This window comes from Dermacentor variabilis, chromosome 7 (assembly GCF_050947875.1).
Source record: "Dermacentor variabilis isolate Ectoservices chromosome 7, ASM5094787v1, whole genome shotgun sequence".
Classification (NCBI taxonomy): Eukaryota; Metazoa; Arthropoda; class Arachnida; order Ixodida; family Ixodidae; genus Dermacentor; species Dermacentor variabilis.
In genome coordinates, this window is record NC_134574.1 from 139813375 (window position 1) to 140101732 (window position 288358).

General features: G+C 48.1%; 2 protein-coding genes across 6 annotated transcripts; both read left to right on the plus strand.

The window, feature by feature from the left end:
- The first annotated feature begins 489 nt into the window (after positions 1–489).
- LOC142587997 (dihydrolipoyllysine-residue succinyltransferase component of 2-oxoglutarate dehydrogenase complex, mitochondrial) lies at positions 490–49802 on the plus strand. The gene is made up of 18 exons (XM_075699413.1): positions 490–597; positions 4217–4250; positions 14988–15030; positions 23882–23949; positions 24063–24137; positions 25520–25575; positions 27815–27926; positions 30196–30360; positions 33190–33245; positions 36234–36342; positions 37800–37943; positions 38470–38582; positions 41036–41133; positions 42097–42227; positions 43688–43755; positions 45081–45332; positions 45739–45932; positions 49358–49802. The coding sequence occupies exons 1-17, from the start codon at positions 508–510 to the stop codon at positions 45871–45873; spliced, it is 1749 nt and encodes a 582-aa protein (XP_075555528.1). The 5' UTR covers positions 490–507; the 3' UTR covers positions 45874–45932; positions 49358–49802.
- Positions 49803–72374: 22572 nt separating this feature from the next.
- On the plus strand, positions 72375–202076 carry smg (sterile alpha motif domain containing protein 4 smaug). 5 transcript variants are annotated; one of them, XM_075699416.1, is made up of 15 exons: positions 72375–72530; positions 104713–104761; positions 167174–167556; positions 171709–171863; positions 175859–176166; positions 178104–178243; positions 179602–179779; positions 183357–183466; positions 186176–186262; positions 188688–189084; positions 189492–189738; positions 192175–192400; positions 193133–193235; positions 195261–195359; positions 196963–202076. In XM_075699416.1, the coding sequence occupies exons 3-15, from the start codon at positions 167224–167226 to the stop codon at positions 196980–196982; spliced, it is 2403 nt and encodes an 800-aa protein (XP_075555531.1). In that variant the 5' UTR covers positions 72375–72530; positions 104713–104761; positions 167174–167223; the 3' UTR covers positions 196983–202076. The 5 variants fall into 5 exon arrangements, with proteins under 5 accessions (XP_075555531.1, XP_075555533.1, XP_075555532.1 ...); XM_075699417.1 differs by lacking the exon at positions 72375–72530 and adding an exon at positions 72712–72835; XM_075699418.1 differs by lacking the exon at positions 104713–104761.
- Positions 202077–288358: the final 86282 nt, after the last annotated feature.

Below are 288358 nucleotides of genomic sequence, written 5' to 3' on the forward strand. Positions count from 1 at the left end.
ACGCTGGATACCGACTGCCTCCTTTAAGTCGAGCTTTTGTGACGTGGAAACTGGGCTTGCACTTCCTTAGCTCTCATGATTTGTACCTCATCGCCACATTGTATCAGAATGGCCATCACCCAACTTGCCATCACCTAACAGAATGACAGAAAATAGTATAATAATTCTGACGTCCTTTTATCCTTGCTGCCTCAGCGCAGTAGAAACAACAAGTTTATCACTCACCACAGCGTCCAGCAGAACGAATGTGAATACGAAGCACAAATTAATGACACACACGCGCGCGCGAACGCCATCGCCGAGTACCGTGCCGAAACAGAGCAGACGACACCAATCCCAATCTCACATTTCTTGAACAAAGCTAAAGTAGATTAAAACTTTTAAATAGCCTACTTTAAAAACAAATATTTACGTAATTGCTTAGTTAAAGTTGTATTTTGCATTGCGACAATTACGTACCAACTTTTACGAGAGTGCGGCTGCCTCAAAACCGTAGCCTTTAGCAACATGGCGGCGTTCTTTGCCTTTCTGAACAGGAGTTCTCTCCGAGCTATTTATCGGTTAAAAGTAGTGAGTGAGAGTCACGACGCCTCAAAGGTAAGAAACGGCCACGCCCTGTCTCGAGCTCTTTGGACGTGTGCTTGCTGTTCGACTGCGTGCTGTCCTTCCAGCAGCTGTAACGGCATGATGTCCTCCTATGAGCAATGACCTTAGAGGTTCGCTGCAGTGTCCTACTTCGTATTTTCTAAACTTCCAAAAAAACACGGTCGTTTATTGTGATTCTCGGCAAGCGGATTTTGCTCTGTGCATTGCCCCTGCTGCGTTACGGTTATTTCAACGCGATGTAATGCCTTCGAAATGAAGCTGTGCTAGCCGAACGCCCTTGCTTCCACTTTCACCACACGGCCAGCCAATCATAGGTAATGTCCAGAAGAGTACGGGATAGCACGCCATTCAACGACGCCCACGCACACACACAAAAATATGATACAATAATACAGCATTGGTCACATAGCTGGGCGTTTACCCGACTCACCTGCTCGTCTTGAAGCCGGATCAATACTCACGCCTGCTATCGACTCTGGTCTACTGCTGCGAAGTGCTTAACGCTTTGACGCTTGAAAAGTTGTTTATTTTTGTCACTATACCAGCAGTATTTCTCGCGGCATCCTTTAGTTTACTGTGTAATATATAGCTACTAGTCCTGAAAACCTGGTTCTTCAGTGACCGAAGTGTGTTAAAGTACCGGCGTTCCTTTAGTAAAGTGAAAGGAGCAACCTGATCATGTGTGAGATTTAGAGTGATGAGATTTTACTTTTTTTTGTTACAGCTCTCCCTACTTTCGGCACATTCAACTGACTTATGAATTGCATAAAAACTAAACTTGACGTTTTTACCGTTCCCATTCCTTTTGCTTTCCTGAAACAGTTGTGTAAGACGTGTCGGAAGTGCTGGCTGAAGGATACCTCTGACAGATGTTATTCTTCAGTTGCTTAATAAGCGCTGGTGGCAGCCTTCTTCATTGAAATGCAGTGACCAGTCTTTTTTTTTTTAATATTGTATCCATCCTTCGTGATTTTGCCACAGCAGACGGCCACATGTTAATGAAGCCTTCCGCCAGCGTTTAAAGGGCGTTTACCGCAAGCAATACGCTGCCAAGGCGGTTTCTGTACGTCCTCATGTTGTAATGTTGTACCAGCCATCGTGGCACGGTAGCCATAGCGTTCTGGCGCATAGAAAAAAAAGTCGCCGGTTCGAATCCCGCTCGCGGCGCCCGCAGTTTGACGAGCCCGGAATGCGAGGACGCCTGCATAGTCTGATTTCGATGCACGTTAAAGAACCCTTTGGTGGCGAACATTAGCTCGAAGCCTCCCAATATGGCGGCAAGTTTCTAAAGCCCAGCTGTTGCTTCGGAAGTTTAAACCCCCGGCAAACAAAGAGTCCATGAATCAAGAAGCATTCCGATGTTTCTGCATCCCTCTTTTGTTGCTCGCAGAGCCACAAGAGAGTTCACTTGCATTGTACGAGAGCTGCGGGAAAACGCACTAGTCTCACACCTTAACGCCACCGGCCGTGCTTTGACAGCATGTCTCCTCTGCTGAAAGACACTGTGATCCATATCACCAACTCCTTGCAGTGGTGCAGTGAAATGTACAGGTCACGTCACCCCACCAGAATAATGAGCTATAATATAATATAATATAATGAGCTATCACAAGTGAGCCATTGCCCACTTGTGATCACCCTCTGCACGACGCCAACGGAATCCTTCACAGAAGGATTAGTAGCGCACGACGGGTGAGCCCTTCTCCCCTCGCGGAATGTGCTATCTGTTCTCATTATTGATTGGCTGACTCTAGCCCTAGGCTTTGCTGCACCACAAGTAATCGGTGAGACAGACTACAGTTTTGGTCTCTGTGAATGGCAGATGCTTCAATTTGTGAAACAGTCTACAGTAAAGTGTAAGCTATGGTTCAAAACTGCATGCATTCATGTAGTATCAAACAGTGAGTGTCCAACCAAGTATTCGGCTGTGTGCCGCAAAAAGAGTTGGAAACCACACTTGGCCCACCAGTTGTTACCCATATAGTGAGAGTGTGTTATTCGGGACGGTGGCAGACCGTGTGGCTGAATGACAGCAGGTACTGGTAGCATCCTTGTGAGCAACATGTTGCACTTTGGGCAAGGAAAGTGCGCGCTGCGGCTCATGCAATGCAGTGATGGTTTCTCAAGCAGGTTCAGTATTCTAGGACAATCATTTTCAGAGATACTGTCATGAAATTTTACACAACTGGTGACAGATGCGTCGGCGTCTACAGGTAACAGTGTTCTTCGTACAATGCCAAGCCCGCTGTCATAGCACAGTGTCGCAGACACCCATGGACGCCGTGTCCTTCACCAGGCATGCAAAATCTTGAATAAGTGAAAGCATCTTCGAAACCGATTGCCCTAGAATACCGCCCCGAATTATCTAGGTAAGCGGAAGTTATCTGTAATATTATCTGTATTATCTGTAAGCGGAAGTTCTATAGTATGCGCCAATACCCGCGGCAGTACCTGACTGGCAATGGCATTCTGCTCCTGAGCACGAGGTCACAGGTGCGATTCCCGGCTGCGTAAGGGCTGCATTTTGACAGGAGTGTGATGCAGAAACACATTTCTTTATTTATGTGCACATGAACAAACTACAGGCAGTCAAAATTCATCTGCGAATCCACAGCCCTCCACCGCAGTGTCTTTTGTAGGTGTTAAGCCCCGTAATCAATTTGTGCAGTATGAATAAGCCTAACGTGCAACCCTTGCCAATGTTTAAGCTAATGGCAATGCGCAGAGCAGAAATTTATTTATTTATTTATTTATTTATTTATTCATTTATTTATTTATTTGCAGGGTTTAATGTCCCATAGTAACACTGGAGCAAGAAAAGATACCGTAGTGGAGGGCTCCGGATTAATTTTGACCTGCTGAGGATTCTTAGCATGCACTTAAATATAAATACATAAGCACTGCTGCATTATGCATCCACTGAAGTACAGCTGCTGCGGCCAGAAACTGTCCACACAACCTCATGCTAATAAGAAGCAGAACGATGCAGCCACTGAGCCATCGTAGTGTGTCGTAGCCCTGCGACACGATGCATGATGATGGGTAATGCCTTCATCTGATAATGAAAACGTTTTCCAACTCACTTCCTTAACAAGATTTGTCTGGGTCAGCTTGTAAGTATATCAGTCTACTGACTGTTCGGATTTGACACCAGTTTGAGTGTTTACCATAGAACACGCAGACATCTCTGATGTGCTGTAATCATCATCGGGGTTTTGGGTTCTATGTCAATTCATGTTAGAGAGGGTTGTGTTATGCTGGTACATTGCGACACCTGTAAGGAAGACCACCCATGTACAGCTACGACTGTAACAGTGTTGTTCCACAGCTATGAGCGTAGATGTATTTTACTCTATATCATGCCGAAAGTGATGTAAACATCATCAGCGTCCTGTTAACATGCTTCTACATCTAACTCTTCAACTGCTTGAGCATTGTGCTCACACTAGGGCTATTTTATAGGACTCCCTCACAAAAAGCATTGTTGCTGAGTCAAAGGAGCTATACAGGATTTTATCACGCTGCTGTCATCTTTGCATCGCATGCATGGCCGTTTCCACACTGGTTGATCTTTATTATGAGCATTCTTCTCTTTCTCCATTTCTCGCAGATTCATCAGCTGCGACATTTGACCTCATGCACAAGTAAGACAATTTGCTTGTTGTACTATTGAATGTTGTTACCATCATGTGTCATATTGTTCACTTTATTCAGTGGAGCTGGGCTTGTATCGGAATAGATGGGGTGCAGTTTGCTTGATAATCTAGTAACTAGATTTAATTATAGGCAGTAGTCTCGCAGGTGCAACTTTGGTTACACACACTGCAGCCTTTCATGGAGCCATGTGCTGAAGATGAATCAACAAAAGCTGCAGTCCACTTCAGTGCAGCTGAACGGTACTGGTGATGGGTGTGCAGCTCTCCATCGACTGTATCTGCTGCTGAGTGCTGCGGTGTTCTGCTGTAGAGCACAAGGAATTTAAACCCAGCCATGACATTCGCATTATTGTGAAAAAGAAACCCAAAGATGTTGGTGTACTGAGATTTCGATGCACACTGCAGAACCTGCGGCAGTCAGAATTAACCTGGACGCCTCCACTGTAACATCACTTATTGCTCAAACGTTGCTTTGACGCAGTAAACACTGTCTTTAAAATCATTACTTCAGGGGAAATTCTTCAGTGGATGGAGTGCGATGGGGCAGACGTAACTGTCTGGGACACCATTAGTGCCTACAACGATGTGGGTGTGACTGAGGGTATCAAGGAAGTGATGACTGTGAAATTCCTTGCCAGTACTGAGAAACATTTCAAGAACACTGACCGTGCGCAGGCTGTTACACATATTGTACTAGCAACAATCGTGTTGTTTGATGTGTAGACTTTCTGAGATAATCTGCTAGTGTTTGTCCCAACGCATGCTCACAACTCCTGAAGTATACAACAGTTGTGTCATGATCTGGCTGCGGCAAGTGCCTATTTGACTGATGAAAACTGCAAATGGGTCTGGGTAGTGCCGCAAAACACGGACACAAGAAGGAAGGAAGGGACGAAGACAAACGCTTAAGTGTTTGCTGCGCTATCCAGGCACCTTTCCATGATGCTCGGCCAACAAGCCCATATAGCCACCCTCGTCCAAAATTGCAAGCAGTTTTTTTTTTCCTCAATAACAATGGAAATTGTCTTGCTTCTATGAGTTCTTAAGACAGGCATTTTGATCCAGTGAAGCTCCTAATTAGTCTAAATTATTAATGCTGTCCAGTGTCCAAAGATTCAGCCTTTAGCTAACCGCAGTGCAAATGCAAAGGGCACCAGCTTGGATGTTTTGAAGTATTTCAGTGCGACTGAATGAGGTTGAGCGAGTGTGAGTGTCTTGTGCTATTGCTTTATGGTGCGAAGTGGAACACGAGTAAGCAGTCAAGCAGTTTTGACAAAGCATGAAGTGCAGAACCTCATTGGGGGCTTCTGCACTTTAATTGTCTGGTCCTTTTTTTTCCCCCTTGGCTCCCTTGTTTTCTAGAATCACAACCTTAGTTTTTCTCCGTTGCATAGTGATGTTTAGCTGTTACGTTTAATGTAGGGTGCTCAGGTTAGGCAGTGTCTGGCCACGATCTACGAACTTAGATCTGTTCAACAAACACCTCACTTCTAATCTAAGGCATATTCCATGGTCAGTGAAAAAAAATTATTGCTCTCGTACCTCCATTGTTTTCGTTATTCATTGTCAACCTTGTTTATTAGAAAACCTCCAACTGGCTCTGTGACGATGGCATTAACAAGAGCTGGCCACACAATAATTTTTTTTTAATTTTTTTTGCAAATGGAGTGTGGAGTATGTTGACAGGCATAATAAATGAAAGTCATGAACTGCACTGATCAAAAACTTTACACACGGAGAATAATAAGCAGAAAATTGCAACTACATATAAAGTATAGAAAGGGGAAGAATATAATAATTGTGTAACATTTAAGGGGCCTTGTATTTTGGTTTTCGTGGCTGTAAACAAGCAAAAAAAAAATTGACGCCTCGTATTCCCTCATCCCCTCATACTTCTCTCACAATTTAGGAGCATTGTTTCAGGATCCTAGTTTTAGCCTTGGCCACCTTGAACCTTGACACTTGTATGTTGACAGCATGTACAGAGTGGCTGGCATGTCTTGTCAAGCAGCATAATTTTCTCACATTGTGACACAGGACACGGAAAAGAGGCCCGGGCAAGCGTTTGGTTGTTGGTCAGTTGTCTGTCACGTGCCTCTTTTTCTGCATCATGCTGTTTGAAAATTGCGCGGCTTGACTTTTGTATGTTGTTTTTTACAAGAACTGCTACTACATCGAACCCATGGGAGCAAAAGTAACTGAACCTCCCCTTCCCACCCCCACTCTTGTTCTGACCACCATTCTTACCTCAGCTGGCTAGGATGTCGTCGTCGTTTCTATTTGAGAATTCACCGCAGGCACATTGCTGCGCCTTAAAACAAGAGTTAACGGCAGCACGTCCCACAAGTGATGCCCAATGACAGCTTGAACGTTGGGTGGTTCGTTACTTTTTGCATGCAACAGTAACACATCTCTACATTTCCCGCTCAGAGTGCAGTCAACCACGAAAGTTTATGGACCACGTGATCACAGAAAACGTTCAATTTCCGAGCAGCCTGTAAAAGTAGTCAGTAAAACCGAACATCACAGTGTTGTTCACATATACTGGTGGAGGCTGTAAATGCGAATACTAGGCTGCGTTGTGAGGCTGCGCAGATATCCAGCTTTTTCCCACATTTCGTGTACCGTAAAAATTTGTGGTTGACTGTACAAAAACAACAGCGAAAATTGTCGCGCTTGATGTTGCAAAGCGTTGCACTCCTCGGAAAACGGCAAATTGCCCTGCCGTAAAGCAGGTCACGCTTATCGGTGGAGCTCCTCCTTGAGGAGGGGGAGGCGGAGAAGCAAAATCTTTCGCGAACAATAGGGCTGGTCAGGCGCACCGTCTCGATAAGGTCCGGGAGCCCGAATTCTCACCGTTATCAGCGTTATCAGTCGTGGCGCAACACGTCGGACGACTTTTGGGACGCTTCATTGAGCGGGAATGCTTGACGCTGATTGCACACTTTCTCTCCGCTCTTGCGAGACACCCGTGATGCAACATCAGGGCCTCCGTATCGCGTTACTGGAAGGCGAAACACGTGCGAGAGTAATTTAATGAAGGAGCCCTGACGTGCCATTTCCCACCTTTCTATAAGGAAATGCTCGCAAGTATAAGAAATACTGGCAAGCAAGCCCAATCTTTGCGAACCAGTCCATAATTTGAAGAAGAAAAAAAAAAAACAACTGCGCAAGAAAGAAAAGGAAGGACAATATTAGAAGACGATTAACATTAGCGCTGATTCGCAAGGCAAAGTTTATTTCGCGAAACAAGTAATAAAGAAAGGCTACGACAGCACAAAGCAAAATAGCACAAGGGTGTGTGTGTGTGTGTGTGTGTGTGTGTGTGTGTGTGTGTGTGTGTGTGTGTGTGCGTGTGCGTGCGTGCGTGCGTGCGTGCGTGCGTGTGCGTGCGTGCGTGCGTGCGTGCGTGCGTCGCGACGCAAAAGGTGGTCCCGTCGGAGTTGGCCATCGCGATATTTCGGCACTCGCATCGGCGATCCCGTTCTGCTGCTCACCGTGCGTACACAGCGAACTTGGCGCACTAAAATGCCGAACTACACGTATACGCTTGGCGGCGCGCGAAAGCTCGCGCTCGCCCATGTGCGCATGCGCAGATGGTGCGGGACAGATCGTATACCGCGTCGAAGCGCGGCGCTACAGCGCGCATGCCTTCTCCGGTTAAATGTAAGTGCGCCGACTACACTAAAAAAAAAAAACATACCGAAGGTAGCCAGGAGAAAACAATGAGCCAAGCGGGCGCGCGTCTTGTAGTTTGAAACCGCCATTCCTCGCGAGGCGCGGCAAACGCGCGGCTCGCGAGCTTTGGCGCGCCGGCAAGCGTTTCACGCGTCAGGTGCAACGCTGGGGAAGCTGCGCAAGTAGTGCGGTTCTCCAAATTTTATCATTCCGCGCGTTCCGTGTATGCTTCGCTATAGGCATAGAGTTTCTCACTACATTACCTAGAGGGAAATCTGGCGCTGCTGCGCTGTGGTATGCATGGGAATGCCGGTATATTGTGGATTCGGATTGGCATCGTTCTCGTAGAGACAGGACACCTTGAAGACGCGCTTGGCAAGTACCGTTCCGACTGTCACAATGACTCATTTTCTACTAGAACAGCACGTGAAAAGCTGGTTTAGCTTTATTATTACGCGAAAACACGTTGTGTTTAACTATGAGAACTACATGTTGAGAACTATGAGAACGACTGCATGTTGCGTAAAAAGTATCAGCGGGCCGCTAAAGTTGGAGGACAGACGACAAGGTTCGCGCTCGCTTTTAAACAGTTGGTCGTCTGTTCTTGCTTTTCTTCGCTTGGTCACGCATTGTAGGTGAGTAAAGATGTAATATGCGTGAATGGAAACATTTCATGAAGATTTTACTTTGAGAACGCGTTATTTGTGTAGCCATATCCATGTTTTAGACGAAGCCTCGTACAACACCAGCCAACACGAGCCTCGTAGACACATATACCGTCATTCCCATGACGGCACGGTGCCCCCTTAAGAAACTCCCATAGACGGTGGCGCCAGATTACCTTCTAGGTGTTATAGTGAGAAACTCTATGGCTATAGGCGCCAGTGGCGTTTGCTCGCGCGAGCATGCACGCGAGGCTGCCGCGACGGGATGCAGGTAAAAAAAAAACAACGAAAAACCAATGGATATAAAACAATGTGTTAGCAGCCGAATAAGTGCATGGTTCGTTGGCTTCTAAGAGTAAATTCTTATTTTCATTCAGAACTGCCCTTATGTAAAGAACATTTTCACAAAAAAGCGGTCGAAAGACACCGAACTCTTTCTAAGTGCGAACGCAGCCACTGCACGAAGTATCTGTAGCCTCCAAAGCGTTGCACCTGATGTATAGTCGCATCATACAGTCGCCGACTTGGTGAACGCAATCGGGTTATACCTAAGTGAAGTGGCATAAAGCGTCCAAATGCTGCCTATTTTAGTGAAGAGGTGGAGAAACTGGTTTTGCTAGCGGTTCGTACATTTTTATTCTGCACGGTCACTTTCATGTGAAAGCAAGCTACCAGGAAGGGAACATTTAGTGCGGAAGCTTTGCACAGCAGCCGCTCGTCACACTCAAATCGCCGGTGACATGTACGAAGGAAGTTTGTCGGCCGTTCACGCCGACTCTTCTAGTTCCAAGTCACGCTGAAGGGGTCGTATCCCCGAATAAGTAACCGCTCGAGAATACCGCCTCAGACTGCGCGCGTAAGGGTTACCGGGAGCTAAGGGTTGGAATGGAGATATATACACAGCAGGTGCATCTAAAGCCATCGCGTGACCTTGACAACAATATACGATGGTTTGTGGCTACGAGTTGAACATTTCTAGCTTATGTCTGCTCACATCCGAGATTAAGTTCAATTTATAAGGGCGTGTGGGGCGTAGAGCTCATAGCCAGTGGCTGTGTTTATCGGAATACCGGTATGGCTGCCGCACGGGGGGAAAAGGAATACCGTCGAGGACTGCAGGGGATGAGGGGCTGGGGTTGAGATTGGGAAATTTGAAGGCCTCTATAGGATGGGAATCGGTTGACGTTATGCAGGGGTTGTGATTCCACATTTACGACTCTTGGTTACCTTTCTTGATTTCTAAAGCGGTATCGATGCAAAATACTCGCGGAGATTCGCCTGCTGCGCCGTCCATGTAGGCGCGCCAAGTGATCGAAAGGTTGTACGAAAGTCTGCAACGAAAAAAATAGCGGCACGGGGATACGCGGTATATCGTGTCACCGCTGTGTTCGCTGTGAGACACTGAAAAAGCCAGCTCCTAACACGTTCACCTGTGCACACCCGCAGGTACCTATCATCATCATCAGCAGCAGCAGCCTATATTTATGCCCACTGCCCAGGACGAAGGCGTTCTCCAGCGATCTCCATTTGCCGCTGCCTTGCGCCAATTCGAAGTTATGGCCGAAAATTTCCGAATTTTATCACGCCACCTGATTCTCCGCCGTTCTCGACTGTGCCTCCCTTCCCTTGGCACCCGTTCTGTAACTCTAACGCACCAACGGTTATCTACCCTTAAGCGTTACATGGCCTGCTCGGTTCAACTTTTTCCTTTTAATTTCATCTTGTAAGCCGGGTATACACCCGTTTTCTGTCTAATCCACGCCGTTCTCTTCCGGTCTCTGCCTATGTATACCAGAAGTATCATAGTCATTTTTTTATTTTTTTATGTCATACCTAGAAGCCTGGTAGGCATTACATAAGGGGGTGCAGCAATGTATGAAACAAGGTAACCTCTTGGCATCTAAACACGAAAATAAGCTAAATAATTAGAGAAACAAAAACAAGAAATGTCGCATTGCATCGGTACTGTAGCGTTTGACGGATCATAACTCATAAAGGACGTTAAATATTTTTTTTGCCAGCCACAACCCTATAGTTGAGCTTGACGTGATGCGAAGCGTTGTTGCTGTTTGGTGAGAACGGTTTGTCACGAATATCGTTAAATTTTTTCTGGGACGATCGAACAGCCACCGCACTTGCAACGTGGTGTGGTGGTATGGCGCAGCGGGGATGACGCGGTTGTTGTCGACCGTTAAATGTGTTGTTACATTTTAGTTAACTCCGTTTGCTCCGTTTGGGCGCGTCGTACGCACACGTATAGCGTTCACGTATAGAGTTCGCGTTCGGCGATCCGTTTGTCTTTCCGGCAGGGCTGCGCGGGCCTCGGGCGTCTTCTCGTCCGCACGACGGCGATGACCTCCTCGTTCTCGGCGCGCTTATACGTTCCTCGAACTCGGCTGGGGTGCCAAGCTTTCTTGGAGCGAGGGGATATTCGTGCGGCGACGAGCTAAAAAAGGCGTCGGGCTGCTGTGCCTGAGGAATCCACGTCACGTGGGTTTGAATCCGCGCCCGGCACCGGAGAAATGTTAAATTTTTTTGTTCATTGGAGAGTTCCGTGAAAGAGGTTAGACCTACATAGTGTGTGTGTGTGTTTGTGTGTGTTTGTGTGTGTGCGTGTGTGTGTGTGCGTGTGCGCGCGCGCGCGACTGCACTACCTTTGGGATCGGCCCGCGAAAGCGGTCATAACAGATGGAAGACGTTCATGCACGCAGACGGTGGGAACGGTCGCCACTTGTGTAAGAACCCCCGGCGCGCTTGTTCCAGGAACCCGAGAGAAGATGCGGCTAGCGATAAGTGATTGCACACTGTTTCACCGGCGCTTCGTGCACTATCTTCGGGATCGGCCCACGAAGTCGGTGTGGCAGATGGCAGGGAAAAAAAACCGCGCCACATTCGACAAGAATGCTTCGCACTAAAAGGAACTAAATGTCGAGGTTCCGGATCACCTCTCAGTAAGATTAGCCTTGGAGAGACAGTGAATGACAATGCTAAATCTTTTTTGTGTGTGTGTTAAATTTCTCATTCGAAAATTTTCATCAATTTGATGGGAGAAGGCTGACTTATAGTGCTGGAGAAAAGAAAGGCCAAACCTCCACATTTGAATTTAGCGCCGAATAAAGCAGCGCCCGTACGTCAGAGTAGCGTCTCGGATTTCGTAGTGTCATCTTGTATTTGGGACTTTTTTTTTTTTTTGTCGCAGGGAAATGTTTTCAGGACTTGATAAATGGACAATAAAGTTTTCCATCCATCCATACAAATGGTAAATGGAGTATGCCATGCTTTTAGAACGCAGTATACTTCTTTACCGGTAAAGAACTAGACCCATATAGGCGTCAAAATCCGTCACAGATTGTGCGGCAGCTTTCGGCCTGCGTCGCGCCGAGTCTCGTTTTTTTTTTTTTCTTTTTTTTTTTTTTTTTTTTTTTTGCTCTTGGAGGCAGGAAGGAATTAGGAGAGAGCATTGCGCAGAATGTTTGAAACGAGACGTATCGACCCAACACGTGGCCGTCACGTCACAACGGGAGCGCTAAATCCTACCGCGCGCCATGAAGCGGCGATCGCCATAGGTGGGCCGATACGTGTGGCTTCAATCCTGTTGCGCGATGCCCTCTTCTAATTCTTTCCTTTTTGCTAATTCTCTTCGTCTTTTTTTTTTTTTCGCGGGGTAGGTTTTGTACTCCCGCTCTGGCAGGCACAGCTGTGGAAGGCCGGCCTATAACAACTGCGCGTCGACTAAAAACTACCTGGAACCAAACATTCCCAGCCAGTACGCTGTATAGTCTCTGGTCACGCCACACGCCGACACTGCGAGGCTTCACGGCTAGTTCGCTTTTCCGATGCTGGCTGCGTGTGACGTTGTGCCAGTTTATTTCCTTCCCCCGTGTTATTGCGTATTTGCTGGCTTTACGAAGCCTCCCATCACGATAGGAAGAGGCCCATTTCGCTGTTGCAGAAATGTTAATTGGCTAATACTAACATAACTTAAGATCCATCTCGACCAGTCAATCGCATTCAGTCAGTCGTTGACTCGCGCCGAGGTGCGGCTGATCCACGGCTGAGTTTGCCGCAAACTTACCGGGTAAAAAAAAAAAGAAAGAATTCAGCAATTGTGTCTACGCCTTCCTTTGTCTTCGGTGCGCTGTTATTAGCCATGATAGAAATGCCTCTAGCATAGCAGACACGACTTAGCTGCCAGAGGAATCCGTCAAAGCGGTTTTGTTTCAGCCAAAGCGAGGGAGGTTCGTTATTGCAGAAAGGTTGGCTTCGTTTCACACATGGGAGGCAACGCTGCTGAAGTGAGAGAAACTTTTACTACCAGGATTCGCTGCAGTATTAAAAACAAAAGTGTGTTCTTTATAGACAGCAAGAAGTCGGGCCGATGTAAATAATCTGACGTAACGCTAACTCCATGCGTTATAGTTGTAATTATATAGTTTTACTGCAGAGAAGACGTCTGCGCAGGTCTAAAGCCGGTTCACTGCGAACCGCGCGGAGTGGTACACTTCTGTGACCGCACTACTTGCATCACATTGACCGGAGCGCAACTGCTCATCATTTCGCTTGCTCTTTCGTTAAATGTTCTTCCGCAATCGCTTATTTGACTACGCCAAGTGACAGATTCGTCACCGCGGTTGCCAGCTCCTTCTCGTCTGCTCGCTAGACGAGCTTCGCCTCCTGTGTGCGTGGTCCGGGTTCTCCGTGTTCCTTTTTTTTATCTTCCTTTCTTTCTTTCTTTCTTTCTTTCTTTCTTTCTTTCTTTCTTTCTTTCTTTTTTTCTTTCTTTCTTGTTATCGCTTCGTGCTCGCGGCGCGTGCCCGACGTTAGCGAAGAATTAAGGCGTTGCCGGCAACTTTTGCCTGATTGATGGGAAAGGCGCGACGACGCCAGCCCGAAGGAGCAGAGACAGACGACGCAACTTTGTCCGCAGCAGCCAGCGCGCCCATAGTCCTGGACTTGGGGAAGCGGGAAGGGGAGGAAGTTTACTATGGTCGGTCGGTCGGTATAGGGGCTAGCCATCTCAGTTTCGTCTGTTTTGCCCCGGGCGTCGCGGGGGAAGAGGGGGGGGGGGCTCTGTTTTGTTGTTCTAATTAGCGTGGCACCGCTAATTTGAAAGGATGATGCACAGCGCCTTCCTCCTCCGTCTGCCGCGACGTCCTGGGGAAGCTGCGCCCCCTAACGAGAATGAATCTGCAGCGCCGCTCGTGGGCGCGCCCGGTGTGTGTACGCAAAAGGAGGACGCCGCAAGGAAGCTGTACGCGCGTAGCTCGGGGGAAACCGCGGTGGCCTCTTGCCAGATTACGTTCCAAGTCGTCGTGTCTGCCTGCCATCTTTTCCTTTTTTTTTTAATCCGTGTCACTCCGTTGTTCTATATTCTTTTTTTAACGTATCGCCGGACTGCGCCTTTTTCCTCCCCGTGACAGCGCCTTTCTTTCCGATCCGTCGTCTCCGTTCTTTGCCCATCCGTCATCGTTAGCTGCGTTTGCGGTCATTTCGCGACTTCGTCTTCTGTCTCTCTCACACACACACACTCTCTCTCCTTCTACTTTCTTGTTGTTGTTGTTTTCGCTCTCAAACTTGCTTGCGCACTGCGTCGCACGGTATCTTTCTTTCTAAGTTATGCGAAGCGTGGGCTAAATATGCTAGGACAGAAAGTAAGTGCCATAAGTGTGGTTCCAGCTTTGGTACCGCGCTTCGAGTGTACTTTAGATAACCCATTGTGGTCAAAATGAATTCCGAGACCTACTCCACCCCCCTTTCCACCCCCTCTCACACACACACACCGTTAGACAGTTTAGCCGAGCGTACACAACGACCGTGCGAACGGCGAGCCACTTGCACGCATAAATAGTGCGTAGAACGTGTAACCCTTACGTTAAGCGTGATGCGCGTACGCACGCACCTCTTGCTTGCGCGAAGGCTTTGCAATCTCTTATCAAAATGGCGTCTGTGCGTCGGTCTCTTACGGAGCGTTTGCAAAGTTACGGGGGCATTAGGGTTGCCGATGGGCAAGCGGTGACTACGTCATATTGATGAACTTCTTCTATACAACGCTGCACGAGTGGCACTGATGAACACGCTAAATCGAGACCAAACAAAAATTCTTTTTAGAGTTGTCAGCATCACGACGCGTACGGAATGCGCGACTGAAGAACGAAGAACGCACTTGGCTACGGAGAAGCTGCGCACGCTCAACTAAACCTCTCTATTGCTGCGCCAGCTTTGGCGTCACTGGCAGCCCAGAGGTTGGTTTGGGACCATAAACCCTTTCGCGTGTTACTACTGGGCAGCTGTAGCCCTGAAGCCAGCCAAGCGGCGGCTCCGTTGACCTTACTGATCTCGCGTAACTGCATCTCACGTTAACTTCTTCTTTTTTTCTGCGCAGATGCAAGAACGCCGAAGAGACAAGTTCACAAGCACACATCACGGTGAGTACTCCCTCTGACGAAGCGCCCGCATCTTGGCGTTCCCGAGGGTGGGTGCTGGAAATAATCTCCGCTCCTGTGTGGTTCTGGCAAATAATGGCCCGCCGTATTGTCACTGAAGAGAAGTTAGTCCCCTGTATCGCTGAGGGTTTTATTAGAGTTGTAAGAATAAAGAAATCAGATCTTCCCAGCATCGTGTCTTCACGTCACTGGTCTTCTCACTACACCTCGTATCCCGCCCTCCCCTTTCTTTTTTTCCTAATAGTCATTGACCTAAGTGCGTAGGCTTCAGAGCACATCAAGTACGTGTGTGGTGAACCGCGCTTTACGGGCTCGCTCTTTTTTATTATTATTATTATTTTAATACTCACTCACCACAACTTTTATCCGCGTTTACTAAAGTACGTGGGCTTCGCAACGGACTGCCTTGCTCCGCATAAAGCCCGCTTTACAAGCTCTCTGTTTCGCATCCCCCCCCCCTTTCTTTTTTTTTTACGCGTGTTAACGGAAGTGGCTAGGCTTCGTAGCAAAACTCTCCTGCTCTCGGCGAAGCACGCTCTACAGGGGATTGGGAAGGAACGCGGCGCCCGCCATCGCAAGCAGCGCACGGTACGCGTGCAGTGTCTAACGTCCGCAAATCAATGAAAGGTGTGCCGGAAGATTTTTCAATCTCGGCGGAGTTAGATTGGCGACATAGGAGAAAGACCCCGGCTGCGACGCTTTGCGCGTCGTCCCAGGAACGCATTTGTCACCCGGCGTACAGCGCGAAGAATTTCACTCTTCTCTCACTCTCTCTCTCTTTCTCTCTCTCTGTTTCTTTCTTTTTCTTTTTGTTATAGATTGTGTTGAAATCCCGGTTTTCAAGGACTTCCGGAATCAAATTGAGCGATGGAAAATAAAAAGCGAGAAGAAACGCGTAGGCTACACTTGGCCGTGTTCATACCTTCTGTCCCCTTCGATCTATCTCTCGCTGCAACGCGTTCTCGGCGGCGCCGTCTCCATCTATGTGTTTAGTTCCTTATTCTCTCATACCTGCCGTGTGTCGTCGTCGGGTCGGAGATTTTCAGCTCGGGCAGAGGCAGGCGAACACTTTTTAAAGTTTCTCGTTTCGAGATGCCTTCGCGCGTTCACGCTGCCGCTGCGGCGGCGGCGTTCCGGGCGACGACGCGTTATGAAACCTGGCCGCCGTCGCCTCGGTGGACGAACGAACTACTGCTACGACGACGATGACGAACAATGCGGTAGGCTGCCGCACTCCGGTAGGTATAGCGCGTCGAATAGAGCGCGGGCGGGAGGCGTAGGATGCGAGCGCAACGTTGGCCCGGGCGCCGAAAGTAGGAGAAGGGAGGAAGATAAGTGGGAGATCGCGGGCAGGGGAGGCGTTGGTTGGAATTCGACGAGCTCGCTGCGCACCTCGGCGTTGGTTGGGGCGCGGGGGGGGGGGGAGGGGGGGTTGTCGCCGGTCTTACAGTTGCCCCTAATAGTGCCCATTGCTGGCTTCTTTCATTCTTCCTTTCATTCGTTCTATTTGTATTTTCTTGCTTTATGATTTTGTTCCCGGTCTTGTGTTGCCTGTCTTGCAGTTTCCCCTGATATTGCCCATTGCTGGCTTCTTCCTTTCTTCCTTTCTTTCTTCCTTTCTACATTTTCTTATTTCTTACTTTATGATATTGTTCCCGAAGGCCGTAGCTGAATATAAGTTGTGAAAAAAAAAAAAAAGAAAGGCCTCGCCTGGCGCATTGTCATAGAGAAGATGGAAGAATCGAGGAAGGGAAATATTTTTAAAGGACCGCCCGCGGAACGGCGCCGCGGCGACGAGGTTACAAAACGCTTTTTGAAATATGGCGCCGTTGTCGTCGTCGTCGTCGCTGTATATAGGGGACGCTTTTCAAGCAGCGTCGCGGACGCCGTTCGCGCCAGCGTACTGCGTACCACTCTGGTGCGGAATGTGGCGATTCTTTTTTTTTAACCCCCACTTTCAGCGAACCTGGCGTGTTCCGTTTACTTCGAGTTTTCTCTTCTTTATTTCGTTACTTCTTTCTTTCTCCAACTCGTCGTCGAGAGATTTCTTTTTTTTTCCTCGTTCTCTTGAGATGCGAGCCTCTTTTTCCCGCCCGACTTTCGTCGGTTATAGGAAAGTGAGCGCGAGAGATAGAAATCAAGTCTACGTGCTTCGGAGAAAGAAAGAAGGAAAGTCAAAGAAAGAAAGTGAAAGGAAAAGAAAGAAAGGGGGAGCGCTGGAAAGCAGGTCGTCTCATCATCTTTCCGGCTGCCGCTACTCGTGTATGAAGGCACGGCTACCACTTGTGAGCGCGCGCGCGGAATGCGAGGCGTTCGCGCGCATCCTCGCGCTCGCTCTGTTCTCGCCTTGCTTCAAGGCGCGAGCGCTCTGGGAGCGAGCGAGCTTTTGAGTTCGTAGAATAGGCAATTTGCCTTCGAGAACATTCTTCGGAGGACAGGTGTGTGTGTGTGTGTGTGTGTGTGTGTGTGTGTGTGTGTGTGTGTGTGTGTGTGTGTGTGTGTATATATCGTATGCGTAGGGCGTTATATGTATACGCGCTGCGCGCCTGCGGCATCTCGTGAATGGTCACGCCGCGCTGGCTCTGTGTTTGGTTTCTTTTAGCTTGACTGAGTCTCCTTTCTATGTACCATATATAGTGTAGCCCCTCTCTGGTGCGGTAGAAATCGCGTCTGATTCTCAACGTTGTGGGTTCGTATCCCGACGGCTGCGTCCGGCTCTTAAAGGGGGGACTCCAAAGAGGGCAGTCGAACGGCCGTTAGTAAGTTTACTCTTCTGCGAATAGCGAAACGGTCTCTCTTTTACAGCGAGCCGAGGTGGCATTGTAAGCCAGAAATAACGGGGGGAGGGTGGGGGAGGAGAGACGCAAGTTCCTGCACCCTCAGTGGCTATGGCGTTGCGCTGCCGAGCTATAGGGGTGGCGGGTTCGATTCCTGGGTGCAATCGGTGACGCTCGTGCGCCTTGCTTATTTGGGTGCGCCTCAAAGAACCCCCGCGGGTGGTCAACATTTATCGGTAGCGCCCCGCCCTCTACGGCGCGCTTCGTAATCACGTCGCAGTTTTGACATGAGTTAAGAGCCCGCAATTGACTTCTTGCACCATCGAAGCGCGGTGTCGTGGATATTGACAGCGTCTGCTCAAGTCTAGTCTAGTTTTTTTCCGTAAATATAGGAATGCGTTGCATTCTGTAGGAACTAGCATGGCGCTCTTTGGCCACACCTGGCCCTTGCGCCATTAAACATCATTCATTCATTCATTCATTCATTCATTCATTCATTCATTCATTCATTCTGTGGGATCTGAAGGCTTTCACGATCGTTTTCTGCGCAAAAAGTGACCAGATAGGACGCTCCGCGGCTTGCCTTTATTTAAGATGGCTTGTACTGACGTAATCCTGTCTGGGCGTCGCGTTTGTGACCCAGCTCGGCGAAAAGCTGCGTCCGTGACGTCACGTGCAAGCTACCTTATATCTGGCTTGCACTGACGTCGTCCTAGGCGTCGTGTTCATGACCCAGCACGGTGGAAAGCTGCGTCCGTGACGTCACATGCAGCCTACATCTATTATCACGCCGGAAAGGAACGCGAACAGAGGACTGTGCGGCTTCCGGTATGCATGATACGCGCCGTCTGGCAGGTTTAACCGCACTCGCGGTAGACTTTCTCGCGTGCGCGTTCAAGTTCTGGCAACTTCGCCCCCTTGCTCTCTCGTCTTCTCGACCGTCGCTCGCCTTTTCAGAATTCCGATATCGCGCCGCCGGAGTGCGGCGAGCCTCTTGCTTTCTTGCAGTGTTCGTCGGTGGACGGGAGTGGGGAGGACTCTCTCTCTCTCTCTCTCTCTCTCTCTCTCTCTCTCTCTCTCTCTCTCTCTCTCTCTCTCTCTCTCTCTCTCACCCTACCATGAGACAACATATCGAGCACAACAGCCCGATGTGTTTCTCACCATTAAGCCGCAATCGCACGCACACTTCTCCCATGCCACCGCTAACCATTTGAGACGATGTCGTTAGGTTATAAAGACGCAGCAACGAAACGGGCGAATGATGGCCAACCGCTGTCTTTTGCATCATACATCTCTAGACATACGCCTTACGCCTTTCCTCACCAGCGCGCCGCGAACGTCGCTGCATCCGAGTCCCAATGTGTGCATTCCACTGAACTGCCATATGGGCCGCAATTTTGTAGCCATGCCGTTTCCGATGCCACTCCTTTTCGCGATTTTCCGTGCTCTGCCCACGTTTATCAGTGGGATCGGCCGGCCATGCATGGTATAGAATCGAGCGGGAAGCGTCGCTACTAAATCGCGACCTTGCTTGAGTTTCAGCATAAATTGCATATATAGTGTAGTGCGCAAGGGCACTCTAGATGAGAGTTGTGACCTGTGCAGTGAATAGACATTGCATCATATTGCACGTTGCAATAAAGGCACTTCTACAGCATTTCATTAACCGTAGCACGTTGTTTGTTTTTCTCCTCGTCTGCCCTTTTGCGAAAACAAGTGACTCAACGCAAGAAGGTTTGTCAGACCTTACGGTTAAAGAAAAATCCGCCGCCAGATAGCGCTACCAGCGTCATTACTACTTTATGCTAAATGTTCGCAAAAGCGAGGATGAGGCTTGTGTCATCTGCAGCAAAAGTCCGGAGACCACTCGGCGCATCGTAATGGGATGTCAAGATATTCGCCCAGTAAAAGCTGTAAGGAGCATTCACCTTCCAGAAGCTCTCGGATCCAAAGGGGGTTTCACTTGTCAGCGGTCGAGATAAGCAAGGTACGTTTAGAATATCGATGGGGGAAAAAAAAGTCAGAGAGGAGTTTGATAGAACCGGGGTCGGTTGCAGGCATGGGTAACTGGTAATTATATAGATAGAGGTATTGGTATTATTTCTGCCCGGTGACCGTTTGTCGCGCCCCGTTTCGAAGGGGTTGCTTATGGAAATCGTCCGCCATCGGCGTCTCCAGTATTCTGCTGTAATAAGTTTTGGGGGTGCGCTAAAACTCCCTAATGGAAACCGCACGACGTTAAACCGGAGGGTAGCCTACGCACGTCACACCATCGCACGGTTCGGCGTGCGGCCGCTTCACGGAGAAGTTTACAAAAGTGGGTGAAAAACAAAAGAAGTTGGAAACTACGGGAAAACGAAAAAGGGGGAAGAGAGCTTGTTGGTGTTATATGGAAGTTCTAGGGGAGGGGAAGGAAGTGAAAGATCCGACGAAGCACACACAGTGACGCCGATCGTACGGCTGTAACCCAGTGCGCGCGTTTTGCGACGCATACAACGCGAAACGCCGGCGCTACGCACGGTCTCGAGTTTTATCGTTCCACGCCGCCCCCCCCCCCCCCCCCCACACACACAGCCTCGTGGTGGCGTCTGTTCGCGTCTTCCGTTGCAAGCCTCGCCCTCGCGGGTCGTCGTTGGAAAAAGGAAACGCGTCATTGGAAGCCGGGAATGCGGCGCGCTCCAACAAGGAAACGCAGTGGCTGTGGCAAGAGAAAAGTAAGAGGTGGGGGAGGGTGGCGGGGCGAAACTGCGTTATAAGGAGGGAGTTGCGACCCTACAAACGCGAAGAGGAAGTAAACCGCCGTAAAAATCCTGCGGGCGAGGGGATGTTTTTCGCGTTTTAGGCCTAGCGACGCGGAATCGCTCGCGCCGGTCGCTTCGTCGTTAACCGAAAGGAAGAGTTATTGGTTGTGTGGCGTAGAATTTCTACCTGTGTGAAAAGGGCACGTCGTCTCGTTGTGCGGGGGGAGAGCGAAACAAACGCCGCCGCGTTGGTCGCGCTGCTGCTTTTTTTGCACGAGATGCTCTCGTTTCAGCGTAGCGTATATGCAAAGTGTTTAGCGCGTCCGGGCGTAGCTCGCGTCGTCCGCCGCTGCGATGAGCAAACAAAGCGAGCGGGGAAATTTTTCCGGCGTATAGTGGTAAGAGTGTTACCTCGCCGCCGACGCTCACCTGAGCTTGCATTTTTATTATTTTTTTTTCGAAGGAAACGTCTTCGTTCGTCCGGGTCGTGGCGGTACACCGCGTCTACGTGGGTTGTTTCGTTGTGCTTCCACTTACGCGTGTGACCGCTCGTCGTTTCCCGCACGCTCTTTGTTTCTTTAACGAGAGGGGCGGGAAAGTTTGCCAAAAGCGCCGTAGCCGGGGAAACGGGGGCGCTCGCCCGCGCAGGGAAACAACGGGGCGTGCCGGATGTGTGTGTTTGTGTGTTTTTTTTTTGCTGAATTACGGCGACAGCTGGCACGTGGTGGATGCGGTAGCCACCTGGGGCCGCTTTCTGAAACGACCCACTTCGGCGATGCTATCGCCTCGGCTATAGTTCGCCGTCAGGAGCCCGCTGATTGGCTGGTCGAGCAAAATCGGATGACGTAGCTCATCCGATTTTGTTAAAACAACCAATCAGCGTGCGCCTGACCTCAAACTATCGCCGAAGTGGATCGTTTTCTGTATGCGGCCCCTGAAGTTCGAAGAATATGTCCTCCAGTTATATTCTATTCCCATCTGTTTTATTTCTTACTTTCTTGTTAAAGGGACCCTACAGGAACACATTAGGTCGACCCTAATTGACAGATTAAGTTTCTGCGAACATACATGCGTCATTCGTGCCCTGAACAGAGTTTTCGTAAGCGAGAAAATGGCCAAACTGAAACGTCTGAGTGGCGCCACCTATTGTGGACTGTGGTAGCTCTCATGTGATGTCAGCGCTGGCTGATTCACAGAGTGGAATTGAGGGAGGTCACAGGGGGATTACGTCAACTCATCTGTTTTGGCGTGGGCAGTTCAGATTGAGAGGCAGCAGCTGGGCCTTCAGTGGCAATTTTTTTTCTCAACAAAGTGGTATGTCGACGTTCAGAAGATGAAAATATTCTTTTACATGAATAATCTTGTCGTTCAAGTTCGACTTAATATTTTCCTTATGTGTCCTTTTACCTACGACTGCAGTTAAATTCTTGAATCTTGGTTCGCTGTGTCCATCTGTCTGTCTGTCCTTTCCGTTATACCGACGACAGTGTCATCGCGTTGTCATCGTTATGGTGTCATCATTGGCAGGCCACCTCCTGTTGAACATCATCCTCGCCATAGGGCAAAGAAAAAGGAATTGTACAGGAACCACCCACAATGATTGTCGGTGTAAAAAAATAGCTGAATGCTTCAAGAAAGGTGTTTGCTTTATTGAAGGAGTAGTTTGCTTGACGACATAGAACTGTTGCAGTGACGATATTTAGCTAGCATTTGTTTTTTTCATTCTGCAATTCCACCAAGAACAGAGCCATTAACCAGCACATTAGTAATATACGTGGACAGCACACCCGTTTCAAGGATTTCTGGCATGCACATGCCCTTTGCATTGGTGCCTTTGTTCCAACCTCTGACTACCAACTCTTGACCACCAACTTCCGACTGCCAACTTCCAACCACCAACCTCCGACTGCCAATCTCTGACCACCAACCACAAACCACTGACCACGAAAACCAGTGAAAGAGCTAAAACAAGCTGTTCACTTTAAAATGATACTTTGTCCACAGTCTTTACACTCTGTTTCATAAGTAGCAGGCAATGATGAAGGTTATAAAGAGACTTCCTCACTGCTCACACTTCTGGCCAAGAAATCTCACGTCATATTCTTGTCTGCCTCATGTAATTTGATGCAAGTTTAAGGCTGATGCTTTTATGTAGAAAAATTTGGCATAATGATTTTGTGGAAGGCTTTAGAGATCAGAAATTTAACACCAAATAAGCAGAGTAATACATTTTTGCGACCAGCAGCTGCGGTGCGCTGCTCGTGCTCACAACTGAAGTACGTGTGGTATTTCATGTACTAGAAGTACAAATATGTAGAAATAATGCATAATTTAAGATTACCTTTTGTCCACAAGGTTGCATTGAAATATGTAAAGCATTTATTTTGTTGAAGACATCGCAGATCAAGAATGACTGCACTTCTAAATATACTGATTGCTACTTCTATGACTGCACTAATAGGTAGCACTTTGAGGTAGTGAAGTAGCACTGCGAGGTAGCGCACTGTGAGGTACTGCTACTGCACTACCTCGCACTACCGAACTCACTTCAAACTGCTGCACTACTGCACTACTTCCACAGTGTTGCTTATCAAAGACGAAGTGGAGTGCAGGATCTCAACTCGTGCTTCTGTGGGGGTGTAGGTGGGCACGTTAAAGAACCCCAGGTGGTCAAAATTAATCCAAAAGCCACCACTAGAGCATGCAGTATAATCAGATTGTGGTTTTGGCACATAATACCCCATAATTTTTTTAGTGTTCCTGTGGTGAGGCACAGTTTGGGAGCTTCATCCACTAACCACCGTTGTTGCGCTGCTTTGGCGCTTGGTCGAATTGTGTGGATCATTGCACCCCAGACATACTTGCTGACTGTTGCCGTTTCTGCATGAATTTCAAAATCCACAACAGGCAGTACTACCGACTATGTGAAGTGAATCGGTGTGTGTGTATGGGAGAGAGAGGGGGGGACATTGGCAAGCTGTTAAGTCGTTGAAAATACTCTTATCTTTGTGTATTTTTCTCACAGTTGCATGTCAGCAAGGGTAACGTACAAAAGCAGATTGAGGGTAACATTTGCATTAGAATGTGCAAAAGTTTATTAATTGCGCGAGTTGCAGAATTAGCATTGTTTGCGCACTTCAGTCTAGTAAGAGTCAAGCAGCCATTTATCTTTTTTTCCCCTGGTTAATATAACTCGGAAATGTTTTCTGCAACTGCTCCTGTTACTAAACAGCCTGTTGCGAGAACTGTTGAATGTGTGCACATTGTTCTCATTTTCTTCTCATGCTTTGTGAAACATGACTGATCATGTTGCAGATGTCTACCCAGTCCCAGTAGCTGGCACGTACACTACCTACGACACATTTCAACGACGTCGGCACTCGGTGAGCACTTCATTCCATGTCACCTGTGTGCTTAATAGCAAATTATTTAAACGCTGCCATTGTACATTGTGTGAGAAAAGAAAGAAAACAAGCGAAATTCACTTCTCTTTTAGGCGACGATTTTCGAGTCGTCAAGTGTCCACAACTTGCCGAGTCATTGAGTGAAGGTGACATACGATGGAACAAAGGTTGGTGATCTGATTGTTTTGCTTTATATGTGTACAGGCAAGATGAGTCATGGAAACATACAATTTTGTGCTAGTGTCTTAGAAGCGTGGAGCAAACTAGCATATGGTAGGTTTTGTGAGCAGCCTTTTCTCATTTCTCTTGTTTTGTGAGCAGCCAACTCCTTTTTTTGAAACATTTTACACATAATATTAAAACTTGCAGCACGGGTCTAATAAGAAGTGTTTCAGGATGTGTGCAACAGGTTTTGAATGTTGCTTTCGTCGGTATGTTTGCTTTTAGTGCACTATGATGAGATGCACAATAGTATATATGCGAAGTTCTGTAAGCTAGCTTTCCCAACAAGCTACCGTGCCCTAAGTGAGGTGGGAACGTTCCAGCTAGTAGCACTGTTCAACCTGAGGCGCACGTTTTCTAAGCTTGGATGGGACGAGGCAGGGAAGGCAGCATGAATGGTGTCACCAGCCCACTTGTTGACACCTTAATTATGGTTCTAACCCAATAGCGGTTAGGTAAAATTAGGTGTGTAGAGAAGCGCACTTGTGAAATTTTGCTCTCCCCTAATGTGCACATAACATCTGAATTGGTTGTAGTACAAGGTAGAAACATATTACAGCAGCATGTCCAAGAGTTTAACAAAAAACTGACAGTTCACCCTATAATTATATAAATAGGATAATTGAAAAAAAAATAGAGAGAAAGAACGAACAGTAATAAAAAGGGTGGGAATGTCAACAAACAATTAGGAAAGAATGAGATTTCATCTTATAAAAATATTGTAGTGCATACAATGTTAATATTACATAGTATTAGAAGAGCAGAAATCTGAACAATCATATCAACAATAAACACCGAAAATTGTAATAAATTTGGCGTAACTTGCATAACTCGATTCATTATGTAAGAAATGTCTATTATCAAAACCAAATGAATACACTTTTGAGGCATCACACGTTGTCATCTTGTTACAGAATTGAAATGAATTGCTTAATTACCTAGCAAAATGTTGCTTGGTACACAAGGGAAATAAACATTATGAAATGTTCTTTTTTTTTTTTTGCAAGGGTAACGAATTTCACATTGACGGGCAGGAAAACGGACATGCAAGTTTGCCATAAGTAGTCCTTACTGCAGACAGAAAAAGATACTTGTGCTGAGAAAAATCAAGTACAATTGTTGTTAGTAAGGTGTTTTAAATTAATATATTCAATCCATTGAACACATTGGTAGTTGGTAGTTGAAGATTATTTGCTTAGATAAGCAGCTTATGTGATGTCGATGATCCTGACAAGCCCTGTATTATAGCTTCGCTTGTGCTTGATGCTGTTTGACCCAGATGCAGACTTAGTAAGATGTTCATGCACTGTTGGTTGCTGTTTTCTAGCTGTTGGTGACACTGTACAAGAAGATGAAGTCATCTGTGAAGTTGAGACAGACAAGGTAATGTAGCACATCATCATCAGCAGCAGCAGCCTGGCTACGCCCACTGCAGGGCAAAGGCCTCTCCCATACTTCTCCAACTACCCCGGTCATGTGCTAATTGTGTCATGCCATGTTGTTCCTGCAAACTTCTTAATCTCATCCATCCACCTAACTTTCGCCGCCCCCTGCTACACTTCCCTTCTCTTCGAATCCAGTCTGTAACCATTAATGGCTATCGGTTATCTTCCCCAGTATTGTTGCGCTTTCTGAAATGCTAGCTTTAAAAAAAATTTGTTGTCAAAGGTGCATGGCTCCTTCTTCCTACAGTGTCACTCTTCTATGGTAAGTGTTTGATTTCATTAGTGAACTAAACTGTTAGTTTGCCTTTTACGTTTCGTTGTGTTGATCATAGATTCAGCATACTGAAATACGTGTGAAATTATATTCACAATTCAGTTATGAATATGAGGGAAATCAAGGCTGTTGTTAAGCGACTGCTGAGCAAATCTTAGGGAAAATTGACTTACCTATAAAGGTCCACTTGAATAAAAAGCAGGCTTTTCATTTACACACACCTTCAGATTTTAAGATATAGCAAAATTCATGAGATTTAGACAGAAGAAAAGCACCATGTGTGCAGCTTTGTAACATATTGCAAGTTGTTCTTTACAGAATTGCGACTACTGCTATTCTTGCAGCATTAATTATAAACATGATATTTAGCTTTTCTTTTTCATTTCCCCCGTTTTGGCAATTTCTGTGCGAATTAGGAAGGACTAAATACCTAATAATTCTGCTTCCAGCAGTCGATAGGATTCGCTTCTTGCTTTTTAGTTTGGCAAGTTGCATTGAAACTGATCCATCAGTTGCCTAGGACAGCATTTGTGAATTTTGCATCTCTTTCAATGCAGAGGGTGAGGGCCGTAGCTATTCAAAGGGTTTGGCAGGCACTCACGTTCAGTGTGTCACTGCATTTTTGTCGGCCACACCAAGATGCATTTTATCCGTACATCAAGATGCGTTCACTTTCGCCTCTGACAGTGTGGTTTCTTCATTTTGCAGTTTGCTTTAACAAGAAAACGAGGTAAATTCATAAGTACACTGATGGAAAAGCAAAAAAGAATGCCGTTGCATGCTCGCACGTGAATGGCTGAGCATTGTTGTCATTGAACATGCTGCAACGAGCCTGGCCTTGCAGACTCGCAGTGACGAAAGCACATTTCAAATGATGGAAAAACACAGTAGTCCTGCAATGATAGGAGTACACTCGCAATAGCAAAACAAAAGACAAATCTGTTCGATAATTTGCAGGTTGGAGGCACCTTTATGAAAGGGATAAATTCTCATGCACGAACTAGTAGCATGAAGTTACAAAAGCAAAAAGCCTGAAGAAGTTACTTCAAGAGAAAGCTTCGCAGATTAAGAAAAAGTTTCTCCTGGTCTGGGGATCCAACAAGACGAACACCTTTCCGTGGCAGTCGCTGTAGCATCTGGGCTGGCCAGGAGGATAGAAGATTGCAGAGTGAGAATCAATTAATCATTGGAAGCGCATGGATACTGAATATGACAAATTTTTGCAGAAATATGGAAGGCGGTGGAAACTTCGAGAAAGAAGAAACAACTATTTTCATTCAGCCAAGAGTAGCACGAAGCTATAGAGCTATATCCAATAAAACATGCTGCTGGGCCAGTTGGGGCATGATTAATTGCCATAATTGCAGCGCAGCAAAATACAAGAGACAACAGAAGCAACGTAGAGAGTTCAATTGCTTCTGTCGGCCCTCGTCTTTTGCTGCGCCATAATCCTGGAAAATAGACCCATATGCATTTCTCAGAAAGAAAGTCTCACAATTGCAGAAAAATTTATCTGGTCTAGGGATCAAACCGGGGGACGAAAGCCCTACCTGGGCAGGCGTACCACCATCTGAGCCCACCAGGAAGCTAACAGATCACAGAGCAAAGTTGAGTTATGGGCTATTGTGAAAGTGCGGACACAGTTTTTGGTTTTTCTGTGCACCTTTTGTGGCTACTCTGAAGTAACAGACAATTCATCCGTTTCGTGAACCCACACTTGCAAGGAAAAAGAAAGTACTTCGCGTTTGCAACGAGAGAGCAGTTAACACCCCGAGACAGGACGGCCGCAGCTCCAGTAATGGCTGTTTAGTGACCAGTCGTGACTGAGTGTATGCATCCGTGACTTATATGTCGCTGAGCTGTAGGGTGTTGCATGCACTTGAGCAGCGCACTGTCTTTGCAGACCTCAGTGCCGATTCACGCACCGGCTGCTGGGGTGGTCGCCGAGCTCCTCGTCGAAGACGGAGCAACGATTCAGCCTGGCAAGGAGATCATGAAGCTCAAAGTTGGAGCTGGCAAGTGCCCGTTTCGATCTCGTGGTGTTGAGCAGTGTTGCCAGATGTCACAGAGGAGCACTGCTCCATGCGTGTTGCTTTCCAGGACACATGCCTGTTGCATGTGTCCTGGAAGGCGATAGGCATGAGGGTGTTGATCACCGAATATGGACAATGTCTGCGAAACCTTCACGCATTGGAATGGGTACCTGCCAGGACACATGGCTGTTACATGTGTCCTGAAAGGTACCGGTCATCAACGCATGAAAGGTTTTCAGCTGTTGTTGCCCAGGTTCGATGATTCCATGCGCAGGACTTTCTTTATTTTTTTTCTCTCTTTCTTGACATTTGCTGTTTAGGTGATTCGAACATTGGGCAGCTGTACGTCATGACCAACAGTTATCGCCTTATCCTAGCCATTCTCATAAACCATAGGAGGTGTTATTTTAGCACATCTCCTTTGTAGCCAACATAATAACTTTCTCGCTCAAAACTTTCTCGCTCAAGGCAGACTACTGAATTATTTTAAGCCGGAAGAGCAGCCGTCAGAACACAGTGTTCCTATGTGGTCCCCTCCCATTCACTGACCAAGCCCAACAGGGCTTAGCTGCAGTCATCTGACTAGAGCAAGCGTAATCAGCATGATGTGGCCAATTGCCAGACAGAAATCATTATTAGGGTTGGAAAGGGAGAGGAGATAAGCACAGCAAGAGAAGGTGCAAAGGAGTATTAGGCACATTGTGTTATGCTCCGGTGGCTTTTAAGTAGGGCTTCGAATGCACTTTTCACATTTGCTGCATTTCAGGTTTATTGCATTTTTGCATTTAGTGCATTTTGCATGTAGCGTAAATGCAGGCGCTTTGTCACTGACAGGAACCAGCGTATTCAGCAGGACATGGGCCACTGTCCAGAGAAAGGAGAAATGTCATTAACAAGGCTCAGAGGGAGAGAGGAGATAGAAGACAAAGGGTGGGCATAACCGAACTCTAGCTAAGCCAGTGAGTTATGCCCCTGTGGCATTTAGGCAGTGTAGCAAATGTATTTCTGCATTCAGTGCATTTTTGCATTTATTTAGTGCATATTTGCCTACTTTTGCATTTAGTGCATTTCACGTTTAATAAAAATCAGGCCCATTTTTGCTTGAACCGCTGGGCATGTGGAAGGGTCTGCAGTTGTCTTTGAAGCTTTGCGGAAAGCTTTGGAATATGTTAACATTATATTGAAGACCTTGGAAAAACTTTTTTTATCTGGGCGATTCGCTTAAAGATGCTTGAGGTTTCTTTTTTTCCATTGGATTTAGTGGACTTTGGAGGGCATCTGACAGCAAAGCTGGTGTAACTTTGTCATCTCTATCCAGTAAGAAAGAAGTTTGCTTGTTGTAGAAGACGGATGTTTCGGTTTTTGACGTTATCAAACACTGCTTTAGCTTTGCAAAAATAGTTTGTCGTGGTCCTTGAAACGCTTGAAGGGATGTTGTAGAGCAATGGTGAATTACCTTTGGCTGGTAAAGCATTCCTTTTAAATCCTATTTTCATTCACCTGTCGGCAAAATGTTGATTATTAAAAAGGTAAATGAAGGCCCAACTTTTCTTTGGTTCCAGAGCAGAAACCTCAATGCCACTGTCTATGTGAGGCATCACAGTTTTCTAATTATTTTCTTTGTTGCAATCATTTTTTGTGCTCAAAATGTTCCTTAAGCTGGCTAGTTGTAGTCTTTGGTTTGTTTGGAATGTAGTGTCGTTATTCTTTATCAATTCACAATTAGCAAGACATGAGTCAAACTGGTGCAGGTATTTCAAAGCAAAGAAGAGGGGGCACCTGTATTTAGTTTTTCGCGTCTTTTTCTGGCTTGCCAAGTCTCCACTCGTTAAAAAAAGTTGCCGTTTTGACATAACAGAAGTTTGACCCCTTCCATGACATGGACCAGCTGGATTTGTACATGCTTTTCTGGTGAAAACTCAGCTAGTTGACGGCAATGCTATGGACGAGCTGGTTTCATCTCAGCGCTTTGTCATGCTTCTGGCAGATGGTGGCACATAATCCATGGGGCAGCGCAAGCAGGAGCGAGTTATCCTGGCAGGGGAAGTCAAACATGCTGGTCACTGGGGTCTTCAAGAAATAATTTTGCCACTTTTGGTTAACATTTGAGATGAAAGCGTTCAATGGAAGGGGTTCATAACTCTTTCCAATTTATAACTCCTGTTCAGTGTCCATTTGAAAGGCCTTGGCTTCTTTTTTATATATACAGACAACCTTAAAACCCTGATGAAACCAATTTCTGTGTTTTAAGGTGGCGGAGCGGCGCCAGCAGCGCCTCCACAAGCAGCGGCGGCAGCGCCAGCAGCACCATCACCACCAACCACCGCTGCCGCTTCAGGTGCCGGCGAAGTGCGGACCGTCAAGTGCCCGCAGTTGGCCGAATCGCTGAGCGAGGGAGACATCCGTTGGAACAAAGGTGCGCATCCGCGTTATCATTTGTGACGATGTCCTCTTTGAATTCGCCCGTGCTTTCAACCTGAGCAAACAGCCTTTTTTCTGCACTCGTTGATTGCTTCGGTGTTTGCTGGCAGGAAGCCCGAAGTTTATGTGCGAATTGGGGATGATCCGTACTGAGAAAAGCTACAAACTTTAAGCTCGTAGCCAAATCCAAATTATTGAAGCGCACATGAAATGTAGAAATGTTCTCTTCAGACAACCAGTGGTTCACTTTGAAGGAAATGTGTTGCATTTAGGGAAGAAAGCTGCATTCGACCGACCATGGTGCACACGATGGTATCTGAGTGACAGTGGTGTTGCGCTGGGATGAACGAGGATGTGGGTTGGATTTCCAGCCACGACTTCAGCATGTGGGGCAGCGCGTGGGCCTCACCATGTGGGGCAGAATGTTAAAAATGCTCACATTCTGTACAACAGGCTCACGGTAATGAACCCCACGGGGTAAAAATTTATTCTGAGTCCTCCATTACGTCTTGCCTCAAAATCAGAACATGGTTTTGGCGCGTAAAACCCCAGAATTTTATTAACCTACTGTTGGAAGCAGAGCATTGATTTAGGGCCTCGTAGTGTTTACAGAACTTGATGAAAATTTATAAATAAAGAAATAAAGAAAAAAGGCTGGGACGGAGACTGCCAAACAGCTGCACAATGCTAAAAAAAATCTCTTGTGGCTGCTATCGGGAAAGCACTGCCCAACATCAACATGCACTATCTAATTTGAGCATGAAGCTGTTATCGAAGTCGAATTCAGTGAATGATTGAGGCTAACAAGTGTTTGATACAATAGCCGCAGAAACCAGCAGTAAGAGAAACAATCAAAAAATAAATTAGAATGAATACGTGGATTTTTCTATGAATTATTGTGGCTATTCTCCAAGTCAGCATTATGTCATGAAATACCTTGTGCATGCAGTACAGCACTTAATTGCATGGACGTCTAAAAGACAATTGTTGCATTCTGCCCAAAGGGCAAACCATTGACAGTGATAGCAAGGTACTTTAATATTACACGAAGTAAGGCTCTTAGTTTTATGGGCAGTATAAACTGTGCTGAACATTCACTTACCACTATCTAAACACATGTAGTGTCATGTGACCAAAGATACAGATGAACAGAGTTCACTCAATGGGCCTTGGGCATGCGCAGTCACAATGCTGGCATGATGAGAAGCTCTGACCAGCAGGGAGTGTGTGCGATTGTCCCAAAGTGAGCGTTCCGGACGTCTGCACTCTTTATCATTTCACTGAACTGCGCCTCCAAAATTCAGATCACATGACCTCCGACACTGGTTACAAGGGAAGGATGCCGCGGCCTTCTTTGCTCACACCCTGGCACTAACCGCAGATCACGGGACCTCCAAAATACGCTGTTCAGGACCGCACATGGGCCTTCACACACGGCATAGCGCAGCCACAGTGGCACTAACAGAAAGCGCGTGAATGCGCCTCGAGTTGGTACAAGTTGCTGTGATAGTGCATATTTAATGTACTGCTCCTGTACCGTTAGTTGCCTGATGCACAGATGGCACCAGGGAGACCCGTTGCGCTATGGTGTCGTTCTGTATGCTACGCTATACCGTTAGAGTAAGGGCAAAATAAGATCAACTGACACACACGTGTGCAGCTTTGTCCATTGTGTAACAGTATAGCGCAGTAAACCGAATGATGTCGTACCAATTAGCCCTAGCCAAAGCTTTATTGAGCACTGTGGTGATTTTCCAGGCGATGTCGAACGCACTGTGTAATTGTAGCAGATTCCTTGTGTCGCCGCAGTGGCAACAGATCGTGCCACTGTTTTGTTGCAGCGAATTTTGCGGCGAATTCAACATAATTTTTTGTGCCATTGCTGCATGGAATGTTCGCTTCAAGTTTACTGTGCACAACACATACAAGTAGTTCACTGAAACCATGGTAATATAACCCTCACTAATTTGGAAAATCTGATCATTCGGACTCGACCTATAGTCCCGGCAGGTGCGTGCATTATTTAGTGCAATCAAACTCTCGTTAATTTAGACGCATTTGGCCACACATCGGTAATTTCAGACAACTCGGAGCACGAAGCAGCGCAAGTGTGTGACGCAAAAGAACGAAAACAGCTCTAATGTCCAACTGAAATGAAGCAGTGTCTACGTGCAGTCTACATCGTACTAGTCGTCAGCAGAAATCATACGTAAATCACAGCAACTCCGGAACACTTCAGGCCTATTTGTACGTTTAAAGCCTTTATTCTTGCACAAATGGTTTCCAGCACAACATACTGAAGTTCTTTATTCTTGCACTTACCACCACACATTAACACTGCTTGGCCGTGCGCCCTCAGAACTGCGTAGTCGCCTTCCATGATCGCATCGATAGCCAGTACGGTTTCATTCATAGCAGTTGCAGCAAACAGTAGTTTTGTTTTGAATTGTTGCATGTCTCGGCCATATGCCTTCAGAAGTGCAAGATTGCGATCCATGATCGCGTCGATAGCGGCCATGGTTTCATCTGTCTTGCATGCCTTTCTCTTCTGTAACGCTGCGTGCTTGGTACTTCCAGGTCATGAACGGCATGTGTGTTATCAGCGCGTCATAACATTCTTGACATAAAAGTAGAGAGCACAGTGTTTTCAAAGAAGGAAACACAAGCAAGACAAATGACAATTGTTTGGGGACCAGATATGCACCAAGGGTTGTAAATATGTTTTAGAGTGAAGGCACCATATATATGTGGCGCTCCTGTTGAAAGAATGCTTTTGGCATACACAGCTTCAAGAAACTCAATATGCACTTTTTGTTTCCTCCAGCTGTTGGTGACACTGTGGCTGAGGACGAAGTTATTTGCGAAGTAGAAACTGACAAGGTACGTTGTGGCCTGCCATGTTGGTGTGCCAAGTGCCAGCTTGCTGTTATTTAGACATCAAGTCAAGCCTACATTAATGGCACGGTGACTGTGCAGGAATGACATCAAGTTTCAACACATGAAAGTGGCAACTTGCATAGATCAGCTAAGCTAATGCGACTGTGTATTTAATAGTAATCACGCACTAGACTGTTTGGATCGACACTTTGTTGCCTTGTGTAGACAGTGTAGTATGTATATGTGTGGCTGTATTAAGCTGGGCCTAGGTTTTTGTTCAAATGCTGCAAATTGGAGATTGCAAGATTCTTTGGTTGATTGTTTAGCAAAACGATTTTTTGTTTTTGTAAATAGCAAAGCTCTTTCTTCGTTTCCCTTTTACTAAAGCTTGACTACAGCTCCACATTAGTGCATGGTAACCCTTATATGAGCAGTTTACTTGGTGAATTCCACTGGTTGATTGTCCTGTATTCTTGAGCTGTCGCTTGGATTTCGCAACTGCAAGTCTACCAATGAAAAACGAGCTGCACAGCGGCAGACTGTCACAAAAATTACCCCGTGCATCCAGTTTCGGAAACAGTATTCACAGTAATTCCTGTCCATTCTGTCTGTGTTCTTATAATTATCAGGGCATCAGTGCAATTTCAGCATAGGTAACTGTCAACGCTCCCTACTTTTCTGTAAAGGTTGCAAATTTTGGCTCATTCTACGATTTTACAAGCGTTGTGTCAAGCTTTACGAAACATAAGTTCTGTCCACTAAAAAAAGTCTTGCCTGTTGGTCTTCGAACCTTGTGTTAGAAGTCTTTTGATGGTGCAAGTATGCCAGAGGAGTACTTGTTTCAAGCAAGTTCATAGAGAAAGGTTCTTTAAGCAGGCAAACTTGGCTGCAATAAAATCACTGAAACTGTGGCATAAAAACTGGTAGTCTCTGCTCTTCCAACTTTGCGGCTGCTTGTGTGTTGCATCTAAAGGGAAATCATTGTAAAGAAAGCATGCATTTATCTCTCACAAGTAAATGTGTGCTTCGGGCAAGCTCTAAAAGAAATGTGGGTTGTCCCCCTCCATGTCAAATTCATGGAATGTTTACTTATCGAGGTTGGCTGGTGTGGAATTTCAGTATCCCTCTGTCACCCTTAATGTCCGAAATGCTAATCAAGCCCCACGCTGACATAACGTGCAGCTATAAAAAGAAAATATGTTCAGCATTACATGTCAGTATTTAAATTCAGTGCTAAAGCCAGACACAATCTTTCACTTTGCTGGCAACAGGGATTTGACATGCCCTTGAATTTCCAGCTAAAGCTGTGTCTCAGCAACAGCGCAAGAAATACTGTCATGGTGCTAGATTCTTTAAAACTGCCCACGGAAGATACAAATGTGGAGCTGTACTGTTAAACAATTATTTTCATTTTCTGTTCCTTTCTGGTGTTCCAAAATTGGCTTGCTTGAAGTCGCATACTTGTTATCACTGACTTTAAAAATTCAGCTGCACTGATAAGAAACAAATGCTCCTAGGAAAAGTATCCTCGCTGTGTATCCATGTCGCTCAGTTCAATACATTACCCTAGCTGCAAAAAAAAATAATAAGTAAATAAATAAAAAGAAAAAACTAGCTCCGGATTGCCAGTATAATTTTCCATCATATTTGGTACAGAAGTTTAAATGATGTACCGTATGCTCCACTAACATAGAGAACACACAGCTGATAGTAATGCCGATATATCTGAAACACTTGAACTTTATTTGGAGAAAAAGTGGCTGAGAGGACGCATGTTAAGCTGACATCTCTGCATTAGATAATACAGAGACAGAAAGCTGAGCAATTTAGTTGGCATTTACAGTACGAAGAGGCAGGCATTTGTGTTGTCTTCTCCATTTGTCTTGTGTTCGTGTTTTGTGCGCCTGCCTTTTCGCACCATCGACATGTTCACTGCGTTAGCATTTTTTTTAAAGCCCCTCGACTCCCGTGCATGATGGCCCTCCAATGGGTCACTTGTCATATTCCTCTGGTGCACGATGACCCACCAGTGAGTCACCAGGAAGTTTTGCTCCATTGAAACTTCCCTCAAGGCGCACCAAGATTGCATCAAGATAGCACCACGAAGTGTCAGACCAGAAGCAACAAGAATTTTTTCCTCTCCAATGATTTATAGCTAAGGTGTCGCATGCGTATAGCAGGAAAGCCCTGCGCAGCCACACGCAAGGCAATAACTGTCGTGACCCCAGTGCCTCCACCCTGGAAAAGCTAGTTCTCTCCCTAAATTGCAGTTTTAAAAATCCCTATATTTGGATTACTATATCCCTGTTTCCCCCAAATACTGCCTAGAATCCCTAGAGCTGGCAGCCCTGGGTGACCCACCAGTGGTCCACGATGCAGTCAACATGTTATGCTATAGTCTACCTGCCGCGGCGTCTCACTAGCTGTAATGTTGCGCTGCTGAACTCAAGCTCACGGCTTCAATACCGGCAGTGGCACCCACATTCCCACGGGGGTGGAATGCAAGAGCACTTGGGTGCACATTAAAGAAGCCCAGGCGGTCAAAATTAATCCTGAGCCACTTATGTCTTTAATAACCCACTCTGCAGTTTGGAGACATTAAAGAGGCGCTAAAAAGGAACACTACATCATTTTAGACTCTTAAGGTATTCTTTCGGGATCCTCATTTTTGCTAATTTCAAGGCAACAGGCAACCTATTACCGTGAAATTAACTAAAATGGAGTAGAAAAATTAGAGTTCAAGCTTGAATGTCTTGTATTAAGCAACTTATTAGGAAAGAAATTGAAACTCAAAGTGAAATTGTTTTGAATATTTTTCTCTTTAGTGTCCCTTTAAACCTCACAATGTAGTCTTTTAAGTTATAGTCTAGATTGCTTCGTGTAGTAGATCAGCTGTAATAATAGCCAAGTACTTAAATGGGTGTTGCCTTTAACAGTGGACCACTCTGCACCGTAAAGTACACGCATTTAACACACTCAACTTTTATTCAGACATCAGTGCCAATCCACGCTCCGGCCGGTGGAGTCATCCTCGAGATCCTCGCCGCCGATGGAACCACAGTGCAGCCTGGCATGGACATCTTCCGACTGCAGGTTGGAGGTGAGACTCCATTTTTTCGCATCTTTGCAACAAAAGCTGCTTGACAGCGGGATGCTCATATCATAGCTCGCTTGCTTCGATTGACACTGCATTGAACGCCCTTAATGCAAGCTTCTGTTTTTTTTCCTCCGCCTGTTGGTGAATCTTTATTTGAATGTAGTGTCTCTGTTACGTGAAGTTTTCCCATATTACTTCATCATTTATTTATTGGATCAGTGCATTTTGCACTTTTTTGACAGATTATGATTTGTGTCTGTGTAATACGACCTAACTCATCCAGTGGTCATGAGCAGTCATTACTAATTGTCGTAGCCTGGCGTTATACGCATTACTGCTCACAGAATACGTGCCATATTACCGGAGACATAGAGATGAGCAGCCACATTAGTGATGCCATCTTGTGGCGCAGACTTCAACCAGAAAGAGACATGCAGCAATTAATTGCAGTGACCAACCATGATCTACCTAGATACTGCTGTAAAGCGTAAGCGAGACGTAATCATTAACATATAAGCCCTTGGTGTTTTTTTATTATTATTTTTCATCGACGAGAACACCCATGTAGCGTAACAATTTCTTACCCTTTAAGGGCTATGCTTGAATATGGTACTCATCTGGCGACAAATTCACACCCCCTGACGATTCCCAAAATAATTTGGGAACGTGAAACACCTGTAAACTGCTCTCACCAACTACTCAAAATTTGGTTAAACTAAAGTTTTATGTAGATTTTGTTTTTATATGACAGATATTGCAGTAACGCTTATTGACTCTCAATGCTGTTCTTATCTCGTTTTCCAACTTGGCAAGCAGGCGCAAAGGGTCCGCACATTTTTTTTCGCTACGCACAAATTTACAAACCCCTTATAAGCTTTGATGTCGATTACAAGGTGTCTTCAAGAAGCAATGGCACCGAAGAAGAGGCCATGTTGCCTGAGGTACATGAATTATTTTAATGATTAAAAGTTAATCAGTGCAAGTTCTATTATTTTTTATTTTCAGATTAAAATTATTGTCATTTATTCAGCAGCATGTCACTAATAAATGTAATTTTAATGTAACACCCGCTAATGTTTTATTCAGACAAAAATTGAATTCAAGGGTTAATGCATTGTTGTTGGACAAAGTTTCATATGATCTTGCTACAGCATGTTAGAATATACAAGAGCTATTTAAGGTACATGTTAATGAACAGAAGGAATGCATGAACTAAGTGTGTTGTGTAGTTCACTGCTGAAAATAAACATTGTTTTGTTTACATTTGCCATCCATGCCTTATTAAAACCCATGATTGGTGGGGTATTAAGAATACTGCGAGTAAACAAAGAAGCTAAATAAATTTCATAAAGGGTAATGCATATATGGACGAGCCATAATGACTTCATTCACGGCAACTTTGGCCAGGCCTCTCCCGTTTGCTGTTGTTTACAACTCCCGTTCTCTCGGATCCCCCTCAGGAGCTGGTGGTGCCCCTGTCGCTGCGCGCCCGGCAGCTGCACCGGCAGCTCCAGCGCCAACGCCGGTGACCAGCACGCCGCCTCCACCCGCGTCATCGGGACCAATACCGACAACGCCGCCTCCCACACCAGCAATGCCCACAGGTTAGGAAAGCAGGGGGGGGGGGTTAAAAAAAATAATAAAATGTCTGTTACATCCAACCTTCAACAAACACACAGGCATCAGTGCTGACGATTGCTTCCGCCCTCAGAATATAGCACGTTGCTGCGTACCTCCTTTTGGGACTCGGTTGCAAGCACCTAGACAAACTTTAGTCTTCTATGAAAACTTATCAAGACATTTGTATGATTCCAGGGCAGCACTCTCGGACGATCACATTCTATTGGGCTTTCGCTTGACTCAGGTACGGGCATGTTAGCGTCTATGGCCGACAACATTTTTTCGCATAGCTCTCTGGCCCAATGCCATGAACACTGTTGCCCATAGTTACTCACAGGTCAGTTGCCGAGTTGCATGAAATCTAGTGACCGTGATCATCAAAGGATCACGCCCCTGTAATTTCAAAGCACTGCCGTCCGCACAGCCTGATCTAGCAGGCTGGCAACCTGGTTGATAAAACGGAATAAGCTTCTGCGCATATTTAAGATGTGTCTCTTGACGTGTGTGCAGGACCAATGGCCTCGATTCCAGTGTCCAGCATTCAGGTGCCGGGCCCTGCAGTGCAAGCCGCTGCTGCAGCGGCCACAGCAGCAGCGCCAGTTGGCGCAAGAACAGAGCAAAGGGTAAGGGGGATCATTTTTGTATGAGACATGCTAACTGTTCTCATGCAAAAGCATCGCTGTGTAATACTGGCATCCTGATGGTGCCGGACATCGCCACCAAGAGGGAAAGAGATGCAAGGCCTTGGCCTGATGCATGTGTGAAACCATGTGTGCGAATAGCAATAGTTTAGAATGCGTACATTGGATTTCTTAGGATTAGTATTTCTGCTACGCAGACATGACTTCACTGCTCCTTGGCCACAATTTAGCAAATACATGTGCCCTATAGTTCGTAATTAAAAAGTTCGTTAGCACATTTCAGTAAATACTGAAATTATAGTTGAAAATTTTCTTGCTGCTACTGTCCGCCTAGCCATGTAACTACTTAGCAGGAGCCTAGACGCCACAGTTTCTTTGATTTTTCTAAAAGTGCTCCATGAAAAGAAACGCCTGGTAGTTCTGCCAGTATCGGCTGTAACATCATTGCATAACCTAAATGGTACCATAATCGACAGTTTTTGCATGGTTCACTGTCTTTTTGTATGTCCGTGTTCTTGAATTTTTTTCTTCAATAATCAGAAACTCACTTAGAATAACTGAGTGTAAGGATTTACTATAAATAAGGCAAAATTTGTTGCCTCAAATGCAGCAGCCAACAAATTTTTAGTACATAGATCTGCAGAAATGTCTGAATAATTGGGCAGTCTAAAAAAAAAAGTTGTGCCAAAATAAATTTTGTTTTTTTATAGCATCATCGCAGAGAATTTGTCTGCAGAATTTTGCTGTGTGTTGTGCTTCATCAAAGTGCAGTGACATTTCGATAATTCAAAATCTCATTATTCAAGTTGATGGATAATTCGAACTGCTCTATTGACCCCAGCAAAGTCCTACTATGTATTTGAAGAAAAGAAAAGCTCCTGTGAATTTGAACTCCAAAAAGTGTGCAGTGGATATTTTGAACAAAATGTCTCGCTTCTGCGGACTGGCTTTTGGACAAACTCGAGCCAAAGGCCAAGGTTCGAAGCGTTGCTACCTACTTAATGTTGCTTGCCGTAAAAATGGGAGCCGATACTGAACCGGAGCAAGAAAGGTGGTGCATACCCGCCTTTTTCATCCAGCTTTTAAAAAAAAATAAAAAAGAAAAGAAACAGGAAGGAGTCTTCTGGTGTATGCTTGACCGCACCTACACCTTCTTTGTAGTGCGCATTTCAATCACGTGACCTCCAGCATTGGGTTGGCCATACGGGAGGACGACATGCATCAAGCCACCATCCTTCTCGACTGACCCTTGCACGCTTTCCCTCTCGCCCACAGAAACGAGAGTGCGAGGCATGATCCTGTCACACTTGGACTTTATAGGGAACCTAGGCTGCCAGCACTTGTCGTCGCCTGCTGATGGATGAATGATAGCTTTTTTCTGTGAGAGCCCAGGGACGATTTGGTTTTGCTTGCTGCACCACACAATTCATTGGACACTACAATTATAGGGGCTCTCCTTAGTTCTAACTCCATTTTATTAAAATTAATTTCTGGTCCCCTTGGAGTTCGAATGAACGAGGTTCTACTGTAATACGTAATTGAAATTTGACCATGTTACAGGCCGTGGCTGCATTTTGCATTTGCCCATAGCGTAGCACAATGCAGATGTTGCGTATGCAACATTGTCTGACAACGCTGTCAGTTTAGCCTGTGTTGTGCAAATCCAGTTCAGAGGTTGATATTCCTACTCGAGAGCTTATACCATTCCATCTGGTTAACGCACAAAAATCTTGGTATGCACTCATGGTAGTTGCCAGCGAATTGCCTGCAAACCCAAACGTGGCTTCATCACGCAGCCGTCAGTCCAGTCCATGCAAGTGTACTCACAGCCAACCTGCATAATTTCCGAGGTGGCCCCTTACAGGTGTGGGCATGTCAAGAGTGTGACATTCTCACTACAGCTTGCCACTCGCCACCTCCAACATCTAGGCCTTACCAGCGCTGCCTCATCCAAAATTTCAGTCACTGTTATACGTTGGTCCTGTAAAACAGGTGGCAGGGCTGATCCAAATAATCGAGCAGATCCATAAAAATCGGTCAGCGACTGTAGTTAAAAAAACAAGTCCTGCAATAGCCCTCTAGACAGGTTCTCTGTATGTATCTCATCACTTTCTTTTTAAAGAAACAGGCCAATTTGAACTAATCCTTACCAAACAGTACATACAGTAACTCAGATTAACCTCCTTTTCACTCAAGCATGGTATGAAAAATATGTTGCCATTTTTATAATATTTCTGTACTGCTCTATCCACCTGATAGTATATAGTAGTGATAGTAGGAGTCCACGAATATTTAAAATTTTTTAATAATGAATCGAATGTTCCCTTGTTTGATTCGGCCTCAAAGACTACTATTTGCACACCCCTGTTTTCTTTATTTTCTTTTGCCCCTTGTTATTCTTGTCTTTCTGACCCTCGCCTCCCATTCTTGCACAGGTGAAGATGAACCGTATGCGGCAAAGGATCGCACAACGTCTAAAGGATGCACAAAATGTATATGCCATGCTGACTACGTTCAACGAGGTTGACATGACGTGAGTGCTGTCATCTTTCGTTCCGCAGTAAAAGTGATGCCAACAGAGTTAACCAATCATAGCTCCCATAGTAGTCGTGCTTGTAGTTTGTTCAGTTGGTGGCAGAATGGGAACAGTAAATGCAAGATGTCTGTCATGTTGTTCTCGAGTTTCCCAAAAATAGCTTTGAATTGCTGTTAGAGAGGCATCTGTTGAAGCCTCTGTAACATCTGTTGAAGGCTGACTGCAATTAAATTTTTCAACAGTGCTAAAATCCTCGTTTGAGGTGGTGTTGACATGTCGAGCAGGCCTCCATGTAAAAGTTTATGCTTGAAATACGAGTAGATGCGTCACAAAAAGCCTGCGTTACTGACAATTCTGATACTGAAGTTGGAAGAAAAGAAAAGGAAAAGTGAAAGCTCATTGGCTCTCGCTTTCATCTTGTTCTCATTTTGCTCATCGGCTCCCGCTTTCACCTTGTTCCCGTTTTGCTCATCGTCTTGAATTTCCATCTCCCGCCTTCCCCCTCTTTTCCCTGGACTCACTATAAAGGGCGCCACCCCACGAATCTCTTGCCATCAAAAATGTTGGAATCCTTCAAGTATAAGCAGAGTTGTCGCGCCAATGTGCGGCGTTCTCTCTCATTTTGTCTCAGGCCGCGTACAGCAGATGCAGTTGCACACAACTGTCGTGTGTAGACCAGAAGTGCAAAGATAAGGGGAGGATCGTGGCAAACTATAGCTAAATTTTGCAACCTTCTTTTGAGTCGCAACTCACCCTTGCACCTTCTTCAGGTGAAGGTGAGGTGACTGCGATAACTTAAGAATTCTATTTCAGTTATTTCCTTTTGTTCTGCATCAGTGCTTCACTTGAGTTATCACAGGCATTGACCATTTGTGAACAATGGTTGATAAGGAAAGTTTGGAATCGAACAGATGGAATTCAGCTTTTTATACCGGCCTTGGTTTGCGTTTGCTTGCGCAGGAATGTCATCCAGATGAGGAATAAGTACAAGGACACCTTTGCCAAGAAGCACGGCGTCAAGCTGGGATTCATGTCTCCATTTGTCAAGGCTGCCGCTTTTGCCCTGCAAGACCAACCAATCGTTAATGCAGGTGAGCACTGATTGAACACATGAGTTCGGAGAGAAACCTGCAAAAAAATTAAATTATGGGGTTTTACGTGCCAAAACCACTTTCTGATTATGAGGCACGCCGTAGTGGGGGACTCCAGAAATTTCGACCACCTGGGGTTCTTTAACGTGCACCTAAATCTAAGTACACGAGTGTTTTCACATTTCGTCCCCATCAAAATGCGGCCGCTGTGGCCGGGATTCGATCCCGCGACCTCGTGCTTAGCAGCCAAACGCCATAGCCACTAAGCAACCACGGCGGGTAGAAACCTGCAAGGTAGAGGAAGATTTATAAAAGCTAGACCGGAGAGGAGCTCTGTTCTACAAACCATATCCAAACATATTTCTCAGAAAGGAATATTTGCAGTTTCGTAGAACGTTTCGTAGAACCTTTCTCATCTTGTGATCGAACTTGGTTTTTGAATCGTAAAGCTTTTTTTTATTTAATAGCTTTTTAATGCATTCGCTTTGGCAGTGTCAAAGCATGTATGCTAAACGTGTGCGTAACCTCATTAAGAAACACAAAGGCATAACCAATCATTGAGAAAGAGTTTAATAAACAGTTGGAATTAATCCAGCGATAAACATCAGCGCTGCACATTGCAGCTTCACTGGTTTACCATCTGTATGGGCTGGGGTGCATGGGTGGTGGTTTTTGGGGGGGTGTGGGGGGGGGGGAGGTGTATGTGTGCTTTAATAGCTTTTTATGCATTGGCATGAAGAGTTTCAGAGAAAAGAAAAGGTGTATGTATATAAAGTGTGGGAAGCTGGTCACATGGTAGAGGTAGAGAGGAGATAAAAGAGCTTAGAAGTGTGTGCGCATATGTGCGTGTGTTTATGTGTGTGTGGTGCGAGTGACGGTGGTCTGCTCCAGAACAACATCAGTTACACTTCGCTCCTCAAAGCAGCAGGACGTGTGTCAAGTGAGCTCCTTAATACTTTATTACTTTATAATGTGGTGAATGCGATTTAAATAAAGGATCTGGGATCTCAAAGAGTTTGACGTAATGCCAACACATTTCTCTCGCATTTGCTGCTAAATCGCCACTGAATTTTTCAATGAAGCACAGTGATTGAATGTGGCTTTTTTTATGTCAGTCGCTTTAGCAGCAACAAAGCCATTCGGGAAGCTTGCCAGTCGTAACGCAGTGGCAAATTAATTACATGCCCATCAATAAACAGGCGAATTCCCCACAATTTCTTCCTTGTAGCAGTGCTCAAATTGCTTATAAGAAATTCAAATTTGGCCAGACCATGCTTTCTCCATTGTTAGATGAGTGATATTCAACATTGCGATTCATTGTTAAGTCATTTGACTGTACTTACTTTTAATGGTTGAGTGTGTTTGTTGTACCTTTTTGTGGGTGATAGTGTCGTAACTAAAAACTGCAGCTTAGCTGTCGTAGATTTTTGGTGTAAACACAGTCTGGCTCTTATTTTCAGTCATCGATGAGCAAGAAATTGTGTACCGTGACTACATCGACATCAGTGTGGCAGTCTCAACGCCAAAGGTGTGTTTTTGTCCTCGATGCTGCTCTTTTGCATTGTTGTTGTGGCTTCAAATCGTGACTCATACCCAAATTTACCTCCTCTTCTGCTGCTATTCCTTTCTCTATATATATATATTTTTTTCTAACATGCTTTACTGGGTTTGCGTATACCATGTGCAACAGTAGATGCATCCACAGAAGCCCACCAAAATGTCATAAACTTGACGTATTACGATGCAGGGTATAATGCTGTGAGAGTAGTCATTCTGGTGGGCCCTGCGCATTCTGTGTTAGTTGTCTCGCATGCGTTGTCTCAAACTTGTAATTTGTAGTAGCCAACGAGGCAAAGCATCTTTCGAAATCCATTCGCTCTTTTCTGTGGCACCAAGTAGAGCATTTATTCAGGATTTACTTCTCTTCTGATTGTTCTATTGTTTCTCTTTTTTTGTGCGGTTGTCGCCCTTACCCAAGAGGATCATGGGCAGGAATCGCAATACATAACGGTGCAGTCTTGAGAGCCCACATCTGGGAACCAATTCCCTACCTTTCCTTTCTTTCTTTCCATCCTGATTATTTTTGTTAATCGTAGTCAAGGAACAATACATATGTGTCATGTAGCGTAGCAATTGAACTATATTTCATGGACAAACAAATGCGAACTGTGGTTACCAGGCACCATTATAACTTGTACACATTGGGGTTGGCTAGGTCTCACAATATAGCCTAGTTCCTGATTTGCACAACATTTATAATGCTGCCTGAAAGCTTGTCAATAGTTGGTCAAATATGCCTTTGAGTTTTCCATATGTTAGCATGGCATTTCTTACAAATGTGGAATCATGAAAGAAGTTAGCTGTTCTTGCTATATGCTGGTTTTTTGTTTTTGGTCTGCATCTGAGTTTGTTGCCGTTGTATTCTTTGCAAGTCAAGTTTCGTACTATTTTTTTTTTCTTTAGCTAAGCTTCTTTCGTGCCTGTACGCTTTGCTGCTGAAATTATTACATAACTTTTTTTCTCATATTTTTTGTGTCTTCATGCAGTACTTAGATACAGGCTAAGCCACATTGTGTGCGCCAATGCTGCTCAATGCTGAATTGTACCGTAGGAAGCAGTGCTTAGTCAAGCTGCAGTTTATGCAGCTTTTTCTAATTACCCCTCCTGTCTTCAAGAAACGAATAAAATTTTCACTGATTGATTGCTGATCAATTTATTTATTTATTTATTTTATTTATTAGCTCCAGTTTCCTTCGTCGTTCACTGTGAATATCGTCAAAGCAACATGATCCCGTTTAGTCTTGCCTGTCTTTGCATGCATTGTTCTAATGGCTTTTTCCTGGTTTTTTCCAGGGCCTTGTTGTGCCTGTGATTCGCAACTGTGAGCGAATGAACTACGCTGACATCGAGAAGGCCATCTTCGAGCTGGGCGAGAAGGCCCGCACCGGTAGCTTGGCCATCGAGGACATGGACGGTGGCACCTTCACCATCAGCAACGGTGGAGTCTTTGGCTCCATGTTTGGCACACCCATCATCAACCCACCCCAGTCGGCCATCCTTGGCATGCACGCCATTTTCGAAAGGCCCGTGGCCATCAGTGGAAAGGTTGGTTTGAACCTCTCCATTTGTTCGTTGCAAAATTAAGAAATTGGCTGACATAGATGGGAGAGGCCTTTCTTGTGCAGTGGGCATAAATTAAGCTAATGATGATCCGTTAAGCTAATGATGATCCATTGACGCATCAACTCTGAATGTTGACAGTTTGATTCTACTTTGCATATTTGCACCATGCTATGAACAATGCTCCTTGCTGAGTGTCTTTTGAGAGCTTGGCCATGTGTATTAGACCTTGCCTTCTGAGTAAATTCAAGCCAGTGAATTTTACCTTAATTCTTTTTACCATAATTCTTTTTGTCTTGTGATGAACCATGACAACAGAACCACTGCCATCTTTGTGACATCATGCTCAGCAGCTTGTCTGTAAAATGCCTGCGTGTACCTGTCGTCGCAGGTTGAGATCCGGCCCATGATGTACATTTGCTTGACCTACGACCACCGGCTGATCGACGGCAGGGAAGCCGTAACGTTCCTCAAGAAGGTCAAGTCTGCGGTTGAGGACCCCACTGTGCTTATGCTTGACGTCTAGCACTGGATCGGAGCCCGGTGATGCACCACATATAGAAATGTCTGGATAAAGTTAAATGTGTAAGTAGTTGCCGCTGTGTTCATCCATAGTTTCGAGGTGTACATCAGGAACCCATATACATAAGGTTCTTTGTCATGACAGAGGGTGCATGCAGTTTGTCTGGATAGAGTGCACATCGTGTCATGTTTGTCATGTTCACGCCACATCTGGATGGTTGAAGGCATGAGTATTACCTTCTGTGTCTATTTATAGTTCCAGGTTGTGCAATGGCGGTGCCTGTATAAATAAGATACTCCGTCCTGATGGGCTGCATACTTATTATGTCATGATAGAGTGCGCTTAAAGTCATGTTCATGTCATGTCCAAGCTTGGAGGCTAAAAAAAAACATGAACGGAAGTTGAAGATCATATAGCAGGCAGTATAATGGAAACTGGAAGTCCTAACATTAAACACAAATTATGAATTACAGGAAGACAGTGAAAAGTGATTAGGAATCAAATGTGAGTAAACCATGTTCTAGACTGAGTTGGAATGGTCACTGTGAGAGCTTTCAGGCAGGAGATCAACTAATTTGCAGAGCATAAAGCAAGCAGCCCGTAAGGGGAAGATACTGTTCCAAGGGTGTGAAAACGTAATTGGGGCTGACAGAAAATTACATAAGGTGAAGAGATTGGGGAAATAACAAGACTGCATTTAAAGAAAGCTTGACCTCGGAAGCTCTTATCCGAATTATCTGAACTGATGGGAATGGAGAAATCGTTTGGCTCGGCTTCCAATGAACTGAATTTGGTAAGGTTTGTTGAACTTAGAAGAAAAAGTTCAAATTTTACCTACTGTAGGACATCAGTTGGAGTGGGCGCAAGCATGAACATGAGTGGATGCCGGTAGAGGCAAATGAAAGCGATTGTGACTGCGAGTTAGTGTTGGCGAGCAGTATGAGTGGGCGCAAGCAGGAATGGGAGTAAGTGCCGACGAGTGTGAGCGCACACGAGTGTGAATGAGTACCAGCCTGCAAGAGTATGTATCGGTGAGCAAGTACAAGTGAGCATCCACTCACTCGTGCATACTGTTTTGAAGAATTCTTGAAAAAAACTTGGGTCAGCACTCAGCACCGATAACTTTAAGTATGCAGCAGCATGCTTAGAATGTGATGATTGTGACGGGGGCTCTACAGCTGCGCGCGCATGCATCACGCAGAACCTTGCACGCTGTCATTTATCAAAATGGAGTTTCTATATGTACCTCGCACCTCTTACACAAACTCGCAATTTTCTGCATGCTACGATGCGCCCACGTATGCTCCACGTACGCTCAACGCATCTCGAGTTTTCGGTCAGATGCCTCCAACTTGGTGAAGTCCGACTGTAATGCTTTATGGAAATGCTTGGGCAGTGATGTGATTGAACCTCTGTTGTCCAGGTCGCTCCTTGAAACATCTGGCATGCGCGCCATGTGCCAGTTGCTCATATTCTTCTTTCGTGGCAGCTAGCTCTTTTAGACACTGTGTTAGACTACACTGCCTTCAGGATCAGCGCATATGTTTCGTCAGACAGATATACATGTAACTACAAAGCGGGTAAGGTCCGCCTATAATGTTGTCGCAATAATATAGCGAATTTTTAAAAAATGCAAGTATCAAGTTTGCAACTCTGTAACTGAGCAGTAAACGGCGATATTGTAATTCTCTGAACTGCACCTACCGAGACATCTAAAGCAGACAAAAGTGATGTATCATACCCCAATATGAAATATATCACTGACCTGTGAGTAGGACTTTTGCAAAAGCTTCATAAACATTATTAGCTTCGTATGAGCTGTCAACTCATGTAATTCTATTTGTCCACTTCAGGTGCTCCAACAGAAACAGTTTGCAAAGCTGCAATATATCTATTTGGTGCATAGTTACAGATTTGTAAAATTTATGCTTGAATTCTTTTTTGTTTACAGATTTTTGGCAATGTTGGTAAATAGGCCCTAAATCAAAATTCTGCTTGCTACAATCGGTATACCTCAGCTTTCCCTCTTAAATGCAACAAATTTTATTCAAATCAGTTCACTGGCTTTGTAACGAGAGCATTTCTGCATTTAACGTGTACTCGAATATGGATATCGAAGTTGCCACAAAGCAGGGATAGAACTTTATAGATATCCGAAAGATGCCATTCTGCGGGTGTGGACAAAGATATGCTCACAGTAACGAAGGCATGTTTCTTGGGCCCAAATTCCGAAACCTTCCTTACCTTAACAAGGAAGCCTTCATCGCAGTTAGACCAATTATGACAGCTTCATTACTGAGATGCCCTTAGTGGAGGCTTCCTTGGTGCTCCCGTACGGTAAGACAGCGCTGAAGCTACGTTCAAGGTTCCTTTCCTAGCTCTTTTTTCTGAATGAGTGCTTCTTGGCAATTCTTCGTCACAGGATGCTTGTCTGCGCATGCGGAGTTGACTTTCTACTGGCCAGCTGGCCCACAATAAGAAAATGCGGTGGGTGCCAGTTCTTGCAGACAGTAACGTCCTCTAAACAAAGGTCAAAGTGCATACAAGCAAACTTCGATGTCTTTGGCCTCTGAAATAGTGCAACGCATGTTGCTTGTTACACATGCCGTCAAATGTTGAGGCCATGTTCAGCTCGAGAGCAGCGTACTGCGCTGTAAATGCACGGACAACAGAAGTAGAAGTGGGCAAAATGCACAGTCCTACTTCTGCTTCGAACTTCTACTTCTACAGAACTTCAACTTCTGTTGTCCGTATGTTTGTGTTACACGATGAACATGCTCAGCCCCTACAGCCTCTCTCATTAAGCCTATGGTCATGAAAAATTGTGAACGGATCTGAGGAACAGTGCTCTACTGTCACCAGTACCTTCCTGTCAAAGCATCATGACAGAGAAATCTAAAGCAAATGCAACTGTCATTTGAGAATGAAAGGGCAAAACAGCGCAGTATGATGACTCAGTGTATCTGAAGCAGCCATATGTGCATTAGCGTTGCATCTAAATCAGGAAAGAGCTTACACATTTATATAGTAGTAACTCATAAAAAATATTTGATGAACAAATATTATTGTGCTCCCTAAAGACATTTGTGTGAGACTTATGACAAATGCCCTTGAACCCAAATGTGTGGAATCGGTTGCTTGCCTAACGAAAGGGTTCCTTTCATTGAGACGTTTAGAAGGATCTTTCAGAATACACGTGCTTCCTCCATGCATCATTTGCAGGAAGGAAGCACGAAGGGCTTCTCGTATAAGGTTAGGAAGTGTCCTATGGAAAGGAAGGTTTCAGAATTAGGCCTTTAGTGTCAAGAGCTAGCTGATCCCACGCTATGAAAATGTTTGCAGTTGCATGTTCCTGTTCATAGTTTTGTGGTTGGTGTTACTTTAATTATCCTGTGACTCCATTGCCTCTACTTGGGCAAGATGTTATGAACTGAATGCACAATTATTCTTTTTTTTCTCTTCCCCCTCTCACTCTTTGACAATGCAGGAGAGACCTGGCACACTATGGTGGATTGTACTTGAGAGGCGCACTTCAAAGTCTGAAGATTTTTTATTTAGGTCTTTACAACCATTTTGCGGAAAGATGTTTTGAAGCTAGATGTAGTAATTTGGAATGGGCACAGCCAACAGCTTCACAGCAGCCCTAGTGTTGTTGCCTTTTGTTTGTGTACAGGCCTGCCACTTCTCTTAATTTTATTATTTTTTTTTCATTCATCTAGAAAGTGAAACACCTTCAATAACACAGAAAGACACTACTTGCAAGGAGATGGTGTCTTTGTACGATTGTTTACTGACTGCTTTACTAGAATGTTTCAAAAGCAGTTTTGAGAAAGGCTGAAGAAAAGTGTTTTTGTTTTTACCTTTTATCGAGATCACGCTTGCCGGTTTCAAGATAAAAGGGCATGATTCATTAAACCATGTTACAAAGCTCTTGTGTGCTATGTTTGTCTTTTCTCACTTGAAATACCTAAATTTAAAGGAACAGCAAAGAAAAAAAAACACTGAATCAGTTCTGATGAATTAAGTATTTTTTGAGATATTTTAATTAATTTTGCGCTAATAGGTTGATTATTAGAAAAGATAATGAAGGCCAAACTTTCATTTTTTTATTAATTTCACGCCAGGACATTTGCACCAGCACATCATCTTTATAGGACGAATTTGAAAGTTCTTTTTCATATTTGAGTCGTGACTCTGTGAGAGTTTTTGAAACTTTCCAAGGTTGGTCTTCAGCTATTATAATATACAAAGTAATCCATCTTTACTGATAAATCATAAACTGGTGCGAGCAGAGGTTGTCGGAGTTCGCAATGTCACGGAGAGCTCCAGTTCAGCCTGGAGAGCCATCTTTTCTTTTTGAGTCTTCTTCTACTTTACCAAGCCTCTTGTAGTGCCAAGAGTGGCATGTTTATTTTTTTCTTTATTTTTTTCGACATTGCAAAATGGTAATTTACTAGTAAAGCTCTACTTAGTATATCTCTTAGTGTCCTTTTAACCACAGCTCCAGGTGTGCTACTACAGGGGTCCGCTCGCCATGGCACTCTGCTACTGATCCCGACGTGGCGGGTTCAAGGTGTCCCGGGCACAGTGACTGCATGTTGCAGGGACAAGATGTAAAAACACCTGTGTAGCATGTTTTGGGCGTGCGCTAAAGAACACCTCGGAAGGACTGACTGTTTGGCTTAGTTGGTCTGACATGTTGACTGGAAAACTAAGCGCAAATAATTTAGACAAGGACACGCGGGACTTATGAGGACAAGTGCTACTATCAACCATTCGTTCCTTTTAACACACTGCCGACTTATAAGCTCTTTCGAGCACATGGATAACACCCAGTTGTCAGAATCGGTATGCGACTCTGCACCACAGTATTCCTCGTCCACTATGCAGCTTTGTGATGTAACCCCTTAAAAGTCGTTCTCTTGGGACATACCGTACGTAAGTTACAACCTGAGTTTTCGTAAAAAGGCTCAATGACACCTTCTTAACAAGATTCAAAAGTGGCTTGAAATTGAACTAGTGTCAACCTCGTGTACCTTCAGCCACAAGAAATTGACACTAAAACTAGCTTTCGCTATTTGAGGCGTACCTTGTCCCCGAACGATAATAGTCTCATGTCATGCTTGTGTTTCCAGCCTTGTAAATTTGCATTCTCTACTTTCCTTTGGAGAATGCTATATCACACTGATAGCACGCAAGCCATTCAAGAACTGGAATTGCAGGGCTCTCGGCGTTAAAGAAGGGAAAGGCATGCAAGATTGATGCTTGTTTGTGGACAAGATACGGCCCGCTGGGTGCAAACTTTTCTTAGGGTGAATGCCATGGATCAGGTGTCATTTTGGATTCACTGAGGCTCGGAAGCTGCTCTCAACTGCCTTCAGAGCTCTATATCGAGAAGCGCGCGTGCCGTGACCTATGTCGGGAGCCAGCAGGCAGCACAGGGAAAGACGAATGGATCTTCCGGTAACAGAAATTGACGGCACTCCATTTATGCTGCGAGACTGCGAGTTCATTCGATCCACCCAGCGCATTTGTGATTAGTACAACTTCCAACCTGCTCAAGCTCAAATGGAAAGCCAATGATCTCTCTCAGGAGCTCGGGAACACTCCGAAGGAAGTAAAAAATTGGGCAAGCGGTTCCTCCAATAGGATGAATTGACAGCACTCCACTTATAGGGCAAGTCCTGCACATCGAATTTGAGATTAGTGCGACTTCCACTTTGCTCGGGCTCAGATGGAAAGTGATCTCTCTAAAAAAGAATAAAGAAGTAAGCCATCTTTCGCTAGCTTACCAGTTAGCTTCTAAAGTAAGATGTCTTTTATCAACCCAAGGCTGGTTCATCCAGGATGATTTCTTTGCCTCTTCCTTCGACTTTTCCACTGCTGCTGTCTTGCGCACTGCGTCTGGAGGTGGTTCAGAGCAGGCAGCTACATGGCAGCAGCGTGGCAGAGACGAAAGGCGATGTGAAAAACTCGCTTGTACCTTTCCATCGACAGTCGTCACAATGCCCTCTGGAGCTCCTTGGGCATCGGCACAATATCATCTCGACAGCTGTAATTATATGTGACCCCCCACAAAAGCATTACAGAAACTGCAGAGCTCACCTTTCCATTATCGGGCAACAGCCCATGAGGGAGGTTAGGAAGAGGAGGCAGAGAGTGGGTATAGAGCCGACGGAGCCACGAAACGAGTGAATGGCAGCCTTACCACTGTTCTCTCGCAGTTCTTATACATGTGGGGGAGGAGGGGAGAGTAAAAAGGTGACTCGAGACGTCAACAGAGGTTGCGGACAAGCTGGATAAATTTCAGTTCAAGGTACAGTGCCGCACATTCCTGCTGTTTCTGAAAAACAAACTCCATGCAGATTGGTCGAGCGGACAACTGGCGTGCAGACGTAAAGCTGCATTCACATGGTATTTGAGGAGATAGGTGCCATGTGGGGCAATGACAACGCTAACGTTCTCGGAGGTTATGAACAGTGGTGCACAACAACGCCTCAAGCAAACACATCTCTCCGTGTGTTCTGTGTACTACGCAGTAGTAGCACCATAATTCATTTAAAGTCTAACATTTCAGCCACGATGACATGTGTCATGCGAGGCAATGACATTGCTAACCTTCTCAAAGATTATGACCAATGGTGCACAACGATGCCTCAAGCAAACACGTTTCGCTGTTCGTTCTGTGTATTACAAAGACAAGCGGCAGTGATGCATGCAAGGTAACCTTTACCGTCAACTCACCACTTTTGTATCGCACTAAACGCTGAAGAAATTAAACATTCACCATCAATGTGACCGCTAATTGTTGTAAATCAAAGCAAACAGCACAGAAAGCTCCACATATACATAGATTCCCACAGTGCGTGGGATCCGCGTAATCTTTGTGTTACAAGACCGATGCAGGCGATGTGTGCCTCTGCAAGTCTGCTTGCACCCTGCGCGGTGCAGAAACGTTAAAGCAGCCTACGGACAACAAGCCTTCAGGCAGCCGGAGCAGCCTTCGGGGCTACATTAACAGAGCCTTCATTCCGTGCTATATTTCCGTACGCTCCAATAGCACTGCTTAACGAGAAAGTGTCGAATTAATTCAAACATTTACCTGCCTACTGCTGCTGTCTTGCACGTGACCGTTTCTGGGCATGTGCACACCCAGGCGACAGGTGAGCTCCAGCACGAGCATGCCCCAGTCGCCATTCTCGTTGCATTCGTTCTACCATTGTTTTAAAGTGAATACATTTCATTGGCTCTTTTCACGAGTTTTCATGGTTGGTCAATGGTCAGACTCTGAAAGGAAAACTTTCATCTGTCTGCTTCCTCGTTCGATCGGGCTATTCACTTACGCTGACAATTGATCCTCATCTATGACTTCTACACAATTTTTAAGCGAAGCTTTCTTGCCAATGCTCCCAGTCTTTTCATTGCTGCTAGGTGTTCCTTGTGCTGGGTGCTGCTGCTGTCTTGTCAAATAGCTCATACCTAAAAAGAAAATTTCAGCGTCGATTCCAGCGATAAATGCGAGAGAAATGCATTAGCATTATGTCGCACCTCTTTGAGGTCCCGGATTTGTGACTTAATTGCCTCATTCACCGCAAAGAAAAGTGTTGTTCAGGAGCTCACTCGACACACGACTGGCCTCTTCGAGGAGTGAAGAGCAACTGACGGTCTGCAGTGAACCAGTGTCAGTGGCACTATATATATATATATATATATATATATATACATATATATATGTGTGTGTGTGTGTGTGTGTGTGTGTGTGTGTGTGTGTGTGTGTGTGTGTGTGTGTGTGTATTGTCACGCGTGGTAGTGACGTTAAAGAACACAGTAGCAATACTGTGAAAGACAAAACTAGCTTTTATTGGGCGAACCCACAAAGACAGGCTACACTTAAGGCACAACGATAGCGGCGAACACAGTCGGGAATCGTCGAAAATGATCAGCGGGTCAAGCGCGTCGGCTTTTATAGATCAGTCGTCGAACGTTCCAGAGTAACCGCTGGGACCCGCGTGTCTTCCACAAAGCTCTACACTATTCGCGTCGCGCATACATGCAATATCAGATTACACAAGTGCGGGGAACGACAGCAGATGGAACCATCGATAACATTCCAGAAACTTCCTTTAGATGCAGGCGCGGCGTCCTGCGCTGCGCGATAACATTTGTTAGGTGGTGAGAAGTGGTCGCCCGATAAAGAAGTACACGTGTCAATATATATATATACACACACACACACACACACACACATATACTACATGCTCTTCTGAGCTCTTCCATCCCCTCTGTAACTCTACCGCATGACCAGCTTCACACACGCACTCTTTTGCGATATAAATTATACGGACATTCCAGGCGCATTTCCGCCGTCGCCGTGAGGTTCCGTATAAAGTACAAGGGCGATAAAATCATCGCCGCGCGTCACTGTATGTGTGAATGAAAGCATGCGAGGTTGAGCCGGCGATCGCGGCTCAATCGCGCGCACGCAATGGAGGAAAGTGGGGAGGACGTGCGCTAGGCTCTGGGGGAGGGGAGGGAGGAAGGGGGGCGTTCTACTCCGGAGTCTTGAGTCCGCCGGGAACAGAGTACGCCGCGCGCTGTTTTCGCGGCGTGGTTCACACTGGATGCTAGCGGGAACACGAAAGTCAATTCGCTCGCTGCTGCTGCCGCGCTTACTCACTCCAGCGTTCTGACAGCGAGTTTCCGCGGTCATCGAGTGAGATATGTTTGCTTGTGCCCGTGTGACACCACGCTTGTTAATTTAGTTAGTAAGCCTATGCTTACAACTTTCGACTTTCAAAGTCCTTGAGTGAAAACGCGTCGACGATACGAACGGTACAAAAACTATCATCATCAATGGCTCATGCCCCCGTAAGAAGCAAGATGGATGATGAAGCGAATTAAGTGGATGGCTAAGCGAATCAAGCGGATGTCTCAGGCGAGTTAAAGGCAATATAGAGTTAAGAGGAAGCTTTAGTTCGGTTTCTCCTATTATACATGTTAAAGGAGAATTCGTTTTTCTCGGCCACCAGTGCACCAAATTTGACGAGGCTTGTTGCATTATAAGAAAAACTTAATATCTAGCGACTGTTAGTTTCGAATTTTTGGTTTAGATGGTGAATTTTTTATTAAAGTTGGCAAAAATCTAAAATTTTCAGAAAACTAAACTATCAAATTTACAACTCTCACTCAGCAAGGAAAAATTATATCGCAATTCTGTGAATTGCATCTGATAGCGATATGTTGCACATATATGTAAAAAAATTGAGTAATATGGAAATCCAGATTTTGCAGAAGCCTCGTACACAACGTAACAAATTCACGTAAGATATAAATTGACGTCGAATGTTTCCGCTTTGAATGATCTAATGGATGTGGTGTAAAGAACCGCGATATCTGTTCTTGATGCAGAGTTATTAATTTATAAACTTCGTGCGTCTACTTTTTTCAAACTTTCGAATTTTTGAAAATCTTCTTTAACGAAATTCAGGCACTAAACCGAAATTCCGCTTCCAACAGTCACTAGAATCTCTCCATCAAATGCAACAAATTTCATTGAAATCGGCCCAGGTGGCATCTCAGAAAAACGTTTCTGCGTTTTGCATGCATTTGAATAGGTGGCGTCCGGTATTGGGCCCGAGTAGAGTTACTGTATTTGCTATCAAAGGTAGCTTTGGTAGCACATCCAGTAACTCTAAGCCCGAGCTAAAGCTTCCTCTTAAGATTGATGATTAGGCGATTTAAGAGGACGACTGTGCGAAGTAGACTAAGCGAATTAAGGGTGGCGACTTGGCGAATTAAAAGGTTGAGCTAGTGAATTAAGAGGGACGACTCAGCGAAGTAGACTTGTGTCTTTGGCTTTCCGACTTGGGGTTTCGCCTTCAAGTCGTCTTAGGGATAACGTATGTAAGAGAAGCTCTGAATTTTTAATGTGGGTCTGGTACTCCATCCAGTCTGCGTTTCGATGCAACATAAGGTTAACAACATGACCGCATTCAATCCAATTGCTGCATAACATCGTCAAATGGTCGCCGATGGCCGCACGGCGACAAAGAGAAGAAAGAACCCAGTCTACCAAGCAGCCGCATATATCCTTTGGCCAGCGCGCGCACCCCTACAGCAGAGAAAATAGGAAAATAAAGAAACAGAGGAATTCGGACGGGGGCACGATGAGAATTAGGCCCCGCCTCGGGACATCGAGACGACGGAAGGCGGCGCTGGGCCCGCCGAGGCCGGCGACCCCGGACCCCTACGAGCATCAAAATAATATTTTGGAAGACTGGAGGGTTTGGAGGATTTTTGGAAGAGCGGAACGCGACAGCATTCAAAACTCCCTGACTTGCTTCTCACTCTTCCCGGCAACTGTATAGCTTAAGTAACCGTAATGTTTACCGGGAAACGCTGGTGGCGAACGACATATATGCTTGGTGTATGCACGAAATTTCAGAGAGGGGGCACTCTGGGTTCTTGCAATAGTGACAGCTGCTGCAAGCGACCATATCGCCGACGTCACTCTGCCAGATTCTTTCCTTTTTTTTTTTTAGTTTTCACCTAACAGCTAGAATGACGTTTTCTCGTATATGTTCAAATTACAATCCGACGATATACCATGTCTGTCGACTGTGTGGTGCTTGAATGGCGCTTGGAATTGGTGCTTGAATGATATCCTATGTACATCCAGTATACGTTATTTGGTAGCGTGACCAATCGTGCAGGTTGTGCGTCCTATAAACAGTCACGCTTTTTCTTATAAAAACGGCACGTGCGCGAGACGTAACATGTACAGTCGACCAAAAAAGTTTACGGACCGAGAGATCTGACAAAAAGCTGAATGTCTCCTCAGTCTCAAGACACAGCCTGTTATTCCCATTTCCAGCCTTTTGTGGAATATGCGAACAACAATGTGATGCTCAATTTCACTTCCTGCTTTTAAAGGCTGCTCGTATATTTTAAATTTTCTGAGATCCCGCGGTCCGTAAACTTTTTTGGTCGACTGTACGTGACTTCAAGACGTTGACGTTTGGATCAATTGTAGACGTTGAAGAGACGTGCGTGGTTCACATGGTTTCTTAGCGCCCGACTCCGCTTGTTTTCGCAGAGCACATTTTCCCACTGTGCGCCTCTGTCAGGTTTCGCATCCACCATTTATGCAGCGGCCGCCAATTTTCTGGTATGCCTCCAAAAGTTTCACCCGGCATCGACGTACTTTCAACTCCAGTCCAAGAACGACTCGATATCCTCACCGCAGGCCTTCCCCCCACATTTACAAATGTACGATCTGTCCACCCACAGGCCAAACTGGAAGCTCATCACGGCCAGTTTCTTCAACGCTAGGTGAGCTACGTTCATGTACCGCCTGGCGCAAGGGTGCCTGCCGCATGAGTTACAGGCCCTTCACATCCATCCCGGCTCGTGGAGTGCGCCCTTTTTTGTGGCAGGTCGTGAGGATTCGGTTCATGTCTTTACGCAGTGTTTGCTTCCTGCAGCTCTTCTTCAAAGGATTGCTAGTCTTTTTAGGCTTTCAGGTGTTCTATATCAGACTGCTCGATTTTTGCTCCCTTTGCCTAAACAGGCGATCAACCAGTTCGTGCTTGTCCAGTGCTCATACCAAGTTTGGTTGGCACGCTGTGAGGTGGTTTTCGGGTGACGGGCGCCGGGCCTTCACGAAGTGCTTGCGAAATCACGGAAGGGGGTCTGGTTCCATCTCAGCTGGGAGCGGCATCGAGAAGAAACTTCTCGAGGTGTGGGCTCGTCCTGCCGTGATTTTTGATGAGCCAGGTGGAAAGCTCTCCATTAAGTTATGATGCATGCTTCTAGGGTCGCTCGACTCGGCCGTGTGTGGCAATTGATCGACGGGGTTTCGTTTGGCTCAGTGGAACCCACAGCCGGAACCGGTCGTGGCGCACCCTCGTGTGGTCGCGCTGCACCGCGGATGGCTTTGCTGATCTCCATGGCTGTTGTATGCCTTGACCTCTTTTGCGTCAAGGCAGTGCGAGGGTCAATCAGGCTCGCGTCCTGCAAGACCGACATGGCTGTGTGTGTGTGTGTGTGTGTGTGTGTGTGTGTGTGTGTGTGTGTGTGTGTGTGTGTGTGTGTGTGTGTGTGTGTGTGTGTGTGTGTGTGTGTGTGTGTGTGTGTGTGTGTGAGAGAGTGTGCGTGTGTGTGTGCGTGTGTGTGCGTGCGTGCGCGCGCGCGGTAGCTCAATTGTGCTGCACCACAGCAGCCCCCTTATTCGAGAAGGACCGTTGGCCTGAACCAAAGCCCCCCACCCAGTGACTCCGGGTAGAGGGGGAGCGCCGGGGTCAATGTACTGAATGGTGCTGGGTTGATGAGTACATGAAAGATCTGGGACGCGGCATCTCCGGGTGCCAAGTCCACTTCCCATATCTGACAACGGCGTCGGATTTTCTGCGGCACTAACAGTCTAACCATCGGCCGGCTGCGGGGCCGCCGCCAGCCGAGAGGAACACACATGCGCACCTTCAGACGCCTGGATGCGGTCTCCTCCGCCATGCGCGCGCGCACCCAGAGCGGACGCAAGCAAAAGCCCGAATCCCGCTAGAAAGTCGGCCAATGGGGGCATGCAGCCCGTTGACCTTCCCGGGATTACAACCGAGTGGCAGCGTTTTATGACCCGCTGCCAACCCGTCCAGGCAGGGAGGCGAGGGACATATGGATCTCTCGGAAACGCAACGCAAGTACGGCGTCACGCAACTATTGCGAACGCTCGAAACCTCACACGCTATACGTACTGGGTCGTTGCCTCCTAAAACTTGGATGGGGGACAACGGATAGTGCGTGCCATGAGGCATGGACTTCCAGTTGTGCAGGAAGCCCGAGCCAATCGAACATGTCTTCATCGAACGTGCCGGAACGCTTTCCTTAATTTCTCTCTTCTTCTTTTCTTTCGTTCTTTTTTTTTGGGGGGGGGGGGGGACGTGCTTCAACGGGCGCTCGAAAAAAAGACCTATAGCGTTGAATCCACGTGGAATCCTTTTCTTGGCAAATTGAAGCCTATGATTTGAATTACGACCTTTTCTTCCTCTTTGGCCACCACAGCTTCTGGCGCAGCCGAATGGCTGTAAAGAACTACGAGACGTTGATGCGCGACCTGTGTCTGCATATTTTCTTATTGATAATTTGACTAATTTGCGCGCCATGTACAAGAACCTCCATTCCGACGAAGACCTTTTGTGTCTTATAGGGACAGACTGGTTTGAAATAGTATAGGCCACAATCGCACGTACATTTCTATGATGAGAACGACAACTGCAGCTCTTTGACATTAACGCTCCGTGTGTCCCACTTGCGTAGCACGGGTGCACGAAAGCGCATGTTCGCGCATCCCAGCTTCCTTTACGGCAAAGACGCAGGAATGCAATGGGCGCACTCGTTACATTTGATAAGCCGATTTACGAAAGCTTTAACTACTGCACATAAAATCCAAGATGTGCGTTAGATCTGAGTTTCTTTCTTTCTTTCTTTCTTTCTTTCTTTCTTTCTTTCTTTCTTTCTTTCTTTCTTTTTTTGAGTGGACCTTTCTCTTCTTCTGCCCTCAACTCTTCTAATGCTGGATGCTAACCGTCTTCCACGGTTATCCGGTCCCTGGTATACAGCAAACCAGTACCGGAAGATATCGCAAAGCAAGACGGCCCGAGACGGCCGGTGATACGCGCAAGCGTGGACGTGAGCTTTACTACACAAACGCGCCGTCGTCGTCTTTGTGGCACGATGGCGTGTTTTATGCAGCCGTTGTCATTTCGTCGCCTTCATTCGGCGTTGTAAGCTTTCCTTCGTTGTGAGGCCGTCGTAATTTTTGTTCCGCCGTCTTCACTCTTACGTCGTCGTAACCCTGCCGTCGTACCGCCGTCGATGCGATTCAGTCGTCATCACCTCATCGTTATCGTTCCACCGCTGTCACGCTGCCGTAATCTTGCCGTCGTCGTCATTTCCTTCGCCGTGCACGCCGTGAGTGTCGTTTCGTCGTCCTTGTTTTGCCGTCTTCGTTAAAGCGTTCTCATAATCATCGTCGTGATTCCAGCATCGTCATCCCATTCTCGTCATAACGTCGTCCCTCGCGCCGTGATCGCCGTTCCAGCATCGTCATCGCATTGTCGTCGTGACGTCGTTGTCAGTCCATCGTCGCCATTGAGTGGTCGTCGTACAGTCGCCGTCAGGCGCGGATCCAGGTTTTTTTTTTTTTTTCAAGGGGGGATCTGCCTTCGAGGTGGTAATTGATGATGATAAGGATGAGTTTATTATTACATGCTGGCTGGTTCTCTTCAATGATCATTAAACCTTTCTTGTCTCTACAGAGCGAAAGAACCGTAACAGCTGGGAAGAAGGACTGTATGAGGACACTGTGCAATTGCTTTAAGGACATCATCATCATCATCACCACCACCACCAGACTGTGCATCCCATGATTTGGAGTTTGCATTTCGGTATAGCTCGTGAGCGATGTAGTGCATAAATACAAAAAAAAAATGGAAGATAATAAAATTGTGAGTTTGTGGTGGATAAACATAGACATTGCATGACATAACACTTTGCATAGCATGAAAGTAAGCAAAGTTGTGCGCATCGCCGTTAGTTGTACATCCTTTAATTAAACGCGTCACTATAGCTTCGGTCGCTCCCCATAGATTTTAACATGTGCGTTGATATGCATATCGTCCCCCCTCCCTCCCCACACATTTTTTTGCCAAACAAGACAAGAAAAGATGTCAGTTGTATTACTATATCGATATGAAATATGAAGTTCTATGTCGTTGCGAAATTTGAGGGAGAACTAAATTGCAGCGGTAAAAGGCAAACTAACCCGCCGTGGTTGCTCAGTGGCTATGGTGTTGGGCTGCTGAGCACGAGGTCGCAGGATCGAATCCCGGCCACGGCGGCCGCATTTCGATGGGGGCGAAATGCGAAAACACCCGTGTGCTTAGATTTAGGTGCACGTTAAAGAACCCCAGGTGGTCAAAATTTCCGGAGTCCTCCACTACGGCGTGCCTCATAATCAGAAAGGGGTTTTGGCACGTAAAAGCCCAAATATTATTACTATTAAAAGAGCAAACTCTTACTTTATTGTCGGAATAAAAATGCAGGTCAACCGTGGGCCTCAACTTACTCAGTTACTTCAGGGTGTTTTTTTTTATCCGGTGATTACTACAGCGAGAACTTGCCTCGCATTATCCTCTGAAACCATGCCGTGAATATAACGCCAACATCTTGTTATCCAACCCAACCCCTTCATAAAGCACCTCAAATTGCGGTGAGCTCGACCACTATGCGAGTAAGTTCTGCGGAAAAGCTAGCCTGTAGGTGCCCTGGTTAGCATGGTCATAGGCTAGCACATGCAGTGTAAAATAATTTCCACCTTTAAAAGTGAATAAGGATGTAAATCAATATGTAACTCGCACCATTACACTCAAAGATCCGTTACATACATATTTACGTCCTAATTCATATTTAAGGGTGTAAATTATTTTACACTGTGCGAGTATGCGACTGAGTGATAGCGCAGCTCGAACGAGATGTGGAGGTGACGACGATGCGATAGAGTTGTGGTTAAAAGGACACTAAAGAGAAAATTGATTGAAGCTGCGCTAGTTAATCACTCTTCTAAAATGTTGAAAAAAAACTTATCATGAGAGTAGGCTTGATAAGCCAGGAAAAGCAAGATAGACATAAGGGGTGAAATATAAGATATGACAAGGTGACGACATGGGATGATGCGCTGGGCCAGAACGGCAGCGTTCACTTGCCCCATTTGGCCAACTAGACCTCTGCAGCTTCGGTGAGCGTGATGGACGGAGTGCATACGTAATTCCCCATTTCCTTCGCTATCGCAAGTGCGTCCCATATATCTCGCTCCGTTGGCGTTTTTGCTGTGCCAATGACGTTGGTGCCATCTATATAGTTGCGGAGAGCATTTGCGGTGCGCAGCCAAGTTCCTACATAAATGTGTTTTTCTCCGAGTGTAAAAGAAGCCCGCGAATAAACGCAAAATTGCCGTGCGACCGGCCGCTCGAGGCACTTTGCGTGTATTCCCGGGCTTCTTTCGCGCTCGGAAAAAAACGCTTTTATGTAGCACGCATTGAGCAACAGAAGGCTGTATCGCTAGTTTCTGATGCTACTGTACAGTTTTCTTGCTGACACTTTTCATTGAAGTATAATAATTGAGAAGTTGAGTAATTAATGAAGACTAATGATCCGATTCGGCGGAACGAAAAATAATAATCTGAGTATCTCCAAGCGACGGCCAACAATATTACCGTGCTTCTGTCCAGATACATACCATTTGAATATTTTTTTTTAAAGTTTGGGTTAAGATAAGTGAGACACGCTGTATACTCGAAGAGAGTCTGTTGGTAGGCTAGTTGATAAGATGTTACTTGGGAACATAAACTGCGCTAGGAACGAGACACCGAAGTAGAAGTAGAAGCAGAAGAATGCGTCCGTCCTGTCTTTTTCTAATTCGGTGTCTCATCGCTAGCGCAGTTTAAGTTCCCAAAAAACATCCTGTATTGCTGCAGGATAAGGTCACCTGAGTGAGTGAGTGAGTGAGTGAGTGAATAAACTTTATTGTAGGTCCCGCGAGGACGCGAACTCGTCGCGCACCCGGCTAGTCCCACGTCGGGACCGGCAGGTCTAGCCCACCGGCCCGGTCGCGGGCACGCTAGACGGCCAGGATTTGCTTTTCTAGAGCGGGGCTACGCAAAAGCGAGTCCCACTCCTCCTTGATGAACTTGGGGTATGTCGACCCACACTCCTACAGCATGTGCGCTAGAGTGGAGGTCTGGCCGCAGGAGGGGCAGGCGTCGTCGCGATACACGTCCGGGTAAGCCTCGTGGAGAACGGACAGACACGGATACGTACTGGTCTGCAGAAGCCTAAGCGAAACGGCTTGCGCCCTATTCAACTTGGGGTGAGGGGGTGGAAAGACCCTTCTGGACATGTAGAAGAATTTAATAATCTCGTTGTGAGTAGCGGGAGCGTCCCTGTGGCCGTAGGGAGGAGGGGAGTCGGTGCTTCTTGTAGAGCCTCTCCACAGTTCTCCCGTTTAAGTTGCTAGATTTCTATCTATCTATCTATCTATCTATCTATCTATCTATCTATCTATCTATCTATCTATCTATCTATCTATCTATCTATCTATCTATCTATCTATCTATCTATCTATCTATCTATCTATCTTCGTTTAAGGGCCTGGATATATTTTACAACTGCCGCAAGTCTGTAAATCAATGTTGGAAGAATTGAAGTTCACAACTTCGGAAGTTCCGCACCAAAAAAGGAGACTGCATTATAGCGGACAAATGTAATGCATAGTTTGCGATTCGGGTGAAATGGTAACGCTGTTTGCGGCAGTTTTGCAAAATTCACATTCTGAAATCAGCGGGTTTATTTCATCTGTCAATTGCTGTCCGTTTGAACGTTTTAATTGTTTCAGTTCACAGTAACCGTAAAGTGCGTAGTTCTAAAAATGTAAGCGTCTTTTTATTTTTTACTTATCCATCTTCGGCAATTTCAGAGAAAAGAAGAAACACAGGTCAGAAGCCCGTATTTAAAAAAAGGAATATCTGCCAGGAGATTCTTCTTAAGAGAATTTAAAAAAATATCGCCTGTGGCTTATAGCAGAAACCTACATTGAGCTGCATTACTGCAAGAGACGGACACCGCACTTGCACAAGAAAGCAAAAAGCGCAAATGGACAATTAACAAGACTTTACGAGTCAACTTTTTAACTAATCACTTTTGAGTACATATTGCAATTTACGAATCGAATCCAGTGATTTCAGAGGGCACATTCATTTGGAATGAATTTTGAATGGAGCCCCTGTTTGCAGATGAGCGCTGCTATAAATTTGCGGTAAAAATGCAGTGCTGTCCCACTTTTTCAACAAAACGTATTCTTATGCACTGAAGCTCTAAAAAAAAAAAAAAACTGGGCACATTAATGCGTTTCATCCCACATCTGGGAATTAATATATCTAAACTCGGTGTCATCCTCAGAATTCGTTCCAAGTGGATATATGACTGGCGAACTCACTGGTCACAATTCTGAAGTTTTAATGTGTGACCTACCTTATATATGTTTGAAAGGCCATGACCAAAATTTTTTTAACTATAGTCAGTCGTGAATTTCAATTTCATGCCACGTAAAGTCCACTTTTTCAGAGTAATCTAGCTCATAAAAAACCAGTTTCAAATGGTGGTCAGCCGTGCCAGTGCGTGTGCTATATACAGGATCTGTCCTGATAGTAATGTCAGTAAGGCCATTAAAAATAATTTACTGAGTTTATCGTTACAAGTGTTCAAAAATCTTCAAAGTACTCTCCTTTTGCGCCGATAGATCGGCTCCAGCGAGACTTCGAGCTCTCGAATGCGTTACGGTAGTTCTCCCCCGAAAAGGGCTTTATGATGCTGTGGTGCTAGCTGCTTTGATCCCGTCCACTGTGCCAAATTGCTTGCCTTTCAGGCGTGTTTTGAGGCGTGGAAAAAAAAAAAAGAGAGTCGGGGGGAGCCAAGTCCGGGTTATACGGGGGCTGGGGGATCGCAGACACCTCTGGTTTAACAAGGTATAGTCTGACGATGAAGGCACTGTGGGCCGGCGCATTATCGTGGTGCAACTTCCAGATGTCTGCGATGTCCGGCCGGATGCTTCGAACCCTGCGTCTCAGTCTTTTGAGGACTTCCACATAAAATTTCGAGTTCACAGCGGTTCGAGGTTCTACAAACTCGTGATGAACCAGTCCGTGGATGAAAAAAAAAAAAAAAAAGAAGAACGATGGGCATGATCTCGATCTTTGATTTCTCATCCTGGCTTTCTTCTGGCGAGGGGACGAGTCCGTGTGCCACTCCAGTGATTGCCGTTTGGTCTTCGGGTGGTATTCGAATACCCAAGTCTCGTCACCTGCAATGACGTTGTCCAAAATTTTCGATTACGCTTGCACATGACGAGGTTTTTCTTGGCCCGTTTCAACGCGGCGTGACTTTTTGGTCGTCGGTGAACACTTCTGGAACCGTTTTTTCGCACGCATTTCGCGTGCCGACATCGTTTGTAACGCTTTCGTGAACTTGAGTTCTCGCAATGTTTAACATGCCGGCCATTAAATGAGCACTTAATCGTCGGTCTGAGTTCAACAGTTCCCTCACTCGCGTCACATTGTCAGCCGCTGTGGTCGTGGATGGCAGTCCGGCGCGGTCCTCGTCGTCGACTTCTTCTCGGCCTTCCAAAAAGGCCTTGTGCCACCGAAACGCTTGCCGACCTGACAGGACATGTTCTTTGTAAGCAGCCTTGAGCGCAGCAACAGTTCCCGCGGCGGTCTTGCCAAGTTTCACGCGCAACTTGATCCCAGATCTTTGTTCTAACGAGCGCTGCATTTTCACTTGCACAAGAATAAAAAAAAAAAAAAAACAACTCTCACGGACAGGCCCGTCCTACACTATCCCATGCCCGGAGCACACTGAGCGATGGAGCGCTGCTTAGCTGTGGGTTCTCCCACTACCAGTTTCGACCAGTTAGACCGCGCTCCGGCCTACATTCGCGTCACAATGAATTCACTGGCATTACTTTCAGGACAGACCCTGTAGATCAGATAGGCAAAAGACTGTAGATGACTATTCGTCCCCGGCCCCAAAGGGGATGCCAATAATAATAATAATAATAATAATAATAATAATAATAATAATAATAATAATAATAATAATAATAATAATAATAATATCAATAATAATAATAATAATAATAATAATAACAATAATAATAATCACCACCACCACCACCGAAGTGCGCGCGCGCGAGAGAGAGAGAGAGAGAGAGAGAGAGAGACATTAAATGCAGGGAGGTTAACCAGAGGCACGTCCGGTTTGCTACCCTGTACTGGGAAAGGGGGTATGTGAATGAAGAGAGAGAGTGAGTGAGTGAGGGAGGGAGGGAGATAGAGAGAGCACAGTTTCGCGCACATTTGAAGGTTCGCACGGAGTCTACACGGTTGCCAAGGCCTGTCGACTTGAGGCAAGCGCGCAAGAGGAGTCCCGGCTGCATACAGCAGGTTTCGGCGTTGGCAACACTGTGCGTCGCCGCGTTGCTTCAATGCTAATCGCATTAACGTCGGCATTCGTCGTACGACGGGCTCAGCCGGATCTTTTTCAACTTGTACAGATGCCGTCACGACTGTATTAATCTTTTTTTTCTTTTGCTCGGGTGTAGGCTACACTTTGTCACGGGGAAATCTGTCGCCAAATGATTCTGAGACTGTAACACCGATTTCGAGCCTATACGCGCGCCCTCAAAATTCCGGCTGCTGTGACGTAAACGCCTTGTTGTTGAAATGGGTTATAGACACAGAAGAATAACGAAGATCGCAACACTCATTCCTTCCCTGTAATCTGTCTGCACCTACCGCTGTTGCGCGTTGAATAATGGGCGTGTTTTGGTGCGCCTCAAGTATTCGTGCAAAGATGGCTCTGCCAAATAACAAACAAGCAAGTAAATGAATGCGTGCATGCATGCATGAGTGAGTGAGTGAGTGAGTGAGTGAGTGAGTGAGTGAGTGAGTGAGTGAGTGAGTGAGTGAGTGAGTGAGTGAGTGAGTGAGTGAGTGAGTGAGTGAGTGAGTGAATGAATTAATGAATGAAACGGCGTGATAGTACAGTGTACTGTTAATCACGGAATCCGTACAGTACAGTGTACTGTTAATCACGGAATCCGTGGCATTGACGCGAATGCTACGGACTGCGTTGGGACGTATGTCTATCGCTTCGTATACATAACTTCAAGCTTCACTCCCAAAGCAGGAACTGTATTTAAGTTTTTTTTTTCCTGCCATTTGAGTTGCTTTTCCAGGATATATATCCCTGCCGAGTAGCTGACTAGGGGATCTCGATGCTTCTACATATACCTATCTTATCTGTAAATCACTAACTGGGAATTATAAACATAAGCTTGATTGGTTGACTCAGTAAACCCTCCGACAGTGGCGCGCTTCTGCACTGGCGTACGTCGAAAAAAAAAGAAAAATTAAAAGCACGTGTAATTAAGCTGCTGCACCGGTTTACCCACCGTGGTGACGTAGTGGCTTTGGCGTTGCGGTTCTGAGCCCGAGGGCGCGGGTTCAAATCCCTGCCGCAATTAGATGGACGCGAAATAAAAAAAAAAAAACGCTCGTGTATCGGGTGAACGTTACAAAGAGCACCAGGTGGTCGAAATTAATCGGGAGTTCCCCGTTACGGTGTATATCATCATATCGTGGTTTTGGCACGTAATACCCGGTACTTTAAAACAAACTTTTAACTGCTCAGGTTTAAAGTTGCACCGTTTTATCGTAGAGCGACACGCAGAAGAAGGATGCGGCCCGACAAATCTCGACCGGAAGTTACATGCCAATGCACGTCATTAGCCCGTCGTAACAGCTTACATCGTTGTCCATCGTGTACGCCGGAGAAGGTACCGCCGGTTATTCAGCGCTTTTGTGTGCACACGGCGGGTGTTAAGAAGAAGCTCTAGCTCGGGCCAAACTCCGACGCGGCCTATTCAAATACATGTAAAACGCAAAAACGCTTTTCTGATATTGCCCCTGGACCGATTTTAATGAAATTTGCTGTATATTACAGAGAAAGCTAAGTTCTAGTGACTGTTGGAAGCGGATTTCGATTTAGGGCCTGAATTTTGTTGAAAGAATTTTCAAAAATTCGAAAGTTCGAAAAAAATAGAAGCACGAAGGTCACACATTTATAGCTCTGCATCAAGAATAGATATCGCCGTTCCGTGAACGCCATCCATTAGGTCATTCAAAGCGGACAAATTCGATATTTCAATTTATATCTTACATGAAGTAATTATACGTTGTGTACAAGGGTTCTGCAGAAACTGTATTTCAATATTACTAAATTTTTTTCGAGTCATGTGTGACATATAAATGCTGTCCACTTTAAATGTTCCATTAAGTGAAATTTACGGAATTGTGATATCATTTTTCATTGCTGAGTTACGGAGTCGTAAACTTGCTAGTTTAATTCTGAGAAAATTTGCGATTTTTGCCAATTTTTAATAAAAAATTGACAACCTAATTCAAAAATTCGAAGCAAACAGTTACTAGATCTTAAGTTTTTCTTTTATATGCAACAAACCTCGTCAAATTTGGTGCAGTGGTTAACAAGAAAAACGAATTCTCCTTTTACAATTTTTATTTCTGATGTTCTCAGTAACTTAATTAGCCTTATGTTCAAAACCGATATATTCCCTAGAAGTCTAAAATAAGCTAAAGTAATTCCTGTTCATAAAAGGGGTGACAAAGCTCAACTCGGTAACTATCGTCCTATATGTATTTTATCTTCAATTAGTAAAGTTGTAAAGTTAATACTTAGTCGCATTAACAGCTACCTTAACAAATTTAGCTTGCTGAAACCTTGTCAGTTCGGTTTTTGTTCAGGAAGATCGACTAACTTGGCTTTGCTAACATTAACTGATTATATTCGACATTCCCTTGATTTCGGATACTTTGCTGGATTGGTCTTTCTACGCTTTACTAAAGCCTTTGATACAATAAACCAGAAAGTTTTGTTTACTAAACTGGAGTCTATTGGAACTTCTGGTCCAGTTCTTAATATATTAAAAAGTTATCTATTTAATCGTGAATTAACAGTGTACGCAGGCGGGGCTTTCTCTGAAAGCAAAATTATTGACCAAGGTGTGTCTCAGGGCTCGAGTTTAGGTACACTATTATTTTGCATTTATATGAAAGATTTACCTGACTGCCTTATATATAACGCAGACGATACCCAGTTGAAAATGACAACAGAGGTTGTGTTCAGTACTACAGAAATTTCTGTAGTACAACAGGATTTTTCTGTAGTAACTACAGATTCCTGATGGAGCGACAGACTTTTCTGATGTACAACAGACATTTGTTGTTGCTACTACAGAAGTACAGTCTGTCGTATGTCTGTTGTTACAACAGAAAGCTGAAGCTCTACAACAGATTTTTGTAGTACTACAGAAAAATTTGTCATCACTACAGGCACCCTGTTGTCCCAACAGAAATGCTCCTGAAGTAACCCGAAAAACTTCTGTAGTGCTACAGATAGCTGTTGAAATACTACAGAAACCTATTGTGGCAACAGGCCCCCAATTGTCACAACAGAAGTGTTCCTGATGTAATGCGACCAACTTCTGTTGTACTACAGAAAAATGTTGTTGTACGACAGAAACCTATAATTGCAACAGGCCCCCAGTTGTCATAACAGAAGTGTTCCTGAAGTAATGGACAAACTTCTGTTGTACTACAGAGAACTGTTCCACAACGGAAACCTATCGCCGCAACATGTACCCAATGATGACAACAGAAGTGCACTGAAATTGTGTGATGCGACAAGCTTCTGTAGAGCCCGGTTGAAAAAGACAAGAGGAATTCCTGTCGCAACTACAGAAATTCTGTTGTACGACAGAAGTTGTTGACATTTCTTAATTGGGAGACATTTCTGACGTTATGACAGAGATTCTGATTTCGCAACAGAAGCCTTCTGTCGCGACAACAAGAGTTCTGAAGTCGGAACAACAGCTTTATATCCTGACAGCGACTCCGACGTTATGACACCAATTCTGACGTCGCAGCACAAACATTCGGTCGCGGAGGCCAAGAGTTCCGAAGTCGCAACAGAAGCGCTTTCCGTCGCGGTCCTTTAAAAATTGTATGTTTTCGCATCGGTAGTGTACACTGTACTTTTCTCTTGCGCGGTATTCAATCGCGCTTCTTTGAAGCCGGCGATGCTGATGGCACCGACACCGGTATTAAAGTCGACGTGGCGAATAGTTATAATTGTGCCGTGACGACGCGGCACCAGCGACGCCCTACCGGCCTCCTTAAAATCGGTGGCTGATCAAAATCATACCATCTGCGGGAATGGCTGCGTATCCGTTCTTTTTTGGGGGGTAAGATGTGGCACACAGGCCTGTGGAGTTACATGTGCTGTTACACTGACACATTAGTTAATTACCCAGGAATATTTCACAAGCTTATGCGAAGCGGAAAAGAAGATTTGGGTTGTTCCACAAAGTTGCGTGAAAAGCTGTCTCGCTCGGGTCTCATTAATCTGGTACAGTGCTGCCGTGAGAAGCCAGTATGCTGTCAGAAAGAACTCTCATCCACGAATGTTTATGTAGCTATTTTGCATTGAACACACGAATTATATGCGCGCTCAAAAATGTAAAGAACGAGAGACAACTGTCGAAACTAGCAGTAACAACCCTAAAAGTCAACGTTGTCTATTTCTGAATTTCTTATTTAATATGGATATCGTACATCAAAATCGATGTTCTAGCACTGCACGATGTACCTGTCGATGGTATGAACACTCTTGCTCTTCTAGAGATGCGGCACTTCACGCGGTGGAGTGATAGCGGATCTTGGCTCTCAAAATGCAAATGTAAACATCAGCGCATCAGCACGTCGTACTATTCACATGGCCAAAACGTACGCTAGAAAAGCATGGCAGGGGTGGTGCAGTGGTAAGATGCCGGGCTCGGAATCGTGAGGTCGCATGTTCGAATCCTAGGCAAAGACGTTTTTTCTTTCTAAATTTTTTTTACTTTTATGTTTTTCTTTTATGTACTAACAAATTTACATAACCTTACGGACGTCTCTGTCAATTTTTAATTAAATATTGATCAAGAACTACAGAACTTTCTACTACAGGACGTCACACTACAGACAACAGAACTACAGGCAACAGAACTACAGGCAACAGAACTACAGGCAACAGAACTACAGGCAACAGAACTACAGAACCAACGTCCCAAAATACGACAGACTGCAAAAATTTCCTGTTGTGTTTTTCAACTGGGTATGACTGTTGCCCTCTCGGATAAATCATTACTTGTGCTAATATTGAAACTAAACAGTGATCTGTCTAAAATTACTGGTTGGTGTAACGCCAATTTTCTAATTGTAAACCCTACGAAAACGCAATTAATGATATTTAAGTTGTCGCAGAGACATTTACCTTGCCCTCTGACCATACCTCGATCTCAATGGGCATGACATTCCTGCCTCCGCTTGTGTTTTTTACCTCGGCATCAAATTAGATCCCCACCTTAAGTTTACTGACCACATTGCACACATCAAACAAAAACAGCATTTGGCATTAGAGCACTACTCAAATCACATGCACTTTTTTCCCAAATAAGCATTATTATCGTTATACTTCGCTTTCATTCATAGTCATATTTATAGTATCGCTTCTTGGGGTAATATTTATCATTGCCATCTTTCCTCTATTCAGCGCATTCAAAAACAGGCTATACGCATGATAACGCGAAGTCGTTTTTTCTCTAACGCCTCTTCCCAACTACGCACAAACCGCATTCTTCAAGTTACTGATTTGTTTAACTATCATTTAGCGGCATTATTTTTCAGATTACTAACACAACAAGTTTGTTACAACTTCGTTGGTTCTGATCTCCTTTTTAATCCTAATAACACAAGGTTTGCAGCACAAGGAAATTTCCTGTTGCCTTTATGCCATACTGATTACGGAAAGATGGCTTCCTTTTCTTGCGCGCTTAAACTTTGGAACAGTCTGCCATATTTCATTAAGTTGTCATCTACCTTGTACTCTTTTAAATACGAACTCAGCAATTATTTGCTGTCTGGTTAATTTCCTATAATGTTATTTTGCTAATTAGTAGCTATGTAATTAGCAGTGATTGTGCATATTTCCTCTTCCTTTTGTTTCTTATGTGTGTCATCACCCAGTTTCTTGCTTACATATTACTTATTTCATATTTTGTTTCTCTTCTCCGTATTTCGCATTATTTTTTTATATAACTTCTAATCCAAGGGTCCCGTGCAGAGTCTGACTTTGGGACCCTTGCCTGTATACCATTTCTTGTAACCAATTGTTATGAACGAACAATAAACTGAAACTGAAACATGTATTTAGATAGGAGCACCCGAGCTAAAGCTTCCTCTTAGGTGTGAGAAAAAAAACAAAAACTGGAGAAGCCGCCGTACTAGAGGAAAGGCAGATGTTTATAGCTTCGGTGGTTTGAATGCCGCAAGGCGTATAGAAAGGCGTACCGGCTGCCTTCGCGGAACGACCAGAACCGCGACACTACGAAAGAGGAAGCGAGCCGCGCATGAAGTTCATAGCCCTAATGCGGCTTCGAACAGGTCGTTGGCGCTTCCGCTGGCAGAATACGCCTACGCTTGAACAATGCTCGGCTTCAAGCAGCTGCATTGGAGCAGCCGCCACAGCGGCCTACCGCGACCGGCGAACAGCTGTTGCGTCGCCGTTTCAAATCCGCTTTCCGTTGGCGCGCGGTGACGTAGTAACGTTTCCGCGTTCGTTTTCAACAGTCTCTCCGCGCAAAATCCGCCGGAGAAGTGTTACGGCCACTGAAGAGGCAGCGCAAGCAGCCGTAAATTGTCGTAAATCAGGCAAATTGCAATATTGTTGCAAAAAATACGCGATAAACGTCACCAATAACGATGACGTAGCTTGTAAACAACTTCCTGTGACGTGCTACGCACCACGACATGAGTGGAGCATGTGGGTGCTCGCTGAAAAGTGATACTTCGGTGTTAATCCCTAAAAGGCTACAAAGTAGCCTTTCGTCAAGGCGATGACATGTTCGTGATCAAGAAAGACGCAGCGAAGCAAAGGTGAGCGCGCCTGCCGCTTCACTTTCACCTTCGAGGCTAAGTTTTCCTGTTGAATCGGGTGACCTATTTTTCCACTGCCATTAGGCCTATCACACCGTAACGTGTGTGTGTGCGCGCGCGCGCGCGCGCGTCCGAGTGTGTATGTGCGTGTAGCATCTGCGATCTGTTTTGGCGAGCGTCTCTGGAGTGTTAAGCCTAAGCAATAACCACTTTTTGCGTGTCAGATCTGTAATGAGCTCGTTGCCGTTGCTTCTCAGATCATCACCATACTCGTACCAGCGGAAGCGAGCTTTAGAGCGAGCCGGGTGAGTCACGGAGTGTCGCTTTTCCCGTGCGCAAGGCGGCGAACCGCACACAGTCGGTCCGTTGAATCGGTCTCGGTCTGGCGCGTGTTTACTGTTGTGCCGGCACAGATTACTCACGTTTCGCTGTGCCTTTGTGTGAATGACTTGGCGTCCCCCTTGCATGATTTGGAGCATATCCGAAGACTCGGGGGCACACTCGTAAAGCACTTCAAGGGCGCCCGCATGGTAGCGTAAACCGAATGTAAACATACGGGTGCTCGCGACAACTTTCGCTCTGCGGATCATGCCCCGCCGTTGACACTCGACTTCAGAAACAACGTCGAGTTCCACGGACCCTTCCGTAAGCTTCCGCATGTCGTAGATCGTCTGTCCGGTTGTTCAGAATCGACTCGTTGAAATCAAACGCGTGAATGACGAATTTGACACGAGCCGCGTTGTCGGAATACGAGTTTCGTGGTCGGGATTAGGCGGTTCGCACGCGCTGTCGGGGTTTGACTCACATCGCATCCCAACAGCAATTGCAAATCATTGGAAACGTAACGTTATACAGCATTATTTCGTAGTTAACACTAGGCTTATCGTTTAGGGGCCGGCATCGACGAAACTGCTCAGATATGGTTGTCGTGTCATGTGTCTAGGTCATTGGCGTGGGAGCCAGAAAACCATTGCAAACGCGCGTTGTTCGTTGCTAATACGTGATTGGCGAAACTGTCGAGCGATCGCTACGTGCATTTTCACTGATAGCTAGTTACCTGAGCGCGTCGATGTCCTTTTGCTTTGGCTCCGTTGTATTGAAGCCCGGTTTCTCGGTACAAGAGATACGGCCGTTAGAAAATAACCGCACTACGGTGTATCTGGAATTAGGTGTGCATATCAGATGCGTTACTTCATCGCCACCTAAGCATGCATTTGACGCATTAGAATTCACTGGCATGCTGTTATAATCATTGTGCAGACGCTATGAAAAAGGACCTGCGAATGCATTTTCCTGTGACAGTGTCACATCGTTCTTAGTGCACACTTTCCAAAATAAGGCATGAAGTCCCTAGTAGCCTAACCATGAATATCATTTGAACTATGATCATCTGTTTACATCCGTTTATCATCGGTGTGTGAGTGGTGCTTTGCTTGAACTCAATGTCGTTCACTGTGGATGCATGCAATAATGTCAAGTTGTGAAAAGTGAACACATTCATGTTGTGACGCCGAATAAGATGTGTAGACTTAATTCAGCTGGTCTGTTGACATTTTCACGGCAAACTGGCCTCATTGACTCGTATGTCGTGTTTGGCATATGGCAACAGATGTCGTGCGTGATGATTGAGTGGAAATGTCTGGCGGTGTGTAAAAGTGTATTCAGTGTGTATGCTTCCATTAAGCAAGGCCTGTTACGTCCACTAATAGAATTTGTTTCTCCTTTTACTTATGTTGGTCTTGTTGTGTTAGACTTTCTTTAATATCACATTTCTTATTGTATGGTATTTTAGTCTGTTGAGCTAGTACGGCATTGAGACATTGCAGTATGGTATTCTAATGCCTTGCGCGAGAACATTATGGCAGTGATTTGTGGTCATTGTTGACACGCTCTCTATGTTTTGTTTGCATTTGTTGTTCTAGTGGAACATGCAGTGGCATCATTTGTGCTGTGATATGAAATCTTAAATGCCAGCACTTAGTCTATGACTAGACCACGAGGTAAGAAGCCAGTGAGGATAGCATCAACACAATACGCATAGAGATCTGTTCTGCTGCTGCCTGCTTTTAACGTTGCTATGGGTGCAAGTGATGTGTTGAGATGAATGTTCAACAGTTCGGAAAACGGAATTAATTAGCACTAGATGGAGTTATGTCAAGATAATGCGTAAGAATTGCTTGAAAAGTACAATAGTGTCGCCATTTCACCATGTATTGGCAACTTGCACGTATCATCATAGAGAGCCAGCGCATTTTTACGCCCAGTATCGGTTGCACGAAACTTTTGAAGCCGTGCATTAACAGTCTGTGCATTGCAGTTCACCTGAGTTTAGGCCTTCGTAGCCTGCCTCTGGGCTGAGAGCCGTGGGCTCTTTGGCCAGCGACCCCACCTTACGCAGAGGCTCCCGGTAGAAGGAACCAAACTATGCGATGTACCATGGCACATAATGTAGGGCTTCCAACCACTCCCATATCTCAGGGCTATCAGTGTGCCATTGGAACCATTATGCTGTTGTGGCCTCAACTTTCCCGAGAACCACAGCATTGGACTCTTCCAAACTTTTCACTGTTGCGGTGCCATATATTGTAGCGATTCCTTTAAATTTTTTCTTCCTTTTGCCATTTTTCTTTGGCTTGCATGAAGTCCTGTGCACAGTGACTTGTACTGTTGCCGGGATCAACCACTCGGTGCCACTAACAAGAAGGGAATAGAATTGAGAGAAAAACAAGGCTTAAGATGTAGAAATCCTTAGAAGCTTCCTTACTTCCTTTCAGTTAAGTTTTTTTTTTTTTTCATCTGCATTCTCTTTGTTGTGCCGGTTTTCCTCCACTTAATACACCTTAGTGTTGGTTTTACGACTAACTTTGCAAAGCAGGGCGCACCAAAATGGGCGGCTTATGAGAGTCACGGTGGCACAGTTGATCTGAGTGTCGGATTTCGGTGGTGGTAAGATTTCAGGTTTGAATGTCCATGTGGTGAGTTTTCTTCAAGCTTCTATACATATTTCATCTAATAGCAACGTGGCAACAATCATTAGTGGGAAGCTGCCATAATAGTGACAACATATGGCGATGCCATTTATGCAGCTGAAGTAACCCAGTACAATGATCACTGCCAAATAGCATAAGATTTTAGCTGTAGCACTTTTGTAGTATGTGCTTTGAAGCATCGGGAGTTGTAAGTACTCGTGGTATGGCTTGCGTCACTGTAGACGGCGACAACCTAAGTATCTTGGATATTGCCCTATTCTATTTAGTCCTTGAATAGAATGATCGCTATCCGTGTATAAACAAATATATTTTGGGTAGTTTTCGTATATATTGAATGGAATTTTGTTGGTGTGCATCATGAAACATGAAATTGGTGTAAGATTGGGAGAAATTTTGTCCCAGTGGTCATATTAAAAATAAAATGCGAGAAGTTCCGGTACGTCGATCAGGGAGCCAGATTTTTCCGGCCAAAGCTCTGTCACTTACTCACCAATGCGTTGCAAGTATGCGAATAAACTGCTTACTTGTTCCTGGCACTACCTTTGTGCTCTTTAATAAACATTGCTTCATAACGTGCAGTGCAATGACATACTCGCTGGCATTGTGAAATTGTTTTTATTAGTGGCAAGCAGTTGTTCGATGTTCAAAAACTATTTGAAAAGGACTTCATTCGAGTTGCTTTTGGCACTATTTAATTCGCATTTGGTTCGGTCTTGAAGCTTGATATTCACACACCTCTAGTGCTCTCTTATGGCTAGATTGTCTGACCTTGCGAACACTGGGTCATCGTTGGGAATCTGCTGAAGTCCTTGCCGAGGTGTCTGCCGCTCCAACTGAGATTTGTCATCCTGTTGCTGTAGCAGCTCTCTGGTAGCTATTACAGTACAGGCATGGAAAAGATGATTTGTGATTGTCACTTCTGTGGAAATATGGAGTGCTGGCCCAATCTTCCTTCTTAGTGGACCTCTCTTTCATGTTTTAGACTGCATAAGGGTTAACATTGATTCAGTGGCGCAGGATATAACTTGATGGACATGACTTGATAGATGTCACTGGTCTGGTATGACCTGGGTGCAAAGTTTGTTAGTGCGTCCGTGGTTCGTAAAATATTGTGGTCGTATTATATCAGGGTATGACGTGAGATGGAATAACTGACATAGCCTGTGGCCATGCTGGGATGCTGGAATAGGGGTGTCATGTATGCCATAGTTGTAACATTTATGAGTGGTCCCCCATCCTGAATTTCTTTCAGATGTACATTGCAGCGGGAGAATGAAATTGTTGGTGTTTTCAGTCTATGGTAGCTTGGCCTCTTGAACTGCATTTCAGACCTTTTTCACAGAAGTTAACATGACGAACTGGTTGCATTGAAGGATGTTGAGTTTAATTATAGTTATTTGTTGCCTGCTGGAGCACTTGTGGCTTTATACCAAGGTTACTGGGTGCCGCAGCTACACGTTAAGTGTTTTTGACACCAGCAACAGTGCTTACCGTTATTGCTGCTGTTCCGACCACCTGATAGCTAATCTGTGACGTGAACCGATTATATAATCCGTGCATAGCTGGCAGGTGGTGGCTGGGAACATAATCGTAGCAGTATGCGGTAGCACCATGCTGCAGTGATTTAATGACGCAGATGAAAATTTTGTCAGTAACGCTTTAGACGGCGTTGCAGCGTGATGTTTGTGGCGGGGATGTGATAGTTGATTGATATCGCTGCCATGTGGGTTCTACCAGCCCATTGAAGCTGTGTGGAGTTGTAACTTCAAGAATTTGACTGCTTTAATTGGTTCGACATCATCATTTTACATGGGAAACTGGCTTTCAGGTGTTCGTAAGTAATAGAATGCGTATGGTGTGCGAGTAAGTCGCTCATGTCGTGATTCCATGTTTGTAGAGTATGGGCAACTGTTGACCCGAACACACAGTTAGTATTTGGCCATTGCTTATCAGTGAGACATGGAGTAAAGGTTCACATACTAATATTTCCTTTGTAGATGTATGTCCAGTTGATGATATCAGAAACATCTTTCTGAACAAGGCAGATTTATTTATTTTATCTCAACATACTGCAGCCCTGAAGGGCTATTGCAGGAGTGGGGATATACAATACATGGAAAAGCATAAAAAGAACACTGAGCATCAATGATTAGTAATATACAACAGAAATTTATCGAGTGGCAAAGAAAGAAATAAATGTTATATTGTCTTTATTACTGGTTAGGGTTCCATTTGACATTGGATTGTACTGTATGCAGTAATTTCTTTCAGATACTAATCACTCGAAAATGGTTCTGGTAGCAAGAATGAAAAGTAAGAATGGGGAAAGAAAGTAGCTGTAGTGTAGTATAGAGAATATCATTCACAATGTAGTACGTTTCAGCTCTTACAGTGTAGATATTCACACAATGCTGCATGGTGTCTGTCTGCAAACTCGTTGGACATAATATATACTTGTCAAGTCTGTCATTTTGTTTTCTGTATTTGACGTTTTTTTCTGAGTGTGCTTTGATCTCAGCATACGGTACCTTCTACATTCATTCCACCATTTTCTGGTTTCTGCAAAGCAGTACCAGTGGCCGTGGCATTCTGCTGATAAGGTTGAGGGTTCGACTCCCGGACAGGGTGTCCGCATTCAGATGGAAGCAGAATGCAAGATCGCTCGTGTACCTTGCTATAAGTGCACGTCAAAGAACCCGCCATGGTGAAAGTTCATCTTGAGCCCTCCCCTACGGTGTGTCCCTCGTAACACGCTCTGTAGCTTTGGGACATGAAACCCCTAAATTTTATAACCTCTGCTATCCTGCGCTGCCTCGTTGGCAGCAGTACCGTACGTCATGGGTTCGCAGTTTATTCAGGAAGCTTGTTATCCGCCAAGTTTTTCGTAGGCCCTGGTCTAGCTTAGCAAACCAGTATGTAATGCAGCAATGCTTGCACGTGTGTGAGAACACCTGCCTATTGTCCATTGTCTGTTCTCTAAAACAGCTGCCCACGTGCAAGACATTGCATTTCAACCCCCCCCTCCCCCTCCCTCTAGGTCTACCTGCTTAAGCCTAGCTGTCGTGAGCACGGCGAGATACTTGTTCCTGCGCTTCCAATGGCGCTCGAAAACTTTATGGCGAGATGCGAACGCATGGCAGCTGTTCCTATCGTGCACTGCCCGAGTTTATTGTCTACATGGCGACTGAACTGTGTCGAAGGGGTTTGCGCCTATAAGGCGTACCTCACGTTGCTGGCAAGATTATACTACTACACCTCCAGCCCTATTGTTTCCTCGTGGCCTCTGCCTGCTGTTGGGCTGCCACGTGTAAGAAGGAGCACGCCATACTTTGAATAAGGTTGTGCCCGCGATTGAAAGCGGCGAACTTGAATAGCAGTTTTGGTACACGTGGTGCGTGAACTTTTCGGCATTTTGTGCAAATGTGTGATCAAGATGACGGTTTCACCTCGAGAAAAGCAACACCTTTTTATACAGAAATGTTGGAAGTAAACGTTCCCAGTACAAGTAGCATGATCAAGCACTTTTCTAGCTGGTCCTGACTTAGTTGCTCCTATTTACAAGGTTCCTGGCAGAAACATTATTTTTAATTTACTTTAGGGCTCACTGCTGTGGCTTGTTGGCTACGGAATGCTGCCTTTCGAGCAAAGGTTGTGGGTACGATTCCTGGCTGCTGTGGCTGCATTTTGATGGAGCAGAACTTAAAAGTGCTCATCTATGGAGTGCCGGTTAGCGAAGCCGAGGTGGTCATAATTTGTCCAAAGTGTTCCACATTGCTGTTTCTCATAGCTCCTGTCCTTTATGCTTACTAAACCACTTCAGTCAATCTGTTAGTGAATCACTTGAGGTGACTAGGGGGAGAGCATGTATGCAATGCCATGCAGTGGTGCTTGAAATGTACTAGGTTATGTTCCTTTGGGGTTCACAATAAATGTGTAAAAAGCTGTTAATTGCCCGAAAAGGTGCGACGGCTTGAATGATAGCCAGAGTATTCAGCCTAGCATTCATTTTTGTTGTGTAACCTTTTGTTTTCTACCTGGGTTGAGCTATCACCTATTCTTGCATTTTTACGGGATGGTACGTAAATTTGCATGCCTACTGACAATAAGACATAGGTTGCGGAGTTAGCGTCGTTGTTGTACTCCATGTTCACCTCCCGTCTTCTTCATTGCATGGTCAGCTTAGTCAAGATTAAAATTATTTTGAGCTTGTGCGCGTTGTTGGAATCATGCACTTCATCTGCATGGATTACTATGAGTGGTTCCCGTGTTGTGAGATCACCAACACAATGCGTTGAAGCTGTGACATCCTTCAAGGACTGGGTCTGGCAACAGGCTAAAGTCGAAAAAGACAACCCACCATTGATGCTTGCATGTAAATCTTCCATATTAAGCCATGCTTAGCCCATTTTACTGTGTCTGCCCTTATCCAAATAGACCTTGAACTATAGTTTAAATACATATTCTCTCTTAGAGATGATGTTTAATGTTTCTGAGTATTTCTCATTGAAATTCAAGTTCAGCTTTCCTCTGTGGGTGTTTCTTTTTTAGGCATCAAAAATGTGGTACAAAGAGGTTAAAAAAAAAAAACAGGAGGAATTGGTTGGTACAAAATATATACTACTTTTTCCTTAAGACATGCTTTTACAGGATGGGGATTTTTTTAGTGTGATTATCATTCTTATGTTACTTGAAATTATTTTTCCTCTTTATGTTCATGTGTCTAACCATTTTCCCTGTCTCACTGATCAAATTTGTCTATTAGCTTGAGACTGTAGATATGTGCTCGTGATCATGATGCTGTCGGGGTGATTACAGCTTCGATATCCGACTTGTCATGCTGTCATCATCATCCAGTCTTCGTTGTTTCACCGTACCGACGTCACTCATTTGTAATTATGGCGCCGTTGTTATGCCATCATCATGCGGTCATTGTCATACCTTAGTCGTTAAGCCAACGTGGTCATTCCATGGTTGTCATTGCAGCATCGTCACCCAGTCAACTGCATTGATGTCGACAGTCATCGTGAGATGGCTTCTCCCATAACTGTTTTGTGAAATATTTAGATATGTTCTCTTGTTTCATGCCTTTTAAATACTTTGCCAATGATCATATTCACATTTATTTTACTGAGAGCAGAAGTTGTGAGCTTCTAAGTGGGCTGATTGGCATTCACTTGGTTGGAGAAACAATCGCAATATGTCACTACCAGCACTACTACTGCTGTGCACATTCTTTGGTAGCCTGATATTCTGTAAAGGGCGAGGTAATAAATATATGAACAGGCTTTCTTTTTTTGCTGTAGTTGCCTTTGTACTCGGAACTGGCATTGGCAATTTCTGCAAACTTGTTAGTCATGTTGGAATGGCCTTTTACCGCTAGCCGAAACGTACGAAAGAGATCTAAGGACACACATGCGCTTCGTGTCCTTGCATCTTTCTCGTGTCTTTATCTGTCGGCAATTAAGTATAATTCTAACATCTATAGCTTTTATGGATGACTCTTAAGGCTTTATTGTTTCATTGACCCCTGTTTATGCACACGGTATGTTCCACTGTTAATGGGCACACCTTGCTGACCAGAAATGAAGGCAACCTAATCTCATTTATGGCGCCCTTATCGGGAAGAAGTGGTTGATATAATCAATTTGGCATCCAATTATACAGGAGATTGGTTTGTGGGGCGTAGATACTATATCACGGCGACAGTTGATGGGGGGGATACTAAATGCCTGTTCCCGTTACCAGTGCTCCATATCGATACTTTTGTTTCAGTGACCCTCTTTGTGCGCGAATTTATGAGCTCGCCGCGCGTTCTCGATTTTCTTGACTTGTCAAACGAGAGGGTCAATTACGTGATAGCATAGTGTCGGTGCGTGTTTGTTTCTCTTTCCTTCTTTTCTATGCGTTCCTCATTTCTTTGCGTGCTGCTCGGGTGTGCCGCGCGGTCGGTTCCACGGAAGTCCGCCAGGGGGCGCGCGTTGTTCTAGCTGCGCGTCCCGATTTGCGGCGCCATGAGGGAGGGGTAGAGGCCGTTGCCCCATTGTGTACGCGCCACGTACAGCCGAAGCCGGTCGGCTAACTAGACACGCTACACACACAGCTGGCGTGTCTAATGAATGCCTCCGCCCAAAGGTTTAAAAGACGCGAAGAAAGGACGTGGAACGGAGCCGCCGCGTAAACGGGAGCGCATGCATCGGCCTAATTGGTGAACAAAAAAACCATATCGGTTTTTCAGTATTGTTCTCATAGCGGTCGCTGTTATGGGTTCTTGACTCGCTTCGATGCGCTGGGAGTCGTGTTGTCGTCGTGGGCCGTTCGCTGCAAAATAGGGTCACGTACAATGCCGCACTGTGTGTTTACTGGAAGATCGCCGCAGATGGCGAGCGGTGCTGTGCCTCCACGTGCGCCTTGCGCGTCACCAGAAAGAGAGAGCACTGTTGCGAAGGGACGCAGTGCGGCTTTGCCTGCGGAGAAGCATTTTTTGAAGCTGCGATCGCAACATCACCTGACGGAAGAATAAAAAATGTTTGTTCAAAGGCTTTCTTACGCCGTGTTTGCGACTCTTATTTTTTATTTTTTTTTGCGGTAAATGAAGGCCCGCGAGGACTAAACCATGGAAGAAAAATACTGGCAAGCCTCAGAGCGCCCTAAATAATTCATTATAATGCATATTTTACATCCAGTTTCGGTTTAGTTTCTACTTTGTCGTGACGTCATGACTTACAAAATGGTCACGTGGGGGCAGAACATAGCGACGTCTCGGCTCTTGCTCCGGCTCGTTTCGTCATCCTGCTACGACACAGTAACCTTCCGGCAAACGAAACCGAAACAGGTTTTAGACAAGATGTTACATTATTTGGGATGTTCTGAAGATTGCCTTGCCTTTATTATTTCTGGCGTTTAGAGGTCTAGGGCCATCATCTACGCCCGAAGAAGGTCCACAAGTAGAGTAATCTTTGATGGCTGACGGAAACGTTGAGGTCAGAACCGAGGAGTCCGTTGCTGTTTCTCACGGGGCTTCGTACGACGCGATCCACTGTTAGAGGGAACGCAGGACTTCTTGCCTCTCGGAAAACTCGTATAATCGCCCAGCTTCACAGCCGATCACTTGTGGTTGGTGGCACTGGCACCTTTTTAAAATTCTTTTTCGCGAAGCTACACGCTTTTACAAAGCTTCATTATACTCTTTCATCTAGAGCGCCGGAAATGCGGGAGCTTCCCTAATGGGGGCGTTTTCTTTAACAGTGAACCGCATTGCACATTACACACACACGTGCGCGGAATTCAGCAGCCTGGGTATGCAGGCTGAAATCAGGTGGCACGGCCTACGTGCAGCCAGTGTAATGCATCGAGGGGCTTGCACGTTGCAGCGCGGCTGCGCTAGAAGCTTAAAAATGTCGTCGATGTCGTGGTCCATGTACTTTTTAGCCACCGACTGTACATGCATACGATGACGACCGCGTATAACATCTCCTTTGAACAGGGGTGGCGATAGTCCCCTAGCCTCTGTGAGCAACTTATGTGTAACCGTACCGTATTTTTTTTTTTTTTTTTTTTGCCAAATACTGCAGCCCTACCCATCTGGGCCCAGGCAAGATGAAGCCTGACACTCTGCCTCTCTCCCTCTCTCTGCTCCATCTCGTAGAGTTAGCCATGCCTGTCGAGACCCCGTTCCCACCATTTCTCCTCTTCGCCAATACTCCAACAATCTCTTGCCCATTTCCGGCGCTGACCAGTCGACACTCTCATCAGCTTTGAACCCCGGCGGCGCCTCTGGAAGGTCGTTGCCGGGTGGAACGTCTCCTCGCTCCCCGTGTAGTACAGAAAGACTTTTAAGCGCTCCTGTGTCGTCCTTCAGTGTTTGCACACTGCTGTCGCGCACCTTTCCGCATCTCTCGTCGTCGTCCTGTCCCTCCGTACGGCCTTGAGTCGAGGAAGTGCATGTTCCTCTCGTCCGCGGCGCGGGCCGCTCCGAATCGCGTCTGGACCGCGCGAGCGCGCATGCGTGCGTATCGTTCTCTCGCTTCTTATCTTTTGTTGTTGTTTTCTTTTCGTCGGCCGCGTGCAGGGCTCGCTCAGCTGACCAGAGATATTCGGGAGCGCCGCCGCCGCCGCCGCCCGGTCGGGCGACTCTTGTTGGAGCGAAAAGGACGGCGGCGTCCCCCTTTCTTCGTCTTCCTGGACCCGTGCGCGCGTTTCACTTTCACTGCGCCCGCTCGGCTCTCTTCTTCTTCCTAGTTCCTCGTCGTGGCGGCTTTGGTGGCGGCGGCCTCCGTTGGCGCCCTCTTCTTCTCCTCTCGCGAGATCGTGCGTCTCCACTCTTCCTCGCCATCATCACAGGACATCGTCGTCTCGCGGAGGAGCGGCCGAGACGGGCTGGTTCTTTGGGCAAGGACGCGTGCGTCGTCTCTTCGAGCCTGCTGTAGTTGTAGTAGTGGTGGTGGTACACGCGGCGCGCTTCCTCGCCTGTTATACCCGCTTGATGATGGCGATGCGAGCCGGTCTCGTGTGTGTGTGTGTGTGTGTGTGTCTGTGTGTGAGGCTTGGGCGGCCGTTTCGGCGGCGCCCTCTAAACGAGGGCAACCTGCGCGCACGGGTGGAGGAAAAAAAATTGGGGGTGGGGGGAGCTGCAGAGCTAGCGAAATCGGCATTAACCCCTACCTCATTTTTAGTCGCGTTTTGTTTTTTTTTCTTTTGTCGTGCGGCGCACCCTACACAACCGGTGCTGCACTTCCCCGCGTGTCCCAGGCGTCGTAGTTGGGGTGGTGCACGGCGGAGTGGCGCTTGTTGCGAGGGGGCGAATAAGTGTGCAGGGGGAATCCCCCCACACTGACGTGGAAGATACCTCTTCTTTTTCTTCTTTCTCTTTCTTTTTCAACTTTCGAGCCCGGGGCGACAGCTCAACTATGCCGCGGTAGGTGAGTAGCCTGAGTTGGGTGGCTTGTGTATACAACGCCGAGAAGGCTACACCGTGAAACTGACACTGTGAAACAGGCTGGACGGGCGTGCCGATTTCCTGCTGTGTTCCGTGTTTTAGAACCGCAAACGTGTCGCACGATTCAGGCAAGCCAACCGTGGAATGGATATATATATATATATATATATATATATATATATATATATATATATATATATATATATATATATATATATATATATATAGTTTGGCTAGTTGGTGTTTCATTATTGGGGAAACGTGAGCGCAAGGAGAGACACACGAAGATCACACGAAGATGACGAGAAACAAGCGCGCGCCCTCTTTTTTCTGTGTCGTTGTTTGGGTTCTGTCGTCTTTCCTGCGCTCTGTACTTTTCCAACCAGCCGTGGCCCAGCATTACGTCTTCAGAGAATAGCCGCGGCTACTCTCCCGAGGTCGAGTGATAACCGACCTGTTCAACGTGACGTTCAGCGTGTCGCCGTCCCTTCTGTCCTTATTGAGGCTCATTCACACTAGGCCAACGCGACACCGATTTCGGTCTGCCGACTGTCGGCGACAGCGTTTTTATCCTACGCTTCGGCGCGTCTCTCACACTGCACCGACGCCGAGCTCTCCGCTGACCGTCATCAAATTGTCGGCGTCAGCACAGTGTGACAGAGGCGCCAACACGAGGGAAGAAAACGCTGTTGCCGAAAGCCGGTAGACTGAAATCGGTGTCGTGTTGGCCTAGTGCGAGACAGCCTTTAGCTGTGTCTGCTGGAAATCCTTCATTGCTATGTGTAGCCAACGAGGTCGGGCAAACACTTACTCTCAAGTGACTTGGCTGCGCATGCGCTCCTCGCTGCTCTAGCCGCAGACCACGGGTTCGACTCCTGGCCAGGACGGCGGTGCGGAATGCAGAACCGACACTTTATGGGAGATTCCAGCGCGCGTTAGATACGGGCGTTGAAAGGTATATAACCCGATGCGGCGTTAATGAATCCGGAGAATCTGGAAGCGGCGGCATATCATGGTGGTGTTCTTTCGTTCCTTCTCGATCTGCAGTCTTGATTGGATGAGTGAATGAGCACGTTTGCTGAACGTATAGGCTCTGAACCTTCGCGTCATTTAGCTTTCACGCTCGATGACTGCCACTGACAAAAACTGTAGGGATTTTTTGGGGATCGTAAATTACGCGTAGAACAGATTACCGCGGTGGATCCATTACAGAGTACGAGATCGGGTAGCAGAATTAGGAAAACGGAGTTGGAGAATTATGTGGAGTGATGAGTTTTATACGCAGATTTGGAGGCTAAGCGCCCAGTAGACTGACAAAGGACAGAGGGTTACTTGAGATCGATTGAAGAAGCCCTATTTTTTCAGTGAGCGTAAAAAAAAGGAATACGTGAGCTTAGAAAGTGCAGATAACGAATTAAGCAAGGAATCTCTAAGCACGCCTCTATTTATTTTTGTGTGGTTTGTCTAAGAAGTGCTAATAATGCCCGCCGGCGAAAATTTATATTTTCAACGTCTATAGACAACTTGTAGACGTTTCGACGGGAGGAACAGTCTACCGTCTTACATAAAACTTGTAGACTTCTTAACGAGAAGGCTTGTATACGTATTGACTCGTAGACGAGTCCCCTAGTTTTGTAAACGTTTCGACGAGGCCTTCCGTCTGTAACAACTTGTAGGCGTTTCTACGCGGGGATGAGTATATTTTACACTTCTCAACGAGGAGACTTGTAGACGTATTGCAGACGAGTCCATTCGTATTGTAAACGTTTCGACGAGAGGCCGTGTCTGTCGTCTTGCAGACAACGGAGGGTCTTGTAGACCTGTTGACCTTTTCGAGATCTGCAACAGCACGTCAGCATCTCGGGGGCCGAACGCGCCGACTGCTCCAACAACGTAATAGTGACGCAGCTACGACAATGGCCGATACGTCATTTACGATTCGGCGTAGCTGCGCGGTATTGTATTGCAGATCCGCCGTGGTGTCGTTAATGGCTATGACGTTGCGCTGCTAAGCCCGTGGGCGTGGGTTTTAATCCCGGCCGCGGCGATAGCATTTCGAGGCGGGGGGGGGGGGGGGGGGGGGAGTCTGGCGAAAGGCAAGAACGACCTTGTCCCGTGCATTGTGCGCGCGTTAAAGAACTCCGGGTGGTCAGAATCAGCGCCGAGTCCTTCACTATGTATGCCGCGTGCCTCTTAACGATATCTAGGTTTCGGCACGTTAAACCCCAGAAATTGTATTGCAGCGGCGGCAGCAGCACAAGGGAAGGCTAAGCGGGTCAGTGCACCCAGCGCACGTGCGCAAGAAACGTATAGCCGCGGGTGTGTGCACGATGGCCCTGACGTTGTTCCGAGTGGTCCGATTTGAAAGTTTATTGATTAAACGGTGTTTCGTTTTCGGCTAGGCCTCTTTGTTCCTGGTCTCCGTGACGAGCGAGGGGTCTTGTAGACTCCCCGAAACGCTGGCTCCGTCCTGATGCTTCCCTTGTTCGGTCGCTTTCGATAAGTAATTCGTGGCTGGACCTCTTTCGAGAAGCCGCGCGCGCTGCCCCTATCGAACAGATTCGAGCGATTGAGACCGCGCGCGCACGCGTTATCAATCTATTCCAAATCGTCTCGGCCGAGCTCTCGCGTTGTAGATCTGGTTGCTTTCGCATCCGAAGTGTCGTCGCTATTTACTCGCGGTACGTCGGCCGAAAGAGCGCAGCCGGCCTCTGGCAAACGAGAACTGGTCGTCGGTTCGGCGCGGAGCTTGCGAGTGCTGCGCTGTCCTGGCCCAGGTGGCTGGCGAGGCGACGGAGAAACAGTTCTTGGACGAAAGGGAGAAGACGGTGGAGGGGCCCGGCGAGAAGGACCAACTCTGCAGCGGCAGCAAGGCGTCGCCTTCGTCCTAGTTCTGGCAATCAGGCGGCCCTGATTATTTCCCGTTCGAAGAATGGAGAAGAAAGAAAGAAAGAAAGAAGGAAAGAAAGAAAAAAATGAGACACTTCTGCTCGCATTCGTTGAGGGAACGGTCGGTCGCAGGGGACCGCTCGCAAGACGGGTAGAACCGGTATATGCGAGAAATACGCGAGCTATGGGGTGGGGGGACGAAGGAGGTCTGCCGGGCTGGGCTGCCGCCGCGCTGGGCGAACGTGAGCAGTTTAGTGCTGCGAAAGAAAGGCGCAAGACGAAGCAGGAACAAACGGCAACGGCTTTCTCTCCGCCGTTGCTGCTGGTGCTGTCGAGGCGCCTTGCTTTGCCTAAAGTCCTGCCGCCTTGTTCCATCTCTGTCGGTTCTCTTTCCTCCTTCCCTGGGCCCCCTGAGCTTTGTTGCTTGCCGCTGCATGTTGGGGGAGAGAGAGGCGGGGATCGCGGACAGGTCTCCGGTTTTTTTTTTGTTCTCTTTTCAGTTTTTTTTGGTTGCTAATTCATCCTTCGCTTTCTGGCCCACAAATCGCTTGGTAGAGCAGGTGTGTTCCCTGCCGCGAAGCGTCGACGAGATGTATAGATTCGAGGTCTCGCGTGCCTTGTAGAGCGAAAGTTGTGGTTATTGGGGGAAAGTGAGGTAGCGGAGGCTGTCAGTATAGGTAGTTAGTATTGTTAGTATTGACGTAAGCGGTGTTTAATTGAGGTCTCTCGTTAATAATGAATTACGGCGGAGGGGGCGGGGGGGGGGTTCTTGAGAGGTTGGATGATGTATCTTAGTGGCTAAGCGCGAAGAATAAAGGGAAAGTGCTGGCCGCTTTTAGGCGAATGGAATGGTTGGTTGGCTGAGCGAGTGGCCGGACCGTTGTGCTGCGTATGTAATTAGCTCAGAGTTAGACCAGTATAGCGCGAATAGGTGGTCTTACTTGGGTGAGCACGTTGTGGGGTACATGTGCATGGGAAGCAGCAGCAGCAGCAACAACAAAATTTTCTTAGGCGAACACACTGCTCATGGTATCGTGCGTCTGGTGTTCCTGTCCCAGAGATCTACAATTACCCGTTTCAAGTGCCAGTTGACCCCCATCACGTGCATGCAGATTTCCTCACGCCACTTAGTTCTGTGTCGTCTCTTACTGCGCTTCTTTTTTCTTGGAATCCATTCTGCAGCAATAGTACACCGACACTCATATATTCTACGCATTGCATGACCTGCCCGACTTCCTTTTTCCCGCTTAATTTAACCTAGAATGAACTACTCCCCCCCCCCCCCCCGCCCCACCCTCAGTTTGTTTTCCCATCACCACGCCGCTATGTTCATGTCTCTGTAACGTTACCTAACTTAAACGTAGAATCCCCCCTCCCCCTTTTGTTCTCTTATCGCCACAACGCTATCTTTCGTTCTCTTTAACGTTACCCAACATAATCTATAACGTTAAATGACACCCCCCCCCGCCCCTTTTGTTTGTTCTCTAATTGCCACGACGCTATCTTCCCGTACCCTTAACCTTGCGCCTATATATAATTTATCGTTCCATCAACCGTTGCGGGCCCCTTGGCTTCTTCCCAGGATTATTTGTCTATTCAAGCATGCTCAACGCGAAGAAAGCAACTGCCGTGTTTCGCCTGCGCTGCACGCTAGATGGCGACACTTGCCGGGTTTCGCTTCCCGTGCCGAACATTGGGAGGTCCAGCTATAGGGATGTCGCTTGCACTGGCGTTTCAACCACACAACACTCGTCTTCTAATGAAGACTTTGTTCCATCTTGCTTTGATCTTCTGCGTTGTTTGAACGTCTGTGTTCGGGGACCGTGCGTATTGTGAGGGGAGGGGACCGTGCGTAGTGTGGGGAGGCTACATAGCCCGTGGTAAATCGACGTAGCTATAAACTTCATAACCCTTTTTGCTATAGTGCGACGACGTCCTATATAGGACGCCGTCGTAACGGTAAATACTAATTACGACAGTGCTTTTTTGCGTTCCACTCCCGTCGGAACGCAATCTCTCCGCTCCGTCCGGGTTGAGTCGAAACAGCGACCCTTGGGAACAGCAGCCGCGAAGAGGCGGCCTTTGCGAAGCCACCGAGGCGCTGAGTGCGCCTTCTGAAAAAGCTTTAGATCATTACTGTGGTATTCAGTCGACAGTCGGAGATTGCGTGATTCAGCCATTAAGGGGTTTACGCACACAGAACGTGCGGCAAGCGTTCCGAGACGGCAATACCTATAATGCGAAACTAGCGTCGAACCCTCGACGCAAACTTTCGCCCGCCCCTTCCTTTGTGTCTCGATATGCGCCAAGGTGTCGTTTCGCTGGTTCAGTCTCATTTGATGTGCGTGCGTGTGTGTGCGCGCGCCTGTGGTTGGGGTTGAGGGAGCCGATAGATGGTTGGATGGAGGAAAAGGGGGGTGGGGGAGGTTGGGACATTGGTTTACCTCGTTTGCATAAAGCCGATTGTGTACGCGCACTTTTCTTTTCTCTCTCTCTCTCTCTGTCTCTCTCTCTCTCTCTCGCGTGTCTGCACGCAGCAGCGGCGCCCTTGCGTTCCCGCGAGGTTGTTGACACGCGCCGCAACCTCGGCTGCTCCGCGCCGCGCAAGCTTTTTAGCGCCTCCTCCTCGACCGCGTGCCTCCTCGCGCGCGCGCGCGAGCCCTGACGAAACTTCTTGCCTCAGCGTGCGACGAGTTCGGCGTGTCTTGCGCGCTAGCGCGCAAGGCCGGGACCAAGGTTGACTCCCCCCCTCCTCACCACCACTGCGCCTGGCCGGCATGCTTGCTTGCCTTAGGGACTGGCTGGCCTACGTGTTGCCTCTGGCCCTGCCTCTCTCTCTCTCTTGCGCTGTGTTTGCTGCGACTGTTTCACGAAAGCTTTTTCGCCGGTCGTCCGTCGACTACGATTTCGTGGCCGCCGGGATCTTGCGAAATGGCGCCGGGTTGCGCGCGCGCCGAGTGAAAGCGAGTGTGCGCCAGGGTGCGAGGGGGGCGGGGGGCGTGAGGCTATGACCGGCGGAGGGGGTGAAGGGGGCGAACCGAAAGTCGGCTTCGCGAATAACGGAACTCCGCCGACCCGTGTAGTCATTAGCGCGGTATGCGGCGCGTTAAATAAGTACCGACGTGTCGTCTGCGACTTATCTGTTTGTTTCTTAGTGTTATTGTTATTTTGATGTTGTCGAATGAAGGGCCGAACCCTCCAAAGCCCGGAAAAGAGACTGGCAGGTGGCAGAACGTCTTATGTAATAATGGGGTGGTTGGGAGTCCAAATCCACGCCCTGGCGACGATTGCGGCAGAATATATATATATATATATATATATATATATATATATATATGAACAACGTCATCACGGCTTAGCCTTATCGCTATACAATAACGTTAGCAAATTTTGCTTTCTGTCGCGGCAACACGATAACATCGGTGACGGCAGGTGCGGAATTTCGAGACCGACTTTAGCATCAAATTAAAATATGCGTGTTTCTGAACCTTTTGCCAAGTGACGTTGAATGAATGAGTGATCTGTTCGTACGGTAGAGTGTCTGCAATATCGAAACTATGCGTCAGCGCACCTTCAAAGGGTCAGTAAACGAGAATATATGGTCAAAATGTAACACACACACACACACACACACACACACACACACACACACACACACACACACACACACACATATATATATATATATATATATATATATATATATATATATATATATGAACAACGTCATCACGGCTTAGCCTTATCGCTATACAATAACGTTAGCAAATTTTGCTTTCTGTCGCGGCAACACGATAACATCGGTGACGGCAGGTGCGGAATTTCGAGACCGACTTTAGCATCAAATTAAAATATGCGTGTTTCTGAACCTTTTGCCAAGTGACGTTGAATGAATGAGTGATCTGTTCGTACGGTAGAGTGTCTGCAATATCGAAACTATGCGTCAGCGCACCTTCAAAGGGTCAGTAAACGAGAATATATGGTCAAAATGTAACACACACACACACACACACACACACACACACACACACACACACACACACACATATATATATATATATATATATATATATATATATATATATATATATATATATATATATATATTCTAGAAAACCATTAGAGACACCTCTTAACGATAGCGATGCGGGTGGTTACGTCGCATCGATTGTCCGGCGCCAGAGCGCGCCGTGACGTCACACTAACGTCCCGGCGCTCTGCATGGTTCTACGCGAAAGAAAAAAAAAACAGGCTTTTATAATTTTCATAGTAATCAAACCTCTTTCCGCAAAATTAATGAAAATGTGAAGGATACTTTGTCTGAACTGGTTTAGGGTACAGAGCTGATTTAGTGGCTTTAGTTTCCCCCTTTAGGAAGAATGTAAATTTCGATCTACTGTGGTAGTGGCGCAAAGTGGCGGATCGACACAAGAAGTAGACAACGGCTTGTTTATTTCTTGTTTTGTGTCTTTGTGTCTTCTTTCCGCCACTGTCAAGTAACTACCGCAAACAATGCCAGGCCAGCTAGAACAACAAGGTGCGATACCAAGCTATAGTTAGTAATCCACGATGATGACCTCTCAAAAAAAAAAAAAAATGAGTTGCCGGACTTATGCCATGTGTAGCTGAATTGAGGCAAGCGAGACGACAGAGAACGCGGAAGACACGGCTCTATATACCAACAACTGATTGTTCATTACTACTGGCTAGTGCATACACATCGCACCACAGGAAAAAAAAAATATGGTAAAAGGCAACACGACGTAGATCGACATCCTGCAGCAAAACCATCTCCTTTCACCAGATCTGTCTGGATGCCTCGTTAGCGCTACACATCACGTGACTGCAGTATATAGCAACGGTCCCATCAGTCTGTCCCGTTAATATTGCGCCATTTAGTTCGCTGCATATATGCGGGTGCTGGAGAACGGGGAAGGAAAGATGGAACGCTTCACTGGGAAGATCTGACGTCACATGGCGAGAACTTCGATGCATTTCGCCCAAGACTGTACTGTATGTACTGAAGCTGACGCATCTTGTACACTACTGTGCCTCCTGCTTCTACGCTGCCCGGCGTATCTGCACGGCAGCTGCACTTATTGTTGTAGCCTATACCTTCCGTGTCTCCCGCATTATCCGTAAAGCTTTAATGAAGTCGGGACCTTTTTTTTTACCGTTTTAATTTTTACGAATGTTCTTACGAAAAGATAAGTTCTGTTTTCGAAAAAGTTTGTCTCGTCGGCCTTCGAACCTTCCATTGGGCATCTTTTGGCGATGAAAGGACGCCAAAGGGGGGGGGGGGGGAAGGCTAAGTTGAGTTGAGCAAGTTTGTAAACACAAGTTCTGGAAGCAGGCGAAATCGTCAACAGGCAGGCTCTTTCGCGGCTTGCCCGTCTCCGCTGTTCCAAGATAGCTGCAGGTTGTGTGCTGCGTCTGAAACTAAATCGTCGTTATTAAAAAAGTGTGTATGTATATTTTGAAAGGCGTGAAATCCCCCCATCTCTACCTCCACTCCTCCAACCTCTCCGTCCCCCTGTAAATATTGTGTACGCGGAATTTTCTTTGCGAATTTTAATTTCACACGCTGGCTGATGTTGCGTGTGTGCATATATATATATATATATATATATATATATATATATATATATATATATATACAAAACCCATTTGAACCTGTCCAGAACTTCGTTGGATGCGATTGCTCGGCTCGGAGGAGGAGGAAGGGATAGACGGAAAGACCTGGAGGTTAGCCAGCTCTCAGACCGGCTGGCTACCCTGTGCTGGGGAAAGGGGGTAAGGGATCTACTTGGCTCGAGATGCCTCATACGCCGTATGGGACGACCAGATCACACATTTACCGTGCGCCTTGGCAAACGTACTCGTGGTACGATGCGACTTCCGATACGACGTGCTACGCGTCGGAAAGCGGGGACTTTCGTACGGGACACGTGTTAGGAAACAGCTCGCGGTGTGCCACGGACTTAACAGTGACGCCCACTGCGAAACGAAGACAGCGTTTTTTTTTCTTCTTTTTTTGCGTTTCTGCTTTTTGTGGAGTACCGTTACTTGAGTGAGCAATTCGGTGGTCGCCTGGGCGCGCGTGCACGGGGCACTTGCGATCGCGATTCGAGCTCGATCGGATCCAATCGCGATCGGAAATTCCGCCCTGTGAATGGGGGCGTGAGTCTCACAGACTTCAGTGCTGCATCCCCAACCTATAATGCCACAAAATAGTAAATCGGGCTAGTTGATTGATTTGCAATCTTGACTTCTTTTTTTTCTTTTTCTTTCTCTTTTTTCTTTCCATTGCTGCGCATGCGCGATCGTCCCCCTTTTTTTGTGCATGTACAGTTGTGCTGCCTCTCAGTAAATCTTTGAATTGCAAGTATAAGCGTCTCGTCCTGTTGGTTCTCTCGTGCGCTGTTCATCGTGGCGCTTTAAAAAATGTTATCAGTACCCTGAACGTGTTAGCTGCTTTGGAGTAAACGTCTGGGCGTGTGTACATAACCGATCGCCATGCGGAATCGCATACCGCACGCACCCTGCATCTGGAGACAGACGGTATTGCGACTCGTGTGTCCAATTCGAACGCCGGTCTGCAAATGGCGGCTGCTCTGTCTGTTGAAACAAACTTACGCATAACCTGTTGGTGAAAGCTTGTCGGATGCGCTGTTGTTGGTCCTGTGCGCGTCGCCAAGGTGTTATTTAGAGGACGGCCGTGGCTTGAAATGTATACCGCAAGTGTTGCTGTTCTGGAGGGATGGCGAGGCCCCCTCCCCCCCCCCCCTTTTTTTTTTTTTTGGCGCGGGGTGGTTGGCGTGACGGAACTCGGTGAAATGGTCCCGTTCGCCTGCTTCGCCGTCGACAAGAAGAAATCGAGTTTGTTTTCTCTGTTGCGGCCGCTCCGGCCGTGTGGTGGAACGGTCGTCGTGTCATACGCGGCCGACCCCTTCTTTTCCGAGAACTGTGTCGTGCGTGCGCGCGCGTATTCATCTTGCGTCGCGTCGCGCCGTTCCGTTTTCTCCGGGCTCCCGGCTCTGCTGCTGCTGCTGCTGCTGGCGTCGGTGGAGTTTCCCGACCGCTTCTTTCTTTCCTGTTTCTTTCTTTTTTTTTTTCCTATCCGTTTTCCGGGGCCGCTCCTCGCTGCCTTTCTCGTCGTTCCGTCCTGGCCTCGCTTACTCAGTTCACTTGAGCTCGACACTATGCCATTTCTTGATCCCTTTGTTTGCTTGCTTTTAACTTTTTATCATTCCAACCGCTGTCTCTCGCTTTCATCTGAAAAAAAAAAAAAATAGACGGGGAAGGCGGTCGTTCGCTGTTTGTTTGCGGTATGTCCCCTGGTCAATTCCGCCCTAGGTTATGCTTTGACTTGTCTCGCGGGCTGCGGTACGCTGTGTGCAGTTCGAGGTTTCAGTAGATTGTCAAATTGACGCTCCCGAGGCGGCATTCGCCGCGCGAGACTTCGGCCAGGCGTGTGTATATACTGCGGGCATGTGTGCGAGTGAATGGCTGTTGTGGTCTGACCGACTGGGGATTGCGGGATTATGTTAATCTCGGACACCAGCGTACGGGCCGCTAAAAGCCAGCGAGTTGTTCCAAACAACGGGGCATCATCCTCCCTAGTAGCAGAAGCTGCGACTTCGTTTAGCGGGTCCACTCTGAAGTCGGGCTGATACTCTATACTGCGTCTAACCCGACGCTTGATGTTCGTCCCCACAAGCCGACTCGACGCGACGTTGTCGCGTTCATGTCGAGGTAAGCTCGTGTTGCTTCCCGGTGTTAGGCGGTCTCTTCGGAATGTGTGATCGAGATGAGGAACTGCTCTGCGCGCTTGGAGACGCGCGTAATAGCTGAGCCAACAAGACGGTCGCAGTTTCTCATCGACTTTGGTGGCCTTGTTGCCTCTTTTTATTCGTCGTATAACGTTCTTGAGACGTATAGCCGACGAGATCGCATAAAGATGAACGGTAGTCTGTCGTAATTCTGCCGAGAGAGATCTCCCCTCCTCCTCATCTTCTAGAGTCCGCTACTTCCTCGTTTCGTCGGTTAAACGCAAGACGCATCGCTTATTTCTTCTGTTCTGCACATCGGAACGTGCGTGTGCTGCAGATAAATATTCTTGATTGTGCCGTGCTCCGTTTCCGTCACCAAAACTCTGCTCGCTTGGAGTTATTCCCCCCCCCCCCTCTTGTTCACTGACCGTGACTCACAAACTCAGTCACTCTCACTATCGCCCACTTACTCTCTCTCGGACAGGCAACTGGCAGACATTCGTTATAGCTAGTGAGGAAGCGTACAAGAACGTAATAGTGCTTCAGCCCGTACCTGCAAAATATAACGGGCTAGACAGACAGGAACAAACAAACAAACAAACAAACAAACAAAAACAAACAAGCAAACAAAGACCCGACCAGGCTAGATTAGGCGAGACGGGCGCCTGTGCCGACCTGTTCCGCTGCTCCGTGTGCGGTACGCCGCGTGTATGCTGGCCGGTTGTTGTTGAGAGCCTCTACGAAACACCGCACGATAGCTGTGCGGGCGGCTTCCATTGGGAACGAGTTGCGTCGTACTCGAGTGCGCGCGCGCGCGCCTAACGGGCGTTCTCTGCCGTGCGCGCAGTTGTGGTGCAAGGGTAGGGGGGGGAGGGTGCCGTGTGCACGTCAGGGCGGTCACTGGGACCCGTGCAGACGGCTACGCCCGTAGGCTTAACCTGCGTGCCGTGGCGCACCGCCGCCGAGAGAGAGAGAGAGAGAGAGAGAGAGAGAGAGAGAGAGAGAGAGAGAGTGTGTGTGTGTGTGTGTGTGTGTGTGTGTGTGTGTGTGTGTGTGTGTGTGTGTGTGTGTGTGTGTGTGTGTGTGTGTGTGTGTGCGTGCGTGGCACGGGAGTCTGCAGAAGGGGAAGGCGGCACAGCTCGGCCAAAGCGCCCTCGATTCCGCCTCTTCCCTTTCTTCGAAGATCTTTTTTTTTTTTTTTTACTCGTATACTGCTGCATGGTAGACCGACTGGTCTGGCTTCTCTTTCGTCGCAGAAGCGGAGAGCGCTCTCACCAGCGCCGCGATATCTGGACGGAAACTATTGTTCGGCCAGAATGCGGCGGCGGCGGCACTTTCACGCGCATGCGTGGGAGATTGTCGGGAGGGAGGGAGGAAGAGAAGGGGGGGAGGCGCAGTCTATATTTTTTTATGAGACAGTATTGTGCGGAAGTGCATAGCAGAAGAAGGAGTTTGCAAAAGTACGAGGTGGTGGACCGGGCCGCCATGTTTGTTGTTGTTGTCTCCCGGCTTTCTTCTGCCTCTGTGTAAACAGCACACATGAACGTTGTCGGAGCATCCCCCCGTGACGTCGACAACACGTTACCTGTTTGGTGGGCTCGTAAACAGTAGACTCGATAGGGTGTTACTTAATCGTGAAGTTTCTACGAGAAATTACTAGGGGGAACTCTGAAGCTGCGACCGTTCGGTTGCCATGGGAATTGTGGGATAGTGCGTGGACTTGTCTAATACACAATTTTCATGCTTGCGGCGTTATTTATCACGCCTTATATATATATATATATATATATATATATATATATATATATATATATATATATATATATATATACAAGCAATTATAGTTGCCTTAGCGCACGAACGCATTTCTGTACAGATGCGTAACCATTGCGAGTTGTTGCATTCGTAACGCAATGTTTCGCTTGAAGGCGATGCAGTTTGCAAAGTCGCAAAGCCGTCCCAAGCCGTGGCAGTTTAAGCCAATCCAGGTATATACCAGCCCTCATTTCCATGCTGGCGAAGCCGCAGCGCTGTGGCGGCTAGGGTGACGTTCAGGGCATGGAATCCACCAAGCCCGTCGACTACTAGGTCAGGTTATAGAAAGTGAAGGAAGAAGGGTTTATTTCGCTTAGTTACACGGCCCCAGTTCCGGAAGCCCCCTTCACGCCGGAGTAAGTTAAACGTCCAAGTTCCCATCATAACCCTCTGTCCTCCACTCTCGAAAAGTCTCCGATTTTAATACCGTCGTCTTCCCTTAGGCGAATCGACTAGGGAATCTGAAGACTGTCCAGCAGCAAATCATCATCGTCGACTCATTTGAGATACCACGCCCACGCTAGCAATAACCCGCAGTAACTCCGCCTCCGAAGAGACTGGTTTGGAATACATGGCAAGAAAGCAATTTGCGCCTCTCAGGTCTTCGACGTTGTTCCCCTGCTTTTCATCCTTTGTTCAGGCTGCCAGGTAAAGGGCAGGGTGAGGGCTTTTTTGTGGGACCCGTCAAGAGTGCCTCTGGATAGGCGCTGATGGATGGGTGGCGATTTGATACGGGGCAAACGTCCAATTATCGTCTTTGCGGTGTTGAGACGTAACAACCCGTAGACATTAGCGCCACTAATTAAAACACTAGACCTCACGTACACGCTGGCGTATTCTGTGCTGTTCCCCTCCGATACGTTGCTTTACCAACTAGCTCGGATTCAGACACTAGCGTCACATTTCCGTTAGCGGCTTTGCGTATCTGTAACTTCATGAAGTCAACTCGTAGCCTCCGATGATGATGATGATGAAAAACTTTATTTATACCTCATTAAAGGGAAGGGGGCAACGGAATAGAGGGTGGGGGAGGAGCTACTTGAAGTAGGCCTCCTCGGTCCTCTCAGCCCACTCCAGGATGGCCTCCGTGAAGGTCGGGCCTCGAACTGCGCAAGGCAGCCTCCCGCTGCTCCTCACTATATATTAAATGCGTCCGAGATCTCGGAAGCCAGCATGTCGCAAACGCGAACCGGTGAGTGTGGCACCAAAGGAACCAACTCGAGGGGGAAACGCGACGGGGGCGCATTTGGCCGGTGTTACTCCGATGTCGACCGACAACTTGAACTGGTGGACTGGGCGGAAAAGGCCAAGCAGGCCCAGGGCCTTACTTGAGCCCTAACCCTCAGCCACGTCCCTCTTTACCCTTCCCCCTTTCAATAAAGTTTATCTCCTCCTCCTCCTCCTCCTCCTCCTCCTCCGATTGAAAGGTTGCTTCCTGTACTGCTTCTGCGTCACCGACGCCAGCCAGCCGCGTCTAGCGATTGTTTTCCTTTTTTTTTTCTTGCCGCCGCGCGGTAGCGGCGAAGCTCGCAGGAATAATGCGCGCTTCGTTGCGCATAGCACTGTACTGCTAGGTCACCCTCAGCGGAAACGTTCGTGCTTGCGGTTTGAGAATGGTTCATTCTTAACTTCGTGATGACTTTCTTTATATTCTATTTAGTTCATCTGCGTTAGGGGTACTGCACTGTTTTCAAGTTGAGAAGCTGGCGCCGTTCGTATGTACGCGTCGTTATAGCCCGTTGCGGAAGTTTTACGTGCCGTCTGTGCGTGACGTCTGGTGCACACGCTGCCACTTCCGTCCGCGTAGGCTCAAAATCGGTGGCCTCCGAAATCGGGTGGCGCGCGCTGTTGAACTACATTGCGCGTCGTCCAATCTCGGAGGCTGCGGTAGGACGAACGCGCGCGGCCTCGCAGACGCATGACGCGTAGCCAGGCGCGTACATTATTTACACTCGTGTAGTTAGGCTTTAAGCGTTGTTTAAATGACGCGCCCTGCGCATCGAAACTGCATTCGTTGCGCTGTTGGGTTAGCTGGCGTACTGCTGACACTTTCCCCGCAAGAGCTGAAAATGTTCCAATTGTCAATTATCGAATACAACTTAACTAACGCATCTTTTGGGTCTGTCCCCCGTTTCAGAGGAAAAGGACGGATTCCCATGGACACCGTCCCGACTAACTTAAGACGCTCGGTTCTTGAAGGACCTCCTAATTCCGTCATACCCACCCGGCTAGGCAAACGCAGTCTGGCACGCTGTTTTAATTTTCATCTCGCCCCCCTTGTAGTTTTTTCCCTGTCATTCGTTTCCCTTAATTAAACCACCGTAACCCTTTCCCTTGCCTCTATTTAAGAGCCCTGCTTTCTGCTTTGCTTAAAAAACGTTTGAAACAAAAACATTCATATATGATGGCAGGTTGAATATGGTAGAAACTTCGAGATATCCCCATAAAGCCGACCAAGGAGGTTAAACTTTTTTTTTTTTAAAACCTCCTTGAAGTTGACGCGACTGGTCGCTTACGCTCGATATAGCAACATATAGCGGTATAACCCGTCGCAGATAACCGACAGGGACATCTTCAAATATGCCTTACAAACGTTTTATGGACATTCATGGTAGAAAGTTAATTATGGTTTCGTTAATTGATAAATAATAATTACTCCAATAATAATAACAAAAATGAAATGCTGGATGCTTCTTCATTAAGCCGCCAACAACATAAGTTGGTTTGAACCACACGGAAAGCTTCTTTCTTTTTCTTTTTCTTTTTTTTTTAAACCTGATCCGTGCTGGGATAACCGGCATACTGCGTTCTTTGCGTGCATTAGACGTGGTCGGAGCGTCAGGTGTTTTTTTATAAATCTTTTTTTTTCCCCTCCTGTTCGTAGAGCTCCAGACTCTTGCTGCTGCTGATAATCTGCCAGAGTCGCACGGGAAAGCTGCAGCTGTCCTTTACACGAGACGAAATGCACCTTATATCGCACCGGGCGGTCGTGACCGCTCTATTTCTCTATCTTGTTTTCATTATTATTACTATTATAATTTATTACGCGTGTGTCGCACACATCGCAGGCAGGCACGCTGCTGTGAGTAAGCGCGATGCTCTAGTCCAGTAAGCGGCAGCAGGAGCAGACGACTCGCACCTGCACTAAGTCGCAAGGGTTTGGACCGGCCATACTGGGTCCGTGCAATGAATAGTACAAACAAACAAAACAAGTGAGAGAAAAAAAAGAAGAAACAACAACCAAATGAAACGTTGCCTAACATAACGAGGCGAGATATTAGATAATAAAAACCTAAATATATCACAGTCGCAAACACTATAGCAGCGCCATCTTCGCGAGTACAATCAGTGTGTCGTCTGCTTTCTCGCCGTTTCTCGTCACGTGCGGCCGCCATTGCCCCCTCTGTTCTATTTAATGCCAGCCGACTGGCGCCAAAACCGAGGGTCGCTTAGAGATCAACTGCAACGAGATTCTGGACCTCGCAAAAAAGGCTAGTTTCAGATAGTGCGGATAAACGGAGCAGTCTCCGTGCGAGATGTTACGTTTGAAATACGGGTTACCAGAAGCACGCAACACTAGACGTTTTCGATACTGAAACTGAGAAGAGAGAGAGAAAGAAACGTTTATTATACGAAACAGTGTTAGAGGCCGTTAGAGGCGAGTTTACCTCATGTCGAGCGTTCGGTTCCACGTGGGTGCTGGGCTCGGAACGCGCAACTCCTCGGCATGACCCCCGATTTCGGCGCCGCCCGCATATGCCTGCGGTGTGTTGAAAAAAAAAAAAAAACAATCTCGGAAGCCGCGTGCTGCGACTCGGGTCGTTTCTTCTAACAACCAGGTGCACTAGTCGTCTGTTTAGGTGGCATCTAAAATGCAAGCAATACGATTACCTGCCCCGCAGCTTCTGCCGAGACCACGTCAGTGGTATAGACTGCTAATTTATATCCACTTTAGCCAAAGTAAAATTTCGTTGCCGTTGGCTTTCAGCGTTCGGCTCGGGGAAGCTATAATGCTACAATCTGGATAGTGCCCCGACCGCCCGCAATCACCTCCGCAAGGGAAATGCATTGCATGCTCAAAGGAGGTTATTCAAATGTTCATCACTTCGTATGGTATCGCGAAGGACTCGGAAGGGATTCTGGGATATGTGTATATGTATCGGACTGAGGAGATGACATCGTTTGAGGACTGTGGCCGACCACGGGCAAACCGTCAAAGAGACGTTTAATTCACTATAGATCTTCGCGCGTGGAACTTTCATATAGTGAGCCATGCTTAGCTCCAGTCTCCTTACCCACTTCCGCAAATGGGCCTCTACTCAGTCTAGCATGTCGTTTGGAAGCTGCAGGGCTTCTTAGCCAATGGGAAGGCCGAACGCTCTTCGAGACGTGTTCATCCGCGCCGCGTCGTCTGCTCAACGGCTGCTGAATTACCGGTATACGACGTCCATGCGCAGAGGCCCTAGCGTGTCGCGTATCGCCCTAACGTATGATGTGTGTACCAAGCAAAAATATAACAGTTTCGCCATAAGGCCGAAGCAGTGAATGCGATAGCGTAATGTTAAAATAATAGACGAAGTGCAAGACTCGTAGCTGTTGCGACAGTATGAATTGAAGTAAACGTAAGTAAAAAACGAGCTGTTGTGCTAGGGGTCCTCTGTTTGAGTCCTGTCATCGAACAGTTTCATTTATGCCACCACCGCCCTTCTCTGTCGGTTTATGTTTGCAACCTCTTTCCTTGGCCGATCCCGGAGGTAGTGCACAACCGCAGAAATAAAATTGCATCATATTGAAGTTTGAGCTATGTTATTGTTCCACACTTTTAATATTCAAGTCTGAGAAGATTTAAGATAAGGGGCATGAGCTGTGAGTGTTTTGTTTCATCACATTCGTTTGTGGGCTACCATTCTTAAAATTCTGAGGAAAATATTGTCAGGAATTTAAGACCTGGTGTGAGCAACTTCAGTGATAGAGTGGTGTGGCAGTATAAACTCCCATATACCGCATGTCACCTATAGCATGTCGTGGCATATAGCATACATATACCTGACTGTGTGAGTAGACACGGTACCTCACAGCGACGCTGACGCCGACTACGGCAAAATTCACTTGGAGTGTCCACATGCTAATGGCTATCGCAACAAAACGAAACTATGGGAGTCTCGCCAATAAGCGTGCTGCCCGGCGCATGCGGGCTTCTTTTGCCCACGGAAAAATTTCAGCGAATCCTCGGTTGCCAGTGGGCGTCTGTCCCGTCCGCCTGACCCCCCCTCTCTACATTTTTATCCCGTCAGCATGCAATGATCAACGCGCAACACCAGCTAATCTAGCAGTCTACAGTCCTCTGTAATCTCGCCATTAATCAAGACAGTTGCGCCACGGAACCCTATTCCGGTGCGCGCTCACATTGCCTTCGTACGCTTCGCATCTTCGGCAGTGCTCTCTCTCTCTTCCTCCCCCTCCCTCCACTCCTCTCTTTCCCCCTGCCTCCCCCCTCTCTCTGTGCTCCGTATCTTTGCGAACGGAGCCGGAGCGTTACAGGCACCAGTCGAATGCGACTTCGCGTTGTCGCTGACACCGCACAGCACGCCGCCCGCAAACTTTCCAAAGCGCGCGCGCTCGTCGCGAGCGATTGGCGCGGTCGCACTGCGCTTGACCACCACTTGTCGCGACCAGCCGCGCTTTTCGCCCCCCTTTGTTGTCTGGCTTGTGTTTCGCGCTCCTGTTTCTTTTGTTCGACTCTCTCTCTCTCTCTCTCTCGCGTTTTGTGCTTTTTTTTTGCGATCTCGGTCGGTCCGCGTCGTCGGCTGCGCGTTGTCGTGTACACTCCTCGTCCTGCAGCTGTGTCGTTGCGTCTGCTGCGGGCGCCAAACGAAGCGAAGCGCGCTCGCTCGTCCTTCCTTTCTTTCTTTCTTTCTTTCTTTCTTTCTTTCTTTCTTTCTTTCTTGTAGCGACTGATCTGCCAAGAAAAGGGGCGCGTCGATCCACGGCGAACCGTTAATTGCCTTCTTTTTTCTCTGGCTGCAGCCACAAAACCGGCGCGCGCGCTCGTGTCTGGTGGTGTTGTGCTTGGCGAGTTGGGAAACTGGGTCGCGTTCGTTTCGAACTGTGTGTGTGTGTTAGTAGGTTTTGTACGCTCCAGTCTTATGTAGGTTCGCGCTGATATGGCGTGCGCGATCCTGAAGCTTGCAGTGGAAGCATACTTACACACACACACACACAGAGAGAGAGAGAGAGAGAGAGAGAGAGAGAGAGAGAGAGAGAGAGAGAGAGAGCAAAACTTTAATCAAAAGCTTGCAAGGAGTCAACTGCTGTCTTGGCGTCAAAGCCAATTTGGTACGGCTCCACTACATCGACGCCCGTGTACAGGACTCTCTTTGTCTTTCTTTCTTTCTCGTGCGCCGTATACGTCCTTCGCATACTTCTCGTATCGCTTCAGCGATAAATATTAGCGACGTTATCGTTCTTTTTTTTTCGCATCTGCTTATAGGGACTCGTATGCAAGCGGATATATAGCCGGGAGCCGGAGGAGGGCTGTCAGGCTCTGTTTGCGACCCACTGGAACGAACCCTCAATCACGTCGTCGCGCCGTGGCCCCCCCCCCTCCCCCCATAACGCTGTATATATAGATCGCAGACAGACCTCGACGTATAGTTATAATTAGTCGAGCGTTGGCGCAATCGATCGCCGGTTGGCGCTAATGGTTCCATTTGCGTCACACCTTGCCGAGAGCAGTTATAACGGGCCGGCAAGGAGCGTTGCAGCGAAGTGAAGCAGAGAGACTCGCATACGTATAAGTTTTAGCCCGTCTGCATACGTGTTGCAGTTCGCGGAATACTCCGAGTGCACGATGGGAGCATCAGAGCTGGTAGCGACACCTTGTGTCCGTTTGTTTGAACCACAGTGTTACAAACGTTTTTGTGTTTCCTGCCAACCACGCCGAACGAAAAGAGCCGCTATAACATTGATGGTTATAGCGACCGCTGTCACCTGTAGCTATAGTATAAGCTATATGGCTCTACTCAATGACGCAAGATGGCGTCTCGAGCGCTGCTGCTGACCGTGTGCGTTTCCTGCATTCCGTACGCGGCACTATGGAGCTTTTAGCTCGTGCATGAACGTATTAATATTTACAGGTATATATAACATACGCGTCACGTAGATGTTAGATGCAACAATTAATGGTGGTACCAGCGCATCTCGTGGTGCTAAGCTGAACCATGGGCGTACGAAAAAAATGCTATGGCAGCTACGGGCTCTGCGCTACGGAACTCTTGACTTAAAGGCTCCGTTAACAGCACACTGACCATTTTATAAAGACTTGTCATAGTTTTCCTTCGGCGAGCACAGCATGAATAAAAAAAAATAATAAAACTTTCCGACGCTTCGTGGCTGCAAAAACCGCCACAAGGTGACGCTTCCAGCGCTGATTCTGCTACTCACGTCTCCTGTGTTTCAGTATTTCCTGAGCTGTAATATGCTCCCAAATACGTACAATATATATATATATATATATATATATATATATATATATATATATATATATATATATATATATATATATACACGATGTGGCACCGAGTCGTGCCTTGTATACGTGGACTTGCGTACGTACGATATGTATTGTACACGAACGGCGGTCGCACACAAACGCCGCTGCCGTGCGTCACGTCGCCGCAAGACGCCAGTGTCGCAGGACGTCGCGCGCGCGGCTTTTGTTGGCTGGAGCTGTGGCGCCATGCGGCCGATGTCTTCTTGACGTCGTTTTTTTGGCCTTTCAGGTGGCCTCCGACTCCCCCCTGACGTCGGTGCCTACCCGGGCCAGCTCCGGTGAGTGCGCACCGATGCTGCGACTTCGCAAGCAAAGGAGGCGATGCGATGTACGGTGCCCAAAATGAAAGTGATCTATATACTCCACCTAGAAAGTAGTTCGCAGCACTGTGGAAGCTGCAGGATTCCTTAGCCAATAGGAAGGCAGAATGCACCCCCTTCCCCCTTCGAGATGTGTTCATCCGCGCCGCGTCGTCTGCTCGGCGGCTGCTGAATTCGCGGTATCTACGACGTGTACATGCGCAAAGGCCCTAACGTGTCACGTATCGCTGTAACGTACCACGTTGCAAGCAAAAAACAGACGAAACTATCTTGTCTTGCCATTAGGGTGACATTTAGGCCCGGAATTGTATTCCGCTGCGCCAAGGATATTAGAGAGCTTTAGCGTGTTCGGTATTCGGGTAAACGCAAGGCTGGACTGGGCGTTTTGCCGGATGAGTGGATGCGCAAACGCGAATGGCCTGCATGGTGCAGCCACCTGGTGGCACAGAGCTCAATCAGACTAACATAGAGCTAATATTGCAGTAACGAAGTGTATTCTACTTCGCTGCTGGTGCAAATTATCTGGAGCGGCGTAATCGTGTTGTGACCGAAAAATTAACACCAGCAGCAAAGTGAAGTACATTTGGTTACTGTAATATTAGCGCTATGTTTGTCTGAGCTCTGCGCCACCAGGTGACTGCACCATGCAGGCCGTTGGGGTTTGCGCATCCACTCATCCGGCAAAACGCCCAGTCCACCCTTGCGTTTACCCTAATATCGAACCAGCGGGCAATAGAAGGTTTTAACCCTCGACTGCCCGTTTATACACCTCTTATCTTCGGCGGCGCTGCCAACGACTTGTGAGGCTGGGGTGTAGTTCACTGCAGTACAAGAGAGCCTATATATAGGCAAGGTCACCAGACTCGTGCGCCTTCTTCATGCTGTCCTTTTTCACTGTCATACCTTTCAACTCTCCGGATGTTTCTGGAAAGATGAGACGGAATTCGTCGATCTCCAACCATGCCATTGGAAGTCTTCCCGATTGTAAGAGGACACGAGTGGGGTACTTGCTTCGCGCTATCGTATTTTTTTTTTCGGACTAGTTGTTGAGGCAGGCGAAATCTGCAAGAGTATAAGGTCGCTGAACAAGGCACCGTGATTTAAAGGACAATTGCATTTCTTGTCAGTCTCTGCTGTTTCAAGTTTGCCGCTGGTGGCGGGCTAGCACCCTAAAAGTAAATCCTCGCTAAGAAATGGCGCGTGTGTGCCACCAAAGGTGTGTGCTGAGGGCAGACCTCTAAAAAAAAAAGTGCCATTTGCCTCTCCACTCTTCTGGTGTTGTGTCTAAGTTAATTTGGCGAATTTTAAAGTCATAGTTTGACAGGTATGCAACCACTCCCAGACACGCACATGTCGAGCACGTACGCCCGCGTGTGGTCGTCCTATTCCTAATGCACCCTGCACGTTGACACTCGAGAAAACCAGCGAAAAAAGAAACTGAAACGCAAACACGACAGAAAAGAAGAGACACCGCGACGCTGGTTTTCTCAAGGGTCAGCACGAACCAACACCGGCCCAGCGAGCAGCACTTTCACACCGTGCATGCGTCGTGGAAGGCGCCTACTGTACTGGGCGGCCCGAACGCTTTCCGAGTCGGCTTAGTCGGGACTGATAATTCGTCCGTCGGGCTTCGTACACGCGCGAGATATCGGGTCGGACAGAACTAGCGGTCTTGTATGCAGGGCCGAGCCACCTGTGGAAGTAGACTCTTGTCTTAACGCTGACACAGCCCATCCTGGTCAACCTTCTTTCTTTTTTTTCGTCTGGGAGGTGTTGCCTGGGAAGAGACCATAGTCGAGGAGCTGTTGACTGAGCATGCTCACTTGTCAAGAGCTTTATCGAAAGTTTCTCAAGAAGCGAATCGGAAAGTGTCGTCAGTCGCCACGTCCAAGGCCCCTCCGCCCCTCCTCCGTTGTTGTGCGAGCGGGATATTTACGAACCGCAAAGCTCTCTCAAGTTGGCTACTATATACGCAGTTCTTTTTTTTTGTTATTATTATTATTTCGGCTTTGCTTTTTTTTTTGTCCGAGTCCAGCACTTGTGGGTCGCATCGCAGGCACCCGTCGTTAGATGTCTGCTGCGGTCCATATACCTACCATACGGCGGTGTCTCGCCCTTTACAGAGACTCTCCACGTCGCCGTTGTCGTCGCCGTCTTCGTCTTCGTGGCGTTTTCTTAGTCGCCCGGTCCCGTTTCCCGGCATTCCGGGGTCGGTCGGGCCCGTGCGAGCGCCGTCTATTTAGAGCTCGGGGCGCGCGTGTGTGTCTGACGCGTGGCTTTTGTGCTTCTCGGGGCCTCGTCGGCGGCTTCCCGAACGTGCGCGCTTGTCTGTGGAACCTGCATTGCCTGGCGCGCGCGCGCCGGCCCTGGTGCGACTTTGACTGCGGCAAGCCGTGCGTGTCTGGCTGCTCGGATTCCTTCCTTCCTTCCTGGCTCGGGAAGTGCCGCTTCCGTATCGGGGTCAGCGGGCTGCCTCGCGATTTCCTCGAAGCCGTTTGGGGGAAAAAGAAAAAAAAAAAGAAAGTTCCTTTTCTTCTTTTTTTCACCAACTCGCCGCATCTCTTGCGGTCGTGTCGAATTCGTTCGGGGGCGGTAGTGTAATCGCTTCTCGGGAATCTACTGGGCGAAGACGTTTCGTCAAAGGAAAAAAGAAAGTAAGAGAATTCACTAGGTTTAATGTCCACTGTCCCATTGACAGGTCGGCGTGCTCTTGGGGGCGGGGGGGGGGGGATACCCGTGAGACGACGTTATTTGATCCGGTTTAACGTGGGAATTCATTCTTTTGTTACGCGCAACAGAGGTGCGCTTACTTGAACTATACTTTGTCGGTCAGCATGCGAAGGTTACATTTAAGCCCGTTCGCCGGTAATTGCATTCGGCGCCCGTATGACTTTCGTTCGATACATGTCGTCGTCAATGCGACCGCGCGGTGCCCTTTGATTGAACCGATGTTTTTTGCTATTCGTTCTTAATGCTAACGGTGGATAGTGCCTGCTGTAACACAAGTTGCGCAAGGTAAATCTTAAAGCACGCGTTGTGTGACTGCCTGCCCTTCATACGAAGATCGCGTGCGCGCCCTCAACCCTTCCATGCAGGACAATTAGGTGACATGCCTCTTACGCAAGAGAAGACAGTGGGACTTCGATGTCTCGTGCGCATGTGATGTGCAAACAAACAAAAGTAGCTGCTGCGTTTCTTGAGATCTACCGGCCTATTTGACGCCATTCGGGTCTTGTGGGCTTTCTTCGGTCTTTTGTTAGTCATCTGGGCTTGATTTGTTTATCTATTCCTAGTTATGACACATCTATATGTAGTCTTCTCAGCTTCCTGTATTATTTACCTCTTCACGGTCACCTCCAACTCATCTGAACTAGCAAGCCCTGTACATATAGTAGCAAGGTTGACGTCTTAAGTTTCCGTTAAAGTCTCTCTCTCTCTCTAGCCCGAATAACATCTCGTAACAGACTATATAATGATGAATTCTCCAGCGTGTGTGCGGATGCGTGTTAAGAATCTTTTTTTTCCCACTCCTCCTACTCTTCGATAGTCTCCTTTTCCAAGCCAACCGGGGGTCATCCTAGTTAATATTCCTGCCCTTCTCTTATCTCTCTCTCTCTCTCTCTCTCTCTCTCTCTCTCTCTCTCTCTCTCTCTCTCTCTCTCTCTCTCTCTCTCTCTCTCTCTCTCTCTCTCTCTCTCTCTCTCTCTCTCTCCACTAAACTCGCGAGCGCGGAAGAAGGTCGCGAACGGTCGACGCGGAAAACGATGGCACGCAGCGCCATGCCTTTCTCTCTTTCTTTCTTCGTTTCCATACCGGATCTGTATATGTGGCGCTGTCGCGAGCCGTACCACGAGGTGGCGGATTGCTCCGAAGCACCCAGCCTTGGCTGTGGCGTGACGTCATTTGAAGGAGCGCGCCGCACATCCTTTATGCGCGAAGTGTTGACTTTCACGAAACGCGCGCGCGACACGTTGCGACACCTTTGCTCCGGCCGCACCCAGATACGCTAGAGCGCCGTCGTGGTTTCCTCTTTCTTTATTTTCTTGTGTTTAGACCTTTTCTTTTTCTTTCTTTCACCGCTCGTGATCGTACTTCCTCCGGCGTTTTACTCGAGATACAGCTTTTATCGAGAACTGAGTTCGGTTAGGGTAAGGTTAGCGTTGATATTGAAAATCAGCCGGTCCTTGCGAACGACCGGAACTGACTGGGCTTGGCGCAAATTGAAATTTGTAAAATATGCTTTCACCCTTGTCTTGTGGCATCAGTAGAAAATTGTTTGAGTGCACTCAAAAGGCATCTGTAGATATATAGAGTCTAGTTTGAGCAGGTGAATATCGGCGCGAAGTCAGCTGGAAGTTCGAGATGCATATTTTCTAGAGAGTTGGTAATGGGACACTTGTTGTCGAAGGACTTAACTGAGGTTGAAGAATAACGATTGAGGGACATGTCGAACTCGGCTGAGCGGTAAAACTGCGGGGCAATGCCTGCTTTTACCCTGTCTCGTGCCATCAGTTGCAGGTGGTTTAAGTTCTTATTGAGCGCACTTCACAGGGCGTCTGGTTATGGTCATTGGAGTTCAGGTCGACCCGCTGGAAACCAGGGAGAAGTCAATTGAAACTCCAGATTCATCGCTTGTCGAGAGTTAGTAATAGGTCACTCGCTATCCAAGGTACGAACGGAGGTTGCCGAACTCAGCTGATCGGTAAAAACTGCACGACGTATGCCCCCTTCTGTCTGGTGGCGTCTGTAGAAGAGCGTCTCAACTCCCGATATGCGCCCAATGTGCATTCACTTGAAGTTTAGTTGTGTCAGTAGATTCAGCACGGAGTCATGTGACACTCGAAATGCGCCTTTGTCGAGAGTTCGTAATGGACACCCCGCCGAAGGTTACAACTTAAAAAAGGAACTTTTACAGACACAGGTAACTTCGGCTGAGTGGAAAATTTATTGCGCAATAGTTTCAATTGTCTTAAGGTCTCTTTGGTAGATCGTTCGACTTCCTACTTACTTGAGGGAGCTCAGTAGGCATTGATGGTCATTTAGTAATGGGACTGTCTCTGTCGAAGGTTGGGACTGAGGTTGGGAAATTAGCCCTTGCCGATGAGAGGAAGTCGGTCGAGTGCAAATTGAAAGTTTATCGCGCAAATTTCGATCTACCCTTTATCCGATGGCGTCAGTAGAAGATTATTCGTGTGTCTTTTTCTTTTTTTTTTTTTAGCGAGTGCACTCAACAGGCAGGCATAACCGTTTGCGTTTTAAATCGACTCGTAAAGTGAGCGCGATATCAGCCGAAAGTTGACGTACATCCCTTGTCGAAGGGTAGGTGATGGGACAAACCTTGTCGAAAAGTCACAACTTGAGGTGAGAAATTAGCCTTTGTACGACAAGAGGAGACTAGCGCTTTCTTGTCTTATGGAAATCAAGGCTCCTGTCTCAGCGATGGTAGCCTTTCTTGTTCTTCTTTTTGCCTTTCCTTCCTTCTTTTTTTTTTTTTTCTCACCGGTGACACTGCTGGCTATGACACTGTGTTGCCGAGCTCAAGGTTGCAGGATCGACACGCGGTGGCCGTATTTCGACGGGGCCGCGAAAGGCACAAACATTCGTGTGCTTCATATAAGCGGACGATAAAGAACCCTAGGTGGTCACAATTGATCCGGACCGTTACACAAATCATACACGACATTACATCTCAACAGAAAGTCTACCGAGGCGATACATTTCATTACGAACGTAACAGAATGCTTATAACATTTTGTAGGGTCCCTCGTAACCCGCTGTACGGTTTGGGGACGTCAAACACCCCCAATGCTTTCTTTTTTTTTTTTCTTCAGTCGCTACCGAATTTCTTACCGAATGCGCTCAGATTCACAGCTGGGTCATTTCTCGCACCTAAATGACGTCGTCGGCAAACTTAAGTGTCGCTTCGATGCTGCTTGCTACTCGCGGGTAAGTGTCACTTTGGAATTGATGACAATGAGAGCGTGATAGATAAGCGTGTACTCGCCTTGCGCGTGCGTTATTTTCGGGCGGAATGCTCGCAGAAAACGCGCTGCTTCTTTTTCCTTCTGCCGCCGTTCTCGCAAATTGAAATTTCTCTTCCTCTCACGTTCTTTTTTTCCCTTTCCCCGCGTAAGAGAAAGCGTACGTACGTCGTGGCACGGTCGCGTTCTTGTTGCTCCCGCGCATTCGGGTCGTCGACTCCGGCCGGCTCCGCTCTTCTTCTTCTTCCAAGCCCAGCTGTGCCTTCCGCGTTTCCCCGACGAGATTAGAAACGTCAGTCGGTGGCCATTTGCATGCGCGTGCCCGCGCGAGAGAGAGCGGGCCGGCCGGCCGGTCCCGAAGGCAGCCCCGTGGACCGGCGATACTTTTGTCGAAATCGTGCCGCTTTGCTTTCTCGTACTTTTATTTTGGACTGGCCGTGCGCAGTTCGCGTGTGTGTATTCTATACGTGCATGTACTGATGTGGGTCGCTTGTTTGCTTGAGTGTATTTCGAGCGTTCGGCCTTCTTTCGCGGGCGCGCGCACCCCCGAGCCAATTAAAAGGAAAGGGGGATCGAGTGTGTTGAACGCGTCGGTCACGTGACTGTTTTAGGTGTTGGGCCTTTCGAGGAACGAAGAGGCCGAACCTCCATCGGGAGCCTCTTGTCGAAAGGTAAAAAAAAAAAAAAAAAAAAAAAAAAAGATGCTGCGCGGAGCTTTTTTTTTTTTTCTTCTTCTTCCATCATCCAAGCCATCAAGGTACATGCCTTCCGAAGTGTCTCAGCACTATGAGGGCCAAACGAAAAAAAAAAAAAGAAAAAAAGCGCCGCTCATGTACTCAGATTCGCGTGCACCTTAATAACCCCTGGTGGTCCAAATTAATCCCGAGTCCCGCATTAGGGCGTGCTTCGTAATCAGATCATGGTTTTGGGCTCGCAATAGTACGGATGTTTACAGCGGAGCTGTGCGTGGCTAGGGTTTCATGTATTTTTCGTGTTAGTGAGTCAACAGCAAAAAGGTGAGCGTGGGCCCATCCCGGAGATGAAACAGGCTTCAAGCACTCCGCCCCTAATAATAATAATAATAATAAATAAATAATAATACTTGGAATAAATAAATCAAGATGCATTTAATCAAGTCGATGGGTACACTGGAATCTGTCTGTGAACAGCACATGAACCCACGGGCAGGAAGCATTGCCGCATAGGGAAAGCACAAAATGTATGCACAACCGTACACCGTTGACTCGCAAGAGGACAATGCCGCCGACTGCGCGCCTGTCTGCACCGTACAAACTAAAGACGGTATTGCGATATCCACTGTGTACGTATATCCAGGCACACCCAAGTGTGATATCGACAAGTTCGCGACCACGCACTTTGCAAAGGCGGCATGACACTACCCCTGCGATCATCGTTGGAGACTTCAATGCGGACATTTCAAAACCGGACAAAAACGGTTCGCTCACTTTGTGCTAGTAGAGTTCGGTTTGAAGTGTCACGCAAATCCAGGTCACCCAAGCACTCAACAATGGTTGTGTATAGATCTAACTTCGGCCAACAATCTAAGTTTGTAGCCGAACCAATCTGTGCATACACAGTAATCACAGCGCTATCGTCACTACCATTACCAAGTGGTGAAAATGAACACGTGTACCCGTGTCTAACACTGGGTGATGTGCTACAGCTTCGCTGGTGATCAACCTACACAGAGTGGAATGGTTCCTCAATTTCTTTTTTTTACCTTCAACACTGTTAATAGCGGGAGCTCGGCCATCTTGCTTAGGGCGAGTTGGACGCGTGGGAAAGCCTGTTTCACGGAATTTCGCGTATCGTCTTTAGATAGCTTGCACGTGACGTCTCGGACGCACATTCTGAGTGCCGGTCGTCAAACTTGGCGGCTAGGATGTGTTCATAGGGTGTCATGTTCACTGCCATGGGTACTAACCGGCTTCAATGTCACAGACGTGGTCGGAATGCTGCTGGCGTCCGTGAAAAAAAAAAAAAGAACAACAATGGCAGAAACGACCGAAGCACTGCGCGAGACGCCAACAGGCGCAGCTTCTCACCCTGCTGGTCCTCCGACATGGCGGCCAGAGGCGACGGTTGGTGCAAGCTTACACCCAAATTGGCCTGCCCTCTTTAGTGTCCCTTTCGCGTAAACTAAATTACACCCTTATTAAGGGTCCACATGAGTGTAAATCGGTCCATAACTCACACCCTCACACGCATAAGGGTGTAATGGTGCAAGTTATACACCGGTTTACGCCCTTATTTACCCTTAAGGGTGTATATTAGTTTACAGCGCACAGGGCCAGCGCGACGGGCGTCAATCAATCAATGCGCGATGATGAGGAAAAACGTATGCAGGAGCTCCGCGGGGAGCTATCATCTCGGTTTTTGCGCTGGCGGGGCCACGTGCCATTGACCTTGACCCCTCCTGCCCCCCTTCCCTCCCAGCGAATGGACGGCTCTGCTGACGTCAGCGTTTCGGGGAAACTCCCCGACGCCGACCACTCTAATCGGGGGTGTGTTCCCCGACGGTGTGTTCGCGGCCGGCCGACCGACGGACCGGCCGGCTTTAGCCCGCGACCCGCTTTTATTTTCTGCCTTGGCTTCGGCTTGGCTTCTGTACTTTCTTTTTTTGGCCGTTCGTGAGCTTAACGGGGCGCGTCGCCTCGCGCGCGCGCTCGCTCGCTCGCTTCCGCGTCCATATACAGATGGCGAACACGATGTAGCGCCGCCGCCGTCGCTTCGCATTCGCACCGCCGTACTCTTTACTCGATGCGTAGCGGGTAACGGTACAAAGGCTGGAGAGACGTTTCTCGCTGCGCCGTAAACTACGCCCCCTCAGTGCGCGTAAGGGTGTAAAAATCGGCGCTGTGACTCGCGGTCACGCGCAAGTGCGCGTAAGGGTGTAAATCGACCTATGACTATGAACCCAAAAAGGGGTGTAATCGACCTATGACTTACACCCAAAAGGGCGTAAGGGTTTTGGTTAGAGACCCATTTTACACCCTTGTGATTAAAGGTGTCAGTTAGGTTAGTGTGCACCCTTTCGCGACCGTCCTTCCCCCCGCCCCGCCCCCCCCCCCAAAAGAAAGAAAAATATGTGCATCGCATAAGAAAGAAAAAAGAATAATACAGGTATGCGTCATCTACGTGATTCGAACTGAGTATCATGCTTCTGTGTCGCAAAATACGACTCCGTCCATTGCGTGGAAGGCGTCGCATTTATAAACCAATTTATCATCGTTTAGGAAGTAGTAGTACTACTACTAGTAGTAGTAGTTGCAGTAACACCTGTTTATGCGGCCAGTGGCCATGGCACACCGGTTCGCGCCCGTGTGACCGAAGCGTGTATAGATAGAGCTTTCGCGTGCTATATTAGACGCGGCGCGAGTCGCGCGAATAGTGCGTGACTCCACGTATGCCGCTACGGCCTCGAGTCTGTGGCTGTAATGCTATATGAACTAGTTATTCCGTAGAAGGCGTTCCAGATAAAAGAAAGAAAAAAAAAAGAAAAAAAAAAGGCGTCTGGACTGCCAGTCGCCAGGACCGAGATTTCTATGACCGCACTTCGAGACTTCTTGCAGTGGCTTCGTTCGCGCTTGGGCATAGTTCGATGTTTTTTGACCGCAATTGCGCGCATATGTTTTTCTTTTTAAGCGAAAGCTTTACTGGCCGCGAACTTGCGATTTCGCCGTGGCCGTGCTCCGAGGAGGCACATGACGTCACACCGCGTTCCTTGTCACACCGCGTTCCTCGTCGTTGCGCTCGCCTCCGCTCGCTTCGCCAGCTGCGTCGCATGCCTGATAACATGTCGGAGGATTGAAAAGGAGAGCTCGCGTGCGCCGCAGCCACATTTGAGGCGGCAGTATGGACGGCTATAATTCTGATAAGCAGGAGGAGGCTTGGAATCGACATCGGAACCAGATGAGGAGGAAACGAATCGCCCAGGAAACAGATTAGCAGCGCGCCGAACGACTGGCTAAACGCCGCAACATAGCTAGACAACCAGACTAACCTGGACTTGCAATCAAGATTGACCAAGGCTAACCATGCTATGCCTTAGCTTTCGCTACGTATATACTGGCATAGCCGAGCTAAGCCACTGCCATATTTTTTTTTTATAAAGCTGCTCAGCATTGAATGAAACAAATTTGAATCCTTAGAAACACACTGTGGTGCATACTGCTGCTAATGCGTTGTATCTCATTTTTCATTTTTGTGGTTCTTTCCCGTTTTTTTTTGTTAATTTGCAACCCGTCGCGAGGAAGCTCACCTGCATGCTCGCGCGAGCGAACGCTGCTGGCGGGCTGCGAAGCGTGGGCGGAACGCGCGGAATGTTAACTTGACCGAACTTCCTGCGTAGCTTACGAACACTTCAAACGAAAGAGCAGTGGGAGGCCTCTCTGTCCAGCTCGGACCTGACAACCCAGCGCAGCCTGGTATAGCAGGCAAGGGCAGCAGGACAGGCCACAGGGGCTCTGAAATGAGTTCCCCATCCTCCGCCTAAGTCTTCGACAACTACTTCTTTCCCTTCGAAATAAATGTTTCTACTACTACTCTACAGCGTTCACTGCTGTGTATGGTGCGCAGCTTTTTTTTATACATAATTGGGTAACATCTGTCGCATTTCCTGGTGTAAGTACACTCTAAAAAAGAAGTTTGCACCCTTTGGGGTGTATATCTGCCACAACGATAATCGTCATCTGCCTTGACGCATTTCCTTTCTTTAACGCTGCGAGCCAGGTACTTTCCAGTAACGAACGGCATGCGCGTTATCAGCATGACATATCATTCCCGACAGGAAAGTAGCGGGTGCGGCGTTTTCAAGAAAGGAAACGCAAGCAAGGCAGATGACGATTATTGTTGTGTGGCAGAGATACACTCCAAAGGGTGCAAACTTAGAGTGGTGTATGAAACGGAGTCTATAGCTATAGCATCGTGGCTATTATCGCTTGCACCCTGGGTCAACCTGGGGGAGCCTACTGCGCATGAGCATATCATGCGTGGTGTTTCTTCTTTTTTTTATTGTGCAAGCATATATAAACATTCTTTTCACACTGAAGCAGTGTATGGCTAGCCGATTCGTCCGTTCGTCCGTCTGTCGGTGGCCTGTACGTCGAAAACACCTCCGCGCAACTCTATGCGCATGCGCGAAAAAAAAATACAGAGGCTCGCGATTAGCCAAGACCAGCTAGATAGCACAAGGCCTGTTTACTCCGATCCATGACGTCGCGCTACCTGGCCCGAAATTTCCATCGACAAGGCTGGCGTCATGAAAGTGGTGACGTCAAAATCTCTGTTGCCTACACGGGGGCGTCCTCATTAGGTTCTATGGCAGTCGGGCCAGGTAACGTGACGTCATAGGTCCGAGTGAAAATGCCTTATGCTGTCTAGGTGGCGTTGGATTAGCTGCGCCAGTAGTGACGTCGTTGCTCTCCGCCGCAGGCAAGCGCGCGCGCAGCAGTTTCTGTCCGGGTCCGAAATGGGTAGGCCACGCGTCGTACGTACTCCCGAGGAGCAGGCAGCTTTCGATCAGCAACGCCGCGAGCGGAACCGGTAACGAGCTCGTCTACGCCGTGCCGATGCTGCAGCCCGGGCTCAAGAACAGGCTCGCGCAGCCGAGCGCAAGCAGCAAGTGCGTACCGAGGAACCGGCAGCCTACCGAGCCGTCGTTTAATGAACCGTCGGGATTAACACACTGATAAACACCGGGGCCGCACGTTCCAGCTTCGCTAGTTAACCATCGTTACGCAGTGCTTGGGCGGTGAATTAAAAAATAATATGAGTGGTTTTGCGTGGCAATACCAGTATCTGCATCATGAGGCACGCCGTAGTGAGGGACTCCGGAATAATTTGGACCACCTGGGGTTCTTTAACGTGCACCTAAATCTAAGCACATGGGTGTTTGCGCCTTTCGCCCCCATTATAAGCATTCTTGTGTGACACGCACACAGACACTCAGTTAGTGCATGTGTCGTCTCCCTTCTGTATATGTCTCGCTTTGTGAAAGTCCACTCAGTGGACTCTTTCAGAGCTCGCTGATTGGTTAAAGCTCGAGAGCCGGCGGGCCGGCGCTGGTTGGATCTCTCAGCCACGCGGGCGCGTCTTTCGACCTTTTAAACGTCTCGCCTGTCTTTTTATATGTTTCTTTAAGTGCTCCCACAGTGGTTACAACGCCGGCCACGGTGGCCGCATTACGATGGGTGCGAAATGCGAAAACACCCGCGCACTTAAAGGATTAAGGCGCGCGTTAAGGAACCCCAGGGGGTCCAATTCTACGGAGTTCCCCCACTACGGCGTGCCCCGTAACCAGATGGTGGTTTTGGCACGTAAAACCACGTAATTTAACTTTACAGTGGTTATAGTGCACCTCTAAACGGCAAGGACAGCAGCGTCGACAGTAGTCTCCGCGTTCCGTAACAATGCTATGCTGTACGCGCTGATAACCGGATATCAGATGTAACACCGCCTCGTCTTTCCTTTCTTCCTTTCCTTCTTTCTTTCGCTGCGGTGCGCAGGAGATGGCTAGACGCTGTATACCAGGACTCTCTCCACTGAAGCGAGCTGCGTCTGTAACGTGTCCTCCGCCCGCGGTGACCCGTTATCAGTCTGCACGTATTCCCGTATCGAAAGCGAAAGGGGAGGGGAGGGGGGGAGTGCACGCGGTGACCTCGCTACGGGGGCGATCGAAGATTCGCCTGCGCGATCTCCGCCTCGGTTATCGGCTTCCTTTCGGCCGCTTCGTTCTTTAAATAGGAGCGAAATTCCTGAGCGTCTGGAAATAACGCGGTGCATGCAGATCTTGAGCAGCTCTCTCCGGGGAGATTGTATTAGACGGTATACACGTATATATATATATATATATATATATATATATATATATATATATATATATATATATACGTTGTGTCGATGAAACCCCCTCGGGGGGTTTCTTCCGTTAACGTTCGATATGCGACGGGATTTCGCAGGGTCGATCCCCCAACCCCTCCGCCGTGGTGCACCCGATCAGGTGCTGTAGCAAAACGCGCAAGGTCGATCGCCTCGCGGATAAGCTATAGGTTGTTTTGCGAGCACTATCAAGCGCTGTTTCTTTTTGTGCCTGCCTCCCCCCCCCCCCCTTCCAGCGGAGGCGAACAGCCCTGAAACGGTTACCGCTTCGAAGCGAGGCTTTATTTGCCCTGAATGTACTTAGGTACGTGACTTCTCTGTGCGTTCACCTCTTATCAAAGCCTTCTTCCCTCGACAAGCGTCGTACATCGTTCACGTGACGCGGATCAGTTAACAGCTTGTATGCGCAGGCGACGAGGCTGGGCTCGTGTCATTCGCTACTACTGCTGCTGCTAAACCTCGCCGACTGGGGACAAGATTTCCCGTGTCATTTTAGAATTACGACACTGCGTTGGATCTGCGTGTATATTTCGTTTTTTTCTCGCAGAACGTCGTCTTCGTCGTTCAGTGGGAGAACGGTTTAATTTATACAACGTCTAGGCTTACTCGACACCATCATCCGAATTCACTAACACCTTATTTTGCACGGACGGATGTATTCAAGTATTCTTTTTTTTCCCCGAACTATAACAGACTGGAATAACTCGTTGTTGCCTGTTTTGATTGATTGATTCATTGTAGTACTGTTGTGTCTTACCATCTTACTTGATTGAATAATGCATTGTAATATTGTTGTGTTTAACCACCCTGCTTGGACCTGTTTTAGGTCTGCAGTATGAAATAAATAAATAAATAAATAAATAAATAAATAAATACCCCGTGATGCGTCGATATGCGCTCTCTCGTGACGGGATTGGTTTGATTTGCCGCGTCTGTACGATCGTACTCGGGGACGTTGTGATGGCAGTAGCCGCGCGGTGGTGTAGCTCTCGCTGTGGCGTTCGTTGCTGTTGAGCGCGACCAAGTAGCGGGTTCGAATCGTCGACGCCGCGCCGCGGCGGCCTCCCGGAGGGATCGGAATCTCTCCGCAGTGTCCATTTCTTTCTTCTTCTCCTTGCGTCACGTTCGATTATTTTTTGCGCTGGCGACGTGTTTTTCATGAATCCAGGTCCAACGAACTATTGTAGCCCGTCTAGTGTAAGTGACGGTGAGTGGTTCGAAAGAAAGAAAGACATTTGCAGACGAATGCTAATCCGAGCGACTCGTACACCTATAAGAGCAGGGAAGCTGCTTTAAGGTGGTCACACACATTTCGCAATCCCATGGCGTCGGGCTTGTCTCGGCATGACGGAAATCTACCCCTATACATTTTACAAATGCTTCATTACAGTTGGTGCTATTTGTTCGCTGTATCCGTATCTTTTAATCACACGATTCACTATATCAGAGCTTAACCCTGTGATGCCCACACACATTTCTGCATCAAGGAAAGTCGTGTAGGAAACAAATTGTTCGCGCTTGTTTCTAGCCATGGAAAGTACATTTGTACAACAAAAAGAAAGTGAAACTTAAAACTTATTTTAAACATAATATAATTAGTAGAGGGTTAATTTGTAATGCGTTTTTGAACTATCCATGACTGTAACTTCATTAGGCAGTCTAGTATAGCGTCCGTGCTACACGCTATAATGCAGCGTGCTGTAAGCAGCGCACATTTTTTTTTTTTTTTTTACAGTTTTAGTCCGGCGTTTCGTGACGTTGGCTGTATAGACATGCGTAACCACGCACAATTGGCGTGCTTGAACGTGGTTTTCAGCTTTCACCCAACTTCGAAAAAAAATATAATAGCAGTTTGTGGGATCAAGCCGAGGCGAGCCAAACAAGACCGTAGCCGCAAGCGGTGCTTCTTTCGCGAGCTCGATCTGCCATAGAACGTACTATGTGCGCTGGCTGGCCTCGTGTGAATTGCGGTTCCTTGTTTCTTGCGATCGCTGCTCCGCGCGCATTTTCGTGTACAGCTCTCGGCATGCCGAAAAAGTGTTGTTTGATCATCGCCGCCCGGCCTCCTGTGAGGCGCTTAACGTGGGCGGGAAGGTCAGCGACCTCACGCTAAGAAGGAGCGCGGGATAGCGACGGCTTCTGATGGGCGATGGCTGTACTCCATTAAACGAGTTTAGAATATCGAGCGAGGTGCATAGGCGGCGAGCCTGTCGTCGCGTTCGTTGCGGGGTGTCCTGCCGCTTCCTGCACCGACGTGTACACCCGTGAGCAAAAGTATACGGACCACAGGGTCGCCGAAGAAACTGAATTTCTTCGTAATTAAGAAATGTAAAGTGGAATTAGCGACTACACTGAGAAGTTCGCAGTGCCAAGTTTGGACTGGAGCCCTCAATTGGTATAAGGAGGCATCGCACCAGCGCGTAAAAAAGGACACGGACAGGAACATGAAAAAAGACACACCGAACGCTAGTGGTGTGTCTTTTTTCACGTTCCTATCCGTGTCCTTTTTTTACGCGCTAGTGTGATGTCCCCTTATACGAATGACCACCAACTAGCCCAGCTTTCTGCCTTAAACAAGTCCTCAATTTCAACTGGCTTTCACAGGCTGAGAAACAAAAAAAAAAAAAAAAAGCGGCTTTATCGCGCAACCTCTGGTCCGTGTACTTTTGCTCATGGGTGTACGTGAGGCGCTCTCGAGCCGGCTGTGTGATGCTGCAACGTTGTTTGCTCGCTGGCCCGAATCTTCAAACCTTTCATTTTCCCGCGAGACCATGGTCTCGCTAAGCCGGCAAAACCCGGAATGTTGCTAACTCGATCGCGTTGCGCGTACGACAGCTGTGCAGCCCCAAATTCGTTTGTCGTTCTGCGCATGCGCATTTGACGGCCCGCTGTGTTGTAGCGTACGAAAGGGCGTGGCGAACGCTAAACTAATAGTCTAATATTGCACATGAAAAAGAAAACGCAACTGTGAACTTTGCGTAAAGTTTTCCTGCACATAAATCGGCGTTTTGAGGCGTCAGATGTAGTGCACGCAACATATTATGATACATTTCGCGTTGCAGAGTTAATTGTTATAATTCTGCTTTCTCCACTGTAGCCGGCGCTTGCTGCGCCGGCTCCGCTTTGCGAAAATTCGCGTACGCCGCTTCGATACCGATCGCACTGACAGCTATAGCCTCCGAGATCACCGGGCGCGCCGACCATGCGCTGGCACACGTTGGTGCCGCCGCCGCACAAGTTTAACCAGGGGGAATACTGGCGCTAGATTCTACGGGGGCTGCTCACAGTTTCCGCCAGCTTGGGGGAACGGTGGTCTTCGAACGACTTTTGCAAATTGGCGTTTTTCGAGCAACGTCGCGCTGTCGTAAATCGCTATCGCCCGGATAGTTGGCAGAGATGAAGCGGGATAAATAAACGACGAGGAGATCGTCTGAAGCCACGAGCACGAATTTTAGACAAATCCGTTGTATGCTAACCATTCTTCCCGTGGTGTATTGATACCGCTGAACGATACGGCGACGCCGGAGTTCGCTGTATTAATTTTGTTAGGAAACTCTGCGGCGATATATCTGTACAGGTTCGCTTCATAACACACACACACACACACACACACACACACACACACACACACACACACACACACACACACACACACACACACACACACACACACACACACACACACACACGCACGCACGCACGCACGCACACTCACACACTCGCACGCACACGCGCACACACACGCACACGCACGCACACTCACACACTCGCACGCACACGCGCACACACACGCACACACACACGCGCACACACACGCGCACACACACGCACACACACACACACACACACACACACACACACACACACACACACACACACACACACACACACACACACACACACACACACACACACACACACACCACAGAGGGGGAGGGAGGGAGGGAGGGGGGCTTGTAAGCGCGCGGCATCAGTTGGGGTTCCGTGAGCCGCTGCTCACGCATCGCTTCGCTCCAGCGTGTTTTTACCCCCTACGCAACAAAGAGCTGTGGAACGATGCCCTCCGCGACGGACCTCCCGAGGTCCTCCGAGCTGTGATACAACGGGCTCGAAACATCGCCGGAATCATCTTAGGGACCCTGGACTGAGGGTTCCTCCCACACTGCTCTCGCCATTCAAATATTATTAATAAGGATGTTTTACTCTCTCTCACAGCCGCTGATAACGGTGTGCGTAAAAAAAAAAAAAAAACCAAACTGTTTGCGCGCGCGTCTAAACAAGGGGGGGGGGGGGGGGTGCCGGCGTCTAGCTATGCGACTCGGCGGTCACTGAACTTTCGCCCAACAGTGCGTTTGGCTGAAGCCGGTTGGGAGGGGCTCGCAGGCGTGCGCCGACGTTTGTGACTCACCTTCGGCGAGTAGGCGTCTTTTTTTTTTTTTGTTACGTGCCGTGTATGTACGTCTGTGTACTGCAAATTTAACCGGCGCAAATAAACGAGGACGCAAGAACACGTATGCACAGGACCAGCGCTGTTCCTGCCTGTGTTACATCGTCGCTGGTCCTGTGTAGGCTTTGGCAGGCCTGATGAGTGCACTATGTTATTTATTTATTTCCAATACTGTGAGCCCTGCCGTGCTGTTACAGGGTGGGAATACAGAATTATTATTATTATTATTATTATTATTATTATTATTATTATTATTATTATTATTATTATTATTATTTGTTGCTTTGGTTAAATTTGCAGTATGTCGCAGCGACTGGCCCAAATTGAAGCACACCCCATCCAAATTACCGTGTGTAACTTGTCCATTCTGTGAGAGGGTGGTCGAATATGCGCGAGTTCTTTCTCCGTGTTCTTTTCTTTTATTTCGTTTTTATATCAATAGTTCAAATTCGATAGGGTCGACGAATAGGGTTGCTTTCTTTTTTTTTTTTTGAAGAGATTGCGAGCGTTTAGCGTAGCCTGACCGTAGTCATTTCCTGTCCTCTTAGCACGTCTCAAGCGCTGACGTGTAAAAACAAAGAAAGAAAAAAACGTTCACTGCCAAATGTATTCCAGCGGCATTTTAGTTCGCCCAATAGAACTACGTTAAATAGCGAGCATCGCGGCGGCCGCATTTCGATGGGGGCGAAATGCGAAAACACCCTTGTGCTTAGATTTAGGTGCACGTTAAAGAACCCCAGGTGGTGGAAATTTCCGGAGTCCTCCACTACGGCGTGCCTCATAATCAGAAAGTGGTTTTGGCACGTAAAACCCCATAATTTAATTTTTTTTAAATAGCGAGCATATTGGGGGAGGGGGGGGGGCAGAGAACACTCACTCCCGCCCGACGCAGACACTCACATATTTGCGTTCCATTACACTCACTCACTCACTCACTCACTTATCACTTACTCACTCACTTATCACTCACTCACTCACTTATCACTCACTCACTCACTCACTCACTTATCACTCACTCACTTACTCACTCACTCACTCACTTATCACTCACTCACTCACTCACTCACTTATCACTCACTCACTCACTCACTCACTCACTCATTAACGCATGCGCACACACGACCGCACTCTTGCCCAATAGATTTAGGTTAGGGCACGCAAGCGGCTTGCGTATGCAAGAACAATAGGGCGACGGTACTGCGCTTGCGCCGACCCCTACGTCTACGTCTGCGCATGCGCAGTATACCGTCGCCCCTGGTTATTGCGTGCGCAAGCCGCTTGCGTCCCCTAATCTAAAACTCTCCATTGAAACGTGAACGTTGGCTATGACGGAAAGGAAAACGGGATAAATGAACGAGCAACAGAGAAAAGAAGCGTTTCTCAACAGTAGCTTTTTTTTTGTTTTCTTTTCCGCGTGGTCTCGGGGAAATGACGCGCTGTGTAATGACTTCGTGGCGTCCTCCTCGGTCCAGCGTCCGTCGCCCCGACCACATTTCACGCTACCGCCGCCACGCCCCAACGAAGCTTCTCGGTTCGGCCTTTTACCCTTCCTTCTCCCAGCCGCATATAAAGGGGGTGCAAAAAAATATAGCCAACGCAAAATATGCACACGAAGCGAATAAAGGAAAACAGTTATTAACGGGCGTCCACCCGCTAGAAAAAGCGCTCGCCGGCGCACGAAAGGACAAACTCCTCCTCTCCTCACTCCGCAACACACACGTACTCTCTCTCTCTCTCGCCGTCGTCTTTTCTATTTTTCTCTTCCCGGAGGAATGACTGCCGCGTTGATTTCTTCCCGCTTGGCTTCACTGACTTCTCCCTTTTACCTCTCTCTTTTTTTTTTTTTTTCTGGCGTCGTGTCCGTCGTCAGCAGCAGCAGCGGCGGCGGCATTAACCGCCATGCAGCGGCAGCGGCCGAAGAACCGGGTGCCCCAGAAGAGCGCGTGCGACCGACAACGACTTGAGAAGAGTTTAAGAAAGGGGGAGGGGCAGCAGGGGGGGGGAGAGATCGATTTGACGAACTATCGACTATCGAGGTCGATTTGACGGGGCTGCGCAGGCGCCATCGTACGTGTCAGCTTACAGTCCGTATCGAGAATTTTGTATAGTGCATCGAACTCGAAATTGATTGTTGCGGCTGAATGCTGTAATTATAGGGCTGTAGTCTTGTTGTACGCGTTGCGCTTTGGCTGAACGCGCGCTATTGGGCGCAGCAAAAAAAAAAAAAAAAGAGTACTGCTTCGAAGCGGGACGGGACACACAGGACAATATATTAGCTTCGTTTACGCGCACTATACGTCTACCTGAATGCGACAGTACGTCGCGTCGGATTTGTTAGCGCATGGGATTAATTATGCGACAGCGTCTACACGCGACTCGTCCGCCCTCGTTTGAAACAAGCTGGGAGCTGTATGCGGCTGTTTGCGAATTCAGTCTCTCTCTCTCTCTCTCTCTCTCTCTCTCTCTCTCTCTCTCTCTCTCTGTGTGCGTGTGTGTGTGTGTGTGTGTGTGTGTGTGTGTGTGTGTGTGTGTGTGTGTGTGTGTGTGTGTGTGTGTGTGCAGCCGTCTGCTTTCGCTGAATGCGACGCGCTAGCGTTTCGACGCAACGCGCGAGACAACTTCAACCCAACTCAACCCGTATCGAACTATATACCTTCCCGTGTCGCGCCAATGCGTTTCGCCTTCCCAGTGCGTTATAACCGCCGTTTGCGCGGTATGCGACGCGCCGCTCGCATTTGACGTAAACGCCGCTTGTAACGAGAGCCGGCTGCGGCTTCCAGCGTGGAGGAAGGCATCGCCCAATGTGCGCTCCTGACACTGCCGTGGAACCGTTCAGACGACGTCGCGCGAAGAGCGATCAGAAGCGGACAACGGAGGAGAGCCGCGGTTCTTCTGGTTCTCACTATTCTGGTGTCGCGACCAGCTAGAGCTTTCGCTGCATTCCATGCAGCTGGTGAGTTGAATGGGTAGGTAGGTGTGCTCGGCGCCGGCTCGCTCCGGCTGTCACTTTTTTTTTTCAATTTTTTTTCAAATTTTTATTTTCTTTTTGTTTCAGAGCGCGCGGCCGCATGCGCGTGTCGCTGGTTATTTCCCTGCTCTATAAATAGCCCACGGGCCCCTCTGCTGACTGTTTTGCGGGAAAGAAAGAAAGAAGGCGCTCCCCGTTGCGATCGGGCGGCAACCTGTATTCGTTTCGCTTTTGTTCCTCCAGATGCGCGGCGGCTTCTCGATTGACTTCCGCGATTTCGCTACGACGGAGTTCATTACGTAGGTCCAAGAACACTGCGGAGTTCGCCATAGAGAACCTAAAACACCGTGGAGGTTGCTATGGAGGTCTTAAAGCACTACGGAGTTCGCTATAGAGGTCTTAAAGCACTACGGAGTTCGCTATAGAGGTGCTAAAGCACTACGGAGTTCGCTATAGAGGTGCTAAAACGCTGCGGAGTTCGCTATAGAGGGGCTAAAACGCTGCAGAGTTCGCTACAGAGATGCTAAAACGCTGCTGCTGCGTTGGTCGGTTATTGACACCGCCTGCTTACATAGTATTACAATTACACATATTCATCGTAGTAAGGGCAGTGCAGCACAAAAATGGACGATAAAATTTAGCAAGCGGGGCGGGCACTACGCAGTACTTTAGTGGTCACAGAGACGCGCAACGACTACTACTACTACTACTGCTACTACTACTACTACCGTCACCACATCGATGACTACTACTGTTACTACTACCACTACTATACTACTACTACTACTACCGTCACCACCACCTCGACTACTACTAATACTAATACTACCGTCACCACCTTGACGACTACTACTACTATTACTACTACTTGCAGACCGTCCGTGCACCACTGGCCGGCGACCCTCATAGCTCGTCGGCGCCTTCCGCGTTGTTTTGCCCCCCTTCCCCACCGCGCGCAAAACCAGCGTCTCTCTCTCTCTCTGGGTCCGCCATGCGTGTATGCTCGCGGTGGTAATGAACTGTCTTTTTCTGGTGTGTATGTGTGTAGTTCCTTTTTCCGACGGCCCGCGGTTCCTGCTCCTACTGCCTCTCAAAATCCTCCCCTCTTTCTCTCTGCCATCGCCGAGCCGGCTTCCCCGTTCTAGTAGCCTCCGATAGCGCTATCGCTTTCTCCGCGTTCGGCGGCCGGGTTGTTCCTCGTCGTCAGTGACCGAAACGCGCTCCCTTTCGGCAAAACATTCGAGGAAGAAGGACGCTTTGCGGCGAAGCGAGCGAGCGAGCGAGCCGGCTCTACTGGCTGGCCGGCCATTCGGTCAGTCGACGCCGGCCCCCTTGTCCGAGCGAGAGAAAAAAAAAAATCTGGGACGCTTTTGGGCTTGTTTCTTGGGTCGGCGCCGCGAAGACGCCGTCACTACTATTGGGGTAGCTCGTACTTAAGCCGCACGCTGACGCAGAAGTCGAGAATCATTCATTGAACGTGGTCGAAACGAAGCATGATTTCGTCTCGACCGTGGTCAGTGACCCTGCCTATTTCCCAGCACTATACACAGGATCCGTTGATTCTGCCGCACTTCCTGTTCTGGAGGGGCCTCGCCCCCCCCCCCCCCCCCCACTCCTGTCGCCGTCTCGTTTCCAAAGAAGGTCTTTTGATTTCTATTTAAAGCATGCTTTGATAATTCCAACGAACGTTAACAACATTTGAACACGAGGGAATCTGCGCTCCCCCATTCGTTTCGCACAGTGCTGGCTTCTTGCAGGGCGAGTTCGCGGGAGCTATCGCGCTCGTTAGGTAGAGATGACATACGTAGCGCAGGCCTCGCGTATTAGGTTATTACAAGAACTTAAGAGCGCTGTGAACACCGCGGGACGTAGAAAAGGAACAAACACCCCACGCGCTGTGGTGTGCCTTGCTTCACTACGTCCTGCGTGTTTATAGTGCCCTTTTTCTAATAATACATTACCAGCTAGCCCACGTATCCATCCTTTCGTCGCGTGTCAGGGCTCCGCATGCTCTGGTTTTGTACGAGCATGAACTGGCGTGACACTGTAGTCGACAAAATGCAGGACCAAACGAATGGACATTCTGGAGCGAGATACCAAGCGGGTCGGAGTTGGTTAGGATTCGTCGTATACGTTTTGCAACAGTGCAAAGGGAACAAAAAAAAAAAAAAGCACAACTTGTGGCGCTGACTCATAACTGATATTTATTCAGGAATCTGACACCCATATATAGCGACCGAAGTCCCCAAAAAATAAAGAAGCGTGAACCATTTGGCCTGCGCATATCTGGAGTTGTTGGACTTCTTGTTGCTGTTGCTGTTGCATATATATATACACGTGGGAGCTTCCTGAATAAAATATCGGTTGTGGGTCAGCGCCACGTGATGCCGTATCATTTCTTCCTTCTGTTTGCGTTGGTTTTATGCTGTTACAAAACGCACGACGAGTGGGTCTTATGTTACAGAGCCGGCACCTTGCCAGTGCCGCCGAGGCGTAAGTCCGGAGACGACTCCGCTCATGCATCGTAATGGCATGCCATGATCACGATGGTAAACACCGTGACCATGGCGTTCACTCAACAAGAACCGCAGGCAACCTCCACTTTCCAGAAGCGCTGGGATTCAAAACGGCTCGAAACATTAACTGCTCATCAGTCGAGATAATCAAGAGATGCTTAGGGTGTCGGCTAAAAAAAAAAAAAAAAGGTCAGGAGGGGGAAGCGATTAATAGAGCCAGGGTCGTCGCATGCATAGGTATTTTTAAAATGTAGATGAAGAGAGGTGTGTAGATGAGAGATAATGTACAATGTAATCTACAATGTCGATGGAGAGATAAGATCAAGCACAGATAGGCAAAAAATTCTCGAGTGCGTTAGACGCATACAATGCCTCGTTAGTTCAGGCAGTCTGTAGGTGGCTATTCGTCGCCGACGCGTTTCGAAAGGGATGCCAATAAAACTCGTCGTCATGCTCCTCGGCCACAAACAAGACAGCGTAATGGTAGGCCACTGAATACGTGAAACTAGGCACGTGACACTGGGTACGTGTGGACACTCTTGGCCAATCCCTTAGAATTATTAAGTGCCACTGGGTGTAAGACGCCTCAGTGAACAAGGGGCAAGGAATGAAGTCAGCAGCAGAAAATTGCAACAGCCGGCTACGGATAAGGGATGAAGTCGGCGACAAAGCAGTTTTGGTCGGAACCAAAGCACTGCTATAGCGCAAAAGAGGAGTTACGACTAGATGTTGTATATCTATACGTACGCTATTAGAAAGGAATACCTACCCCTGGACGTTACTAACCGAAATTTGCCGAAATTCGGCCGAGCGTTCGAAATATCACTTTCTTTTTAAACTAGTGCGGTAGCCAGCTCGGTCGTGTCGGCACATCTGCATTAATATTACTTACAGCGCGCAGTAATAACAAGTACGAAGAAGAGACACGAAACACGAGCGCTGGCTCACTACTAAAAGTTTATTGTATCTACACAGCCATATAAAATTGCCTTCCGGGATTTTTCGCTCACGGCCAATGACGCCGATGCTGACGACACCGGCTTCTCTGCGACACGAGCTCCTTAACGCTGTCGTGTTAAAATAGGTCATGCGTGCACCCGCGCACCATACATTCGCTCAACCAGAAGCGAAACAAGAAAAGCGAGCGCTAAAGCAAGACGTCCGATAATTTTAACCATTAAATGCTTCTAAAAAGGAGTCAGCGGTCGTCTTCCGTCTCTCTTCTTCGTCCTTGTTATTAGTGTGCGCTGTAAGTAATATTACTTCTTTTTTAAGTGCTGCCCATTGAGTTACGCCGGTGCATTGCGGTGAAGTTCGACAGATGGCCGAAAGGGCAACGTCCAAAATATGCTTGTGCATGGGGATCCGGCCGAGTCTGTCTACTTATGGTGAAACGACGCCAGAAGGGAACTTGGGTCCAGCGAGTATGCTCAGACGAGTTCCTGAAGCAGCCGAAATTGGCAACGGCAGTGTCGCTGAAAAAGAAAAAAAAAAAAACCTAAAGGTGTTTCCGGCTGGAAACGAATTCGAGCTTCGCTTCCTTTCATCCTGTCTCGTTTCCGCATTGTGGAGTTAGCGTCGTGGATAACATACTAGCAGTATCCCGTAGCCTAGTTTATCAGCCTTTCTGAGGGTATGAACTGTATTTAGCAAAGAGGTATCTCAGAGTGCCGCAGACGGGGCGTTGTTAAGTGGCCGTGAGTCCTTGGACCTAGGCGGTTTCCTCAGCTCGTGCCGTGACACTGTCACGGACAGCAAGGTCCGAGCTGAGCAACATGACCCTCCCACTGGTCGGGAGTAGTATCTTCTTTTGGTGTCCTCCTTGGGGCATGTCCAGAGGATATGGGACCGATTCGCTGGTTCCTGGCACTTGAAAGCCTTTCCCGGAAAGTTTGTGCAACGCACGAAAGCTCGCCTCCCTTAAAGGGCGTAGTAGTGCGGAATTAACGTTCTCCCCGTCCGTCCGTCCGTCCGTCCGTCATGACTCTAGGTCATCGCTCTCTTCTTGTCCTTCTGTACTCCAGTCCCTTCCTTCTTGGGAAACTGTTTTGGAGACACACCTTTCTGCTGTTTTCCGCGGTCCTCAGTCCCCTTCTTTTCAGGGTAAAAAAGAAAAAGAACAAGAAAGAAAGACTTGTCATTTCTCCCCCTTTATTTTTGCCGCTCCCCACTCTCTTCCCGGTCTCTATGTTGCGTGCGAGTTTTCCAGTGCTCGAGAAATGCCCTGGCAGAGTCCGGCCGGCGCCAGAACCTCCGGGTGGAGGGAGCGAGTGAGCACGAAAAAGGCTGTTTTAGCCTAGAGTGGGGGATGGAGGGGGGTCTGTGTGTCTTCCTTGTCTCAACGCGGCCGTTTTCGCTCCAGTTTTGATCGCACGCCGAGCGTCTTTTCTTTCTTTCTCCTTCTTCGCTGCCGGGTCCTTCTTTCTTTTTTTCTTTTTTGCAGTAGAGGAACAACGAACACACACACACACGCTCGAGATACGCGCACCTGTGGGGTGCGCGCGCGCGCGCGCTTTCCCGTCCGCCGCTGGCCCCCCTCTCTTCTGCTTCATCATGTGGGCGCTCGCCGTGGAGGCCGTCGTTTCCTGGATTGTTTTGGCGGCGGTCTGCTGCCGCACTTTTCTCCTTCTTTATACTTTCTCCGCCACGGGGTCTCCCTACGTCGGCGCGCTGTAGCGAAAAGAAAACAAAACGAAACGGGAAAGCGGTAGACAACCAAGAAGAAGAAGAAGAGGATGATGATGAGACGTATAAGAAAAGACCGAAGAGCAGAGAGAGAGAGAGAGAGAACTCCCGTGCAAGAATGCCGGTGAGCAGTGAGCGAGGAGGAAACGGGGATGCGGTAGTGGAGTGTCCACGCGGCGCTTTGGCGGACGAGGAGGAAGAGGACGAGGAACCGCGGTTGTTGTTCTCCACCACGACGACGCGAGCGAGCGCTGGCGTTCAGCGCTCGCTGCTCGGCGGCGCAAATGTAGGCCAACCGATCGTGTGACGACGGAGGGGGGGAGAGCCGGTAAGACGGCTAGAAAGCGGGTGGCGGGCTAGTAGGTGAGGGAGGGAGAGGTAAGCGAGCGTTCGTTAGAGGTGGGGGGGAGGGGGGGTGAGCAAGTTGGATACTCGAGGAAGGCGCGCGGTGTGGTCGGCTACTACTATACGTGCCGCGGCTGGCTCGCGCCTCGGTGTACTTTCTCCCCCACTCTCTGGCGCACGCGGCCACGCTCGCTGGCTACTCTTCCCCCTCCTTCCCGGTGTGGGGCAACAACTTTCTTCTTCGGTGGGGCCGAGTCGACACGTTCTCGCGAGACGGCGGTCTCTACCTCTCGTCGTAGTCGTCGTCGTGTAGAGTTCTTCGACGACCGCGGTGGCATTGTTTTCTCGTTGGTGGTTGTGGATGCTGCGTGGCGAGATCGCGTTGATGCTTATTTGCTCACCCGAACGGGCTGCATATAGGAGACCGTAGCCTTGCCTACCTGTGGCCCACATCGGCGTCGCCGTTTGAGGGGCTCCTCGTGTGTGGACCCCGGAGGAGTGTGGTGTTTTGTTCGTTCGAAATTCTTGACGGAGAGTGGAAAGGAACAAGCGACGAGGACTGCGACCCGTCGACCACGATGCCGCCGCGTTCCTGGGAGCCCAGTTGTGCCGGCGAACGCTGTTGCTCCCTGCCCCTGTCGCGTCTTATTAGCCTCGGTCGCTGCTGCTGCTGCTGACCGCGCCGTGCTCGTCGTCGTCGTCGTCGTGATCGTCGTGAACGTCGTCGTGGGGCTTGTGGCGGCAGTGTGATGCAGCTGATCCAGGGTGCCTGGCCGCCCCAGCGTCTCGGCGATGTCCTCTTCGACAGAGGTGCGTTGGAAGCGGCGCCGTGGTGGTTGTTGGTGGTTTGTTCGGTGCGCGCGATCGGCCTCTGGAGGAGCTAGTACACCTCCCGCCTCGTTTACCCTCATCCACGTGTCGCGGCTCCGCGAGCCGCCGCGCTCGCAGAGGAGGCTCGGTTGGTGGCTACTCGACCAAGACGCGATAAAGCCGTATGTATGTATTCGCATGCCTTTATCGCCTCTGTTTACGAGTCTCTAAACCGCTGTGATCGCATTCTGCGATTGCCGTGCTCGGCGAACTGGCTTTGTCGACTGGTCTGGTGGAGCGGCAGGTGAGATAGAACGCGAGAGCCTCCGTGTTGAAATATCATCGATGACGTTTTATAGTTTCAGTAGGAAGTCGGCAGATTTGTGAAAGAGTACAAGCACATAGGTAACGGGGTGTTATAGTGTTTGCATAGAAAAGAACGTGCCAAGGCGCTTCGAAGCAAAATTGGGACCCCGCGGGAGCTTTTGAGGATCGGATTACCCCGGGTTGGAACATCTCGTTCGGCCCTTGTAACATACGTTGCTCTATTATCGACCGTTCAGGACCGGTTTTGGTATGGGAGGCATTGCGCGTCGTGTTGTACCCTCTGACACATTTCTCTCGGTGCCCGTAGATTTCTTGACACGCGTTTTTTTTTTTTTTTGTAACGTTACGAAATGGGATGTTTGGGGCCTATTCACATTTCGGGGCGCGTTAAAGGAGCCCCAGGTTGAACTTGGAGCAGTGGTTCCAGGCTGCGCGCGTTCTTATGTCCCGCTGCTCGAGAATGCTTGCCTTGCGACCAATCATCACTGTATTGGCGCTCTATGTCCGCAGTAGTCTTTGAGCCATTAAACTCTATAAATTCCATTTTTCTTTCTTTCTTTTTTGCTTTGCGAACACCTGATTGAAGTGCTACGGTTCTCTTTCGTATCGTCAGTGGAACAACCCGTCACAAGGTGCTTTTCAGTGCGCGTTGAGGGTGAAAAATGTCAGCAGGCGCTAAGTTTAACGCAAATGTGCTCCAGCTGATATAATAATAACAAAAAAAAAGCCCTCGCTGTTATCTGAAAAGTTCAGCTTCTCGTGACTGTAGGGCGCAGGTTTTGTATGCACAGTGCACCAGATTCGTTGACAAAAAAAATTGACTAAAATTACCAGACTTCATCGTATACATCCAAAACTGGACTTTCGGCAGCGGAGAGACAGAGATATCACCTAACTGTAGAATAGCTTGTTACGAAGCTTCTTTTGAAGCAATTTTAAAGCTTTAAATTTCATCGTATACATCTAAAACTGGACTGTCGGCAGCGGAGAAAGAGAGAGAGATATCACCTAACTGTAAGATAGCATGTTACGAAGCCTCTTTTAAAGCGGCGTGAAATTGTTATACGTGGCTCTAGAGGTCGCCACTGTGTTTTGACCAGTCCCGATGACTCTGTGGCTATGGCGCTGTGCTTCTGGGCGCGAGGTCGCGGGTTCGATACGCAGCCGCGGCGTTAGCAATGCCTACAGGCGCAATGAAAAAAAAAAAGAAAGGAAGAAAGAACGAACAGCGCGTTCATGTGTTTCGCATTGGATGCACGCTTATAAGAACCCGGGCCGGTCAAGATTATTTTCGAGCCGTCTATAAACGTACTACGACGTTCATCGCATAACCCACTGCGCAGCTAGAGAACGTTAAACCTCGCACGTTAATTTCACTTGTTTCAAGCGTGTCACGACGTCTTCATTTCCCGTGCTCGTGGAAGCCGGGTCACGTGTTCAGAGGCTGGAAATTAAGGCGTTAGTCGCCTAGCGGGAGCCTCTCTCTCTCTCACGCTTCGCACGCTTCTTAATAGCGAAGGCTTTCGAGCTCAATCTTGCACACTCGATAGTGCCACGCATCCGTGTAGGCGTCTTTTAAGTAACTGGTTAGGTCAGATAGTAAAGGGACGAGCTGCCACGTAGTCGACCGCTTCTCGTTTTAAGGTTACGCGAAGCGTGCGTTTTGCCCGCTTTCTCGTACGTGGCGACATTCAGAGAAAACTAGAAAAGAAAACAAAGCAAGAAAAAAAAAAGCTTGGCTTTCTCGCAGACTTGGCGACGTGCCACAAAGCGTTTCGCGCGAGATCGGCTCAGCTTGCCCCATCATCAATCGTCTCTGCCCTCGTTCATCGGACACGCGTTTTCGGGCGTCTGGCAGCGTCCAGGTTTCGCGACCACATGTACGCGTGTCTCCGAGATAATATGTAGTCTGCGTTCGTTCAGGAAGCGGCGCCCGTGGGTGCGAGTTCCGCAAGACGGAGGCGCGTGTTGTACTTGCGCCGAGAAATCGAAATCGTGGACGGAGTCGTTAAGCGCAACTACTCGATCAAAGCAGTTGCGAAAGTGTCGACTTAGGAACCGATATTTTAAAATCCGGACGTAGTGTGATTGGCGGACAGTGTGGTTTGGAGAGGGGAGAGGGGCAGGAGGAGGAGGGCAGGCAGTGGACTTTGATAAATACGGGGTATTCCGTTAAAAGCGGAGACGCTCTTGGTCATAGTAATGCGCGGGTGTGCACATAAACTGTGTGGGATGTTGTAACGTGTAGAGCAGTGTATAAGGTTTTTGTGTGAGATTAGCTTCTTGTATCATCAGTACAGCGTTGTCGATAGTGTTATCGGATGACACGTTTTCCCGGATATTACGTTATTTTTACCACGGTCTCCTGAAAAAAAAACGTATCAATCGAGTTGTACTGTATATAAAATGTTATATATATATATATATATATATATATATATATATATATATATATATATATATATATATATATAATGGCTATGGAGTTGCGCTGCTGAGTTCGAGGTCGTGAATTCAATGCCGCGGCGGCTACATTTTGATGAGGGGCATATATGCACAAACGCTCTTGTACTTGGGTTTGGGTGCGCGTTAAGAAACCCCGGGTATACTGAAGATGAATTCGGAGTCCCCCACTACGGCGTGCCTCGTGATCGGATCGTGATTTTGGCAGTCCAAAATTTTGGTTCTTCTCGGTCTGGCTAGGCCAGAATGTTGGCGCTGCGTTTACGCCAGACCGCTAGCAGCCTCAGGCAATAAATAGCATCTCGAACGCTCACTGCCGCGTTGTTCGCCCTCTCCGTATCCTATACATGGCATACACGACTTGCGTGTTCTTAAACGGAACACAAGTGTGTGTCACCGTATCCGCCAACCAGTTGGTCCGAAAAATACGCGCCCACCAACGAGGGAAAGTTAACTGGATAACCGGATAGGTTAGTCGAGCAAAAAAGTTTGCAGGCTACTGCAGCTTGATTATGTGATAATGGATGAAAGGGGTGAGGAGATGATAGAGGAAAACACACATACATACGCGAACGCACACACGAACGCGCGCGCGCGCGACGTGACGTGAAAATAACGCTGACGGGAAGCGCGCCGTTTATTTAGCGTCCCGTTTCCTTCCACTCGCTAGCACAACTTCCTGTGGCAATGAAAGGGGGGAAAATTATACGGAGGTGTCGCGCGCGCACGAGTGAGAAGCAAACGTCCTATTTGCAACAGCAAAATGCGTCGGAAGAAGGTGGGGAGCGGAGGAACGTTCTGCGATACGAGGAATAAGAGAGGGAGAAGGGAAGACGGAAAGACAGGGATGTTAACCAGACTGAGTCCAGTTTGCTACCCCTACACGTGGGGAGGGGAACGGGGTGTGAACGAGAGAGAGAGAACGAGCATATAGAATACGAGGGATAAATGGTTGTCGAAGCCGTAGTAGCTTCCTACAAAAAATTCACCGGAGGAAACTCTTGACGCTCCGACCTCCCGGAGGCCACGATACGGAAGCACTTCGGCCGCGAGGAAAAAAATTAAACGGTCCCACGCATAGTTCGCAGGTCGCCGCGGCTCGCTCCAGAAACGCGTCGCGTCGGTGTGTGTATGTGGACTGCGACACCTCGCTGCATGCAACTGGTTCTCTTAAAAGAAAAGAAAGGCACTGCGGGATTCGCTCTGTTGTCCTGTTCTCGTTATAGTTGTTTCGTTCGGGCGACTGTTGCGCTTTCATTTAGGTCGGCTCGTAATCCCGTTAATAACTCGCCGCGGACCTTGCTCGTGCACCGCCTCGTTCACCTCTTTGTCTCCTCGTCAGTTAGGTTTCTCACAAGTTGTGTAGTACGTATTATGTATATGTGGGACGATCTCGTTTTGGCATTCACTACTGCTGCTGCTGCTGCTGGCTACCGCATTCGCCTGGCACGTGTGAATGGCTGGCGGTGTGTGTGTGTGTGTGGTGTGAGTGCGCGCCACTCGGCTTCCAAGCAGTTTTGTACACGCCGACGCGCTCTCGCGCTATGTAGCGTGAGAGCGCTTTAGCGGCGCTGAGAAAAAGGGTGCGCGCGCGCGAGGCTGCAGTTTTAGAAAGGGCCGAAAGAAACTTCGCGCGCGCTGCGCGCGCTCGGCCCTCCTCCTCGCACAGTGAGAAGTGTGGCAGGCCGCGTGCAGTTCTCGCGAGTCCAGTATGCACACTTTGCGCGGGTAATTGGGTGTTCGTCGCTGTTAGTATCCCTTTGTGGCCAGTGTGCGCGATATATATATATTGCAACATGGACCAGTTTTGTTTTAATTAGGTGTTCTTGGCCCTCTTCATTTGTACGAACGTCCATACTTCTGTCTGGAGCGCTGCGCTACAGAGAGAGAGAGAGAGAGAGAGAGAGAGAGAGAGAGAGAGAGAGAGGAGAGTAATGACACAGCAGCTGGCTGGGTTCAAGGCACCGGCCTGAATACTGCGCGGGCCGCGCGGTTTCTTGTGGCTCTCGCTTTTCCCAAGCCACTAGCTCTCTCTTCGGACCAGCCAGTTGTTTTCAGTGGATTTTGTCGATGCGGCTCCATCGACCACGAGGTGTCGGCACACGTCCTGTAGACGTCTTGTAGGAAAACGTAAAAACTCCGTTTCATGCGTAGCAGGCGACGCTGCACGAAGTAAGATAGATAGATAGATGGATAGATGGATAGATAGATGGATAGATGGATGAATAGATGGATGGATAGATGGACGGATAGATGGATGGATAGATGGACGGATAGATGGATGGATAGATAGATGGATGGATAGATAGATGGATAGATAGATCTATAGTAGAGAGAGAGAGAGAGACCGGGCTCGCTGTTCCCATTTGCGAGCAGAGAAACATAGTAGTGGGTTACGTATGAAAGAAATATATATGGGTAATGGAGTCATGTACTTCGACGCGAGGTTGTATCGTTCCTTTACGTCGCAAGATGTGTGACGTTATTGTGACGTTGAAAACGTGGCAGATCTGAGGAGTGGCGCCTTTCTGCGGCAGGCGACTCCGACGCACCGCTTGTGCTGTGCACCGATAGCGTTCCGCAAGCGCGAATGATACGCGATTTGAGTTGACTTTTTACGTCCTCGGGTTGTCGTACAGGAAGTTATTTAGCGTCGGCGATCAATAAAACGGAAGTTAACGCGGTGTAAGACTATTTTGTATTACTGGGCTATTTATGTAGCTTCTGCAGCGTTGCCTCTTTAAGAGGAAGCTTTAGCTCAAGGTGGGGGTGGGGGTGGGGGTGGTCTCCTATCACGTGAGAAACGTGGGAAAGGAGTAATCCGTTTCGTTTTCTTTGCAACCACTGCACCGAATTTGATGAGATTTGTTACATTCACAAGAAAGGAAGAACCAAGTGACTCTGGTGAATATAGTGAAGCTTACGGCGTACTAACTCGGCAAAAAAGAAAGCGATATCAAAATTCTGTAAACTGCGCCTAATAAATAAATAAATAAATAGATTATAACGAATACATTCTTATAACGAATATTGAATATAACGACAGTATTTCGTGTCGCATGCCACGTCTTGCAACAAGGGCCGACTTATTTGCCTTCATTCATTTTTTTTTATGTTTTCATATGCGGTAGCGTCCGCGGGATCATTGCAAATTTTAAAGTTTGCAGGTTGGCAGGTACGCATATTTTTACTTAATGATTTCTTTTTTTATATATGACATTTTTCTGTAGCGTACATACGTACGCACGTAACGACTATACTGAACGCGCGACCTAGTATAGTGCCCGTCAGCCGTACACGCCGCGTATAGCGCCTCATCCACCGTGGCTGATGCGATTCACTCGCACTAGAAGCCCTCTAGCCAGACGCCGCGAAACCTGCACATCTGTATTATCGTCACAGTCGTTCGCAAAAGTTCAGATGCCCCCCTCCCGTCGATCTCCGATGCGAAGCACGGCGTGAATCTCGGATCGCGTGGTCGCGGAGACGACGGTGCAGGAAGGTTCCGTATAGCACCGGGCGTGTGTGTGTGTGTGGGGGGGGGGGGGGCGATGCGGGCGGGGTCGCGCGCGCTTATCACTGGTAGACGTTGCGTAACGCGCTGGGCGCATTGCAAGTCGTGCCGGATCCTGTTGTGTGTCCCTCGCTTGTCTGGAGGGGATTTTTTTTTTTAATGCGTTAGCATTAGGAGTGTCAAAGTCGAAAAAAAAAAAAAAGGTGGCTCGTATGTGAAGTGCTGAAAGCCTGTGATATATCGTAATGAAGAAGAACGCGTGTTCGTTCGTAGGCAGCAGGATTGCCGCAGATGCTCGAGCTTAGGGACTGCTCAGTGAAGCGCTCTACCCGTCATCGGTCCGTCGTGTAATAAACCTCCTATATATATATATATATATATATATATATATATATATATATATATATATATATATATATATATATATATATATATATATATATATATATAGTGGCTGACGGTGGTCTACTCCGTAGCGCCGTCATTTACACTTCGCTCCTCGGAAGAAGTAGGACGCGTGTCGAGTCAGCTCCCGAACTACACTTTGCAATGAAGTGAACGGGCTTCAAACCGTGTATTCCGGGATGTCAGAGAGGTGGGACGTAATGCTAACGCGTTTCTCTCGCACTTGCCGCCAAGTCGCCACTGATGTTCTTCTTCTTTTTTTTTTTTTTTTTTTTTCATATCTCAGCCGCGTTTGACGCTGGCTCCGATTCAGACTTCACCCGCTCTGGCCGCGCGGTGGCCGTGTTTCCAGACGTCGGGCCTCCGTGCATTCCCGGATTATGTAAATGACGAATTACGTCGAACCCTACGCAGGCTCTTCCTCACGATACGTTACCGATGAGTCTCTGTGTGCTCGTCGCTTGAGATGAATAGCTTAGGCGTAAAATGTTTTTTTTTTTAAAACTTAGGTTTGCCTTTCGGCCCCAAAAATATTGCTACGCGTAATTCACGGCAATAGCTGTTGGAGCGCATGCCTTGGTGCTCAGCACATCGACATCGATAGCTGTACGAAAAAAAAAAAGAAAGAAATTGCGATAGCTCCACCGCGTACCGTTAGGTACAAACGCATTGACAGCGCGGTTCGGTGTAAGAAACATGTACTACCCAGGTCATGAGAAGCCAACAAACACTGACACCAAGGACAACATAGGGGAAATTACTTGTGCTTAATAAATGGAGTGACGAAACGATAAGTTAATGGAAATTAAAGTGGATGAAATAACAACTTGCCGCAGGTGGGAACCGAACCCACAACGTTCGCATTTCGCGTGCGATTTCGCGCTGTGGGTTCGGTTCCCACCTGCGGCAAGTTATTTAATCCACTTTAATTTCCATTAACTTATCGTTTCTTCATTCCATTTATTAAGCACAAGTAATTTCCCCTGTGTTGTCCTTGGTGTCAGTGTTTGTTGGCTTCTCATGATGTGACTCATAAAAATCGGGCCCCTCGGTTAACCCCCTGTCTTCTCATGTACTACCCAGCGTGAGACGCACTGTAGAAGTACTGTAGAAGACGTGGCAGGCAAGGTCACTGTCCACCGAGCCGCATACTGCCGACGAATGTGTCGCGATACAGCGAAGTGAGCTGCAACGGTCCAGCGTCGACTCGCGCGGACCGGTCGCGGGGCGTCGCAGACATCGCGAGACGAATCGTCCGTTATACGCGAGGCGCATGGCGATGAGCGAGTGTATGGCGTGTCTACGGGTGGTGTTCCAGTTCTGGCCAGCGTCGGAGACTCAGCGTAGACAGCTACGGAGACAGCCGAGACTGCTTCGAGCCCAAATAATGCGGAACGCGTCTCGAACCGTCTGGAAAAGACGCGTGGAAGACGCCTCTGCGACTTGGCGCCATCTCGCGGTGACAAGAAGTTGAAAGAAAGAAAAAAAAAAAGAAAGCGAGCACTATATCTGTATTTGAACCCTTTGTCGTCTGCGAACTTATGGAAAAAGAGAGAGACAGAAAAAATACGCGACGTGACTTGCATTAAGCATAGAAAAGCGTGGGTAGGCTTTCTGTGCGCAGGCGACCTTCACGTCCAGTTTGCGGGCGAACGCTCAGCTGCCATCTTGTCCGGACAGGAAAAGGTATCCTGCATCGTTTTTTTTTCTTTTTACTTAGATGCTGCTTCGCGAAGCTGTCTTCTTTGACGTATTCTGACGTCTTCGATCGTCAGAATTGGAAAGAAACTTTAAAATGGCGGCTGTCCGCCATCGCCGTCTGTTCCTTTTCGCCTACGCCCAGTATTGGAACTTTGCAGGAATTCGCTGTCTGGCCAGTCGCCTTGCGTCTGAATGAGCACTGGTCGCCTCACACGGACTTAGAATTTCGTACTAAAATTGCTAGGACACAATCCGGCGCCGTTCAGCTGTACCGCGAGGACGAGGGGTTAGTACAGTCTTCGTGCTTGTGCGGTCAGATGTTCTTGGGGTGCTGTTACATTAGCTGCCTCTATCGGTATAAATTTTCCGAGCAATCACTTTTCTTTTTTTCTGAACGCACGAGGCCAATAAGACTGCGCGCGTAATAATCACCGGGAATGTTTCCCACTTATAAAGCAATATTTCATTCATTATGATTCGTTTTTGCGAAGTCACAGAGTCGTTTGGGAAGTTGGAGTAACGAAGCTTGTGGGCAAATCCTTGTACTACCGATCAATTTGAACTCGTGCTGGCGGAAAGCTCCCTTAGACGCTAGCGCCAGATTTCGCTCTTGTGACTTTGCGGGAAGCTCAATGCCTGAAGCTCAATCTGAAGTCCTCAGATACGGCGTTTCTTATTGTATGCCCCTGTGTTGGGCTTCGGGACATTAAAGGGACACTAAACAGAAAAATGATTTCTTCTGCATTGGTAAATTACCTTTCTACGACGCCAAAAACACCACTTTTACTACTGTGAGACGCTTGATAAGCCAGAAAAAGTGCAAGAACAAAAGGCGGGTGGCGACGCCTCCTTGAAGTTCCCCCACGTGGTCGCTGTGACGTCATGGATTTTGATGGCATCTTCTAGCGCCTACTTAAATATATAGCGGTACAGATTGAAACTACATTGTGTTCTCAAAGAACGAAATACCGTATTTGCTCGATTCTAAGCACCCCCTTTTTTTCACAATCGCGATGCACAAAGTGAGGGGGGGGGTGCTTAGATTCGAAAAATCCAGAATGACCCACTCTCTCTTTTCGCTGCGACATCACGACGAGATGGGTGCGAGAAATAACATTTTATTTTGCAAACATTCAAAAGAAAAATTGGTGCAGACAGTGAACCCACCGCTTGTGTACGATGCTCAGTCACTATCACTGCCGCTCGAGTTCGTCGCACCGCTTGAACCGCTGCTCTAGGTATCCCACAGCGGGTCGTCTTCCGTTCCGTCGAAGTCGTTTGTGATCGAGCACTTCTTAAATGATTTCACCACAATGTCCACTTGGACCCTCTTCCACGCGTCCGAAATCCACTTTGCGATGGTTGATGGGGACGCTTTCTGCAGCTTTCCCGTCGGCGTCTTCTTCCGGTCAGGGTTTCGCATCCACTCTTCGTACTCCCGTCGGAGATTGGCTTTGAAGGACTTGTTGACTGAAACGCCGAGGGGTTGCAGCACTGGCGTCATGCCACCCGGAATCACAACCACGTCGCTATTGATCTTCCGAAGCTTTGTCTTTAACTCCGGAGTCAGATGACCGCGAAACGCATCCACCAGAAGCATCAACCGCGCGCCTGCAGGTCCGCCGAGCAATGATTCTAGAGTGAGCAAGCACGTTTGGCGGCCTTGGCTGCGCGCTCTTCCTAACGAATAGGGGGGTGCTTAGATTCGCATGCAAACTTCTTTCCTAACTTTTTCGCGAAAATAGAGGGGGAGTGCTTAGAATCGCGAAAATACGGTAATAAACATGGCAAGTTTTGGGAACCTTTACTCAGCCAACGCGGCCCAAATGTGAAAACATACTTTGGAATCCCTGACGTCACACTGACGTATCGGCGTCGGGGTTTCGGCGCGAAATTCAAATACTGATACTTCTACCTTCATTTTCTCATTAATAATCAAACTATTATTTTGAAATGACTGCCTGCAGAGTTCTCAAACAATGCTGTATTAGTCTAAACTCATTTATTGTTTCGCTTTAGTGTCCCTTTAAGCTCAATAAGTATTGTCAGTCAATCGATAAAGGGTGTAAGCTGGGGCAGTATTAGACGAACCGGAAAGAGAAACCTGCACCTGCATCAATTATAACGGGTGTTTCTCGGCCTGCTTAGTGACACACTGTTATCGCAGCGCAAGCGATGGCGGTTGCTGGCGTAAATCGCACAGCCAGCGCCTCGGTCTGTGCCCTGTCGCCTTTTAAGCGGCAGCGCACCCTAATAAATCTATGTTCGTTTGTAAGCGGAACGTTTGGGAGCACTGCAATCACGGCGCGCAAGCGGGCATGTTACGTGGTATCTTTTTTTTTTGCATTTCACGGGCGTCTGCAGTAAGCGGGAAAAAATTAATGCTGTTTAATGCGGCGTTTTCCAAACCGCTGTTCAATTTTTTTATTGGAAATTTTTGCGTAACTTCATTGCTTCAGAAGTCGGTTAATTAAACTTGACTATTGATGTAATTGAGGAGAGTACAAAAATAGTGTGACTTATTGCACACACACACACACACGCACACACACGCACGCACGCACACGCACGCGCACACACACACACGCACACACACACGCGCACACACACGCACACACACACACACACCGATGCAGTTCGTTAGGAACGCGATAGCATTTCTCTTAACTTCACACGCACACCAAGTCAATAGAAACGCAACAACATTTGAGTAACTACACATGGAACGTAGTCGGGAATGGTTCCCCACTCTCGCATAGGCAGTCGTATCTGAGTCGCGCCCCGTTGAACCTTGATTCGAACTGCATTCCTCGGGGGCGACCGCGGGTTTTATTTTTGGCCCTATTAGTGGGCGGCGCACGCTTGATCGCGCACTATAACAAGAAACCTCGCTTTTGTGACTTGGTATACAGCGCACGCTGTATTGTGTGAGGTGCCCTAGCGGAGGCACACCAGAGTGTGTTAAAGCAGTAGCGCGCGCAGTCTAGCCCTTTCTTGCGCGACACGCCTTTAGCATATGTACCACTCACTACACGAGCCTGCTTTGTAATGATGATGGCGTACGCGTGCGTTTCGCGGCGGTCGTAGCTTACCCCTACAGAAGTGGTTATAGAAACTCTGTTGTGTTTCCATTGATCGATTCTTTTTTTTTTCGACCGATTTTCTGGTGAGATACGATTGAATATAAGTCATGACTTTCGCATGAGTGGCCAGTGGAAGATACTTTTTTTTTTCTCTTTTAATCTTCGATGTACGGTACTTACGTAACGTGAAAGCTCTGTGGTTGACCATAAAGCTGGATCCAAGGACAGTGGACGCGTTGTGCCAGAACGGCGTACTCTGACATCTTGTTCGCGCCGTTCTTTTTTTTTCTCTCTTTATACGTTGCCGCTGACTATGTGACCCGAGGCGTGAGGTCATTAGAGAACCGCCCCTATTGACTTCGTTGCCTTTCACATCTATCTACGCCGTTTTTCAAACCTCCCCTTCTCTCGATTTCGCAACATATGGCGCCTGTTAATCTCCCGATTCGGCTCGAGGCGGTTTAAGCGGCGGTATAAGCCGGATTCTCGTAACGTGTGTATTAGCCGCGTGACGACGAGATAACAAGCGCCCCGTCGAATCTGATAACGAGCCTGCCCACGAACGCAGCCTCGGGCGAGCGTGTTGATGATTCGTTGACGCGATTGACCATCCCTCGTAAGAATTGTCGTTGACTTTCGATTGATTTTCTATTGCGTTTCGCAGTCTTCAATAAAATTTCCACGGAAAGTCACGGAATGTTTCGTTTCGTGACACGCACGCGCGTGGCTTGCTGCGTAGTTAGGTGGCGAACGCTGCTCTGTCCCCTACCGATCCGCCTTGGCAGGTGAATGAAACGTCTAGTACATGTAAAGCGGCTTGTTTATCTCGGTACCTTCAATGTCCTGAGACGTCACAGGAAGTAGTAGTAAAAGCAGTACATTCATTTAGAAGGCTAGTGCATGCAGTTCCTCTCAATTGCAGGTTTAAATGCGCAAGAATTGAGAATAGGGCTGATGTAGGTGAGCAAGTGGTGCGGATTTGCGTGACAAAATGGGATGTCGACTTTCTTGCGGCTATTAGTACGAGAGAGCACGTAACTTGGCTGCTTAAGGCTTCGATATTTTGAGGTGTGGATTGTCATAATGTTGTGGTTACTATGGAGAACGGGGCATTTTTTTTTCTGCGCGATTACGACGGATGAAGAAGTGTATAAATGGAACTTTCGTCGTGTATCGTATTTTAGCCCACACCGTAGAAGCAGGAATAATTTCGCAGAATAGAACGCGCACTACGGTTGCGTTCTGACTTGATTAATATGGTTCTGAAACGAAGAAGATAAAACGGAAAAAAGCGTCGCGGAATTTGCTATGCGGCGGTGGCACGTGCTTTCCCTTTCCCTCCTCGGAAGTTACTTACGTAACGCGAAGCTTCGTAGCTACGAACCTTATACCTATAATGGTGCCCACTTACTCGAGGATCGCGGTGGTTGGTGAGAAGTTAACCTTTATAAACCTATACGCACGTCTTTATGTGCGTGTTGTCGAGTATTAATTAATGACACCTCAGTCACTAATACATGTGCTTAAATGGACAGCTGTACCAATTTTAAATCACTTTAGACTAGTAAAATATTCACTGAAGATGTTAATACCAATAGTCTTGCGAAAAAAAAAAGTCTATCGTTACCGGTGGAAGAAGTGAATACCGCATTTCACTTTCTTGGACTTTTGTATCTGCCTATGACGCAGCTATGCGCCATTCTGTCATCACGGCGTCTCAATGTATTCCCTCGTATTTGTGCCGTTTTGACACAGGAAACGTTCCTGACACTTGCTAGCACGTTTGGTTCTTTTAGAGTGTAATGAAGCTATTGTTTACGTGTGGATAACAGGTTAAGCGCGTTAAAGACAAACCATAGATCAGTTTAGACCGATGAAGTATTACTTCAGAGTCATATATTCGTTAATGTCGCGGTAATGGATGGGTTATTAGATCAGAAACTGAAGGCCAAAGTTGCTGCTTCTTAAAAAAATATCGCGCCATAAGCCGCGGCGTCGGTGCTTCAGTATGACGTCACAGATTTCAATGTATATATACTGTAATTTGGCCGTTGTGGCTCAGTACAGATATTCCTGGACATTGCTTAGTCAAACTTTTTTTTGCTCCGCGTTCTAGAACGTTAATCCACCTCGTCTCAAGAAGAACGTAAGGCCCCTTAAACTTCGTAAAGCAGCAAACACTCCCCTCAGCCTTCACTCCTCCACGTTTCTCCTCTCTTTCACGCTCCCTCCTCGACCGTGGCGACGCCTACACCGCTCGAGCGTAGCAACGGCGCCAACATTCGCTCCTCAACACTCCGTAGACTCTTCTCGAGCGAAAATGGCGCTTATGCACGGCGCGAGGGCTCACGTGATGCTATTACGCCAATAGCGACGCGGCGTCGGCCAGAGTGCACGAGGAGGCGGCATTCTTCAAAGCGTGACGCTACTTTACGAAGTTTAAGGGGCTTTAGAAGAACGTAGACAGCAGCGACACGCCTCATCAGTAGTGGTCACTGCGCTTCATGATCATCAACCGCAATTCTTGGGAAGCGTAGCGTCTTCATCAGTCGATGAGCGGCGCTGCGTTCAACTCGGTAGAGTGAAGGAACAGCGCTCAAAGTCGGGGCTTGTTTGAGAATACGGCGGGCTTGGCTGTTTTGGAATGCAAAGTAGTCTTATCACCGTCGACAAGATAGAGAGAAAAAAATTCACTGAGCCCGAGCAGAGGCCGTCAAAATCTGTGACGTCATGGCAAGGCTCGTTCGGGAACATAGAGATGGCGTCACCTCTCGTATTTTGTATTTCTCGCATCCTTTTTCTGGCTAATTGCGGAGCTTCTTCTCACGGTAAGAGTGACGTTTTCTTTAGCCTAGTAGAACCGTGACTTACTAATACAGTTCAGATAGCTTTCTTGTTAGTGTCTTTAACTTTGCCCGAGTCGGGTTTAGTCGGAGCGTTTTGTTAGTGCGAGAACTTCAGAGTGTGGCACCTCCACCCGTCTCTCTCTCTCTTTCGCAATAGCGGAGCACCCGCTCTTAAACCACGTGATGCACTCAGCCGCATCACGCGGTTTAAGAGCACGTGCTTGGCTATTGCGAAAGCGTAATGCCGAAGCGCAGCTAAACTTAACCTTCCTTTGCAGGGCGCTGTTAAGCGCAAGTCGCTACTTATGCCCGACGCCTTATCTAACCTAATCATCTACACCCATAACAGCAGCGAACCCTTTGCCAACGGCACTGCCTGATACTATACGGTTACCGCGACGTCGCGCGCATCACGGTTTCCCGTAACTCGTTCTGTCGTCTCACCGTTCTTTTTTTATTTGTCCGCGTACTGTTTCAAGAGGGGCCTCGACGATGCCTCCTTTCGCTTCCGTTAATCCTTTCGTGTCGAGCGTTCCCGCTAACTTGTTCGGCGACGCGGAAACGGCGGCTCGGCTGCTGCGTTACCGTACGACCTTAATCTCCGGGTCTCCGCAGTGGCGCCGCGTCGTGTCTTGGTTTGGGGGTTTGATTGACGACATAGGGGCACGCGCCTTGGCAGCAGTGAGCCATGCGGTCCTCAAGATAGTTCCGGTCCCGGCCGTCTTCAATCCGTCTTCTATGCAAATTGGGGAAAGAAGGCGTCTTATAGTTAGACCAACGTAGGAGACGTCCTTCGCGCGATTTCGAATAAAAAAGGAAAACTGAGGCAGAATTTAGCTACCGCTAATTTTCGGAGTATGCGATAACGATCTTATAAAAGTTCGAGAACTATTAGTATATCTTTATATACAGGCATGCAATGGTGTCAGATCCAATGCACATGCTGGAATTCAAGCTACGTGAAGCGAAGCTTTAGTGATGCGGTTATTTGAATTCTATAAAACCGTTTAACTACTGCACCACATACTTTGCGGGATAGCGATTACTGCATAAGGCCCAGAATAGCACGACTGCGGCGCTGCAGTATGCTATTGCGCTTTATCTCCATGATTGCACCACATTTTCTGTTACGTGTGATGCCTGCCAAAATGGCTGAAGTCTGCAACCTTAAATGCTATCGCATTAAAAAAAAACACTTGTCATGCCTCAAGCGCACATACTTATCGTATTTCTTTGTATCGTACGGCGACATTGATTTGCACATCAGCGATTACCCGCAGATATTGAAACTGTCCAAAATGTAACGGGGCTCTGTGTTGCGGCGCAGTTATCGTGGCAAGCCGTTGTCTCTCCGCTCTTGCCCGCTCTGTACGTCAGGTGTCAAAACCGGAAGCTCTTCGGGGTCCCAGCTTGGAGACGGGCGCCAGCGCTGGTGTACGACGTGTTCACTGCGATCGATCGGGCTAACCGCCATCCTGCTACACAAATCGCGCGTGCAGGTGGATGCGTCTGCTGGGGCGACGATGATTGGACGAAACCGCGCACCAGGGGGCGCCCCCCAGTGCGCACCGGTTTAAAGCAAAGTTCGCATAGGGGTTCATAAAATTTGGTGGTGGGAGTACATATTGTTCTTTTTCTTTAACTTAGGTAGGATGTTAGGCAGTTTAATAGCAAGAGCTTGGTGGCGGAACCCACTGCCCCGTTCCAAAGGGGACGCTCATAACATTCATTCATCCATCGGTTGCGATTTCTCGAGGATGCCGTGAGATACGCTGACGCAGCTGCTATGCAGTTAGGGAAGTCTGAGAGTTGTTACCTGAGCTTGCGCAGGTGTACGTCGCCGCCAATGTGCTCAGTGTAGACAGCACAGCTATAGTACATACGAATGCAGAGGAAATAAGACCGTCGTCACTAACTTCCGACGACGCTTGTTGAAAGTTAGCGCTCTGTATGTGGGGTCTCTTGTTCTTCCTCTGCGCCCAATGTATAAAAATTTGCAGTGGCTTAGCTCGGCTATGCCAGGGTACACGTAGCGAAAACTAAGGTATGGCATAATTAGCCTTGGTTAATCGTGATTGCAAGTCCAGGTTAGTCTGGTTGTCTAGCTATGTTGCGGCGTTTAGCCAGTCGTTCGGCGCGCTGTTCGTCTGTTTCCTGGGCGATTCGTTTGTTCTTCATCTCGTTCCGACGTCGATTCCAGGCCTCCTCCTGCTTATCAGAATTGTCGCCGTCCATACTGCCGCCTCAACTGTGATTGCGGCGCACGCGAGCTCTCCTTTTCAATCCTCCGACATGCTATCAGGCATGCGACGCCGCTGGCGTAGCGAGCGGAGGCGAGCGCAACGACGAGGAGCGCGGTGTGACGTCGTACCAAACGGCGGCGTTGGCGGAAAGGCGCGGCGCTGCGCAGCGGCGGAGCACCTAGCTGTGGCTCGGTGCTAGTGGCGCATGCGCAGTAGTTACTAGGGAGCGAGCGAGAGAGAGAAATGTCCGCGGCGAGGCGCGCGCTGTGACGTCATGTGCCTCCTCGGAGCACCGCCACGGCGAAATCGCAAGTCCGCGGCCAGTAAAGCTTTTGCTTTAGAAATAGTTGTGCGCTGCAGTGAGTGCCATTAGTGATTCAAACAATGACTGACGACGCGCGCATGTTCTTTTGCTATATAGTCCGACGCGTGCAGCCAAGCTCTGCTGTGCGTGGCCGCACACGTTGCATGCCTGACGATGAACGGCGGATGTGTTGACACGAAATTTTGCAGCGCTAGGGGCTCGTGTGTTACGGCGCCGCTGCTAGTCCTTGAAGTCGCAAATATGATTGCGCGTAGTATTACGTGGTATCCAGTAGTACAGACCACAGCGTTTTTTTAGAGCGAACAACTTTCTCTTGCTCTTTCGGTCGTTGGTTGGTCGGTCGGTGGGGACTCGGCAAGGAAAACGTTCGTTCGTTCGTTCGTTCGTTCGTTCGTTCGTTCGTTCGTTCGTTCGTTCGTTCGTTCGTTCGTTCGTTCGTTCGTTCGTTCGTTCGTTCGTTCGTTCGTTCGTTCGTTCGTTCGTTCGTTCGTTCGTTCTTTCGTTCGTTCGTTCGTTCGTTCGTTCGTTCGTTCGTTCGTTCGTTCGTTCGTTCGTTCGTTCGTTCGTTCGTTCGTTCGTTCGTTCGTTCGTTCGTTCGTTCGTTCGTTCGTTCGTTCGTTCGTTCGTTCGTTCGTTCGTTCGTTCGTTCGTTCGTTCGTTCGTTCGTTCGTTCGTTCGTTCGTTCGTTCGTTCGTTCGTTCGTTCGTTCGTTCGTTCGTTCGTTCGTTCGTTCGTTCGTTCGTTCGTTCGTTCGTTCGTTCGTTCGTTCGTTCGTTCGTTCGTTCGTTCGTTCGTTCGTTCGTTCGTTCGTTCGTTCGTTCGTTCGTTCGTTCGTTCGTTCGTTCGTTCGTTCGTTCGTTCGTTCGTTCGTTCGTTCGTTCGTTCGTTCGTTCGTTCGTTCGTTCGTTCGTTCGTTCGTTCGTTCGTTCGTTCGTTCGTTCGTTCGTTCGTTCGTTCGTTCGTTCGTTCGTTCGTTCGTTCGTTCGTTCGTTCGTTCGTTCGTTCGTTCGTTCGTTCGTTCGTTCGTTCGTTCGTTCGTTCGTTCGTTCGTTCGTTCGTTCGTTCGTTCGTTCGTTCGTTCGTTCGTTCGTTCGTTCGTTCGTTCGTTCGTTCGTTCGTTCGTTCGTTCGTTCGTTCGTTCGTTCGTTCGTTCGTTCGTTCGTTCGTTCGTTCGTTCGTTCGTTCGTTCGTTCGTTCGTTCGTTCGTTCGTTCGTTCGTTCGTTCGTTCGTTCGTTCGTTCGTTCGTTCGTTCGTTCGTTCGTTCGTTCGTTCGTTCGTTCGTTCGTTCGTTCGTTCGTTCGTTCGTTCGTTCGTTCGTTCGTTCGTTCGTTCGTTCGTTCGTTCGTTCGTTCGTTCGTTCGTTCGTTCGTTCGTTCGTTCGTTCGTTCGTTCGTTCGTTCGTTCGTTCGTTCGTTCGTTCGTTCGTTCGTTCGTTCGTTCGTTCGTTCGTTCGTTCGTTCGTTCGTTCGTTCGTTCGTTCGTTCGTTCGTTCGTTCGTTCGTTCGTTCGTTCGTTCGTTCGTTCGTTCGTTCGTTCGTTCGTTCGTTCGTTCGTTCGTTCGTTCGTTCGTTCGTTCGTTCGTTCGTTCGTTCGTTCGTTCGTTCGTTCGTTCGTTCGTTCGTTCGTTCGTTCGTTCGTTCGTTCGTTCGTTCGTTCGTTCGTTCGTTCGTTCGTTCGTTCGTTCGTTCGTTCGTTCGTTCGTTCGTTCGTTCGTTCGTTCGTTCGTTCGTTCGTTCGTTCGTTCGTTCGTTCGTTCGTTCGTTCGTTCGTTCGTTCGTTCGTTCGTTCGTTCGTTCGTTCGTTCGTTCGTTCGTTCGTTCGTTCGTTCGTTCGTTCGTTCGTTCGTTCGTTCGTTCGTTCGTTCGTTCGTTCGTTCGTTCGTTCGTTCGTTCGTTCGTTCGTTCGTTCGTTCGTTCGTTCGTTCGTTCGTTCGTTCGTTCGTTCGTTCGTTCGTTCGTTCGTTCGTTCGTTCGTTCGTTCGTTCGTTCGTTCGTTCGTTCGTTCGTTCGTTCGTTCGTTCGTTCGTTCGTTCGTTCGTTCGTTCGTTCGTTCGTTCGTTCGTTCGTTCGTTCGTTCGTTCGTTCGTTCGTTCGTTCGTTCGTTCGTTCGTTCGTTCGTTCGTTCGTTCGTTCGTTCGTTCGTTCGTTCGTTCGTTCGTTCGTTCGTTCGTTCGTTCGTTCGTTCGTTCGTTCGTTCGTTCGTTCGTTCGTTCGTTCGTTCGTTCGTTCGTTCGTTCGTTCGTTCGTTCGTTCGTTCGTTCGTTCGTTCGTTCGTTCGTTCGTTCGTTCGTTCGTTCGTTCGTTCGTTCGTTCGCTCGCTCGCTCGCTCGCTCGCTCGCTCGCTCGCTCGCTCGCTCGCTCGCGTTCACTTAAATTGACAATAATCGTCGATAGTTTCTGCACAGCTTTAACTTTTTTTTTCGTTTGCTGTTGCACCATCGATTATAGCAATTGTACTTTCACCACCGGTCGCCGCGGCGCGAGCAGGGACTGCCACGCTGCGGGTTTGATGACGCGGCAGCGGACGACAGAGCCGCGACGAGCGAACGGATAACTGGCGGTAAGCGTGCGAGAGCAACGTGCCGAGGCGCCGCATGTCACCCGTTCGTTCCGCCCGTGTTCCCGCAGTCTCCCTGAGAAAGATAACTGCCAGCTGCGAGCGCCCTCGCTCATTCTGGTCTATATAGACCCGCGCTGGACGAAGTTCCGGGATCGCGCCTGTGGTGCGTCTTGGTGCAGGCACGGAGCAGGGCCCGCGCCAACCTTGCCTGCCTGTCTTCCGAAGAGACCGACCGGCCTTTGGTGTGCCGATCTCTCTTCCGCCTCCTCCTCGGACAGCCACCATTGTCCTTCTCTTTCCAATGGCGCGCCTCCGAAGAACGGGGCTTTGGCGAGAAGACAAGGTCCGCCGAGGCCAGCACGCAGTGGTGCACCGATCTGCGACGCGGTGTGAGGAAGGAAGGAAGGGAAAAAGGAAGAGAGAGATTGCGGACGGAAGAGAAAACGAAAGAAAGGAGGCGGGGAAACCGGACGTGCCGGCTCGCTCGCAGACAGGCTTTTCTTTCTTCGTTTTCCCTTTTCTTCCTCTCTCTTTGCGTGCTTCCTTACTTTTATTTTTTTTTTTCTGGTTCGATCGAGGACGCGACACACTGTCTTCTTTCTGTCTTCTCCTGAGGCCCCCATGCACCTTAGAGTTATGTTGTTATTTTTTTTTTTTTTTGCGGAAAAATTTCTAAAGAGAACCTCGGCGTTGGTGTCGTCTAGACGGGAGCTGCAAATGTGTACACGGCTTTGTGCTGCTTTGCAAACTGATCATTTTCAAACAAAGTGTCGCGTTGTATACGCGTGAGCAATTGTGCGTGTTGCACACAGTACTACGACTGTCTTCCCGTGTTTAGGAATATACACATCGATGCCGGCCGCGGCCGTCCGCATTCCAGGTGGGGGGAGTGGGGGGGGTGGAGGGGGAAGGTAGAAAACGCTGTTCATTTGCATCTCCAATACTCCAGTCGTCTTTTACTATATTCTCCGCCGCAGATTCTTTAAGCTCTCCTTTATAGACGCCATCGCCGCCGGAGTTCGATGTTACCTCTGGTGATATTTAGGCGGCGGCAAACTCTACGGCGGCGGCGGCTGCAGGCCACATCGCGTCGTGTTTTTTATTACTTCCTTTTTTTGATGAAGTGCGCCGCTCGCAGCCGTTATACGCCCGCAGTCTCGCTGGCAGGCCGGCTGCTTGGCTTCGCCGAAGCATAGTGGTAGTCCTTGGCGGGGCCTGCGTGCTCACCGACGCCGCCGCCTTGACGCTCCAGCGTCCGGCGTCGTATAGACACGTCCGCGCGCCTGCCGGCGGGCATTCTTCTTTCTTTTTCGCTGCACGTACAACCGTGCTGCTGCTGCTGCGGCCACTGAGTGCAGCGAGCGAAGAAACGGCTCTAGCGCGCTCTCTCTCTCTCTTACCGCTTTCTTGTGATTTGTTTTCCCGCCACGCGTTTCCTGCGCGCCCGACCGCGCTGGCGGCCGATCTTATAATACGCGGGTCCTCCGGCCGTATGGTAATTAAGCATGCGAGACCCGCTGCCATGCGAGGCTCTCGCCCCGCTATGCGCGCCGAGGTCGCGCGCGCTAAGGGAACGCGAGACTCGCTGGCCGCGCCGGGAGCTGCTTTTGTGGCGAACCGGTCAGCAGCCGGACCCGCGCGCAGCGGCCGCGCAGCCAAGTTAGTCCCGTGGTCACGTGGCGCACTTTCTTCTTCGGTGACGATCGGCCGAAGGTTCGTTCGTGCGTGGCAGGCAGGCAGCGCGGCTCGATGTTTTTTTTTTTTTCTTTCGGAAAGCCCCCGCGGCCGCCGCCGCCGGTCCTGGAATGCGTTGCTTATGGCACACTGTAAACCCGGATAAAGCGAATTACCCTTTAAACCGATCGAGCGAGCTCCTGCTTTCACCTTGTTCTCGTTTTGCTCATGCGGGTGAGCACGGAGACGGGGAAGGGGGGTGGGGGGAGGATAGCTCCTGCACTGCATTTGTGGTGGGCGAATTGCCCTTTATACCAATTGAGCGCGCGACACTTAACTGACCGGTACTGATGTAAAATACCGTGCACTAAACCGAATATCGCCCGATGTTTCTTTTAAATTTTGTCTAAATTTTGTCTAAATTTTGTCTAAATATCGGTTCTCAGAACGAGCCTCGCGCTATACTCGGGTGTGTGATAGGAATGCAACGTGTTTCATTTTTTTTCCCGAATTTTCTATTTTCCTTTTTTTTTTTTGTGGTGCTTGAAACCGCAGCGAGCTAAACTACTAGGCCCCACCACGGCAGCCACTGCGTATGCGAAACCGTTTTCGAACACGCGCACTCGAGGACGGCCTTTCCGTGTTCTGTTGTGTCGCGGGAACTTCTGCCTTCCAGTCACCTTGATAGCATGGACGACGACGTTCTCGGCGACAGTGACAAAGACGTCAGCAGTGACCTCGGGTACATTGCGCACGTACTCGGTCTTTTACTGTGTTTTTGCGACTGCAGTTCGCTGTATAGCGATGAACAAAGCGCCCTGCGCGCATCCGCTTTTGCGCATCGCTTTGCCCTTTCTTTGCGGCGTCACTTTGAGTTATAATTGCAATTTTTTGCTTCTTCAGAGACCGGAAGTTCGCCCTCGCGTTATCTTCCTGGTTAGCGTTGTTTACTGCAAGTATGGTAATTTCCTCACAACGAACTGGACATTGGGTACGATCGACTTTGCTTTCGGTTTGTAAAATGTGTAACGAACCGATGCATGTTTTTTTTTTTTTTGATGTGATAGACAAACTAACATGTTGCCCCGTTGCCTGTTCTCCTAGCTAACAGGCTCGGACCAGGAAATTCATTATGCGAGTGACCGGGAAATTGATTATGCAGTGCAGAAAGCGAATAAACTGTTGTGCGCGCCCGCTGCCAGCACGATAAGTCGCAAAGTGCAGTGGGACAGGCCTATCCGCAATCTCGCCCGTCTAGAACGCTCATAGTGACGCTGTGAAAAAGTTCGAGGCACAGGCAAATATAAACTAGCTGCCTGTAGACCGTTTTCGCGAGGGCGCCTCCATTTTGCGATCACAGCGCCGTCTACCGTCCGGCGCCATGCTGGTATGTGGGGTCGCGGTGAAGGGTGCACAGCGAACGCGCTATTGACCACGAGCGGCTAGCTTTCTCGTTTCTCCTGAAAAGTCTCAAGCAGCTTTTTCAGCTTTTTTTTTTTTTTTTTTACGATTGGGAAACTATATGGTTAAAGCGTATCGTTGCTAAACTTTGAGCTTCGATATAGCCGCAATATGGAATAGCGACGGGCCTATAGAAGGCGTTGGCACAGGTCCGATCGAAACAGGGGGCGTGTCAAGTCTGAACATTGTCGATACGTAACATATGCGTGCAACGGGCCATTATCGTGTGCTTATATATCCTTGACCTCTATTAAGGTATCACTCAGGTGAAAACAATCGGACGTGCGTGTATCCGTCTTCGATGCGGGTATGCCGCCCTAGCGTACATCCCAATCCAGGTAACTAGCGAGAAGCTCCGAGGAAACAAGCTTTTTTTTTTTTTTTTTTTTTGCTAGTGGTCGTGCTCTTAATGCTTTCGCGGTACGATTTTTCGAAGTATTGTTTACCTATCACCCTGGCCTCGACTTTTACCAAATTAAGAAGTGTAATATAACTCGACCGGAATTAAGGGCCGTTAGCGTGGAACTTCCTCGATGAAACGACCTGTTGACAGGGGTCGCGGACATGCTGCGGTAAAGCAGACGCACCCGTCTTGTTGAAAGAACATGCGCACTATTTGAGGTCTCGAGTGGTGTCTACGCTAGGGCACGTGGCCCAATCGAGAGAGCTGAAGAACGAATGACTATATTTATCAATCAATCAGTCAATCTCTATCAATCAATATGTGACAGCAACTTTATTTTCTGAAGTAATAAGAGGTAATGCAGCGTGCGATGCGCCGGTCGGCCAGACAGCACGACTGCCAGATTTGGAACCACGGGAAAGCCCATGCGAACTACGGGGGTGGCCGGCACACGGTAGGCATGACCTTTGGTTACGGAGCGACAAACAACACCGCCTCCATTTTTTCTTCGTCGGCACTTGCTGTTCTTATAATACGTGCCCCGGTCAACTTCCACCAGAACGTTGGTTGCCAAGCGTGGTAATCTTGCAACACATTTGAACAAAATAAATTTAATGCGCGTGCACGAAGAAATAAAGTTGAGTTCATCCATTCGCAGTAGTTGACCGACTCGGAATGGGCACCTTTCGTTCGTGTCCCAGTTTAATCACGAGTGCCGCGTTCGGTGACGTGCGCGCACTGGAAACAATCTTCTGACGAACGTAGTACACGCGACGAGGCTGGTGGCGTCAGTCAAGACCTACCTTTCTGTTTGTGCTGGCAATCCAAAGCCGACACTTGTCTGCAACCGCAGCGGCGGGGCCCACGGAGTCGCCTCGGCTCCGGCTGCAAAGTTAACTTTGCAGCCGATACAGAACTGTGGTGGCCCGTTGACCTTGAGGCATCCGACATCGCAGCAATCATACACGGAACACGTTAGAATCGCACTAGTCGTTAGTCGCACTAAGGGATAACGGGTGGGCTGACTTGATATGAAACTTGTTCTTTATCTTTCCTTCAAGGTGCTTGCAGAGGAGATACCTTTTTTTCTGGCTAGTTGGCGACGTAGTGCGGCATGCTCAATCACGAAACATTGCGGCGACACTCGGTCATGCTCAGTCATACTCATTTAAAAGGCGAGATTGAGAGTTAGTGGTGAAGGGTGTAAGTAGACGGGGCTATGGGAACGGTATGCGAGTGCCGGGGTGAGCGTGAGTTGACATGCGTAAGTATAGAACGCGCGAGTGAGTGCCTGCTAGAGTGAGTAGAAGCGAATGGTGTCTGGGGTTCTTCATCGGCCCCCGTAGCGCATTGCACGAGCGGTTCTCTCCCCCCCTCCCCCCTCCCCTTTAGCGCATTGCACGAGCCCCTTCACGAGCTGACGTTTCGACGAGGGGAACTCGTGTTCTCTTCGTCTGCGTCAGCGTCGTCTTCCTCTGATGAAGCAAAAGGCCACACATGTCGAGTTCTTGGCTCCGGCCGGGGGCTGCCCTTATTCCTCTCCTGCTGTCGATTACTTGACTTCTTCCTCTTCCTCCTCCTCCTCTCTGTGACGCATTGGCCCTGTTTCCGCACGTTGCACCTTTGCAGCATCTTGAAGGGCCGACTCCGATGTGTAAAAGCGTAATGTTATTCCCGCTGAAGCGGCCTCACCGAACCAATATAAGGAAGCTCTCGCGAGTGAACCCAGAGAGCGCCGCTCGCAAAACGTTTTCGACGACGCTCGCACGCGTTCCGGTTCTATGGCTGGAGGACACCGTCGCGTGTCTGCGTCGCATACCTTACGCGCGCTATCGACATTCACGCGCACACAATGTCGGTTGTTTAAGTCTCCAGCGCGCTTGCCTCTAATGTACCCGTCGCCGGCCTCGACGAGAAATTAAATTCACTATGGTCCTTGAGGAACGTGGCGGCGGGTTTGTCGACTGTGCACGCCGCCGCCGCGGCGACTGAGCATGCGCGGTTTTCTTGCCGCGCATGCGCAGGCGATGTTGCCTGTGGCAGTTTGTAACGCTATGCTATATACAGTGCTCTATGTGTGATAAAGAGAAGATTGCACTGCATGCAAAAAAAAAAAAAAAGGGAAGGAACTGAAAGATGCTCGCACTGCTGTTTCCGAATGTACATTTTTCTTTTTCAACTCGAAAAGCGACTATAAATTGGGCGTAAATTTGGGGAGCATAAAATTCAATTAAATGCAATCCTCCCGGACTTGCTGCTGCTGTCTAGCCGAACAGCTCACGTGGAGGACAGCACTACCGTCTTCGCTACCTTTACCGGTGTCCCACGGCGGACGGCCTTGTTTTCTACGAAGTTACTCGGTGATAAAATGAAGGCAAACCTAAATGTCCTCATTGCAACAAATGTACTTCGTCAGTACCACATTTTCTTTAATAAAGCAAGCCTTTCTACGCCTACTTTTCTTTGGTGTGGCGGTTTGGCGCACCTGCTCCGTCGGTCTTCCGCCGAGTAAAGTCCTGTTTAATGTTGCACTACATATCCCACTCCAGGATCGACCTGCTCTAGCCAGCGTGCGGACACTGGTTACGGTGTCATATATAGCAAAGCCGGGCCTCCGATCCCGGGTTATGTATAATGCGCGGTCACGTGGTGGGGTGTCTCTGCGCACAAAATGTGATCAGTGGCGTAGCATTTGTTTAAACCCTTCACGAAAAAGCTTTGCTGCTCACATGTCGGTTGCATCTGCATGTCTCTTTCTTCCGCCCAAGAAAGCGAGACAAAGAAGCTTGAAGTGTGAGATAGCTGCTATAGGCTTCCGTCGGGCTCACTAGACAATTCGACCTAGTTGGCTTGTGCCCAATACCAATTGATAGAGAGAGAGAGGGAGAGGGCAAATGATAACTGAAAGGCAGGGAGGTTAAGCAGGACTCTGCCCGGTTGGCTACCCTACACTGGGGAAAATGGGAGGGAAATAACATAGTTACTGGGTGTGCGCCCGTTCGCAGCCAGTCCTGCAGAATGGATGTCCCGCTGCGACTCAAGGGGTATGAGGGTTTAAATGTATTTACATATGTGTTGTTCCCCTGCGCGCATATGCGCGTCTCAACAACACTCTTTCCTCGACAGGCATCTACAAATCGCGTCCGTCCTCGTGGCGCTGCTAACAGCCGCAGGCGACGAGACTTAGCTCGTGTTATTCCCTACTGCTGCTGCTACTACCTCGCTAACTGAAGCAAGCTTTTGCATCATTTATATTTCGACGTTGCGTTGGATCTTCCTTTGCTTTCGTTTTCCTTTTCTTTTTTTTTAACCCGTTCGGAGAAAGTGGGTTTGACCTCCCTGCGTCTTTCGATAGTGTTTCAGTGGACCAGGTCACCACTGACGCCACTGATCACCTGGCGAAAAGACGTTCTCACTTCTTCTTTTACGTTGATCAGTATCGCAGAAGCCCGGCGCGCGCGGCCTGACCTGTTGTGCCGTGCGTGCCTGCCACCTTGCATCGCTAACCACGCCGCACCTCAGCAGAAAGGCGCGCCTCGTTTTTTGTTCGGTTTGCGCCGGGCGCTTCTCCCGAATCGCGGATGATGTGTGTCGTTTGAATTTCCTCGTGCGCGCGTCCCCGTACTAGGCCGCGCTGGGTGTCGTTTCACGTATATCTCTCTTTCCACGTCGACGGTGCACGCCGATGCCCCGGCATTTATTGAATCTTGCGCGCTTGCGCGTGCGCGCCCGATCGCCTCTTTCGTGCCCGTTTCTCCTCCTTTCCGGCCCGCCGCGATTACGGTGCTCGCCCCGGCGACCCAGGCGCGGCCGTCGGCCGCCCCCCCCCCTCCCGTCCTCCCCTACCGCACTCGACCGAATTTCTTCGCTCTGCGAGGTCGGTTTCACTGCGTCCGCCGGCCGCCTCGGTGGCTCACTTTCCCGCTGCCGCCCCCCCCAAAAAATAGAGAAAGCCAACGGGGAAGTGGCCTCTTCCGAGGTGGAAGGGGTCGGCTCGACCTGCTTCCTCCCTCCGCCCAGACCCCCTCGGCTCCTTCCTCTTCTTCTTCCTCGTCGCTTGCTGCTGTGGCGCGAACACGCGTGAGGCCAAGCGTCTCCGCGTCAGCGGACCGCGGCGCCCGCTCGAGCGCTCGCTCGCTCGGCGCTGTTGCGTCGTTGCTCCGTCACACTCGCGGGTGGTGCTTACGCACCACCGTCGTCAGCGTTGCGGCGGCGGCGGCGAAAGTGGCGGGTGGCGGAGGCGAAGGGGCGTTTAACGTCGTCGTTGACGTTGTTTGGCGGCGATAGTAGGCTAGCGCTGTTCTCCCGGAACAATGATCGTGCGCGTTTCGGCGGTGCATTATACACACGACTACGCGATTGCGTCACTAACACCCAACCCCCTCCCCTTCCTTCCCCCCCTCTCCTCGTCCTCCAGTACGCGCCGTCCGCGGTGTCGTGTTGTTGACGGAAGCGACAGAAGGTGCCAGGGACCGAACGTACGGACGTACGCGGTCGACTTTTTTATCAGCCGTGCGACGTGCGTAGTCACGCTTCTGATGTGGGGCAGCGAGGCGCACACTCGCTCGTGTATGTGTACGACATAACGCGGACGGCGTTTGCCCCCCCCCCCCCTCGCACAATCTTCGACATAGCGCAGGCTGTGTGTAGGCTCTGCCTTGTGGCGGCGGGAGCGGCCGCCCGTCGTCATAGCCGAGGTTCGCGTGCTTCGACTGCATGCACGGTGTCGCAACGGCTGCCTCAGAAGTGCGCGATGTAATTGAGCCACGGTTAACTGAGCACCTACCTCGCCGTGCCAATGAGCGCGTGAAAAGACAGTGGACACTCAAGAGTAGGGCAGATCGTGCGGAAAGAAGTGAGGTGCGTTTGTTTCAAAGTGAAGCTTTCGTTGGTCGAATTCCTTCACTGGACTTTCGCCGGCCGCGGCTGCTGGCCGAACCGCCATTTTAAGAAAACTGTGTGCCCCGTTTGCGACGTCGTAATGGCGGCTCCTGGGACATGACGAAGCGGCAACCACTGTACCTGCGGTCAAAGACCGCGTGACGGCGTGTGCTCCGTCCGCCCTTGCCGTCGTCTCATTGCGCTGTGGCACTGCTGCTGTTTTAATTCCTTCGCGATCTGTGTGATTCGTCATCATCATCATCATCATCGTCAGCCTATTATGTCCACTGCAGGGCGAAGGCTTCTCCCTGCAATCTCCAATCACCCCTGTCATGCGCCAACCGATTCCAGCTAGCGCCCGCGAAATTCCTAATTTCATCGCCCCGCCTATTCTTCTGCCGTCCTCGACTGCGCTTCCTTCCTCTTGGTACCCATTCTGTAACCCTAATGGTCCAACGGTTATCTAACCTGCGCATTACATTACCCGATTCGTATGTCGTCGGCATTTTCTGTTTGGTCGCTAAGCGTCTCCCGTCTATACCCGTTTTCGTTTGTGCGCGACGAAGCGAGAGCTTCCGCATTGTTGGCGACAGCATTGTATTTATTTGCTTTGAAACGTAATGTGAATTTTATAGTCCTCTAATTGAGAATGCTTTCGAACACTTGATTTTTTATGTATTTTTCGCAGGCTGCTTAGAACACTGTGTAACTTAAACTGTGAGGCTTAATGTACGGAAGCACCGTTGGCTAGAGGGACGCTGTAGTGGACGACTCTGGATGAATTTTTGACCGCTTGGAAAGGAAGCAAGAAAAAGAAAGTTTACGAATATTCTTTTCCGCTAGAGTGCGCAGCCCGGCAGTGCGAGGAGCTGACACTGGATAAGGGTTTGCTTTCGTCATGCGTCCAAGTAGCCGCATAGCCGATTTCGCATCTCCGAACATTGTCAATACCTCAGAGGATTGTCGAGAAATGCAGAGAAACTTGCCCCTTATATATACAGGGTGTTTCAGCTAACTTTAGCCAGAGCTTAAAAAACATGCCGATGCACTCCAAGACGACGCGGCGAAATACACTTTTTTCACGTTTGTATGCAGCGCGCCAGGTTATATTTTGTATTTTGCTTAATTAGACAAATAATCAAGATTAATTAACCAGCTTGTGCCAACCAACCTGTGCTGCGACCCTCGCGGCTGAGGCGGACACGAGAGTTCGTCTCTACTTTTAAGCGTGGAAGCTTCGACAGGCTGCATCATTGGCAGCAGCGACGGCACAGTAAACACCTATTAAACTTCTGACGCAACGAAGTTAGGCAAAAAAAATTCCAATCCGAAAGTTTGCAGAGCGCTTTGCAAAACGTCCGATTAGGCAGTTTATGTCCTTCCATCTGTTAAGTATTAGTGTTTTTCAGCTTACTCCGGATGCCCGCAAATTACGCGAGCGATGTTGAATTCCGCCCCCATGGGAATGGGACCACCGGGGCCGGGACACGAGCCCGCGACCTCAGTGCCTTAACGGCGTAAGCCACCGAGTCGACGCGGCGGCTTATAGAAGTAGCCTCAATTTTCGTATGGGCAAAAGACTCCGAAGGTGTACGCATTTCCTCTTGGGTTCACCGAGTAGTCGAACCCCCCCCGGTGTCCTTCCTCACAGTGGTCGACTGACGGGGTCCGCCCGGATGACGTCAGTCGAAACGCACGTTGCGATGTTTACGAACGTGGCATGCAATGCGGCCTGTAGCCGAGCTGTAAGACTGCTCGCGCTTGAATTAAGGTTGTTGGGCAGTGTCCCTTTCCTTCCCACCCTCTCTCTCTCTCTGGGCAGCCGCCGTCTCGCCGCGCCAGCTTAGCTCGGTGCGCATACCTTGCAGTTTCTAACGGAGCGTGGCAGGGCAAGGACGTCGGCTGAAGGAAGGAAGGCCTTGACGCCGGCGAGCCGATGCTGCATGCATGCTGGCCGCCGTCGCTCGCGGGGGCCTTTTTTTATTTTGTGCGTTTGTATTCTTGCTTGTTTTTTTTTTTTTTGCTTGCGTTTATACTGCGACGGCAGTTAAACGAGTCTACTGACGCATATATTTTCGAAGGAACACCACCTTGCACCTGTCTCGCGCGTTCTTTTTTTTTTTAATAAGCACGGCACCTGGCAAGCACGTAAGTTGGGCGGTGCGAGATTAAATTTTGATTCGATGCCGAAGTCGGTCGCGAGAACGGCCGGACTCGGCGGCGTCGTCGTCGACGTGGGGGTGACGTCATGGCACAGGGCGAAATTTGCTGACGTTGCATGGCGATGTGGCTAGGCGTGATGGCGTCGCTCGGAGAAAAGCAAATGGGATCGCCGCGCGTTTCGCTCTTTCTCTTTTTCTTTCTTTAGCTTTCAGGTGTGGCAACTGCAGGGATATCGCTGGAACGGAGCGAGACTGCGGCATGGCGTCATGACGCACCCATCTCCCGAATACGGAAACCGAAACTAACCCGTAATAAAGTATATAGTAAATTATTTGGGGTGCACCGATACTCTTCACTATTTTGCCGGTGTATTAAAGGGTTTGTACCTTTGATTAACGCGAAAGAAATGACGAGGCTGGAAATGTCATCTGAGTGCTCCGCTTAGTTGCTATTTTGAAAGCAATGTAGCTTGTCATTCACTGAATAGACAAATTGACAAGTAGTTTATTTTGTGGTAAAAAAAAAACACAGAACGGAGGAGGTGGGACTGTCTCCGACAATCGAGAAAAAGGCGTCGAAAATGCGAGTACTCCTTCAAAGGAGTACTTTCAAGGAGTTTCCGCACTCAGCATATGGATGTGCCACCACGTCATGGTACACTGGCTCGCTTTGTGCCTGCGATAGCTTCGACTACCATACGCGAACACCGCTAGAAGGAGTGCGCAGCGCTGCACTTCTTTCCTTTTCGGTTTTATGGGCACCGTCATCATACCTAGCTTACTGCTATATGTAACGTCAGCAAATGTCACCGTGTCATGACGTCGCGATGGCGTCGATGACGCCGGGTGCGCCATTTTGAAAGCGCCATTCAGTGTCAAAATAAAATATCGTAACGCGTTTCCCGAACTTCGTACGTACGAAGTACCATTTCGCCTACGACAAGCGTGCGATATTGTACAACTTCAAAAATATGTCGACGACCTTTGAAAGATTCGTCAAAGGGTGGCACGTTTGCAGCGATATTACGCGTCGATAACTTTTATTGCGGTAGCAAGTGTATGGACATTACAAGCGGATTTCAGCCGTCGGCGTTGCCGTGATGTTCCGTATAAAGTCCAAGATGGATGACCGCGTGGGAGCGTCCCATACGCGGTTGATGCTAGTGAAAGCGTGCGAAGGTGAGCCGAGGATGGTGGCTCGATCTCGCGCGCGCAAGGCACCAGGGAGGGGGCGTTCTACACCGGCTGCGGGGCGATTGAAAGATTGGTGGAAGTAGGGAAACAAAAAAAAAAAAAAACGTACAAGTATGATAACAAAGTTCACAATAGGGGGTCAGAAAATTTGGTTATGGGAATTCATCGTGGTTTTTTTTTTCATCCTTTTTAGTGATTTTTCTTTTTTATCCTAGGTAGGACAATATGCAGTATAATGGCAAGTGCGTGGTGGCGCAACCCACCGCGCCATTCCAAAGGGGTCACTCATAGCATCCATCCATCCATCGGCTGTGCATGGCCGCGTGGGCCCTATCTTAAAGGGACCTACGATGAGTACAGAATTTAGGCGCGCCGGGGGCTGATAGCTTTCTGTGTGCTATGTTCTCGCCGCTTCGCGTCGAAGCGAGGGGCAGCACGAATGTCAGTTCGTATTCCGCTGCTGCTGCCGCTCTGCCTGACGCCATTGCTTTGCCAGCGAGTGTCCGCGGTCATCGAGTGCTACGTCTGTGACATCATGCTTGTTAATTTAGTTAGTAAGCGAATGTTTGCTAGTTTACACGACCGATAAAAGTACCATCCCTAATGTGTTAATTTTGGCCGGTGAGTGCTTGTCTGAAGAGAACGAGTAAAAGCGCAAACAACGACACATGACCGAGGCAGACGAAGTGCTTCGTCTGTTTCAGTCACGTCGCTTTGTTTGTGCTGTTACTCGTTTACTATCCTAACTTCCTGTAGCTGTCGCAGTTTGCTGTATCAATCGATGCTTATCCTTTCGGGGGGAAACTGCGACTTCTTTTTTCTTTCTTTTTGTGCAAACAAACTGGCTTACGATTTTGTGGCCTTGTGCTCTTCACATAGTAACTTCAGTCAAGAGCTGTTTAGGAATATGGGGAGATCAAGGGCCAAATCATGGCTGTAGGGTTGGCTCCCTTCCATTACTCAGGCGCACGAGGGTGCAGCATGATGCACAAGGAAAGAAATATCTTGCGTTCGTTATATTCATCGTCTCTGCATGCACGCTTAGCCGCAGCGCGTGCGAGCGGCGTGTGGTCTGGGACGAAACGGCGCTGCTGGTCCGTGTTGCACCACTTGGCAACCTAGCTATGCGAGAAAGCCTACTCAACAGAATACAGCGAATGCCACAGCGTGCCGTAGTTGTGCCATTTTTTTTTTAAAATGCTGCAAATAGCACAAGAAGAAAAAATCGATGCAGAGGAAATGCATTGATAAGGTTATTGTTTATTATGTTTCTGGTTTATGATTATTAAAGATCTTCATGTTCCCTTGCTTTGAATTTTAACTCCTTGGGGCCACAGGGATGTGCGTAGCGCTGTCCATCATTTCTTTCTAGAGAGAAAAAAAAAAAACTTTGCAATGCTAATTCCTACCTCTTTCGTTGAACAGGCCCTATTTATTCCAATTCTTTTCTACCTCAGTCCTCTAGCGAATCTATATCTGTAATGCAATCGTCGATTCATCGGGTGTGATTGCAAGACCGCACAATATTCTTTTTCTCTCAGTTGTAGCTGTCCTAGCTCTTCGCTTCAGTTCCGTAGCCATTATCCGCGAGCTTTGTCCTAAGGACACCCGATTCCCGGTCCGTCACCCATTGCGGACACGTGTCATGTCAACGTTCTCCGTGTTTTAAAGGGACACTAACGTCAAAGATAAAGTCGAGCTAAAAGGATGCATAACTGCTAGAGAACGTCTAAGGTGTCGATATGATCGCGAACAAAGCTTTAGTAATCGAGAAATTGAGGTAAAGGCAGCACACACACGACTTGATGCTCATCCGGGACATTCAAGTACTAGCCCGATGACGTAGGCACTCTTTATTTATAATTCTGTCGCTAGTACTCGAGCATTCGTAATAAAAAGATGATTGCAATGAATTATAAGACGGAAGAAAGTGCGTCTTGTTCACTTCTATACGATTTTTAGGAAGAAAAAAAAATGACTTCTTGACGTTATCCTTCAGAATGACGCAAGCGGTCGAAAGGTTTCGCTTTTCCCTGCGCCGCCCGCGCGCTTTCACGTTTCAGTATAGTTTCGTTATCGCGTGGTGCCGATCTGTTTTTGCTGACTCGGGAAACTTGCACAAACTGGGCAAGTAGCAGAGAATTCCACGTCCATGTGATGTCACGGGATGCCCGACGAGTCCACGCCACTTGACCAAGAGCAGCCGCAGCGGCGAATGTATCGCTCCGTTTCAGTTTCTCCTTTTGCGCAAAAGACCGTATCGCCCTCTGTCGGGCGTCATTTTACTCACCTACGGCAGTAAAGTTCGGTGCTGGCATGTGTAACGTCACCATGCCCGGCTCGGTGGCGGGCGACTCGAATTGCGCTAAAGGTATGCGGACCCTTCAGACGCGATTTTCTCTTAAACCAAGTATTGGCGCGCAACAAACACTCGGTGGTTTCTGGAGTAGTATCTTTTAACAGTCAACGTTGACTTAATATTTGCCCATATTGTCCCTTTAAGAATCGTCATCATCATAATCAAGCCGGGGTTCCGTTTTGGAAATGCGGCGGGTCTCGGTGCCGCCGTTCTTGTGAAGTTATTGTGCTCGAGCCAGGTATATTCAGGTTCCGGTAGTGCTGCTCGCCGCTGGTGTTCTGCGGCGGGAGAGGGGAGGGAGGGGGGGGGGCGATCGGGGGTCGTTCGGAGCGCGCGTTTGGTTGCGCCGCGCGCTCCTAACAGCGATCCCCGATCGCGCCCCAGGTCTGGAGCCCACCTGGTGTTGGTGCAAAACTTATGTAAATAAATGTTTTTCAGGCAGAGACAGAGAGTCTGGTATGCTTGGCCATTCGGATTAGCTAAGGTCCTGAAGGTGTACAGCACGAAAGCGACAGACAGACAGACAGACAGACAGACAGACAGACAGACAGACAGACAGACAGACAGACACACACACACACACACACACACACACACACACACACACACACACACACACACACACACACACACACACACACACACACACACACACACACACACACACACACTCTTATATCGTGACCTGAAGCAGCGTACCGAAACCACAGTTAAACGCTTAGGGAAGAGAAAAGACAACGCAGGCGAGTGTGTTAAAGCAGGTGGTTACGTGAGATAGATAGATAGATAGATAGATAGATAGATAGATAGATAGATAGATAGATAGATAGATAGATAGATAGATAGATAGATAGATACTCTTATATCGCGACCTGAAGCAGCGTACCGAAACCACAGTAAACGCTTAGGGAACGATAAAAGACGATGCAGGCGACTGTGTTAAAGCGGGTGGTTACGTGATATTTGTTCATTCTAGTTATCATTCCAGCTTGGCACCTGTTTGCCGTTGTAGTTGCTGCGATTTCTCCATCCTGGCGAAGTCAGTGCTGCAGCGCCACGTAACATTGAAGATGTGTGGAGAAGTTACCTTGCGGTTTAGGGTTAACTTTTTTCATAGCTTGCGCGTCCGGTGGCCGAGCACGATACACAGGCGAAAATGGTCACCCTGCACGCGTTTTTAGGCCATGGAACGAGGAAAAAAGAAAAACAGTTTAAGCTTGTGCAGGTATGATGGTGATATTTGTTTGAAATGGAATGGCAAACAGCCTGACGAAGAGTGCCTGCTGGATCTCCTGTTCTCTTAATACTTCCTGGTCCAACTCGTGTAATCGAAGGTGTCACGTTCAGGAAGCGAGTAAACATTCGGGACTCTTTGGACACCACACGTACTCATTTCTCTCAATATCGATGCCTCCAACTGTTTCGGCGCTAGAACAGCTGCCGAGCTAAACAGAATCGGTCAAGCTTTTCTTTTTTTTACTGTATTGCATTTATTCACTGGGTTGGTCTGGTTGCTCTTCCTTCTGTGCCCGTGTTGGGGGGACGCAGATACAGGTAATTATTTCATCTTCTGACCAATCGATCTAAGACGAAGGATGATGGTGGATCATGAGACCCGCGTGATACCCGTGACACAAAATTTGTAACTTAGGGTGGCAGGTTGGGCCAGTTGGTATACCATTATGTTGCTAGACAATTTGCCCGAAGCGGCTCTGAAAGCTATCGCTGTAAGGGGAACCATGATGGTGACGATGCCTACAACAGACAGCGCATAATTTTACACAAGAACCTCACTTAACAGCTTCGCTGTAACAGGGAACATCGAATGATGATGATAGACATGGCACAAAATTTGTCCAAAGTGGCTCTCAACGCTATCTCATTCTAAGGGGACATGCACTATGACGACGGTACTCGATGCACAGAATTTGACATGAGCGACCCCGCCTAAGAGCTATCACTGGAGAGGAATAAACCGCGGTAGAGGCATCATCATGTGACATTTGTACTTGTCTGCAGGACCGGGCGGGTCAACCCCGCCTAAGAGCTATCGCTGGAGAGAAATAAACCGGGGCAGGGGAGTCATCAAGTGACCTTTGTATTTTTCTCTTCTGCAGGACCGGGCGGGGCGGCCCCGGCGGGTGCCGCGGTGGCGGGCGGCGGCGGCATGAAGTCGAGCCTGGTCTTCCGGGACCAGGTGGCGGCCATGGGCTCGTGGTTTGAGCTGTGGAACCCGTGCGAGCAGACGGTGGGCCTGTACTCACTGCTGCGCCGGCTGGGCCCGACCCAGGCGCGCTTCCTGGCGCTGGTGCTTGACCGGTCGCTGGCCGACTGTGCCGAGCTGCGCCAACGTGAGCGGCACGCGAATGACCCAGCCTACATCGAGCGGCTTGCGCATGAGCCACGCGACCAGGCTCTGGGCCAACTGCTCGGCCTGCTGCCCTTGCTCGCACCGGGAAACCAGGCAGCCAAGGCGGCCTACCTCAGCCTCATACCGCAGGTGCGTGTACATTGCCCGGTGCCGATGATACCGCAGGTGCGTGTACATTGCCCGGTGCCGATGGTGCGGCCCAAAATTTTTTTCGAGGTGGGGAAGTGGGAGGGTAGGGGCACGTTCTTGACAGGGGAGGGTGAAGAAGGAAAGGGAAAGCTGGGCAGGCCGCATACTAATACAAATTTCAGGGGAAGAGAGGCACATGCCCGGTGCATGGCCGACTGTGTGCCATATCGTGGCGGGTGCAAAGATGGGGTGAGCTGAGATGGCTGGTTGTTTCATGTGCGCTGTCACCCCCCCCCCCCCCCCCCAGTTTTGGAGGTCACGTTAGCTCCCTTCATCACGCCGGCGTTGACACAGCGAGGGTTAAGGTTGCCGGGTGGATTGCGGGGTGAGCGGAGGCCACAGAGCAAGAAACATTTAGGAGTGGAAACTCCGCTGTTTGCGGCGACCAGAAAAAGTCACATGCCCGCGGAGCCGTTATCGTGCTGGCGGCCTGGAAAGAAATCACCGCCGTTGAGAGTGCGCTGGAGCCGCCTGCCCGGGCGCTGCATTTTTTTTTTTTTCACTGCGGCTTCTACAACGCGCCGCATGGTGCCGCCACTGTATATGGCTCCGTCGGTGCATAGAAGAATTGTGACCTTATATGGTCGCCCGCGCTCGCTCGCGCTGACGGGAGTTTCACCTCCTAAATGTCTTACTCCGTGGCGGAGGCGTAAACATAAGCGCCTGGAGTGGTGATGTCACCCGGTGGTGCAGAGCTCAACCAGACGAAGACAGCTGGTATTGCAGTTACCAAGTATCCTACTTCGCTCCTGGTGTAAATTTCTGGCATTGGTGTAAACTTGAGCAGCTCTGTGTTGGTTTGGTTGAGCTCTGTGCCACCACGTGGTATCGCTACTCTGGCCGCTGGCACTTATGCGTCCACTCATCTGGCAATCTGCCCAAACTGCCTGCATTGGACGGAATACCGGACACTACAAAACTTTAAGCCGCAGAGAATGCTTGCAATGCAACAAGAAAATAGTGGCTGCTTTCTTGGAAGCCACTGCATCTACGAGGCACACCTGATCCGCCATCTTGGTTATGTCTGACGTGGGGACAAGCGTGGTTGCAGTTTTTGCATGTTGAATGCATGGCAATGTGGATTAGAGGTGTGAGGCAGGCAGATGATGGCATTGAAAAAAATAACTGGAGGTTGGCTAGGTTATTCAATGCATAGAGGAAAGATGATTGGGCGTCTGTTGTGGATATTGAGGTAGTATATCAGTGTATCAGGTAGAATATCAGTATATTGAGGTAGGGATCAGTGGATATTGAGGTAGGAATCCAAACCCTTCACTGCCCATGATGAGCTAACTCGTCATCACAACTGTCTTCTGGCACTCGATGACGTGGTAACTCGTTGTGAACTTTCCGTAACTCTTTCACATGTGTGTGTGCAGTTTCTAGTAATTTAGTGAAATAAATGATACACAATGACTTTTGCTATTTTTTTTATCAACAGAAAAAGTAAAAAGACAATAAGCATTTCTGGTCCCTTATTTCCTTAAAAAAAAAAAAAATTGGTGTGACTTGTGCAAGCCTAAACAAGCCTAAAAACATTCTGCACTTCTAAAATGTTTTTCAAAATTTGTCAGGGCAGTTAAGGGACTAAATGAGCAATAAATAGAAACATTAAATTCGTCCAGTCTGGTGATTATTTTATTTTAAAAATTTCATTTTTGTTCTTTTTATGCAAGAATATGTGTTACTAATGAAAAAATGAAGGGCAACTTTCCCTTTGTTAAATTTCGCACCAAAATCGAAGCACCGGCATGGCACTGCAACATGACAAATTTCTAAATATTTCCTTATACTTGAGTGGTTTTACTGCAGAGAAAGTGCTTGAGATCTTGTATACTCTGCCAGTAATACTTTAGACCCCGACACAAAATAAATTGCTATAACTAATTATGTAACATATTACTTTTTATTAATTATCAATATGCCAATTAAAGGAGTTGTAGAGAATTGCACCACCTATTCATGCTGCAGAAAGTGTTCCATTTCATCCCCCATTAGTACTGACAGACTTGTATGATTTAACTGCGATGCAAAAAAAAAAATTTTATGCAAACCTTTTATTGCACCAAAGGCGCCTACATTTTGTCAGCTGTCTAATTCGAGCTCGAAAATTTAGTGTCTTGGCCCCTGTAGTGATTGTGGCGAATAAGGTTGCGTAGTTATCGCAGGGGTGTACAGGGTCGTCGCAATATGAAAGGGAACACTGTATTTGTGTTAAGAGGAAGCTTTAGCTCTAGCCCAACTCCGATGCGGCCTATTCAAATACGTGTACAACGCAAAAACGTTTTTCTGAGATGACCCCCAGACCGATTTTAATGTGATTTGTTGCATTTGAGAGTGAAAGTTAAATTCTAGTGAATGTTGGAAGCGGAATTTCGATTTAGGGCCTGAATATTCTTAGAGATTTTCAAAAATCCGGAAGTTTGAAAAAAAAACAGAAGCACAAAGTTTACAAATTAATAGCTCTGCTGAGGGTGTCTACCAACCGGGAAAACTGGGAATTCTCAGGAATTTTAGGTAGTCTGAAAATAGGGAAAACTCAGGGAATTTCTGTTTCTATCAGGGAAAATTAGCTGTAATTTTATTGAAAGGGAACGGAAGTTGCTGTAATGCTGACTTGAGTAAGAGAGAGGAATCACAACTAATTGCCTTTGACGCAAGGAGGATGAGAACACAAAGGACCTATGCATTGAGGGATGAACAGGAACGGAAGCGTGCTGTCGCTTCTTTCAAGGAAGCTGAGCTAAAAAAACAAAGTGGTGGCTGACGCCGAGATGCAGGTGACGATCATCCAAACCAAATAAACACTTAAAAGCAGTGAAACACAACACTGAGGAGTTGTGCGTGGGCTGAGAGTATGTCAGGACAGTTGAGGTTAACTTTCCAGCTGCTGAGAGAGAATCTCACTTGTTACAAAGTTTGGGCCTCATACCAATGAGGTTGCTATAAGTTGATAGAAATAGCTCATATTTGGATATATTTGCCTTTGTATGCATCTCCTTTTTATTCGTATTTGAGAATGCTCGACTCAATTTGCAATGGGTTTTGCCATTTTTTTCGAAGATATTCTATTCGCTGTGCTTTTTACTAACACCTGCCTTCTGTTTTCTTTTGGAGCAAGATAAACGCTGCTCCTTACTATTCAAACTGGATTAAGTCAGTTTTTTTTAAACGTGCTTGCTAGAGAGTGACAGCATTGGGCGACGTGGTGTCAGCCTATCTTTGCATAAAACAAATTTCTGGGTCACCCAGGGAATTTTGCAAAGGCACTCAGGGAAAATCTGGAAAACTCAGGGAATTTGGAAATGCCAACTTGGTAGACTCCCTGTTTGCATCAAGAACAGATATCGCGGTTCTGTAGGCGGCACCCATTAGATCACTGAAAGCGGACAAATTCGATGTCATTTTATATTTTATGTGAATTTGTTATGTTGTGTACAAGTGTTCTGCAAAAGCTGTATTTTCATATCACTAAATTTTTTTAGATTCATGTGTAGCCTATCAATTTTGTCCGCTTTAGATGTACTATTAGGTGCGATTCACAGAAGTGGGATATCATTTTTCGTTGCTCTTACAGAGTTGTAAACTTGATAATTTCATTTTCTGAAAATTGTCTATTTCTTGCCAATTTTTAATAAAAAAATTGACGACCGAAATAAAAAATTCGAAACCAATAGTCACTAGATATTAAGTTTTTCTTTTAAATGCAACAAACCTCGCCAAATTTGATGCAGTGGTTGCCAAGAAAAACGAATTCTCCTTTTACATGTATTTAGATGGGAGCGCCGAAGCTAAAGCGTCCTCTTAAGAGCTGGTAGCTTTCCTTGTGCGTGCTTTGTAATGAGAAAAAGTTCCATGAGCAGGATTCTTCAACAGGAGAACAACATAACAAATAGCAATGGGTGAGGTTCTGACTTGCCTGTCTGCAGGAACTGTGGTTCTAACGTAGACGAGGTGTTTCCCCCTTTCGTATTGGACGAAAGTCTGTACATCCGGCCCATTTGAATGTTCCTTTTGTTCATTTTATTCACTGCAGCTGTGGGAGTGTCCTATCCGTAATGTCTCGCGTTCGACCGGTATGCTCGTGCTCAGGTGCTGGCTCATGCCTTGGACTGCCGACCACTGGTGGAGGGTGCCCGCCAGCTGCTGTCCTACTCACTCATCCACCCAGCCATCAACTCTCGGGACGACCGCCGCCTTCTCACCCTCTGGCTCAGGCACCTCGAGGAGCGCATCTCCTCCTCCAGGTAGCGACCCACGAATCACCCGTTCGCACTCTCGTCCTTGGAGGGTGTCTGTAGCAAAAGAAAGAACAAGATATTTGGACAACATTATCATTGAAATATTGCCAAATAATGTAAAAATTCACCTTGAGGTAATTTGGGTGTCTTCAAAACGCTAGCGCGCATATTTTTTGAAACGAATTTTATATCGAATTGATTTGTTCTTAGCCTCCCCTGCAGACCAGTGAAGCTCCATTGGAGAGTGCGTAGCATTCACGGCACAGCAGTTGCTGGCGGGCCGAATGAGGAACTTCCTGTTCTTCCTCCTGTCTACACTGAGTACGCCATCACTGTGCTTTCTTCAAGTAGAACTAACCTATCATTTCGGACTTGTCATTCTTATTTATTTATTTATGCAAAGGCTTAAGCCTTGTAAACCATCAGAAAGAAAAATACCGCCAAGCGTGTGAGGGCACTCAATAATTTGCTCTAATACTTGATTCTAGAGTCGGCTTCGGTTTAGGTGACCAGAAGGTGGAAGCACCGTGAGGCCACGAAACACTGACTTGCTGGATTCCCGCAAGGCTGCCACACGCTAGCGTCGCCAGTAGAAACATGGGCAGCGCTCTTGTTTGTTTATTTGTTATTGCAATTATGTGGATGCTCGAGGCAGATTCACACCAACGCTGACTTGCTGTCCCACTGATGATGCATGTATGGCTTGTGCATGGAGGGATTAGAGGGTGTCCCGAGATGTGGATTACACGTCCTGCTGTAACGACGACAAAGTGACAAAGTGACAAAGTGACGATGCACCATCATTGCTACGCTCGACCACCTCGGAGGCGAAGCCAGGGCAGCGCCCTGCCTTCTGCCATTGGCATGAGCGTCAAGCTAGCATTATCTAATATTTCACTGGGTGTTGAATATTTAGGTATGAACTATGTTGTTATGCTGGTCGCATTGCCATGTCAGCAAACTTTGCTCTGTGTCATGATGCTGCGATAATGTCGATGATGCCAAGTCTGGCATGTTTAGACCGACTTTGGTGTCAAATTAACATCCCTCACAGCTGTTCCCTGAGCTTCGTACTTGCCAAGTGTCACACGAGCTTTTGTGCTCTGCGTGCGTGGTCAATTTTCTAGAATCTTGAAAATATGTGTCAGTGCTCCTTTAAATCTCTCTAACCTCTGTCAAGAAAAGGACCAGCTATAGTGTTTGCAACACAAGTTTTAGTTTGGAAAGCACAAAGCCCACATTGGCATGCTTTAAAGTGCCGGTTGCAGAGAGCCTTTCTCTACAGGACTAAAAACCTGGCAGTGCAACATTTTCATTTCGGCATCCCACGCACGACACCGCTCAGTGAAAAGATCGAGTGTGATCCACACTTTCTCGTAAAACACATATCGGACCAGGTGTCCAATTGCGTTCTTGAAGCAAGGTGGCGATTTGCTTTTGCTGATAACAAACGGTCACAGTTTGCACAAGCTGTCCATATGCATATCGAGCAAAACTGAGAGCAGCCTGCTCATTTTTCGTCCATGGCATGTACTACCCTTCAGATTCAATCTCTTGTTTGGCAGCATCTGCTAAAACAGAGCCATTTCAAATTTATTGACATTAAATTATTTTTGACATTGTGGGAAGTAATCGCGTCACCTTCCGGAGAAGCCCATTTTCAAGTGTGCAGTGCGGAGCAGCGTTCGATATATCGAATGCGGCGGTGAACAGGAGTTCGATGTACGTATAGTACATCGCTATACCTTTGCATTGGATCTTCAAGGGCATTTTTCAATTGTTCGATGTAGACAATAATTCAGTATATCCGAGTTTGATATATGCGGGATCGACTGCATTGCCATGTCACATGTGCACACCATGTGACCTTCCCCTCGGTCAGGCCATGCCTTTTCTCTCACCGATTGTACACTTTATTGTGGATGCCCAACCAAGAAGGTGAACACTCAGTGGTGGCTGATTAGCTACTGCACAGTAAATCTTGGACAAGTGGCTAAATTGTCCAAGTCCAAATTGTTCAAGTCCAAATTGTCCAAATTGGCTAAAATGTATAAAGAGTAATTCACCAGAAACAGCAAGCCTGTATCCACAGACAGTGTATGGAGTTGGGGCTGTAGATTTTGACGTGTTTTTTTTTTACCGGCCTGGGTTACGACATGACATAACGTGGGCATGAAATGATATGTAACCATGGAGGTCCGTTTCATGCAGATACTACAATGGAAACTTATGAAATGTATTGTCCATGAGCAATCTCTCATAGTTGCGTAGTTCAGTTCCTAAATTCACATCTCTGAGTGCATTTTCGTTGACTGTCTTTGTCCCAAAGCATGTCCAAACTAGATGACAGGTATCCACTGCAGGCGCAGGAAGGGAGTACATTGAGTACTGGATGTGGTGGCTTGCGTACGGGATCTTACTGGCCCGAAGTTTCTGGAGAGAGACTACCACCACCCGCCAAAGATTGTGGTGAAGGGAGCATATAGGGGGGGAGATGGGAGCGTGCATGTCTCGGCAAAGGATCCGAGGGAAGAGAAAGAGGAGGAGTTACGGGGGAGGGGGGCAATGAAGAATGAGCATGGTGGTCCACAAGGTCTTTGTTGTGGTCATGGACTGTCATTCGGTCTGCAGAGCCAATGACAGTCCCAATGCAGACCCAACGGCATCACTGTCCATTGGGTCTACACCCAATGGACAGTGATGCTAATGCGTCGAAACCTGTTTAGTCTATGAATTTGCTCATAAATTCACATTGTCTTTTTATACAGTCGCCGGCCGATAAGCTTGGACACCAATAATCCGGACATGCTCGGTATTTCGTTGGACAGCTTCGTGACACTGCCAATGACCCCTAGAATTAATGCGTAAAGACGACTGATATTTCGGACAGCCGCCAGCACTACATTCGATTACACACTAGATGGTAATCCTTGAGCCCTTGCCTTGGTCGCAGCGATGCGCCTCAGAAATTTAACTGCAAATGCCGATCTTCAAGGCTTTGCCTAAATTGTATCAACATCATCAACATCGCGATTGCAATTGCAATCGCGCACGCAATTGTATTGCATCAACATCGTGATCATCACATCCATTCCCGCACGACCACGCATGGCCCGCTCTTGTTTGTTGAATTTTCCTTCTGGAGAGTTTCCGCCTTTCTGTGCTTGTTGCTTAGTATGCGTTCGAGACAGCGCTCTTCTGGCTCCAAGAAGTCTTTCTTGTAAAGTTATTGACAGTCCACGCCAAATGGCACCAATGGTGCCCTCGCAGTCCGACTCCAAATGAGTCTTGAGTTGCAGTCCGAATGAGCCCGACTCCGCAACTGTAGCGCCTAAACTGCTGCCTAGGGCAACGAGCTCAAACGCGGACATCATTGATCACCTGCTAGGCTGCGGTGTGCCAACTTCTGCCGTCGGAACATTTGAAGACTTTGCAGACGTCAACAGCGTGGTATCGTCGTGTGGCGAACTGAACGATGATGAAACAAACAATTGAGCAAGTTCTCCCACCGTTGAACAGCGACTCTAATTAGAATGATGACGATGATGATGGTGATGATGATGATGTGTGCTCCGGAGCCTTCACATGTGGACTCCAGCCTTTGCAGTCCTTGCATCGGCGTACAGAGATAAAACAAAACTGTCAGCAATATAGGCAAGCTTGGTTGCACGTAAGTGGAAGTGCGTGTAGCAATGAATCGACCACTTCTTCCTTGCACAGAGGCCTTAAAACATAAATAAAATCTTTTTTTTTTTATATTCGTTTTTTTCCGGACATTTGATAGTTCGGACTTATTTAGGTTCCTCATGGAGTCCGAATTATCGGTTGTCAACGGTACCTCCGCTTTCTAGTGTTCTTGCCCTTTGCCATCGGCTTACACTTAGCCACAGACCCGCTATCCCCAGTATTGGATACTCAGTAGCAGGCTTGCTGATAAGAAATGAATAGAACTGCGCGAAAAGAAGCCTCACGAAGTCTGGTGTGCCTCGTCTCCCTGGCAGGTACCAAGAACACGGAGGCGGCGGTGCCGAGTCCCTCAACGGCACGGCTGGCCTGGATGATGGAGGAGGCAGCCTGGCCTCTGGGCGGCCTCCGACCGGCGGTCTCGACTCGTGGGCGGCCGTCGACGGCCTCGGCTCTCTCAACGGCCACAACCACCACCACCACCATCACCACCACTACGGGGGCGGTGACCTGAATGGATTCGGGCTGGCACCGCTGGGCACTGCGGGCGGCTCCCTGCCTCCTGGTCTTGACTCCAGTCACATGGCGCTGCACCCGAGCAACCTGTCCACTTACGCGCCTGCTGGTCAGTGGCTCCGCTTGGTGGATTACTCACTCAACCACTTACTAGATTGATCAGTTGATGGATCAGTCAGCCAATCGGTCTGTCTGTCCGTCCATCTGTTCATCCATGTATATATCTATCAGTCAACCACCCTATAATTGTACAGTTAAATCTCAATATAGTAATGAGCTTCAATATAGAGAAATTGTCAAAATTTGTATTGCAGACGTGAAGATATTGTCGACAAGCCGTGAAACTGCATCTTTCATCACAAACTCTGATTCAACAAAATTTTTTTTCTTTTTCAAATTGACTTCCTTTATTTGTCCGATAATTTGGAAACTTTTCCAGCCCCTTTAATGTAAGAAAAATTCGTTGGTGACTGTACTTATTTGCAAAAAAGACCAAATTTCAATATAACTAAATTTCGATGTAATAAGGCAAATTGCAAACTTTACTGACTTCATTACATCAAAGTTTAACTATGTATCTAAGAGTCAGTGATCTGTCTTTATCAGTTTTTATCTGTATTTATCGATCCATCTATCTACAGTGCCGACTGATTTTGGACAAGGGGGATCTGTAAAATGAAAATAATTGGCTAGTCTTGACAAACAAATTTTGGCAGTAAAAGTGGCTTTGGACATTCTTTTACAATTGCAGTTCCGCTGAAAATTTCATTAAAGAACTTTGCTATATTTTGGGCTTCATTTAAGTAAGGTAGAACCTTGTTCATACATTTTCGAAAAAAAAACAGGCGAATATACCTATAACCGGGGAAATGTACGATTTGTAGTCACAAAAAAATTAGAAAGATGCAGCTGTAGTTGAAATTTACGTAAGGTGAAGCGCTGCGCAAATCGTTGCCGCACGAGGCATTGCCGCACGCCGTGCTGGTGGGGCTTTAGCGACCCAGCATGCACATTGTCATTTTCCTGTCGCATTGTTTTGAGCCGGCGATGGGAAACTGAAGTGAAATCGAGCTGGTGGGTGACACTGGAATACGATTCTGCCAGAGCGAAACATGGCGCTTACTTTTCACGCTGCCTGCAGCAGTGAACGGCAACGCATTTGGGTTATCGATTATTAAAAGCTTGCAGTACACTACGCCCCACGTGCTGTGAAACAGATAGTTAAAGGTGCTTATCACAGTAGGGTTGTAGGAAATACCTGTAAATGCAAACTCTGGCTCATGTGTATGGCTGCCAGTCTAGTCTGTGTGCATGTCAAGGGTGGCTCTTTGCTTGCCAAATTCCAATGGCGGCCTGTCGGATTCCAATGGCGGCCTGTCCGGACCCAGAGATTCTTAGCACCCTCTGCTGCGTCACAGGTCTGACCGCTGCCGTGGTCAGTTGCTTTGCAGTTGCTGGGGACTGAGGGCCAGGGTTTGATTGTTGTATTCATATAGGAGGCTGTGGCCGAGTACTCCACCAGGTGGCCACTCCCTCTGGTGAGGGAGTGCATTACTGGTTCTCGTCACCAGGATCAGGCCGCACTCCAGGCCTGTTTATACAATTTTATCAGCACAAATTTTTTCTTTAATCCGTTGAAAAATTGCGCGGCACCGGGATTCGAACCACGGTCCTCTTGCATGCGAGGCGGACGCTCTACCACTACGCCACCGCTGAGTGAGTTGGCGCTTGCAACTCTCGAGTAAGCCCTATAGCTTACCCGCCGCCTCCTATTCGTGCAACGACTACTGGCCCTTTGGTCGCCTCAGATGTGATCGAGCATGCATCAAGCATGCATCAGAACGAAGTAAGTGCGGGGATCGAGCAAGCCCAAAAAATCAGTCAGCGACTATCCCCATCTCTCCATCTGTGCATCTGTGTGCCAGTCAATCAATCAATCTTCCAGCTATCTCTGCCTGCCTGTCTAGTCGACCGGATGCTCCGGTGTAGGTTCAGTGTGACCATCTGGCTCTTTGATTGAGGCAGTGTCCCCACCTTGTGCTGCAGGCCAGTCGCTCTCCCAGCCAATGCTCAAGCGCAGCAGCAGCCTGACACCACCATGCTCCACCACGTCCCTGCACCAGCAGCTGCCGCAGGCACAGCAGGGCTTTGGGCCAGGGCGACTGCTTGGATCTCACCCCACCTCGGTGAGTTTGGACTGCATAAGAAGCCTAGTTTAAGGTAGTCTACAGAGGAACTTCCCTGCGAGAGTTTTCATTCAAAATGTGAGGGGAAGTGTCGCGAAAAGCTTGCAAAAGTAGTAGTTTTTAATACTGAAACTGAAAGAAACGCCTCCATTATTACTCGCTGGAAGGGACGCATGACCTGTACTCCTCTCCTCCACGTCACCCCCCCCCCTCCCCTCTCGAGATGACGCGTTGCCATGGTTGCCTGCGCTGCGCTGAGAAATCTCCGAGATGAGGTGCTGGCGCTTGCGTCATAGCCACTAACCACCAGGTGCACACTTCGTATCCTTAGATGCTGTTTAGAAGCATCTAAATAAATAAATAAATAAATAAATAAATAAATAAATAAATAAATAAATAAATAATGCAATTACCAGCTTGGTGGCTTTGCCAAGATTAGTGGCATGAGTTTCTCAGGTGTAATCCATTTAGCCAAAGAAAAATTGAATTGCAGTTTGCAAAGGATAGAGAAATTTCCTATTCCCGGTAAGACATGGAATTTAATGAGGTTTTGCTGGGCGCGGATGTTAAACTCGGCATCACATTGAATACGGCAGTGTGAAAAAATATGCAAGAATCGTCGAAGATTATCGCCAAAGCACGTCAAGGTTCTCATTGCTTGACGGCCTTGGTCACCTCTCGCTGTGATCAAGCTTGTCACCTTTTGTCTAAAGCAGCTTGCATTGCTGCTCACTGACCAATAGGCTGCTCCGTATGGAGCCATCTTCTCTGTTGCTTATGTTAATGAACAAGCCAGCCCAGAACACCGGCATAATGCATGCCAATGAGGTGTGCTTTTTCCGCCCTCACCAAATGCAGCTGTGCTTCCGCAGCCGTGGCGACGACATCATCACTGAAGCAGCCAGCCAATGAGAGCCGTGCTTTACACTTGCCCTCCTTTTCACCGCACAACCACTACAGCCTCAAGGCATGTTCCCCTCGGCAAAGAAATCTTCGCTTTAATAATATACCCAGTAATGATGCGTCACATGCACTCAGCTGTAGTAGTTGCGATGGTCAGGTTCCTCTTGGCATTTGATGCAGATGTTGTTTACGAAGGGTGAACTTGGGCGAATTGGTCATTGTTAAGCGCTGGCTGTGTTTTACTTGTTTCTTTGGCTCTGTCCTGCTCGTTGATGTCGGCGCTAATGTTGTATACGGAGCATAAATAGTCTCGTTCACTTGATCGGCGAAGCATAACAAAGCAACCTTGCAAGTATGGGTGGAGCTTATGGAGGGGCGACATAGTGAAATGCAAGTCAATATTGCGTTTGTTGGCCCTTGGCCACAGTAATAACCTTTGCTCCTGCTTCTTGCAGGTGGACTGGCGGTGCGGCCCGCCCCCTGGCCCTCCACACGAAGCGGAAACCATCGGCCCACCCCTGTCCCCCCAGAGCAGCGGGGCATCCTCGGGTTCTGAGGGTCACGGAACTGAGGACCTGGGCCAGCTAGGTTTCAACCTTGATGGCTCTGGCATGAAGGGCAAGTGCCTTTGCGGTACTTGACAACCTTGCCACCTCTCTTTGTCTCACTGGTGCATGTGCCTGCCTGAGCGTTTTCGTGTCTGTGGCGTGCGTCGTCTTTTGCATGCTTTGTTTGTACCACGAAGTTTCGTTTTGCGACGCACCCTGTGGATGCGCCGCTTGCTCTGAGCAGCTTGGTGCTAACTTTGGCCAAGGCTGGTGTGAACGCAGCCAAAAATGTGAACCAAGTGTTTAGAAAAAATAAAAAGGGGCAGTTCACAGGTTCGTCATTGTAATTTGCACATTAGGTGGACAGGCGATGTAGCTGGTGTTGTAAGCACATTTATTTACATTCCGGGGCATACTGTCAAAACACGTTACAGGTCACGTCCACATTCATTAAGCTCGGTGTCATTTTGAAGGTGTCTGCAATGTGCGTGGAAGCTTGGGTGCCTTTGTCGAAGCTAGCTTCTCCATTATAAGAGGACTTGTAGGGAAGCCCACTTCTGTATGGGTGGTAGCCATTATTGGAAGTAATAAAGGCCTATTAGTGCATGCCAAACCTTTGCTCTCTTTATTCTGAAGTTTGCCTAGTACATTGTGCAGTAGGGATGTCAGATACTTCAACATGCGCAATGAGTTCATATATAATGTCTTGTGATGTAGTGTTAGGGTTACAAACTGCATGCTGAGCTGAACGCTGGTGGTGAAGCTGAACGGTGGCGGTGATTGCAGAGTCCTGACGGGGGCAGAGACCTCGTCAGGCAATCATGCCTTTAGTCTCTGCCACCCGCAGGATGATGTGATTTTCCTGCAAATAAAAACTGACTGACTGACTGACTGACTTTAGTGGTACGACAATTTAAGTGTACCGAAAAGATGGCATTGGAAGTTAACGCACATAAGGTAGTGTGGAGGGTAGCTTGAAGGTTGTTAGAAGCACAGTCGACTAAATGATAATCCAAGCTTGGGCAGTTAGCTGCTACCTCAAAACATTGATTGGTCCGCAAGGTTGTCGGTGCATCTTGAACACCTCCCAATTCGGATGTGCCCTTTGGCAAATGGAAACGTCTTCGGCTCCCCGGGTAGGAGGGCAGAGAGAAATGAGGCCAAAAGTGGCACTTGGAGGACACTCGTAAGTCATTATGGGAATAGTCAAAATGCACCTACGTCTTTCAGCTGCTGTCTACATTGAGTGGGGCCTTGCGAAATGACACTACCGACCTGGTCATGATCGTGGCTTTGAGTACACGTATCTGTCTGTTTGGGCTATCAGGCATAGTTCTGTTCTGGACTGTGTTTTATTAGGCTCTCGCTAACAAAAACAGAAATGTCTGGTCTTTTCAGAGATTCACCTAAGTTGACTGTAGTTGACTGTAGTATATGCAGTTAGCTGCATATATTGAAAGCAACCCCTGAAGGTTTTCGGAAGTGTGACGTTGCAGGTGGAAGTGAGTAAAAAATCAGTAAAGAAGTTGAAAGGTAGCATTTTGGAAGAGCTTAAGAAGCGTGTAAAGGCAGTTATACATCACTTAAGTTTCCATTTAGGATAGCAGGTGCAAAGTTTCTGGATAAGTCTTTGCAAAACCTGAAGTAGCAACTACCTGTAAAAACACATTTCCATCCAGCACATTCTTTCTAAAGCAGTCTGATAAACGAGCTTTTACAACAGAAGCAAGCAGAATATTGTTCACATTCCACCTTAGTTTTATTCTTTTATATTCTACAATTGGGGGGGGGGGGTGATCTAAACTGGCGCCTTGTAAACTGAGATGCGGTGAAACTCTGCAAGCATGAATACAGTGGAAAGGAAATTGAAGTGCTTGTCGCTGCTTAGTGCCACTTTGTGACTTCACCAAGTCGCAGATTTTAAAAAGGTTTGTTCATTTTTATGCTTTGACGCTACGGCAAATTAGTTTCTGCTGAAATCCACAAGGTGGAGCAAGTTTTCGTTAAACAGATGTACTGTCATCTACCTGAGAAGCAGCAAGAAGGTACAAAGGAAACCCCATTGGAAAGGATTTCCAGTAAAGCTTTATGGAAATTTTGGGTGATGACAGTTTTTCTTGTTCAGGAAGTTGGTGTTACATTTGCTGCTCAGGAGGAAGCTTTAGCTCGGGAGATTCCATCTAAATACATGGGAAAGGAGAATAGTTTTTCTTGTCAGCCACTGCACCAAATTTAATGAGGTTTGTTGTATTAATAGAAAAAATTTAAATCTGGTATGAAGCAGATTTTTTATTATGTTGTAAATTTTTTAAAGTAAGAATCGCTGCGATGGCCACAAATTTTAAGGAAACAAAACTATAAAGTTTACAACTCCGTAACTAAGCAATGAAAAGTGATCCTGCCATTCTGTAAATTGCATCTAATAGCAAATCTAAAGCAGGCAAAATTGTTGTGATTATACATGGCTCTTTAATACAGTGCAAATATGTGAGTAGGGCTCTTGCTGACATTGTAACCCTTGTAAACATTGTAACAAATTCATGTAAAATATAAATTGATAAATAATATTTGTCCATTTTGAATGTTACGACGGATGCTGTTCACAGAACTGCGATATCTCTTCTTAATGCAGAGTTAACGATTTGTAGAATTTATGCTTCTATATTTTTCACACATACCAATGTTTTGCAGTTTTAGTAGAAAATTCAGATTTCTTAAATCAAAGTTCCGGTTGCAGCAGTCGCTAGAATTTTACATTTTCTCTCAAGTGCAGCAAATTTCCTTATCAGTCCAGGTGTTATCTCGGAAAAGCATTCCTGTGTTTACATGTACTTGAATAGGTGGCATCAGACGTAGGCCTGAGCTTAAGGTTCCTCTTAAACCAACTGCAATGAAATTTTGGATCGTGTGAAAAGTCTTTTTCCCGGTAGCGCACATATAATGAAGCCGCTATGCAAAACTTTGCATTTAAGGTGCGAATAGACGCCTTGCGATAAGCTAACAGAAATAGGCATTTTAATAACGAAACTGGAGGAAAAATATTTTTTAAAAATGAAACGGTGCCTTGAAAAATGATAGAAAACCTTGAACATTAAAAACCAGTGTGACGGTTCGGCATGATTTTGCGAGTTTATCTGGTGCCTGGTCATGGCATGGTCTGCATGTGCTTCACATCTGCTAACCACCAGGCAACTGCATCGTCTGGTTAGGCACTCTACAAAGGCTGGTTCATGAGAAAATATTCACCCGCCACGGCAACATAGTGCCTATAGAGTTGGCACCGCTAAGCTCGAGGTAGCCACACGGCAGTTGCATTTCGATGGGGGCGAATGGCAATAATGCCCATTTTCCGTGCATTGGGATGCACGTTAAAAGAACCCCAGCTGCTCCAAAATGATCCGGAGTCCCCCGCTTTGGCGTGCCTCATGATCATCTATTCGTTCTGGCACGTAAGACTCCAGAATTTAATTGTAAATTAAGAAAATCGACAATTACCGGACTGGCAGCTTCGCATCAGGATTACTCGAGTAGTATGTGTGCTGCACATTTGTAACCGATTTAGCCAGATCGAAGTTTCGTTTCAGTTGGCTCTTAAATGTGCGCACGGTTTGCAAGTGCCACGGTAGCTTCATAGCTCTACTGGTGTGTGTGGTTGCTTGCAGATGTGCCCAGCTGGCTCAAGAGCCTCCGATTGCACAAGTATGCCTACCTGTTCGCCAGCATGAGCTACGAGGAGATGATGAACCTCACGGAGGAGAAGCTGGAGGCCCAGGTGCAGGAGACGTTTTATTTTATTTCTTTTTCTGTCCAACTACATTCACAAAGCGCTTCCTAATGACGTAGATGTCGACTGCAGTTTAGTCTGCCAAATGTTTTAGTGACTTCTGGTCATACATTCTCCTGGTTAGCATGTTTCTTGGCACATTTTTTCCCAATGCGTATGGACGAGGTTCTACTGTAGTGTAATGACGCGGCTGTTTGGTGTGTAGCCAGTACTATAGTAGAATCCAGTGCAAAAAACGAAGTTATTGGTTAATTTTGTTATCTTTGCGAAAACAGTTGACTCCTCAATGGAGCACTCGGATTGTGCACGGAGTTTTCAAGTACAGTTACACCAGAGTAAAACAGCGCTTTCTGCTGGATCACAGCAATAGTAGGCAAGGGAAACTGGCATACTTCAGTACTTCCAGTTGAATCCGTGTCTTGGTAGTAGAGGAAAAAATTATCTGCTGTGAATTGAGGAGAGCTTGCTCCAGTTCAAGTGGAATTCAGCTCTAGTTAGGTGGTCAGTTTCACCCATGTGTCTTGTTTCTGTTTGCGAACGAGTAGGAGGTGAACTGAGCAGCCAGATTATTTTCACTCTCAACTATATGAAAGGCAACAAATAATGAAACCAAGGAAAGCATAGGACACATTATTTGTAGCTTTAAATTGAAGTCTAAAAATAACAATTTAAGGGAAATGAAAGGGGACGAAAAACAGCTTTGTACCTCTCCCAAACACTGTTGTGTCAGGGAATGCAGGACATCGAACACACAACACAGCCGGTTCTGTGAGTCAGTAGATGTGCTCTCGGCTACCTTGTTTGGTGGTGTGGAAAATGGTGTGTGCTGGTTCCTGCCAGTAATGACGTGGTGGGCAGGTAGCTGGCATTGCAATGTTCAGTCTCGCATTATTGTCCTTGCATGTGCGTTTGTGCTACAGTTAGCTGGACTGAAGTTTAGAGGGGTGCATGTTGAGAGGCGACGTAAGTGGCTCGGAAACTCGCAACTAAAGGGGGCTGGACAATTGCTGTGCGATTAAAATTATTGTGATGAATTGATGTGATGCGAAGGTACCCTTACCTGCGCTGCAGACCTCGAAGTCATGCGCCGCTGTGTGTGCGCTCATTAAAACCGTCGGGAAGGGTTTACAGAGGTAGCACTTGTGAATTTCTTGTGCAGCGATATCTAATGGAATTGGTCAAACTGCACATTCTATGGAATTATAATGTAACATAGTCAATAGACAGTTTTAGTTTAACGTTATCATAATAGCGGGGTTAAGGGGAATTGGCTTACCATTGCGCAAATGACCGTTGCAGAAAGTGAGTTTCAGTATAGCGTGATAGCGTAGTTCACACACAGGATGCTATTCGATTACGCTTTGAATTTCGCATACAACATGCACTTAAGTATCTGCAAAGCTTTGCGTGTGCGTCCGAAAAGTGCGAGAGGCACAGCAATGAAAGTTGGAGGTGCGTTGTATTCGTACTCTCCATGTCTGCTGATCCACAATGAAATGAGTACAAACCTGGCGTCCATGGCCTCTTGGAGGCCATATGCCGTTGTGCTTATTTCTTGACTTTACCGACAGGTGGTACAGCCATCACGAAAGTTTCTCTTGTTAGGCCTGGAAGCGTTTGAAATGACAAGCGATCTCTCAAACATCCATAAGGTTGTTTGTAATACCCTTTCGTGTAAGTGGCCTGAGACTAAGTGATAGCCGCTGCGGAGTCATTTGCTACGAATGAACTGAATTCTACGAAAGCCACGCCAAATTCAGTTAGAAGCGGGCAGCCGGGACCGCCACCATATTTTTATGTAAACCACGCGAATGCAGTAAGGTTAAAGCTGAGAATTGGCAAGCATATGCTAAACGCTTTCAATTGTTTAGCGCTCTGTGCATGTGCATTACAGTGCCGCTAATCTGCTAAGTCTGCTATTATGCTGAGCTAAAACTAAGCACAGCTTAGACCTCTATTTTGCGGTGAGTATAATTGCTGGCCAAGCGAAGATGGCTCGCAGCGTCGTTACACTGTGGGGGATGCTAGCAGCCGCTGCGGCAGAGTGAATGCGAAAGCTTCGCGGGCATTGCTCCATACTACTGATGTAGAGACATTGTTGACACAGTACGAAATGGCATCTATGGTCACTGAATCTCAAATTCAGCAAAATGGGTTCCCATATTCTTATTGAAGTTCTTTTTTTTTTTTCTGATTGCACAATACTTTGAAAAATGTTACAGCTCTTTCCATGCAAGAAAACGGCAACGGCAACTGAACTTATAATATAAAAAAGTATTTTAAGAAATGTACATAAAAGGTCTTATTTCAGATTCACGAAATTTCGATGTAACGAAGTAAGGGGTCAATTTTACCGTAGTCTCATCATCTGCCACCAGGTGGCGCAGTAAACGCCTGCACACGACCGCTGCATGCTCGGCTAAAATCAATTCTTCCTCCGCTCAGCTGCTCGGGCATAGCGAGCTTGCACGAGCAGAGCGAGGAGCAGAAAACGTTCTGTTAAAATCGTCTAGCTTTAGTGGGAGTGGGTACTATTGGCGTGTTTACGAGCTCTCTACTCATTTGGCAGGTAACGAGATGTAGGTTTGTTCTGTGTAATTTTTTTTTTTTTATTGTTGATGGTGTTTGCTGTTTCTTCTTGAGCTCATCACACGTTTCCTCTGTTTCATGCATTCCGGATGCTGTTTTCTTTCGAAGAGTGTGACTAAAGGAGCACGTCACAAGATTGTGCTTAGCATTCGGAAGCTGAAAGAGCGCCCGGCCACGTTGCGTCAGCTGGAGAAGGTGAGGTCTTGATCCAGAGCTTTGCGAGGACCTTGTGAAGTAGTGTTGGGACAGGGGCTTGTCCCAGCTGATGCGATCCGTACAAGCCGTGTTATTGAGGAAATTGAAGCAAAACGGCAGTTTTTGTCTTTCTTCCCCTTTTTTCTTTCTTTCTTTTTTTTTTTCTTTTTTTTTTTTTGAGGACAAGGTCTTCTTCGGAGTTTTCAGATCGATGTGGGATTCGTGGTACACGGATATCTGACTGCCAATTTCTGACCACTTCCGTCAGAATAAGGCAATTTGAGGCCTTCTAGTGCATAGTAGGACGATGTGACAGCAGACAACTTATAGTGCGCGTAAGACACTGAAAAAGGTTTTGAAGTAACGCCTGGAATGAAAAAGGCGCACCAAGTTAGCGTAGAGCTATGTATGGAGCCATAATAATGCTGTAATTAGCACAAAAAGGGCTGAAATCAAACCCAGATGAGCTCGTTCAGACTGTGCGCATCTAAAACCAGAAGCAAAACCACGACTTCACACGGCAAAATATATGAGCTGATCACGAAGATAGTGCTGTCTGAAAATGTGGGCCGATCTCGATGCTTGTGGTGTCTTAAACAACGAACCGCATGGTACACTAATGCACCTAAGAAGACCTTGTCTTTCTTCGATGTTAACTGCTGTTGACTTGTCTTTCTCTCCTGAATAACTAATTCATACTTTCGTTTGTTGCGTAGAATTTGTCTAATTTCCTTTAAAGATGCAGCCACATGCACGCAGTGTTCAAGCAACAGCAACAAGCGACGTGACAAATGGACCAGTATCAAATTAGTTGGAAATTTCTCACTACAAAATAGGCGACAAGTTGTCATTGTGTTCCAATAAATACTGTCATACGCCCATAAAGAAATGCAGCCATGCCACGAGGCCAAAATTATACCCAGAGAGCTCTAGATATAGTTTTAATATGACGTCATTGCCAGTAAATATATGTTCCACGTCGGCCGCTTTCAATGCTGTGGCGCTATCCGGTAGGTGGAAATCGGCACGCTTTAGCGCCTCTCGTTGGCCTCTTAGTGCTAACCGCATCAAAACAGGCAGTTGATTTCAGTAGTAACAACCAAACATTGCTAATGCTTTGGCCTGAGCGCGAGATGAGATGAAACGAAGGCTGATTTTTAACGTTTACTTCCTGCTATCACAGCAGAGGGCAAGCAGCAAGAGCAAACTCGGACTGAAGCAACCGCACGGGTCGTGTTAATGTGGCAACAATAATGTAACCGCCGTAACCGGCAAAAGTCACTGCATGGACTTCCGGGTGACACGCACAATTTTTTGGCTGTTTGAAGACCGGCGATTCGACGAGTGGCGGTGACCCGTCGCCCTCCGTGATGGCAATACTTCTCATTCAGCGCTGTCGCTTGTCGCGGTCGCTTGAAAATTGCGTGCACTTAGTTGAGCCTTGACATCAGCTAAGCAGACATATACAGATGTGTTGCAAAGCCTTGCATATTGCCTCTGAGATTTTCAGCGCGCCGCAGGCACTGCCTTATCTGAAAAGTGATTTGAAGGAGCCGCACTGGTTTTCAGTGTGCCAGGCTCTGGATCGTTTCTGGTAAACGCGAATGGCAGTGATTTTTTCCAATTTCAGTACAAAAAAATCTTCATTTCTTCAGAGCTTTCTGTGAAACATCCAAGCTTATTTCAAACGAAAGATTTTGCAGTAGAGATGGCTCTTATATAGGGTCTATATGTGCACTTTGAAACAAGGCTTTTTGTGTTGTTAAAAATTGAATTGCAGTTGGCCTTCAGCAGCTTTTTGCTGTAAGCCATTAAAGGAAAAATAAAGAGAAACACTTGAGTCAGCTTAGTTTAAGTACTGCTTGGAAACTCTATTCTCTGTAATTTTGCGGTAATAGGTTGATTGTCAGATTATTAGATTTTTAGAAGAGAATATAAAGGCCAAAGTTCAATTTCCTGAATTTCGCAACAGAACTGCAGCACCGCATGTCACTGCAAAATCACTGTTTTTGAAATATCTTTACACATTTGGGCCGTTACAGCTCAGTAAATATTCTTGAAAGATTTAGTCTAAGCCCATTCTGTGGCCTTTTTACAATATACAGTGTAGTCTTTCTTTATCATTGAAAGTTAGTTAGGCTCAAGCAGATGGCATTAGACTCCATGAGCTCACTGCGAGTGGGTGTGCGAACTTCAAGGCTAATTGCCACCCATCTTTCATTTTGATGTCCTTCTTTGCTTGTTAACATTCCTTTCGCAGTGAGAGCAACCTTTTGGTATCGTAAAAGGGCAGCTTACTACTGAAGCTCAAATTATCTAGCTTTTTAGTGTCCCTTTATGGAACCTTGCAGATCACATGAAGGTTGTTGTAATTTTGCAGAAGTTGTTTTTTTAGTGACCATGTTTCTCATCCTTTCATCAACAGAGCCTCCAAGAAGAAGGCGACATCCGCACAGCCCTGGCCGAGCTCCGTGCCATGCTCCAGACCCCCATGAAGGCCTCGAGTCGTGCGGAGGACGGTCAAGACGGTGGAGGGCCACTTCACCGGGCGGCCTCGCCTGGCTCGTCAACTTCTGCCGTGACGCGTCTTTGCGGCAACGGCGACGACGTGGGTGGTGGAGGTGCCGTGTCCTCTGCGGCGGAGGAAGAAGGAGCGAGGTCGAAGGAGGAAGACAGCCCTCCATCTTCACTGGACTCGGCCTGCGGTGGGCCAAGTCCAGCGCACAGTCCCAGCAAAGGCAGCACCTCTGCTTCGGTGACAGACGTTTCCAGTGAGGAGGATGAAGACCTGCCGGGTCTCTTCACAAGGGTGGTGGGAAAAGGTGGGTAATCAGTAAGGGTGGTGGAACGACACAATTTTCTGATCGAATTTCAATGCAATGGAACCTTTGCGCAGACGTAAAGAATGTACTTATTTACTTAAATAACCTTCAAGGCCCATAGATGCAACAGAAGGGAGTGGGGCAAACGTGTACGAAATCGGGTAACCGGAAGTACGGCAGGAATGCATGAATCAAAAGAGAAAACAGTACAAGACATGTTCTTGTGTAACTCTAAGTACATCAAGCTGGTTTACTGATGCTTTGGAAGCGGTGGTGTGTTTCAACCTTTACTTGTCTCAGTGTGCAAGAACTCGAAATTTTGTTGTCATGGCCTTTAAGTCTGCGCTCGTCTTCTCAAGATGCCACGGTTGAAACGGGACTCTCCTTGGGGTGGCGCGCCTGTGCAGTGTGCAGCAGTCTGCTGGTGAGCGTGCGCGCCGAGGACCAGAGCGTCAGCCAGTTTGTGACCCTGGTGGACAAGTGCTTGGCGCACGAGGCGTTCAGCCCCGCCCAGAAGCGGCGCCTCTTCTCCTGGCGGCAACAGGTGCACAAGGCCTGGCACCCCGTGCCACCTCGGCGGTCGATCGACACCCGCCACCACCACATCTCCGCGGCGACGCCTGTCGCCCAGGGGCCTCGGTTGCCCCCGGCTGGGTGAGTGGGCTAGCTTGTTTCTGCGAATACGAAACAGTACCACATGCACATACCATACGATATCGATACGATATCGATACGATATCGATACGATATCGATACGATATCGAGACGATATCGATACGATGTCGATACAATATCGGTACAATATCGATATCGTACGATGCTACATTTTTACGATATCGTGAGATGCCGCACTTTTAGTTTGTTTATGGTCGTCGTACAGTCGAACCCGGCTATATCGAACTCGCAAAAAAACGCCTATCAGTTCGATATAGAGCATAATTCGATATAAGCCTGCTAAATAATTGGATGTCATAAAAGCACATACCATTTATAAAATCACTTTATTGATTAAACTAGCTTAGTTTCGCACGAAATAGTCCTGCATTTTCTTCTGCTTTGGCAATTTCGCTGCCTGCGACGCACGCACTTTTCCACATTAAGGAGTCTGAGCAGCTGAGGCCGCAACTTTCCGCATTCGCGCAGAAGCACCGGACTATTGCGAGCGCACCAATCATTTCGGAGGATGTGGGACCGTCGTTGCTTTCCTCATTGTGCCCACTTTCACTTGTGCTCGGTACGATGTTGGCAATGTAGTCTTCGTTTTCGGGCTCTCCCGTGGTCGCGACACATCATTTGCGCTCACAAACTCATCCACCGTTGATTCGTCAACAGCTTCCGGAAATTCTGACAGTTCGCTCCAAACTTCGGCAACACTGGCAACGGCTTTGTCGCATTCATCAAAATTTACGGTCATCACCGAGCACGCGGAAGTCGGCACGGCTGAAGCAATTTCAGATTAACCACTCGTACGCGGCCGTGCGTACGGGTCGGGCGCCACGGGCACCGGGTCGCGAGATTGGACGCTTTAGCCCTAATCTCCCCCTTATTCTTCAAGATCGTGCCGAGAGTGCTCCTCGGAATCTTGTGCTCTGCGGGGACATCCGACTTCTCACCGCGTTCGACACGATTTATGATTGCGAGCTTCACGACGAAAGGCAAATTCTGCCGCTTCATCACGGCAACACTGTGGGAGAAGGCCTACAAGGCGCACACATAAACAGCGAGACAACGCGCACTTTCGCCATCTTGCACGACGAGGGCACAAGAGTATCTGATTGGCTGTCTGAGCAAGCGCTGTGGGTGGGCCAGGATCATTTTTTGCAGGGGGGGTGCCGACGGCTCGTCTGAGGCAGCGCGGTCGGGCGCGGTCACGGTAGGGAGAGCGGTTGGATGGAGCCGCGCAGCCGGGTTTTCTCCGCCACCGCGAGGGAAAGCCAACTTCCAGGGGCACTTTCCGCCGCTTGACGTTCGATATATCGGGTGTCGCTGCTATTTTTGTTCGATGTAAGCGTAATTTTTGCGATATATACTCATTGTAACTATATCGTGTCCTGAAATTGTTCGATATATAGAATAATTCGATGTAAACGGGTTTGATATAGTCGGGTTCAACTGTACTGCTGTCGCACCAGGGGGATGAGCGCTTCCCTGCAATCATTGGGGAGGCTGATTGGCGCTTGCGACAATGCCTTTCTCCCCAATATGTGGTGAGGCAGCCCAGCCAACCCCCAGTGCCAATGTCTTTGTCAAGTCTCTTCAGGTGACTCCCTTCAGGAAGGAAAGGAATGTGCACGGGTTATCACCTGTGCACATTCGCCAGTCCACTTTAAGAGCGTGGCAAGGTGGACCCTGGCGAGCCTGCCTTGTTAAAGGCATGCAAGTCTGTACTAGCCCATCCATAGGAGAGAGAGAGAGGCGCCAGCAGTCAGCCTAGTTATCTGCCAGGATCTACCTATGCGCCAGTGACAACAACATGCAGGGGTTGAAATCCTGCGCCAATCGTGCCATTTTGCTACTCATGCAAACGTTTGCGCCGAATCGCGCCAAAAGCAAAAAAATAGCCGAAATCGCACCATGCTGTGCCAAAGCAGCTTTGACAGCTTTGGCTCTGGCAGGAATCAGCGGAAGATTGCTGGTGAGGTGCAGGGCGTTATGTGGTTGGTCTCAGAGGTCGTGTAAACGTAGCTTTCGTATTCTGGCTGCCAGTGGCTGCCAACAGCCGCACCCAATTAGGTTCCCCTAAATAAAAATAAAAGTTGAAAGATTCTTTGATCTTGCCGCCCAATCCAGCGAGCGAGAGCAGGCTAGGAGTTCCTCGGCTTATCCGTGCTTCCCTGTTGGTGGAGCAGTCATGTGATTTTGCTGGTGCCGTTTGTGCAGAAACAAGCCTGTGACCATCTGCATGCTTTTCTTGGTTTATTTGTTTTTACTTGCGCCAGTGCCTTGACAGTTGCTTTGATTGCATTGATCACGAATCCTGATATTGCAGCGACGGCCACTATGGTGTGCTTCATGATCACATCGTAATTCTCGCACGCAAATGCCCAGAATCTATAAACTTTATTTTTTCTCTGTTTCTTTTTTCTGCAGTCGCTGGTGTGCTGTGGGCTCCTCAGTGCTTCCCCCCCTGGCGGGGGGTTCAGACTTTGGCCGGCTGGCCGGCCCCAGTGGACCCCCAGTGGCCCCTCCGCTTGGGCGACCTCCTGCTGTGTTTTTTGGTGGCGGGGGCTCTGTCGACTGCCCCGGTGGCAGCAACGGCGGCGGACCCCTGGGGGGACCCCTCGCCATGGTCATCAAGAGGCCCAGCCTGCAGGAGGTGAGTGCCGTTGTTTGCCAAGTCGTTGCCTTTGGGACGAACGTGAAGGAATACCCGTGATTCCGAGCGCAATACTTTATCAAAAGCTGCCGTTTTTATGAGTGCTTGGTGGTGCTTCACCTCCATTTGTCTGAAATAGTTGTTGGTAAAATTAGAAGTACAGTGTTGGGCGTGTTGGTAATCCATACTCATGGAAGAATAGCGCAAATTAACAGGAACGAGATAGAAAACACAGACGAGCACCGTCTGTGTTTTCTATCCGTAAAGTCACATGCCGTAAAGTCAGTCTGGAGATTATCAAGACTGGCTTTAAGAATATCTGCACATCCAACACACTCGTCGACTCTGTGAACGACATAGTTTGAGGTGTTGAGTACACCTGCAAAGCACTTGACAAGGAGTGACTTCTCTGGCAGCTCCAACGAGGAAGCAGCTTGTGGCATCGACTAGCGAGATTTAGTAGCCGAGCTTACAGTAAATAAATGTATGTCATGTTCAAAACTTTTCATTTTTCTAAAAAAAGATTACGGTTGACCTGCATTCAATCTTTTTTTTTTATTTCACAGCGAGTTCAATATGTAGGGGGTTACGACATACATTTGTGCTTATGTTTGAATAAGTACGGCACCTCCCACATTACATTTAACATTTTCATTGCATCACATGCTCTGCGTCCATGTCTGGGCCGCACCTTTATGCGCGACTCCTCTGCTCTTGTTCTTACATTAACAGCACCTGAACAAGCCGCACGTGCAGATCCAGAGGACTCACTCTGCTCCCGTGCGACCAAATCCAGTGGTCGCTTCGCTGTACAAGCAGGCTGCAACTAACAATGGTAAGGAGTGTCTCTTCTTGAACACATGTGGCGTTTTTCGGTGAACGAGGCTCGCAAGTGAAGTTTGGGAATCGGGAAACCCTCGTTGCACTGTTGTATGAGCAAAGAGTAGGCACGTGGCCTACGGAAACTGCTGAAAAGCACCTTAAAGGGGTTGTTAGGATTGACGATGAGCCTGCATTTTCGTTTAATACACACTTTATTCATGGTCCCCACGTTTCCACATGTGTCCACCACTCGCCCCCAGTCCGCACACGACGCACGGCGCAAAGCCCTGTCAGAGTGGCGCCCCCTGGTGCTCCGTCCAGCGACCACAGTTCACACCTCCCATCTCCCCCACAACACTTGCGCCATCTCTTGGCGGTCCCCCTGACTATTTAGAGGTCTTGTGACGCCATCACTTCCTCATCACTGGATACCGACATGTTCACAACTTGTTACTTTTTTTTTGCACCGAACAAAGGTCCAAGCTCTTTAAGCCCTAGAAGAGAATGCTGCTGTGCATCGAAGCATCCTAAATAAATTACTGTAACATTTGCTTCTACGAACTAGTTTTGGTTTGGTAGCCAGCAGGTGCCCAGGAGCGACATGCTTCTGCGACCAGTGGCTTGCTCGTGACCGAAACGGAATGTCCCATAATGAAACCGTGAAAGTGCACAAATAATACGGGATTCGTTGTAACCTTATGTCAAGTAGTTTTAGTTCCAATACAGCGAAACTTCGTTAAACCGTAGTTGTCCGGAGCTCAGAAAAAGTACGTACTAAATGGTAGTACTGTTTAAGCGAAATAGCATGAGATCGTCGAAAACGGAACTTGCAGAGAGTGTGAGGAAAGAGGAAAGAAACATGCAGTATTTATTCACTTCGCGTGCCAAAAGTGTTATTTTAGTTTGATGCCGCCGCGGCCTAGCACGACAACAGCGTCCTCAAACTTATGGACGCTGCGTGCCAGCTTTTCAGCCAGCCCCCTCTTCTCGGCAAACACTCGCATGGCAGATTTCTCATTGACATTACGTATTCTCACTGCACGCGCGCGGTAGTGTTGCAGAAGTCCCGGGGCTCCTTTTTCATTGTTGGGTGCTGTTCTCGTCGTGAGGATTGCATTCATGAGGCTGAGGTAACGCGCAGCTTCTGCCACTGTCGGGCCTGAGTCGCCTGTGCTGTTGCTTTCCATGTCGTCCTCATCATTGTCACTAGTCGACAATTCGGCAACAACAGGGGCAACGATGGCGAAAAGTCGAACCTTGCAGCCGACATCTCTTCGCGGTCGCAGCAGCGCTGCCAAGCAACTTCGCATTCGAAATGCCACACACCGTAGTCAACAGCAGATCCCTGTCGCGTGCCAGCGCCGACTTCTTCGTGTCACATTCGATAGCACGGACGATGTCTAATTTTTCTTCTATGCTGAGCACCCGACGTCTTTTTTTTATCCGAGCTATGGCATGACGCGAGTCCTCGCTTGCACGATGCCACAATGCTCTCTGGCCCGGCGCCGAAATGATGTTGATGCGGCTTCACGCGCAAACACACAGGGCTCTTGGAGGCCGTTGTTCCGATCTCTGAGGCTTGTTGTTCTGCTGGGCTGCCCGATGGAGACGACACACAGCTTTGTTTACGTGACGAGAAGGGGAAACGCTACGTTTTAACCGATGCGTACGCAATAAGCTGGTATGGCTTATGCGGATACAAAACACGTTATGTTCAATGGCCGTTGAGTTGGGGATTTGACTTTACTACTTTTAAAATGAAACTACTGTTTAAGTGGGTACGGTTTAAACGAGCTTTTACTGTATATGAAATAATCAATCTATAGAGAGTGCTGCAGATCAAAAACAACCACACTGCGAAATGCATGAAGTTGGACTTATATGACTGCACTGCTTTCGTAGCTTGCAAAGGGTTACCTGCTAAGCATGAAACGGACTATTGCACGTACCAATTTATACATTTGATTTAGCTAAAGTGAAGTTTTGTTGCAGTATGTCTTCGATGACAGACTAAAGAGAAAGGAAATCTCACGTGCAGGGCGTATGCAAGCCGACACATCGGCAAACGACCCGGAGCTCAACAACCGGCTGGAGTCCCTCTGTCTCAGTGTCACCGAGCATGCCCTCGGAGGTTCTGGTAAGACCCGTTTCACGGCCAGCTTCTGCACTTCCCGAAACCTTGCAAACCTCTTGGCGCATGTTTGCCAAATGTATACGTGTTGGCGCTCGGAGGGAAAGAAAAGCTTTGCAGCAGGAAATTGCATTGGTTAATGAGAAGTTTCGTTTCAAGTTTTGATTCTTTGGAAGCAGATGCAGTAAACCCTCATCATAACGAAGCCGAGTTACTCAAATTATTGCTTCATTCGAAATTTCTCCCAGACCCGACCCAAGCGCATGTGTTTTAAACTGTATTACCCTAAGCATACAGACAAGCGGCTCAGCTTCGAGTGAACTGTCGAGGGGCGTGCCTTTTGTGCTGAGTGAAGTGTTGCATGCGGGGCGAGCAAGCGACCCTCTTCGTCGCCAGCATAAAAACTAAATGTAGTGACATTCCTCCTCTCCTGGCATCTCCTTCTGGCCACACGCGCCTCTCTTCACCGCTTGCCCTCTCAGTTTGTTCTTTTCGATCCTGGTGACCACACCGCGCAGCACACCGATAGTTGCGATCGCCAGGTCCATGATCACTGTGATCGCACACTGGGATCAAGAGCGGCTGTCGTGAGCTCAGTCACGCGACTCCGCTCCACCAACAGGGAGATGTAGATAAGCCTCACACCTCCTCACCTGCCCTCGCTCGCCGGCTTGGGTGGCAGGATAAAGGATGTCACTCCCTTTAGTTACGTTTAGAGGGCTCATTTGTGCGGAGTGAGCAAGCGACCTTCTCTATCAGCATATTCCTTTCCTCCGTGCTGCACCTGAGTGTTGTCAGCGGCGACTGCCGATGTGGAAGTATTGCGCAACGAAAAAGACAAACGTTACTCTGCCCCGCTGTCACGCTCCCACCGTGCCCTAGGTCACTTGAACCAAGACCCTATTGGCTCCCTCCCGCAGCTTGCACAAAGGAGCCAGTTGTGACCGAGAAATTCGATTGATCGCAGTCTGGCTCGATTGCAACTGAAGATGTGCCACTAACGCCTGTATTAGACTTCCGCGGAGTTGTGCTTTTTCAGCTCGACTTTTTTAACTTTTATGGAGTAGTTGCTTTTGTTGAATTACCCCTTATGTCGAATTTTTTTCGTTGCCCTGTCCACTTCGTTACAATGAGGGCTTACTGTACAAATTTTTTGTTGCTCCCCTGGCACTGGGTTATGATGAAACCGCCACACCATCCTCAGTCTTGAAATGTCCATGTAATACTGTTGACTTCCATTAATTCGAGCCAGGCGGGATCGATGAAATTGATCAAAATATCCGGCAGGTCGAATTAAACGATGTAGAAAAAATTCTTTTAGAAGTATTTCCCAGACACTAACCCTCCCCTGAATCAAATGCACGCCTACTTTCTGTGTCGTCAGAGTAGAAAACTAACGTAAAAAATTGGATTAGTGTTTCTAAAAAAAAGTAAAAAACTCGCTTTTTATGTGAACTTCAACTACACTAGGGACGAGACACAGAGGTCTCGTCCTTAGTGCAGTTTTACCACCTAGCCTCCCAACACACTCTCCTCGAGTTAAAAATCTCGCCCTTACCTGATTTTTTGGCAAGGAAAATGACCAGTGCTGTGGTTTCCTTCTTTGCAGATGGCATGCCTCCATTCTAGGCACCAATGTTTGCCACCTGTGCTGGAAACATGGCGGGAACGATTGTCTGTCATCGTGCCAACCTGTGGCCTCATCAAGCTTCTCGCTCCCCCCACCTTACTTTCTTTCTTGTTAGTGCACGACCTTCTGTGAAGACCGTCTTCATATTTCCCTTCTCCTCTTCCTCTGCATCGCCCCTTGTCACCCTTATCGCAACCAAAGTTCTTTGTTGACGTTGCCGGCACGACAGGCTTCCTGTTGATGCCGCTGTTGGTTGTTTGCTTTTTTTTTTCTCCTCCCCGAAATCATCACCTGCCTATTGCTCCTTAGTGTTTACGACGCAGTTCTTATGAAACGGTGACTTTTATCGTGAGACAACTGGCACGTGCGAGTGTGTGTGTTTGTGGGCACGCCATTTTCTTACCCTGCCATGATTTTCTTCATTGTTGCCCCTTGTTCAGTTGATCCTTTCTTTATTTTGTTGACGGCACCTAGGTCCTATCCCTTATATTTGTTTGTTTTTTTTTACCGTCACCTCTGGCTGTTGTATCGTGTATCCACACAGCGGAGTGAATCCTTGTTTTCCGTGCTAGGCATCGCATCACCCAACTCCACGTCACGGATTGCCGTTGGCAATGTCTCGTCCACGGTGCGCACAGACGAGAAATGCCAAGCCATTTCTCGCATCCGTATTCTGCCAGTCGAACTAAGTTAACTTAACCTAGAATGCTTTCTTTGTCTGCCAATAAGCAGTGTCCTTTTACCAACAAGAGCGCTTTTGAGTTTTAGAGGAAAGAAGTACCTTTCAAATTTTAAAAATAAGAAAGAAAGCCGTCATCACAGCCAAACCAAAGTTTTAGTTATCGAAATTTAGGTTGTGGTGCCATCTATACAAAGGATAAATATTCGTAATGTATGGCCTGCGAGATCGAGCTGGGCATGCTGCCACATCTTGGAGGCCACGTACAGCTAGTGCAGCCTCCGTTGTTAGGCCTAAGGCATCGAAGTTGAAAAGTGGATGTCGGAAACAGCGCCGAATGGTCAGGAATACTTTGCTGTCTGAGGGTCGCGACACAAATTTAAAGCAAATACCAGCATCGGTTGGGAACTAACGGGCCCAAACAGTGCACCGTAACAGCAGATGTGAAGGGGACAGCAGCCACTTTCAGGCGCTGTTATTTTCTTGTCTCGTCCGTCATCTGGATGCTCTTCGCAGCAGGACGGGCTGCGAAAACGTTGTCTCTAGAACAGTTGTTTGCGGAGTTGTTCGCCGTGTGGATACACCATTACGGGCAGTTCAGCGATGACAAACTCCTTCCGGCCATCTGAACTGGCCGAACGTGAATCGAAGGCTCTGGCTTTCAACTGTGACGTTGGAGACTTAGCCTGCCTCGCTTTTTGATCCCGAGTGTGAATGTTACCTGTCGCTCCCTCGATTCTTTGCCGATTGCGCCTTGTTGCGTCGTCACCGCAATTTGTGCGCATCACCTTTGAGATGTGTGAACCCGCAGTTTTACGTGCCTTAGTCTCTGATCAGTTGATCACTGCTGCGTGCGCGCGTGTGTTTGTGGGAGAGGGGCTCTCTCCGAAGTGCGTGTGGTTGTGGGCAGTCTTCCAAGCTGACTTTTTTTTTTAAGTCCTCACCCCTTCTGTTTGCATATCTGTTTCGATAAAGCCACTTGCCTTATGTTATTGTTTGCGAGTGAGCGCGTAAAGATGAAAGGAACTTGTCACTCGCATTTCTTTTTAAGTGCCTTCCCCTGTGGTGCACTTTTTTATGTTCGGTTTTTAGCGATGTCTCCATAGCTGACGGGTTGGTTGGAATAGCGGCGCCAAACTAGAATTGTTAAGAACCAACCACGCATTGGCCAGTCGAGGTAAAACTCTGCAGTTCGATGTGCTGCGGTGACATAGACTGTTGTGCTAAGCTAAAGTGTCGGCTTGGACTCTGCAGTAGTCCTGTGTCTTCGTTCACGTGCCGGTGAAACCTAAAATAATGACCTGCAGCATTTCTTGTGTTCAACCTATGTCTGGAAGCAAGGCTTTCTTGAAAAAACCTTCTATTAGGTTTCATGTGAAATACAAGCGCATGAATGCATGTACGTGTGTGCACGTGTCCATGTCACGGACACTTTGGGCAAGCATGCAGAACAATATCCAAGTGGCAGGACGGCACACACAGCCTTTGCCTTCTGGTAAAGAAATGCCACCTCTGGTTCTAATAGAGTCTTGGCATTTCGTATCGTTGCCTGCGCCCTGTTTTAATTCTTTTTTTTTTCTCTTTCCCGTAGAGCGTGCGAAGCACAGCGCACTCATTCAGAGTCGCCAAATGGATTCTGCCGCATATTTTGCGCGGTCAAGTTTTCTTTGTATCGTGTGTGCTTCTGTTTGCACCCCGCAACATGGGGGGGGGGGGGGGGAGGGCTAGGACTGTGTATGTATACATACATATATATATAAATATTATATATATTACAAATATAACATATACAGTGACTGTACATAACTGTGGCCAGGTGCCATACACTAGTAGGTAAGACACTTCCGAGAGGCAGAAATGGCCGAAGAATCGCGTGTCGATACCTTTCTTGTCGTCCCTCCCGCGAGCTCCCGTCACTGGTCAGGCGCAAGAACGCCGGTTTGCGCAAACGAAAGGAAGCATTTAAGAGGGCTGCAGTATTTGAATGCTCCAACGTAGCTGTTGATGCTAAGCCGAGGTAAGCCCCACACCGGGCCAATGTCGGGCCATGCTGCCCAGGTAGGCCTTATGTTGGGCTTACACTGGTGGCACACATTGTGCTACTTGAGCCTTGCAGAGGTTCTCTTCTTTCGCCTCCCCCGGATTGTATTACTTTTTGTTTTTCTCTCTCTCCCCGACTGCCCTCTCTTTGAAAGAGAGTGAGAGAGAGAGAGCTTGTTTCACTATCTCCTACCCTCCTCCCTTGCTTTATTTTTTTTCGCGCAACGCTGCAGGACCGGTGTTGCGCGAGCCACAAGGTACTCACGACGAAGAGCGTCTGCTTCTTGAAAAGAATTGAGAACAACCTCCTGTGCATTTTGTGACGAGTCGGGGCCATCCGGCGCAGTCGGCTGCTGCTTAGAAGGGTCAGGAAATGAACCGGACGTGGTGGTCACGTTGATGCGAGAGAGTTTTTGGAAGTAGCAGAGACTTGTCATGCCCGGGTGCGGCCGACAGGGCCTGTGCATTCTATGAACCCAAACTAGCCCCGAGTCATTCCGTTCATAGTGCAGATAGCATAAATTGACCAATGTTGATATTGTTTTTTTTCTACAACGGATTCCATTGAAACAGTTGTCAAAATCCACTAACAGTGACCATGAATCTGCTGTGAAAAATTGCAGCAATAAAGACTCCCAAGTATTTTAAATGAGTACCTTAAAGGCCTGCAAATATACATTTGGGAAAGGCAGATACAAAGTGCTCGTGTTGCATCGATAGCAGCATCATTATTGAATATGTTTTAAAACAACATCCATGCTTTACAAGTTGTGCCGTTAGGAGTTGCATGGACGGTCATCAAACATATTGTCACAAATATATTGTTAAAGGGCACTGCAGTTCACATTTAATGTAACGCACAAGAACAGCCAGAATCTGCCAACGATTTGTGAGTGCACATTAAGCACGTCTAAAATTCATGTGAAATTCAGAAAAACAGATTGCAGTGTGGTAAGGGATCATTCCTTCCTCTTAATGAGTCAAAAGTTTGCCGTATATTAGTTGAAGCTCCCTTTAGATGGCAATGCAGATGCTAAGTTCGCTATTTTCACTATTTCTAAAACTTCCTGTGTGCTTCCAAAACTGCAGGCTTCATCGGTCAGAACATGCAATGAACACCTGTCAGAAAGAGAAAAATACATTTGTGTTCTAGACACTGCTCAAGTGTATTTGCTTTTTGTTTTCGTTCTTTTACCGCAAATTTTAGTGAGATATCTGTAATTATGAAAGTTTGAATAATTCTCTCATACTCTGTTTGGACTGCTAGTAGTTTACCTTACATATTGCTGTAAACAGTGTTCCCGTGTAAGACATGATCACTTAAGCGTCTAATTAAAAAAATTAGGCGTCTAATTAAAACAAGTTCAGTTGCAAGCAGGTCAGTGCAACTGTGTGAACGCAGCCCGTGGTGTGTTTCACTTCTAAGGGGTTTGAGAGAATGGAAAGTGCAAGCAGCTAGGATTTGCAAAGGGGACCTTGTTTTCTCAAAAAGTATTGCCAGTCGAACTGAGCATGTGCAAAACCTCATGCTGATTGTGGGTATTTTACGTGCACTGTGGATAGCAACCAACAATCATGGGTCTGCCATTTCCGAAAACTCCCTAACGTTGTATGTGTGGCGTATCACAGTGGCAATTCCAGTGCATACTACGAAGGTCATGTGATTTTTAAAGAAAGCACCAATGATTGCACTTGCTGCTCCGAGAACGGCTTTCTTTTTCACAGGCATCTCGGAGGCTGATGTGCGATGCTGCTAGAGAGTTTTAGTGAATGGCAGACACAAATAGCTAAGAAATGCAATGGGGACTATCCCATTCTGGATTCCCAATGGCACTGTGCATGTGCAAAACCCAAAGCTGGCTCGGATTAACATGTGTGCATTGCACGTCGCTCGCTTTGGGTCTGCTGCTCCCAAAAGCTTTCTTATTTCAGATACGTGGTGCATCAGAGTGGTGATCTATTCCGGTGCACAATACAAAGATGTTAGCAGAATTAAAATTTTTTAAGAGAAATGCCTGCTGTCCTAGATCAAGCTTCTTTTGCACGTCTTAGAGGCTAGTGTGCGGTGCGACAGGACTGCTCCATTGTCTTTTGGTGTTGGACTTGAGCACATCAAACATGGACTGGCGCCGAGGACGGCACCCCTCGTTACGTAGCCGGCAGAGGTGGCACTGATGAGTAAGCTGACAACATGCCTCAGATGTGTCGTTGAACGCTCAAAACCTGTACGTCTGTCAGGAGATGGTTGTGGAAGCCTTCCTCTGTGTGCACGTGTGACGAGGAAGCAGCGTGCAACTGATGTGACTTGCACTTGCGTGTTGCTTGCACTTCTGTCAAGAGAGATGATTTACGAATAAAGTTTATGACATCATTGCGACCGTTGCACTTCATTTAGAGCGCAGCTCTTGGGCGCCCGTTACTGCGTTGTCCGTCGGCGTGCCTCGGTGGCGTTATACCTCGTTAACCGAACGATCGAGCACAGCGGGAGATGAAAGCGAACGCGGAGCGCAGTGTGAAATGAAAGAAAGGCGCGCGAAGAGGAAAGTGGAGAAGCGGAGGGGAAACCGCCTGCGCATTCGCCGAGTTGCCGGCGGCCACGGTATCCGCCGCCGCGTGGGCGATCTCATCTGCGCTTCCGAGGAGGAGGGGGGGAGCAGCGTGGCGTGAGGTGCGGAAGGCTACGCTCTTCCGCGGCGACAGCTGCTAAGTGAGGTCAGTCCGCGGTGCCAGCTTGTGTGACGTGGACCACTGCTGCAAGGGGCGATGGCGAGCGGCAACGAGTACTGCTCGATGTAACGCTCCCTTGGGTGTTGTCGCCGGTGGCCACTGGTGGTACGACTTCCGCGCGACGAAGGGCCGCTATCGTCGCCGCTGGAACGAAAGCGTGAGAAGAAAAGCGTAGTGTTGCGCAAGACGGGCTGTGCGGCGACGATGGCTACGATATGGCGCCAGGGTAGCGCACGTCATCTGTATGGAAACTGCGCGCTACTCGCAGCGTTCTCTTCCTAATATAAACCGTGTACCTATATATAGTCATTATACGAAATATTGACACGCGATATGAAAACACGTTTAGAGCTGCGCTTAAATTTTGTATTGGGGAGTATCGTTAGCGTCGGTGAGAGTTTTCAATTTGTGGGTCTTTGATGGTGGTTTGGCTAGGATGCTCTGGTTTAAGAGAAGGCATTAGCATTAGCTCTTCCCCCTTTTCAGATGCATGTGAAATATAAATGCTTTCATTACACAACCGTTGAGCTGATCTGAAAGAAAGTTGATTCATTTAAGAGAAATCTAAATTCTACTGACTGTTGAAGACAAGTCTTCATTACGGCGTATTCGCATGAAATTGCTGAAATTTAGCCATACAATACTCCGTTTCAGTAGTTCCGTGCAGCAGAGCCAAGGCTACGCAACTCGCGAGCGCAGATTCCTTCGCAGCGAGATTTAGCGCCACACCTGTAACGACTAAATGGACTTGACGGGTAGTTGGAAGCATCTGTGCAGGTTTCAGGGCTGTTTATCGCGCGATTTCGCTTCGTTCCCTTACGGAATAATGAGGCTATACAGGTGAAAATAGAGTTCTCCACTTGTTCGAATGAAAGAGCAGAGAACACAAAGAAACGGTAATGCAACGCTGTCGCACAGACATTAATTTGCATTTAAAAAGTAGAAACAATTGATCTCACAGTGACTAAATTTATGCCTGTAGTCAGAACAACATCGCGGAGGACTCTCCTAGGTAGTGCTTCGCAAAGATGGCGTCCATAGATTTGCTTGTGCGGTGTCATTCCACGCTGCTCTGTTAAGCGAAAGGAACGAATAAGTTGGCGTTGAGCATGCTTGTACCACCGCGGAAGGAGTGCGGTAAACGTGCACGAATTCTAAATGGGAACGTACTCGCTTGCGTATGTCGGCGCGTGGGTGTGACGAGAGGGATCAATAGATGGCGCCACCAGTTCGGGCGACACGCTGGCCGAGTGCTCCTTCTGAACCCTCCGCTTCCACCGTCTGTACAACACTCCCCCTCTCATGTAGAAATGTCTTTGAAGACGCACACCTTTTTGGTCTCGGAGCGAACGTGGAACGAGTTTTTCTACCGTTGCTACCACAACAGCCGATCTCGCTACGCAATTGCAGTCTTGGTAGATGCTGTCGCTACCAGCGCTGCGGCACCCGCCATCAAAGAAGTCGCAGTTTCGCCCGAAGGATGAAGCATGGATTGCAGTAGCAAATTGCAGCTATACGAAGTAAGCATAGTAGTTTTATCGACCGTATAAATGTGTAGTAAACATTTGCTTACCAACTAAACTAACTAGAATGGTGTCACGCGCTCATAGGAAAACAGCATTATGAAACGTCGTTCCAGCGCAGTAATGAACAAGGACGAGAAGAGAAAGACAACACGAACGCTAATTATGGAACGATGTTTCATAATGCTAATCACAACCAACTAGCCCAGCTGTCCATACTTAGCATAGGAAAACATCTCGCTCGACGACCGCGGACACTCGCCGTCAAAACGCGGGCGTCGGGAAGAGCGGCAGCGCGCGAATTGACCTCGCGTCAACGCGAAGTGGCGAGAACACGGCGCGCACGAAGCCATCAGCACTCGGCGCACTCTTTTTTTTCCCATCGCAGATCGCGTTCAGGATAGGGCCCGCACGGCCGCGCCATACGCAGCCGCCACCGGAGTGAAACGGCCCCCGGTGTTTTGCGTGCGCGCGACGGAAGACGGCGAGCTTCCCTTGCGCGCGCGATCCAGCCGCCATACTCGGCTCATCCTCGCACGCTTCCACTTGCACCCACAGCATACTGCGTATGGCCGCGATGCTATCGGAACTTGGAATTTGCACGGAACATCACGGCGACGCCGACGGTAGAAATGCGCCTGGAAAGTCCATATAATTGCTATCGCAATAAAAAAACAACAACGAATAGCCTCATCATTTTTAGAGCCTGGTTGGGGACAAGCTTTCAAGAATGAATGGCTGCCGTGTGACTAGCTCTCCAAAAAACGTCAAAATGAATAGTTGCCTAAACAGGTCGGACGTTGTGGAAAAACAAAAACCCAGTGCCTTTCCACTCTGTGAAGAAAGATCACCCGCGAAAGCTGTGTATGTGGGCCTATTAATGGCGAAGTGCACCTCCGCCGCGTGTAGGCCCGGTATTTCATTGTCTTCGGTATCGGCCCGCGTATGGGGCGTAGGGTGTCTACCAACCGGGAATTCTCGGGGATTTTGGGTAGTCTGGAAAAAACTCGGGGAATTTGTGCATCTATCAGGCAAGATTAGCTGTAATTTTATTGAAAGGGTCGAAAGTCGAGGTAATGCTGGCTCGAGTAACAGACAGGAGTCGTGATGAATCGTCTTTGACGCCCCGTCGTCAGCTGGAGGAGTTGCTAGTGTACAGTCAACGACCCACTTTCCGGATTCCCGATAATTTGGATGCCTTCGCGGCACCACCACGTGCCCCATAGAGTTATTATACACGCGTGCAACCGGTATTTCCTGTCGCATCACAAGCACCGATATGCCCAATACGTGTACCGGCAGGCCTTCAGAGCGTTTTCGAATGTGCCTGGGGCGGTTTGAGACCTTGAGGGCAGCAAATGAGATGCATTTATTTGTTCCAACTGGCCGATTTTTCTGACGTTCTCGCGGCCACTAGGGAGTTCGATAAATCGGACGCGGACTGTGCAACTGACCAAGATACTTCAAGTGGTCTGTGGGGCGAACGAGTGGCGGAAGGAGGACAGGAAGAGAAAGGACCTACACATTGAGGAAAATGTGTTGGGCTGCTGAGCACGAGGTCGCGTGATCGAATCCCGGCCACGGCGGCCGCATTTCGATGGGGGCGAAATGCGAAAACACCTGTGTACTTAGATTTAGGTGCACGTTAAAGAACCCCAGGTGGTCAGAAATTTCCGGAGTCCACCACTACGGCGTGCCTCATAATCAGAAAGTGGTTTTGGCACGTAAAACCCCAAATATTATTACATTGAGGAATGAACGGGAAAGGAAGCGTGCCGCCGCCATTTTGAAGGAGCTTGAGCTCAAAAAACAAAGTGCTGGCTGATGCCGAGATGCAGGTGTCCCTCATCCAAACCGAAATAAAACTCTTTAAAGCAGTGAAACACAACACTGAGGCGTCGTGGGCGGTTTGAGAGTATACGTCGGGACAATTGAGGTTGACTTGCGGGCTGTTGAGAGAGAATCTCAATTGTGACAATGTTCGGGCCTCATACCACTGAGCTTGCTATCAGTTGATAGGAATAGCTCATATTCGAAAACATTTGCTTCTGTATGCATCTCCTTTTTATGCGTATTTGAGAATGTCCGACTCGATTTGCAATTTTTTTCGAGGACATTTGCTGTGCATTTACTAACCCCTCCCTTCTATGATCTTTTTGAATATCATAAACACTACGTCTCGGTATTCGAATAGGACTAAGTCTTTTCTTTTATTTTTTCATATGTTTACTAGAGAGTGACAGCATCAGGCGATATGGTTTCAGCCCGTGTTGACACAAAACAGTTCTGCATCACTCAGGGAATTTCGCAAAGGCACTCGGGGAAAACCTGGAAAGCTCGGGGAATTTGTAAATGTCAACTTGACAGACACCCTGGGGGCGTGCTTAACGCCTGCTTCACCTCCACCGCAGTAGAGAGCTTGCGTGTACAACGAACGCGCGCATATCACATGCAGGCTTGCGAGAGCGACAGCGAGCGTGGCGTCGCGGCGATGCACCCTCCCCTCAGGCAACGCCTCACTGCGGCAGCTGGTGTTCCCTTTCGAGCGCTCTGGGCCGCCGAGGTGCGCTCCTGGTCGGGTTTAGTTGGTACGAGTGTATTGAAGGGGCCGGATGCGGCGGGAAGATCTAAACATTGCCTACTAAAGCCTAAGCATTCTTTGCCACCGGAAAGGCCACGGGTAGACGCGCATAAGCTAGGCAAAGCAAGTAAGCAAAGCTAAGCAAGAACGAAGCGCAGCCGATCCACACAATCCTTACGCATTAGTAGACGATTCTCTGAATTTCTGTAGCTTTTACAGCGAAGCTTCCAAGGGCCACTTCCCCCGGGATCGTGTCCGTGTGTCGACACAAAAACCGAGCCTTCGCCTCCGGCGTCCGCGTCAGGCGCCACCTGCGTTCGTGCCGTCGAGTACGCGCCGTGATTGACGCGGCCCTACTTAGAATAAAAATTGGAGGACGCTTAAGCTTCGCCTTCAAGAGTGGAACGCGACAGCGTTCCCGTCGACCCGCCAAGGGGTGTAAGACAATGGGCTACGGCGCAGCGACTACGAACCCCGCATCGGACGCGGTGAGCGTCGAGCAACGCAGCATTCGGCGAGACAACGAAATGTGCGCCTGAGCAAGCGACGCACGCCTGAGCCTTAGAAACAGCTCGTTTCTAAGGCAACACCGCGTTCACTAGAGGCGCTTTTGTACCGCTTTGAAGCATCGAACTCGTGGCTCAGTATAATAAAGAAAAAAAAAAACTCGTGGCTCAGTGGTAACGTCTCCGTCTCACACTCCGGAAACCCTGGTTCGATTCCCACCCAGCCCATCTTGGAAGTTGCTTTTTATTTATGAAGTGCCTGCAGTGATTTATCGCTCACGGCCAACGCCGCGGATGCCGACGCCGACGACACCGGCTTTTCTGCGACACGAGCTCCTTAACGCTATCGCGTTAAAACGTCGTTGTATCACTAACCCATCGTGCTTGTGCGTTTGTCGAGATCGCGCCAGAGCTCCCATCGTTTGCCCTTTGAACTCACGATGGATCGTCCGCGTGCCGTTTGTTTTCGGGAAGAACGGGAACGAATGCGCGAACGGGCACGCAAACGTCCCGAAAGAGCTTATACGCCGCCGAACTTAGTACAGCCAGCAGCGTTACGTCCGGTGGTTCGGAATCCGCAGGCCACGACGAGGCCAACGCCACGGACGACGAACATGCCACCGAAGTCAAGCGGAAGCGCGGGGTGCATCAACGGCACGCCTTTGGAACAGTTCCCGGGTGCGCCGGCGAGGTTCCGACTTCGTGGAGAACTTTCACAATACTTTCACAGCTTTCACAGTACGCAGCTTCGCTGGTCTTCCGTCTTCCCCGGAGTAGAAGGACTGACCAGATTTTTTTTAAAATACAATTAATAGTACACAATTCCAAATGAAGTATTACCGATCTGGGATTTGTTACGTAATTGTATTTCTTTATATACTTGAATGTTAATGTTCTCCCTCGACTAATGTCCCACACGTGCGCTGTATGCGTTGTAAAAAATTTGGAGGACGCTTATAAGTTTTGCCTTTGAGAGTGGACGAACGCGATAGCATTCAAAGATCCCCGACTGCTTCTCACGCTTCGCGGCAACTGCAGCTTATGTAACCGTGATGTTTACCGGGAAACGCTGCCGGAGGACGCTGTGCCCGAAGGCGAATTTACTGGTAGAAACGCGGCCTCTTGCGTGAACCGATCCCGGAGGTAGTGCAAGGCCGTGCCAATAAAATTAGATAATTTTCGGCTTTCTATTATTTACAGCGAAGCTGTATATGGCTAGGGCTCCGTGGATATTTGTTCTCAGTCAACAAAATCTATCGTCAATGGCTCATACCCCCGTAAGCACTCGTACTCCCGTAAGCAAGCAAGAAATGCAATGACTCACAGCCCCGTAAGGCACAAGCACTCGGCGAGGTGAAGCGAACAGGGCTTACATTCTTTCTAATCACGCATACAACATACAGAACAGCATGTCGAAAACTGACCATGAATGGCTCATACCCCCGTAAGCATGCAAAAAAGGCAATGGCTCACAGCCCCGTAAGGCACAAGCACTTGGCAAGGTGAAGCGAACAGTGCTTACATTCTTTCTAATCACGCATACAACACACAGAACAGCATGTCGAAAACAGTGATCATCAATGGCTCATACCCCTCATACCCCCGTAAGCACTCGTACCCCCGAAAGCACTCGTACCCCCGAAAGCACTCGTACCCCCGAAAGCACTCGTACCCCCGCAAGAAAGCAAAAAATGCAATGGCTCACAACCTCGTGCACTCGTCAAAGTGAACAGTGCGTATACGCCTGACACACGGACACTCTAAAGGCCTTTAGGTAAGGGTACATCTACCGGAAAGGCGTTCAAGCGCAGTGACGCACGATAAAGGAGTATCTCCCGATAAAGGCAAAGTTCCTTTGCGGGAGAGGAGATCGCGCATATACTTTTCGAGCGGGAAAGGAGTTACTGTCGCACACAGCGTGCACAACTCGTCAATAGAAGGAAGCCTGCCACAACTACGGTGCCCCATAAGCATTGTTTTACCTTGCGAAAATATTTTAATTTTTAGTGGTAATGCGGTTTGGTCGAATTAACTCTAGCCATAGTCTCAAAGGCTCGCGTCACGTCGCTAGTGCCTCCATGTTGAATTCCGGCAATGTCAATTCCTGCGTCGTGGTGAAACGTAGACCCACTTTCCGCGGTTGGCGGCTCGAGGGAGCACTGCCGAAGCAGTCAACGTGAAGCACGCTCATGATGAGTGGACGTTTGATGCTTTCTACTTTCGCCTTGGCTGCGTTTATCTCATCTTCAAGAGATCCGAGAGCGACAAGCGTCATAGCGACCTCAACTCTTGCTTCATCGGTAGCGTTTCGCTGAGCCATGATGCACATGCGCAGTTCTTTCACGCGATCACACTTGTGCGAATTGAATTGAACGTTGAATAAAACGCGTTACGCCTGCACGCACGAAGGAAGGAACAACAAAGACGTGAAAAAGGATGACGGAAACGCTGCCAGCACCAGAATAAACTACATGCACAGCTATTCCAGGCCCCGAACACTGTCAAGTTCAGCTAATGCCACACAGAGGGCGAAAAAATGACCGCGTGGCGCCGCTAAAGAAACATGCATAGTATACCAATTAAAAAGGTTCCCCGTGAGCCCATTATCTCCCGTTAGAGGCGGCGTAGTAAGCGCAAGGACTCGACGGGAACCAAAGGTCAGTGGGTCGCCTCGCATGGGCGCTCACGGGAAGAGCAGGTTGATATGGGCTGGTCTAGTTTTGAAGTGAGGGAAGCTCGCAGTAAAATTGAGTATGAAGAACGGCTGAGGGAATATGGAAGAAAGTAAATGGGCTGGGAGAGTGTTCAGCCCCTTTGGAACGGGGCGGTGGGTTGCGCCACCAAGCTCTTGCTACTATACTGCCTAATATTCTACCTAGATTAAACAACGAAAAAAAAAGAAAAAAGAAAAAAAAAACATGAACTACCACGCCCAAATTTTCTGATCCTCTATAAACTGTGCTTTTGTACGTCTCCATCTTTTGTCGTTTCCCTACTTTTCTTCCACCAATCCTCCAATCGCCTCTCACTAATGTTTATTGCGGACACGTTTGCTTTACCACTGCTCCCTCTGAATCCAAGGACTTCAAGGAGGCCAGTGGTGCCTAAATCGACCGCTGGGTAGACGTCTTCACATTCTGATAAAACATGCTCCGTCGTTTCCCTAGCTTTACCGCAGCAAGCACATGCTTCTTCTTCCTTCTTATATCTCGCTTTAAAGGTGCGTGTTATAAGGCATCTCGATCTCGCTTCGAAAAGTAATGAGCTTCCCTTTGAGTTATCATAAATGGTTTCCTTCCTGATTTCGCTCATGGCAGGTTTCTTTTCCATTGCCGCCACCCATGAAATTAATTCAGCCTCTATGACTTTCCGCTTGACCTTCTTTGTTGTTGTGTTGCCCACCCTACAGGCCGCATATTTGCTGGTAAGCTTCCTAGTTCTTTTCCTCCACTGTGAATCAATGTTTTTCCTGTACAGATACGACGCCACAGTTTTGCCGGAAGGCTAACCATCGATTGTGATAGCAAATACGTAGTGTTGCGTACTCCAGGGTAGCGTACCGTACTGCTGCCGAGAAGTAGCGGCGCCTGCCTATCGAAGCTCGACCGACATTACTTATTGGGTAGCGTGGCTTTGTCGGCGGGCTGCAGGCATCCGGTAGATCATGGCGACCAAGCAGGGGCGAGACGATTTGCTAGTGCGAAACTTGCACTGTTTATTCAAAGGTAGTTGAAAGAAAATAAGAAGAGCATGAAGTATGAAGTCTCAAGTATGAAGTCTCAAGTATGAAGTCTCTCAAAAGTACATTTCGGAGCCCCTAAAATAGGCTCTCTACAAGTGTGGGCGGGATCTTGCTTCCGTCGATGACACGTGACAGGCACGGAGAGAGGGCCCCTCCTCCTGCAATACCGAGCACGGGCAGGAGAAGTCGATCCTCTTTTCGACGAATCCGGGGAGAAGGTCGGGTGAATGACCTCTCCGGCGCCGTGGGGTCCGGCCAGTAGAAGGTAAGGGCATGACGTATCACCCACGGTGCCACGACCAAGTAGAGGGGAAGGGGAGACGATCTGTCGCCCATGGGCTCCGTCCCAGAGGAATGACCTGTCGCCACGTGGTGTCAGACGCCAACCCTAACAGCATCTCCGGCGGGGGAGGAAGATCCCGACGTGTAGGGGCCAGCAGCCGCTGTACGAGGGATCGGCGTTTTCGGTATCAGGATTCCCCGTAGAGGTCACGAACCCTCCGTTCGTAGCAGGTAGATTCCGGGGAGTGGTCATCCGTCCTCGTGGCGCTCTTGTGACTTTTCTCCTTGGTCCGGTCCCGTGAAATTTGTCTTTGCAAGCAGGTCTCGCAACTTTTCGTCTCCTGTGTGGGCAAGCAATCACCCCAGAACAGTGCCGGACCCACAACCACAAAGCAGCGAGCACAAGGCCACTCTCCCCCAAGACACACCCGGCTTAAAAAAAAAAGAAGAAAACCCGCTACACCTTTCCCATTTCCTACGCGCGTCCTCCCCCCCTCAACACTAAAAACAGCCATTTCTTGAAAGCGTTAGGACGTGGTTATTAAAATCAGCTAACAATCGGCTTCACTTCGGAAAAACATATGAATGCACGAAAAAAATGCCACGGAAACCCGGATGAGCATGAGGCTTTCGATACTCTAGGGGCAACGACTTAAACCGTCCGCATTGCCGTTAAGCTTACCCTTCTTGTAGCGAATATCGAAGGTGTACTGTTGAAGAGCCAAGCTCCAGCGCGAAAGACGACCGTTTTTCGTAGACATAGACTGCAGCCATGTGAGGGGACAGTGGTCAGTCTCTATGGTGAATCTTGAGCCAGCGATATAGCAAGCTAGCTTCTGTACCGCCCAATCTACGCAGGCGCATTCCTTTTCTGATGCACTGTATGCTTCCTTACGAACTGAAAGCTTTCTACTGGCGTACAGTACAGGATGTTCGTTCTCGTCATCTTTCTTTTGACAGAGCACCACCCCCATACCCCTGTCACTGGCATCACACTGAAGAATGAATGGCTTAGAGTAGTCGGGCCCGTTCAACACTGGCTGACTAGTTAGTGCGTTCTTCAGCATACTAAAAGCCTTTTATTTTGCGTCATCCCACTTTACCGTTTGTGTTTCTGTTTTTCTGAGAGCATCCGTTAAAGGACTCGCAATCTCGGAATACCGCGGGATATATCTTTGGTAATAACCCGCCAAGCCAAGGAATGATCTGATGTCCCGCTTGGTGCGTGGTTGCGGGAAGTTGTCTATCGCGGTCAGTTTAACCTCGGAAGGCCGACGATGGCCTTGCCCTATTACATGACGTAGATAAGCTACCTCCGCGCGCCCTATAATTGGCATTTGGGAGCCTTAACAGTTAAGTTGGCCTCTCGTAGCCGACACAACACGGTTCGCAGGTGTTGCATATGGTCCGCCCATGATGAAGAAAAGATAGCTATGTCATCGAGATAGGGAAGTGCAAAGTCCTCCATTCCTCGTAGCACCTGGTCCATAAGGCTAGAGAAGCAATATGGCGCATTCTTCAATCCAAAACTCAGGACTTTCGGACGAAAGGTTCCCATCGGGGAAATAAACGCTGCAAGCCTGCTTGCCCTCTCGGTCAATGGAACCTGCCAATACCCTCTGACTAAATCGAGCGTAGAAATGAAATTACCCCTGCTCACTTTCTCAAGCCTTTCCTCGATATGCGGTATTGGATAAGTCTGGTCCTTCGTGATTAAATTGAGCTTGCGGTAGTCGATACATGGCCGCGGCTCTTTTCCTGGGACCTCAACCAAGATAAGAGGCGAGGTATAATCACTCTCTCCTGGCTCGGTTACACCTAGCTCTAATATCTTGTTTATTTCAGCGGTCATGACTTCACGTTGACGAGGCGAAACGCGATAAGCTTTCGAACGAACTGGGTCCGACGAGGCTAACTCGATATCGTGAACGATCGCAGTTGTCCTGCCCGGTGTGTCTGAAAATACGTCTTTAAATTCAAACACGAGTTCCCTCAGTTCGGCCCTTTGATTGGGATTCAACTCCGCCTGTTCTACTAACTTATCGATGGTCTCGTCAATGTCTTTTGTCTCCTTCACTGCTAACTCTGGAAAGTCGACAGGCATTTCCTCAGATTGGTTATTCAATGAGGGTTTCTCGATCATTCGCTTTTCCCCAAGTTCGAAGCGTCGCGTGCGAGCAGTCCTGTCATAGTAATGCTCAGCATTGTTTTGTGCTTTACGCATTTCCTGCCCAGCAATCATTGTGGCAGGGCTTACGTTTAACAACTTTCTCCTACATTCTGCCTCTCGTGACATATCAGGCTCCGCTGCTCTCCTGGTTTTTTCATTAGCTGGCGTACTTTCCGCTTCATCCCCTATAGGGCTATCCTGTTCAGTACTAGTTGACCAATCAGCTGTCAACCCGGTTTCTTTCACCACTGGACTTTCATCCACTGCTTTAGCCGCGAGCTCCTTTGCCTTGGAACGAGTTAGGGCTTGCACTGTTCCCTCACTAAACCCGATTCCCTTGCGTCGTAGCAAATCCTCTGATTTGTTAGAAAACAAATACGGATACTGCGGCAGAAGATGTGCCGAGACGGCGGCTTCAGTACTCTTCAGTACTCCAGTACCCCGAAAGGGCCTTCAATACGAATTTTGGACACCGCGAGACAAACACTGGAGGCCTCTACGGCTTGCCTTATCGAAGCACATTCTCCCGTCAACTGGCCTTGCTTTACGTATGACGGATGCACCACGTCCATCGTGGCTGCCGAGTCGCGAAGCACTCTACACGGTTTGCCGTTTACCACGAGGTCTCGAATGTACGGTTCGAGCAAGTTCAGATTCTCTGCGTTACTACTTAGTGACATCAACACTAGTTTGGGATTTCTGCATCCCACGGAGATATGCCCCGTTTGCCGGCAGTTGTAGCAAACTACTGGTTTCTTGGCCTCGAAAGCCTTTTTCTTTTGCTTTTCTGCCCTCTGTTCGGGTGACACCTTTTCTCCTTCGTTGTCCTCGTCACTACTTTTCCCTGAATCTGATCTTTCCTTTGTTTTATACCGACTCGACTTTGACCATCGTTTTGGCTTGTCGGGTCTGCATTTATTCATCTCCTCCTTAGGAGCTTCGCTGCCTTCGTCCGCACGGCGAGTTACGTACTCCTCAGCGAGATCGGCCGCTCTCGAAACAGTGTCTACGCCTGGCCTATCCTGAACCCAATGCTTGATGTTTGCTGGCAGCCGGCGATAGAACTGTTCTAAGGCAACGCACTGCATTGTCCTTTCGGCAACGCCGAGTGCACCCTCTTCTCTGAGCCATATATTTTCCTTCAGGTTTACCTCCAAGGTGTATGCAAAATCTGAATATGACTCACTTTTGGTCTTCTCGACTTCCCTGAACTTTCGCCTGAATGCTTCCGCTGATAATCTATACTTTTTAAGCAGGGTCGCTTTGACTTCATTGAAGTCCTCTGCTTCTTCTTTCCCCATGCGGGCGATAATATCAGCTACCTCACGTGGCAGTAACGTAAACAAGCGTTGCGGCCACGTGTTTTTCGCGAATTCTGCCTTCTCACACGTGCGCTCAAACTGTACCAAAAAAAGACCTATGTCCCCTCCTCCTGCGCAGGGTGCCATCAAGTCTGTCATTCTGCGCTCGCTTTCACGTGCCTCTGTGCTAGGTCTTTCGCTATTTTTTTGCTTTCAGAAGCTCAATCTCTAGGCGCTTCATTTCGAGTGCGTCGCGTGCAACACGGTCGCGCTCTTCTTTGGCCTCACGTGCGGCGCGCTCGCGCTCTTCTTTTTCCTCTAGGCGCTTACGCTCTTCCTTTTCCTCTAGGCGCTTACGCTCTTCTTTTTCCTCTAGGCGCTTACGCTCTTCTTTTTCCTCTTTCTCGAGGCGCTTACGCTCTTCTTTTTCTTTAATGCTCTCGAGGCATTCCGTCAGTTCCTCGTCGTCTGCCCCGGTCGCTTCGATCGCCTCAATGATCTCCGGCTTTCTCTTTGATTCGGCAATTTGGAGGCCCAACTCTTTGGCCAAGCTCAACAATTCCGGCTTCTTTAGTGCCTTCAAGTTCATGGCTGCCCTTAGTGCTGCTAAACCTTCACTCTATACAACCTTGACGTGCTCAAACTTCCGTCAACGGTTTAAAGAAATATCACTGCTATGTACTTTCCAAAAAATACGTAAAAGCCAAGTGATATCTCAGTGAAGAAAAGCCGTGCACTCACCATATGCAGTCATGATCCAGACACCTTCCTTCCGAACGTTGTTGCCAGGACGAGGAGCGCCGTGGGAAGGTCACGTGACCCGGACGCCGTATAAGTGCAGCGCTATATTTTCCCTCTCCTCTCCTTGCTCGAGTGTTTTGTTGCACTTCACGGCGATTCTTGCTCCATTTCGGAGCATATTTAGCTTCCCGTCAGATGTGTAGGCTTTACAGGGGAAACAGCCCTGGAAACATTTGAGACATGCACCAGGGAACATTCCAAGGGTGCCATGCAACGGTGGCATAATAGAGTTTGTCAGAAATTAGTTGAGTTTACAAGGAGTACAGATGTATTGAAATAGGAGCAGAATACACGTTTCTGGATATATATATATATATATATATATATATATATATATATATATATATATATATATATATATATATATATACCATTGGCATTAACATTTATAATACTAAGACGAAAGCACGAAGTTATGTACAAATAAGTATTTGTGGCAGCTTGCTGGCTTCAGAGCAGCACTGTCGAGTGTGTCAAAGGAGAAGAGAAAATGCGTGAGATACATGAAATATTTTATCTAGATGTCCTAGGTCCCATTTGCTAGGCCGTGCAAGAATAAGCGCCGATGTCATTCTGTAGTGTCTATTGAGACGTGGAGATGCAATGGGCAAGGGTACTTTCCGTAAACGTCCAGTTAACTCGTAGCCAAGGATTGAGGCGCTTTTAGAGCCCGAGTCAGTTTAGAAGTGCCAGACGGTCTACGTTTATGTCGACTCGTGCGTTGGTAAACGTAGCGTTTCGTGTAAGGAAGTTCTATGGCACACGATCACAATGTTTCTTCGGAAAACTACAGAAAAAACCAAGCCCTCTGTCAGGTTGAGAACGACACGTTTGAAAACGGAGAACACCGTGTGTTACCAGGCGTTTATTTAGCACTGCAGAAGGTGCCAGGTCGCTACCATCGCTCGACAATCTGGCATCCTTCTTTGACCTTCGCTAATCGATACTTAACAGAAACAATGCGTGTTTCTAAATAACCGGGTTCATCCCTCTAGCAATAGGCAACGTATGCAAGCATTGCAAGCGCGCTTCTCCACACACCTAGTTTCACCTAATCATGACCAAGTTTGGGATAGGATCGTAATGAAGGTGCAGACATGCGGGCTGCCGAAAGCATCCCTGCTGGCTGCCTTTCTCGCACAATACAAGCTTTGCAAACTCCTGTCCCTAGTTAAACAGTGCTACTAGCTGGAAGGCGGCCATCTCAGGGCAAATATAGCTGTGCGAAAAAGCATAATTCGACCCGCATATCGTCTATAGAGCGGGTCTGTCGGCTTTAGCTGTCACAGTTGGGCGTATATAATTCTAATCAAAAACGGGAGTCTATGGGGATCGAGCACCAATATTACATTAGTAGTTCAAACGAATCCAGTATTTGCTTCCTTCGCCGAGGATTTACCTTAGTGCCTCAACTTATTACAAGGCACGAGATGCGGCGCGCTAGCTGTGCAATTGCATAAGTTAACAAGAATCCGTGATAACGTAGGCAAGCAAGCAACAGTCAAAAAACAGCCATATAAGTGAAAATATTATTCGTGATAAAGATAGCGTGCACTTCAGAACATTAACCTATTGGGCTAGTCGAACACCAATTAGCACAGGAAGTAGACTATACTCGCGACAAGAACGGGCAATGTATCAAGCCTGTAGCCCTCGAAGCAACCACCTCGGCCAACGTGAAAACCAGCTAGAACCTCATCCTGGTAATCCGCTGTTTACGACGCTGAGGCGTTAGGAAGTCCGACAATAGTATGGCGCCTATGATGACGTCGCCTGGAAATTGACTCTTCGCTCGAGCCGGTACTGAAACGTAACGAGCCTTAAATAGCTCTCAGAAGTCAGATCGGGTACATGCGTTCGCAGTCATAGAGTTTCTCACTATAACACCTAGAGGGTAATTTGGCGCCACCGTCTATGGGAGTTTCTTAAGGGGGCACCGTGCCGTCATGGGAATGACGGTATGTGTGTCTGCGAGGCTCGTGTTGGCTGGTGTTGTAAGAGGCTTCGTCTAAAACGTGGATATGGCTACGCAAATAACGTGTTCTCAAAGTAAAATCTTCATAAAATGTTTCCATTCACGCATATTACATCTTTACTCACCCACAATGCATGACCAAGCGAACAAAAGCAAGAACAGACGACCAATTGTTTCAAAGCGAGCGAGAACTTTGTCGTCTGTCCTCCATCTTTAGCGGCCCGCTGATACTTTTTACGTAACATGTAGTTGTGCACACAATAACAAGTTCTCATAGTTAAACAAAACATGTTTTCGCGTAATAATAAAGCTAAAACAGCTTTTCACGTGCTGTTTTAGTAGAAAGTGAATCATTGTGACAGGCGGAACGGTACTTGCCAAGCGCGTCTTCAAGGTGTCCTGTCTCTACGAGAACGATGCCAATCCGAAGTCACAATATACCGGCATTCTCATGCATACCACAGCGCAGCAGCGCCAGATTTCCCTCTAGGTAATGTAATGAGAAACTCTATGTTCGCAGTCGACTCAGGTCTGGTGGACACTATCCGAACCACCGCGCGGCGTCCGTGACCATTTTGTGGGCGTTGGAGGTGCGTTCAGGGGGCTTAAAGATCCAGGCCGCGTTGAGCGTCTCGAGAAATGCAGCGATCCATCGAAATGACAGAATAGAATTATAAATAACTGCACAAAGAGGCAAGGTTTCAGGAGTGTAGCTGCATAGAGTTTCTAAATAAATACACTAGAGGGAAATGTGGCGCTAGTGTCTACGGGGGCTTTCATGAGCGTTGCCTCAACCTGCTAGGGAATGATGGGAAGTACAGGCTTCGGATTGACTTCGATCTTTTGACTAGTGGCGTTTGCTTGCGACGCAGTAAACAAAGCTATACTCAAATATTATAGCGTAAAATCTAATTTTATTTCTGCAGTATGTTATATAATGTACAACACGCTACATAAGCTTTGTATGACTTTGAGATGGAAGCATGGTTTACTATGGTTTATCACCAGGACCATGACCAGGACACACCAGGGTATGCATACTTGTGCGATTCTGTTCTCGATTTAACGCCACAGGATAATTATTTATTTATTTTTGCAACAGCAATAACAATCGTGCATGTACTTATATAAAAATACGCATCAAGTATTTATGGAAATAAAAATGCTGTATTGTGAGAAAGTGTGGCGCCCTTGAGCGGAATGCTACAAGTGTCATCTGCTATGACGCCTGCTTGCTGTAACCTTTGTCGCAGACGACAGGCACTTGCGAACTCTCTCGCTCTTTCAAAAGGCTGCGTCGGCTGTCACGATTGCTGAACGTCTTCAAGTACTTTTACGCACACCTGCTGCAGTGCTAACTAGGACGCTTGTGGCCTCCTACGAGTATGCTTCATTATATTTTATATTGATGTACCGCTTCCGAAGCGTTGGGGCGTGGCTTTGCATTTACCAATCTTGCGACACTAGACTACAGCCAGGAATCAGCAACCTTTCCTACCACAAGTAAGTTTGTGTTCTCAAAGTCCTAAAACACGCATCTCGAAGAGCACGTAAATGGGCAATGCATAATAAAGCTTTCAATAAAATTTGATTGCCAAGCCACTCTATAGAAGTACAACTGTCTATGTCTTGTATCAGTAGTGCCTTCTTTTTCCTATTGTGAAGTTTCATAAAGCATGTAACGCTAGAGCGCCAGCCTAACACACTTAACAAACCAAGGCCCAAACGGTCACAACATGTTCTTTCAACGTTTACGATGCCGTCGCTTTCTCGTCAGGGCTTCGGCGCCACACCGCGACACAAACATCGTCCCAGTCGCTGGCGCAGCGCGCTATCGCCACTTCGAGCAACATAACAAAGGCAGAGAGCTTTGCGTTGTACTGTCCCACTGCAGCTTATAGCATTTGCGCTTGGAGCGAAACGACAACTGCAAAAAAAAAAAATAGTTGTAGACTAGTTCGCCAGTCAATAGAACGTCAGTCCGAAACCTGTACTTCCCATCATTCCCATGATGGTTGAACAATCGCAGCGCCAGATTTCCCTCTAGGTATACTAATGTGAAACTGTGTAGCTGCGCTCCGTCACGCCTTCCGTCTGAGAAGACGCTGTCTTTTCGTACGCGGCCCTTGTCTGCGCAGGAAAGTCCTTGAGACTTTTTATGTTTAGACTCTGCTTCTTGTTGGATGCAATGTAGGGTTTATTTAAATATTAGATTCTGGCGTGTTACGTGCTACAATCACGATCTGATTATCAGGAATGCCGTAGTGGGGTACGCCGGATTAATCATGACCACCTAGGGTTCTTTAACGTGGAGCCAATGGACGCTACAGGGGCGTTTTTGCATTTCGCTCCCATCGTAACGCGGCCGCTGTGGACGCGATTTGATCCGCGGAGATCGTGCTTAGCAGAGTAACGGCAAAGCGATTAAGCAAACGCGGCGGGTTTTCTGTAATCAATTACCTAGGCAATATTTCACGCTGTCAAATCCTACGATGTATCGGCGACATAATGCAGGTTCAGGAGGGCGTTTCTATAGCTAGCGCATATTCTAGGTCACTCCACTAGAGCGGTTGCTTCGTCTTTTCCCCTTTTCGAGCGAAACTCTCAGGCCTCCGTTTCTGCGTTGAACATCGGTGTCCCTATATATCTGCCTCGGTATATCTTGTAACCGATTGGACGAGGGCAGCGAAGGTTAAAAGAGCGAGCGCGGAGTGCAGCAGGAGATGAAAGACGGTGAGAGCGAAGATAGCGCGAGGAAGAAATCGGAGGAGGAGGTGGAAATCGCACGAGGCGGAAAGCGGAGGAGGAAAGTGGAGTGCCGCACGCGACACTCAACGGCGGCGACCTGTCAGGCGGCGACCTCTGTGGAACGAAAGCGCTGGCGTGGGCTTCGGACCGACTGCGAATGCGCTACTTCGCCTGTGCCGCGCCCCCAGAGAATGAGGTCCTCGCGAAATACGCGTTCTTGTGTTCGCCCTTGCTTTCTGAAAAATGAGCGATGTAACTGGTAGAAATGCTTCGTCTGTAGCTGCACTAAACTAGCTGCCACAGCAAAGGTTCAGCGCCACCGCCGAGTAGACACTGTCGTTGAGAGTCAAATTCTTTGCCACATTATATCGCGAATTCAAAACACCTAAAGAACTTCTCTCAAAATTTGTACTATGGAGTATCGTAACCGTCGGTATTTTTTAAAATCTTTTCTTAGCCCGCCAAATCTCACTCTAAGAGCAGTAATAGTGAGTGAGTGAGTGAATTAAACAACGTTATTTGGTCCACAATAGACGCGAGTAAGCTCAACGTCACCTGGATAGGCCCACTCGGGGACCATCAGGTGCCCCCTCGCGCCCCTCGGGACTGCCAGGATTTGAGAAGTCTGGTCCTGGGCCCTAATAAGCTTCATCATTTCCTCTTGGATGAAAGGGGGACCGGCAGACGCGCAGCCCCACCCGTTGTGCTCGAAGTCTGCACAACCACCACGCAAGGGGCATGTCCGCGGGTTAGGGAACCGTTCGGCGTACACTGTGTGCAGTGTCGCGGGGCTCGGGTAAGTGCTTGTTTGTAGAAGTGTGAGAGTGGCTGCATGGGCCCTGCATAGCGAGGAGTGCGGCAAAGGCAGGAGTCGTTTTGAGAGATAATTATGCTTGCAGACCTCGTTGTACGAGCGGAGAGGCTCGGGTCGCCCAGGAGAGGATGCGTTACCCGGCGCACAGTCAGTCAAACGTCGTGCAGGCGAGTGCGCAGTAATAGTCACAGTTCTTTTGCAAATGCGTGATTTATAAAGGCATCCAAGCTAATATTACTCAGTAGTGTCCATTTAACGGGATCACATTCGGTTGTAAATAAGTAGCCAGGATGGTGAATAACGTAAGAACCTGGATAGCAAATAATCAAGCGGCTCAAAATATGCATTGCCTCGAAGATCTGACAGTGCGATTTGATCGCACGCTATCTAGGGGGTCATGCTTTTCTAGTGTGCTGGGCGTAACGAATCACAAAAGAAACTCCTAGGGAGCACCGTTGATGGAGCCGACTGTTTGATTGCGTCCCCTTGAGTATTTTTTTTCACACACAGCCAACCCATGTGCTCAAGTTGATTGCCGGATCTTGTGTGAAGGGTGCTTGGAGTTTGCAGCGAAATGGCGGGCGCAAGTAGCAATTCGACGCCACTGATGAGCAGCGTGGGTCCTTTAAGATAAAACATTCGTCTTGCATCTTGTAGGCTGTGGAACAGGTGGCTTGACAGTTGGTTTGCGTGCTCGTAAATGTTGCCCCGTCTTGTATCCACTGAGAATGTTACGGACCTATCCATCTGCTTTCACTGGCGACTTTCTTCGCCGCCATGTGAAACGTTCGTGGAACGCGCATTAAAGGGGCCCTGCAACCATTGAAGGTTATAAAAAGAAATTCTGGAGTGGCAGAGGTGAAGCCAGCGCTTGCGCCTACATCACCGTTCAATGCGAGCTAAACTACGCGGAGACCAGTCGCGGTTCAGCTGCTCTTGATCTGTTAATATAAATTTTAGACCATCTGGAAAGTACTAGAATGGTGTTTCGGGCTAAAATATTGCAACAGGCTGAGTAGCGACACCCGGATCTCCCATACAAGTTGTGAAGACTTTAACGCTTCATCCTAAAACCATCAACACAGACAGGCACAGCGAGAACCATCTGTATGGCGAAATTGGTCTTGTGAAAGCCATTGGAAGTGAGAAGAAAACGCTTCCTGTTCTCCGTCGAATGTCAACGTTAATCGATTCCTCTGGTAACATGGAGGACGCCGCCTTCAGCTCTGGGATATCATCAGCACTATAGCAATCTTTTTTTTAAAACCATATTGCAATGTACAAAGGAGAGCTTGTCGAACGGCATCGATGACATCACCCTATATATGCGGCGATTTCGTGTACTTCCTGGACAGGCCGTGACGAACTTGAGTAGCGCTATGATGATTGGTCAAAATTGTAATGTGGGATATACGATGGCAAGACGTTGCTAGTACTGGGAAAAAAAAAAGAACGTACAACATAACATTTTACAGCCATTTTAATAACAACAGAGCAACTGCCGTCGTGTTGCAGTCGAGTTTGCAGTCGAGTTTGCAAGACTACGCTCGTTGCTTTGTGATACCTAAACTGGTTGTACAACGCAATGGCGTAGTCGCAAGAGCACGCCCGTTCCAAGTTAAGTGAGGTTTATACTGCTCCAGCTAACATAAATTTCTTAGACCGGAGTGGGTGCTCTTGAGCTGAAGCCGTACAGCGCCACGTTGCCATGGACAGAAAAGACGCCAGTAGGCTGTGTGGGTGGTGTGTTGACGCACACAAAACATTAACCGACCATTACGACGCCCCGTAATGCGAATTTTCTGCGTAGGAGTTCTGATGTTTTGAGTTCGTGATATATTGCGGCAAATGATTGCATTATGGAAGACAGGATCCTTTCGGCGGCGGCGCTGAGCCCCGATTCGGGCAGCTAGCGTAGCAATAGCGGTAAACGAAGCATTTCCACCGGTTACACCGCACATTTGATCAAAAAGAAAGCGTGAACACGAGAGCGCGCGGCTCGCGCGGAGCTCATTCCCTGGCGGCGCACCTCAGGCGCAGTAGCGCATGCGCAGTGGCTCCGAAGCCTACGCCAGCGCTTTTTTTTTTGCCATGGCACTTCCCGAATGCCTGGTGGCCACCGCTGAGCATTTCTCGTGGGGTACCTCGTATTCCTCATCACCCTTTATCATAAGAAGCCAACAAACACTGATACCAAGGACAACATAGGGGAAATTACTTGTGCTTAATAAATGAAATAAAGAAACGATAAATTAATGAAGATTAAAGTGGATGAAAAAACAACTTGCCGCAGGTGGGAACCGAACCCACAACCTTCGCATTTCGCGTGCGATGCTCTACCAATTCAGCTACCGCGGCGCCGTTTTCCCATCCACTTTCTTGGGTATTTATGTGTCCTAGTAGAACCCTGGGAGTGTTAGCCAGCGCCACCACTCACAGACCTTGGCGGCGGACGTGGAACGTCCTTTATGCCGCAGGCGTCACGAGAACGAGAACGCGGCACGCGAAATGCGAAGGTTGTGGGTTCGGTTCCCACCTGCGGCAAGTTGTTTTTTCATCCACTTTAATCTTCATTAATTTATCGTTTCTTTATTTCATTTATTAAGCACAAGTAATTTCCCCTATGTTGTCCTTGATATCAGTGTTTGTTGGCTTCTTGTGATATGACTAATAAAAATCGGGCCCCTCGGTTAACCCCCTTTCTTCTCGTTCATCACCCTTTAGCCACACGCTCCTCCGCTTTCCTCCTCGCACGCTGTTCGCTTTCGCCGTCTTTCATCTCCCGCTGCGCTCTGCGTTCGCTCTTTCATCTTGCGCTGCACTGGCTCGCTCTGTTACCTGGCCTGCTGAGGGACGCCGATGCTTAACGAAGGAAAAGGCGCATGAGAACTGCGCCACAAGAACGTTCCATCGCGAATGGGGCGGAAACAATTAATAATGGCATTGTCGTGCGTCGCTTACACCATGTGTGAATACAGCGAAGAAAAATCGGGGATTATTCGTCTCCTGTGTGTGCCCAAATTTGTTCAAAACACGCACGCTATCTTCACCCACAGATGCTCGATGCGCGCTCATTTAATAGCTAAGCGGCCATTTCTCGAACGGATTTCCGAAAAACATAGTGAAGTTCGAAGTCAGTGGAAGCTAGCGTTTCGACAAGAAGTCTGAGAGCCAAAAGATGGACTCCGGAGAGCTTCGATGGAACGGGGCAAATAGTGCGGCAGCGACCTGAAAGCTTTTTGGCAGCGTTTCCGGCATTCCTTGAGCATCTGCAGAAGCCAGTGAGTGTAGTTGCCTCGCAGCAAGTATTAGGACGTATAGTCAAGGGTAAAACGGACGCCACCTAACAACATTAAAATAAAAGAAACCATGGCATTTCGTCTCCCATACAGGGGCTTTGTTCACAAGTGAACATGGTTTCCGTATAACAGCAGAAAAGCGTGCTGGTTTTTGTCCCGTGCGGCACATTGGAAACGGAGCGAAGTGTGGCGCAACCACCTCGCTAATCGGGAGGGCGCGAGAGGCAGCGCGTTGGTGACGCGTGAGCGCGATTCACAGCAGCCCTCCGTAAGCAGACCTCCGCTCATGCAGCGCTTTGTTTCCATGTTTGACGCGCGCCACTCTGCCGCTATCTAATGTGTGCCCGCACATTAGATAGCGGTAAGATACTCTGCTGGTCTTACTTGTCGCTCGCGCGGAACTCATTCTCTGGCGGTGCGGCCCAGGCGAAGTAGCGCATGCGCCGTGTGTCCGAAGCCTTCACCAGCGCTTTTTTTTGCCATAGCGCTCGTCGAATGCCTGGCCGCCACCGTTGAGCGTGTCTCGCGCGGCACCCCGTTTTCCTGCTCACCCTCTAGCCATGCGCTCCTCGGCGTTCCTCCTCGCGCTCTGTTCTTTTTCACCGTCTTTCATCTGCCGCTGCGCTCCGCGGTCTCTTTATGACCCTGCGCTGCACTCGTTGGCTCGTTACCAGGCGTTCATTTACCACTTTAGTAGGTACCAGGTCGCTACCAGCGCTCCACAAGCCGACATGCTTCTTTTACCTTCGCTAATGCATGCTCAACAGAAACGCAGCGTGTTTAAACAGCCGGGTTTGCCCCTGGAGCAACAGGTAATATATGCAAAAATATCAAGTTCGCTTCTTCACACACCTAGTTTCACCTAATCACGATGACCGAGCTCAGGTTGGGACCGTAATAAAGGCGTAAGCATGGGGGCTGCTCGATAGCATTCCTGCTTTCTACCCCCTCTCGCACTATCCAAATTTTGAAAACGTTTGTCCCAACTTAATAACTGCTACTAGCAAGAAGGCAGCCACCTTGGTTAGGGCAAATAAAGCTGTACGGAAAAGCCCGCTTACAAAATTTCGCATATCGTCATTTGAGCAAGCGTGCGGGGAACATGTTTTAAACAGACATTTTTGGACGTATATAAATATATTAAGAAACGGGAGTCTATGAGGATCGAGCAGCAGTATTAGATTAGTAGTTCAAATAAATTGGGCATTTGCTTTCTTGGCCGAGGATTCACCTTAGACCCTCAAACTATTTCAATGAGCGACATGCCTTGCGCTAGCAGTGCAATCGTATAAATTAACGAGAATCCGTGATAACGTGGGCAAACAAGCAACAGTAAAAAAAAAACGGCCATCCAAGCGAAATTAGTGTTCGTTATAAAGGTACAGTGCACTTTAGAACATTAAACTGTTGGGCTAGTCGAACAGCAATTAGCACAAGAAGTGGACTACACACGTGACAAGAACGGGCAGTGTATCAACCCTGTAGAACCGAAGCAACCTCATTGGCCAACGAAAAAGCCAGTTAGAACCTCATCCTGACTGTTTACGACGCTTAGGCGTTAGGAAGTCCGACAAATGCATGGCGTCTATGATGACGTCACCTGAAAAATGACTTTTCGCTGGAGCCGGCACTAAAACGTAACGAGCCGTCAATAGCTCTCAGAAATCAGATCGAATATATGCGTTCGCAGTTGCCTCAGGTCTGGTGGGCGCAATGTGGGCGGCCGCGCGGCATCCAGACCATCTTGCGGGCGTTGAAAGTGCGTTCAGGGAGCTTAAAGATCCAGCCCGCGTGGAGCGTCTCGAGAAATGCAGGGATTCATCGAAGTGGCAGAAAAGAATTAGAACTGCACACAGAGGCAAGGTGTCATGAGTGTAGCTGCTCTGCGTCGTGCTTTCCCCCCTGAGAAGTCGCTGTGTTTTTTCGCACACGGCCCTTGTCTGCGCAGGAAAAGTCCTTGAGACTTTTGACGTTTAGACTGCTTCTTTCGGAACGCAGTGTAGTGCTTCTTAAAGATGAGATTCTGGCGCATTACTCCGATAAAGAGGAATGCCACAGCAGGGTAGCGAGTGAGTGAAAACTTTATTCTAAATGTCCGGTGATTTGCGCGGGGTGGGGCCATGAGAATTCCAGCCTATAGGTGGCGGCCTCGAGTTCTTGGACACGGGGCGCTTCCTTCGCGTGCCGGACGGCCCACGGTTGATCAGCGAGGTCGTGGCTGAGCAAGGCCGCCTCGCAACGCGCCCCGCGGTTCGATACCGCCATGTCTACTCCGTTTGCCATCGACTCCTGGTGCACACCACCGTTGCATTCCGACAGCACGTGCTAAACCACTGCAGCGATGCGGAAGTGGACGTGCGGGGATCACACGACCACTTTCAGAGACATCACGCGACACTACAGATTGAACAGATGTAAACACCCACCAGTGCACGCCAAAGTAAACAGGAAACAGGTGGTTGCCTAGCTGGAGGCAGTTGCAGACACACACATCCGAACCCGGCGATCCTTCACCTCCGCTATACGTTGTGCGGGACGCCGGATTAATCTTGACCACCTGGGTTTCCTTAACGTGGACCCAATGGACGCTACAAGGGCGTTTTTGGATTTCGCTCTCATTGCAACGCGGCCGCCGCGGCCGAGATTTCATCCCCCGACCTCGTGCTTAGCTGCGTAACGCCAGAGCCACTAAACAACCACGGTGGGTTTTCTATAAAGATAAAGAATTACGTAGAAAACATATGGCGCTGTAAAATGCTACGGTGCTGCGGCGATATATGTGGGTTCATGAGGGCACTGTCTACAGCTAAACTATTTTCTAGGTCACTCTACTACTGCCTTTGTTTTTACGGCGAAGTTGTGCACCTCTACCATCGAAGGAAATTTTCGTGTCGTTGTAGGCAAAAAAACTTCTCATACGTGGGCAGATCCCGGAGATAATGCAATGCCGGGCCGACCCGCGGCGGAGGTGAAGCAGGCGTTAAGCACTCCGCGTACGCTGACCCATCCCGAAGATAGCGCAATGCCGGGCCGACCCGCGGGGGAGGCGCAGTTCGCCATTAAGGAGCCCTCATACACAGCTTGGCTGGTCATCCTTTTTTACAGAGCGGAAGTGCACTGACCGTTTTTTGCTATTGCAATAGCGTGATTTCTGAAGGCAGCCAAACGAATATAACTAATTACTGCCCATTTAATGGGATCAGATTCTGTTGTAAATGAATAGTCAGTACATGCACTGCCTCGAAGTTTTGACAGTGCGATTTCATCGTACGCTATCTAATTGTGCTGCTTGCAAGTGCGCTAAGAGTAGCGAATAGTAAATAGTTATGTGGTCCAAAAAAGCTCAGCAAGCCTTCATTGGTCAGTGGAGCCGCCGTACAATGGCGTCGCCTAGCTTCTTTATGGCACAGCCACCACAGGGGCTCAAGGTTACTGCAGCATTCTTGCATGAAGTGTGTTGCGATTTTCCGAGGAAATGCAGGGCGCAAATATCATTGGAGGGCCATCCATAATCAGCGTGGGTCTGTTAAGATAAACAGTTGATCTTGGATCTTGTAGACTATTAAACAGGCGGTCTGACGATTCGTTTGCGTGATCGTGAACGTTGCTGCGTCTTGTATCCACGGAGAGTGTAGTGGACCTAGCCATCGGCTTTCACTGGTGACTTCCATCGCCGCTGAGTGAAACCTTTGTGAAACTCGTTTCAAAGGGGCCCTGGAACCGAGGAGGTTAGAAAAAGAAATTCTGGAGGGGCAGCCCTTGCACATCGTTACCAGCAGACGAGAAGGCAGTGAGAGAGAAAGAGAGAGAGAGAGAGAGAGAGAGAAACAACTTTATTTGCCACTGCAGGGTAGGAAGTTAGGGCAGGTTCGGCAGGTTAGGCAGTTGGGGCAGCGCTCGCCCCCACTTCACCCTTGAATGCGTGCTGAACTACGCGGAGAACAGTCGCAGTTCAACTGCTCTGGATCTGTTAATACAAATTTTAGCCTTACTGGAAAATATTGGAATGGTGTTTCGGGTTCAAATATTCGAATGGGCTGAGTAGTGGCACCCTGATCTCTCGTACAAGTTGCCAAGACTTTCAAGCATCGTCCTAAAACCGGCGACACTGACAGGCACATCGAGAAGCATCGGTACGGCAAAATTGGCGTCGTGAAAGTAATTGGAAGTGAAGGAAAGGATTCCTGTTCTACGCCGAGTGCCCACGTTAATCGAGTCCCCTGGTAAGGTGGAAGTGGCCGGCTTTACCTCTAGAATATGCTCTCCGCTACAGAAGTTTTTTTTTTAACCTGTATTTTGCAATGCACCAAGGAAAGCTTGAATGAGTAAAGGCAAGGTGCGAAAGACCAGGACTGTAGATGAACACAAACGACAGCACCGGGGCCACTCACAACTAAGTTTATTTCCGCAACAAGCCTGCCTTATGTAGGTCAATCAAGCCGAATCACACATTCACCATAGACACACATTGACCTAAAATGAAAAGTAAGTAAAAGTCCTTGAGACTTTTTATGTTTAGACTCTACTTCTTTTGGAATGCAGTGTATAGTGGTGCTTTAAAGACTAGATTCTGCGGTATAACGGGCCAAAAGCACGATCTCATTATGAGAAATGCCGTAGGGGGGACGCCAGATTAATTTCGACCACCTCGGGTTCCTTAACGTGGACTCGATGGACGCTACACATGCTTTTTTGCATTTAACTCCCATCGTAACGCGGCCGCCGCGGCTGGTATTTCATCCCTCGACCTCGTGCTCAGCAGCGTAACACCAACGCCATTCAACAACCGCGGGGGGTTTTCTATAACGGTAAACAGTTACGTTGACAAGAGTCGGTGCTGTAAAATGCAACTATGCAGCGACGATATCTGCAGATTCATGCGGGCGTTGTCTACAGCTAAACTATCTTCTAGGTCGCTCTACTACAGCCGTTGTTTTTTTTTTCTTTTCCCCTTTTAGAGCGCAGATCTTCGGCACCCGCTAGTGTGTTGAACGTCGGAGTCCTTTGTAACCGAGCGATCGCGCACTGCGAAGGATGAAAGAGCGAACTCGGAGCGCTGCGGGAGACGAAACACGTCGACAGCGAAGATGGCGCGAGCAGGAAATCACAGAGGGAGGGTGCAGTGGAAGCGTGAGGGGGAAAGCAGAGGAGGAAAGTGGAGTGCCGCACGAGACAGGCTCAGCGGCGGCGACCAGGCAGCCGGCGAGCTCTACGGGCTGTTTCACATGGCGCGATTGGCGCGAAAAAAATCGTTCTGCCGCGGACATCGCAGAGCGATTTTCGCTGACAGCTTTCACATGCGTTTGCGGCAGCGCGATATCCGTCGCAGCGATGCGCGAGGTTGCCTCCTGCTTACGAAGTATCCGTGCCTGCATCGTTAAATAAAAACAACATGGAAACTAGTCAAACATTCGAATTTTCCTGTTTTTATTCGATAATAGGATAGGTACACCATTTTGGGGGTTCAAAAGCGTTGAGGCTTTACGACAGCTTGCACGTACGGTGATTGAGGCGCTGCACAACACCGCATGTATGAGCGTGCGGCTTGTGCGGCGTCGGTGGGTTGGTTCCGTTTAGTACGCTCTAGTTTCGTTGTTACTATGCAAGCCACAACTTTCTTTCCTGGATGAATATTTGCTTTTGCAGAAGAACAAGCTACTATTGAGTGTGCATGTATAAGCCGCTGGCGAAATTTGTAACCATGAAGAGGTTGACGACGGTGGTCATCAAGTGGGTACGTGCCTTATGTTAAAGCGGCGTCCTTCTCCCGACCTGGATACCGTGCAGCGTCTCCTTCCAAACAAATTGTGTAAGCGGAAGAAAAGAAAAAAATGTTTATGAAGCTCCTAAGCCGCAAACGCTGGTTGGTACGCCCTATTAAAACATAACTAAAACTGGCGCGCGACATTGATCCACAGAGCTACCAACGCGCGGTAAAACAGGAAAGCTCCTATTTTGACGGCGCTTTGTTTCGTCACACACATTGCCCCTCCCACATCGAGCCTATCGCTGCGACTGAGCGACGGCGCGACCAACTTGTTGGAATCCAGTCGCGGAGAGCCCACGACGTCGCGGCGGTCGCTGAGCGACGGCATTCGCTCTGTCGCTGGCCGATAATCGCGCCATGTGAAACAGTCTTGCGGAAACAAAGCGCCAGCGTGGGCTTCGCACCTGTTGCGCATGCGCTACTTCGCCTATGCCGCGACGCCGTAGAATGAGCTCCGCGCAAGCCACGCGTTCTTGTGTGCGTGCTCGCTTTCTGAAAAATGAGTTTGTAACCGGCGGAAATGCTTCGTATGTAGCTGCACTAAACTAGCTGCCATAGCAGAGGCTGAGCGCCGCCGTCGAAATGGCACTGTGCTTGAGGATCAAATTCTCTGCCAGAATATATCGCGAATTCAAAACACCTAAGCAACCGTGCTCAAAATTCGTATTATGGAGTATCGTAATCGTTGGTAATATTTTTGCACGTTTTCTTAGCTCGCCAAGTCTTACTGTAAGAGCAGTAATAGTCACTCTTTTTTGCTATTGCAAATGCCTGACTTATAAAGGCAGCCAAACTAATATTACTCAGTAGTGTCCATTTAATGAAATCAGATCCTGTTGTAAAAATGAGTAGCCGGTATAGTGAATAACGGGAGAACAAGCATGGGAAATAATCAAACGGTTAAAAGATGCAGTGGCTCGAAGATCCGACTGTGCGATTTGATCGCACGCTATCTTGGGTACCTTGCTTTTCAAATATGCTGCGTGCAAATGCGCAGTGCGTAGCAAACCTCAAATAAGTATCTGTTTCGAAGGACAATGTAAAATGGTAAGTATCAATGGGACATGGGACATAATCAAGCGGCTTAAAAGATGCATTGCCTCGAACATCTCACAGTGCGTTTTGATCGCACGCTATCTCGGGGGCAATGCTCTTCATATGTGCTCTTTGCAAGTGCGTCGGGTGTACCTCAATGGAAGGCGGATTGGACAAATGTGAGTAAAGCGAACTCCTTGATGGTGTCGCCTAGAGTATCTTTTCACACAGCCACCCCAGATGCTCAGGGTTGTTGCCAGTGCTTGCAAGAGTGGTGCTTGGAGTTTGAAACGAAATGGCAGATACAAGTAGCATTCTGATAACATTCATCAGCAGCGTGGGTCTTTTAAGTAAAGAAAGTTCCTCTTCCATCTTGTAAGCTGTGGAACAGGTAGCCTGGTGGTTGGTTTGCGTGGTCGTAAATGTTCTCGTAAATGTTGGTTTGCGCACACTCAACCGGCAAACCGCCCTGGCTTGCCGGAATACCGGACGCATGAAAATTCTGTTATTACGAGGCGAACCCGGTACGTCCGTACCGGAGACAGAACACGTAGCAACTGTCAAAGGTGGTCAACCCAGCGCGCCTCCGTCTACCCTCCTCCTCCACGACGCTTCGCTGGGCGCCACCTAGACGTTCCTTTAGGGGGCGTTGCTCTGCCGGACCACTCAGCGCGCTCCTTTGTACTTTTCAGGCATGCGATTCTCTCCTCCACCTCCAGGCGCCTTCCTCCTCCGATGCTCGCTTTCCCGGGGCTTCAAAACATACCTGCGCCGATTTCGCTGGCGGGCCACGTACGCTTGCGCGTAAAAGCCGCACCCGAACCACGCCGGAGGAGAAGGCTCGAGTTTTGTGTCGACACACGGACACGATCCCGGCGGAACTAGCCCTTGAAAGCTTCGCTGTAAAAGCTACAGAAATTCTGGGAAGCGTCTGCTAATGCGTAAGCATTATTTGGCTCTGCTGCGACTTCGTTCTTGCTTAGCTTTGCTTACTTGCTTTGTCTAGCTTATGCGCTCCTACCCGTGGCCTTTCCGGTGGCAAAGAATGCTTAGGCTTTAGTAGGCAATGTTTAGATTTCTCGCCGCATCTGGCCCCTTCAATACAAACGTACCAACTGAACCCCGGCACGAGCGTGCCTTGGCGGAGCAGGGCGCTCGAAAGGGAACACCAGCTGCCGCAGTAGCGAGTGAGGCGCTACCTGAGCGGAGAGTGCATCACCGCGACGCCACGTCACCCTCACTGTCGCTCTCACAAGCCTGCGTGTGATAGGCGCGCGTTCCTTGTCCACGCAAGCTCTCTATAGTGAGGCGGAGGTGAAGCAGGCGTTAGGCACTCCCCATACGTGGGCCGATCCCGAAGATAGTGCAATACCGGGCCGACACGCGGCGGAGGTGCAGTTCCCCATTAATATGGGCCCACATACGCAGCTTCGCTGGTCATCCTTCTTCACAGAGCGGAAGGGCACCGAGTTTGCTTTATTTTTCCACAACTTCCGACCTGTTTCGACAACTATTCATGTGACGTTTTCTGGAGAGCGAGTCATACGGCAGCCATTCATCCTTGAAAGCTTGTCTCCAACCAGGCTCTAAAAATGATCAGGCTATTCGTTGAGTTTATTTATTGCGATAGCAATTATATGGACTCTCCAGGTGCATTTCTACCGTCGGCGTCGCCGCGGTGTTCCTATAAATTCGAAGTTGCGATAACATCGCGGCCAAGCGCAGTATGCTGGTGGTGCAAGTGAAAGCGTGCGAAGGTGAGCCGAGTATGGTGGCTCGATCTCGCGCGCAAGGGAGGAAGCTCGCCGTCTTCCGTCGCGCGCACGCAAAACACCGGGGGTCGTTCCACTCCGGTGGCGGCTGCGTATGGCGCAGCCGTGCGGGCCCTATCTCGAAAGCGATCTGCGATGAGAAAAGCGTGCGCCGAGTGCTAATTAGCGGCGAAAATTTGGAGTGGCGCCCTCTTGCGAGTGACGTCACAGCCAGGCCCAGGTAGCACACAAAGTCTTGAAAACGTCGTATTAAGGGATTTAACGTCTGAAACAGATTTTTGACCAAAATCGACGCATTAAAGTCGTTCCAAACAAGATAGGTTAAAAACCAGGGGTGAATACGTTTTGATAACGTTGGAAGCCAGGCAGCTTAAAAACGAGGGGAGAATACGTTTTGAAAACGACTTCACATGACTCGCTCTATCTCTTTAGTTATCAAGCGTACCGGGTACATTTTCGACAGCGCCGTTTTTGGCGGGAGAATTCCTCGCTTGTCAAACAGCACTCGTCGTGTCAATTGCTCCTCTATTCGACCTACATTAGAATGAGTGCTGCAAGAAAATGAAATTCTTTAGTGGTGTTAACCTAACGTCAGAAGAGACGAAGGATTGCAAATGAAGCTGGCATCCCAACAGGAAGTGTTTTGGGCCAGGAGGAAGTGGAGCGTGAGTACAGAAACGTCGAAGCCGCCCTTACGGCAATGGTAGTCGGCCGAAACTTCAGCAGGAAGAAAGATCTGTATGGCTACCCGGTTTCTTCCAGTGTGTTTGGCATATCAAAGGTGTCATCACTAAATGTGACAATGATCTCCTGGAAAATGAGCAGCGTCGCATGCAAATGCTTCAAAATTCTCGCCGGACAAGGCAGCTTTGCCGTGTTTCCTCGTATTCACAATGCAGGTATGTGAATACCTTACCGCTGACCTAAATCTTTTTTTACTGCTGAGGCACGAGGGCTGCATAGTTTTCGTGCTACAAAGCTAACATTTTGTGCCCAATCGTTTGAATAGTGAAAACTGCGGTTTGGTTATAAACAGTAGCTTCATTTTATTTCCTACTTGTGTAATATAAAGACGAGAACGCAGTGAACGTTTTCACTATTCTGGCATGTACAAGTTCACAATGCTTTGCATAAGTACATATGCAGCTAACCATTATACACATATATATATATATATATATATATATATATATATATATATATATATATATATATATATATATATATATATATATATATATATATATATATATATATTGAAATACCACGGTTGAGACGACGCTTTATTCCAAGAAGGAAAAAGTGGCGCCGACGCAAAAACGAACACGAGCCGATGATTGATGATGACTTTGTACAGATGAAGATGAAGTCCGCATAAATGCTTACACTAATTTCCCCCGTGGACGGAAGCGGCCAGCCTGGCCGCACATTACACAGTGGAACGGATATGAAAGGGCTTCAGGCGAGAAACGTGCACGATCTCTGTTCCGCGGCAGCGTCGGTCGGTTGGGGCCTCAACAGGTGTAACGCGATAGTTCACCGGCGAGGTCTGCTCTATGACCTTGTAGGGCCCAATATATCGAGACTCAAACTTCTCACATAAATCGGGTGTTCGCGCAGGGGTCCATAGGAGCACATCGTCACCAGGGCGGTAGGAAACGGCGCGATGAGAGGCATCGTACCGATGTTTGCGATCATCTTGGCTGGCTGCAGTGTTCATACGGGCGCGACGACGACATTGGGCAAGACGAGACACAAACTGGTCGCAAATGAATGGTGAAGCGTTGACGGGGCCAGAGAAGAAAGAAACGTCGAGCGATGAGGTTGGATGGCGGCCGTATACTAAGAAAAACGGAGAGTATCCGGTGGTCCGTTGAACAGACGTGTTGTACGCAAATGTTACAAATGGGAGAATCGCATCCCAGTTACGATGATCAGGTTGAATATACATGGATAGCATGTCACACAGCGTGCGATGAAATCGCTCTGTTAGGCCGTTGGTTTGAGGGTGGTAGCTAGACGTTGTCTTGTGCACGGTGTTGGACGCTTGCAGAACTTGATTAAGAGTGCTTGAAAGAAATGTCTTGCCTCGGTCGCTCAAAAGAACGTGAGGCGCCCCGTGACGTAAGTAGACAGCCTGCAAGAAGAAGGCCGCTACTTCTGAGGCAGCTCCTGAGCGTATTGAGGCTGTTTCAGCGTACCGGGTCAAATGGTCAACAGCAGTGACGATCCATCGGTTGCCGTCTGGAGTAGGTGGGAGTGGCCCCAAAGGTCAATGCCGACGACAGAGAAGGGTTGTGCTGGACAAGGAAGTGGTTGTAGGGTCCCGACCGGAGCAGTAGTAGGTCGCTTACGATGTTGGCAAAGCGTGCACGAGGCAACATATCTAGCTATGCTCGTGGAAAGGCCTGGCCAATAGAATCGGCTGCGTATGCGCTCGTGTTTTGTTGTAACCCAAGTGGCCTGACGTCGGGTCATCGTGTGAGGCCTGCAGAACTGCAGCGCGAAGAGAGCGCGGTAGAACGGGAACCCATCGATGGCCTTCTGGGTGAAAAATGTACCGGTAGAGCACGTCGTCTTCAAACTTGAACAGTTTGAGTTGTTTCCGTAGTGTTGGGAACTCGGCGCTGACGCCCGTTGTTGCACCTGGGTCGCAAGCCCCAAGGGTAGCGTTGGCCTGGCGGCCTGGGGCACAACTGGAAGCATTCGAAGGTCCCGGCAAAGCATGAGTCGACTGGTAACAGAACAACTTGTTTATTCAAGCATAGCATAAGAGCGGGCGGTCAGGTCGACCGAAGTAGAGAGACGGGAGTGCACGTTACTCAACAGAAGAAATCGGAGCCTTTCTTGGCGTCCGGGGGCAGCTGCTTTTATACTCTCGCAGTTGAGGGCAAGAAGGAACCCCTCTATAGACGAGCACGGGACTGTGCCGCTCGGGCACGTTGGGATGAGAAGGTGGCGCAGCCGTCGTGCCGGCGCCGGTCAGACCTCCTCGCTTCACAGTTGGGGGAGCTCCTCTCCCCGGCTGCCGCGCTTCGACAAGCGTGGGCACCAACATGCACATACACACACACACGCACATGAAGACACGTGGCATTGGAACATGCCTGGACGCGCTTGGCGGGGAGGCGTAGCGGCGGCGCCGAACGGGCCAAAATGTCTGCCGCTTTGAACGAAGCCCCGGCGTCCGTTGCATCCGCGCCGGCTTTACCGCGCGTCGTAGGCGAAACGTAACAGACCGCCCCGCCGGGGGAAGGAGATCCCGATGGTCAGGGGACTGCATCCGCTGTCCGGAGGGATGTCGCTCGATGATGCTCATAACCGAAGTCGGGCGTCCCTCGACGTTTCTTGAGCGCAGCGCACAGAGAAGGCCTCGTTCTCTCGTTCAGGTTCGCACAGGACACTGCAAAGTGACTTCGGGAGAGTTCACATTTTTGTTCTCGTTCCCGGCAAGCGTTAGAACTACGCTGAAACTCAACCGCTCAGTCAGCAAGCACGGCACAACCCTCACTAAGCCCTGCCAGGCTCTTTCCCCTGCTATACCACTGCCTAGTTCCTTACAGTAGTCTAGCAGCACTCAGAACGCGTCCACAAATTGGAAAATTGCACTAGAAAGCACATTATCACTTTGAAACACTACACAAAAGCAATATGTTAAAAATCCTGCCTCAGGAAGAAAAACATCAGTAACAAACAATTTTGAGGCTGATTCCTACGTTAGGGGCTTCGACTTAAGCCATCGGCGTTACCGTTGAGACTCCCCTTTTTGTAACGCACCTCAAAGGAATATTGTTGCAAAGCGAGGCTCCAGCGCAGGAGGCGGCCATTTTTGGGAGAGATGGTCTGCAGCCATTGGAGAGGGCAGTGATCCGTCTCAATGATAAACCTCGAGCCGGCTAGATAGCATGACAATTTCTGAACGGCCCACACGAGACACGCACACTCTTTCTCGGTGGCGCTGTACGCCTGCTCACGACTGGTCAGCTTACGACTAGCATACAGGACGGGGTGTTCTACTTCTCCATTTTCCCGTTGGCACAGTACAACGCCCATGCCTCGCTCACTAGCATCGCACTGAACTATGAACCCTTTTGTATAGTCTGGCGATCGTAGCACAGGCTGGCTTGTTAGGGCACTCTTTAGGGCGCTAAAAGCTCTTTCCTTTGTCTCGTCCCAGACGACTGTTTGCGGCTCTGTCTTTCTTAGAGCATCCGTCAGGGGAGCCGCGATATCAGAGTACCTGGGGATGTACCTCTGATAGTAGCCGGCGACACCTAAGAACGACCGAATATCGGTCTTCGTGCGCGGTTGCGGGAAGTCTGGCACAGCGGCCACCTTTATTTCAGAGGGGCGGCGACGACCCTGACCAATCACGTGACCGAGGTAGACAACCTCGGCCTGTGCTAACTGGCACTTAGGAGCCTTGACTGTCAAGCCCGCTTCGCGCAGGCGGGTTAGCACTGCCCGCAAGTGTGCCATATGCTCAGACCAGGATGCGGAGAATATCGCTACGTCGTCTAAATACGGTAAAGCGAATTCTTGCTGTCCCCGCAACACTTTATCCATGAGGCTTGAAAAGCAGTATGGCGCGTTCTTCAAACCAAAACTCAACACTTTAGGACGGAATGTTCCCATTGGTGAAATGAACGCCGCATACCTACTAGCCTCTTCTGTAAGTGGAACCTGCCAATAACCCCTGACAAGATCTAGGGTGGAAATAAACTGAGCGCTACTAACTTTCTCAAGGCGCTCCTCGATGTTAGGGATCGGATAAATTTGATCCTTAGTGATGGAATTAAGCCTGCGGTAGTCGACGCAAGGACGAGGTTCCTTGCCCGGTACCTCAACTAAAATCAAAGGGGAGGTATAATCACTCTCACCTGCCTCAATAACACCGAGCTGTAGCATTTTCTTTACCTCAGCCTCCATAATATCGCTCTGGCGGGGTGACACCCGATACGCCTTGGATCGTACTGGCTCTGGGGAGGTAAGTTCTATGTCATGAGTAAGGACAGAAGTCCTACCAGGCCTCTCAGAGAACAGACCTTGAAACTCTTGTAAGAGCTGGTGTAGTTCGGTTTTCTGCTCAGGCGACAGCGGTGCTTTACTGATAAGGTCACTAATGACTTGACCGGTGTCTTCCCTGTTCGTCACTGAGCCTAGTCCCGGAAGCTCGACCGGAAGCTCTTCAGGAACGTTTACCATCATGCACACCACTGCTTCCCTTTGTCTATAAGGTTTGAGCAGATTACAGTGGTAAACTTGCTGTGCTTTCCGCTTTCCTGGCAGACTCACCACGTAGTTAACGTCCGACAGTTTTTGAACAATCCGTGCTGGGCCCTCCCACTGCACGTCTAGTTTGTTGTTTAGCGATGTGCGCAATATCATGACCTCATCGCCCACCTCAAAACGACGGGCCCTGGCTGTCCGATCATAATAAACCTTGGCCCTCTGCTGGGCCTTTGCCATTGCTTCACCTGACAACTCCTGTGCCCTTCTTAAGCGTTCGAGGAGCTTAAGCACGTACTCCACCACGACTGGGTCGTCGCCCCTGCCTTCCCACGATTCTCGAAGCATGCGAAGCGGAGATCGCAGCGAGCGACCGTACACCAGCTCAGCTGGCGAAAACCCCGTAGCTGCATGCGGCGCGGTCCTTAATGCAAACATCACCCCAGGCAGACACAGCTCCCAGTCAGTTTGATGTTCAAAACACAATGCTCTCAACACGCGCTTCATGACGGAGTGGAGCTTCTCAACGGAATTCGACTGTGGGTGGTACACTGAGCTGTGTAACAGCTTTACCCCACACCTTTCGAGAAAAGTTGTCGTCAAAGCGCTAGTAAACACTGTGCCCTGATCTGATTGGATTTCCGCAGGAAAACCAACTCGCGCAAATATGGACAGTAGTGCATTGACTATCTCAACTGAGCTGAGTTCTTTAAGCGGCACTGCTTCAGGGAACTTTGTCGCTGGGCAGATCACAGTCAAAATGTGTCTGTACCCCGTGGCTGTTACCGGCAGAGGTCCCACTGTATCAATAACGAGCCGTCTAAAAGGCTCCGTAATGATAGGTACCAATCTCAACGGCGCCCTCGATTTGTCCCCTGGTTTGCCCACCCGCTGACAGGTGTCACATGTCCTCACGAAATGGTCTGCGTCCCGAAAACACCCTGGCCAATAGTACTCTTGCAAGAGACGGTCCTTAGTTTTCTTAACTCCTAGGTGTCCGGACCACGAACCCCCATGCGACAAGCGCAACAGATCCTGACGATAGCATTGAGGAACGATCAGCTGATCGAACTCCACTCCCCTGCGGTCTAGATACTTCCGGTACAGGACTCCACCTCTTTCCACAAAACGTGCATTTTTCCTGGCGATACCTTCCTTGACATTGCAGCGCACGTTTTCTAGGCTGCCATCCTTCTTTTGCTCGGCTATCAAAGCCGACCGGCTGACTTTTAGCAACCTATTAAGTCCGTCTGACGTAGGCGCGATGAGCAAATCTGCAGATAGCTCTTCTAACTTTCCCGCATCGGGAATTTCCTCTCCAGTATCTGGTGCCTTTAACGTTACAGGCTCCATTTTATTCAGTTCAGGCGTGCTCTGAATATCAGCTTGCTGCGCCTCTGACCCTTTTTCATTGTTTGATAACGTCGGCCCCGCAACTACCGCCTTTGCAGCGAGCTCCCGAACCTTCGATCTGGTTAAGGCCTGAACGCTAGCCTCACCAAACAAAAGCCCCTTCTCGCGCAGGAGGTGATCGGACCTGTTCGAAAATAGGTACGGGTACTGGGGGGGCAGCATAGATGACACTGCGGCCTCCGTCTCAAGTGCTCCGAAAGGTCCTTCAATAAGCACTTTTGCTACGGGCAGACACACACTATGAGCTTCCACGGCTTGCTTGATCCATGCGCACTCGCCCGTGAACATATCGGGTTCTACGTAGGAGGGGTGAACTACATCCATCGTAGCTGCGGAATCGCGAAGCACTCGGCACTCTTTCCCGTTCACGAGGAGGTCTCGCATGTAAGGCTCGAGAAGCTTCATGTTCTCGTCAGTGCTGCATAATGACAAAAACACGACTTTTGTTTTTGTTTCTGGACACTGCGCCGAAAAGTGACCCGGCTTCTGGCTGGTATAACAAACGCGCGCTTGCCTCGTCTCGAACCGCTTTCTGCGTTCGGCTTCGGCTGCCGCCGTCTCCTTAGGTTCGGTCGCACTGCTTTCACTCGCATCCGCACTACGTGTGTTCCCCTTTGCTCTCATGGGTGTGAACTTCGGCCTCTCAAACTTCGAGCCAAATTCACCCTTTTGACCGTCCTTAGCTCCGCGAGCCCGACGCGTCACAAGCTCCTCGGCTAGCTCGGCGGCTTTAGCCACTGTACTAACGTCTGGCCTATCCAAGACCCAGTACCGCACGTTCTCAGGTAACCGACTATAAAACTGTTCCAGCCCGAAGCACTGCAGAACTTTATCGTGGTCACCAAACGCTTTCTCTTCTTTGAGCCACTCCTGCATGTTTGACATAAGCCTGTAGGCAAACTCTGTATATGACTCACTTTTTCCTTTCTCATTTTCCCGAAACTTCCGACGGAACGCCTCCGCTGACAGCCTGTACTTCTTTAGCAGACTCGATTTCACTGTGTCGAAATCCTCTGCCTCCTCTCTATTCAAGCGAGCGACTACGTCGGCCGCCTCGCCGGGTAACAAAGTGAGCAAGCGCTGTGGCCACGTTTCCCGAGAGAACCCCTGCTTCTCGCACGTTCGCTCAAAGTTAACCAGAAACAAACCAATGTCCTCTCCAAGCTTAAACGGCCGCATCAGGTCAGTCATTTTGAACAATACGCGTTCTCCTGCACCGTGTGCCTGACTTCCATTACGAGCGCGTTCCATCTCTAACTCGGGACGCTTCATTTCCAAAGCGTGTTGACGGTCACGCTCTTGTTGCTCTCGCTCTTTCTGTTCTTTACGTTCACGCTCTTCTTTTTCTTTCTGTTCTTTAATTTCGCGCTCCTGTCTTTTTGCCGTCTCCCTCTCCTCAATGGTCTCAAGGCATTCCGACAGCTCGTCATCCTCAGCTTCTAACTCAAGAATAGCCCTCAGCAGTTCTGGTTTTCTGAGTTTGTCTGAGACATCCAGACCCAACTCTCTTGCAAGCTCCAGCAATTTCGGTTTGCGCAACGACTTCAAATCCATGGCTGCTCTGAATGCTGCTTTCTCTACTGCCGACTATTGTCTTGCCGCAAACTGACCCGGCAGCAACGACAACCACAATTACCAGCTCTGTTTCTGACACTAACAAAAGCCTGGCAAAACTCAGAAGAAGAAAGTCCCGCACTCACCAAACCTCGCAGCCAAGAATTCAGCGCAGTCGTTCCGCTGCAGGCAACCAGTCATCACACAGGGCTCGTTGCACTGCTCCCGGATGGTCGTTGTGCTGCTCAGCATACAGTCAACCGCATATCTTCGCTGCTGGCCTCCGTTGTCGCGATCTCACCGCTGGCAGACAGTTGTTGGGAACTCGGCGCTGACGCCCGTTGTTGCACCTGGGTCGCAAGCCCCAAGGGTAGCGTTGGCCTGGCGGCCTGGGGCACAACTGGAAGCATTCGAAGGTCCCGGCAAAGCATGAGTCGACTGGTAACAGAACAACTTGTTTATTCAAGCATAGCATAAGAGCGGGCGGTCAGGTCGACCGAAGTAAAGAGACGGGAGTGCACGTTACTCAACAGAAGAAATCGGAGCCTTTCTTGGCGTCCGGGGGCAGCTGCTTTTATACTCTCGCAGTTGAGGGCAAGAAGGAACCCCTCTATAGACGAGCACGTGACTGTGCCGCTCGGGCACGTTGGGATGAGAAGGTGGCGCAGCCGTCGTGCCGGCGCCGGTCAGACCTCCTCGCTTCACAGTTGGGGGAGCTCCTCTCCCCGGCTGCCGCGCTTCGACAAGCGTGGGCACCAACATGCACATACACACACACACGCACATGAAGACACGTGGCATTGGAACATGCCTGGACGCGCTTGGCGGGGAGGCGTAGCGGCGGCGCCGAACGGGCCAAAATGTCTGCCGCTTTGAACGAAGCCCCGGCGTCCGTTGCATCCGCGCCGGCTTTACCGCGCGTCGTAGGCGAAACGTAACAGTAGCCTACTTATTTGGTAGCGTGGCATTGTCGGCGGGCTGCAGGCATCCGGTAGACCATGGCGACCAAGCAAGGGCGAGACGATTTCTAGCGCGAAATTTGCACGGTTTATTCAAAGGTTGGTGAAAATGAAGAGAAGAGAATGCAGTGTTCAAAAGTACATTTCGGAGCCCCTTAAATAGGCTCTCTACATTCGTGGGAGGGATGTTGCTTCCGTCGACGTCACGTGACCGGCACAGAAAGAGGGCCCCTCCTCCTCTGGTTATACCGAGTCTGCTGCAAGGAGGAGGTCGTCCCGCCTCCTGGAATTGTAAACGCCTGTCCGTCTCTGCTGCGCGTTGCGGGTTCGTGGAAGTTCTCCTGTAGTTTGTTTGAGGACAGGGTCTCTAAACTCGCGTGCGCGCACAGACACACACACACACACACACACACACACACACACACACACACACACACACACACACACACACACACACACACACACACACACACACACACACACACACACACACACACACACACACACACACACACACACACACACACAAAAGAGGCCTGTACACTGCGGGGCTTCCGCCAGACCGGCAGACACTCGAAATGGTCATGGCGAATTTGGAAGTCACGCTTCATTTCGACGAGGCCTGGTGGAAGAAGGTCGGGTGAGAGAAAGTTCTTTCTGCACGTGGTGCGGGACGCCAACGATCGCAGAAGAAGTCACGCCTCAATGCGACGAACAAGGTGGCGTGAGAGAAAGTTCTGCACGCGATGCGGTACGCCAACCAACGCAGGAGAAGTCACGCCACATTTCGACGAAGATGGTCGGATGAAATTCCTTTCTGCACGTGGTGCCAGACGCCAACACTAACAGCAGTAATGAGTCCGCGTCATCACATCTTCGGTCGCTTTCTTTATGGCCGACGTTGTAATTCTATACGTCATACGTCCGTTATCGTCGCCTTGAGCTCATTTGACGTCCGTCTCGATCACATAAGCACGATCTTGCAGATAACCCCAATGAAAGAAATCGAGTGCAGACATGCCAGGTGACCTAGACGGCCAATTTGCAGGCCCGTGCCTTCAAATACATTGCGCACGAAAATTCGCTTCCAGCCAGTTTAGTGCTTGGCTGTTGCTGTGTGCTGGTGCCCCACTTTGCTGATACCACAGACGTGGAAGATGTGAAAGCGAACCTTCGCTGAGAAACCATTCGCCACTTCTACACGGTTTTCGTTCACGTGACGTGTTACAGTTCAGTGTGTGATCGAAGAAGAGGGGACCGATTATAGCACCGGCGTGAATCCCGAATCACACAATGAACAGCCACTGCTACTCGTGCCGAGTGCGCTTTACTCAGTGTGGAGTGGAGTCGCTCGAGTAGTGTTAATTATGCAAATGTACATGGCCGTTTCTGCAAAAATTGGCTTCATCTGTGCTCCTGATGTCGCTCAAAAAGTCCAGTGACTCATGGGCATTGCGATGACGGAACTCGAGAAATCTAGACGCTACTGCAGATCCCTACTTCCAAGCGCTGGTGCAGGTTAACGTGGTACGGGTCAAAGGCCGCGTCATTTAGAATCATCCAAACTGATGACTTGGAAACTGATACCTGGGCGGCCAGGTCCAGCTAGCTAGCATGGGTGTTTTGAGGCCTAGAACATCCGTGCATAGGCTGCATGTGGGACTCAAAGATGAGATCCGCCGCCTCTGTTTCTGTAAGCTGCCGGTCTGTCTCAGGTTTTCATAATTTCTGATGATAGTCGATGCGTTTGGTCTACCGTCCCACTTCCATTACTGACATATATTTGCGGCCTTTCTCTTGTTGCCAATTGCAGCTCTCAAGGCAAAGGATAATGTTTTCTTTCTGCTCATTGGAGAAAGACATGGCGACTGGGACGAAACAAGTGTACCTTTAAACCTTCGCCCACCCGCTGTGGTTGCTCAGTGGCTATGGTGTTAGGCTGCTGAGCACGAGGTCGCGGGATCGAATCCCGGCCACGGCGGCCGCATATCGATGGGGGCGAAATGCGAAAACACCCGTGTACTTAGATTTAGGTGCACGTTAAAGAATCCCAGGTGGTCGAAATTTCCGGAGTCCCCCACTACGGCGTGCCTCATAATCAGAAAGTGGTTTTGGCACGTAAACCCCTATAATTTAAACCTTCGCCCTGACGTTGTCGATTAGCTTTTGTGGTGATAGGTTTTGTGAAAAAGAAAAAGAAAAGAACATCCTTGCACCTTCTCTACGCCAACAGCCCTCACCGCTTGCTTCCAACTAGCACCAGGCGTGACGTGTTACTTCAGCAGGGACACGGCAGATAAGGAACTAGCTCGATTACGACGTTGTTATTTATTTCCATTATTCCTTTCTGGCTGACTCAGAGGGAGCTTGTTCGAGGGCGCCGTCTTATGATACGGGTGGGAGCGCCGTCACGTGGTATTTTTCATATTTCGCGGTGTTCAGTTGTCAGTCGCGCAAAGTTAGGTGCGGAATTATTACGTCGTCGAAAATCCGGCAATTAGATGACCCTTGGCTGTGCCTACGAATGCCTCAATGACAATTTGGTAATTACGATTGTACGTTTCGAGTTAGATAAATCATTGCAATTGGCTAATTAAATCTCAGTAATGAAAAAATTACTGGAATCTACTCCACTGTATTGGAAAAGAATACTCTGTGCTGGTCCTTAATAGATTATTAACGGAAGTGTATTCTTTTTTACATTGTCTTGACCGTTGTGGTCCACGTGTGTACGTGTTCTCAAACACTTCTTTTATCCAGATATCTTCCCTGTTTTCCTGAGCGCATGTTTATGCTTTTCTGACTTTTCACTGTGTTACGCAATATGATCATATTATTGGTTTTTTCCCCCTATGTAATGCCCGTAAAGGGCCCTTAGGATATGTGAACGGAAAAAATATATGCAATAGGTTTTTTTTTCAGTAATGTAATTGCTCTCTTTTAAAAATATGGGTGCATGATGGTTAATCGGGACACCCCGGATATATTTATGACCTCTGCATGTAAATTACGATATTTTCATGCCTGATAAATGCTGTAAATTATTAGGATTTTTTTATGAGTAGTAAGGATTGCTTACGATAAAGAGAAGCAATAGTGAGACACATATCATGGATGTGCATTTCATACGCCGTTGATAAAACCCTGCCAAAGGGGTCACTGATGTCTGCAGGTTTTTTGCTAGGTCAAAAAAGCACGCAAACCAATTCGAAGCGAAATGAACATACAGCAACATTCCTTCTCTAGACATAGGCTATCCATACTTCGAGAAATAATTTTTGATTGGCTACCGCTTTCTCTTTCAGAAATATAATAAACTTTGTGCTGTTTGTGTATATAAATATATTGCGTATGTGCGTGGTTGTTACAGTGGAAATTTCAAGCAACGTTGAAGCGAGAAAATACGGATCGGGCTGGTAGGGCTTCTAATGCGCTCGTCCTCCTATTGCCAGGATTTGCAGAATGCGAAAGTATGAATGAAAAGCCGTGCTTGTCTGCGCCAACAATGATCTAGTCAGCTATTAGCCTCAATAAAATTTTAAGTGAGAAGGTCTAGGCAACTGAAAAGAAACTTAAAATGACGTGAGTGACAAAACTCTGCCAATGACATTTCAGGCGTGGGGGTGGGGAGGTAGGCTTCGGTATCGCCGGGGCGGAAGGGGGGGGGGGAGGGGGGCTTCGGCGTTTATGATCGTGGTTATAAATGTTCGCCTTTCTCGGGGAACAAAATCACTCGGCAGTTGTCGTTCGTCCTGCCAGTGCAAGTTTCTTCGTTTTAGTTGTGTTAACTAATAATACTTTACCTAGTACGTCGTACGAACTAGCTCAAGCAGAAACTCTGGCGTAACCTGCCCGATGAGTAATGACTGTACGATTGCACAATGCTCTGCAATCACGTCACAAAGGCACCCCGCATAAGCACACGCAATAATTTTGCGACGACTCTGTATTAAGGCTTACCCAGTGTCAATACCTAAAAGATAATAAAGAAAGGAGGGGTGAGAAAGGATATGGTATTCGAGAACGACAATAAGCGAGAAAGTACTTTCAGTAAGTGAAATTATTGCATCACCATGTTTTTTTTTTGTAATGAAAAGGCAGGCGTTGGAAATGATGTATTGAACAACTCAGTAAACACAGTACACAACACAGTAAAGTTTTACACAGCTTTCTTCTAGGGTGAACGCTGAACGGCTGACCGAGCCGCAACACCATTGCTGTTCTCACTTCACGAAATGCAGCAGGGTATAGGAAGGTAGAGGGCAATCGAAAGTGCACACTTCAAGTACAGATACCAGCGCTTTTGCCTGTTGAACCAGTGACAACAATTATCAGGGAGAAAGCGTGCAACCAACAATCGTAACACATAGGGACATGCCAAGCGTGCAGTCAATGACAGCCACACAGGCGCGTCGTTATTGTTAGGGTGGTGAAACCGGAAGCTCATCAATGAGGATTTAGTTCTAGAGTTGTTGAAGATTCGCTGGTTTAACAACAAGGACATTAGATCGACACGAAGTGCTGTAATTTGTACGCGATGGTTTGTTTGTATAAGTATTTATTCCTGGCTAGTATCAATGCGTCTAGTGGGGGGATTTAATAAACCACCTGCGCAGCTAAATTCGCATTACACCTATATAATTTTCTACACAAGCGATACATACGTATCCTTTTCAAGGTACTAAGTAGAGTCAAAGCAGTTACGGTTGACATGTGTGTTCAAACGTTTTTTACAGCTAGCCTATAGTGGAAGAGTAATCACGAACGTATCCCCGAATGTGAAATAACAGTTCAGATATAACCGTTGCGAGAAAACCAATGAGCGTCCCGCTAAAGATTTCTCAGAAAGAACAGAGAGCAGTATCTCCTTTAGGGGTCGGAAATGCGCTGTCAACGTTTATGAAAGAATTTGCATGCTCTGCAGAAAAAGAAGACGTTAAAGCATTGTGACTGCTCTTTCCAGCGATCGCACTTCGAAACTCGATGCCTGGCGACATACTTTATTTACACTTGGGAAAGTATTACTCAATGCTTATAGGGCTGTCCGTGGTTTGGAGTCTAAATCTGCCCTGTTTGTTGAATGAGAACCAGCTCTCTTTCTATTTTTGTTCTTTACTATACCCATCCTTGTGATCGTATCGGCAAAAAAATAATAATAAACAAGCTGCAATACTTACTCGACATCTTACTGAACCCAATGCCTAAATAGAAACGGAGGAGAAATAATTCAATTGCAAGAGAGGGTATGCGCATGTATCAACATCTCGATACTTCGCATATCGAACCGAATTCATGGCAAGAAGGCTCCACCCTTAAATAAAAAAAAAAATTAATAAATGGAGCTGTCACCATATGAGAACACGCTATGAAGACTAATATCAATAAAAACAAACTGAAAACGCATCAGGCAGGGCGAAATGTCTTAAGCTGGCAGGACGTTCGTAAAGTGAACTTATAGTTGTCAGTGTCTGCCCTGTGATTCTTGACAAACGACAGAACTGACACTGACAAAGAGACTGATCTAGACTCTAGATAGTGGAATGATGTTGCATGGCACTGAAGATAATGAAGTGGAGGTACTGGACAGCTGGCCAGCATTCAGTGCCACCTTTGCATATTTCCAGCGACACCACGTGACGACGTTGCACCTGGTTCATAAATGTAGCACGGCAAGACTGACAGGGCCGCTTCTGTCGAGGATGGCGTTTGCAAGAAAACGTCGGCCAGCGTATCCGAGATGGCTAACCCCGATCGATATTCATTAGCAGCGAACAATTGGCTTTGTCAGACTCGGTGCTAATCTTGTCCGCGCCTGGCACGGTTGCTGAGTTGCTATGGCGACCTGCTGCTGCGCGCGTGGTCGCGGGTTCGGCTCCCTGTCGTCGCGATCACATTGCGATGTGGACAAAACCTGAGAGGCGTTAACGTTCGTAGAATTCGGCGCACGGTGAAGAGCCAACAGGCGGTCAAGATTATTACGAAGCGCTTTACTAAATATGGCATCCCTCACGACTGACTACGCGGTTTCGAAAACGTCATGGTGTAATGTAATCTTAAATGATATCCGGTTCGGATATGGTTCGCCGCGTGTCATCAGACACGTATGTCGATACAGATAACGATCAGTTAAGGGAAAAAGAGACATCCCATCCACTTAATCGTAGCAATTGCAATGATGGAAACCTTTGTAGCAATTGGGTTTCCTTTGAAGCAATTATTACGATTAGGTGGATGTCTCATTTTCCCTTAATTATTCTTTCCACCTCGCGGGTTTCCGCAGCGCGATTACGTCAAACCTTTGCCTTTGCTTCGAGTTGTCAAATTCGACTACGCCTTACTATCTCCTAGCGGCATGGCTAGCTCAGATGGTAGAGCGGCTGCCCCAGAAAGGTGGTGGTCCCGGGTTCGAGTCCCGGACCAGGACGAAGTTTCCTTCAACTCTGAGGCTTTTCTTTCGAGGAACCCGTTTGGGTTTCCTTCGTAGTGATTCCTACGATTAGGTGTATGTCTCATTTTCCCTTAATTCTCTCCACCTTGTGGGTTTCCGCAGAACGGTTACGTGAGATAACGATCAGCTACTCATATCACAGTTCTTTCTGAACGTAATTCCAGTTGCCAAAATGAACGTCACGCTTACCCGACATCGCTGTACTGTCCACAGTGCTTGACATAGCAGACTGAGACAACTCGAACGTAGACGATTCTCCTGGAAACCAAAAGAAGCGGGCAGCTCAGAGATGGTATAGTCCGTGTAAATCGACGTAACATTAACCTACCCATTGTTTAGCATTCTCTGACGGGCGTTCGTTGGGTGTCGAAGAGTGGGCGAGGCTGTGAAATTAGTCGACAGCCCGTGGTCAGGCGACGTCGACTTCCGACAGATAATCAACCACGGAGCGCTGCGCAAACAGTGCGTTTCTGATAACCCGCAATCTGTCAGGGACGCCGCGTGCTAAATTTTAGCCGAGCTGTTGCATGCCTTAGCTGTGATGGCCACGGTGCGTGTGTACGTTTTTTGTAGAGTACGCTGGAAATAAAGCCGAAGCGAGCCGAGAACGGGACGATATGTAGTCGGTGATGGGATGAAGAACGTGCGAGATAAGCCGCGTTTGCACGAATTAGACGGTGGCGCATCGCATCATCTTTCTAACCAATCGAATTTGTGCGGACAAGGACCATGCTTTGGGGAAGCCACGTCGCTCTAATCACCTTTGGCGAATTTGGCAAATCCCGCTTTTGATGACCTTCACCCCAACGTAAGTCGCCTCCGGGACAAACATGCTTACGTCGGGACAATTTATCTTCAACATTCAATAGCGCCAAGGAGCGACGCTACACAATAACTTTTTTCTTGGGCGAGTTGGTGTTTGCTGAACGACACGATATTGTAGCGCTAAAAAGCCAGGGAAGATTCTAAGAGACAGACGGAAGAGAAGGTGTGAGAAGATGCGAGAACAGGGCCTGCCCAAGGAGCGTCTCCATAAAGAAAGGACCCACCCTGAGAGCCACCGGTGCTCACGCTGACGTGTCCCGGTGGGCGGCAGCCGAATTCCTGCGCCGAGAGGGCACGACTGCAAGGACGATAGCCGACGAGACCGGGTGGTAGGACTGGGCACGGGACCAGAGCGAAGGGCCGCCGAGCTGCGTGACCGTTGCCGGACAGTAAGGGCCCAGAAAGAACGCTTTCGCGTGCGTGTCAGCAGGTGCTAGCTCGTGCTAACGGGAAACGGCGCTGTTGGTTTCTTTTACCCCCAACGAAATGACGCAACCCAGTGAGGAATGTTTGGCATGAATCGGGGTTACTTTTAGGAGAGACATATCTTTTTTAAGGATAATAAAACTCGACAAGCTGATGTGGCTGTTGGTGGTATTAAGTCTGTGGGTCGTGCCCACTATGGGAGTTTGCAAATACACAGCTTGACGTTTGAAAGTGGCAGTAGAAATGAAGAAACTTACAATAAAACTATAACAACGGCCATGACATGCCCAAACGCAGTTCCCCACCAGGGAGAATTAGAAGATTTGGTTCATCTATGTTTCTGGATATGGGGAATGAATCTGTACGAAAAAGATAACGAAGTGGCATTTGAATTAAACATATTTGATATAGTAAGTAACTTTAGTAACTGGTGCGCTGAACTATCCACAACTGAGAATCTTCAGCGCATCAAAGCGCCGTGCTGTATGCTATGGATAACTTTTTCCGTGCTTTTATATCGTAACTTTAGTATATGCAATTTAGTGTAGCATATACGATGCATGGTGATTACAACAAACAGCTTCCAAAGGCTTAGTTTGCCTGTTTTCGCGTGCAAATTACGAAGAGGTGGAGGAGGAGAAATAAACTTTATTTTAGGACAGCAAATGTGAGATCTAGGCCTCTCTACCTAGGTGACGGCTTCGAGCCCTTGGGCCCTGGCGGCATCTTCGGCCAGCTGGATTTCCTTAAGGTGGTCTTCGGGTACACAGCTGAGCAACGCGGTCTCCCACTGCTCTCTGGCCTTGTGTATTTTGTTCTGTGTGGGTATCGGAGGACAAGCCCAAACCATATCTTGTAGGTCCACCCTTTCTTGACAAAATCTACATCTATCCGTGTAAAGGTCCGGGTAACAGCGGTGGTAGGCCACCGGGATCCGACATGTATCTGTTTGTAAGAGGCGCCGTATGCCGTCGCTTGTCGTGTACTTAGCGAGTGGTGTACCGGGGGGAAATGAGCCCTTTCATATTTATAGTGTTTGGTCGTCTCGGTAAAGCTGGGTCATCCTGTCTCTCTCCGTCCCCATTATTTGCGTGTCACCTGCTCGGCCAGGACGAACCTTGCCTTGGTTCTGTCGTAATGCTTCCGCGTTACGACGGGACCAACGACGTTACGACCAACGAAATGACAAGAAACGCGGTGCAGATTTTAGTTATGGATGCGTACCGCGAACCGAACACTTAGTAACATTGAAGGTCACGTACAAATAATTCAACCAGGATTCAAGACTACCTAAGTATGCCTGCAAACTCTGGAAAAAGATAGTGAATGTCATTAGCAGAGGCAAAAAAAAAAAGGCAATGTCGTTAGCGTAAACGTAAGCACTAACGCAATGATGTGGCAGGACTCTGTTAAGGAAGATATTGTTTCTGACTAGTTGACTATTCGGTTTAACTAAGTGAAACGGCACAACCCTCCACAGGGAATACTCCTAGAATTGGGAGGTCGTGGAGAACCGTCTCCATAAAATTGGTTTGTTTCGATATGTATGTGTTCGTCGTTAAATTGCTTTACTTTCGTCTTTAAATTTGATATCCACTCCTCTTTTAACCAGAGGCTTTTTGGCCAATCCCTCGTAGCGAGAAAGTGCCATTGTGTGTAAGCAGCAAAATGGCCAGCGAGCAACGCTTTTTGACCCGTTTTCTGGGTCAGAGCACCCGTGACAGCATCCGTAACGGCGGCTAGATTCCGGACGCGTTCAAATACAGCAGCTTTACAAGATCATGTGCTCACGGCTTCTCCAGATTATAAGCACCTGGCCTTCCATCGAAGCAGCGAGTTCTGCAACACAACGATTCTTGAAGTGTGAGTGAGTGCGTGAAGCAATTTCAGCGAAGAAACCAGCTGAGTGAGGTCTGGGCCTAGGCCGTGCCAGGTGAGGCAGAGAGTCCCTGTCTCCCAGCCACCTGTCGAGCTTGCTGGATGGCCCATATAGTTGGTCTTGCAGATCTGAGCTGATCAGCGTGGCTTTCCACCGCGCCCCTAGCGGTTCTGAAGAGGCTGCATTTTTATCCTGTACATGTGCGCATTCCAACAGGTGATGGTGGTAACGACTTTATTGAGATTCTGCTCAGTTATGATCTGGCAAGCCCGAGTCCTAGGATGGCCCCTCACGAGGAGCGACCCTTTCGGCCCAGACAACGAGGGGTTTTTGTAATATTTGATCGGGCGTTCTGAGCAGCTCCTCCCACGTCTGTTTTGAGGGAGCTGGCAGAAGCGACCTGGGAGGGGGTAAGCCCTCGCATCCCCAAAGAATGTGATTTTGGGTAGCCCACGTTTGACTTGTGCAGTTCTGACATATTGGGTTTCATTGCCCGTAGGTAATTATGGCCAGCATAGAATGTGTTCTAGGGTGGTGTGTTATGTCCTACATAGTTTACAGAAGTCATCTGGGTACGGTTCGGGGTATAGATGCGACGTATGTGTACTGGGCTGAAGAAGGTTCTGGTTGGAAGTCGCCTCCAGTCAGCCGCCTCACAAAATTATGTTGCCGCAATCCCTCCCTAAACTTTTTCTTACACAGATCAGGTTTGGTGCGCTTCCTTCTCTGCTCTTTTTGTGATCAGGAAGAAACGACTCATGACTTCCTTCGATTTCGTGGCCACTCTTATGCGGCAAGAAATAAATCATTGGAACTAGCTCTCCGAAGATTTGGCCCGGACTTAACAGAGCCTGTTATTCTTTCGTTTTGCGGCCTCTACTCTGGGATTCAGCTATAGGGATGTGTGCTCCGCTTTGCGGGAATTTCTTATGGAAGCGAACCAAACGCCTTGTTAAATGTGTGTCCTTTTCTGTCTTTTCTTTACTTCTCAGTTATTGATTTTTGGTGCTTCCCGTTATTATTGCTTTATTTTAACCCGTAGTTCAGTCTTTTGAACAGCACTAGCTCCACAACATTCCTGAAAATTTGTTCTTTATTGTAACTTGGAATAATCCACCCATTTCTTAATTGGCCAATCCCCCTAGTAATTATGAGTCTCACGTTCGGTGGGCAACAACACCGCCAGGCTTCCATAACATTTCGCCTTCATGGCGCGCGCCCCAATAATATACTCCTCTGTTATTGTATCGTCTTGGTCATTTCTTCGTCGTATCATGCTCGTCGTCGTTGCATCATCGCCTTCATCGTCGCGCTGTCGTAATCCCTCTGTCGTCGTGTCGTGGTGCACTGCGCGCCGTTGTCATTTACGTCGTCGTGATTCCGCGGACGTCACACCATCATAGTCACGTCGTCGCCGTCATGGTGTGGTAATTCCATTGTAATCATTCAGCCTTTTGCTTTAGCGTCCTTTCAACGCAGCTAGCTAAACACGACTCCTAGGAGAGAGATTCAGTGCCTTTGCTGCCCTCTTACGTCGCACACCGAACGCTTGCCATGGCTCGACATTGTATATCAAACTGTGTACGTGCCTTGCGATGTCTGGACGTAAACGCTAAACGAGCCTGGACAGTGGTTACAGTAGGGCCAGCGCGCGACTGCTACTATAATGACGATTATCGTAAAATCAAAGTGCATTCCTCTTAGGGAGATATTGTCCATGAATCTAGTGGCGCACCTAAGAAACCATTAATTAGATTTTGAAGCCGAATAAATGAATCTAACCGCATAAAATCAGTATGATTCAAGTCTGATGTGAACGAAGTAGTTTCTGTGTTCGAAATGAACAAAATGAGATGAAGAAAACGAAGGAACGTTAACAGTTCAAGAAACAGAATCACTAGATCATTATTTTTTGGTATGTCGACGATACAAATTGTTAAGAAAAAGACATCTAGAACTTCCGCTCGCAAAATTAGGGTTAATGTTATCACCAGAAATCATACTATCTTTCGGTGCGTCAGTAATAGGGGTCAGCCACAGGGACGTATTTGATGCCGTTTGCAGTTACATACAGTCAACAAAACGAATAACTTTTTAACTTTTGTCTTGTAATTTGTTCGTTTTTGTATGTTTTTTTATCTCTCTTTCGTTATATATATTTTTTTTCGCATCGAATAAGTAGCACTTCAAAAGAATAGGTGAACGTTTCAGCACTCAATTCTTGGCCAATCCCCCAGTGTGGGTATGAGCCATAACATGAGGCCATCATCATCATCATCATCATCATCATCATCATCATCATCATCATCATCATCATCATCATCATCATCATCATCATCAGTGCAGTCAGCGGTAGTCACAAGTAAAGATTTATGTGCATTGCAAACCTTCTTGTACGTGTGCCCCAATATGGATAAACCGAGAGGTAACCGCTATGCCGAGCGTAGTGCTTCCTTTATTTCCAAGAAAATTCACATATACCCACTACCGGATGACTAAACTTGAGCAGAGCACGTGTTTATTTGCTGGCGATGATTACTCCGATGAATGGCACGTACACAGAGCGAGAGATATGCCGATAAGCGGCCACTGGAACCACTATGTTAACGAGAAGGAAGGACCTAATATTTTGTTTCTATTGCGAACCATTACCAACGCCTCTCATGTGCCCGTGCCATATGCTGAAGGAGACAGCAACAATAACGAGGAGAGAAGAAATGGGTGGATCCCATGCGTATGGTTGAAGCGGTTAGAAGCTAAGCTTCCTTTGATGTTTACTGAAATGTCTTCACCTCCGCATCTTCACTTCTGTGGAGCTCTGTGCCTCTCTCCCCATGCGCGCTCTGGTTCCATTATGTACACTTCACTTCTAGCTGTCTCCGTTACTCGGCTACTTCCACTGCCCAGTTCTTCACTTATGTGTCGCGAACTTCTCCATTCTGCGATGCCGACTGCACTTGCAGCCTCCTGTAGCTGATTGACAGAGCTCGCAAGATGGCAAAGGCCACAGGGCCTCTGGACTGAGGGCTCCACCTTCGCCGGGATACCTCCTATGTGAAAATAAAGCTTTTCATTCATTCATTCATTCATTCATTCATTCATTCATTCATTCATTCATTCTGCTCGTTTATTCGGGCACCTAAGCCAACAGAAGATGCCCACTCTACGGGACTGGCCAAGGATGTTCACAGTGGCACATGTCCAGTTACACATTCCCAATGACTCAAGTGATATATTTAAACATATACCCAGTGCAACATACATACAATGACCCCTGTTGTTGTATACTCTGTAAGACAACCACCAACAAAGTAGGAAAAAGATGGGAGAGAACGTTGTTCGAGTTTATTTATTATAAATTTTACTCCCCCTTTACTATTGTCATTGGCGGGCTCACTTTAAAAACGCGGAGAAGCAACGCAATATCTAAATGTCGCAAAGCCCGTATGAGTTAGCTAGTTAGCAGCAGTAGCAGACGACACTAGCACATTCTCGTCACCAGTTGCTGTTAGTCCTGTGTGCTACGAGGACGATGGTGAAATTTGAAGCTTGTCGAGGCCACATCGCACAGGCCACGTCGCCCTGCACAGGCCGGACGGCATGACATGACGTATATTAACGCACTGTAGAAGAAATGAAATGCTCGAACTCCGACGGACCACACGAGGCGAAATCCAACGGCTGTCTCCACCAGAAAAAGGATATGAAAATGGTGAACCAAATGAGCTAGAAAACCATTTCACATAAAGGGGCGGCAGCGTCAGTTCAGAGCCGGGGAAAGCTATGGCGTTGCCGAACTTGACAAGCTGTAGGTCCAATCGAGAGCTTCCTGGCTCCGATGCCGCAGGTCCAGAAGGAGGAAGTTGAAACGACATCGACGAATTTTTCCTGGCCACTGCTTCAAGCGAGAAGCGCAAGCCCGAAATCGAATGTATGGCCACGCTTGCCACCACGCACATGGGCCTTGACCTGTCAGCGCGAGCAACGACAGCGTACCGAAAAATTACCATCGGACTCTGTCGTCAAAGCCCCGCTGCGATCGACAACTAATCGATGCCCCGCAGCTGCTACTGTCTGGTTTTTATACGCAAGTGGTGTTAACTGATGTAAACACTTTCAAGCTGTACACAGTCTCCTAGGTGTACACGGCAGTATCCTAGAGGAGCCTCAGCCCGCGATGAGGACTGTGCTATGCTTTGAAGTGTGTGCGTACGCGTTGCACAGAAACAGTATACGCTGCGCAACGATCATCATCATCATATTCTTCACAACAACACCACCTTCCTTTGCCTGCACAGCCTCTCTCTCTTATCCCCCCAATTCTTATCCAGACCGCGGAATAGAAGGCTGGCGGTGCTTCACTCGGTTCAACCTTTCTTCCATTAAATATTATATTTCTCTTGTCGAGGGAAGAATATTGGCGACATGTGCATGCACAGAGACATACGTAATTACATTTAAGGTTTATTGACGCCGCCAGGAAACTCAACCTACCGGTTCCGTCGTTGGAAACGCCCACTCCATGAGAGCCCAAAGCTCTCGGGGCCTGCACGACCTCGAATAAAGTTGATTTCCTTCCTTCCTTATTGTGCCACTGATGCTTGCGCTGCAACTTATCTTGTAAAAAAAGCAGTTTATTAGGCACGCCGGTGCATACAGAAGATCCTCGGCCCTCATTCTCAGCTGCTGAGTGTGACAGGACATTTAAGAAGGCTAAACTTGGCAGTTATCAACGGGCGAGCGAGTGAATAAGCTTTCTTTCGGAGACATGGCTGCTCATGCGCGAAGGTGGGCAGCCACCTATCTCCAGCTAGCCGTGGCTCTGTGCTGATAGTCTATAGGCCTGTCCACCAGCCGTAGCTGTTTATCAGGTACTTGCTCTTATCAGCTGGGCCTCCCACTGGTCTTCTGTTGTTGCTTGCACCGTTACCGAGGACTTTATAACTAAGCGAGATCGGCGTGTAGATGCAGGTGTGTGTCTGTTTCACAGCAAGCCAGAGCAACAACTCATGGCGGTTCTGTGGCTTTCCCGTGCAGGGCTTTTAATTCCACGACGCCCTCGGCATCTTTCCCAGCATGCATTCGCGTGAAACAGAGAACGCGGGGATAGGGCGGAAATAAAGAAGCACAAATTATTTATCTTCGTTCAGCAAACTGTCCACCGCGGTAGCACGTTGACGGAGGCCATGCAGGCGCAGCAGTTTGGGCCGCCCGGCAGAATCCAAAGGGCGCCCGCTTTCAGCCGCACTGCTTGAAACCCCGAATGTCCTGGCAGATGAATTTCACTATGCCGAAGGCGTCGGAGCCGCATCTTTTTCTCACGTCAGCCAGGTGGACGTTGAAGAGCAGCCAAGCCACCCGGCGTCGTACAGAGCCGTACTTCCTACGGGCCTTGATGTACTGCGTGCCAAAGCGTGAGTCTCACTTGGTTATGTTCAAACTCTTAAAAAAAAAAGTGCACAGCATTGACGCCAAGTGCTTTACGTCGGAAGTACTGTAGTGGACAAATTGTATGGGGAGGATGAGGGAAAGCTAAAAAGCCTGTTACACGACCCCACCCTTTTCTATCGCGATCGAAGTTGTCTTCCGCGTGACTGGGGTTTAACCCGCCTTGCTGACACACCTGGTATCATGGTAACCTAAGCAAAAGCCAAAAGTGAATGTATCAGTTGTTGCAAGTTGAGACTAAACGCAAGATAAGTTTGCCTGCATATTAACATACATCGATTCGAGGTAAAGTAATACTAGTTTACCTTAGGAGTTCGGTACAGATTATTGAGGCGAAGGGAAAGTTGTAACGAAAGTTCTAAGGAAAATATAGGATGGGACTGTACGGTAACGTAAAGCAAGTTCTGGTTATAATAACTCTGCAAAGCTTATGCAATCTACAGATATTTCCAAATTCTGACGTAGGCCGTGGGAATTCCACACATAGGCTACTGCAGCGTTTCGGTATGTCGGAGCGAGTTCTGAGTTGTGGCTAACTTGGTGAACTGACTACGAATTAAGTACTCTCCTAAATACGTCATAACATAAATAACACTTATGTGTTTTTTTTTAAATGCATTCTCCTTGGCCAGAAATTAAGGTGAGCAAGTTTTATGATCCTCCAACTGCGTTCGGGGCACCACAAGGTTAAGGCAACTTACAAAAAGATAAGAGAGAAATGCCGCAGTGGTGGTGCAGTAACTTCAGCGTCGCACTGGTGAAATCGAGGGTGCGGGTTCAAACCCGGGCCACGGCAGCCGCATTTCGACGATGGCGATATGGAAAAAACGCTCGTGCACCGACCATATGGGCCGAGCGTTACAGAACCCCGGGTAGCCAAATTATTCGGAATCCCCTATACGAGAGTGCCCCTCGTATTAATATCGTGGTTTCGGCACGTAGATGTAATTCCAGAATTTAAATTTAATATAAGAAATAAAATGTCGGGTTTAAAGTCCCTGCAAGTGCAGAGTGGGTTATGAAGGGTAATTAAATACTAGCGCCGCGGTGTTAAGCCATACACACAACAACAACAACAACAAAAAAAAAAAGAACACGAGCAAGGGCTCCTAACGACTGATTTATTAGAAAAGATTGCAAAGGGAAGGAAACATCGTTAACGGGAATGCCCATGGACAAAGAACTAGGTGCGGTACATATAGAGATGAAACCAATCAAGGAGGTAAAAAACAAGAAAGACCGCAAAGTATGACTGACATCAGAGCGGGAATTATGCTTGGCAGGCTTGGCAATTAATTAGCACCTTGCCAAGGCTGTACTTGCTGTAATTGACTATGGTACACGTGGGCAACATATTGATTTTTTTTGTTGTTGGTCGCTCGGTGAGCGCATTCGAGGGTGAGCTTGCACACGGAAAAACACGGTATACCGTGTTTTTCTGTGTGCACGCTGTACGTTTCTGAGACAATGCTTCTGAGCCTGTCACTCCTGAATGCCACTGCTGTTGCGCCCCCTTAAAATTCGGGTTGCATTTACGCACTGAGCACCGTAGCCTTTGTCTGCCTCAACATCGCAGTGCTGTATTCTAATTACGCTACTCAAGCTAGCCTCAACGCAAGCCTTATTTACGATGTATGCCGTAGTGGAGAGCGCCTGGTTAGTTTCGATCACGTGTTATTAAATAACGAGCACCGTGACCTAGGTGCAGGAGCGTTTTTTTTTTAACATTCTGCCCTTATAGGAATGGGGCCGCCGTGGGGGGGAAGTGAACCCGGGACCCTTGTGCCTTAGCAGGCAGAACACCAGAACCGCTGAACCACAATGGTGGGCAAGGATAGCATTACATTCAACTTAATACACCGAGTATGTGAAGGGGAGGCTATAGTCTAGGTTAGGGTTATGGGCAAGGCAGTTTTACTGGCGAAAATAAACAAATTTTCACAGCGCAATCGAAATGCAAAATGGCTAGGGGTGTGAGAATATTCAAAACTTTCGAATAACGAAGAGAATAGTGTCCTATTCGATTCGAGAACTACGGTGGAATTACGGTCCTAATCGAGAACTACGGTGAAATTTCACCCCCGCTGGTAGACGTAAAACACGAGAACTTGCGTAGTGGAACAGGCTACGTCCCTCAGGTAGCCATTCTTCACATTTTCTACAGCGAGCAACTCGCGCTCCCTGAAAAGCCCTGTGCGTGCGAAGAAACTATTCGTTTGCTCCTAATGCTCAATGTGTGCTTTTTATAAACAACGCTTCATAACGCACTATGTAATGACGGAAACTTTATAACTTCAAGAGTGCTGGGACGTGAACATCGTTTTATATCAATTGTGACAACGGCTGTTCATCCTTCGTAAAGTATTCGATCTACGATTGAGTCCGAATCTGTTCCGGCACTGTTCGATTTGTATTCGATTTGGTCTCAAAAAATACCATTCACGCACCCCAAAAAACGGTGTTAAGTGTAAGCCTAAGGCAAGACAAATAACGATAAGGTATAACTGCAGGATAAGAGGATAAGACAAGCTTGTTTCTTTCTTTAATTTTTTTTGCGTGAAAGCTAGCATACAATTTGAAATGCGAGTGAGAGAGAGAGAAAGTATTCGAACTGGTAGTACATTCCAGGTTGCCCGTATTTACGACATATTCCCTAAAGCATAAAGAGTAAAAGTATTTGTGCAAAATAAGTGCAATTTCATTGCTGCCGCCTTTCACTACTTGGAAATATGAATAAGAAATCGGCAATGAAAGAGTTTCTATTTCTATTCCTATTTTAATGCAAAAGAAAACGCAGGCACCAAGATCCGGCAGTGATCTCGGAGGCCGTTATGTTTTCGGGGCTTTAGCTACCAATTACTATACCACGTACAGCAAATGTGATATGTACCCTGTACTCTCACCCTAATTTCTTTTCGTTCTTTTTCTTCTTTCTTTGCAAACTATCTTTTACCGAAATCTGTGCGTGATTGTTGTCTTCAGTCGTTTTTACGGCGTTGACATATCATGTATGAATTGTATCCCCCCCTATGTAATCCCTTTCGGGGCCTTTAGGGTATTCAAAATAAATAAATTAATTCAGTGGGTGCATGGGCACTACAGCCCGTCTTCCCGCTCAATACACAGAGGTGAAAAACAAGTGGAAAGGGGGACGACTACAGCCGCAGATTTTCCTCTAAGTAATACTAAAATGGTATCTGGTGCAACACGATCGATGATCAGTGTATGGATTTGCCTGAACTTCGTGCTTGTGGCTTCAGGCGTTCGTCTGGCTTTATTTCACTACGCTCTGTCTACTTGTAATGGTCCAAATTTCGAAGCAATCCTGTTTTTCTAAACACCCAAGACGATAAGGTGTTCCGACCATGGATAATCACTCTGAATTCGTGCATACATAATGCAATACTTCATTTAAAATGATGACTTTTCAAAGTCAGAAACCGCTTGAAGCCATAGCTTTAGGCAACTTCATGCACTTAATAACCGTCATCCCCATGCTGGCTGAACCGCGATGCTTGAAGCTCCCGTCGACACTATAGTGCCAGAGTTCCCTATAGAATTTTTAAAAGAAACTCTCTGACTGTAGCATGACCTCCGGGATCGGGCGGCGAGCGCCCGATCTCGGAGGTCATGCCTGTAGATTCCAGCAGAAGGTGGTGAGGCGGCAGCTTTGAATACTATAGACCGCTCGAAGGAAAGCTTCTAAGGTACACATATCGCATGAAGGCAGCCTCGGAGATCGGGCGGAATCACGGCGTGGCTTTCGAGATCGGATCTGGAAGGCAGCGTAACCAGAGATCGAATCTCTGAGGCAACGAACGAAACGTGCTCACCTTGTCTCGACCCGTGGTGTAGTACTCCGCGAAGGCGACGTGCGTGTCGGTGTCGCCGCTTAAGAACGTCCCGTATATGACGTACGGCTCCTTCAGGAGTTGCTGCGCGGGGTCGGCGCGCGACCTTGCGCCACAGATCTGAAACAAACGCCAGTTGACTATGCGCTCACCTCGCTCGCTTATACTGAGTGGCAGTTATAAAACACGAAAACGCATGTAGCACGTCTATTCATGCAGCATATGCTAGTCTGGGGATACGTAACGCACGGAAAACAAAGGCAAAAAAAAAAAAAAGAAGAGCAGAGGACGGATCCACACGTAGTGCTTGACGCAAACCTTGATACATGCTATAGATTCAGCTGCACGCGTTTACTGCGTTCACATTTCATGATCATATTAATAAACTCCTTAACAACGACACCGTTACATTCGTGCGTATAGTAAAGAAAAGCGTGGACATACTTGTTAGTGAGAGTGCGATGCGCTTGCGCCGTATAGACCTAATGTCGTTCCTAATTGGAGGAAGTGGATACTAAATAAGAAATCTTCCAAATTGGCCCTCGCATTCTGAAAGGTACACTAAATACAATGCCATGCTTACGTAAGGGCAAGCGACACTCTACACCCCCACGATGTCCAAAGTGTGTCTTTCAATAGAGTACAGTCTTTTTTTTTAACCAGTTGCGTTTATAAGCTGTAAGATGTGTCAACCACGGATAATAGAAACGTCATACACGTAAAATCAATCAGCTTAGACACAACCGATTGTCCTGTAGTACTTTCTGATGGCGCCTTTCCACATCGTTCAATCAGCACAGTTTCTAGAAATGTGGTACCCTTCCTGTGCCGGCGTTCCTTTTTTTTTTTCTCAAAGAAGCCACTAGTGTCCTGAAATGCGCTACGTCCTCTTGTAATCGGCAGTCTTTGTTCCCAAACCAAAAGGAATGAAGCAAAACGTTTAAGGTAACAAAAATAATTGTTAGGTTTAACGTCCCCAAAAATTCAGTGGGTTACGAGGGATGGCCGTAGTGGAGAGTGCGCGCTGATTAGGTTTGAACATCTGGGGCTCTTTAACGTGCGCCCCAAAACACGATACGCGACTTCTTGCGTTCCTGCTCCTCCACCAGACTGCGGCCACCATGGCAGGGAATCGAACCAGTGACCTCGCGCTTGGCAGCGCAACGCCGCTGCACCGATACAGCGGACGTTTCAAGAAAATACTTCGCCATCAGTCTAAGTGGGTTCAATGTTTCCCTCGCGTGTCCCGATATCCCAGTAATCCTCTACCTCAGTCAGGCTCAGTTGACGACGAAGGGGCGAGAACTGCGTAGTAGTAGTAGTAGTAGTAGTAGTAGTAGTAGTAGTAGTAGTAGTAGTAGTAGTAGTAGTAGTAGTAGTAGTAGTAGTAGTTAGTGAAATGTGTAGTAGTAGTAGTCCCAGTAGCAGTGCCAACTTACCGCGTCGCGGCTCGTCATGCCAACGCCCGTGCATTTGGCGTAGGCGCTTGCGTTCAGACTGGACGCGCCCTTCTCCAAGACGTAGACCATGGTTCCCATCTCGAACGAGAGTCCCACCACAGTCTTCCCGTTCGCGTACGTCGCGTTGCGGCGCACCAACGGCCAGTGGGTCTCCTGCGTGCGAGACGCACCGATCCAGCATTTTGTTTCGGCATATCTGACGTATTGTTTAGCAATACTTTTCTACTCTGCCGTCGTCTCAGTCCGTTAGGTCATATTTACTGGTTAGTTTTCCGGCAAGTCATTGTGCACCGTGAGATCATCTTTCTCATATGCTTAACGTTAACCTGAGTAGAAAAAAAAATAACGTGCCCATCCACTTCACTTCGCATTCATACATCGTTATATTCTGGGATGCTTAGCTTCGCGTCTCCTGAATTTTGAAGGACGCCCGTTCTGTGTCTCCATGTGCTGCCACGATTGTAATTCTTTCCTGCCGCGGACTTAAAGCTGGCCTTCCAACCACCCTTTGATAAGTCTCTGGACCACTTCCGTTTAAAGGCAACACCCAGCTCCGGTGCCTAAGTCCGTGAACCATGACTCCTTTCCATCCGCCTCGCGGTCGATCACGCATGTCATGATGCCCTCATTGCGCTCAATGTTTTATTATACCAGCGTTTCTCTTGCTCTTATCCTTGAGTAGTTCTTGTTTTCTTCTGTGCATTTCTTTCAATATATGACACAGAGTTCTAGATATTTGTGTTGAATAAACCTGGGTGTTTACCTTCGCTCTTAATGTGCCACGTTGTCACACCTAAATAGGTATGATAACGTGGCGAATCGTGGTATGATAATAGGTGAGATAAGAGACGTCAATCGTGATTTCTCAACGTTCAACTTAAATCTGATAGCTTCACTTTCCTGATCAGAAGTGCCACAAACGCCGTCAATGTTGATTTTTCTCCGTCAGATTTAGAACATAGCTGCGCCCTCTTCTGTACTGAGTGCCTGCCACACGAGCCTAATATCCCTCTCGCTTTCCGCTAACAAAACAATGTCGAGGGCGTACATTAAACCTGGTAGAAATTGCTTCACGAACCAAACCTTTTGTCCAGCAATTAAATAACTACTTCCATTGTGTGTTTTCTTCGTCTAGTGTTCCTGATTCCTCAGATAAATCTTTATGCCGTTCATATTTAACTTAAATCATTTGCTTCTATTGGTTCCTTTGCGTATCAAGTATTTCATAAATAGCAACGGCAACAAATGGCAGTTATAGAGCAAGGTTTTCTCAAGCGCTGATCTCTCGGGGACAGTTTTTTTTCAATCACGTGTATCAGCAGTTTATTATTATTATCGTGTAGTTTTTTTAGTAACGTCATACTGACGTCAACCATACCCCAGTTTCTTAAGGACGTGCACAAAATTTTCGTGCCATACGTGTCCCAAATATCTACGAAGGCTATGTAAAAATATTTATTTTCTTCTTTTTCTATATGTAAATAAACTCCAATTGAACAAATAGGTTATCGTCCATACACCGGACTGTTTCAGTCACCGTTCTGCAGCTCTCCCAATGCCTTACTGTTTTCTTCCCAAGCTTGAATCCCCTTTTGTGACGCGCATTGTTGACCTGCGTACTTCAGAACATATCGTTAATCAGTGTATGGGATTCAATAATATGATTTGGCTGAATCTCCGCAACACCAAGCTTTGCCTACCCTGCCACACGTTCACGAATTTGTGTCCTTCAGCTTGTGACGATGCACAAGTCGAACAATACTCACGATGCTCGGAAACCTAGCCATCGGTGCGCGGATAACATTGGGTGGCGCGGCGTAGCAGTTGTCGCCGTCCTCCATTGCGCTAACCGAGGATATGGCGATGACAATGTCGGCCTCGAAATTGCTGCAACGAGACAGCAGAGCGCGACCACGTACAACACCAGATGTTATTCGCGGTTTCTTTAACCTGTTTTCGCTAACCTAACATAACCATAGCTTACCTTACCTAACCTAACCCAGCCTAAGCCAGCCTAACCTAACCCAACCTGTTCTTGCTAGGGACGCTTCCAAATCTAAGTACCTAAATGGATTCTAACGGGACGATTAAAAAAGCGACAGCTAAGGAGCCTCATTTTGATGCGGTGTGAAACAGAGATAAAAGGAAAATGTCGGCGAGTCCCCATCCCTGACTTAGAAGATAATGCTCTGCAGTCTGCATACAGGGTTTGCCAGCTAGGATGAACAATTAACTTTCGCGGTTGCTTCCATTCAGGTGCGAAAACTAACTATTTCACAGGCTGCTGCCATACGGTTGGCCTGCCGATTCAAATCTCGCACATTACGAAAATGGGCTGACATACAGGAATTCTTCCGTGATAGACACCCATTTTCAGGTCCTCGTAATTAAAGCGCACACATTTTACCCTGAGCTAGGAAATGATGTACTAATAGTATCCGTCTTTGTCTTACATGAAAGATGTTTGCATCATCATCCTCATCATGATCATCATGATCATCATCCTGGCTACGCCCACTGCAGGGCAAAGGCCTCTCCCATACTACTACAACTGCCCCGGTCATTTGCTAATTGTGGCCATGCTATCCATGCAAACTTCAAAGGGTTGGTTATATTCCGCACTTTTCTCTATCACCAGATTGATAGTGTGAATATGATCTATTGTTGAGTAGCCTTTACGAAATCCTGCTTGGTCCTTTGGTTGACAAAAGTCTAAGGTGTTTCTGATTCTATTTGTGATTACCTCAGTAAATAATTTGTAGACAAGGGACAGTAGGCTGATCGCTCTATAATTTTTCAAGTCTTTGGCGTCTCCTTTCTGATGGATTAAGATTATGTTGGTGATCTTCCAAGATTTCGGTACGCTCGAGGTCATGAGGCATTGCGTACATAAAGTGGCCAGTTTTTCTAGAACAATCTGCCCACCATCCTTCAACAAATCTGCCGTTACCTGACCCTCGCAAGCTACCTTCCCCCCTTGCATAGCTCCCAAGGCTTCCTTTACTTCTTCCGGCGTTACTTCTGGGATGTCAAATTCCTCTAGACTATTCCCTCTTCCATTATCGTCGTGGATGTCACTGGCACTGTATAAATATCTGTAGAACTCCTCAGCCACTAGAACCATCTCATCCATATTAGTAATGATATTGCCGGCTTTGTCTTTTAACGCAAACATCTGATTCTTGCCTATCCCTAGTTTCTTCTTCACTGCTTACAGGCTTCCTCAGTTCCTGGGGGCATGTTTAAATCTATCCATATTATACTTCGTTATGTCAGCTGTCTTACGTTTGTTGATTAACTTTGAAAGTTCTGCCAGTTGTATTTTTGCTGTAGGATTAGAGGCTTTCATACATTGGCGTTTCTCAATCAGATCTTTCGTGTCATGCGACAGCTTACTGGTATCCTGTCTAACGAAGTTACCACCAACTTCTATTTCACACTCATTAATGATGCCCATAAGATTGTCGTTCATTGCTTCAACACTAAGGTCTTTTTCCTGAGTTAAAGCCGAATACCTGTTCTGTATCTTGGTCCGGAAATCCTCTATTTTCCCTCTAGCCGTTAACTCATTGATCAGCTTCTTATGTACCAGTTTCTTCCATTCCCTCCTCAAGCCTAGGCTAATTCGAGTTCTTACCATCCTATGGTCACTGCAGCGCACCTTGCCGAGCACGTCCACATCTTCTATGATGCCAGGGTTACCGTAGAGTATCAAGTCTATTCATTTTTAGTCTCGCCATTCGGGCTCCTCTACGTCCACTTTCGGCTATCCCGCTTGCGGAAGAAGGTATTCATTATCCGCATATTATTCCGTTCTGCAAACTCTACTAATAACTCTCCCCTGCTATTCCTACTTCCTATGCCATATTCTTCCACTGACTTGTCTCCAGCCTGCTTCTTGCCTACCCTGGGATTGAAGTCACCCATCAGTATAGTGTATTTTGTTTTTACTTTAGCCATCGTCGATTCCACGTCTTCATAGAAGCCTTCGACTTCCTGGTCATCATGACTGTATGTAGGGGCGTAGACCTGTACGAGCTTCAATTTGTACCTCTTATTTAGTTTCACAACAAGACCTGCCACAATCTCGTTAATGCTATAGAATGCCTGTATGTTACCAGCTATGACCTTATTAATCATGAATCCGACTCCTAATTTTTGTCTCCGCGCTAAGCCCCGGTAACACAGGACGCGCCCGCTTTTTAGCACTGTATATGCTTTTGTCCTCCTAACATACCTGAGCCCTATTATATCCCATTTACTGCCCGCTAATTCCTCCAATAGCACTGCTAGACTCGCCTCACTAGATAATGTTCTAGGGTTGAATGTTGCCAGGTTCAGATTCCGATGGCGGCCTGTTCGGACCCAGAGATTATTAGCACCCTCTGAGTAGTCACAGGTCTGACCGCCGCCGTGGTCAGTTGCTTCGCAGCTGCTGGGGACTAAGGGCGGGGTTTGATCGTTTTATTCATATAGGAGGTTGTGGCCAAGTACTGCACCAAAATGGCCAATCTTGCTCTGGTGAGGGAGTGCGTTACCGGTTCTGGTCACCGGGATCAGGCGGCACTCCAGGCCTGTTTATGCAATTATCTACAGGCGCAATGATATTTTAGCTGTTTGTAGGTGCAGTTCAAATCTTTTTTTCTCGAGCCACTCAACTCGGGCTGTACGAGATTAAACCAGCCAATAAACTAAGCAGCACATTCAAGACAAGCAGGTCATTTTCGCGTCAACATGCCATTCGCGACGGAGGACGCCATGATTGAGCTGCTGAGTTATCAGTGGGTTAGACGGTGGAGTTTTAAAACTAACTGGTTATTCACTCTGAGACTGGTTGCAAGACACTTAAAGGATCAGTCAAATTCAATTAGATGTGCCTGTCGTGTCGAGCTTACTTGACGACACTCTTGATGATCTGCTGGTAGTCGTGCATAAAACCAGTGGGACTGTAGTCGAGCGATCCAATCGCAATGACGGTCTTCTGATTTGGATCCGTGCCCTGGATGTCCTTGAGTGCCTGACGCGAGAGGAAAAAAACGTTCGTTCCCTTCCCTATGTTTCTTGCACACGTATGTTCATGTATATATTATGCAGCGATATACGAAGTAATGGTGCTTTCAAGAGGGTTGCTACTGTTAATCAGGTCATCGTGTGCAGTTGTTGTGCCCGTCGACTGCCCAAGGTCGCACAGAAGCGCTATTTCTCATTGTGAATGGATACCTGGTTGAAATGGGAACTTATAATAAGGCATATGTTGTTACGTTATGAATACTACTTCAGCCTGTGTGCGTACCTATCATATAGTCTCTGGTTAGGACACCTGGAGGGACATCTGGCGCTGCTCCGCCGTTGTATGTACCGGAATGCTACGATATGGTGTCTTCGAATCGGCATTGTTCTTGGACTGCCGGGACACCTCGAAGTCGCGTCTGGTTGACTACGTTCCGTCTGCCCAGTATGGTTTACTTTCTACTAAAACAGCACGTAAAGAGATGCTTTAACTTTACTCTCATGCAACAACGTGGTTTTTTCGATCGTCAGGACTTGTGCTTTGATGTACAATTTATAGGAAATTTAAACAGTATCGGCGGGCGACTAAAGTTGGCGGACAGGCGACAAGGTCCGCGCTCGCTTTGCGACAGTCTTTTCATCTGTTTCAACTTTTCTTCACTAGGTTAGACACTGCAGCTGGTGAGCATAAGCTTCATTAAATGACGTAATACGGGTGAATGAAACACATTTTATAAAGATTTTATTTCTTAGACCACATTATCTGTGCAGTCATGTTCGCATTTTAGTCGTAGCCTCGCTCAATACCGGCCAACACAAGACCCCCCCCCCCCCCACCCATATGCCGTCGTCCCCACTGCAATATCAAGTTTCGGTATCCAGTTTCGGTTTCGAATGGTTATGATCGCAGGCGCCCTTCCGCTCCTAACGCTGTAAGTGTGCCCCGATGTATTTCCTTTCCCCTCTTCGAATTAACAGATTCTTTGTCTGGTCCCCGACTCGAGTAGCCCGGCTCTTCTTTTGCGGCGCTTTGTGTCCCTGCCGTTAGGCCTCATACCGTAGGTCTCCCGTCCGGCCGCCCAGTCGAAGCTATATTACCCCATGAAAGCGCAGCAACCGTTAGAAGAAAAAAACTCGCATAGACGGTGGCGCCACATTTTCCTCCATAGGCAATATTGTGAGAAACTCCGCGATAAATATGCTTACGTTCCAGAATTCACTGGAATGGTAGAGACACGAGGCCGCCGTCTTGCGAGATGTGATCCAGCGCAAGACCTGACAGGGCTTTCGTCGCCACGACTATGTTCTGCCTTCCGGCATAATTGTTTTATTGACAACATAATCACTAAGCAATTGTGGGTTTTTCTTTTTCCAGCGGGTACTGTGTGAAACAACGTAATAAACGTTTCTACCGCTGAGGCCTCCGAGATTGCGACGGCGGTTGCAATCACGAAGGCCACGCTAACGCGCTGTTAAATGAAGAAAGCGTCAAAGGATGTCGCTACAAGCGCTTCAGCTTTCCACAGGCTGCTGCCACTCGAAATTGCTACATTTACTTCTCTAGTAAGCATCTCTACATGGGCCGACTGTTCACTGCATCGTATTAATAAAAAGCTGTGGACAGCGTATTCGCAACACCGCTCACTCACCTTGATAATTAGCTTCATGGCCCCCACTCTTATATGCAGTTCACCAGGTTTTGTGACGATATTGAGCAAGCCGTACTGTTGGATGTTGTTCTCGGCCAGTGCGGCGAGTGCCGGCCTGGCAGCATGTATCTGCTCCAGGGCGATGTAACTGGAACCAAAGACCGCGAATGCTATGGGATGAGATGCGTAATTTTGGGCGAGGAGGAAAAGTTGGCACCACTGTCTACCCCATGGGTGGCGCAACAAGCTAGTTGGCCAGTCTTGCGCAATGGTGGATTGTGGATTCCGAGTTGGCAAGGGGAACAAAACAAAAATTCTGTCGTAACCATGGAAATCGTCGCATGTTGTGATCCATTATTATTGTCGACAGAAAAGAAAAAGTGTAAACCAAGTGTCCACGCCAAAGAAGGCAGGGTCGACATACATGGTGGCTCAAATTTCGATGATTCCGTGGCAACTGTACGTCTCTATTGCGTCTCCTTTTCAAGTTCATTAATCACTGATTTCTTATTTATTCCCATTGTATTTCACGCGCAATTACGTCGACCTCGACCTGTTAAGCATGGGCACTAGGTTGACAGGGGCGTAGCGAGAGGGGTACACCAGACGTCTCACCCCCCCCCCCCCCTCCTCCCACCGCCCCTTCTCGGAAATTTCTGCCTACCAGGCTGTGACCAGATACGCCAAACCGTGCGAAGCCAACTAAGCCCTGGTCATCATATGCGCATTCCACGCACTAAGGAAGGCGGTGGGCTCGAAGTATATTCAGGGTAGATGCCTGCGTCCGTACTGAATGTGTGGACGATATTGCGATGTTTCTTTTTCTTTTCTTTTTTGTTTGTCTCATTCGACGGTCCGCAAACTTCTTACGCTGACTACACCGCCAGCATTCATGGAGTGACTGAACCACCTGGAGAAATGTCCGTATACAGTATACCGCTGTGAGTGGTTTCCCTCTACGATGTCTATTTAGAAAAGCTATGACGATAGCCTTGCAAGCTACAGTCGCTAACAATATCATAAGGAGGCCGCTAGAAGAGTTTCGCATTAAGGCCGCCTAAGGGTTATCGGGCGATGTTGTGGACGCGCGTTTCATTCAGCATGCCAGTGGTGGGCATAACACGTCGACTTATGCGAATTTTGTCCGTTTGGCTTCAAGCAGCCTTCTGTTAGTTGTGCTATTTAGGACAAAGTCAAAATTCTGTCGAATTGTTGAATTAGCCCTCTCGTCTCGATGTCTTATTGGCTGACGGGCTTCTTTCTTTGCCTCAAAATACCGACATGACGAAATTCAACGACATGGCGGAATTTTGCGGCGTGCACAATGGCGTCCCCTGATCGCTATTCTTTAACACAGTCTCTCATTGCAAATTTGCCTTACGGGAATGATTATCGTCACTTAGCCTCTAATTCACACGTACTCTCTCTGTGTCCTTGGAGCATTACAAATAAAGAACAGTATAAATAGAAAAACAACCCCTCATATTTGATGATACTGTCCAATAGTCATCCACTATATATCTAGTGGCATGCATGATGACAAGTGCTGGCGAACCCTTAATTATGCACTCGTAATTGTGACGTGAATACATTGGCACGCCAATTTGAAAACATTACAAAGTTGTGTATTCAACGCTTTGTTCCGTTAAAAAGTAAGAAAAAAATGGTGCCTTCCCTTGGATGATTAGAGAAATTTTGAAAGTTATCACGCCGCGTTAGAAGACTGAGACGCTCAAAACGCAGTAATGACCCTGATGCAATTGCTAGAGTCCCGTCTGCCAAAGAGGAACCAAATTTGAAAATGAATATGGCCAAAGATTTTTTCTTTCATGTCGAGCTGCCAGGATTACTGAGAAATAATCCTCGGAAGTTCTGGCGTTCTGTCATGGCTACTACTGATTCTTCATCTTCATTCACTATCAATGATGAAACTATAAACGATCCTGCACGCATCTCCAATGCATTCAATGAATATTTCCATTCGGTGTACGCGAACGATTCTCATGTCTACCCTGCTTTCGATAATGATTCAGATTTTTCTATTTCCGACATTTCAGTTGGCGGTAATGCCGTTCTTAATTTGGTTTTAAATCTAGACACGAAAAAGTCTAGTGGCTCCGACGGCATTCCGAATCCGTTTTTACTTCGCTATTCACAATGGGCATCACGCTATCTTGAACTCATATTCAATAAGTCTCTAGATAGAGGAATCGTTCTTTCATCATCGACACTTGCAGGAGTAATACCCTTGTATAAAACAGGCAAGAAGACAGACGTAACGAATTAGAGACCAATTTCTTTAACTTCCCAATCGTACAAAATGCTGGAACATATTATTTACAAACACATAATAGATTTTCTTGAGTCGAACAACATTCTAACTAATGTTCAGCACGGCTTTAGACGTGGTTTCAGTGCTATCACGCAGTTAACCGACTTCCCCAATGACATTGCTTATCAATTGGATCTCGGTAAACAGATTGACGCTATCTTCATTGATTTTTCTAAAGCATTTGATTCACTACTTCATTCTCACCTCTTGCAAAAATTAAACGCAATACTATAATATTCCCGTCTGGTCGGTTGAATTGCTAGTTTCCTTTCTAACCGGTCCCAATACGTCGACTTTAGTTCTACAAGGTCATCCATACTTGAAGTAGGCTGCGGGGTTCCTCAAGGATCTGTTCTGGGCCCTTTATTGTTTTTAATTTATGTCAGTGACCTCCCAAAACATGTTTCCTCGAATATTCGTCTTTATGCTGACGATTGCGTCTTATACGACGTAACTAACTCTGCGAATAGTTCTAAGCGATTAAACGATTCCTTTATCTCTTTCAGTGCTTGGTGTGAAAAATGGAAAATGAACATTAATTTTAAAAAAAACGGTTGTTTTGTCCTTCACGAAAAGAGCAGCACCTGTAATTGCGACATATTCATTGAATGGGTCTCCTTTAACCAGAGTTCGACAATACAAATACCTTGGCGTAACATTTACTCACAATCTCTCATGGACTACACATGTTAACCAAACATGTTCAAAGGCCCTAAAACAACTTGGATACCTACGTCGTACTATGCAAAAGGCTCCGAAGGCAATTAAACTTTGAATGTATAAAACTCTTGTTCGCCCTTTTATCGATTATGCCGCAACAGTCTGGTCACCACATAACAAAAACCACATAATCAAACTAGAAGCAGTTCAGAAAAAAGCCGTCCGTTTCATTTTACACCTGTGTGACCGCTATTTTTCATCCTCGTCTGCCCTCCCTACGCTGAAACTAGCGTTACGTTCAGTACGTCGTGATGTGGAATCAAAAATTTTTGCACAACATAATTATCAAGTCTTATCACACTTCAAACACAGCTTGCATATCTTTCACCAAGCCTTCTTGCACGCGTAATTTCCACGAGCTTAATCTTAACCCTCTCTATGCCCGTACAAATGCTTTCAAGTACAGCTTCTTTCCCCGCACAATAGAAGTATGGAATTCCTTACCTGGCTGCCTTCGTTCACTCCCGATAAGCGAATTCGAAAGTACTCTATATGAAAACCAGTATGTGTAACTACTTAACTCAGGTTTAGTTTATACTATATGTGTGCGGATTGCTGTGTCGTTGCTTTTTATGAATCGATGAAAACAATTTGTAAGATGTTGTAAACGATTGTAACGATGTTGTAAGAGTCATTGTTGATTTCACTTTCTTTTTGTTCAACACTGTTTTCACCCACTCCTGCAATAGCCCTCCTATGGGGCTGCAGCATGAACAAATAAAATAAATAAAATAATTAAGCGATAGAACGGCATAATTGTGAGCGTACAGCCCACAACTACTCTGCACAAACGCCCTGAGGCAATAACGGTCCGGAACACAGCTGATCCATAAGGAATAAACCACAGTGCGTTTTCTCTCAGTGAAGCAATGCTAAATCATAGAAATATCCTTGTACTGTACCCATGATTGCAAAGTTTCGGTTTAGCAGTCGCAGCTGCTGCGTATACAGGTATGTTTCCACAGATCACATTTAGTAGCGCCTTCTGTATGCGCTACAGCGCGGTCAGCACTCAAGGATTTTCTGTGGTGATTTAGCGGCGTTCCTCAGCGCCACCTTGTGAAACGCTCTAGAATCACGATAAAACGAAACTACGCAGTCACCGACACCGCATGCATCGCCAACCCTGGAGCCCACTAATATGCAAGGTCTCACTGACGCTCGGTACCGGCAACGGGATCTCTCGAGAGCGCTTCGCGAGAGGCTTCAAAGCGCTCCAGCAGGCAATAGGTGCATGCGCATGCGCACTCAACGCGTGAGGTTCACACTTTAATAGGTTCCTAGCTGAGCATGCGTTCTGCGCATGCGCAGCCGTCGATGCGCTGTTCGCACGAGTGCGCAAGGCCATTGCATGTGCTAAGCCGAGGCTGTATATTCTCGCGATGGACGAACAATTGCACGGACTCACGCACTCTGTGAGCAATGTTCTACATACCGCTCCGACCTCGCAGGTTTCGGTCCACTCACCGGTAGTCGAAAGCGACGCCCGGCTTGACCTTTTTATAGGTCTTGGCCATAGTCTGGAACAGCTCCCAGCTGGTTTGAACGAGCGAGGCGCGTATTTGGCTTTCGACGATGACGACGTCCGTGTAATAGAGGTACTGGCACGGCCCTTCGGGCGGGTACATACTAGACATGACGGCAGCATGGCCCACTGTGCACAGTATTTCCTTCGCTGAAACAGAATAAAACTAGTCAGGTCTACCCCCATGAGAGAAAAACACTTTACACATTCTCTGTCTCTCCCGAATTTCAGCGTGGTAAATGGTGCTTCACGGAATTGGCGAGGCTGTCTTTGGCTCTCTTGCCCGCTTATAATCGCGGTGGTCAGAAACTCGTCGCCGATGCAAAGGCGCAACCAGTCCGGGGAACGTTTCTTCCCGACCGCCCAGTGTTATAGCGACTTGAGGTTCCCGCACGAGAGCCTTGTTGGAGGTTTACGTGATGCAGTGCGGCGCTTGGCAAGGAGCGCCGTGTTCTCCTCCCCCCCCCCCCCTTCCCAAGGCTGCGGGGCTGCGTTATATAAGGCGGTGTTGGTCCTGTGGGAGAATGTCTCCTGCGGCGGGAGAGGAAAATACATTCCGGTACTCTCGCAGAACTTGCCTCCTACCAAGAAAACACAGCTCCACGCAGAGAAGACCGCGACCGAAGAGAGCCCATTCCTCTACCGCAATTCAATTCAACGCCACCGTACACCCAAGGGGGTGTACGGTGGCGCGATTAAAAGACGGGATAAAAGAAGACACACAGGCACACCGTACACCCCTTGAATAGGCATTACCAACAAGCCCACATTGCAACCCTCGTCAAATTTCCCGCCACGAGTGGGGCGGCATGACGTTGCGGACGTCATCGTTCCTTTTGCGGTACACCGTCAGTGAGTAAAACGGCATCCGAGAGCCGGCACACCGTTCTCTCTTCTCTCTCTCTCTCTCTTCTTTTTCTTATCGCGTGAAGCGAGAAAGCTCGCCCAAAAACAGATCTAGGACATGACATGGATGTTGCATTTTGCGCAATTAGGCGTTTCGCGAGACAGCGAAGCCAGCGCAGCACTCCAAGGTTACCAAGTCTACCAAAACGTGAGAGCGAGGCTGGCGTGAGGTGGAACGAGAACGAAGTCTTTTTTACCACTCGCGTACAGTTAACTATATAGAGGAACGTCAATTAGTTGTTTCATTGCGATATCAATTATATGCAGTTACGAACACTCCAGCAGAACTTTCGCCGTCATCTTTATCTTCGGCGTTGCCGTGAGGTTCTGTGTAAAGTCCAAGTGATGAGATCGCGGTCCGAGCACTCGTTTACTGAGCGTGCGAGCATGATTAGACAAGGATGATGGCTTGATGAGCACCGCCCTCCCACGTGCTCAGTGTGGGATGACGCATGGTAAAACGCGCGCAAGGTGTCGGGGGGGGGGGGGGGGGGGGTTTAGGTGAGCGTGCGCCAACGTGATCAAGCGCGCGCTAGTGTAAGCGTGCACTTCGTTGGTGATGAGACGCCGATGAACTCTGCGTCCACCCCATCGCATGTGCTTGCAATACTGCCGCACCCCTATACCGCAAGGGTGAATGCTGCCGCCGGGGACGGAAACTAGCGCAGTCAACGCGCTCGCCGCTTAAGTTTATCGGTGAGTAGGGTGGTTCTCCCGGCCATTTGGTGCACGATGATAGTGTGATGGTTCCAGCAAACTCTATGGTTACATTGAGTGAGTGAGGCAAAAGACTGTCTCCCTGCTCCACATAGGCGTCGCAGGCAAGGGTAGTAGGGAATGGAAACGGAGGAAGAAGAAAGTAAGAGAGAGATTAGAAATGGGCAACAGCAGGAGAAATAGAGGAATGTAGGACAAAGTACATTGATTAGAGAAAGTTAAGAGGTTATGGGAACACTGAATGGTTACAGTAGGTATAGAAGCGAGCACAAGAAAAGAACGAAACGCACAGGACAACACTGAACTGAAGTTTATCGCGAACAAACTCTGCAGACCGCAGCAACGACAGTCGGGAACTTGGATTTTTAAATCTATCTCAAAAGACACCACACTAAGGCTAAGCACGTGTCGAGGATCTGAGGGGGGCAGGGGGGGGGGGTTGTCGCTAAGTTATCTTGCTTGTTAATTACTTCTGGTGTTTTTACGCATGCCTGGTGCCTATCTACAGAATCTTTTTTTTTTTAATTTGGGGTTTTACGTGCCGAAACCACGATTTGATTATGAGGCATGCCGTAGTGAAGGACTCCGAATTAATTTGGATCACCTGGGGCTCTTTAGCTTGCACGCAATGCATGGTATACAAGGGCGGTTTTGCATTTCACCCCATCGAAATGCGGCCGCCGTGGCCGGGAGTCGATCCCGCGACCTAGGGCTTAGTAGCGCAATGCCACATCCTCTACAGAATTTGTTCGCAATATACTTCCGCTGTAAGTGCAGCGTTGTCACGTGCGTTTCTTCTTTCTTGTGCTTGCGTACATACCTGCTGGAACCATCACACTAATACACTGTAAAGTAATTTAGACCCTTAAAATTGAAAAGGAGTGTAAATGGTCGATAACTCACAGCCTTATAGATACATTTACACCCTTTCTCGCTTTTAAAGGTGTAAATTACTTTACAGAGTAGAGGCAAAAAGCGTATCGCATCAGAAACAGGACAGAAGAAGAACGCAGACGACACTACAGGTTTGGCGCTTTCTTAGCAAAACGTTGTTTTATGCACTGAAGTGCCAAAGTAAATGTAACGCCAATGCCTTTCTCCGCAAACCGCGGGAATTAATATGTCGAATCTGGTGTCGTCCTGAGAATCGTTCTAAGTGGATCCTCCTTGCGAGCTATTAGTTAAATGTTTAATTAGTCAATATTGGTTAATTAGTCCATTGTGCATTTGGAATTTTTGTGCATTCCGCCTATTCGAGTAGACCAGCTCATGCACTAGAATTCTGCTACCTGCCACAGGCAACCTTTAAACATTTTTTAAAGTGCTCGTCGCTGAAACACCTGGTATAAAGAATGGTTACTACGTCATTTGGCTAAGTCGTAGAATATCCCGCCAGAGTCTCAAATAGTCTTACACTACCCGACTTCGTAGCTCACTAAAGCTCGCCTCTCGATAATAATGGCGCCTCGGATGTTTTTGAATATTAATCTATCCCTTAAGCTTGACCTGTATTTGACGTGTTATTTGCCGTTATTTGTCGCATTCATGGTAGCGAATACGTTTCTCGAAGCGGTCGGCTATTCGGTTGTATTGACAATTATTGTAGACGGCTTCTGCACAACATTTTTAACTCGTTCGCATACATGCGTACCATTACGAAATACTGGAAAGGTAGAGCATGCTAGTCGTTTGTCACTTACTTTCGGGGAATGGCGTTGTTGACGTAGTAGTAGTAGTCGTCGTCGTTGTAGTAGTCGTAGTCGTAGTCGTGGTAGTAGTCGTGGTAGTAGTCGTGGTAGTAGTCGTGGTAGTAGTCGTGGTAGTAGTAGTAGTAGTAGTGGTGGTGGTGGTGGTGGTGGTGGTGGTGGTGGTGGTGGTGGTGGTAGTGGTGGTGGTAGTGGTGGTAGTGGTGGTGGTGGTGGTGGTGGTGGTGGTGGTGGTGGTGGAGGTCGTGGTGGTGGTGGTGGTCGAGGTGGTGGTGGTAGTCATGGGGGTAGCAGTAGTATTCGTCGTAGCAGTAGTTGATTTTGTTGTTGTAGTCATCGCTCGGGCACTTGTTTGGGCAGGCAGAGTGGCCTTACGTGGCGCTGCGAACGCAGCAGACAAAGCGAGACGTGAGCACCCACGATAACACAAAGCTTCAGCACAGTGATGGTGACTCAGCTGGACGCGTATGCGAGCACATCAAAAGGCGCCCTAACGCCAACATGGGTCTGCAGCACTGATGGCGACTAGGGGCGTATTTAGGTTGTGAGTTGGGGGCTTGTCATGGGGCCTTGCACGCTTGCATGGAAATAATCATCACAAGCGCGCTATTGTTTTCGAAGAGAAGATGTCCGTGACGCGACAACGCGTTCGAACTAGCGATGTCCTTTTTTTTTTTGCATAAAACGAGCGTAAGCCCGCGGGATTCACTCGACGGGACGCATTGCCGAATCAGCCAGTGACAAGCATGACGTAACTGAGTACCGCCGAATCATGCGACAGACACAAAAAAGGATGAAGAAAAAAAAAGGCTGTAATTTCGTTCGAAGGGCGATAAGATGATCGCGATTAGCAAAACATCAGACAACTACACGAAGTGAGGTTGGTGGTTTTGTCATCGGTATAAATTGCAGTAGACATTCGCTTACTAATACAATAACGAGCATATTGTCCCACGGGCCCAGACAGACCTGCGACATGCGGCTTGAATGGCTCCCGGTCTCGCTACAAAAGAGACCTGCTCACACACTGCAACATAGTGACCCGCTTGAAACCTTGTCACCGGTAACTTATCGTGGTGGTCACAGCAGTCTCAATCCGCGCGCATTGCAGCGTATACAGTTTTCATATCTGACGTTTTCTCCGAAATAACTACTTCGCTTACTACAACTACAACTTGTCGACGTAAGGGTATGTCAAACCACGTGCTCTTTGATCACCTCTGAGCATCCGGTATGCGACCTACCGCGTGTTTGTTGCGAGCTCAAGTAGCCCGATTTGGACGCCGGTTGCTTAAGCTAGCCGTTCCGCTCGTTCGGTTGTATTTAGAAGCGGATCTGCAACGGGCCTACCGCGCATAATAATCGCACCGTAATTTTTTTTTTTTTTTGCAACGTGACGAAACACTCGATGGTGCACCGAATTTCACTTCTCTAATATGCGACGCGCTATGTTTTTTGGTCGTGAATGCTGGCAGTGAGAAAATTCTCTCCAGCTTTGGCGTAAGCGCTTCTTGCAATGTATGCAACGGAGTACAGTTGTGCTTAGGGACCTGTTCCAGTCTGCAAACAACGTCAAAGCCTGGTTCGTTGTGTTTGCCGCTGATGGTTTCGTATGCTTACCGACACGCGTGGAGGCACGCTGAGTGGTTGGCACGGCAGCCGGTTGGGGCGCCGCCGTGGTACTTCCGGGAGTGTCATTTCTGTAGCGGGGGTCGAAGACCTGCTTCGGCAGCTCGGTGACTGCGTCGTTCTTTTTCCCGCCACCTTCAACGTCTCCAAAGTCGTCGTCGTTATCTGCACGGCGCCAAGACAGAGCGGATGTTTTGAGGCAACACCAGCAAGAACAACAACAACAAAGCTCGGTCATCGCCTGTGCTGGAAGCAGCCGCTCCGCGCTTCTTGCGAACTGAGCCCTTCAACGGTCGCGGTCGTCTTCTTCACGACGACCTCCATACACTGTCTTACAAACCTGGGGGGTAATTCGGTAAGAGTCCACCTAGTGGACTGTCCATTTCGGCCGCTGCTGATTGGCTAGGGTCGCTCATCTCCTCCTCTCTCGTACAGCTGCATCCAATCAGCGGCGGCCGAAATGGCCAGTCCAATAGGTGGACTCTTACTGAATACCCCCCTCTGGCTGACAGAAAGGTGAAATGCGTGCGCAAAGTTTGTGGTCCCTGTCCGTTAATTATTGCTCAATGCCGATCGGTTTGGATAGCCACTATTCTCACGAACCGCGACAAAATGGTCAAGGTTGTACCCTTGCTTTATGAGCACAAAATCACGATATATTTCTGTCGATCAAGCAGGATAGCGTCTGCAATTTATGAGCGACGGTTACATTGAAGCGTCCTGTTTAATTACGCTGTCATGTATTCCTAGTGTTTACCTTATTCGAATATGTTTTTCTTCCCGATAAGCTGGTATGTTTTATACGTTTGTGTATTTCTTTTAGTACTAGCGTTCTCATCAGTTCGTTACTTTCATTTTAACACAGTCTATTAGAGCAGATACCGCTCCTGCTAATCTGCTGTGTAGCATTTACCATGTGCACAAACAAATAAAAAATAATGTGCGCTTCTACAGCCTCGTCAACTTCGTTCTGCTCCAACACTTCGAAATTGTTGTGCATAACAAAAGTGGGGAAAAACTCTGGTTGTCACTTTTGCAGAAATTTGACGAAGGCGCTTGTCGTAGCGGACAAGTCAGCAGTTGCGGCGCAATTTTCCTGTCTTTTCCGCTTTCTTGAAGCTGGCGAAGTACAAGCAATAGAATCTGTTGTTTTCGTGTTTACGATCTAAAGCTCTCTGATTTAAACACAACAAATACGATACTCTTACAAATCAATCCTGGGCAACTTATTGGTGAGGTGCAATACAAAAATATGCCCGGAGCTGCGCGGGTGTCTGTGGACAATGAATGAGCGTTATGGTTGGAATGGAGTGTTCCGAGAGCCTAGCTAATTTTTTACTTTTTACAGCCTCGCTTTCTCTCTCTCTACGTCTGTCTGTGTATTGTCCGTCCGTCCGTCCGTCCGTCCGTCCGTCCGTTACGGACGGACGGACGGTAACGTTACCTCGATAATTGTGCTCACCGTCCGTTCCAGCCCAGACGACGATGATAAGCATGGCTAGACTAACACAGAGAATCAGCAGGGAGATGAACAGGGCCGCCGTGGCGGCTTGATCCGCTCGCCTGCAATGTAAACGTTTCAGCTTACAAGCAAGTTACTTTTTCAACGATACTCGCACACACGGGAGGCGCCAAACGTATAGGGAACAGGACAACAGTAAACAGAGTGCGCCCCAAGCGGGTGAGTTGTGTCACCCTGGACAGTCTAAAAACAAATGGTGTTCTGGCAATCTACTTCGCGTGAGTCCCATGTGCGAGTTCCTGAACCACGTGGTAACTCCATTTGTAATACTACTTCGTGTACTGCAGGCCCTGTTCACTGTGTGCAGAGATACTACACCGTAAATTTGTTCGCGAGGTAGACGCCGTAACATTTACAAATGAACGCACTTTCAAGCCTTTGTAAGTGAACGACACTTCTTGGCCTAAATAGTGCCAATTAATGCACCTTAACGTGCGTGTTCATGAATGCATCTCAACTTGAAGTCCATGGTTAATTTGATTTACATGACGCCTGGCGTGAACGTGCTCAAGACGCCCAGCGCGTTTCCTTCGGCGCGTTCACGACAGGCGTCACTTAAATGAAGTTAAAAATTAAATTATGGGGTTTAAGGTGCCAAAACTACTTTCTCATTATGAGGCACGCTGTAGTGGAGGACTCCGGAAATTTCGACCACCTGGGTTTTTTTAACGTGCACCTAAATATAAGTACACGGGTGTTTTCGCATTTCGTCCCCATCGAAATGCAGCCGCCGCGGCCGGGATTCGATCCCGCGACCTTGTGCTCAGCAGCACATCATAGCCACTGAGCAACCACGACGGGTGTTAAATGAAGTCAAGCAAGGGCTTCAAGTTGAGATACATTTACCTATACAGGGGTAAGGATAGATAGTTTAGCTCAAATAAAGGTAATATGAGACAACGTGTTGCGAGGCCTAAAGCTTTCACCAATCGTGGGAATGTTTAGAAGAGGGAACAATTTGTGAATGCGGCACCGATAGTGGTGTAGAGTGGCCGCGTTACAGCGTGCAAAATGGGACACCGTGGCACTGTGTAATGGCGAAGATGAAACTTTGGCAGCATCTGCGAGCGCGTACTAAACTGCATTCTTGCGCCCTGTGACGAAACAGTTAGGCGTCTGGGGTCGAGACACGTCGCTGCGCATGCGTCTTATTTAGCGCTCGTGCGCCTGTCAATGCTAGGGCGAGCCCGCTGTTGCAAACCCCAGTCAGGAAAGAAAAAGGTTACGCATGGAGAGCGGGGTTTTCTCTGCCGTACGTCTTTACGTGAGACCGCATGCGCCAAACGCCGGAACAAACACGTCGTCGTCGTCGTCGTGCCGTGCGTGTTTAAGTTTCATAAGGAGCGGCGACCGCAATGACGTCATCTGTCGCCTAAACTGAGCACCTGCATAGACTTTCATAGCAAACTAAAGAGGGAAATCAGGCTCTATTGTCTGCGCCATACCGCTGGTACAGTGGTTCATGCAGCATGGGAATGGTGGGCAACGTTTGTCCGAGCTTCATCATTCTGGCTTCGTACAAACTTCTAGTTTCTTGTTTTAACCTAACAGTGACATATTAAGTGTATTGTATATCGATGATTGGCTTCAGTTACCTTCACATGTGAACCATTTAACCTTTAACTTGCTCAAAACCATCCAGATCCCAGGCGGTATCAAAATCAGTGTAAGCGAAGTTTCCGAGTCCCCTCTGCCTCCGCGTGTTAACGCCTGTGCATCACGTCTCTGCCGGTGCGCATACTCTCTCCACACCGTCGCTGCCACCTGATGACGTCATCGCTTAGTTGCGCCGACCAATCGGCGCGCGTTGCTACTTCTCGCGCCCTACTCCTCTCGGGGCCGCCCTCTCCCCTCCTATAATTTCTCTTCCCGCAATCCATCCACCGCCAACACGACGGAATCGAAACCCGTTAAGTGATGTAAAGGAAAGGTCACGTGACCTCTGCAGTAAACCAGTAGAACTATCGAACCCAGCAACAAAACCCGTTTGAGTGCACGTAGAAAGATTCCTTTGAATACCTGAAGTGGTCGTCCATTGCAGCTGCCTCTGTCCAGGAACCATTATTCTATAACGGCGGGCACACTCGACAGCGCAGCGACTTAATTATACGCAGTCAAAATCGCATGTCATAACGAAGTATAAGACAACGTAAAACACCCCGCGCTCCTTAGGAAATGAGCTACATGCACGCAACACAAATCAGCTACAAAGAAGGGTATAAGAGACTGCCCATTGCAAGTGTGCCACACGGATGAACCACAAAGAAAGAAAGAAAAAAAAACGCAATTGCTTCACTAATGAAGCCATGCAAAATCGAAGTAAAATTAATGTGCACTGTGCCTGTCACAGTTTTCATGAGCTACCATTATGGCAGTTCATCCAGCACGGGAATTAGGAAGAGTACACGGATTGGTGAAGACATCGGCCTCGTGGCCTCGAACAGCTTTGGCGCTTTGCAGTTTGATCATTATCTTTTGAGCATTAAACATTGAACATCATTTGAACATTGTCTTATCAATACGAAAGTTCACAGTGATTGCGTATGTGCGCCTATGCTTATCATATTGCCGTCTTTAGAAAACTGTGATTGATTTTAGAAGTATCGAGTGTAAAAAATAACGCCGGGAGGAGGCCCGAAGCCATAAATAAGATTAGACAAATCCGTGAGCTACCATAGTTTTCTTGGTCAGGCGATCACAGCGGCAAAGCTCCCTCTAGTAGGTTTTCTTTTTTGGTGGGGGGGAGAGGGGGAGGGATATACTTGTGACGCGTCATTGCGAATGTAGCTGAATGGCAACAGAGCCATATTTCGGTTCAGTGATTTGAGAACTAAACGTTAAGGGCACACGTCACCTTCTCCTCCGAGACCACGCACCCACTCGCTGATCTCGGAGGCCGACGGAACAAAACACTCGTTTACTTGCGGCCGCAATGTTCGCAAAAAATCGCGGATATCATCGCGATATTTGAAACGCCGTTAGCTGGGTCTGCGGAATCTAGACGATACTTACTCGGCGTCAGCCTCTGAAAGAAAAGCAGAAATGAAAGTAAGGGTTGCGTCAAGGCTCACCACGTGACTGTTCTAACGTACCTCGAGATATAAACCCAATGGACTGGCCTGGGGACTGGGAAACGTGGTCTACAAGGGACCCCGGACTGAAGCTTGGCTCCAACTCTGACAACGGCGCAGTGGACCCCATTACAGAGCTCTGCTTGTAGGGCACGGTTTCAGAACTTCGTGGGCCGAGATCGGCTCCGTGGCTTCTGTGAGCTTTCGGATTCGCCGTCGACGATGAAAGCCGCGGTTGTGAGGTTCTGCCGGGCAGGGGCAGCACAGCAGTTTCGAGGATGTTTCACCGGTATTCTCGATTCTGAAAAACAAACGACAAGCAAAGAAAAAAAATTAACAATCTGAGGCGCACTGGTCAATCATCGGGACAACTTCGGGTCTCCGAAACTTGGAGCTACGATGGCCCGACTTCTCCGCTTCGTCGCGGCTGCCAAGAGGGCAGCGAAGAAAAAAAAAGGACCATGCAATCTACTGCCATAAGGACCGCTGTATCGTCGCTGACGCTGCCAATCGAGAACTTTGCATTTCGAAGTGAAGTCAGACCTCTAGAAGTCCAGGAGGGACCTTCGAGTTCGAGTTCGCTTGCAGCCTTGTGCTTCGTGTCACACAAGGTCTGCTAAATATATCGGTGTCCTGAATGCAAACAATATGCTTAGAAAAAAAATATCGTAAACACTTATGGGGCTCTAGGAACCGAGGTGAACGAAGATTTCGCGTCCACTCCACAGCCGGGGCCAACCTAGCGTAGGTGCATCGTGTCACCAATGGCGCGCGTGCTGTCTGCACTGTACCGCCGTTGCCTGATGACGTCGGCCCTCGCGCCAACCAACGGGCATGCGTTACTGGTTCTGCTCACACCTCCCACCTTTCAGCGCCGCTCCTTTGTCCCTCCTAGCTGCACGCTCACACTTCCTCTCCACATTCCGACCCCAACCATGCACCAAACACCGACCACTGAATCTGAACCCTTCCGGTGCCACGAAGAAAGCTATATAATCGTTGCAAATATGGGGGGTATCGGCCTTGTCGGTGCATTTTTTATCTAGTGCTCAGAGCAGAAATTTCAAAGAAGTCCGTTTTGTCTCAAGTAGCACTCGTGCGTGTCTCTACTTTTGTCCGTTTTATCCTAAGCATGCTGCTCTAAGCACTGGGAAATTTAGCTATATTGACTTCCGCAGTAGCTCGGGTAATGCATAAATGTAATCTGCGCAGTAACGTAGTTCAACTGATGTGTCGCTACCTCTGGTGTACGTACGCAAAAGTATGTTCCTTCCAAAATTTACTCTGCCAAATTTGGCTTTGATCCAGATAGCTTCGCGGTAATCATATTTCCGTTTTACGGAATAAAAAAAGTTCCTTTGTTCCAGATAACACTACTCTATAGTCCCTGAGCAGGATTATTCAGAGAGGCGGACAATACTTGCATGAGAAATCAAATCACACCTCGATTAACAAGAATCCACCAATTATCACTTGAATTAATTACTTTACGGCACACATTGCAATTTACAAATTGTAGCCGGTGAGTTTGGAGAGGGGGAACCGTGTCGAATTTTCAGAATGACGCCACTTTGGAGATATGCGCCATCAACTTGCCCCTAAAAATACATTGCGGTTGCACTTACTTTTTTAACAAAACGCTCTTTTAGGCATTGGAGCACAAAAGTAACTGGAACGCCCATGTATTTACATTACATTATGGGGTTTTACGTGCCAAAACCACTTTCTGATTATGAGGCACGCCGTAGTGGAGGACTCTGGAAATTTAGACCACCTGGGCTTCTTTAACGGGCACCTAAATCTAAATACACGGGTGTTTTCGCATTTCGCCCCCATCGAAATGCGGCCGCCGTGGCCGGGACTCGATCCCGCGACCTCGTGCTCAGCAGCCCAACACCATAGCCACTGAGCAACCACGGCGGGTCCCATGTATTTCGTCCCACACTTTGGGAAACAATATCTCCAAACTGTTGTCATAATGGAAATTCATATACACAGAAGAATAAAGACTGTTCGAAAGACTTCGCCGGACACTCCCGCAGAAGAAACCCGCCAGTCCGTTCTCCGTTGGGTCGAGCTCGGCACCAATGGCCCCGAAGGCGCGAATGTACGTGACTAGAACTCCAGATTTAGGCGGGCGCTTTTACCGCCGCTGCTGCGCTGTACGATGACTTAGGTGTGGGACGGATATTTGGCCAGGTTTCGCATCGCCAGACTTCGAGTTGGCCGAAAATTTTCTCCCCCCCCCCCCCGCTATTTAATTGGTGCCAAATCGGCTGTTCATTTTCGACGGTGTGGTGACGCTACCTCATTCGAAAAGACGAGGCAGGCGGCAAAGCGAAACGCTGCCGGAAGCGAGGCAACAGCATACCTGAGACTTTAATTGCGACAGCAATATTACGGGCACTCCAGGCGCATTTCTGCCGTCGCCGTGAGGTTCCGCATAAAGTCCGAGGGCGCTAATATCTTCGCCGCGTGCCTTATGATGTGTGTGCGAGGGTGAACCGCTGATCGCGACTCCGTCTCACGCACGGAAGGGAGGAAAGCGAGGAGGAACCGCGCCGTCTTCCGTTGCGCGCAAGGCTCCGAGGGACGATGCTTTAAGACACGTCGCCTTTAGCGAATTTTCGTGAATCTGGCTATTCATCTCATTCACCCACACGCAAGTCGTTTTAGGGACAAATACCTAGCATTGGGGCAATATATACCGACATTCAGTAGCGCGTCAGAGAGATCGCATAATTAAATCAAAGCAGTTTTGGCATAAATAGGCGCTGTACTCAAAGGCTGACGAGTTTTTGTCGATGAAGCTTTAGAAAACTTGACGCAATGCAAAAGACGAGCAGCGTTGCGCGTCAACTATACACAGTTACCAATAAATTTGAGACATTCTGTGGGACAGAGATTGGAAGAAAGGGGAAGTCTATATCGTGGCGCTTACATGTAAACTGAATAGCTTCCGAACCGATTTTCACTTTATGATCTTCCATATGATATGAGGCTTCAAAATGACTCATGCCCTGCTTCAAAACCGGACGCACGATACATTCTCATCAGTGGGTGCCATTTGCTAGCCTTACGATCTGAACGGAGCCTATGTTCAGAGATGTGATGCACATGCTGTATTACCAGAGACGGGTTGCTAAACAGCTGCAGCTTAAGAGACAGGTCGCAGTTCTTTCGACATTAGGCCTAACAGCACCCGCGGGCATGAAGCCGCCGACAGGGTCTACACCAAGCAGAGTTGAGATAAAGGGACTTGCCCAAGGAGGCGTAGGGTCTGACACCGATGTTTCCCGGAGGGCGGTAGCCGAACTTCGTGGTAGGCAGGATGCGACGGCAGGGTATACCGCGTGGTAACCGAGGAGACGAGGCGGTATACAGGGCGGGGCTGCTGGTGGGAGCGATCACCCGCCGAGCTGATGATTGCGATGATGATAATGATGTTAATGTATTGAGCACACACCCGCTCACGGAGATTGGTTGACCGTTACCGCTGTGTAGCCACCCAAGCAGAACGTCTTGTCTTGTCTTGTGTCCCACACAGTGGCGCATACCCACTATGGGGGATTGGCCAAGAAGCAGGCGGTTTTTCGTGTGCTTAGCAGTAAAGCCAAACTAGATTTAAATTGTGGAGCGTGAGACTAGAACTGTAATTTAGACGTGTGATGAAAATATTGTGAAGAATTTTGATAAAATAAGTTTTCGCACGCACGTTGCAGGCGCTCGCTCATGTCCAGGAATTCTGGACATTCTCCTTCGGAACTTCACAGCAACGCACAAGTGTGACTCAATGGGAATTTTTTTTTCTAATTTATATTTCAGAATATAGGGCGAGGGTCAAAAAGTTTCAAACGACGACAACAACAGGGTAGTCCCTTCTAGCAACATATGCATTTTGGCACTTAGTCGGAACATTGGTGGTACGTTAAAGCAGTTAAAGAAAGTCAGACAGGGGCGGTGAAGTCCAACGACAGGAGAAAATCGTTTTGCACCCTCCCGCCAGAGGGCACATTGGCTTAAAAAAGCGCCAAATTTAAACCTTAAAGCGATTTATTACAGCTGATATTGAAAAGGTATTGGTAGAGGGAGTGTTATGCAGCCTGTTTGCACGTGCAGGCTTTTGAGAAGCAGCCGAGATGGTACAGAGTGGTTATGCATGTGCATGTCTTGAGCGTGCCTGGGTATGGTTCTATGCGCATGTTCGCTCTGTGTATGAGTGGGCGGGCGTGTGCCTCCGTATTTGCGTTTGCATGCGCGCGAGTGCGTGTATGCGTGTGTCAGCGTTCGCGACGTGTGTGAGCGTTCGCAGCGTATGTGGGTGCCTGCGTGTGTGCGCGCTTGTGCGCGCCCTTGCGGTGCATGCGTGGGGGTGTGTGTACGTGTACGCGTGCCAACGTGTGCTTTTCGAGTTTCAGCATGCAGGATTGCGAAAAAATGTGTGCGTGTTTGTGTGCGCATGGATATCTGTCCGTGCGTATTGTGTGTGTGTGTGTGCGCGCGTGTGTGTGTGTATGCGTATGACGTATGGAGAGAGAGTACGTGCGTGTGAGGGAGAGTGCGTTTGCGTGCGAGGGATACAGAGTGTGTGTGTGTGTGTGTGTGTGTTTGTGTGAGAAGAAAGAGAGAGACGCTGTTTAGAGACAAGAGAAAGCGGACGTTGCGTACTACGCTGCGATGTTTTCCTTTGTTAAACTGTACTGCATGACCAGAATATAAGTTCTTTTAAAGTTTTTTTTTTCCTTTAAACTAAGTTCTGTGTTATCAATCTCGCACAGCCGGCGTATAATCACTGTCGCGCTCACCTATCACTGTTTCCAGCATGTGTGTGCGCGCGAGGGAAAGAGAGCGTGTGTATACGCGAGGGAGAGAGATAGTGTGCGTGAGTGTGCGTGCCAGCGGAGAGTGTGTGCGCGTGCTAGTGCCTCCGTATGTACATATGCTTGCACGCGAGTGCGCGTATGTGTGTGTGAGCGTTCGCGGCGTGTGTGCATGCCTGCATCTGCGTGTTAGTGCATGTGTGTGTGCGCTTGCGTGCTTTCGGCGCATGCATGGCGGCGCGTGAATGTACACATGTGCGACCATGCTTGTTCGTGTTTCAGCATGCATGCCTGCGGACATAACTGTGCGTGTTTGTGTGCGCATGGATATCTGTGCGTACGATGGGCACGATGAAGAGGGCGTGTGAATGCGTTTGAGGAAGAGAGTGTGTGCTCGTGCCAGGGAGAGAGAGTGCGTGTGTGTGTGTGCGAGGGTATTTGCGTGTTTGCGGGTGTGAGCGAACATTTTCCTGCTTACACCTACTCTTGGAAACAAACGCGATGTGGAGACCAT

Coding starts and splice junctions, on each gene's coding strand:
- LOC142587997 (XM_075699413.1), top strand. CDS start 508: ATGGCGGCGTTCTTTGCCTTTCTGAACAGGAGTTCTCTCCGAGCTATT. Junction 38,583..41,035: donor GCGCAAGAACAGAGCAAAGG/GTAAGGGGGATC, acceptor ATTCTTGCACAG/GTGAAGATGAACCGTATGCG. Junction 43,756..45,080: donor TGGCAGTCTCAACGCCAAAG/GTGTGTTTTTGT, acceptor GGTTTTTTCCAG/GGCCTTGTTGTGCCTGTGAT.
- smg (XM_075699414.1), top strand. CDS start 131,395: ATGCAGCTGATCCAGGGTGCCTGGCCGCCCCAGCGTCTCGGCGATGTC. Junction 178,244..179,601: donor TTGGATCTCACCCCACCTCG/GTGAGTTTGGAC, acceptor TGCTTCTTGCAG/GTGGACTGGCGGTGCGGCCC. Junction 189,739..192,174: donor CCTCGGTTGCCCCCGGCTGG/GTGAGTGGGCTA, acceptor TTTTTTCTGCAG/TCGCTGGTGTGCTGTGGGCT.